Source organism: Corythoichthys intestinalis, chromosome 9 (genome assembly GCF_030265065.1).
Source record: "Corythoichthys intestinalis isolate RoL2023-P3 chromosome 9, ASM3026506v1, whole genome shotgun sequence".
In the NCBI taxonomy this organism is placed as follows: Eukaryota; Metazoa; Chordata; class Actinopteri; order Syngnathiformes; family Syngnathidae; genus Corythoichthys; species Corythoichthys intestinalis.
Window position 1 is genome coordinate 13,735,056 of NC_080403.1, and position 288,358 is coordinate 14,023,413.

The 288,358-nt window shown below is 39.2% G+C and overlaps 3 protein-coding genes and 1 non-coding gene across 6 annotated transcripts; 3 read left to right on the top strand and 1 right to left on the bottom strand.

Moving 5' to 3' along the window:
- The first annotated feature begins 1,505 nt into the window (after window positions 1–1,505).
- Window positions 1,506–92,737, top strand: LOC130921426 (sodium-coupled neutral amino acid transporter 3-like). 3 transcript variants are annotated; one of them, XM_057845306.1, is made up of 18 exons: window positions 1,506–2,201; window positions 19,978–20,082; window positions 33,980–34,208; window positions 34,656–34,688; window positions 36,781–36,871; window positions 36,953–37,068; window positions 54,398–54,471; window positions 56,817–56,909; window positions 57,063–57,144; window positions 63,275–63,357; window positions 70,659–70,717; window positions 71,061–71,204; window positions 76,097–76,176; window positions 77,113–77,213; window positions 83,507–83,631; window positions 83,846–83,990; window positions 84,081–84,184; window positions 88,573–92,737. In XM_057845306.1, the coding sequence occupies exons 3-18, from the start codon at window positions 34,072–34,074 to the stop codon at window positions 88,675–88,677; spliced, it is 1,572 nt and encodes a 523-aa protein (XP_057701289.1). In that variant the 5' UTR covers window positions 1,506–2,201; window positions 19,978–20,082; window positions 33,980–34,071; the 3' UTR covers window positions 88,678–92,737. The 3 variants fall into 3 exon arrangements, with proteins under 3 accessions (XP_057701289.1, XP_057701288.1, XP_057701290.1); XM_057845305.1 differs by lacking the exon at window positions 19,978–20,082 and having other exon boundaries at window positions 1,509–2,201; XM_057845307.1 differs by lacking the exons at window positions 19,978–20,082; window positions 34,656–34,688 and having other exon boundaries at window positions 1,512–2,201.
- On the bottom strand, window positions 49,318–49,389 carry trnae-uuc (transfer RNA glutamic acid (anticodon UUC)). The gene has a single exon. It is a non-coding gene; the product is annotated as a tRNA-Glu (tRNA).
- Window positions 92,738–104,026: 11,289 nt separating the features above from the next.
- Window positions 104,027–221,030, top strand: LOC130921249 (guanine nucleotide-binding protein G(i) subunit alpha-2-like). Its single transcript, XM_057844899.1, has 9 exons — window positions 104,027–104,795; window positions 182,642–182,684; window positions 190,079–190,220; window positions 201,945–202,105; window positions 207,925–208,053; window positions 211,524–211,653; window positions 213,972–214,125; window positions 219,502–219,698; window positions 219,790–221,030. The coding sequence occupies exons 1-8, from the start codon at window positions 104,678–104,680 to the stop codon at window positions 219,690–219,692; spliced, it is 1,068 nt and encodes a 355-aa protein (XP_057700882.1). The 5' UTR covers window positions 104,027–104,677; the 3' UTR covers window positions 219,693–219,698; window positions 219,790–221,030.
- An 8,215-nt stretch (window positions 221,031–229,245) lies between these two features.
- On the top strand, window positions 229,246–232,505 carry LOC130921992 (PAK4-inhibitor inka2-like). The gene is made up of 2 exons (XM_057846408.1): window positions 229,246–229,431; window positions 231,307–232,505. The coding sequence occupies exons 1-2, from the start codon at window positions 229,429–229,431 to the stop codon at window positions 232,306–232,308; spliced, it is 1,005 nt and encodes a 334-aa protein (XP_057702391.1). The 5' UTR covers window positions 229,246–229,428; the 3' UTR covers window positions 232,309–232,505.
- The last annotated feature ends 55,853 nt before the right edge of the window (window positions 232,506–288,358 follow it).

Consider the following 288,358-nt stretch of genomic DNA (forward strand, 5'->3'; position numbering starts at 1 on the left):
TTTAAAATACTTTTTTTCCAATGTTATATATATTTTTTCTTCACTATAATCTTTTCAATTTTTATGTAGATGTGTGTGCGAACTGCGAGAAGCTTGATTGCATGTACTTATATACTTTTGATAAGGTGATGGGTACAACACCTAACTTCACAAAGAGATATCTTCCAAACATTTTTGTGTTAGATGATATATATACATATTTTTTTCTCACTATTTTGCACACTATATAGCTCGTTTTGACCATAGTATGTGTAAAGGCCAAAAACACCTATGACCATACCTGCTGTTTGTGTTGAACTGTCAAACATAAAACTATTCAATCTTATTTTTTTCTATTGAATGTTTATCCTAACAAGTTGAATAAATATTATCAAGTTTCAAAACGGTTGGTCGAGCATGTTTGGTTGTCAATGGGACGTCAACATTACAAATTTTGAAAAAAGATTTTGGGATTTTTTTGTCTTTTTGGGTCCAAAATGTGGATTATAATTGGTCAGTGAAGAAAACAACAGTTTAGACATGAAGTTCAAGGTGTCCTGAAAAAAGGGACCCAATTTGGCCAGTGTAAACAATTTTTTCTTTGAAATATAAAGGCAACATCAAATGCATGCAAATTCGGCCAAAATAGGCTTAGGTGTTAAAGGGTTAAACAAACAAATGACGTCACAATGAAAAAAATGGCGTCTGTAAAAAAAGTCACGGATATCGACTTCATAACTATCGGTAAATTGTATTTTTTTTGTTACTGTCGCATTTTCCCCGATATGTTAGATGATAAATAATCAATACAAAGAAAAATTGAAAAAAAAAAAAGCATTTAAAAGGGTAAATATATGAAAAAGAAAATCTCGACCACTCCTTGATGTCTACGATTTCTGCATCGCGGCCCTTGTTATATAACCATGTTTTACCCATAAAATCCCCAAAAAATCAAGCTGTGGCCATTCACAGCTGTGTCTTGACACTCGGTGATACATGCGATATAGAGTTTTTGGATCGAAAAAAGGTAAGTACGCAATAATATCTCGTTACAGTCATGGCGTCTGTAATTCTGCACTTGCGTGCTCTCACCTCCAGATAGGGTTTTGCTGTTTATAAAAACCTTAAAAAAAATTTTTTTTAAATGGCCTTCAGCTCAAAATTTTTCTTCTCCCAGAAAATGGAGATTTTAAGCTTTCCAATGATGTATCACACGTGCATATCGGACAATTTTGAAAGTTGGACAAATTGGCTGTCTCAGATCGGAACTTCAAGTTTTGTTTTTTGTTTTTTTGGGGGGGGCGCTACTTCGCGGTTTTTCCACTTACCGCGGCGGATTCCGGTCCCCCATTAACCGCGAAAAACGAGGGATCACTACATCCTTGTGTGTAGTCTGGAGGAGGAGCGTTCTTTTCTGTTTTCATGACTGGAGGCAGGTGGTAGATGGTAATGCTGCAGGTGCATGTCTTCCTATACTTAGTATGCCAAGGGAAAGGATGTAACTCACAATCCCTGGAGAAACGTGTGCAGATGACCTAGAAAAAGGAGCGAAATCACACCCACGCATAGGATGTGCGCACATGACTTCAATCCGCCGTACACATTGTTGCTTGCGCATCAAGTGACGTAAATACATTGCAATTGGACAGGTTCGGCCGGGAGGTCCACGTGAGTTATATTTTTGGATGCTGTTAAAGGAGACGTCCTCGGGTTAATGTTATGAAAAAAGTGTGTATGACGTCCTCGCGCCCATTCACAGCTCCGTCAACTCACTGCGCATGCGTGAGCAAACAGGCGGTAAACCCACGGCGATAAATTCCCATACACAATTTATTACCTCGCCGCAGATGAGCATGTATTTTTTTTCTTTTTAAATTGTGATTTGACCTTTGCATCGTCTCGACAATAGAAATACAGTATGGCATTCGTGTAAGGATTGGGAAGGCGAAGGAAAGAAGCGTGGTGGGAGAGGAGGGGGCGGCTGGGGGCTCCATCAACATTCCCAACAATCATTTTGATTGGAGTCGTCGCCGTGCGTGCGATAGGCGGGCCGAAAAAAAAGCGCTCTTCACATCCCTCATCGAACGGGATTAGGGCCGGGGGGAGGTAAAACACATGCAGGGGTACGACGGCGGACTGGGCTGAAGACAGGACGACGCGAGACAGAGCGATCCATCTCGTGCGGAGATATTCCAGAGTTGGAGGACACTTTGACTTCTCTGGTAAGGATGCCAACGACTAGCTTTAACTGCACGTCATATTTGAAACGTGACATTGGAACGCACACTTATTTATTTATTTAATTATTTATTTATTTATTTATTTATTTATTGAAATTGTATTTAGGATATGACTTTTCCTCTGTTCCAATGTCCTCATTGTTGATTGCATGAACACAGTATTTCAGTCTTCCAGTGAGCCAAGGTTTGACATGGGATCGTTTGCAAATTATCAATCAAAAAACGTTCAAAAAAGTATCCGGTTGTGTATTGAAATTAGACCCGTTTTGAGGTACGAGCCATTTTTGACCGATTTTTAATTTTTATTTATTTTTTGCTTTGATAAACGCCTTATTTGGTGCACTCAACTCACTTCCAAATAAGCAACAGTTTGGCAGACAGTAAACAATACTTTAAAAATGAAGTTTTATTAATTGCCACTACTAGTTGAGGTTTACTGTCAAAATTTACATAAAAATAAGAGAATAGCGTGTTAATTTTACACAACTACGGGGCATAAATGTCATGGTGTTATGAACATTCGAAGCCATGGAAATTTGAACACTAACAGTGGGGCAACATTTGTAGACAACCAATACAACAATACTCTCATGCATACCTTTATTTATTGTTCAAATAAAAAAGGACGGCTACTACTGCTGCTTACTTAGGGTTGTGACTGTGTCATTGTACATGTCTCTGTGTTAGACTGCCCACAGGTTGCCCTGGCGCAGACACCAGAAGGAGCTTACATTGTGCTACTGAAAGTTTTTGTGAAGTACAATGTTTTAGAGCGATATTTTTTCTGATTAATAACTCATTGCTAGAGGTGTAACAACAACAATTATCGCCAACTAATCGATTAGCAAATTAATCCACAACTATTTTAATAACCGATTAATCGTTCTTCACCTTAAATTTGTCTAAATTCTTGAAATTATAACATACATATAACTTCTCAATTGTAAATATCAGATTTCTTCATTAAATTTTTGTTAAGTCAAAGAAAGACATGAACAAAAATCAGCTTTAATTTGGAAAACAACAATTCAGATTTTTCCCAATCTTTGGACATCTTACTGTCTTAACTAGCTTTTTAATAAGTCTGCAGCAACTAATTGATTAAATTGATTAAAATCGATAATAAATTAATTGCCAACAAATTTGATAATCGATAAAGTTGTAGACTACAGTTAAGTGAGGAAGCTATAATACCATATTAATTTTGAAGGAAATAGTCACCCATTATGTCTTCATTGTTACTTACAACATGCTTAAAACAACTTCAAGGTAAATTGTAAAGGTAATTTTAAAAAGTGACAATTATCCGATTAATCGTTTAATTAATCGTACGATTAATTGATTAGGAAAATAACCGCTAGTTGCAGCCATTCTCATTGCAAACATTTTTTAATTATATCTTGGGGAAAAATGTTACGGATAATTACTAATTCCATCTTTTTCAATGGGGAATGTTGATTTCACATACTGTAAGGGTTATTAGATACAAGTGTGGTCACGTAAAAAAATTAAGCTCTTTTCTGAAAGTTGGCCTATGACTGTTGAATTTTGATCTCTGTTTGTTGATGTATGTGCCTTAGAATTGGCTGGTGACCAGAGGTGGATCGTAACGCGTTACATTTACTCCGTTACATTTACTCAATTAACTTTTTGAGGAAAATGTACTTCTAAGAATCGTTTTACTAAGTCATACTTTTTACTTTTACTTGAGTGGAATTGTGAAGACGAAACGCTACTCTTACTATGCTACTTTGGGCTACACTAGTTGCTACATTTTTCCTCTTCATTTTACATATTACATTTGACTTTTTTTTGCCAGCGATGCCAACAGTAGCTCTACCTGTTTCACCAATGAAATGTCGCAACAACAATCACATGACTCCATTATACTAATCAGACCCAAGCTTGCTGTTCTATGATCACTCCGGCCTGTTCAATCACGTGACGTCTATAAAGCACTGTAAAAAAAATAAGTATTTGACATTGAGCGCTTCCCTCAACATGACTCAAAAGCACAGATTATAAACTCTCTCCCACTTTTTATTTGGCTCCGATTGACCACAGAAAACTGGAAATATGATCCTTTTAATTTCATAATAGGAACTATGAACGATCGATTCCTTATTCAACTATTCAAACTAGGAATTATTTTCTCCACTAGAGGGCACTCATGCTCTCTGGACGAATGATGTTTCATTTTTGTATTTTTTTTCTCTCGCCCTGAATTCAATGTTTGTTTGTTTTTTGTATTTCCTTTGCTTAATGCGGTTATGTAATGGGTTTTTGTAAAGTATAATAATGCCAGTTCATATAGATAACTTTGTGCTGAGAAAAAAAATACCATTGTTTACAAAAAAAAATTAAACATCATAAACAATTGCAATGTTACTCATTACTTGAGTATTCTTATTACTAAATACTTTTTTACTTGTACTTGAGTACATTTTTGGATGACTACTTTTACTTGACTTGTGAAAAATAGCTTTTCATTAATGTTAATATTATGTTGGGTTACTTGGAACAAACAGAAAAGCATATTTAATTTGAATTTCAGAGAACAATGAGATTACTGTGTGCTGCATTAAAGCAGAGACAGATTTACAATTGTGAAACAAAATAACTGGTAAAGTCAATTTACTCAAACACTCCATCTAAAGCGAGAAGGTTTCTTATTTTTGGAAGCGCATGAAAGGACAGCACTGTCTTATGTTTATTGGTTCTTATAATGGCATTAAAAGCTAAATATTTCATGAGATGGTATTTGGTGTTAAACCTTTGAAAACCACTGCTCTGGTCTGCAATGAAAGCTTGGAAACTCACTAACACTTTCGCCTTCTGAAAGAAAAAAAAAAGCCACCTAATTAACCTCTGACACTTCCTCTCAAGGTGGAAAACTGTAGGTTGACTAGGTCACCCACCGCATTTCTGCGTAAGCCTTGCATTTAGAGACACTATAAAAGAGGCTGAAGTGTCCCCGATTAAGATATGATGACCCAACATGATTGCACTGTGAGTCAGATGTTGCTGGTGGCATAAAAAAAATAAGCTCTTACACTTTCGAACAAAGTACACTGACAGTACATAATTGTACTTTCAAAATTACCACAGCCTGTCACTAATGATTTTTTAATTTTCACACTTGACAACAGCAGGAAAATAAAGTCTACTGAGCTACATTATTTATATGAACACTGTCTTGTTGGCTGCTACACATTGTAGAACATTCTATAACATAATATCACTAAGAAGCAATAAAACAGTGATTACCCATCCACCATTTTAAAACAAATAATCAAAATTTCCACAGCATTTAAAGTATGAATTGAGGGAGTTTGCTGTAAGGTTAAAACAAATTTCACTGAATTGGTCCAAATGTTATTATTAATTTGCAAATTCGACATAATAATTACTGTAATTTGTTTCCTATAAGGCGCACATGAGTATAAGTCGTACCAATCAAATTTTACAAGTAAACACTATTTGTTTATATAAGCCGCACAAGACTATAAGCCGTAGGTTTCAAAGTGGGAGGGGAAGTAGCAGTTTATAGTTAAAAATGATCGTACAGTACAGGCCAAAAGTTTGACACACCTCATTCAATGCAAAACAAATGAAGGTCCCAATTTGATAAAGCAATAAATTCCACTAATCAACCCTGAAAAGGCACACCTGTGAAGTCAAAAAACATTTTAGGTGACTCCTTCTCATCAAGAGAATAGCAAGAGTATGCAAAATAGTAATCAGAGCAAAAGATGGCTACTTTGAAGATACTAGAATATAATACATGCTTACATGTTCACCTTTTTTTGGCTAGTACAGAATTCCACAAGTGTTCATTCATAGTTTTAAAGTGATCCTCTGATTTAAATACATGTAGGCTCTAATAAACCACAATTGTTCTCTTGTACTAAAATATGTTGTTAGAAACACATAAAATGTTAAATCAATGGCAATATTTTATAATATTTAGTCCATATTTTGACCGTTAGTTGGCGCCATGGTTTGCGGGCTCGCAGTGATGACGTAATTGGTATCTTTCCGAAGGTGTAGCGTGTTCAACTATTGCTTATTGCTGCCTAAACTCGCGAAGTAAAATGCCACGATGTGCTGCTTTTGGATGCAATTTCCAGTCAAATGGAAAAAAGGGGAGTGAAGTGAGTGGTCAAGGTGGAATTATTATTTTTAGTGAATAAATGTGCATAAGTGGAAGCTTCTCCCCGTTTTTGGTCCCTGTATGCATGTATCCTACCCACCACGCGTTACAATTGGCGCCCGAACATTTTTCCTGGATCCTCAGTCAAGTAAGGGTCCCATCGCGTCTGCAATAATGGTTTTGGATGTGTCCATTTATTTTTATCCGTCGGTCCCACAGCGGCTTTTCGGATCAGTCTATTTTGTGGAATCGACGGCCTAATCGCGGCTGCGATATTGCCATTGGGTTGGTCTAACTCCTGGATCTTCAAGTGAGTAAAAAACGCGGACTTGGATTAGTATTGCTATCTTTTTTTGTTGACTATTCTTCGTGGGAGTTTTCCCCAAATCATACTAAATAATTAAAGCACTATGGCACGCTACAGTGACGACAGTGACTCTGACGTGGACCTTACAACAATGTTGGAGTTCGTCAGGGAATGCGTGTTTGCGTACTGCTGAGCTCCCGAGTGAAGAGTGGTCAAGGTGGAAATATTATTTTTTGTGAATAAATGTGCATAAGTGGAAGCTTCTCCCCTTTCTGGTACTTTTATACACGTATCCTAGCTACCACGCTTTACAATGTCCAAGACCTGGATTACACAAGGTGTGCTCTTTGGCCTGTACTGTATGTAAAGCACACGACAGCTCTGGATGCTAACAATCTACATAATTATATTGGGAAAACGTTTGAAAATGCAATATGCTTACCTTGAATATCTGCTAATAAAACCGGAGTTCCCGAATCCCAACAGCATGCACTCTCGCTCCCAACCGGAGTTACTAATAGGACTCCCTCGCATCACCAGTTTTGCCCAACTTTTGTCTTATCAGGTATTTGCTGCACGCATTTTTCCCTGAAACTTGTCTTGTGAACGACCGACAGTGCTGTCCTGCTCTTCACTTTTCAGATCTGGTTCAAATAGGAAGGGTAGAACTGACGACATGTTGGGAAAGCTAACGAGTGACAAGCTGGAATTTCGGCATTCGGGGCCAGTGACGTCACGCACTGCGACGTAACAAGAATGGCGACCTATCACTTGAAATAATTTTACAAACTTTATTAAAACAAAAACATTAAGAAGGGTTTTATTATCAAATTATTATAACTCATACTAACATTTATGTTTTAAGAATTACTTGTCTTAAAAATAGAGGATCCCTTTAAGAATTACAATGTAAATAGTCATGAAAATAAATAAAACGCACGAATGAAAATATGAGCCCAAACTTTTGGCCTGTACTGTACGTCTTCTGCTAGATAAAATAATGTACAATAAACCTGTGTAAGAAATACCATCCATCCATTTTATATACCACTTACCCTCCTTTGGGTCACAGTTATGGCTGAACTGGTCACCAGCAGAGGTCGGTAGAGTAGCTAAAATTTTACTCAAGTAAGAGTAGCTAGTAAAGTTGTGAGCAATATTATGGATTTGATTTCCACTAAATAAAAGGTCTACACGTTCATGTTCAAATGCCAGGTTTTTGTGAAAAAATGAGACAAACATCATTCAAACATTTTCCACCATAAATGACACCAATTACTTTAACAACTCAGTGTGTTTTTAGGCAGTGTTGTGTTTGAGCCCAGCATACCTTTTCAAATACAGGTAGTCCCCGGGTTACGAACGAGTTCCATTGCTATGCTGACCCCGAATTTCCGCGTAAATTGGAATTAAACCTTTAAGTACCCCTAAATCTCAAAATAATAATCCAAAAAGTACAAAAGTATTGTATTTTGTTTAATGATGGAGGATACACTGCCTACTGGTGGCAGCGTTGGGTCTGGCAGGACTGTCCCCTTGTACGACTGAGGATCAGACTCAGACGTCTGACATGGATAAAGGATAGCTGCGCTCTGCTTTGGCCCACATCAGGCTGTAAGTTGTTTCAGCTAATATATGTTTGTGTTTGCATTTGTAATAATTTTAGAGCTACATTTTGTGGAGTTATGTGTGCGCGATTTGCTATTAGAATTGTAAATACACTAGCATTCATGGCATTTAAGATAGCGGATTTTTGTTAGGCAAATTAGACTAATTTAATCTACTAAATTTACATATTGATCATACTAGATGGACTTTTGAACACCAGTTGTTTTGTGTCAAGTGTTTTATTGTTAAAATGTGTGTCATTTTGAACATTAGGGTACATATGTGTGTTACAGCTTTACAAATTGTCTAAACTGAAAAGCTTCAAAAAGCACAATTGCCTTGTTTGCTGTCAGTAAAGCTTAACAACTTCACGTTTAGTAAGTACAGAACACATAATATTAATAAAGTAAAGTAAAAAATAAGATATTCTGAAGTGCAATAAGGTACTGTATATGCGACAAAAAACAAAAACAAAAAAAAAACAACTGGAGACAAAATGCGGGACGAGACTCCGGCGTCATAAAGTCAAAATCGCAAAAGGCGAGTATGTTGTAAAAGTAGTAAACACGCTGCAATGGCGTCAGACCTGCATGCTCTTGTAATCCTTCTCTCTGACCATTAATTAAATGATGATAACATAAAGGGTCCAGATGTTCAGATTTACAAATGGCCCCCACGGAGAACAAATTTGAACGACTTGTAGAACCAATGATATGAGATGAATTGAAATGAACAATTGTATTCTTGGTGCTGTCCATCTCGATCTATTGCTGATGATGATGGTACACACTGTGGAGGTTTAGCTCAGAGGTTACTTCGATGCTTTCCACCTTGGCAGGACCATGGGCTGGAGGTTCAAACCCAGGGTGCTGTCCTCCATTTTGTTGGTCTAGGTTTTGTTTTGTAATATAAATTTTTTGTTTCTTTTTCTCAGCAGTTTAAGTTCTGGTAATTGCATTATGAAGTCAATAAATTAAAAATATATGTATGCACAGTAAAATATAAATATATTAGGGCTGTCAAACGATTAAAATTTTTAATCGAGTTAATTACAGCTTTAAAATTAATTAATCGTAATTAATCGCAATTAATCGCAATTCAAACCATCGATAAAATATGCCATATTTTTCTGTAAATTATTGTTGGAATGGAAAGATAAGACAAGATGGATATATACATTGAACATACGGTACATAAGGACTGTATTTGTTTATTATAACAATAAATCAACAAGATGGCATTAACATTATTAACATTCTGTTAAAGTGATCCATGGATAGAAAGACTTGTAGTTCTTAAAAGATGAATATTAGTACAAGTTATAGAAATGTTATATTAAAACGCCTCTTAATGTTTTCGTTTTAATAAAATTTGTAAAATTTTCAATCAAAAAATGAACTAGTAGCCCTATTCTGTCCTCAATGTGTGTGAGTACACAAATTGACAGATAGCGAACATAAGTTCCAAAAAGAAATCAGACGGTGTGGCAAAGTTGCATGGGCTTTACTGAAGTCATCTCTTTTTGACAGGAGCACGTTTCTTGTATTTTTGTAAAACTGAAAATAACAAGGCAATGTGTCAATAACTTGCATAAATCACAAAATAACATAAAATGTACACACACGTGTCCATTTGAGCAGTAGCACTAGCCAATTAGCTCACAAGCATCTAACAATGTAACTGCTTTTCACCATATATGTAAACAAATTCAAATACACATCATCAATAACTATCTAATGCTCATGAATATAACTCACAAGCGATGCATGTATTAGACACAAACAGTGTGATGGGGCTATGAGAACTGCCACTGAATACTGGATGCGGACGTTAGCTGGTCTGAATAGCACTGTCTATTAGTGTGAGTTCGCGTCGACATATAATCACGTCAGAAAAGCGCGCCGAAACCCAAATAATCAGCTGCACTGAATCGCCAGCAGAGGGCGACATTACGCCGCATAACATATGCAAGTCACACCCAAGCGCCAGCAGAGGGCGGAAAAACTCCATAAAACACAATTAACAAGTTGGCCTTTCGCTGTACTGACATTTAAATCTGTCTGAGCGGGCCTAGTGCGTAATTGCCTAATTGCGTCAAATATTTTAACGTGATTAATTAAAAAAATTAATTGACGCCCGTTAACGCGATAATTTTGACAGCCCTAAAATATATATTAATACTATATCAAAATGAGTTAGCCTACTTAGCTACTCTTACTAAAACCCCCATCTTCAACTTTTCCCATACTACAGTGGTATGAAAAACCTTTTGAAATTTCTAACATTTCTGCATAATATCACCATCAAATGTGATCTGATCTTTTGTCAAAATCACACAGATGTAAATGCAGTGTCTGCTTTAACTAAATCCACCCAAACATTTATAGGTTTTCATATTTTAATCAGGATAGCATGCAAACAATGATGGGGGGAAAATAAGTAAATTAACCCGCTGCCTAAAGAGACTTAAAGAGCAATTGAAACCAATTTTAGTCTGGTGTGTGCCCAATCACTGATGAGTGGTTTAAAGCTGCCCTGCCCACTATAAGACACACTTCTGGTAAGAGTTGTCTTGATGAGAAGCATTGTCTGCTGTGCATCATGGCCCGGTTAAAAGAGCTGTCTGAAGACCTGCGATCAAAGATTGATGATTTGTATAAAGCTGGGAAAGGATACAAAACCTTCTCTAAAAGTTTCTATGTTCATCAATCGGCAGTCAGAGAAGTTGTCTTCAAATGAAGAGAGTTTGGCACTGTTGCTTCTCTCCCAAGGAGTGGCCGTTCACCAAAGATGATGCGAAGAGTTCAGCGCAGAATACTCAGAGAGGTAAAAAAGAACCCTAGAGTGTCTGCTAAAGACTTACACAAATCACTGGCACAGTCCAATATCTCTAGTCACACATCAACTATATGTAAAACCATGGCCAAGAATGGCGTTCATAGGAGGACTCCACGGAGGAAGCCACTGCTGTCTAAAAAAATATTGTTGCTTGTTAAATGTTTGCAAAAAGGCACTTGGACACTCAACAGAAGTTTTGGCAAAATATTTTGTGGACTGATGAAACCAAAGTTGAATTGTTTTGGAGTAACACATAACGTCATGTGTGGAGGAAAAATGGAACAGCTCACCAACATCAACACCTCATCCCCACCATGAAGCATGGTGGAGGGATCATCATGATTTGGGGCTGTTTTGCTTCCTCGGGGCCTGGACAACTTGCAGTCATTAATGGAAGAATGAATTCAAAAGTTTGTCAGGATGTTTTGCAGGAAAACCTGAGGCCGTCTGTCGGACAGCTGAAGCTAAAAAGAGGATGGATGCTGCAACAAGACAATGATCCCATAACACAGAAGTAAATCAACATCAGAATGGTTGCAGATTATCAAAATACACGTTCTAGAGTGGCCAAGTAAAAGTCCAGACTTGAACCCCATTGAGATTCTGTGGCATGACCTAAAGACAGCGATTTATGCCATACATCCCAGGAGTCTGACTGAACTACAGCAGTTTTATAGAGAAGAATGGGCCAAGATTAGTTCTGATCGATGTGCCAGACTGATCTGCAGCTACTGACCACGTCTGGTTGAAGTTATTGCTGGCAAAGAGGGGGCCCACAAAATATTAAATGTGATGGTTCACTTATTTATTTTTGCATACTATCCTCATTAAAATATGAAAACCTCTAATTGTTTAGGTGGTTTTAGTTCAAGCAAATAGGCCTACTGTTTTTTATCTGTGATTTTGACCAGATCACATTTGATGGTAATTTTATCCAGAAATGTGAGAAATTCCAAAAGGTTCAGATACTTTTTCATATCACTGTAGCTACCCATCACTAACCCCACTAACCCTTGATTGAGAAGGCGCAGGAGGCTGTGTGGGCTTTGATTTGTTTGGATTAGAAAGACATTTACCAAAAAAAAAAAAAAAATCTTAAAATAACAGACAGGTGATAAGTGAAGAGAGTGATCTGATGTGGGGTTGCTTCTTCTTACTCCATCTCACGCCGATATTTTGTTACTGTTTATATTTCCTCTACTGTAAAATGTGAGGTCAATTTGTTCAACTTTAACCAGGTTTTTAAATGAAATGAAATGAAATGAAATGCAGTACATGATACTGAATTGAAAGATCATTCTATTCACCATATTGGTGTATACAATTTTGTTTTGGATTAGTTTTGTTCCATTAGATTCTCAAGCACTATGCTATGCAGTACAAGTACAGTGCAATCATCATCATCATTTATGCGGTTTTGAAACCTTGACGCTTTCCTACCACGTACGGTATACCTTGAAGCCAGTAATCAACACATGTCTAGTCGTACCCCGGGGACTACCTCTATTGGTTTAAACATTTTTTACCTTGGTTTCATTGGACTGTAACATAATCCCTCAAAAACACAAGGGAAGTCACAAGAATTTCTGGAATTTATATCACCTTATTCAGAGGCCTTTAAAATTGTGACAGGCGTGTGGCCACCACTTTATCATGAGTTTGAATGTGATTGGTTAAAGACTGAACATCCATGTCCATGTCAAATCCCAATAATAGCAGCGTATGCCAGTTTGTGCAACCACAGTTCTTTGATTGTTTATTTGTATTTAATATTTTGGAAAGGTTGAATTTTAAAAGAGCTGAAGTGTACATTTTATAGGTCACATGGTGATATTTACAGTATCTTGGTCTCATTTACTGAATATCACAAAAACCTGTGAACAGAAATGTGTAAACTTTTTATTTGCTCTGAATGTTTAGAGTGACACCTTCCATCTGCTGAAGTGAAAAATGTGACCATTTGACTATAATTCACCATTGAATTCACCATTAGGCTATCAATGCCAATTATTGTCCAGCATCTGCTTAATGAACCGGGCAAATGCCAGCAAATCTGACCTTTGTGTGGGACGCCGCGCTTAGGTGACGGATTACACCAGCACTCTCTTCACCTGCCAAACATTTTTTTATTGCACTATGACACTTGACATCTAAAGATGGTGGTTATGTGTTAAAGAGGCACTCTACTGTTTCTAATATTTTGAACTGTTTCATGTGTGAGATCAGGTCAAAATTGAAGTGTGTTCTCTCACAATCGCGTTTGGAAGTTCAATTCTCCTGCTGATGCCAGGATTTGAAATTGTGTAAAGTCGTATATCACACTACACACATTTATGCGAGTACCCTCCATCTTCGTTTATCTTTCACGTCCACTATTATCAGGAGCGCTGAACATTGAACCGTCTGGAGGTTGCTACTTGCTATACTGGACTGTCTCAGGAAATTAGAATACACAATATTCTAATTTTTTGAGACAGTCCTGTGTATATATACAGGACTGTCTCAGGAAATTAGAATACACAATATTCTAATTTCCTGACTGTCTCAGGAAATTAGAATATTGTGTCTTCTAATTTCCTGAGACAGTCCTGTATATATACACAGGACTGTCTCAAAAAATTAGAATATTGTGTTTTCTAATTTCCTGAGACAGTCCAGTATATGGTTTATAAATACTGCATTAGATGATTACCGTATATACATGTTGAATTGCTCTGGTTTAGTGCAATGCTTTCGTCGCATGATCATTTCCTTTCTGTGTCACTTTTTTACCCACACGACCTCCATCGCGCAATTCTCTCTGCCATTTACCTGGCTGAGAGGCACTCCCGCCGGCTTGTTGGCCACCAAAAGTTGCCATCCTTGTCTGATCGACTTTAACTCCATGTCTCCCAACACTTGCAAGAAGACAATGAATTCCACGCACCGTAGAAAAAGGGAATTTGTAACCAACAAGTAATAGTGAAAGCTTCCCACATGGAAATGATACACTATATAGAAAATGTCTAAAGTTCATATCTGTTTTATCTGGAGCTTGTATGTAAGGTATGTGTCACTGAAACCACATATACGATCCTTAGTGAATTTATACAAATATAATAATATACTGATAATAATACTCTTATAATAATATTTGTATAATTTGGGAACTTAAAAGAACAATAGTTGACAGGAACTGCACACACAATGTCCTTAGTAGATATTATTAAAGTCAAACTTATGGGAACTTAAAAGAACAATAGCTGACAAGAATTGCACATACAATGTCCTTAGTAGATATGTTTAAAGTCAAACTTATATTTGTTACAAAACCATCAGTGAAACAAAAATCTTGCAAGTATCATAGGAAAACACAACAGGTCCAATGGCACAAACATGATACATTGGAAAAAACAACAACAACATTGTCCTAAAAAAATCGCATGGAGAAGCATAGATAACTAAAAATAATTTTTCGTTTTGACACGTTAAAGTTAGCATTTTCTCAAAGACAGGTAGCTCATTCGCTCTCAACCAATTGATTTTCTTAAAATTATTATATGCGTAATACGTAATATTTTAGCAATTACAGTAATCCTTCGCTACTTTGCGGTTTTACTATCGTGGATTAACAACTTCGCAGGCCAAATTTATGAAAATGCGCTGTATATATAATACATCTGAAAACTGATCTGATTTCATTAAATCTGTTGAAATATGATTAAAAAAATTTATTTCACCGTGTATGAACAACAAAACAACCGTCAATGTAATGTAATGTTTGAGACACCGAGTGAAACCCCAGCTCGCCAACTCGTTTTTTTTTTTTTTTCTCTCTAAGTGTCACATCCTGCCCTCTCAGGGCTTGTGGTGGAGTCCACGGAAGATGTATGGCGCGATATGTCGGCGTCAAGTGATTGAATGTTTTATTTTGGGACAAATCCCAATGCATAACACAACAAGGATTATATTGCGTTGGGGCCAGTTTTGTGAAGATTGGCTTTTTAAGCAGTGTGCTGCTTCAGTGTTCACACTTCCTAGTATTCTGCCATACAGATAATGAGTTAAGATAAATATTCAAATCCAGTCAGCCACATTGTAATGAAAATCTGGCTGTTTGCAGTGGCAAGCAAAAATGACCAACTAAAATAACGTTAAGAGGACATTTTGGACATTTTTAACACAGATTATTTTGCAAACCGTATTAAAAAAAAAAAAAAAACATCAAAGTTTATGTGAAATAATGTCAGAAAAAAATAGAATAATGAAAGGTCACCTTGAACATGAGCTCCCATTTGTGCCTAGTGAAATATATAAGTGTTTATTTAATTGTACTGCAAGATCAAATAATTCACAATAGATTAGTTGACAGCACTGTAGTAGCTAGGGGCATCTGTAGCAGACAAAGTCCTCCACTTGTACATGATGAGTCAGATAAAGGGCTTGTGGGCAGCAGGTGGCAGTTGGAGGTGACACGCTGAGCTCAGGTCTCATCCACCTTTCGGAACACAGTATTTCCCTGAAGGAGTTTGCAGTGAGAACACACTGATCCTATATGACATCAACCACAGTGTACCTGAAGACAAGCTGGTGATTGCAGCCTCCGTGAATTAAAAATTGAATTTGTTGTGATAAATTATCAATTTGACTCTAATAGCACTTTTTATCTCTAATGCACTGAAAAGCCATGTACTGTATACATTACTACCGTGATGGGCAAAACCATTCTGAAAATGGACGCAGTGGGTGCAGGTTTTAATTCCAGTTGATCAAGAGGACACCTTCTAACCAATCTGGTGTCTTTGAATGCAGTCAGACGCTGCTAGTTTCTGCAGAAACGGTTTGGACACCCCTGCAATGCTGTATTTTATTATTGTTTGTGAAACAGCATACAACGTTCTTTATCAGGAAATAATGTGGACATTTGAGAGGCTGTTTCTTGTCGATGCCACTGGTGCATTTCCACAACAGAGGCTCTCTACGCCAGAGGGCAGTGAAAAATACAAGAAAATATGGAGTCGTTTGACTTTTACAGTTTAAAAATATTACCTTTTTCCGGAACATGTTTCTACAAGAATTTACGTATACTTTTGAATCTGTTGAAAATGCGTCTGTTTGTCTCAAGTTCTTTCACAGTTCTATGGACCATACTAGGGAACATGAACAGAATTTTGTTAAATTGTTCCCACAAAGATGGAAGCAAACATTTGTTCTATATGAAAAATCAAAAATTGTGTGGGAAATCACAGGCTGAGTCCATTTCCGGATTGAGGCGTTGAAGGCCTTGAGGGAGGAAAGGCGCTATACAAGTAGAATAGAATAGCCCTTTATTGTAATTATACAGTAGTACAATAAAATTGTGCAGCATCTCCCTGTCCAGTGCAGGATAAGTTAAAATCTCAAAAGTGACTTGCAAGTATAAAAGTATAAAATCTAAATAAATGTAAATATAAAATGTGTACGAGATAGTCCTATGTTCAGGCAGTGCAAATAATCGAGGTGAAGTAGCAGCAGTCTGACAGTGAAGGCATTGAATATTGCACTTAAGTAAGTATTGCACATAGAATATTATATGTAAATGAATATTGGACAGGCGGCATGGTGGCTGAGTGGTTAGCACGTCCGCCTAACTGTTCTGAGATTTGAGATCAAGGGTTCAATCCCAGGCTTCGGCCTTCCTGTGTGGAGTTTGCATGTTCTCCCCGTGCCTGCGTGGGTTTCCTCCGGGAAGTCCGGTTTCCTCCCACATCCCAAAAAATGCATGGTAGGCTGATTGAAAACTCTAAATTGTCCGTAGGAGTGTGTGCGTGAATGGTTGTATGTCTCCTTGTGCCCTGCGATTGGCTGGCAATCAGTTCAGGGTGTCCCCTGCCTACTGCCCGTAGTTAGCTGGGATAGGCTCCAGCACCTCCGCGACCCTCGTGAGGAAAAAGCAGCATGGAAAATGAATGAATATTGGACATTGTTACATATGGCAATTCAGGATTGGAGATGGCTTTAGCAAAGAAACTGATATATATAACTATAACAATATATAATACTGTATATATAACTAACTATATAATCAGGGGTGTACATAAGTGGTCCGCATGCGCTCATGCGTACTGGATGTAGACAAACGCGCTGGCCCTCAACGGCTTCCATACGCTTTTGCGTACCGATGGCTGACGACTGTATTTGCGGCGGACACGAGAAAATAACTTCTCAAAATGTCAAAGAGGCAGGCCCCACTGAGTAATTATTTCCGTGTTCCCCCACCCCCGTCAAAAGACAGACAGACGACAGAGACGTCACCGAAGCTACCGGAAAAAAGGACTTTTGCTGAAAAGTGGCTGCAGGAGGTACCATGGCTAGAAGCAAATGATGCTCGCACGGAAATGTGGTGCAGCATTTGCCGTGAGAATCCCAATGTCGTTAATAAGAGCAGCGCATTTTATGTAGGGTCAAAGAATTTTAGCCATCCAAACTTTGAAAAGCACGAAAAAAACAGAGCATGTGGCAATTAAGCAAACTATCGATGTCAGACAGGACCCCACTCGCCCTATGGACAAGTGGCAGAAAAAAGTTATTGAAGAACAGCGCCATGCACTGACAAACATGTTTTTGCTCGCATTTCACAGAGCTAAACATGCACGTTCAATGAGCTCTTATGAGGAGGACATCCCACTTTTACAAAGGCTTGGAGTTAATGTGGGAGTCGCATATGAATGCCCTTTATTTTGAATAGTGCTTTTATGTTTATTTCTTTACATTTCACCTCAAAGTAATGGCAATTTTCTTGTGCCAGTTGATGTTAATCAAGCGTTAATTGTTTATATAATTAATTAAAGGTAATTGGCTCTAAGTAAAGCTTTTCATAATTTTATCGCATCAGGCGAGTCGGCTCTCAAGCTCAATGAGGACCAAGTCACATCTCCAGGTCCTCCTCTAAGAACCTGGGCAAAAAAAAATATGTGCACCCCTATATATAATTAACTATACAGTATACAGTGTATCACAAAAGTGAGTACACACCCCTCACATTTCTGCAGATATTTAAGTATATCTTTTCATGGGACAACACTGACAAAATGACACTTTGACACAGTGAAAAGTAGTCTGTGTGCAGCTTATATAATATAGTTAATTTATTTTCTCTTCAAAATAACTCAAAATATAACCATTAATATCTAAACTAGGGCTGTCAAACGATTAAATTTTTTAATCGGGTTAATTACGGCTTAAAAATTAATGAATCGTAATTAATCGCAATTCAAACCATCTATAAAATATGCCACATTTTTTTCTGTAAATTATTGTTGGAATGGAAAGATAAGATACAAGACGGATATATGCATTCAACATGCGGTACACAAGTACTGTATTTGTTTATTATAACAATAAATCAACAAGATGGCATTAACATTATTAACATTCTCTTAAAGCGATCCATGGATAGAAAGACTTGTAGATCTTAAAAGATAAATGTTAGTACAAGTTATAGAAATTTTATATCAAAGTCCCTCTTAATGTTTCAATCAAAAAATAAACTAGTAGCTTGCCATTGTTGATGTTAATAATTACACCATGCTCACTCATTGTGCTGAACGCATAAAATCATTTGGGCCCAAGCGCCAGCAGGGGGCGCCAAACACCAAAAAACAAGTAACAAGTGGACATTACACTGCTGTCATTTTAATCTGTTTGAGCGGGGCATGTGCGTTAACTGTGTCAAATATTTTAACATGATTAATTTAAAAAATTAATTACCGCCCGTTAACGCGATAATTTTGACCGCCCTAATCTAAACCCCTGGCAACAAAAGTGAGTACACCCCTTTTAAACTACGTACATCCCTAAATGTCCAAATTGAGTACTACTTGTCATTTTCCCTCCAAAATGTCATGTGACTCGTTACAGGAGTGCTGTCAGCATTGCTGCAGAGGTTGAAGAGGTGGGGGGTGAGCCTGTTAGTGCTCAGACCATACGCCGCACTCTACATCAAATTGGTGTGCATGGCTGTCACCTCAGGAGGAAGCCTCTTATGAAGACGGCACACAAGAAAGCCTGCCCGTCTCATCAGACCATAGGACATGGTTCCAGTAATCCATGTGCTTTGTTGACATGTCTTCAGCAAACTGTTTGCGGCTGTTTGCATTTAGGGATGTACGTAGTTTCTAAGGGGTGTACTCACTTTTGTTGCCAGGGGTTTAGATATTAATGGCTATATTTTGAGTTATTTTGAGGGGAAAATAAATTAACTTAAAATTAAGCTATAAATTAGCTTGTATAAATAAATTAAGACAAGCTGCACACAGACTACTTTTCATTGTGTCAAAGTGTCATTTTGTCAGTGTTGTCCTATAAAAAGATATACTTAAATATCTGCAGAAATGCAAGGGGTGTACTCACTTTTGTGATAAAATGTATAATATACAGCGTATGTATAACTCCATTACCATTACCTCAGTTTTATGCCAGATAGGCCTTATCATGGTGAGCTACCTCACTGATAAATACAGTCCTGCCCATTTACTCCCATGATGTTCACGCACGTAATGAGGAATGTCTTTGGATAAAAATGAATCAATACTCCAATTAAAAGATCTTGATTATGTATTTAATACATTTCCATTTATTTCTGCAGCCATTTATTTCTATTGTAGAGATTCTGCAAAAAATGAAGGGCTGCCAACAATGCAATTGTGTGGATGACCATTATTGAATGCGCGTAACCATGATGTCCAGCAATTAACAGTAGAGTGACTCCTCATCATTCTTTGAGACTTCCATGTGACAATCAGCAGAGTAACACAGTGGTCACACACTGTGCAAGTTGTACTTCCAGCTGGATTAATCCATTTGCCCCCATCATGCGCCCTTTCTTTTTCAAGCATCCCGTGCGATGACGGAGAGGCAGATGCCAACAGAGGGTGGCACTTTGTTTTGGGGCACATGACTGAGCGAGGAGAACTCTGGCATTATACAACAGTTGGCAGGTTTCAAGTTTTCTTATTGTTCTGACTAATACATGAGCATACGCCTTCCTCTGTGGTTGTGTCACTGCATGCCTTTGTATTTGCTCGCTGGACATGCTGCCTTTGTTTCCACAATGCAAAACTAACCCTCGTTCGAATGACGATTTGGAGAAAACAAAGTCTTTTTGTTCTCTCACCAACACCAACTACGTTAAACTTACAGTAAAATACTGGCATTTGCGGTTGGTCTACTTTGGGCAATAACAAAATCCAAGTGAAGCCTTTTGGAACTTATTTCAGTGACTAAGATAATTTTGATACATTTTTACCATCATTTTTACATTTTATTCTATGAGGTAACAACCGGTGAGGGAGAGTTGAAGCTTGCAGCAGCAAGCAAGGTATTTCACCATGCATTTTTTGCTCATAAAAAAATAGCCAATACCTTAGGGACAGTATGATTGAAAATTTTTGCAGTTTTGAAACCTTAACGTTTTCGTACCACGGTATACCTTTAAACCAGTAATCGGCACATGTCTACTTTGGAGTACCTGCTCAGCTATACCACTGCATGGACCAGTATTGATCAACTGAATTATATCATCAACAACTAATTAGCGTGACCAGCATAAAAGTTGCATTCTGAATGTTAATTTAGTATTATCTCATGCCCTTTGTTTTAAAAGTAGTCATATGGGTTTTAAACAGAAAAATTTACATTTTTTTGACATATATACTAGTACATAAATTAAAAAAACAAAAAAAAAAATCGTCTCGCCCACCCGGGCGGTATGGTCTCTCCTTTCGAGCTCTGGTCCTCTACCAGAGGCCTGGGAGCTTGAGGGTCCTGCGCAGGATCTTACCTGTCCCTAGGATTGCGCTCCTCTGAATGGAGATGTCGGACGTTGTTCCTGGTATCTGTTGGAGCCATCCATGCACCCAGCTTGGGGGTTACTGCCCCTAGTGTCCCAATCACTACTGGCACCACTCTTGCCTTCACTCTCCACATTTTCTCCAACTCTTCCTTCAACCCTATATATATTTCTCCAGCTTTTCATGTTCTTTTTCCTGATGTTGCTATCGCTCGGGATTGCTACATCTATCACTACTGCTGTCTTCTGATGTTTATCCACCACCACTATGTCAGGCTGGTTGGCCATCACCAGTTTGTCTGTCTGGATTTGGAAGTCCCACAGGATCTTGGCTTGGTTGTTCTCGACCACCTTCGAAGGTGTCGCCCACCTTGACTCTGGGGTCTCCAGTCCGTACTCAGCACAGATGTTCCTGTACACTATGCCTGCAACCTGGTTATGTCGTTCCATGTATGCCTTGCCTGCTAGCATCTTACACCCTGCTGTGATGTGCTGGACTGTCTCAGGGGCCTCTTTGCATAGCCTGCACCTAGGGTCCTGTCTGGTGTGATAGACCCCTGCCTCTATTGCTCTTGTGTTAAGGGCCTGTTCTTGTGCTGCCATGATCAGTGCCTCCGTGTTGTCTTTCAGTCCGGCCTTTTCCAGCCACTGGTATGTTTTTCCCATGTCAGCAACCTCCTCGATTTGTCGGTGGTACACATCATGCAGGGGCTTGTCCATCCATGATAGCTCCTCAGGGTCCTCCTCCTTAATGGGCTTCTGTTGCCTGAGGCATTCACCGAGCAGGTCATCACTGGGGGGCATTTTCATGATGTACTCTTGGAGGGATGTAGTTTCCTCCTGGATCGTGGCTCTGATGCTCACTAGTCCTCGGCCTCCCTCTTACCGCTTTGTGTAGAGCCTCAGGATGCTGGACTTAGGGTGAAACCCTCCGTGCATTGTAAGGAGCTTCCTTGTCTTGATGTCGGTAGCCTGCATCTCTTTAGTCTCTTCCTCAGTGGCCAGGATACGACGCCAGCAGGGTATCTGATTACTGGTAGGGCATAGCTGTTAATGGCCTGGATCTTATTCTTGCCATTCAGCTGACTCTTGAGGACCTGCCTCACCCTCTGTAGGTATTTGGTTGTGGCAGACCTTGTAGTTGCTTCCTCATGGTTTCCATTTGCCTGTGGGATCCCCAGGTAGCTGTCCTGCACATCTGTTATGTTGCCTTCAGGTATTTCAGCCCCTTCAGTTGAGATCACCTTCCCTCTTCTGGATACCATTCGCCCACACTTATCTAGTCCGAATGACATCCCGATGTCATTGCTGTATATTCTCTTGAGGTGGATCAGGGAGTCGATGTCACGCTCGTTCTTGGCATACAGCTTGATGTCATCCATGTGCAGGAGGTGACTGATGGTTGTTCCACTTCGGAACCGGTACCCGAAACCACTCTTGGTGATGATCTGGCTGAGGGTGTTTAGGCCTATGCAGAACAGCAGGGGTGACAGAGCATCTCCTTGGTAGATACCGCATTTGATGCTGACATGTGCAACTGGCTTCGAGTTGGCTTCTAGAGTTGTCCCCATCGAGTTCTGGAGGAAGGTCTTTACTGTCCTGTTGATGTTATACAGCTTCAAGCATTCCAGTATCCATGTGTGTGGCATTGAGTCATAGGCTTTCTTGTAGTCAATCCAGGCAGTGCACAGGTTGGTGCTCCTAGCTTTGCAGTCCCTGGCGACTGGCGACTGCCCTGTCCACCAGTAGTTGGTGCTTGGCTCCCCTGGTGTCCCGACCTCCCGTACCAACGTCAGCGCTATTACCACTGAGCTATCCAGCTGTCTGTCGCTAGTACTACTGAGCTATCCAGCTGCTGTCTGTCTGTCTGTCTGTCTGTCTGTCTGTCTGTCTGTCTGTCTGTCTGTCTGTCTCTCTCTCTCTCTCTCTCTCTCTCTCTCTCTCTCTCTCTCTCTCTCTCTCTCTCTCTCTCTCTCTCTCTCTCTCTCTCTCTCTCTCTCTCTCTCTATATATATATATATATATATATATGTACACACATATACATAAATATATTTATATACGTATACATAGATATATACTATAATTACCAAACTTGGACTGCTGGAAAAAAGTAACTATGAATGTTACAAAGGAAAATCCAGACCAATAAAATGGTCCTGCAAGGATAGATGGCTTCAAAGTAACCTCTGCTAAACCTCCACAGAGTACCCTACTGATCAACAACAGCAACAGATCGGAATGGACAGCATCAAGACTGTCTCCAGAATTGTTAATTTACCGTTATTTCATATCCTTGGTTCTTCCAGTAGTTTAAATTTGTTCTCTGTGGGGGAAATTTATAAATCTGAACATCTCTACCCTTTATGTCATCATCATTTATAATCATGGTCAGAGTGAAGAATTACAAGAACATTCAGGTCTGAAGCCATTGCAGCTTGTTTACTACTTTTAGTTCAGAGTCTAGACATGTGCTGATTACCGGTTTAAACTTTATAGGGATACCGTGGTATGAAAACATCAAGGTTTCAAAACCTCAATTTTTTTTAATCATACCCTGCCTAAAGTATTAGCTATTTTTTAATCATCATCATCATCATCATCATCTACCACTGAGTCCGTGGTCGGGTCGCAGAGGCAGCAGCTTTAGCGAGGAATCCTAGACTTCCCTCTCCCCAGCCACTTCAACCAGCTATTTTTTTTTATGTCCCAAAAATGCATGGAGAAATCCATCACTTGCAGTTCCAAGGCTCAACCCTCCTCCGCCGGTTGTTCCTCAGTGTCAGTAAGTCAGCTATGCTACACGATAGCTGGAGGAGGTGAAACTCTCAAACTGTTTTTCCCCATCGAAGAAAACGAACTCTCTCGCATTGGAATACTTCGGCCACAGAAAAGTTAAAGACGGCCGCGGTTTAGAGGAGGAGGGCCAACCAACATGTAAAACATGTTTGTGAAGGGTGGCTGCTGAGGAGGCAATACATCCAATATGATTTCGCATTTTTTACAAAATTAAAGGCTAGTAAACGCTGTCATGAACGTTTTTCACCACCTACGAGAGTTAACTCCAAGCGTGTCTAGTGTGTTTAACGGTGGAAAACGTGGTGTTTTTTCTCTCTGGCAACTGTCTGTGTTGAGCAAGAAAGTGTGTGTATAATGTAAACATGATATGAATCATACACACATGCTTTTGATGGAAAATAATTCAATTATTTTTGTTCTGATGGTAATAATGTTGAGCTGCGGCTGTGGGTTTAGCCTCACTTAAAGGACTGCATTTATTTTAATTTTAATTTCATTTAAAAATATGTTTTTTTAACGTATTTAATTTAACATTATACTTATGTTCCAATTTGCTAATATGTTTTGTTCAATGGAAAAAAGTTTTTTTTTAAACCCAGATATCTCAAAGTAACACATTTTAGAGCTGTAATTGCAATACCGTAATACTGTGAAACCATGATGTTTTGGTTTAAGGTTATACCATCAGAATATCATACAGGCACATGCCTAGTTCAGACAGCTGCTGTGTTCATTGATGCATGTGGCAACACTTAAACGATGCTTTGTGCTATGTCGTCAACTATTCACTCCACTGTAGCTATTTTTGTACACAAGCATGAACGTATTGAACAGTCTTAGAGGTTTTATCCTAATTTCATGCCAGATCCTTCCGAATCCGATTTCCGGTTTCAACCAAGAATATTGCAATAAAATGTTCTCTGACAGATCTATTAGCGGCCCATCAGTAAAATACTGACCATGATTAATCACTTAATCTGCTGAAAATCTCTTTCTAAGCGTACTGTGATTTGCATTAGTTGCTCCGTTCAAAAAATATAATTAATGTAGTGCTTTATTTGTCCGTTGTATTTTTGCCATTCTTTCATTTGTTACTAAAAACAAAACAAATTACATCTTGTTGGGGATGCACTTCGGCGGATAAAGATTTTGAAAGATGCACGAGGGAAACAATTAAGATTTCGTAGTTCCAGTGGGAAAATCATCAAGTTGTGACTTACAGAACTATGTTGAACATTTCATCCTTCTCTGAGAAAAATAAATACGCACATACCGTTCAAGAGGATGAATCAGAGTGCACAGTCACAGCCTGTTCAGGTATCACTTTAGGAATAACAATCAACAAAACTGCTCCGGAGCTGACGTCTCTCAGGACAAAGACTTGCGTCAGAGCGGACGAAATCGAAGCTCAACTTGTTTTGGCAAAGTGAGGTGCTGATTTGGAGGGGGGCTCAAATAAACATAGTCTCTCTCCTGTTGCCATTAAAAGACTAATTTACTGCTCCCACAAAGACTACAACAATGTGTTTTTTACTCACCCATCAACAGCTATGATAAAATAACTGGATAATGAGACATTTTTATATATCAACTACTCATTTTAATCTCCCATTTCATGTTTTCCTATAAAATTTTTCAAGTGATATTCTTTCTCCTAAGACTTGTGAGACACAAATCCACAACTGACAAAGATTTATCCTCATCCTGTCAGGCTGTCCGTGTTCTGCAGTGCTCTATGACGCATTTAGAAAAGAAAAGCATCAGTGCGCAAGAGAGAACGAGAAAGAGAATCCTTTGCTTTTTGCTAGGGAATTAATTGTCTTTGCAACAAGTTCCTGCAGATGTGAAGTGTGCACATATTTTGGCTTCTTAAAAAAAAAAAAATCACTGAATGAGAGGTTTGCATTTTAATCATCTACATAGAGTAAAACTGCTTAGAAAATAGTTTTCTCAAGTTCTTTTATATATTTTTAGGGTTAGTGGTTAAATGTCTGTACTTTGCCATATAAAGGTGCCTTGTGATAGGAATGACCTAACTCGTATTTTTCAAAATCCGAGCTGACATTAAGCTCTTTTCTCCTCTTTGATTTAGGAGCGAAAACAAGAAATATGTAAGTGTAGTATCGAGAAGCTGAAGTTAACTCAACTTACTTCACAGAAAACACTGAAAACAGTATGGCAGATGCCAGATGCTGAATAATTCTTTAAAGAAATTTTTACCTGCAAATGTCACTCTCAGTTGAAATTGGTTATCACATTAAACATAAAAAAAGATAATTGCATGCTGTACATTTAAGACAACCAACCGACCGACTGACCGACCGAACGATCAAACAAACAAACAAACAAACAACTTTGCCTTAAAAAATACCCCACTAGCATGCAATGAACTGTGTTGACAGACTAATCATTAGCATTGATAGTTTGATTGTTGACAATTTAGGCAACAGATATTTATTATTATTATTATTATTTATTATTTATATTTATATTTACACATAGACAAACAATATCACAATATTACCCTCTAGGCATATACCAGGTATCCATTACCATCTATTGGCCTTTTTGCATCAGTAGTTGTTTTGAAGCTTGAATTTCTCAATGGACTAGTGTCTGAATTTGTCCCAGCCCTTCCACATTGAAAAACTTAACTGACCAGAGAATGCATCAATGACAGTGAATGTTTGGATTACAACTGACGAATATACTCGAAAATAGCAATTAATTACAATAAAAATGGTGAGGTGACGCCTGAACGGATCAACAGCATTTCCCCTTTTCAATACGGGAGGATGATAAAGAAATGAAGCTTGTTTTTTTCCACTGTACCCCTACATAGTGGCCTCATCGCTAACATACAATACTGTATGTCGTCATTTTTCTCGTTTACAATAAACTGTGGCTAAAACATGGCTGGGCCATTACTATATGTAGTCATGTTCTGCCAAGCGATACAATTCACTTCAGTACACTACACCCTGTTGTGTTTAGTGTTTTCACCACAGGTATGCAGGCAGGATGGCTCTCAAAAATATGGCATCATAGCATGAGGACATAGACCAGTGATTTCCATGAAGAGAAAAAACATGACATAATGTAGTGCATTGAGTGGTCAACTGTCTTTAAAACATAAAGACATTTGGCCACATAGAGTTATTACATTTTCATTAGTTGAAAAAACAACAACAACAAAAACAACAACAGGCTTTATTCCTCAGACAAGTGATTCCAACCACTAATGTGCTGAGAGATGATCATAATTTATTTATTTATATGTATCTCGTCATTTAGCTAAGCTTGTTATGTATATACTGTAGGCTTATAGTAACATAACAATTAAATGCTCATCCACAAGATTCCCAATGAATCTGTGCATCCACTTTCCTTGAACATTTTTGTTTGCTGGTGTGTCAGCCTATAAGATTTTTTGGGAGACTAATCATTGTATTCAAGAGGGAGTTTTTAGTATTTAATCTGCCAGCAGTGTTTGAATGTAACCTTACTTCACAAAGCCCTCCCCCTGAATTTCCAACAAAAGGCACAGCTGTGCAAGATGTGTATTGAATGTAACGTGAATTATAAACTAGGTGACGTTGCTACAGCTTCTATGTTAATAGCAGGGCTGAACGATATTGGAAAAACTGACACAAAGACTTCATAATGATATTGACGGGACAAATTCCCCAGACACTGCGCCAAGCCTTCAAGGAGGGGGCCGCTCCACACTCCACTTCAGTCGGTCAAAGTCGGTCGCAGTTATTCTCAAAGACATGCAACGATCCAACGCCGGATTTAGGTTGAAAAAGTACGAAAGCTGTACCGCATACAAACAGGAAGGATTGTCTCAGGAGTGATTTGTTTGAGGAGTCTAGGTAATTATTATATTTTTCGTACCATGCATGCATTTTGAAACGTTGTGAAAAAAAATCAATGGGAGAAATGAACCTCTATGGCATTGGCGTCATAATTCTCAATATTTACGTAAATAAATGCTAACTGCCCATTTTTTTTTTGCTTTTGACCAAGAATCAAGACTGTTGTACATCCATATCTATAAAGAACTCGGGGATTTAAGCATTTATTCACAAGAATTTTCAACGTAAAAAGCCCTTTGTGGTGATAAGGCGGCGCTACAGTGGCTTAAAGACTAGCTGCACATTCGACATATTTACTTAAAATAAATGCTAACTGCCCATTTTTTCAGCTTTTAACCAAGAATCAAAACTGTTTTACGTCCATATCTATAAGGAATTCAGGGATTTAAGCATTTAGTCACAAGAATTTTCAACATAAAAAGCTCTTTGTCTGTGTTTCCACTCGGTCAGCTTTGACGGAGATAGGCCCAGGGGTGAAAGTGGCTAGAATTTCTTGCCGGAACTCCCCGACGTGAAGGTCGCCACGGAGCCAGAAATTTTCTTTCTTTATTTTTCATTCAAAATTTAAAATTTTCAATGATTTGCAAAGTAAAAGTTAGCAAAAACAGCAATAACCCCAACCTCCATCTCCTAATTTTTATTTTCCCTCATTTCCTCACATACTAAATGTCAAATCTCAATTTTAACTACTTAAGGATATATATTAAAATTGAAGTTAATGTAAACATTTACATTTTTTAAAGTAACACACTGTATCGGCCCGAATATAAGACGGTGTTTTTTGCATTGAAATAAAACTGAAAAAAAGGGTGTCGTCTTACATTCGCAGTTTAGACATTATACCCATTCACGACGCTAGATGGTGCCATATATCATTGAAGCTATGTTCTGTCATGACAGATCTCAGCTTCTCTCAAGTTTAGCCAGTTTGCAATTTTTTATTGCAATGTTTTTCCTTATTCAGATTTGTTTCAAGACTACAGTTACATTTAGACTTCACTTTGATGGTTCATGCAGTTATTGCAATTTAGTTGTTTTATCACAAAAGATTGGTTTATTTACATTTCAAAAACCAGAAGCCATTGATTTACGAATGTGATGGCACTTTAGTTTACATATTTAAATGTTCAGATATTAAGATTTCAATGAGGCAAAATAACATGCTTTTTCTCTCAAATATATTGTTATAATCATTTGTTTCAGATGTACTGTAATTATTTTCTTTATAAAAATTAATTTGGTGTTCAAAAAGTCTTTTTTTCAAACTTCAGTCTTGAAAAAGAGGGGGTCATCTTCTAATCAGGGCCGTCTTATTTTTGGGCCAATACGGTACATTCAGAAAAATAAGTACAAATGACCATCAGAGCAAATAAAACTAAATATGATAAATAAGCCTCAACTCTTTCAGTGCTGTTAAGGATTGGATCCATTTTATGTTGCATTGCCCTTTTTTGTCGCATCAATTCAACAAGCTTTTTTTTTTTTTTTTGCTGTTCCAGAAAACATGCACATTTGAACCAATCAGGGCTAACCATCTCGGCTGATCACACCCAATTGAACGGATAAATGAGTACAGGTCCAGCTTTGCTGTGTGCATTCGCACATTGATGTGACTCTTCATCGTCAGACTCAGATAACTGCAGCAGCTGGGGAAAACTCCATGCCGTCCGTAGAATAAAATCAATACTAATTATCGGTGGAAACGGATTACGCTACACAAGCACTTTATTATGCTTGTTGTTAACACTTGTGTATGTAAATCTGATGTTGGTAGATTGTTTTCTTCTTGGAGCTGAAATGCATGTGTGGCAGCTTAGCATTTTTTTTTTTACATAGTGTTTTGACAGTTGCTGTCATATTTTCGGAATCAAAGCACCGTGTTCCGGAACAGCATTCCGGCCCTGAATCTTATCTCGGAATAGCATTCCGCCCCTGAACCTTATACCTAAACTACGTTCTGGCCCTGAATCTTATAGTGGAACTGCGTTCCTGACCGTTCTGGCCCACTTTCACCCCTGGATAGGCCCCCTATTAATTAGTCCCGTGTCCCGTCAATATATTATGAAGTCTATGACTGACATTGCGATTCTTGGGGGTTTTGCGCTATATTGCAATATATATTTTGATATGAGTTGCAATATTAAAACTTGAAGTATTTTCACATGACTTGATTAGCTCTGTTTGGGAAGACTTTGGTCGACTCACTATGACCACATTGTGTTTATTAGAGAAGTCCCGATCTGATCAAATTATTGGAAATTTGGTCGATCGCGCCATTTGTCAGAGGATCGGAAAGGGATCTTGATTTTAATTAAAAAAATATATTAATGGTTTTCTGCTCCATGCTCGTACAGCGTCTTAGGCGCCCTCCTAAAAGGCAGTGTGACCAAACTGTTTTTCTTAGTCACCAGTGCAGCTGGCGTTTGGTACTTAACCATAGTTGACAGGTTTCTCACTTCGATCTGGCCAGAGACACCTCGGTAAATCTACAATCAAAGGCACAAATGTGTTAATCATCGTTAAGCTTGGTACACATTCTGAAGTGTGTGTTCATTCATTGTGTGAGAGGCTGCTCTCGACAGCGTGAGCATCTAAGCAAAAAAAACACTTTTTTTCCGGATCGGGACTCAGTATTGGCAGATTTTAAAAATCAGGTGACCTAGACTCAGGTGCAAAAATATGCGATCGGGACATCCCTAGTATGAATATATCACCATTTAATCCAGGCTAAAGAGGTTTATCTGTGAATGATGAAGATCGTTGTATTAAAAAAGAATCCACTTGGAAGATAAACAAAAGTAAAAAACAAAAATACAATGGCACATGCTGCGATGAGACTATTGCGCATGCGCATGTTGCGATGGCGATGTTCAAACAATATTTTGTGCAGGCCTTGTTAGCGATTTTTTTTAATCTAAATCTAAAAGAACTAAGATGCTTACCTGTCAAGCATTATTCATGCTAATTACCAATCGCTTGTGAATCCTCCCAGTTGCCTGAGTTCCCTGTTAGCTATAACTTCGTAATTGGTATTTTGTAATTAACTTGGTAAATAACCAAAACTAAAAATACACATTTTATTGGCTTCCCTATCACTGCTGTATGTTTCAATATTTACTTCGGATGCCACTTATTCAAACTGAGTGGGTAAGCAACAGGATCACAAACTCTCTGTAGCCTTTGGTCAGTATCGAACACAATGATCGTAGGAGCAATGATTCTCACCAATATGCTGTACGGTTTGTCACCATGCCGCCTGAGGCCACTGAGGTGGCACTCGTGCAGCCAGACAGCCCATCGTCTATTGTCCTTGAATGGCCTACCCTTAGTCTTCTTGAGATTTGTAGACCCTGTGAGTGGCAGTGCGGTTCTGTGCGGTCATTTGTCGAATGTGTACGGGCCATCGCTGCCGTCAGCAATTCTGCTACAGCTGCACACAGAGAAAGGACCGTGGCATTTGCTGAATCCAAGGTGGCGTCTTTTCAATTAGATTTTTTTTCTCTCCACTCTCTAGAGTGGCCCAGCAAACTGAAGCCAAGGGGGCCCCGGCGGTATAATGATGCCCTGGCACAATAGTGCCACTGTTACCCAACCTGTTCCCAGGAAACGGCACAACATGTGCCATTGTGCACTGTGCTTTGCTGCCCAACCACGTTGCCTGGGTTTAGCCAGAGTCACGAGAGGCTGGCTATGCAGCGAAGCTCACGGCAACATGCTCGGTAAGAGAGCTTCACAAGAATGATAGATGAAGTCTAGGTGTATTCACCTCTCATCGTGTTTGGTGTGCTAATATCACAAAAACCTACATTAGAGGGGAGGCTTTGGAGCGGAAGAACCCTGGAGGGATAGCAAAGACAGCTGAGTGGTTGCCAAGAATGGTCCTACAGAAAACCCTTGCATTGTTGCTACGTTGAACGCTCCTCAATAAACAAGGGGGACCGAGGAAGAAGTGTCAAGCAAAATGAAAAAAAAAAAAAAAACGACAGCCGAAACCGGTTTGTAGCTGGTCCGAGCTGGTTCCTCTCTTTATATCTGCACGGCATTTGCGTGTGTGTGGCAACCAGCGTGCTCTCCCTTCTAGTTTTCAAGGGTGCTTATGCAGTACAGCAAAAGGATCATTCAGTGCCAGCCAGCTGGGGGGCCTTTGGTCTTAGCCATCCAGGAGAAACATGTCACAAGCGCCATTCTGAGCCAGCCGGTCGTCTAAGACAGCACCACACGACTCCCAGAAAATAGCCAAGTGTGTCACACTTAAAAGAAAGTCCCTCCTTCCGCTCGACCTAGACCTGTCAGTTGATATGTCAATTATGATTGCCATTTGTCAAAAGATCTATTCAATGCCGTTCTTCACTCACTCTTTATTCTGGGAAAAGACTGTCTTTTTTCCTATTGTCCCTGACAAACCTAATCTAGAGTTTTTACTGGCCTGAAAACTTCACTTTCAGTGAGTTCAAGTTCACGGAACACAGATTGATTTGAATTACTTGAACACAATGCATTCTAGGATGCTGATGAACTTGAGTTTGGATTAGTTTTAAATAATGTACATAGTAATGTATATAATATCATTCCGTAAAAAGACAACAAAATTACCAAGGAAGCACGTGGCCCAGTTGTTGTTGATGCCCAGCACATCTCCCTCCTGGTTCTAAGGTTCAGGGTTTAAATCTCGACTAGAAAGCATTTTCTCCCCTTGTTGGTGTTTTTTTTTTCCAGGTACACTGGCAGTCTACTAAAAATATATGTTAAGTTCATTGGTCCACTACATTACTTTGTATTGTTCATTGGCCTGAATACGTTTTAATTTACAGTCATGGACGAAATTATTGGCACCCCTGGAATTTTTCCAGATATATAGCATTTTATCACAGAAATTAGTGCAATTACTAGAGGTGCACGATAATTATCGGTCCGATAATAGGAATTATGACGTCATCCCAATAAATCCGATAACATAATATATTATTGGCCCTTTTAATAATATTTTTGGCACGGTGTCGGATTGGGATTTGTGCGTCTGTTTCCACTACTGTTTTTCCAGTATGCAAAGTTTTGTTACTGTCTTTGTTTTTTTCATTTTAATAATGTTCATGTCATCATGAAAATTCTGGTTCGGTCAAAGGCAAATCTAAGCTGTATCAACCACTAGTATTTTTGACCTACTGGTGTTCAAAAAGTCAGGTGAATATACATTGAAAAATTATATATATATTATTGGTTATCGTATCGGTATCGGCCTTGAGGAGCAGGAAGTTATCGATATCGGTATCGGTTTCAAAATAATGGATATCGTGCACCCCGAGCAATTACAAATATTTTCAGTATGAATGTATTTATTTATTGGTTGTGCATTGGAAAAACACAAAACAGCTGAGGAAAAAAGCCAAAGTTGACATAATTTTAGACAAAACTAAAAGTAGGCTGGACAAAATTGTTGGCACCCTCACCTCAATATTTGGTTGCACATCATTTGGAAGATATAACAGAAAGCAATCACTTCCTAAAATTATCAACATGTTTCGGGCACCTCCCAGATGGAATGCCAGAAAAAAATAGGTCAATAAAGAAAAGAACACAGTGCCTATAGTCAAACATGGTGGAGGTTCAATGATATATTGGGGTAGTTTTGCTGCTTCTGGCACTGGGTGCCTTGACAGTGTGCAAGGAGTCATGAAATCTGGAGACGCATCGAAATGTTTTGGGCGGCAATGTAGGATGTAGTGTCAGAAAACTGGGTCTGCATCAGAGGTCAAAGGATGATCCAACAGGACAGTGACCCAAAACGTACCTCAAAAAGCACCAAGAAATGGTTGGAGACAAAGCGCTGGAGAATTCTGAGGTGGCCATCAATGTGTCCGGATCTAAATCCCATTGAAAACCTAGTATGGAGGGATCTCAAAATAGCTGTTGCAAGAAGGCACCCTTCAAATCTGAGAGACCTTGAGTTCGCAAAAGAAGAGTGGTCCAAAATTCCATCTGAGAGGTGAACGATACTTGTTGATGGTTAAAGGAAGTTTTTTTTTACTTTTATTTCTTCTAGAGGTTGCATGACCAAATATTGAGTTGAGGCTGCCAACAATTTTGTCCAGCCCATTTTTTGCATTCTGTGTAAAATTGTGTATATTTTGGCTTTTTTCTTCAGCTTTTTGTGTTTTTCCAATGCACATAAAAAAATAAAGGCATTCATATTTATGAAACAATTGCGTTAATGTCTGAGAGAAACTGTGTATTTTCTGGAAAAATTCCAGGGGTGCCAAAAATTTCGTCCATGACTGTACGTAAACCCTATAAAAATGAATTGATGTACGATTTAATTTTACGATTATCTTAATTTTTTCATTATTATTTCTTATTCATCCCCATTTACAGGTCCCCGGTGGAAAGTAAGAATCTTAATCTCCAAGTGAAAGACTACAAGTGAAGCAGGTTTTCCTTACATAGCCACCAAGACAGCAGAAGACATGAGCGAGGACAAGCCTGCTGAGAGTGCGGAGACAGCCCCCTCTGAAACAAACGCTCTTCCCAATGGGAAAGGTCACGATGCGGTCGATGAGACGACTGCATCATCCAAAACATCACCTGTGGATGATGGCCCAACGTGAGTTGCAGACAATATTTGTCTAACACTCAATATAAAACATATTAACAATCATTCATCAGTGTCAATCAGTGGTCTCACTGGTTAGTTGGCTAACGCTGTCATCATCCCTCCAGCCTAGTTACTATAGTAACTGTCCTATAACCGCAGGGTTTAGAGTACAAAGCCAATGTGATGCAACTGCTTGGTGTATGTGGCTTTAAGCAAGACACCAACTTCCTCATTACGCACTGATGGAGAAACAGTACTGCGTAATTGCCTGAGCTAAAAACCTAATTATCTTGTCACTGTTGTCTGGCAATCATTTTCCAGCATGTAAAAGCCGTCCCTCCTTCAGTCATAGACAATCATGTCATCGCATCATTGTTGTTATTGTATTATAACTGATTATCATTTTCCAATTGTGCACTCATTGGGTGATGGATGGCCACTCTACAATACTTGTAGAGAAACGGCACCCAACAGTGGCCAGAATGTTAGGTACGTTTCTGCTGACGATTTCAATTGTGTTTTCTTTTCGATCAATGTTAGCAGAGTCAGTATCACCATAAGGTGGCTGCCTGGAGGACTTCCCATTTCAAACCCCTAAAAATTGAGTTTCCATTAGATTCCATTTTGATTTATTAGACTTACCTTCATTTATTTGGATCACCATCCTGTTAAAATGCATTTTGATCAAGCTCAAGACCCTTTTTCCTAACTTAAATACAATTTGACAATGTATTGTACATTTTACAGTAATTTTAATTAATGTTGCACCGATACCAGTATTGGCAGGGGGCGCCGATCCGGCCCGAAATGGTGGTATCGGTATCGGCGAGTACCAATAAATATGGCACTAAAACCATTTACTGGCATCAGTTGAACGCATCTGTACTGTCCTCACCAATACGTTACGGCTCAGTAGTCCTGGCTATACAGCGAGCTGAACTCCCAAATGACGATGCAGGACATCAGTTTGATGTTTTTACTTTATTTTGCCTTTGATCATAATGTCATAACTTGAAGAATGCAACAACTAAAAATAGAAATTAAACAAAGAACTTCGTCCTCAGTAACTAACATGTTCGCAACAACGCAAATCCGCGATGATTAGCTGCTAATACAGTTATGACATTCACAAACGGTTAGCGTGCATTTGCTAGCGTCCTCACATCATCCAAACAACTATACCACTGGCTTTAAGTGTACGATCGCGGAAACACACAACAACAATACAAAAGATGATACATACAGGCGTTGCCTCTGTAGATATTTTACAATCGTCAAAAATGCACGTAGGCTCGCAGCTGTGTTTTCCTTTCTCACTAGTTCGCTCACTCGCTCGGATGCTTCGAATCTGTGCGTATTCTTCTGGCGTGTAAGCGCGCTCTGCTTCGCGTGAGCAAGTGCAAGTGCACCCCCACTCAGAATAGAATAAAATAGAATAGCCTTTTGTTGTCATTATACAGTTATACAATGAAATTGTGGAGCATCCCCCGTTACTGTGCAGGATAAGTTAAAATCTCAAAAGTGACTTACAAGTATAAAGGATAAAATCTAAATAAATATAAATATAAAATGTGTATGAGGACAGGTGTATTATGGAGAGACAGAATGCTGTGATCAATTATTATTAAAGTATTATTATTATTTGTCAACCATAAAAATTTCTATTGGATTCACTTTGTATTACTGGAACCATGAGGCTTCCTCCTGGGGTGACAGCCATGCACACCAATTTGATGTAGAGTGCGGTGTATGGTCTGAGCACTAACAGGCTGACCCCCCACCTCTTCAATCTCTGCAGCAATGCTGACAGCACTCCTGTAACGAGTCACATGACATTTTGGAGGGAAAATGACAAGCAGTACTCAATTTGGACATTTAGGGATGTACATTTTTTCATAGGGGTGTACTCACTTTTGTTGCCAGGGGTTTAGATATTAATGGCTATATTTTGAGTTATTTTGAGGGGAAAATAAATGAACTCTATTATATAAGCTGCACACAGACTACTTTTCATTGTGTCAAAGTGTCATTTTGCCAGTGTTGTCCCATGAAAAGATATACTTAAATATCTGCAGAAATGTGAGGGGTGTACTCACTTTTGTGATACACTGTATATATATATAATTTTTTTTCAAATGGATTGGTCTCGTAATGGTATCGATATTGGCCGATACTGCACAACCAGGTATCAGCATCGGGGCCAAAAAATCGTATCGGTGCAACACTAATTGTAATTCTAATTTTAGTATTTACCATTTGTATTAATTAAATATTTCACTTTAGCAGAGTAGACATTTTAAGTTTCACAGCGTCCAACTACAAACATAATAGAGTACTATGATTACGAAGCATAAGAGTAAATTATTCTGTAACTATTCATTGGACTCCATTATAGAAAGGCAAATGGGGCTGAATTTGTGGCCATTAAGAGTATAATAAGACCTTTTATTATCCTGCTAGCTGTACATAATGAATCTAAGGCACCTTATATCAATATATGCTCAGCAAGTTATTTGCAGTTAATATCACATCTTTGCATTTTTGCTATTTTTTTTCTCTCTTCATACTTCTTTGATTGAAGTCCCAACAGGACTGAAAATGCAGAGGCCAACCAGCCAGAAGGAAACGAGTTCATATCAGGCGCCGAGAGCAAAACAACGCGATTTACTGATGTAAGGTCATGTGAGTCTGAAGTACAATACACAATAAATGCATAGAGATATAACATGGAATTGCTCTTATTTTTGTTTTAGTTTGAGGGAAAAACATCATTTGGAATGTCCGTCTTCAACTTGGGCAATGCAATAATGGGAAGTGGAATCCTCGGACTGGCGTATGCGATGGCCAACACAGGAGTCGTTCTCTTTTTGTAAGTTGTTTGCATATTAAAGTTTTCTTTACATATTTTTATACTCCCCCCCCCCCCCCCCCAAAAAAAAAAAAAAAAAATTGAAATAAAATGAATCAGTTCCATAATCAAACTAACATCAGATTATTTTGAACTTCCATACAAGTAAAAAAAGAAGATGACTGCTTTTATGGGTAAAATCCATGCATTTATCCAGTTTCTAGACTGCGCATCATCATAAGAAATAGCCTAAATAGCACATTCACTCCCTTGGATAATTTTGAGTATTGTTTTTGGACGGTTGAATAAAAAACACTGAAAAATACATGCAAATTCCCCACAGGAGAGCATACTTGCTACCCAATATTATACTACACTGGCCGTGTTATAAATAAATAATGAAAAACAACAAATTGTGTAGAGAGGACAGAAAGAGAAAGAATACCACTTGTGCTTTGGATGTGGGATGCATCACATTCATTTTTTTTTCTTTCAATAAAAAATGTTAGCAGAAGCTATTTTCGCTCATTTAACCTTTGAAGGGAGTTTGCATGTTCTTCCTGTGCCTCGGCTATATGATTATACGGTATTACCGTGGGCTCATATTACCATAACACTACAAATCGCAACATGGAGAGCAAATACACCCCTGTTGAAAGCCCAATAAATGATTGTTTTGAGCCAGGCTAAATATATGCCTTCCGCAATTAAATAGCTTGTTTCCTGACCTGAGAGACACTTTTTTCAGTATACATTATTCTCTGCTTTCTACTGTGTGTGTACGTGGCCCGTGTGTGAGTAGGCTTAGCATCCCTAAGCCTCTGCAGCATGACTGTCTGTCAGAATAAATTTGTTACCAGCGCCCAGGTACTGAAAAGCAGTGGGTTTTACCCCTTCGGTTTGAAAGATATACAGTGGGGCAAATAAGTATTTAGTCAACCACTAATTGTGCAAGTTCTCCCACTTGAAAATATTAGCTAGGCCTGTAATTGTCAACATGGGTAAACCTCAACCATGAGAGACAGAATGTGGAAAAAAACCCAGAAAATCACATTGTTTGGTTTTTAAAGAATTTATTTGCAAATCATGGTGGAAAATAAGTATTTGGTCAATACCAAAAGTTCATCTCAATACTGTGTTATGTACCCTTTGTTGGCAATAACGGAGGCCAAACGTTTTCTGTAACTCTTCACAAGCTATTCACACACTGTTATTGGTGTTTTGGCCCATTCCTCCATGCAGATCTCCTCTAGAGTAGTGATGTTTTGGGGCTGTCGTTGGGCAACACGGACTTTCAACTCCCTCCACAGACTTTCTATGTGGTTGAGATCTGGTGACTGGATAGGCCACTCCAGGACCTTGAAATGCTTCTTACGAAGCCACTCCTTTGTTGCCTCGGCTGTGTGTTTGGGATCATTGTCATGCTGAAAGACCCAGCCATGTCTCATCTTCACTGGTCTTGCTGAAGGAAGGAGATTTTCACTCAAAATCTCTCAATACATGGCCACATTCATTCTTTCCTTTACACAGATCAGTCGTCCTGGTCCCTTTGCAGAAAAACAGTCCCAAAGCATGATGTTTCCACCCCCATGCTTCACAGTGGGCATGGTGTTCTTCAGATGCATTTCAGTATTCTTTCTCCTCCAAAAACGCGACGCATTGTGTTACTGATAGTAGCCTTTGTTACTGTGGTCCCAGCTCTCTGGAGGTCATTCACTTGGTCCCCCCGCGTGGTTCTGGGATTTTTGCTCACCGTTCTTGTTATCATTTTGAGGCCACGAGGTGAGATCTTGCATGGAGCCCCAGGTCGAGGGAGATTATCAGTGATCTTGTATGTCTTCCATTTTCTAATAATTGCTCCCACAGTTGATTTCTTTATACCAAGCGTTTTACCTATTGCAAATTTAGTCTTCCCAGCCTGGTGAAGGCCTACAATTTTGTCTCTGGTGTCCTTTGACAGCTCTTTGGTCTTGGCCATAGTGGAGTTTGGAATGTGACTGACTGAGATTGTGGACAGGTGTCTTTTATACCGATAATGAGTTAAAAGAGGTGCCATTAATACAGGTACTGAGTGGAGCCTCGTTAGACCTCGTTAGAAGATGTTAGACCTCTTTGACAGCCAGAAATCTTGCTTGTTTGTAGGTGACCAAATACTTATTTTCCACTCTAATTTGAAAATAAATTCTTTAAAAATCAAACAATGTGATTTTCAGTTTTTTTCCCCACATTCTGTCTGTCATGGTTGAGGTTTATCCATGTTGACAATTACATGCCTCTCTAATCTTTTCAAGTAGCAGAACATGCACAGTTGGTGGTTGACTAAATACTTATTTGCCCCACTATATTAACAAGGCTCCTAACAGTGTTCCTTTTATTTCTCCCTGAAGAGTCTAATATGAATGTAATGTCCACGTATTAATGCAAATATTTCAGGATGCATGTGATTTATTCTAGATGACACCTGTAAAGAAAGTGGCTCTCAAATGTTTGTTTACAGCTACAGTTGAAGCATCTCAAAATATTCTCTCAAAATATATCTGATAACATCAATGCTGTTCCCAACACTTTATTCACTCCTGTTTTTTTTTTCATCTCTAGTGGAAGGTGTGAGATTGTGAAGTGCTTGCTATTTCTCAGTTAGAAAATAAACATATAGATTTTCAGCAGAGGTAAAACAATGATTTGACACTTCATTTTGTCTTGAGAAATTTCAACTGTTAACATGTTAAAGAGTTGAGTCAGCCTATAAAGAGTCTTGAGGATGTTTCTATCCTTATCTTAAAAAGGGTATTCAGACCTTATGTGTTAATTGGTTTTCCATAGATAAGGACAACAATTGATTTGGAAACACTGGGCCAAGTGTGAAAGGCTTTAGATACTTTAAGTCATACAAAGTCCAATGTGAATGACAATAACTTCACTTACAGAGATTATTGAGGATGTGATGATATCAAAATCTCATAGTATGATGCTGTTGCTTTGATATTGTGTTGATTATGATAACAAAAAAAAAAAAAATACCATAGCAGTTTACCACTCGGTGGGCCACCAATCATTATCACCAGTGCTTGATTTGTAAATTAAAAGGTGCCGGAACGCAAAGTAGATATGACAGCGCAGGGATGACGAGATGCGCAAAGGTCCCGGACCATACACAGAAAATGGTGCTGAAAACAACACGCAAATGCCCACTTGGCATGCTCCATGGTATAAATGTTATGAGAACAATTTACAATTACTTAGGCTATACTATGCACAGCATGGGCAATTGCCCACATAACCACAGATGGAATTTACAGGACACAGTCAGCAATTAGTTTGTCAACAGGTATAACGTGTAAAACATAAAAAAAAAAATAAATAAAAAAAATCAGAGATTACAACAAATAACACTAATCTCCCATTTTTAATATTTATTATAATAACAGGTGGGTTTGAGGAAACTGTCTCATTGGTCAGTTGCCATGTATTAATCACGATATAAATTGGCTAGATGATTAATACATGGCTAGGGCCTCATCACCAAATTTATCACTCCACCGTTACATTCGTGCCTTGAGTCTGTGGTTTACAAACATATTTATCCGTTAATTCATTATACTTCTATATTAATTTATTCCAATAACAAAGTTGTAATTATTGTATAGGCCCATGTAAGCAAATACATTGAAAAAATTCAAAACTGCGTTGCCTATTTTATTGCATTAACGTAACATCGGCGAGGTTAAGTGTGAAGACCGCAGGTTGTTTACAGTTGCTAGGACATGGTTTAGAGCAGGGGTCCCCAACCTTTTTTGCACCACGGACCGGTGTGATTTGGATCTTTTTTTCACGGACCGGTGTCCTGTCAAATTTTGCAACCTTATAAAATTTTGCTCCCAAAGCTTTTGTGGCGGTGAAAAAAGCCCTCTTTTATATTCAGTTGGACTCTCAATGTTATCCAGTGGTGCTAAAGAACTGTTTACATCATAAACATACATGTGCAACACGGAAGTGCTTAACTAATGCTTAACGACACGGCGAAGTCGTTAAGTGAGAGGGCTACGTGCAGTTGTTGTGTGCACCTAACATGGCAAACGTAAGTTAATATACCTTTCTTTAAAGAAAGTTTGTAGTGTGTACTTTGGAATCGCTGCATTTGCGGTCCTTTTTTACGTTACGCGCATGCCAACTTTGTCAGAACACCAGCAATGTGTGGCAGAAAAATACAGCAAAAATAAAACAGCATTTGTTTTTAGCCCCGTCGTGTTAAGTGCAGGGAAAAAAATACAACTCACCCGCTGAATCAGTGGGAGGCCTGAGTTTGTTTCGTTGAGACGAGATGGTCCCGAGATGGGAGAGTGAGAGAAGCTAGCATCACAAATACACGATGTTGGAAATTGTAGCACAGTTTTCAGCGCGCTCCTAGCGATGTCAGGATATTCCGAAATGACTTTAATCCAGAACTTCAGTAGAGTTGTTGTCTCAAATGTACGTTTAAGTCGCCATGATTTGCGATCTCTACAAGCTGATATTCCTGTTCCACAGACATGCTCGAATAACTCGGTTTATTCACATACGGGTCACGAATTCACTCCTTCGCACTTCGTGGGTCTTTAGTGATTGGGAAGTAGCATAAATTTTGTTTTCTTCGAAGTTGTAGGCACATCTTCTGGCTCGTCAGGTTCCCTTTTCCCTGTAAAAAGACGTCTGTTATTCAGTCATTCTAGTGTGGGGGCTAATTATTTCCGGGAAGAAATGTGATTGGCGACGACCTACGTCATACGTTATTATCGAGTCCAAGCGCGCATAGAAATACCAAACAAGATTTAGTGCTAAAAGCCCAATCAATGCATTTCTATGACGACCTCCTATCCTGTAGTTGTATATGTAGAGTAGACAGGGATATTGGTGTGTTAAGCGGCACAGGCCAAAGTCAATTGGCCAGAATGCAGTCGTTAATAAATTATTTATTATTTCTGCGCGGCCCGGTACCAAATGCGCCACGGACCGGTACCGGTCCGCGGCCCGGTTGTTGGGGACCCCTGGTTTAGAGTAACATTAGAGGCAAAGGAACTACTTTCTGTGAAAGATGAAATTATCAGAAAGCTTAAGTTTGACAGCAAATTAGCTCACATTATGAACAAATTTTATGCTGATTTAAATCTTGTGGTGCTGGTAGTGAGTCTGCTTCACCTTGAACTGAGCTGCTGTCCAAACAGTTGTTCATCCGATCCCTGACCTGTCTCTGGATGTCCCACATTCTTCTTCGCTCAGTGTGCTCTCCTCTCCTTCTGAATCTTCCTGTAAGCGAGCTGATGTTGCAGTTCCTGCCTTTTGCGCTGGCTGCTCTACCAGGCTAGATGATGCCAGTGTACTGGCCTGTTGCTCCGGCTGTTGGTGGTCCACCTGGCTGACTGCTGGTGCTGTAGTTGGCCCCCACTCCGGGTGGTAGTGTTGTATCGGTCGCGAACGATTCGTTCTTTTTGAACGAATTGTTTGGGTGAACGAGACCGAACTAATCACCATCTGCACTGATTCGTTCTATGAAGTTGGTGGCGCTTGTTCGCTGCGTGGGAGGGCGTTGAGCAAGCGGCAGCGTCTTCTGACATCGCACACGACCAATCAGACGCCAGCCTCATCGCGGGCAGGGGAGGGAGCGGAAACAGAATCATGGCGTATGTCACTCATTTCCACGTGTGGCCAATAAGCAGCCAGCGTGCAGGCAGGGGGGAAAGACTGAGTTTTGTCACTTCCCGTTCAGTGATTCGGTCCTCCGGTTCCTGACCTAGCTTGCTGCTAACTTGACTTTCCAGTAATGACTATGCGGTGAACGAGTCATAAAATGAAAGGAAACGACTTTGTCACATATTTGTTAACGTGGAGCCTATCAAATGCTGCTCAAAAAGACAAAAACACCACACAAATCTAGCGAGCATGGTTTAGTGTTCTACTTTTCTCAACAGACTCGGGACTGTGCCTATGACGATATACTATCAAATTTACAGTAATTTAAAACACACGTAGCTACGAGGCAAGCAAAACCTGAGCTGCGGTCGCGTGACGGCAGTGAAGCGGGCAGAGAACTGTCACTATATGGAGGCTTCATGGCAGCGATATGTACCTCATATGTGCACAGAAAAAAAATAATATTTAGTATGATCACCATAATACTGATTTGCAATGAAACTGTATATACATGTCAATTTTTTCCGAGTGTTTTTTTTTTTTTTCGTGTCAGAGGGTGTCGGTTGGTTTGACAAATTATGTCAATCCGTCCATCATGTGCTACTCAAGCGCCCCAAAAACAAAGCGCGCGGACACGGGAGATGTCGCAATATGTCTACATTTTTCTTAACAGACTAATAAGAGTAGAAAGGCGAAATCATAAAGCAAACAATTATTTCTCGTCAGCATTTGACGATCTGAGATGCGGGGACGACAGGGGAGCTGACCGGATTATTTTATTTATTAATACCAGTGCAAAAATTCAAAACGATCATCTTAATAATAAAAAACAAAAATACAACAGAGCGAGAGGTTAATATGATGTGTTGGCCGTTCCATAATTAGAAATTAAACTTTCGATTTATTTTTATTTTCGTGACAGCAAGCATGCCGCGTTGGCTGTTAGCAGCAGCATTGTATATGTGAGCAAGATCATGCTAAAGAAAGTCCGTGCGCCCCCGACCCCAAACCCCGACTTCCCCCTCAAAAGGAAAATGTTTAACCGTGTCCTAATTCGAAATGCAAGCACGAGCCATGACTTTGAGCCCATAGAACTAGGACAGACGACGCGGAAGTCCTCCCTCGCTTTTGCAGCAGCGGGAGGGAGACGAGGCTGTCTCTGAGAGCAGAATGATATCGCCTGTCACTCATTTCTGAAACTACGACGAGTGGTCAATGTGCAAGAGAGGGAGGGACCAAGCAATGTCACTTCCCGTTCAGTTATACTGCGAAGCGGTCTTTGGTGATTCGTTCGGCAACGTCACTTCCCGTTCACTAACCGAACGATTCATTTGGGTGGGGAGGGAGATGAGGGGGGCGAACGATTCGTTGAACGATTCGTTTGAACGAATCGTTTTACTGAACGAACCGGAATGGATTCGTTTACTCAAGTGAACGACAGATCCCGTCACTACCGGGTGGCGCTGAACCTGACCAGCTGCTGCCACGGTAGCAGCCTCCTGTCCTGGCTTGGCTGGTTGGCTGGCTGTCCGTGAACCTGGCTAGCTGCTGCGGCGCTAGCCTCCTGCTGCACACAGTCCTCCCCGTTAGCATGATCACTGCAGCTGCCCTCATCGCCTGTTGTTGCTTTTCTGACTCGTTTTGAACCATTTTCCTTTTTTTTGAAAAAACACAGTAAATGCAACTGTGTTTTTGGCATGTTAAAATACGTTTAGATCCTGGCTGCTTGCTCCCCAGATGCCGCAAAATTCCATTTTTTTTTTAATGTCACAGAAGAGGTGCCGGATCTGCGCAAATAAGTCCTGGAACACAGGGAAGCGAAAATCAAGAGGTGCCGGATCCTGTTCCAGGAGGATCAGACCCAAATTAACCCCTGATTATCACCCAATTCCTGTGTGATCACAGTGATCCCGAATCCATGCCTTTTATTGGCGATCAAAATACCTATTAGCCTTCATCCAAGGATACTAGGCCTTAATAAGAATGAGGTAATAAAGCAACATTATAGCAATATTTAGCACATTTTAATCCCATCAAAATTGTCTCCTACTTAAATCATTATATGACATGATTTGAAGTGTTTTCCAAGGCAGTCATGTCTGGAGGATTTACCCTCGTGTTACAACAAGCTTCTTATATTGAGCTGAGTTGTGTGGTCTCAGGTTTTTTGCTTTGTAGACTGGATGAACCCAGTGGATGTGTGTGTGTGTCTGTGACTCTTGCCCAGTGGTTCATATAGCGGACTTTAGCACTGCTGGCATGGGCTCGATTCCTGGGCAATGCCTCATTCAGATGCTCCCAGCAATTGACCAGTCCAGGGTGGATTAATGTGTTTCGCCTTTGGTCAACTGGGAAGGGCTCCAACCCGTGTGTAACTTTTAACAGGATTAAAACTGTAGAAAACAATGGATGAAAAAAAAATACCCAACATTATACTACATAGATAACATACAAATTATTTAGGGTATATTAAATATTCAGTTTGGACAAGGAACAGGTCATGATGTGTGTGTTCGTTTATTTAATCTCTAAAAACGTAATTAAATAATTTCCTGAATATACAGTATAACATTGGCGTTTCGGTTTACTTTACACTCTAATGATTCTACCTAGTGATGCACGATAATACATTTTTCAACCGATACCGATAACTGATAATTTCCTCCTCGTTCCAACCGATAATCGATAATGTCAAGACGATAATTCTATTAAAAGATTTATGTAAAATTTTAAAGTATACACAAGAGAAAATATTACTGTGCAAAAATATAATTTATTGCTCCTTTTTTCAACATCAAATGTGAACAAGTAGTAAATTCCAACATCTAAATAAAGACAGATTGTTTGACATTGTGTAATGGTAAACTTTTGGCAACAATTACTTATAGAGTAAATACCTAAGTTGCACCAAAATGTGTTTAAAAGTAAGCCATTCCTAACATATAACATTTAGAGCTGAAACGAATACTCGAGCAACTTGAGTAACTCGAGTTTAAAAACTTATCTGAGTAATTTTATTCACCTCGAGGAATCGTTTAATTTTGCCAGCTCTAAGCATCACGTTTTGCCCGGACTACAGGTACTTTTCATGCGGGACAACGCGCTGACGTCACGTGCGTAGAGGAAGAAGCAATAAAAAAATACCTTACTGCAGCCGACAGCCGTTACAAACTGCGCCGACGTTGCTAAAAACTACGCCCGCATGTTGCTACGGTGGTAGCAGCCTAGCAGGTAGCGTCTGATGCGTGTCATAGAAAGCACATGTACGTAGAACTAGATGCAAAATGACCAACTCGGCGGCGTTAATGAAACAGCCGCCGTCTTGAAGCAGTACACTTCTGAGCGCTCATAAATAAGATTAACGTTACTGTCACTCGCTCACTAACGTTATCCCTGCGGAAGGCTTTTAAGTCATGTGTGCTATCAAGCGTCATGACATTTTTAGGTAAGAAATATACATTTTTTTTTATAAGATCTAAAAGTATTTGGAGTGAAAGCAGTGAACTAGTCTTTTTTTTTGTCACATTTGAGATGTAATTGTTGGCTGTTTTCAACAATGTACATTGAAAATAAAGACATTGATAGACTAAAAATGGTTCAATATTACATGAAAAGTCTTGTTTTCTCATCTATATATCCATATATATATATACCAGTATATATAATTGCTCTTTACCTAAAAAAAAATATATTTTATCCAATTACTCGATTAATCGATACAATTTTCAGTCGATTACCCGATTACTAAAATATTCGATAGCTGCAGCCCCAATAACATTACTACACTGCAAATACACAACTCCTTAAAACTAGCTAAATCATCTTGTTTTCAGTGTAAATCTATTGGAAATAAGTGAAATTATAAGGTTGACAGCGTAATTTTAAGCAATAAATTATTATACTTAATCCTCAAAAAACGTCAGAAATTTTCAAAAATGTTCAAGAATAGGTATGGTTCAAAAAATTATTTGAAAGCATTTTTTCTTGATTTAGCTGAAAAATTACCATTTTTTTTTTTTTTAGATGTATGGACTTAATAAGAACAAATGGCAATATTTACTTCAAGTAAGAGGAAAAATCTGGAGCATTCATCTGTTAATTTGTCTTTAACACTCAAAACAAGATGGGGATAATTATGTGACTAGATTTAAAGCAGTAATGGGAAGAAAGGTTGGCCAACCATTTTTTGAATAATATCAATGTCTAAACAGTTATAAGCATATTTTCGTTATTTTTTTAACGCAACCCTTCCAGATTCTTTGTTTAACCCATAGCAACACCCTTGACAACGAAAATGCTTTTCTTCGGCAATCTTCGGAAATTACGGCACACCTAGAAGTGCAAGGGAAGTCCGCCATAGAACAGTACTGTTTGTTGCATTGCTTCTCGATGCCACGGCGGTGTGTGGCGATGTTTTGTTCTCACTCAAACGAAAAGTTGTATGAGTGGCCAAAGGACAGCAGGGCACGTAAATGGACATCTTTCGTTCGCACGAAGCGAATGAATTTCACGCCATAATCGAGTAGTGTTCTCTGCTGCAAACACTTCGAAGACGCCTGCTTCCTTAACCGGTCTGCTTATGATCAAGGATTTGCCAAAAAGTAAGTGTGATTTTTGGATAGATGACTGATGACTTTGTCAAAGCAGAGCTTCCAACTGTTGTGGAATGAACAGTATAAGCTAGCGACATTAGCCGAAAGTTAACTCGTGGCATCCCCGATCATAGTTGTAGTAGCGTTCGCTAGGTTAAGCGTATTTAAATTGTGTGCCATCTACGATCTTGTCCGAAAGGGTTAATCCACTGTCAATCGGGAAAGGGGTGTGAATGTGCATATAAGCAGGTCGGCGTCACGGTAATTCACAGTCACGTTGCAGTAAGAGACAACACCGGCATCCCTTCCCGCCTGTGCCCTTCAGTCCGTCCAGCCGCCGTACTGCACGATGAGTTGAACTGGAGATGAGTGGCGGCGGCAGCTACGTTCGTACCGGTATTATATCCGCCCGCCGCGGCTAGTATTCGGGACATGGCTCTGCTCTGGATGGAGGCGCGCGCCTCGCTTCCCGCACGACGTGGAGGAACGCTCGAGAAACCGGGGTGTTTGCCGGAGGTCCCCGCCACCGGGCAATTGGGCTCGGCCCACCTGCCCGCCCTGTCGGCGGCCTGCCAAACCGGCCATAGCGGCGAGCTCCGTCGGAAGACGGCCACTTGTCGACTATCGGTCTCCTTGCCAGTGTTTAGCCTTAGAGGGAGTTTACCACCAGCTTTGGGCTGCATTCTTAAACAACCCGACTCAGGGAATGCCGCAGGGTCTCTCTATGGTCACAAGCCCCGTAGTTTAGCTTAGTGTGTGTGTTTAGCTGTAGCATTCGCGCTAGCAGCAGCCTCGTATTCGTTCCAAAAATCTTTGTGATGCAGTTTTAAATGGCTTCTCGGTTAGTGGTGTTGAATGAGGACGCTTTGAAGTTCTGCAGTGCATGTTTTGCAGATGGCGAGAGCAACGTTTGTTTACCACACGGAAAACAACCCATGTTAGTGAGATCCGCCATATTGCCTCAACTCTGTTGTGTAACTCCGCCTCCTCTATGACGCCATACTCCTCAACCCCTCCTCCCTCAGGGGCTTCAGAGACAGGATGGGTTGAGGAGGTGGCAGTGGAGAAGTGGACAGAACTGCTTCGTTTGCACACATTTGGAAGCTAAATCAAGTATATAATTATCGAATTGCATTATCGTTTTTTTTTTTTTTTTTTTTAATTATCAGGATTATCTGTGTGACGTCATCGGCCGATAATTATCGGTAACCAATATTATCGTGCATCTTTAATTCTACCTAATAAGCAAGACAAATTTTGACTGCCTCAGAGGTTTTGGCTTGTGGCTCTGGCCGGGCTTAGAATCCAATGTTTTATAAAGCTTTGAGCAGAGCAACAGTGACCGTGTGTGACTTTGTGAGATTGTCAGCTGATCTGTCCTCCCACTGCCACTCCACTGACTAAATCCTCCACTTCAAGGCGGCCTGGCATTCTTCCGCATTGACCCACGCTGGAATAACAAACTCTTAATTGTCTAAGTATCATTGAGAGTGTTTCTTGAATAAAATGATTTGGATGTTATCCTTAAAATCCTCCCGCCAATTTGATTAAAGGGCAGAGAGATCTCAGAGCATATCAAGATGACAGGTTGCCAGTCAAAAACACAGTCAAGCCAGATACAAGTAACACTTACACTCATGTTCACTGAGCAGGAATTATGCTGCTAGGTGTAACCTCTGTGTGACTGTTGGTGTGTTCAAGAGTATTTTTAAGGCTGACCAATCAACCTGCCCCGTGCAGTCTACCTTTCTCATGTTCCGAAACCACTAAACTCTCAGTGAACAAATCGCCTCCATCTATTTTTTTTATACCACCCACCATATTCAGGGGCATATCAGTGGCTTGGAGCTAGAGTTAAAAAGGATCAATGAAGAAGTTGTTGGTCAATTAGTAAAAGCCGTTGATCCATTAGGACTTGATAAGAAGTCAGCTAAGGAAAATGCTACACTTCCAGTAATTGAAACCATAGATGAATGTTTAACAGATAGACCAATTTATGGATTAAAGATCCTTCCCATACCGGGAGTTGAACCCGGGCCACCTGGGTGAAAACCAGGGATCCTAACCGCTAGACCATATGGGACATACTTGATGTGTAAATCAGATCACACAAGAATAAGTTTACTTTCTGTAGCCAGAGAGCTTTTTTTTCCAGAGATTTATCACATTTTGCACACAATAAGGTGCCTAGGAGTATGAGGCGCAACTTTAATGAATGGCCTATTTTAAAACAGTTTTACCACATTATAAGGCGCGGTAGTAGTAGTAGCGGTTGGGGTTGCGTTATGCATCCACTAGATAGAGCTGCACCAAAGGGAACATCATGCCTTAACCAATATTGAGCCATATATAAGGCACATTAGGTTATAATGCGCACTGTCGTCTTTTGAGAAAAGTGAAGGCTTTTAAGTGCGCTTTATAGTGCGGAAAAAAACGTAATTAATTTGCTTTATTAATCAGATTCCCAACATCATCAACCAACGGAGCGATATATTAATTACAGCTGCCCTTCCAACAAACAAGTAGTGTGACGAGTCTCTCAGTTGTGATCTCAGCCATTCTGAAATCACAAAAACCCTCATCTTTAACAGGTTAAGCAGGTAACTACCAGTATAATTATGAAAAAAAAAATCCACTTCACCTTGCCCTCTTGGCTTGATGCCAATGGAGTTGATAAAACAAAACTGTTTGATGAACTCCAGTGAAATGGTGTCTTAGGAGCGATCACTATCATTCCACATTGTGTTAATCCATTCATTTTAAATCAAACCAATGCTCTCCTGTTATTGTTCTACTGTGTTGGCACCAAGGTCTTCTCTTTACAAGTCGGTATGTACCGGTAAATGCCTCGAGTTCTAACATATGACAGCCACGGAAATGCTATCGTTCACAAATGCACCCTGTAGGCTCACATATCTGAAAATAATTTTTTAAGCCGCAGGAATCAAAATGCATCCATTAAAGTGTCTGTGACACCATAAATAAATCTTAAATAGCATTAATATGTGAATTAAAATCATATTTTAAGACGATTCGACTATATGCAACAATTTGGCAAGGTGCAGATGATGAGAAATGAGTCTTTCAATCTGCCGTTTAGCTACTTCTGTAATTATAGCGCTCTGGCGCCGCCATCTGGGTGATAAAATTGGCAGAGTAATGATTTTAGCTGATTTAGAATTCAGCCCAACGGAGGAGGAAGATTCAGAAGGAGAAAAATGCGACAGAGAGCAGCAAATTGTCATCATTGTTTTTATCTTCTCCAATATTTCGACAGGAAATTCTTTTTATGCAAGTATTTTCCCTAAAATACTAAATAAATTGTATGGTCATGTCAAATAAGAGTCTTGTGCTAAATGGAATATGAAATTTTAAAAATACATTTATTCAATATGACAGGGCTAAATTACTGCATAATGGTCAAAACTGCAGACTTCTTTAACCTCCCGAACAGTATTTTATGCCACCGGAGTTAGTCGGCTCTTGTCATTTCCCTGCGGGTACTTGGAGGCAAGGAAAGAGTGTTAAACAAAAGCTTGTGAGAGCTATGCTACACGCTAACACGAACCGAGTCAGTGGCTCTTCCAAGTGTCTTCCTCGCCTTTCGAAAACAAAAAATCACACAAAACACACTCCCGCCTTTTCGGTGGACAGGGATCATTGTCACCCACAAAATGCAAGCCACCTCCTTATTAAAACGTTTGCCACGACCCCAATATTTGACATAATATAAAACACGTAGCTTACTCACTTCCTTGTCCGTCAAATGGTCTGTCAGTTCGGACTTGTTTTGCCCATTCTTCGTGGTGAACAGGATTTTTTTCAAACCCCAAAAAGGTCACATGCCTCTCCTTGGTGCAGCAACAAAAGTCTGCAGCACATTGGGCTTGCGTGATGCGAAAAATACCCGAATTAATCCGCAAAATCGGCTAAATCCGCCGTCTTTTTGGATAATATAGTAATGGCTGTATACAGAAGATGATTAGTCACCTGACGTCACATTTACTTTCTTCCGCAATCCAGACTCTGTTAGAAAGTCACTCATTTTCCTGGCGCAGGATTTAAATAATTTAATAAATATATCGATTGCTTCCATACACATCCAAGCAGTCCATTTCATTCAGGAGCATAAAATACCATGTGAAATATGAAATAAATTTTGCTGTCATAGACACTTTAAATGCACAAGTTTTAATGTCTCGTCTCTAGTATGTCAGTATCAAAACAACAATCACAATAGCAAAGTGTGTGCTCCCTAGGGTGGATGATAGAAGAGGCCCGAGTTGTTTCTTCTTCCATGAGGAGAAGCATACCGTCCAACATATAGACAACCAGTTCGATTTGCAATATGTTTAGGTCCTGATAGTGTATTGTAAATCAATAAAGCATGATTGCAAGTAAAAATGAAAAAAAAAAAAAAAAAAAAAAAAGAGAGATTATTGTTAATTTGGGATTTTCCCTCAATCTGTCAATCCCAACATTTCTTTTGAAAGAGTCCATCTGTTGTGTAGTTGCTTAGTGTGCTAGAGGGCAGAGGGCAGCCAACTTGATCAGCTGCAGTAACAATCCTAGATAAAGGCGAGCCCTTTGACTTGCAAGCATGTATCTGTACCACAGCTGCATAAATAAACTCCATGGCTATGTGTAGTGCAGGGTAAAAAAATACATTTTTTAACCTATTTACTCCCAGTTGATTTGGTTAAGGGTGCCATTTAGTGTTTTTTTTCCTATTTTCTTTTATCAAGTTTGTAAAAATTGCTTTAAAACTGCAAAGAATGTGCTTTTCAAGCTTTTCTAGTTGGTCTTTTTGAGATATTTTGTTCTATGTCTGCAAACCGCCGGATTCTCATCAATACGTGCTGACTAGATTGTATTTAAATTTGCAACAAATGCTTTGCCCTGAATGGTAGGAGAGCATTTAAGGTGTAACGAAGTTGGGTATTGATCATTTGATGTAGAGTGTTAGAAGTGTTACTTCCAAATTAACCAGAATTAATCAAGCATTCGCCTGCCACGCAGACACACGATGAGGGGATAAAATTAAAGAGATGAGTTGATGACAAAACACTTTACAGACTGGCACCATTCATCTCTCATTCTACGTCAATGACCCCAAGATTCACTATCTAATCCACAGTTACACACAGTATTAAGTGCTGTTGTAATCCAGAGATGTCAAAGGACCAGAAAATGCGCACAAACAAGTCGGGCACGCTTTATGAAGTCAGTCTTTACGAAATAGAGCATGATCCTTTTTTCGCCGAATGCTTAGGGATTTCTCCCTAAATAAACTGAAACCTGTCTAAGATTGGCAAGTTTAGTAAATGAATGCACCGGTGAGTCAAATTGTCAGCCACCTTTCCTGAGATGAGTGGCCGTGTAGCAAGCACAAAGTGGGCAGGCGCATACAAAATACGGTGCCTTTGTGACGTGAAGTAATCACAAATTCAAATCTGCTTGTTTTCAGAGAACTGTTAAGGTAATTGCTATCAGTTGCAGGGTTTCTCCTAGGATTTTTTGAAGCTGTGGTGGTGGTGGGCTGCATCGAAGTCGGACAGCCCCACATGTTGTGCCGGGGTGAAATTGCTTCATATCATGACTAATGAGAATTTTTTTTCAACAACATTTATTTTTGTATTTTTTCCAAAAAGAATCATAACAACGATCTATTTGAAATATTTAATTTGCCGGGCTAATGAAATATTTCAAAACGTGACGGTCTACATTTACGATGGCGTATTGGGGTCACATAAAAAAATAAAATGAAATGAGTACGAGATTAAATTTGCTACGAGGGGAAAAAAATAATATGTAGGGGTAATGTAGCTGTTAACTGTTACGCACTTTATGTACATGTACCTTAGCTAGGAGCTACGACGAAGCATTAGCATAAATTATTCTATGGATAATAATTTGATGTAGTTGAGGCAAATTAAAAAAAGTCTAACTACTTACTATGAGAATGAATGTTGAATGAAGAGTATGAGAATAAAAATTGAATTATTACGTAGGGCTAATGTAGCTGAATAAGCCGCTATGTACTTCACATAGCGCGATGCAGCCTCCGTTAAAATCAACAATATTGAAAGCATCTTGTGTTTTAGAATTGGTTTATTAAGGAAACCCTTAATATTTTGCCTCATCTACATCAAATTATAATCAGTAGAAGGATTTATACTCATGCTTCGTCGTAGCTCTCATCTACGGTACATGTACTCAAAATGCGTAGCTGATTAAAGCTACATTACCCCTACTTAATAAAGCAACTGTTTTTCCTCGTAGCAATAGTACGACTTACATCTCTTTTTTTTTTTTTTTTTTTTTTTAATAGCCCTAATACGCACTATATTACCACACCAATAATAGTCCTTGTGTTAACGGACCCTCGTCCATTGACAACTTAAATCTTTTCTAAATACTTCAAAAGACTCACCTGAAATTACTTGTACTACCAGTGACATCAGCAACGAACAAATGCTATGCTAGGACACGACGCTTCGGGTAAAACACACGCCAAAAAGAACCTAAACGTCATGTCAATGTCAATATTAAAGTCGTTTTCACAGGTTTAAACCAGAATTACATTCATTAACTTGAAATACCTTTCTGTGGATTTTCTCTCAACTCCACGCCAACATAGTCAGACTCAGGCTTGCAACAGGAGAACCGATGTGATTTTCAAAATAAAGCGTGTTAAGGAATAATTTGTATTTGACGTGCTATTTCAGACGACTTCTGGCAAATAGTGCGTTAATAATGAGCTATAGATATTCATTTAGACGATAAATTATACAAATTATAAATTATAATGTCCATCCATCCGTCCATCTATCATGTGCCGCTTAATCCGGGAAAACATCTCATTTGCAAAGTGTGGCGACTTTTATTTTGTTGTGGCGGTGTGCCACAATCTTTCATATGTAGGGAAAACCCTGAGTTGATAAACTACAAAGGTGACAGCCTTCAGTGATCTGCATCAAACAAGGGAGAAAATGTACTACCACGGAACATCCCCTTCACAGAATTAATTGCTTTTTATGTTGGTCATATTTCTATTATTTATTTTACTTACAGTACTTATCTTTTTTCAGGGTTCTCCTAACAGTGGTGGCCGCCCTTTCATCGTATTCTATTCATTTGCTGCTCAAGTCGTCTGGTATTGTTGGTATGTAACATGTTCACAGCATGAAGACGATGCCAATCAGCTTTACAGTTTTACTGGTTACTTCTGACTTCACAAATGATTGCAAGGTGTTTTGAAGTTGTGCTAATATGTACAGCAGAAGACATTCATTCATTCAGTTTCCGTGCCACTGTAATAGCCAGTGATAGGGATAAATATTCAATTAGTTCATGACATTATTTTGACAAAAGCTGTGATATATAGATATTATAGTACTCTTGAATATGAACGTTTTTACTGTCTATTGAACATAAAAATGTGCCGGTTTAAAGAGACTGATTGTATTTTGATTTAATTAATTGTAATTGAGGCCAGTAATATATGCTGCGCCATTAAATTTAAAACCAACTAAACTAACAAAATGTAAACTAGCTTGAAGCAAAAATAAAAAGTCATAACTCTTCATGATTCATGCATAGTCAAGTGTAAGTAACAAACATCTTAATTGCTGCAGCCAATAGGGGAACAGTATGTAGAGAGGGGTGCGTGATCTGATTGGTCTGTAGTGGATAAATGCATTGCTAATAGAGGTTTTTCACCAACGTCACAGTTGTCACATACAGTATGTGCTACAACATATGATAGCTATTACGCCTGAACGATATATCGTTTAAACATCGCCATCGCGATGTGCGTGTGCGCAATAGTCCCATCGCAAGCACGTGCGATAGTTTTTCTTTTTTTTTTTATCCACATAGCCTCACTTTCTGGTCTGTGCACAGCCTACTACCCTCCCTCTCCCAGCCTTTTGATCCTCTCAGTCACTGCGGCACAACAATGGCTTTGATCTGGCCAAAGAAGCAGACTTCACACGGGCATCTGTCAATCATCATTTAACTTGTTAAACAGTTGCAAGGAAGCCGCGCTGGAATGAATGTGTGTACTGTGGGGACGTTGGAGACATTTAAATGCCAGAAGTGATCATGAGGAGTTTGAAATTTCTACATGTCACTTCAACGGTCACAGCTAAAGTAGATAAACAGAAGCATTTAATAAAGCCAAGCAGAAAAAGCGGCATGGAAAATGAATGAATGAATTTATCTGCTACAGTACTTTATTCTTGTTCAAAAATGATTTGGTTGGACAGTTATGTTTAAAATTTATCATAATTATGAAATTTGAAGTGCTTAAAAACCATTTATTTATATACATTTTTTAAATCACTTTGGGGGGGGGGGTGTTGGGAGTGAGAAAAAAACATGTTTTATACACGGTGACCCAAAAAAAAAGTTTACACTGCCATAATACAACTTAAATGCCATGTTTATTCAGCTTAGAATTAGAATTGAATCACAAATTATACATTATTGTAAAGAACATGTACAGTACACTCTATTTTTCAATGTGTCCTCCCTTAAGTGTCACAACAGCCTCCAGGCGCCTGCGGAACGCTTCTTTATGTAGGATGCTGTCATCTTTTCCCAAGATCTAACAATGGACCTCTCCAAGGCTGCCACAGAAGTTTGTGGCTTCTTACAGGCACTGTCCTCCACAGTTGCCCATATGTTATAATCCAGGGGATTGAGATCTGGACTCTGGGGTGGCCACATATCACCTTGTCAATCAACTTTTTGGTCCGCACGGATCGGCACTTCCAGACCCAGGTTTTCGTGAGGCTGTTCCAGTATCTTTCAGCTTCTTTTTAACTTTGTAGACTGCACATCTGGATATTCTCAGATTTGCTGCAATCTCTGTAGGTGTCAGACCGGCACGCAGCAATTCAGGTACAGCTAAAGTTTTCTTCATTTTCAGCAGAAGCACAGGAATTGTAGAGACGAGAGATTACCAGCTGCATTGCGTGACCTTAATGAATCACTTAAGCATGACAACCTATTTAGATATGTTTCAATGGCTTTTAAACAAGCAGTCAACTGAGTGTAAACTTTTTTTTGGGTCAACCTGTATGTATCTCTTTCCAATGCTAAATCTGAATAAATACATTGGGCACAAAAAACACACACACACAAAAAAAAATTTAAATGGGGGGGTGGGCTACTTCGCGGTTTTTCACTTATCGCGGCGGGTTCTAGTCCCCATTAACCGCGAAAAACAAGGGATGGCTGTACACTTTGGTGATCTAAAGTCTTTCCAAAAAGCTATTTAAGTCATCTTGTGAAAATATCTTGAAAAAAAAAAATATTAATTTTTTTTAATATCGCAATATAATATCGCAATATATCGCAAACCCAAAAAAAATCGCAGCAATAGTTTTTCCCAATATCGTTCAGGCCTAATAGCTATCCACTTATCTATCCATAAGTGTTATGGAAAGTAGCAATTTGTGTTAAATATACACTACAATGATGAACTGTTCTTCATGCTTAAAGGTATCCGTGCTTATGAGCAGCTTGGCTTCAGGGCTTTTGGCACCCCAGGGAAGATGGCAGCAGGTATCGCCATCACATTGCAAAACATTGGAGGTGAGCTCACACGCTGCAAGTCATTCCTCACATGTTCACATCTCCAAATAACTGTGTGAGATTTCTGGCACAGTATTTTGAGATTTATTTCATGAGTGTTCCACATCATCGTGTTCAGCTGAAATCTTATCTGTGTGTGCCTCCCTTTCACAGCGATGTCCAGTTATCTGTATATAGTCAAGTATGAATTTCCGCTGGTCATTCAAGCCTTCCTTAAGGTGGATAAGCCTGCAGGGTGAGTAATCGGCACTTGACATTACATGATTAATTTCCATTTTTTAGAATCAGGGATAAACATCACACACAGAGGGCAATAGATGCCTTATTTGTTTTTTTTTTTTTTTAAATCCATACATGGCCTTTGAAAAACTGCTGCTATTAGAAGCTCCAGAGACTTCATTAGGTAAATCTTCATCCTGATTAGTAGAATATGATTCAATTGTCCAGTTTGAGCTTCAATTTGCTGTCTCATTGTTTGCAAAGAATCTATTTCACTCTTCTTTTATTCAATTTGAATAGGATAAAAAATTGTCATTGCAGGATTGTTAAATGTACTGTGCAAAAATTGGACTAAAGTAATGGACAGTATATCTACATAAAATACATATACAGTGGGGCAAATAAGTATTCAGTCAACCACCAATTGTGCAAGTTCTCCTACTTGAAAAGATTAGAGAGGCCTGTATTTGTCACCATGGGCAAACCTCAACCATGAGAGACAGAATGTGGAAAAAAAAACAGAAAATCACACTGTTTGAATTTTAAAGAATTTATTTCCGAAATTAGAGTGGAAAATAAGTATTTGGTCACCTACAAACAAGCAAGATTTTTGGCTGTCAAAGAGGTCTAACTTCTTCTAACGAGGTCTAACGAGGCTCCACTCGTTACCTGTAGTAATGGCACCAGTTTTAAGTCATTATCGGTATAAAAGACACCTGTCCACAACATCAGTCAGTCACACTCCAAACTCCACTATGGCCAAGACCAAAGAGCAGTCGAAGGACACCAGTGACAAAATTGTAGACCTGCACCAGGCTGGGAAGACTGAATCTGCAATAGGTAAAACGCTTGGTGTAAAGGAATCAACTGTGGGACCAATTATTAGAAAATGGAAGACATACAAGACCACTGATAATCTCCCTCGATCTGGGGCTCCATGCAAGATCTCACCCTATGGCGTCAAAATGATAACAAGAACGGTGAGCAAAAATCCCAGAACCACACGGGGGACCTAGTGAATGACCTACAGAGAGCTGGGACCACAGTAACAAAGGCTACTATAAGTAACAAAATGCGCCGCCAGGGATTACAATCCTGCACTGCCAGACGTGTCCCCCTGCTGAAGCCAGTACATGTCCAGGCCCGTCTGCATTTCACTAGAGAGCATTTGGATGATGCAGAAGAGGACTGGGAGAATGTGTTATGGTCAGATGAAACCAAACTATGAACTTTTTGGTAGAAACACAGGTTCTCGTGTTTGGAGGAGAAAGAATGCTGAATTGCATCCGAAGAACAATATACCCACTGTGAAGCATGGGGGTGGAAACATCATGCTTTGGGGCTGTTTTTCTGCAAAAGGACCAGGATGACTGATCTGTGTAAAGGAAAGACTGAATGGGGCCATGCATCAAGAGATTCTGAGAGAAAATCTCCTTCCATCACCAAGGGCATTGAAGATGAGACGTGGCTGGGTCTTTCAGCATGACAATGATCCCAAACACACAGCCAGGGCAACAAAGGAGTGGCTTCGTAAGAAGTATTTTAAGGTCCTGGAGTGGCCTAGCCAGTCACCAGATCTCAACCCCAAAGAAAATCTGTCGAGGGAGTTGAAAGTCCGTGTTGCCCAACGACAGCCCCAAAACATCACTGCTCTAGAGGAGATCTGCATGGAGGAATGGGCCAAAATACCAGCAACAGTGTGTGAAAAGCTTGTGAAGAGTTACAGAAAACATTTGGCGTCCGTTATTGCCAACAAAGGGTAGATAACAAAGTATTGAGATGAACTTTTGGTATTGACCAAATACTTTTTTTCCACCATGATTTGCAAATAAATTCTTTAAAAAGCAAACACTGTGATTTTTTTTTTTTTTTTCACATTCTGTCTCTCATGGTTGAGGTTTACCCATGTTAACAATTACAAGCCTTTTTAATATTTTCAAGTGGGAGAACTTCCACAATTAGTGGTTGACTAAATACTTACTTGCCCCACTGTACATATATAATCCAAAATATATAGGAATATATCTTGAAAAAAATATGGCTGTCATGGAATCACATTTTCATTTTTTTTCCTGTCTCAGTTAAAAATGTCCCTGACCCCTAATGCCCTCGACACCCCTACATATAGCTTTCTCACTGTCATGCCAGTTGGATGCACGGCGCAGCTGGCGTGTGAACAGCTGTGATAGTAACCCGGAGGAGAAGAGCGTCAGAACAAACCGGGAAAATCTCACACAATAAAACAGCTTCTCTCCACGAGTTTAATGCAAACCTTAAAATAGCACTGGTCAAGTGCAGGTGGCCACATAGACAAACAATTAGGAGATAGAGTGTGATGTTACCCCCTAACCATTTCACTCTTCACCCACTTACAACCTCTCCTATGTTTGTCGCATGTTATATGAGATGGAACATGTCACTCACTAGGCATCAATACTGGTTAAATTGAGCTCTTAAATTCAGTGGAATTTATTGTTGGGAGAAGGGTTTGAGGGAAAATGGAGTGCATTTATAACATGATGTCACCAACTGTATGAGGGGTTGCTAAAAAAAAGAAGCTTTTTTTAGAAGAAGAATTCTATTCATGCAATATGCTTATGTGTATTTTCTAAATCATGACTAAATTTACAATTTTTACTCAAATTCATGATATTAATTTCAATACAAGGGCTCATAAACCTATTTCTTGCTCTCCTGAGTGTAACGTCTGCACAAATGATACAGTATATCTCAAGAACTGTAATAGACACAGACATGCATTTGGCACCAAATCATAGGGCTTAGGGCTGTCCCAAACGATTATTTTTCTCCCGATTAGTCTGCAGTCTTTTATAACGATTAGTCAACTAGTCTGATAATTTTTTTACTAACTTTTTTTTTTAACTAACCTTGCAAGTAAATTTTTGTTGATGATTATTAATTCACAAAAAACATTTTGCAACACTTTAATTCTGTACACATGAACACATAATAATAAACCCCAAATACACAATGAGGTCAAATGCTGATATGAGTGAGCACCAGCAGAGTAGATGAATAAATGTCACATATCACTGGAGTTAAGTATGTGTAAAAAAGTTAGTGATGCACGTTGATGCAACACTACGACGGAGTATTAAGGCCAAATAAATAAATTTTGGAAAAAGAACTACGAATTTAAAGTCGTACTATTGCTATGAGAATTGTTTTTAAATTATTATATTATAATTATTGTCACGTTGGGGTAATGTATCTGTGAGCTGCGACGCACTTTACATACATGTACCTTCGCTGGGAGTTATGACGAAGCATTAGAATAAATTATTCTATTGATTATAATTTGATGTAGCTGAAGTAAAATCATGAATCGGCCCGAATATAAGACGGCCCTGATTATAAGACGACCCCCTCTTTTTCAAGACTCAAGTTTGAAAAAAGACTTTTTGAACACCAGATTAATTTTTATACAGAAAATAATTACAATGAGTACATCTTAAACAAATGATTATAACAATATATTTCAGAGAAAAAGCATGTTATTTTGCCTCATTCAAATCTCAATATCTGAACATTTAAATACGTATGTAAACTATAGTGCAATCACTTTCATAAATGAATGGCTTATGGTTTTTGAAATGTAAATAAACCAATCTATTGTGATAAAACAACAACATTGCAATAACTGCATTAACCATCAAAGTGAAGTCTAACTGTAACTGTAATCTTGAAACAAATCTGAATAAGGAAAAACATTGCAATACAATAATGCAAACTGGTTAAACTTCAGAGTAGCTGAGGTCTGTCATGACAGAACATCGCTTCAATGATATCTGGCGCCATCTAGCATCGTGAATGGGGAGAGTAGCTGAGATCTGTCACGACAGAACATCGCTTCAATGATATCTGGCGCCATCTAGCGGCGCGAATGGGCATAATATCTAGACCGCGAATACAAGACGACCCCCTCTTTTTCATTCTTATTTCAATGCAAAAAACACCATCTTATATTCGGGCCAATACGGTAATAAGGATTTCCTTATTTGTAAAACCAATTCTAAAACACAAGATGCTTTCAATATTGTTGATTTTAATGGAGGCGGCAATGCGCTACGTAAACTATGTAGCTGCTTAATCAGCTACATTTGCCTGACATTAGCGCCTAATATTCCACTGTACGACGCATACAAAACTTCAATTAGAAATTTCGTTATATGGACCGGCCAGCTTGTTGTCTCCTGTTGTCTTCCAAAATTATACCTGGGTCACGACGGTTTAGGTGTCCATTGATGAATGATGTGCTGCCGTAGTATGCAAGTTCAGCATTGGAGTCTCCACACGACAGTGACAACCGCCTTAGTTTCGTTAAAACAAATCCATGCTTTGGCCACTCTGGTGTGCTTTTTTGACTTTGTGCTGCTTTCCCTGCTTGCATCCCAAGTGTCCACCGTTCTGAATTTTCCACGCATAGCCAGTATATATAGTAATGAATCGGGTTATAATGTAAGGGGTGCATTTGCATGCGTTCCTAAATGCTCTGCGTGACTAACGTGAGTGAGGGAATGGGCGACAGAGTGAGACGTTTTCCTGTTGTGGCTGGTAGTTGTTGTGTTGGTGTCGGCTGCGGCAGACTGCCTCCGTGTTGTTCCCACAAGTTCCAAAAACAAAGAATTGCAAACCTGACTAAGTGGGCTAGTCTTTGTCAACATTACAATTTTTTTTTAAACTCGCCTTTAACCGTCGATGGGATGTCGTTCGCGTCGACGCATTTAAGTCATCGGCAACGTCTACTAGTCGGGACAGCTCTATTATATTTACCAACGGGGTAAAAACAGTGGCTTTTGTATTTGACTGGAATATCTAACTTTGAAGTTGACATTTTGGATTTTTTTTTTTTTTTTTTTTTTTTACAGCGAATGAAATTTGGAAGAGTATAACTGACCAAATTCTTCCACTGTGTGAATGATGCATTTTTTGCACTCTACATCCTGTATCTTGCACATTAGCAAACTGCATTGGAAACAGGAGTTCAGTGCATCCATATAGAAATTCTCCCAACTGATAACAATTATTATAGATTGATCAAGGCCATTTGTCATGCTGTGCCAAGTGGTTGTCACATTTAAAGACATAACCTTCAGCATTTAGTAGGTAAATGAAAATGCGTGAGTCTATTTCCCCACTCCAGTCAATCTTGGGTGTGCCTGTTTATGTTGGAAAATTGCTCTGCTTCTCAGTGTTCCTTGATTACTAGATGTATTTTTTTTTCTTAAGCACTCTTTTTTTTAGAAAATATATTCAAATAAAATATTCTATGTTTGTGGTTCTGTGATAATCAGGGAAAGATTATGTCCCAGAACCAGATGGCCAGAGGGCAGGATGACAACAGGATAGATGAAGCTCACCATTTTTTATATTATGTGTGTGCGCGCGTGTGCCAAAGCTACACAGCTATAAAGAGAGCGTGTATCTATGCAATTTTCCCACTTGATGGAAGAGAAGAAGTGAATCACCCTGACTAAAAATAGCTCCTTGTTTTGGCACCAGTGTCGTGCATTGTCATGGTTATGCTTTGTAACACTTGCCTATTGAGTGAAAATCCTATTTTTTAGGATCACATTCTGAATGGCTATAACTTTAGGTGAATCTAGACACTGTGATTGCTTAGTCTTTTGAATATTTGTATTAAAAATCAAGTCGGTGCCAAAGCATACGACTTGATGTAACCAGGAGATAAGCTTTGTATTTCTACAATGGCAAAATTAGCGCCTAGTTTCAGTTGTTTCCCTAATTGTTATTCCCAACCATTATTCTGTGAAAGATCACCAAGTGTGCCTTGAGATATTACCCAATTTCACTTAATTTGTTTAAAAACTAAAAATACACTGTATTTTTTCTTCTATCAAAGCCTACTGCTACATGTATTCAGGCAAAATAAAAGCCCTACTACTCGATAGCAGCAGGTACAATTGACTTGTGTTAATCAGTTATCAATTTCAACAATCAATACCTGTAGTTTTGTACTCAATAAGCAATTTATTGAAGAAAGATTCCACACTTAATATGTCCAATTTTAAGTAAATTGACATTTCTTTTCTGGTATTATGGTTTGAAGGTAAATAGTCAATGTCTAATCTAGTTGTTTTGGATGTTTTCCTACCTATCTGCAGAGAATGGTACTTGAACGGCAACTACCTTGTGATCATTGTGTCCATCGCTGTGATCTTGCCACTGGCACTCATGAAGCAGCTTGGTGAGTTTATGTATTGCTAATACCGTATTGGCCCGAATATAAGACGGCCCTGATTATAAGACGACCCCCTCTTTTTCGAGACTCAAGTTTGAAAAAAGCCTTTTTGAACACCAAATTAATTTATACAGTAAGTAATTACAGTACATTTGAAACAAATGATTATAACAATATATTTGAGAGAAAAAGCATGTTATTTTTCCTTGTTCAAATCTTTATATCTGAACATTTAAAGAGCATATGACACGAGAAAAAAAGTCTTAAATGGCATTATTATGTGAATTAGAATCATATTTTGAGACGATTCGACTATATACAACAATTTAGAAAAGCACAGATGACGAGAAATTAGTTTTTTAATCTGCCGGTTAGCCACGCCTACCATTATAGGGCTTTAGCGTCCCCAACAGGTGGATGACGTCAGCGGTAGACTGGGCTCATCAGTTTTACTATTCAGCCCATTGAGGGGGAATTATTCAGAACGAGGAAAACGCGACGAAGAGAGCTGCAAAATGTCATTGTTTCTGTCTCTTTACTTCAATATTTTTACAGGATATTCTTTTTATCCAAGTATTTTCCCCAATAGCTATATAAATGGCTTGAGAAGGACCAGTCAGCCCATCGAGGGGGAACTATTCACAACGAGGAAAACGCGACGAAGAGAGCGGCAAAATGTCATTGTTTCTGTCTCTTTACTTCAATATTTTTACAGGATAGTCTTTTTATCCAAGTATTTTCCCCAATTGCTAAATAAATGGCATGTTCATGACAAATAACAGTCTTGTGCTGAATGGAATATGAAATAATAAAAATGCATTTATTCAGGACGACATGGCAAAATTACTCCATAATGGTCAAAAATGTCGACTTCACCTTTACTGTCGCACCTCCCGAACGATATTTTATGACACCTAAATCGGACATATGTCATTTCCCTTCCCCGGCTTCGGAAAATGTAAACAAACCAGAAGCCGTGACAGCTAGCCGACATGCTAACCCGAACCGAGTGATGTTTCAAAGTCTTCGAAGTGGAAAATCACACATAACTATCCTGGATTATTTGACATGACGACCCGGTTGTCGATTGTCTTAGTGGATCGGCAAACCGCCCGGCGGAGAGCAATTTACAGTTCGTTCCCCGGAGGAGGGTGGCTGGATTTGTTGTGCAGCTAACGTGCTGCTGCTAATTAGCATTAGGAGAGCTTTTTACATGCCTATCAATGATCAAACGTAAGTAGTCCTTCATTTAAAGGAAGTTTGTAGTGTTTACTTTGTAATCGCTGTATTCGTATTTGACATAATACAAAACAAGATGTTTACTCACTTCCTCATAAGTCCAATGGTCCCACAGTAAATATCCACGGTGAATGGGAACCTTTTGAAACTCCAAAAAGGTGCATACGCCTCTCCCTCATACAGAATGATTTTTCTGCAGCCGTTTGGCTAGCGTGATGCGAAAAATAAACGTATTAATCCGCAAAATCAGCTGAATCCTTCGTCCTCATACACAACAGTACACTGTAGCGTGAAGAGGACGTCTTCTACCGTACACGTCACAGCGCCCTCCTCCTCAATGCAAGACCGAAGCCGGAAGTCACTCATTTTCATGGCGCGGGATTCAAAAAACTAAATAAAAATAGCGATCGCTTCCACACACATCCAAGCGGCCCATATCATTCAGGGGCATAAAATACCGCGTGTATTATGAAATAAACATGCTTTTTCGTGTCACAGGCACTTTAAATATGTAAACTAAAGTGCAATCACAGGTAGATGGCGAGATAGTGTAAAGCGCTTTGAGCGCCTTGAAAGGTGGAAAAGCGCTATATAAGTATAACACCATTTACCATTCGTAAATGAATGGCTTCTGGTTTTTGAAATGTAAAAAAACCAATCTATTGTGATAAAACAACAAAATTGCAATAACTATCAAAGTGAAGTCTAACTCTGACTGTCGTCTTGAAACAAATCTGAATAAGGAAAAACAGCTGAGATCTGTCATGACAGAACATCGCTTCAATGATATCTGGCGCCATCTAGCATCATGAATAGGGAGAGTAGCTGAGATCTGTCATGACAGAACATCACTTCAATGATATCTGGCGCCATCTAGTGTCGTGAATGGGTATAATGTCTAGACTGCGAATATAAGACGACCCCCTCTTTTTCAGTGTTATTTCAATGCAAAAAACATCGTCTTATATTCGGGCCAATACGGTATAATTTTTAGTATACTGTGTCATCTTAAAACATCTGACATACATAATAGACAGTACAGTGGTGCCTCAAGATATAAGTGGAAGTTATGGTTGTTTTAATAAGGGAACTACCAACCTGCATTTTTTTTTAACTTTATGAATCATTCAATATGTTTTGGTTGCAGTAGGCAAGGAGCACGCCACCTTTGCTCGAAACAGAACATAGCCTGTTTCAACAAGGGTCTCAAGCATAACATAGCATCTAATTCTGCAAGTTACACATGACGTGTCCTGAAAGTGTCCGAACACAACTTTACTTTATGATAAGTAATTGAATACAATGAAAATGAACATTTTGCTATTTCTGATGTGTGCAACTTGGCAGTTTGGAGGCAGTTTAATACAGTCATTCAGACACAAGGAAGAGTAACACAACTACTGTGAGTGACACAACTACGGCGAGTAACTGACTAAGGAGGTGTTACATGTGTTTTTTGTAAAGGAGAAAGAATACCATAATTTTTGGACTATAAGCCGCTAGATTTGTCCCTTATTTTGAATCCTGCTGTTTATAGTCCAGTCAGTCTTATTTGGTGGTTTATTTGGGTTAATAGGTAACACTTTATTTGACAGTGGTGTCATAAGACTGCCATAAGACTCCATTATTTTAAATTACACTATCATGGGCATTAATGAATGCTTATGACAGTTGTCATTTAGTGTCATCTGGCAAAATATGTCACTAACTCCGTTTATGTCTCGCTTGGATCATTCACATCCTTTCAAAAGTGAGATAATTTGCCAGATGACACGAAATGGCATCTGTCATAAGCATTCATTAATGCTCATGGCAGTGTCATGTCAAAGTTATGATGGTCTTATGGCACCACTATCAAATAAAGTGTTACCAAATACAATTACTAGAAACTAATGAAACAACTAGAACAGTAACTGGAAGAACTAATACACACAGAACATGAATTTTGATTGTTATCTGTAGTGCTGCAATGCATGCTAGGAGGTATGTTGGACAACAACAGCGTTGACACACAGGTGGCAGCAGAGGTTGACTGTCTCCCCCAAGAGAGCAGTGATGGCCAAATGAAGCTTCTTGAAGCAATGAAGCAATGCAGCCAATTGGTTCAAAGCTTCATGGGGTTCATTTGGTCTTATGATAGTCTTATGATGCTGCTGTCAAATTAAGTGTTACCAATTAATATCTTTAGGTGTAAATTACCCATGATACAGTGAGGACAGCTGCTGCTTATATTCCATCGTGGTTTATCTATGAACAAATGCCTTTTTCGTGTCAAATTTGGTGGGTGGCGGCTTATAGTCAGGTGCGCCTTATAGTCCGAAAATTACGGTATAAGCCTGTTATTGTTCTATCATACTTGTGTTGACACACCATATGCGCGCAAGTATCTTTTAGCTAAAGTGTTAACCTCTCCCTTAGTGCTATTCGTTAGACCAGTGGCATCAAACATATGCCCTGTGTGCCGGAAGCGGCCTGCCAGGGGGTCCAATCAGACTCACGGGGTTGGTTTGCCTGACAAACAAGATTGCGTGCTCTTATTTTGACATTGGCGCCATAAAACCGTAGATTTGTGATATATGTGATCGAGTGTGCTTGCTACTGTACTTGGCTCACTTTCGTGTCCACAGCAATATTCGTTCATTCTCTTTGTACCAGTGAAAATGGAATGGATGTCTAGCACCTTCATTGGCAGCTAATGAGTTGATGAAAATGTCCCAAAATCAACAGGAAGTGACGCCAAATCAGCAGGAAGTGGTCTGGAGATGTCCTAAAAATATACAGGAAGCAGCCCAAAAAACCAACAGGAATGATACATACTTAACAGGAAGTGACACGAAAATATCTTCAAATTACATGTGGGTGAACAAAATTATCTCATTGACAACGAATAGACGTCCAATTAACTTATTTATCCAGTGCCATTGATGGCGCTTGACGTCCAATTCATTTTGACTGGGAAGGGGCGAGTGAACCTTCGAGTAATGAACAAAATTACCCTTCCTGTCAAAATGAATTGGACGTCGAGCGCTGTCAATAGCAGCCAGTGAGTTAACTTTTTTGGCCAAAAATAAATTAGTCCGGCCCACGTGAGATTTAATTGCCACAAATGTATCCCGTGAACCAAAATGAGTTTAACACACCTCTGTTAGACCACCTATTGTATCTTGTATGATTTCTTAGCATGCACCTGAGCATATTTTATTAAAATCATCAATGTGGGTCTTTCAGATATACAATTTTTAACTGTCTTGTTTTGTCTAAATCAGCCTGAAGCCTTTTTAAAAATCTGGAGAATTGTTCACGATCTGCCAAACTGTAGCTTGCTTTTTCAGTTCATAACATGTTCACTGCCATACTGCCAAGATATTGCTCGTGTGTCAAAAGTCCAGATATTTATCCGAAAGTAGCTCATAGTTAGAAAAACTTCGGTCACGCCTATCTCAAGGCAAAAACACGATTAAGAGGGGAAACAAGTTGTATGGTGTGGATGAACACTTCAATGTGATTGTGTAAACACTACAAGAATTACATGCACTGGAAACAAGTTTACAACACTATCACTTTATTCATTTATGTGCAATGGCATAGCCTGACGATAAAAGAATATAGGGCAGCATTGTAAAGTAGTGTGCTAGAGTCAGTAATGAGCTCCTTTTCCCAGCGCATCAAATCAGTAGGGAATCTAATATTAGATTATCTTCGCTGTCAGACAGTGAGGAAACATTACATGTTTGGCCTGAACATTATTGGGGGAAAAAACTATCATTGCAGTTTTTGGGGGGGGTTGCGATTTAATTTGTGGTTGCCTTAGCTTTCTCCACAAATTCCGTAAACATGCATTTTAGGTTAATAAAAAAAACCTCTCAATTATACTTAGGTGTGAATGTGAGTGTGTATTGCGATTGTCTGGCGACCTGCTCGTTGCCGAAACATCAGTTGGGATAGCCTACAGCTCACCTGTAATAAGTAATAAGTACATGCGCTAGAATATTGTTTTTCAACTAGTGTGCCGTTGCACACCGGTTACACACCGAAAAGATTGTCAGGTGTGCCGCGAGAAATTATCCAATATCGCATTAAAAAAAAAAAAATTTTTTTAACGTCGTCGGGCGGAGTTGCAGAAGGAAGGAAGGACTAGATAGAAGGTTTCGGTTGTATGCAAATGAGGGAGGTATTGCTCGTGTTGCGTTCAAGAACTGCTCAGATTACTAGCCACCTTGCTGTACTCGACAATGTGGACCCCAGTTTTTTGTCCCAACACATTGTTGCGGACAGCAAGGTGGCCGATAGTTAGAAATCGGAGCAGTTCTTGAATGTGACACGTGCAGCTATCCAACAGCGCCATGGTGCCAAGCAAGCTGAAACGGCATCTCCAAACGAAACACCTGTCGCTTCAAAGCAAGTCGATGGACTATTTTCTTCGCCTTTGTGAAAACATAGATTAAACAGGCAACTTTTTTTGAGAAAAACTACAAAGGTAAATGTGAATGCCCTCAAAGCCAATTACCTTGTTGCTGAACTTGTTACTAAATTCAAAAAGTCCCACACTGTTGCAGTGACATAAATGCTACCTGCATGCAAAGCCATTGTCAGCGAGATGCTCGGCCCTGATGCGGTTAGACATTGCTAAAGTCCCCCGTCTGTTTTTTCTCAGCTTTTCAAGCGTAACTGCGATTTTAAAAAATTAGGGCTGTCAAAATTATCGCGTTAACGCGCGGTAATTAATTTTTTAAATTAATCACGTTAAAATATTTGACGCAATTAACGCACATGTCCCGCTCAGACAGTATTCTGCCTTTTGGTAAGTTTTACAGCAAGGTTTTTTGTGCTGTCTAACAGCGAACTCTTGTGGTCGCTTTGCGACATGGCTTATTGCTTTCTTGCCAGTTCAATATGGCTGCACGACGTCTCGGGCTGACGCCTACGTTGTAATGTTGCGCTTATATGATCCTTGGACAAGATTTGTCCCTAAGTATGGTTGTTGTAAAGAATGTACATATTATGTTAGTAAGCGAAATGTTATATTTTTTGTATGAGACGCTTTTTGTTTATGTTTAGTGAACCTGTATAGCGTGCTAAGCTAACGTTGGTGCTAATGCAATGCTTGTGTACTTTTTTTGGTAGTTTCACTACGGTCTAAAGAGGACAGTGGTTTGAGGCCATTTTATTAATAAATCAGATGAAAAAGGAAGAATTCTGATTGTTCAGGCGTCGTTCACTAGCTGTCTAGCTTTGGAAAAAAGTAGACGCTTCGGAGTGAGGACAGCATAGACAGATTTAAATGACAGTAGAGTGAAATGCCCACTACAGTCCTTATGTACTGTATGTTGAATGTATATATCCATCTTGTGTTTTATCTTTCCATTCCAACAAATTATTTTGCAGAATATATATATAATTTACTTTCACTTTAACAGAATGTTAATAATGTTAATGCCATCTTGTTGATTTATTGTTATAATAAACAAATACAGTCCTTATGTACCGTATGTTGAATGTATATATCCATCTTGTCTTATCTTTCCATTCCAACAATAATTTACAGAAAAATTTGGCATATTTTATAGATGGTTTGAATTGCGATTAATTGCGATTAATTACGATTAATTAATTTTTAAGCTGTAATTAACTCGATTAAAAATTTTAATCGTTTGACAGCCCTAAAAAAAATGAAAGAATAAAAACAGAGACAAAGAGCTGTTGAAAAAGAGCTTCTTGTGTGTCTTCAATTCTAGCCAGCATATCAGCTTTGTTCATCTAAATAGGCTCAAGTCACACTGAGTTAGAATAAATATTGAGAAATTATTGGCGTGACTCAGAAAAGGTTGAAAAACACTGCTCTAGAGAAAATGGATGGGTGTGTGTGGGGGTGGGGTGGGGGGTCACCTCATTCGTTAAAAGCTAAAACCGGTTATATTGTACTATTTCACAATATTACCCTTATTTCCCCTATGATTTCACAGATAGAACCTCACAAGATTCACTGATGGTTTTGGTTCAATTGATTTTGTAAACTCTGCAATTCATAATTATACAATAAATAATGCTAATAAACTGCTTTGTTTCAGGGTATTTGGGATATACAAGTGGCTTTTCCTTGAGCTGCATGGTGTTTTTCCTCATAGCGGTAAGTCTAGTCTAATATTTCGTCACTTAAGGATAAACATAAACATAGTCATAAGAAGAGTACATGCTGATGCACCGTGATCAGCTTGTAATAAGATTGGCACATTGACCTTCCCACCAGCTCTGCAATATTCTCTTGCACTCTCCCGGCTCGCTCTTTGCATGCTGCTGTTCCAGGCTACGCTGATTGTCTGACTTTCACTGACCTACTTTTGGCTGTGCGAGCTGTAATCCATGAATTACTCGCTCTCTTTCTCTCCCTTTCTCTTTGGGCTATACTGTCTGCTCAATATGCAAACTGCATCTTCTTTCAAGGTGATGCGAGTCTGTTTGCACCTCTGCAGGTTATCTACAAGAAGTTCAATGTACCCTGTCCATTCGTGGACTTTGCCATCAATGGCACTGCCGGTGGCCTCCTTAACATCACTGATCCCGGTGGAGAGGGTGACCCTTCCTGCGCGCCAAAAATGGCCAACCTCAACTCCCAAGTAAGGTTCAGGCATGATCGCTCCTCCAGACTGCCACTGAACACCACGCACTTGTGTCATCTCCGGCATGCTGCCAGTGACATCACAGTCCTAGCATGGTCACATTTGGCTTGAAACACTATGGCACCCTGTGTGAGAGGGAGGTGTTCATTAAAATGTAATGATAGACAGATAAATTCAATCAAAACTGGTCGGTTACTGCTGAAAAATGGGGGTGTAAATCATCAATTTCATGACAATACAAGACAATAATGATTCTTCTAGACAATTTGGACAATAATACAATATTTGCTAATGTTAGCAAGTCTGATACAATTCAAGTGAAGGGCTTACGATCAATTTATTAATTTGTACTTTGCTAGTGATAATTTTCAGAAAGTTGAATAAAAACCAGTCTTTTTAATGGGAGATCCTACAAATTTTTTAAACGAAGACGACAATGATCAGTGTTTTAATTTGATAAAGATTTAATTGTGCTTAACCAATCGAAACTGTGTATCGATCCGGGTCATTACGTCCCCACACTGCTAAGACTTAACGAGATAGCAGTGAGAAAGGCTTGTTCACTTTTGGGAATATAAAAAACGTCTGTGTCAGAAAATTTTGTCTTTCTTTAACCGTTTCATTCATTACAATCAAAGTATGACTTGTGACCTACTCACAATTCTGAAGGTCTGGAACTATTATTTGAGCCAATCAAAATAGATTGAAGAATGAAAAGCTTTTATGTCACTTGCATCAACAGCATAGGTTCAAAGAAAAGACTGTATTAACTAGGGGTGTAACGGCACACAAAAATCTCGGTTCGGTACGTACCTCGGTTTTGAGGTCACGGTTCGGTTCATTTTGGGTACAGTAAGAAAACAAAATGCAAAATATAAATGTGCTAGTTCTTTATTACACACTTTTGTGCTTTCAACAATACGAACATTAGCCTATACAAAGCGAGAATTCTGCTCAAAAATAGAAAATACAATATTCTGAAATGTAGATATTTTGAAAAACTAATAAAAATAAATAACTTTGGCTGAGACTTTTTCTTTAAAAAAAATCTGATGTGCAAAATTGAACAGTTGCAACACTGAACAGTTTCAAGTTTCTCATATAAACTTTATGACCACAGCCTCGAAAAGTAAGGGTTATTTAGGGCTGTCAAACGATTACAATTTTTAAATTGAGTTAATCACAGCTTAAAAATTAATTATTTGTAATTAATCGCAATTCAAACCATCTCTAAAATACGCCATATTTTTCTGTAAATTATTTTTGGAATGGAAAGATAAGGCACAAGACGGCTATATACATTCAACATACTGTACATAAGTACTGTATTTGTTGATTATAACAATAAATCCACAAGATGGCATTAACATTAACATTCTTTCTGTTGAAGACATTTTTTTTCTCTGCAAAAACAAACACACAACAGAGCCTTTGAACAGTAACTGAAACAGTATTATTTATAATGTGTGCAAAGTGTGTGTAGTGTAGAGATAAATGTGGCCCTCTTCCCTACTCATCCTCTAGCCAATCGCTGAGGCAAACCAAGTTATTTACATTTTCTGAGAGTTGTTCCATCTATATTCTTTTTTAATTTGACTTCCCCACCTAGAGGGCCAACCTGCTTCCATGTTTAGATTTAACCGTTACCCACGCTGCTCACTTCACTTCTGAGTGGTGCGACAGCCCTGGCCGTTTAATTGTTATCTTTTTTGAGACTGTCAGTCATATGATCGCCGCGTCCGGCAGCTGGCTGCCTCCCCTCCCAACGTGGCGTACTCTGATTGACGCCGGACGGGCAGACGACGTCACCGCCGCTGATGGGCCACCCAAACTAGCTGCTGTCTGACATGTATCCTAATGCAGCGCTTTGTTTACATTTGCGGCAATAACAACACTTGCTTTACGGCAGCTAATCCGATACACGGTAGTACTATTAGGCCGTGTGTGTTGTATTGTGCCTGAGTCTTGTTAACCAAATAAAGCCAGCGTTAAAAAAAGTCATCTGACTGCTCGTCATTTTACAGTCAACACTCTAAGAGTTCGCAACTACGCATTTGACAGCGTACGTGCCGCGTACCTCCTCGACAGCTGTTTGCTCGCCATTCATTCACCTGTGCATTTGATCGCTATTTTGTTACACTCCAGCTTTTTCGGTGAGGTATTTTGTGTTCATTCGTTATTGGATCGTTTTTGTTCACCACTGTAAATAAGAGCACCGCAGCAGTAGAGGTAAACTGCCGTTTTCGTTCAACCCGTTTTGTTTAGTGTAGAAGCCAGGGTAGTGGCTGGAACGTTTTTTCTTTTTTACGATCAGGGTTTACTTAGCGGGTGGGGTTCGAGTGTAGTTCCATTTTGTTTGTTGTTTTGGCCTGGGCTTACGCTGAAGCCAGCTTCTTCCGCATTTTGTATATGTTGTTCATTGCAAGTTCGACTTGTGTGAATAAATTTGTGTCCACTTGCAACTTGTGTGCGTGGCTCGTTTTATGTTACGCCTTTTGCGAGCCATCCGTGGGACGTAACAGTGGGATTATGGGATGCATGAGCGGGCATTCCGCGCTTGGGGTAAATGCATCAAATATTTTAACGTGATTAATTCAAAAAATTAATTACCGCCCGTTAGCGGGCTAAATTTGACAGCACTTTACATTACGTCAGAAACTCGTTCGGTACGCCTCCGTTCCGAACCGAACAGCCTGTACTGAAACGGTTCAATACAAATACATGTACCGTTACATCCTTAGTATTAACTAATGACGCATTTGCTAAAAATATGAAAGTTTATAAAGTTAGTCCTCAAAATGCTATTGTCAAATGTAAACCAAAAAATGAAGGCACAACATCAATTATTATTTATGATTACCACAGTTTGAGCTTGCTACAGAGTGTGTCGTTGTTGGCCTTCGTAATTCAGTGAGAAAAAGTGAAAGAGCGATAGGGAAAAATGTCTAACTTGACAACTAGCGTGTGTGGAGGGCCTTCGGGCTTGCGAGGTTGCCAGAGGCTTTGAGCAACTACTAATATATTATCACTGATTAAAGGTGGTTATGCATAGGCAGAGGATGTAGAATACAGGTAGTCCCCGGGTTACGAACGAATTCTGTTCCTACGCTGGTGACGTAACCCGAATTTCCGCGCAAGTCAGAATTAACCCCTTAAGTACCACTAAATACTCTTTAAATCTCATAATACGGTGGGGAGCAGAAGAATTTGCATCCCTTGTGATTTTGCAAGTTCACCCACTTAGAAAATAGGTAGAGGTCTGAAATTTCAATCATAGATGGATTTCCATTTATAGACATCATCTAAGAAAAAAAAAATCCAGAACTCACATTGTATGATTTTTCAATAATTAATTTGTAATTTACTGGGGTTCATATGTGTTTGTACTCCTGAGAAAATCTGTGCCAATATTTAGTGCACAAGCCTTTGTTTTCAATTACAGAGGTGAGACGCTTTCTGTAGTTCTTCACCAGGTTTTCAGATATGGAAACAGGGATTTTGGCCCATTCCTCCACACAAATCTTCTCTAGAACTGTCAGGTTTCGGGGCTGTCGTTGAGAAACACGAAGTTTAAGTTCCATCCAAAGATTTTCTATGGGGATTGAGGTCTGGACACTATCTAGACCACTCCAGAACCTTAATAGAGTTTCGGATCATTGTCATGTTGAAAGTTTCAGCCACGATTCATCTTCAAGCCTGTGACTAAGGGAAGGACGTGGTGGCTCAAAATCTGACCATTCATCCTCTGCTTTATACAGTACAGCCCCAAAGCAAGAGGCTTCCACCCCATACTTCACAGTGGGGATGGTGTTCTTGGGATTGTACTCATCCTTCTTTTTCTTCCTCACACGAAGAGTAAAGTTTGCACCAAAAAGTTCTAGTTTGGTCTCATCTGACCACATGACTTTCTCCCATCACTCCTCTGCATTATTCAGGTGGTGCATGGCAAACTTTCGACAGGCCTTCACACGTACTGGGTACAACAGGGGAACCTTCTGAGCAATTCATGATTTTAAAACATTGCCCCGTAGTGTTCTATTGACAGTACCCTTTGCAACTATGCATCCAGCTCTCTTCAGGTCTAGTTGTAGGTGTAGTTCTAGGCTGAGCTCTCACTTTTGTCATCATGAGTGATGCTCCACAAGGAGAGATTTTACATGGAGCCCCAGTCCGAGGTAGATTATCAGTCATGTTTAGCCTATTCCATTTTTTAACAATTGCTGCAACTGTTGATTTGTTCACACCAAGAAGCTTTCCAATTGTCTCATAGCTTTTTCCAGCTTTGTGGAGCTCAACAATTTTTTTCTCTGGTGTCTTTCGAAAGCTCTTTGGTCTTGCCCAAGGTAGCAGTTGGATTATGACTAACTGTGGGGTGCACAGGTGACAATAATAAGCTCAAACTGGTGGTGGGTGGGTGGTTTTCTCAAAGGTAGACTGACAACTCTCTGAGTGTCATAATTATTGCTGATTCCCAGTTGTGCAAATATTTATGAAGCCCAGTAAATTACAAATAAATTATTTAAAAATCAGACAATGTGATTTCTGGATTTCTTTTTTAAATTATGTCTCTATGAGTAGAAATGCATCTATGATTGAAAGTTCAGACCTCCACCTATTTTCTAAGTGGGTGAACTTGCATAATCACGAGGGGTGCAAATACTTCTGCTCCTCACTGTAACTATCCCACCACATGCATTATACTTCATTGTACTGTTCTTGCCAAGACGTTGGAGCTAAGATCAAGATAGACGGCGAGCTTATCACCCGGAAACAATTAGCTCTCCGTCATGTGTTAGGCAGAGCAACAGCCAGCAAAGCGCAGAATTTGTGGTTAGACGCCTGGGATGGCGCTGCTGTATCTGTGGTGACCTTTTGGGGTTCATTTTCAGACTGCCTACACCATCCCCATCCTGGCCTTTGCCTTTGTGTGCCACCCTGAGGTGCTGCCCATCTACACAGAGCTACGCAAGTATGTGCTTATGATGGAAAGAAAGCTTCACTCTATCAATGTTCCACTGAACACACAAGAGGGTTTCAATGTCGACTTTGTGTTTGGCTGATTCTTTATTTGGAAATGTTTTGGCACTCCTTTAATCTCCTGGCATGTGGTTTGTGTAACGTTTGCTGCAAAACACAGTGGAACCTCCAAGGCCGAATGCTATAAAATGTGATCGTTCATAAACGCACGCTTTTAGTGTCAATGACTGCAAGGTTCACTATTTAATATAAACTTACAAACAAACGTTATTCTTTAGTATTTAGTAGGGCGATGATTACATATGCTTTGTTGCTATTTGAGAAAGAGCACGTGGGGGCTCAGAAACCCACCACTGCTGTCAATTACTGGACACTTGTTATCCCTCTCAATTACATGTCTGTCAGAGTGAGAAGTTCATTTTGGTTTCCAGCTGTTTACTTCTCTTTGTACTTGGCATTATGAAATACAACTTAAAACATTGCTAGGCCAATAAATAAACATTTCCAAGCCATCCATCCAGTTTCTATACTGCTAATCCTCTTCTAGTGCCTATATCAACTGCTCACCACATCACCAGTCAATTGGAGGGCATATATGAAGACAGATAAACATTGATAATAGCATTTACTCCATGAGTGAGTGGAAATCGAGCCCAAAAACCGACGAATGAACAACTATACAGTTAGTGAAACCAAAGTGCTTGACTTTAAATGGCATGAGGGGGAAAACGACTTTTAAATTGGGAAGTCAATCTTTCTGACAGAACAAAAAGTGTTTGACTAAGGAGGTTCCACTAAACAAAACCAAAGGCTGCAAAAATGTTCATGCTGCTAAAGCTAGTTTACTCACTGCTTATATTTAGTATTGTGATGATGTAAGTGTATGTTTGTGTGTGGGATATCACATGGCTATATCTCTGTATTTCAGCCCCACCAAGAAAAAGATGCAGCATGTGGCCAACATGTCCATCGCAGTCATGTACGTCATGTATTTCCTGGCTGCTCTTTTTGGATACTTGACCTTCTATGGTGAGGAATGTTAATCTTCCTCCCGCTGCAGAATATGCATTGCAGTTTACCTCATTTAACCATTTGTATGATTAATTATGGCATGTATGTTTTGTATTGAATATACAAGTTGTTGTCAGTTTTCGACTGACACAGTGGCCTCACTCAAAAGGGCATGATTCTCATGCTCAGATAATTCTAGTGTTACTCTTACTGTAACTCTCAAAATCACATTTTGATGGTTTTGTTTTAGCGCTTGATTCAGTCCCATACTGGCCGGTAGAGGGATCTCGGAATTTTCTGTCGAGACCTGCACTTCAAATCCATTAATGTGATTTTAAAGAAAAACATTTGAGAATGAAAAAAACAACTAAATATTTCCTTTGTGTGTGTGTGTTATTAACATTCCATCATCCCTGTAAATGATTGAACCAACATAAAACTTAAAAAAATTATTATTATTATTATTTTTTTAATATCACCTTTTTGGTTTGTCTCGGCTGGTCTCTGTCTTGTTCTCGATGATTTCGGGTCTCGGACAACTCTAGGTACTGCCATGCATACTGTATTTAATTTCATAGTTTTATATTTATGGCCAGGACTGTTTGCTTATATGCATATGGTGGAAAACACAGACAAGACTGAAAAAGCAGTTTCTGCTCTTGCACTCCTCTTTAAAAGAAACTGCTGTATTTTAAGCCAAAACAACTGTTGTGTTTGATAGAACAATATGTCTATATGCTGGCATAGCAGATTCATGTCCCATTGAGCCCCCGAACTATTTTTATTTTTCTACGTTTTACCCTGAAAACCCCCGTTTACAGACGTTGTGCAACCGCTTTTGTTTCAACCCAGCCATAAAACAAAGGTAGTTAATTATATTTATTATTCAAAATGTCTGTCGTTTTTAGCTTAGAATCATTAATTGATGTCCATATTTCGTTTAAAAAAAAAAAAAAACGAATTAAAAAATTATTTACTCATATATTTTAAACTTTTTAAAAAATTATGTCACAATGAAAAAAAGGGTGTCTGTAAAAGTCACGGGTATCTACCTCATAACTATTGCTTAATTGTATTTTTTTTGTTACTCTCGCATTTTCTCCGATATGTTAGATGATAAATAATCGATCCAAACAAAGAAAAATTGAAAAAAGAGTTTAAAAGGGTAAATATATGAAAAAGAACATCTCGACCACTCCTTGACGTCTACGATTTCTGCATCGCGACCCTTGTTATATTGCCATGTTTCACCCATAAAATCCCCAAATATCCAGCTGTAGCCATTCACATCTGTATCTTGACACTCAGTGATACATGCGACATGGAGTTTTTTGATCGAAACAAGGTAAGTATGCGATAATATCTCGTTAAAGTTGTGGCGTCTGTAATTCTGCTCTCGTGTGCTCTCACCTCCAGATAGGGTTTTGCTGTTCAAAAAACATTTTTGATTTTGTTCAAAATTTTTCTTCCCTCAGAAAATTGAGATTTTAAGCTTTCCAATGATGTACCACATACAGTGCCTTGCAAAAGTATTCGGCCCCCTTGAATCTTGCAACCTTTCGCCACATTTCAGGCTTCAAACATTAAGATATGAAATTTAATTTTTTTGTCAAGAATCAACAACAAGTGGGACACAGTCGTGAAGTGGAACAATATTTATTGCATAATTTAAACTTTTTTAACAAATAAAAAACTGAAAAGTGGGGCGTGCAATATTATTCGGCCCCTTTACTTTCAGTGCAGCAAACTCACTCCAGAAGTTCAGTGAGGATCTCTGAATGATCCAATGTTGTCCTAAATGACCGATGATGATAAATAGAATCCACCTGTGTGTAATCAAGTCTCCGTATAAATGCACCTGCTCTGTGATAGTCTCAGGGTTCTGTTTAAAGTGCAGAGAGCATTATGAAAACCAAGGAACACACCAAGCAGGTCCGAGATACTGTTGTGGAGAAGTTTAAAGCCGGTTTTGGTTTTAAACATCTCAAGGAGCACTGTGCAAGCCATCATATTGAAATGGAAGGAGCATCAGACCACTGCAAATCTACCAATACCCAGCCGTCCTTCCAAACTTTCTTCTCAAACAAGGAGAAAACTGATCAGAGATGCAGCCAAGAAGCCCATGATCACTGTGGATGTACTGCAGAGATCTACAGCTGAGGTGGGAGAGTCTGTCCATAGGACAACAATCAGTCGTACACTGCACAAATCTGGCCTTTATGGAAGAGTGGCAAGAAGAAACCCATTTCTCAAAGATATCCATAAAAAGTCTCGTTTAAAGTCTGCCACAAGCCACCTGGGAGACACACCAAACATGTGGAAGAAGGTGCTCTGGTCAGATGAAACCAAAATTGAACTTTTTGGCCACAATGCAAAACGATATGTTTGGCGTAAAAGCAACACAGCTCATCACCCTGAACACACCATCCCCACTGTCAAACATGGTGGTGGCAGCATCATGGTTTGGGCCTGCTTTTCTTCAGCAGGGACAGGGAAGATGGTTAAAATTGACGGGAAGATGGATGCAGCCAAATACAGGAACATTCTGGAAGAAAACCTGTTGGTATTGGCACAAGACCTGAGACTGGGACGGAGATTTATCTTCCAACAGGACAATGATCCAAAACATAAAGCCAAATCTACAATGGAGTGGTTCAAAAATAAACGTATCCAGGTGTTTGAATGGCCAAGTCAAAGTCCAGACCTGAATCCAATCGAGAATCTGTGGAAAGAGCTGAAGACTGCTGTTCACAAACACTCTCCATCCAACCTCACTGAGCTCGAGCTGTTTTGCAAGGAAGAATGGGCAAGAATGTCAGTTTCTCGATGTGCAAAACTGATAGAAACATACCCCAAGCGACTTGCAGCTGTAATTGGAGCAAAAGGTGGCGCTACAAAGTATTAACGCAAGGGGGCCGAATAATATTGCACGCCCCACTTTTCAGTTTTTTATTTGTTAAAAAAGTTTAAATTATCCAATAAATTTTGTTCCACTTCACGATTGTGTCCCACTTGTTGTTGATTCTTGACAAAAAATTAAAATTTTATATCTTTATGTTTGAAGCCTGAAATGTGGCGAAAGGTTGCAAGGTTCAAGGGGGCCGGATACTTTTGCAAGGCACTGTATGCATATCGGACAATTTTAAAAGGTGGCCAAATTGGGGGTCTCAGAGCGGAACTTCAAGTCACCTGAGTGTTTTCCGCCATATCTAAATCTAAATTTATATGCAAATGGAACTTTGTGTGTGTGTGTGTGGGGGGGGGGAGGGGGGGTCGTGTCTGCGTGTGTGTGTATGTGTGTTCGTTCCCTATTGACTCCAACAAAAGGCTTGACCGATTTTCTTTAAATTTTACACATTTGTACTATAAGCGTCTGCAAGTGTGCTTACCGTGGTATCAGAATTTATCTGAACCTTTTGGAATTTCTGACATTTCTGCATAAAATCACCATAAAATCTGATCTCTGTCAAAATCACACAGATGAAAAAACTGCGTCAACTAAAACCAACCAAACATATATAGGTTTTCACATTTTAATGAGGATCGGGGAAATAAGTAAGTGAATCCTCTGCCTAAGGAGACTTAAAGCGCATTTGAAACCAATTTTTACCAAACAGTTTAAGTCAGGTGTGTACCCAATCACTGATGAGTGGTTTAAAGCTGTCGTGCCCACTATGAAATACACACCTCGTAAGAAGTGCCTTGATGAAAAGCATTGTCTGATGTGCATCATGGCTCGGGCTGAAGAACAGCGACCTGGATTGTTGATTTGTATAAAGCTGGGAAAGGATACAAAGCCATCTCTAAAAGTCTGGATGTTCATCACTTGACAGTCAGAGAAGTTGTCTAAGAATTGAGAGAGTTTGGCACTGTTGCTTCTCTCTCAAGGAGTGGCTGTCCACCAAAGATGATGCAAAGAGTTCAGCGCAGAATACTCATAGAGGTAAAAAAAGAACCCTCCAGTGTCTGCTAAAGACTTACAGAAATCACTGGCACAGTCCAATATCTATGTGCAACTATATGTGTTATATTAACTATATCAACTATATGTCAAACTATGGCCAAGAATTGTGTTCATGGGAGGACTCCACGGAGGAACCCACTGCTGTAAAAAAAATTGTTGCTCATTTAGTGCTTGCAAAAAGGCACTTGGACACTCCACAGACGTTTTGGCAAAAATACTTTGTGGACTGATGAAACCAAAGTTGAATTTAGTAACACACATCAAGTGTGGAGAAAAAATGGAACAGCTTACCAACATCAACACCTTATCCCCACCGTGAAGCATGGTGGAGGCAGCATCATGACTTGGGGCTGTTTTGCTGCCTCAGGGCCTGGACAACTTGCAATCATTTATGAAAAATGAATTCAAAGGTTTATCCGGATGTTTTGCAGGAAAATCTGAGGCTGTCTATCAGACAGTTGAAGCTAAAAAGAGGATGGATGCTGCAAAAAGACAATGATCCAAAACACAGAAGCAAATCAACTTCAGAATGGTTTCAGAAGAACAAAATACACATTCTGGAGTTGCCAAGTCAAAGTCCAGACATGAACCCCATTGAGATGGTGTGGCATAACCTAAAGACAGCAATTCATGCCAGACACCCCAGGAATCTGACTGAAGTCCAGCAGTTTTTTTAGACAAGAATGGGCCAAGATTAGTCCTGATCGATGTGCCAGACTGATCTGCAGCTACAGGAAGCATCTGGTTAAAGTTATTGCTGCCAAAAGGGGGGCCAAAAAATATTAAATGTGATGGTTCACTTACTTATTTTTCCTTATTCTGACATTGTTTGCATACTATCCTCATTAAAATATGAAAACTTCATAAATAAATTTTCTCCCAAAGACTGGAGTTTTTGGAGTTTTTCCTTGCCGACATGGAGGGTCTTAGGATGGGGGATGCCCAGGACTTGAACTTTATGTATTCATCTTTGTTGCTTCATTTGCTGTTTCTGATTGTGTATCATATTACCTCTGCAAAGCCCTTTGAGACAACCTTGTTGTGATTTAGGGCTATACAAATAAAATTGAATTGAATTAAATGATTGGGTGTTTTTAGTTAAAGCAGACACTGTATTTTCCCTCTGTGTGATTTCGACAAAGATTACATTTGATGGTGATTTCATGAAGAAATGTGAGGAATTCCAAAAAGTTCAGATACTTTTCCATACCACTGTAGATAGGTCTTGTATTGTAGTACCAACGATAAGTATAGAAAATTAATAATCGAAAAAATCGGATTGCAGAAGGAATGGCCCGATTTTAACCAAATTTGAAACACTCATACATTGTGACATCAATCGTGTTTCTCAGAATTTCCAAGGTTTCAGAGCTGTCAATAGTGCAGAAAATCAACAAAATCCCAAAACCGGTATATTACGGTTGCCTCCAAACTGTATGTCGGATCTTAACGAAAATTGGCAGATTCGTTGTTTGGGTCATCGATAGTCACCATGGAAATTTTCACACTGGCGCGCCCCAAACCCTAACCCTAAACCTAGGAATGAGGCAAAACTGACATGCTCGGGTGTCCAACGTTTTATTAAAACTTCAACCATTTTTCATGGGAGCAAAATTAAGCAACTTGTGGCCCAAGGTGGTAAGTGTGTAACCACTGGATTGGTGACCAAAATCATGGGGAAGTCCTGATTTCGAGGTTTGTTATGTGTGGATTTAACAAACCTTGGCCCTGATAACCTAGCACAAGTGTACTTCTAGTTTACTATGACTTTAGCTTTAAGTGGAGGTGAGTGATATACTGTATATGGATTTAAATATAGAGATTGAACCCTGTCCCTGAATTAAAGCGAAGACCTCTCATCAACTGCTGTAGAAGTAATTAATACATGAATAAATACTGTAACAGGGCTGATGCATCATTGCCATCTAGGGTTCACAGTAGGAAAATGCCTATCAATTGAGCCATGCTGATGTCACTTAAATCAATTTAGTATTTTGTTTTAAATTGGTTCATTAATACTTTTATACTTTTTATTGATTGTGTCATTGAGGTTTTAAATACATATTGATAAATTAAGATTTTTTTCAATTGTTTTATCTAAATTTTGGTAATAGAAATCTAGTAATTTCACAAAACACACATCAACATTTGTAAACAAATATTGCTACTCAACTCAGAATAATTACAGTGTTTCAAAATGAGTAAGAATTATTGAAATATACAATTTTAAATTATTTTACATACACATTGACAAATTTTTCAACCTAATTTTTAACTCTCTATTTGTTTACCAATTATTATAAAGATACGTGCCATGTTTCATTTTTGGATTTTTTTTATCATTCAGGCGAAGTGGAGGCCGAACTGCTTCACACCTACAGTCGCATTGATCCATACGACACGCTGATTTTGTGTGTGCGAGTTGCCGTGCTTACTGCCGTCACACTCACTGTGCCCATCGTGCTCTTTCCCGTAAGTATACAGTAATTGATGTTTAACACATTAACAATGCCAGGTTACAGTATAACGTGATTCCCCGCCATTTACGGGGAGAGCGTTACCGCGGACACTGGAAATATAATTAACTCAATACAGTGAAAAATCACATTGAATTTATAACCTTGTGAGGGTTCTATTAGCGACGTTGATGTCTTCATTCAGTTTGTCGTTTCTCTCCTTCCATCAGGTGCGAAGGGCCATCCAACAGATGATGTTCCCAAACAAGACCTTCAACTGGCCACGCCACATTGCCATTGCCTTCACTCTTCTCACGTTCATTAACTTGCTGGTCATTTTTGCCCCGAACATCTTGGGCATTTTCGGGATTATAGGTAGGCAAGCAAAGCAAATGTGAAAAATCAACACGTTCACAATCTTAAAATTGATGTAAAATTCTGGATTTTTAAAATGTGTATTTTCAGGTGCCACATCCGCCCCTTGTTTGATCTTCATCTTCCCTGCTGTCTTCTACATTCGTATTGTACCCAAAGAAGAGGAGCCACTGCGCTCAACCCCCAAAATCCTGGTGAGAAACCCAAATCGAGTTATAACGTTGTATGCTGTAAATGGAAAAATCACTTTACTGTTTTGGTTTACAGTTTTACTCCAGACAGAGAAAATAAAACAGCCCCGTCTCTAGCCTCAATATACAAACTGGATGATTAAAAAGAATAAACTCATTTCGTGACGCCGTCTTTTGGTCCCACAAGTGTTTAATGGGGCCTCGACAATTATGCTCAAACACCTTCCAAGATCCTTTCGATGAGTGAATTGCCTGTATTTACCCAATGTTTAAGGTCATTGAGGTTTGTGGTTAGAAAAGGAACATAAACATGATCTTTCATTCATCGCTACAAGGAAGAAAAACAGACATGGGGGAAGTTTTGGGATCTTGTAGGCCAAAAAAAGCATGAACTACAACAGCGTATCTGCGGGGTCTTAAAAAGCCTAAAAAGTTCATTCCAGTAGTTTGAATTGAAGGCCTTACAATGTCTAAAATTCTCCCAAAATGTCATAAAAGGTCTTAAATACAAGTTCGAAAGGTCTTAAACATATATTGACGTTACTTTTATTTATTACATGCATAAATTTCACTCTCGCTTTTAAATGTTTTGATTTTTGAGGACGCTATAATGTAACTATGAGGTGGCACTACCAGTGCTGCTTGGCCAGACTTTATCGAACACAAGCAGGTTTTGCTGTCCTCGAACAGTTGCGTGTTGACATCTTAGTTAGCATGGTCATAGCGGAGAAAACTCAGCAGAAGCGATTTACAGTAGTTACCAGTGTTTTTTTCGTCAGCGACGACAATAACGAAAATATTTCGTCAATGAGCAATTATTTTCATTACGATGACGTCACAACGACGCACTAAAATCATGTCTTGGGAGACTAAAACATGACAAGATGGATGCCAGTTTTCGTCTGACGAGAAGAGAACGAGATGAAAAGTTGCCTTAGTTTTCGTTATAAGTTCACAATGTGTGACATTTGCTTATCGTGTGTGTGGTTAGCACGCATTTTTTCATGGGACGTGCTGCGTCAAGCGCCCCCGCCCCACACACCGGTGAGTAAGCGTGTGCCCATTCGAGGCTCCTTTTGTGAAACGTGTTAGGTGCTGCTTGGTAAGTTTTGCTTATCTTGGCTAGATCTGCCATGTTGCTTTCGCCATTTAAGGTCTGTGATGAGTAACGCTCGAAACTAACTTGTAGCGTTAGCATACTGTTTGCATTAGCATAGTGTTTGCGTTAGCATTAGCATTTACTGCGGTGAGTGTCTTCTTAAACTCCTGAAAAACGTTTTAGATACAGTTCGTAGCGTCCAGGTGAGTTTAATAAATTGTAAATAATGTGCTGTTTTTTCTGCTGAGTGTGTATTATCATCCAGGCATTAAAATCTCTCCCCTTTTGGCAAAATTCGACGTTTTTAAAGTCAAAAAGGGTGACCTATGTGAATTGTGTCGCTCCGAGGAGAAAATATTTGGGGGGGGGGGGGGTTGGGGGGGTCAGACGCATGGTATGAAAGCGAGGAAAGCGGCACAAAGCTAAAAAAGCGCATCAGAGTGGCCAAAATATTGACTTATTTCAACAAAACAAAGAAGGTTATCATGTTGTGTCCTGTCTCTTCAATGCCAAGCTTGGCTGCACGTCGCCGTGAATGAACACCTAAAGCGTCGTCACCCAGTTGTAATTTTGGAAGACGACAGGAGACAATTTCAAGCTGGTAGATTGTAAGTGCATCTAACTAACGACATGTTTTATTGAAGTTGCTAAGCCAGTCGCGATACACAATAAGTCCATTTATCGCACGGTAAATAAAAATGAGGGCGGTAATTGTCACGGCTGCGTTTTATCGTTGCGTGCGTGCGTGCATACATTTGTGCGTGCATGTACACATTCGTGTTGATAGCATATGAGACTCCAGTTCTTTTCACAGATGTTTATTGGTCATCACCACGCCGTAGAATTAAAGTTCATACAAAATGAGGAAACACATGTATACTAAACACTGTAAACGTTAGCATTGCTACATTGAAGCTAAGTGGGAAAAAAGACAACCTACTTAAGCCTGCTAGAAAACATTGGCAGTCTTCTCCAAAATGCAAACTTGCGGTTAAAAGGTGACACTTCAAACATGAAAAATTGCTGCTTAACCGCATTTGCAAACGAAAAAAATGAAAGAAAAGAATGATTACTGACACCACATGCAATGGCAAAAAGATCTTTTTTTGCGGAGTGTAAAGCTTCCTGTTAGCGGTTTAACGAACATAGGCCTACTTCCGGTGAACATTTCAAAATAAAAGCACGTCATGTTCATCATATAAATAACGATTTCTGGAATTAATCCCACATACTTCAGAATTCAGATTCTACATTAAGAGTAGTTTTAAAAGGACACCCTTTATGAAAAATCTGATTGGCAATGAATAATTATTATACTACTATTATATATAGTAGTATAGTATAATATTAATGCTAGATATTTTTTTTAAGAATTGTTATGAATTATGTTGGAAAGGCGAAGTCTGCGTTCTGAATCTGTTTACATTCCATTCTTTTGCACAAGTTAATACTATGAGCATTTTACCTCTTTGGTTGTTTGTGGTTTATAGTTGTTATTTACGTGTTTATTTGAACTTTGATAAATAATTTAAGTGTACCAAAATGTTTTTGTGAATTAATAAGCATCATCAAAAATTTCATCGCTAAATTAATAAAAAAAAAAAAAGGAGGGGGGAATTATTAGATTAGTCAACTAATCGTAAAAATAGTCGGTGACTAATCGGGAGAAAATTAGTCGTTTGGGACAGCCCCAGTTGTACAGTGTACCGGGACATATATCCTCCACATGCTTCTCACCTTACTTACTTACTTACTGAATGCTCATGACAGATGTCATTTTTTTATTTTTACATTTTTTTTTTTTTATTTTCCCTTCAGGCCTGACAAATCCAAACAAACATACAGCATTTATATGTGTTTACAATTAATTAAACCCGAAAAGAAAAGGACTGACGGGAGAAGCCAAAGCTTATTGAAACCCGTCCCCAGTAAACCATATAGGACGCAGAAAATATCGAATATCAATTTTTAACATTCAGATTTCGTAGTGATTACAAGTTGTTTTTTTATTTTATTTTAGTTTTTATAGTAACCATCCCCTCTGATTGTTTATTTTCCCAACGGAGCTCAGGAAAATGCATCCTTCGCTTTCGAGTGTCTGTGAGTGTGTGAGCATTAAGCGTCATCTGGCAAATTATGTCACGACTCCACTTATGTCCAGCTCGGATCTTTAAAAGTGAGATAATTTGCCGGATAACACTAAATGACATCTGTTATAAGCATTCATTAATGCTCAAGGCAGTGTCGTGTCATAATTATGATGGTCTTATGACAGTCTTATGGCACCACTGTCAAATAAAGTGTTACAAAATACCATAACTAGCAATGTATAAAACAAGTGGAACAGTAACTGAAGAAATAATTATCACAGAACATGAATTTTTTTTTGTTATTTACATCTGTAACGCTGCAATGCATGCTAGGAGGCATGTCGGATGACAACACTGTTGACAGCAGGTGGCAGCAGAGGTTGACTGTCTCTGCCAAGGGAGCAGTGATGGCCAAATGAAGCTTCTTGAAGCAATGAAGCTTTGCAGCCAATTGGTTAAAAGCTTCATGGTGCTTCATTTGGTCTTAGTCTTATGATGCCGCTGTCAAATAAAGTTTTATCAGTCAATATCTTTTGGTGTAAATATCCCATCATACAGTGAGGGCAGCTGCAGCTTATAGTCCAGTGCGATTTATCTATGAACAAATGTCGTTTTCGTGTCAAATTTGGTGGGTGGCGGCTTACAGTCAGGTGAGTCTTATAGTCCGAAAATTAGGGTACTTTGCAAGTAATTCCGGTCCTCCAATTATCCTTTAATCCTTTAATACCTGCAATATGAAGCAATTGTCAGAGAATCACAAAATTTGAAAAATAAGGTCTTAATGAAACCTTTTTTTCAAATTTGTATAGAGAAAAAAACAATATGTGTAATAAGCGCTCTAATATCTATAACCCTTGCTAAAGTTTTTTTTTTCTAATGGAATCTGCAGATGCATGAGTTGAATTGCATCCATTATTTTTTTTTTTTTTTTGAGGAAAGATATTTCAAAATTCTGAATTAGAATTTCATGATTTTGAGACTAAGTGTATCAAATGTGATACATTTGACAAGAAGGGGTTAAATCTTTTGTTCATTATGATCTTTAAAAAAAAGTCTTTAAAAGTCTTAAATTTGGCTTGTAGAACACTGGAGAGACCCTGTAGAAGGGATAAAATAGCATAGCAAACAATAGCAAACAAAACTAAAATAAAAACTTGATGCCTCAACTGAATTTAATGTTACATTTTGTGCATCTCTTACAGGCGGCCTGCTTTGCTGGGCTCGGCTTCCTGTTTATGATAATGAGTCTGAGCTTTATCATTATTGACTGGACTTCAGGCAGCAGCAAAGCCAGTACTGGCCACTAAATAGGCCTCCAACCCTGTCCATAAGTTCAATTTTCCTTTTGGTGGATTTAGTTTACGCCTTGTTCATTATGTTTTTACTTTGGATCTTCCATAGACAGTTTTGGAAGAATGACAGGTTTCAAAGGACTTCATGTCTCTGCACAAAAGCAGGACTCCATGTGTCTGCACAAAACAAACTCGGTACTGTAAGTCCTGCACACAGCACTACCGGCCAGACAGATGTCTTTATGGAGGGGGGGTGGGGTGAAAGTGTGTGCCTTGTGATGAGATCTGTAGATGACGTCTGTTAAGATGAAAAAGCAACACTGAAGGAAGCTCCTTCCTGTCTTTGTTCATCTGTACCTGTGATGATGATGAACATACGGCACACAACTTAGTACTGCTGAAATAGCACTGCACACATTCCTTTTGAGCCAGTTGAACTTCAAAAGTGTCTGAAATTAAGAGAAGTTTCTATAATTAAACCTTAAGCTTCCATCCAAGCCCTTGTGTAGCACAGACAAAGCACATTTTCAACAACATTCCTTCCTCTTCAATCAGTATTTTATGATCGACTGGATGTTTTTATTGTGTAAAAAGTAGGTTTGCTCGTATTTCTTTGAATTAATTCCTGGCCTTCCTACAATAATTTAAAAAGAATGATTATTCAAGTGGTGTCTTGAGATACAAGTTTAAATTCTTCCATGACGATGACAGGACAATTGAAAGTTTATTTTTCCTATGTCAATTAGTTGTTCCCCCAGCCTCCCAAAGAAAAACAAAAACATTTTGGAAAATGGAAAATGTGCTCTTGAATTATCATTAAGAAAACTCTTTAATGCACTCAATAAAAACTTACACGTTTTCGTTTTTATACAATTTGTAACATTACCGTAGTTTAGTAACTAGTAAGTGGCCATAGTTGTTGACATCGCAGGGCAGCGACGTCACATGGTTACGCTGCCGGGCTTCCAGAGTATAACCCTAGCGACATAAACATATCATCTGTTCAACCCTTTCAATTTGAACCAGAGAGGAACATTAATGAGGAGGACAGCACTGTCGATATTTCACAAAACGAGCAGCAAAAGCAAAATAAATAGGAAAGACGGGATGAGATGAGACAGGGAAAAAAACGGTGTTCTGCGAAAATGTGCTACACCTGCGAATTTGACACCCAAAGTACCACCGTGCGCTTTCAGCTTGTTTTGTTTAGATTGATACAGACAGAAAATACTAATAATGCCTTGAGAAAATACTTAAACTTAGTAATATCAAATAAGGGTGGTTTAAATATGCTACGTGACTAATGTGGTCAATAGATCAACAATCTGCTTTCAAGCTACCACAAGAAAACACAATGCTTAAAAGTATGAGAGGGAAACACATGCAAAAAGTATTTTGAGGCAATGAAAACGTAATAAAAGACTCAATAAAAACACAAATAGTAAGTAATCGGCGCTTTTAACCGATGAGCGCATGTGTTGGACGTCTCGCCACGTAGAAGGGATTTGCAGTATCCCGGTGTTCGGCCATTCCTTACTACGCGGCGAAACGCCCCTACACAATGCTCAGCATGTATTAAATATTATAGATGTTTGAATCAATTGCCATATTTTTTGTATTTCTAACAGCATATTTTAGTAAAAGAGAACAACTGTGGCTTATTAGAGCCTACGAGGTTCCCTTTAAACATGCTTACTGTCCCACTGAATTACTTTTAAACAACAATAACGCCGCAAAATGCTTGTCTTCTCATTGAGTGAGTCCACTCAAATCCACTCACGCTGCTCACTACCACACAAACAATGAGTCACCACAGCAAACTACCACTAGTTTTTAACAAGCTCCACGAGCTCATACATTCAGCGCCTTTCATGGTAGGCGCTCCCAAGCTTCTCTGGCAAGATCAAAGCTTCAGAGCTGTCACTCATCGTTAACTTAGCAGGCAGCTGTTTGGTGAGCAAGAAAAGCAGCAGGAAGGAGATGTAAGAGGCTGTGCGTGATTGGATCGGGACATCGCTATAAAATACTCTATTATTTTTAATTGGAAAAAAAAAAATCCGCGATGGACTGAGTGTGTGAAATTTGAAGCGTGAAGTAGCGAGGGATCACTGTACTGTATTTCACAACAGAATCACTAGGCTGCAGTAAAGTAGTCACCATAACATTTGCCTGTGAGTACTGTTATATATGTATCTACATAAGTTGCTACACTGATTATGATAATAGTGCATTGGATTTTATTTTTCGCTTTTCAGGACACTCAAAGACTTTGCATCATTCATTAACGCTACACAATAAGGTACCATCGTTTTTTCGGCTGCCCTTTGGCAGACTGACAAGAGCAAGGCAGCCAGTTCGCTACCAACCACTCAATCTCGCGCCGCATTATGTTCAAATATCTGTTATTTGCAGAACTATAACACCACAATACTGATATGTTAGCCTGCTATGGCCTTTTGCATTGTTTGCAAGCACAAATCTAGTCATATTTTGATAATATATAATATAATAGGAAATATACAATGTTTGACTCTCTTTGTTTTATGTTTTATTTTGATAATACACTTCAACATAGAGTGGCAGTAAACAGGCTTGAGGCTTCTTTTGTTTTTTTTTGTCAACAAAGTTGACTTGAATTCACTGGTACTGTAAAGCGCTGCTATCTCAAATATCTGCTGTAAAGTTGAGGCAAAAATTTAGGCAAACAATGGAATTTATCTAAAAAAAACTCATGTGGCTCACTCTTATCTCAAGGCACCACTTTTTTGTTGTTGTTGAAGATTTGTTTTTAATGATTACCTATACTGAAGACCTCAAAAACGTTACCTCTCTGTGTTCCTCCTCGATGATTTAAAACAACAAAAACAGTACAGAACGTGTGTTATTTCATACATAACCACATAAGTAACAGGGTCCATTCAAACAGTGGCTTTCGACAGTTGTGTCTTCATTAACGATAAATGATAGACATGCAATAGTGTTAGCATCGTCGCTGTTTAGCAAAGCACTTTCTTTGACTAAAAGCACAACATCTCGTAGCCGTTCCAACTGACTGATTGTGTGTGAAACACGTTCGATGTGTGTGTGTGTCCCTTTTGTATAACACGATATATGCTGTATTAATCAATCTACTGTAAATTCCACATAAGTAGCAACGCGTCAGTGAGTGTTATATCAAATGTTACTTGAATTAACATGAACTATCCTAACGTTTCTCTCCTGATCTATTTAATAGAGCAAAGGTGAACAATTTACTGTAGTTGGACGTATTGGTGCAAGTTTTTAATATTTATGAAAGAAAACATCACAATTATGGTGACTATATAATGTGGTGTTGTTAAATTTGAACTTATACTCAAACTGCAGTACTACAACTCGAGTGTGAAAGCAATTGTTTATGATGTCGCCAGTTGTGCACAGTTGGCTGATGCTGCTCAAAATCATTAGTGATCTTGTTAACCTTTCTGTATTTTTAAAAAATTTTTTTATAAATTGTTAAACCGGTCAGTGCTGTGTGTGTGTTGTTGTGCTTTCAGTTTTTACACAGCAAATGTTGTCTGTTCCCATTTTATTATTTACTGTGTCTCTGCTTATGAAGTTTTTCTAATAGTATACAGAGCGATTAATTTGGGTCAGCCGCTGTGTCCGTAGGGATTCAAATGGGTCTCCACAAAACTCCACAAAAATGAAAAATATTAATAACTGTGGTCTGTGAAATTCTGTATCGGTGGATGATGCAACAAAACCTCTTTGATTCCTTTGCCAGTTCTCAGTAATCTTTGTGATGTATTAAATAAAATGTAACATTAAACAGTGACATTGGCCAGCATTTATAAATAAAAATGTAAATACATGTAAACCCTTTATATCCAATATGCATATTATCCAGTTTGTATAATGTATATAGCAGTTATAGTTTTAGCCCCCCCCAAAATATATAAAAACTTTTAAAAGTGCTTTTAAACCTCTTGTCCTTCAATTGGTGTCTATTTTCTTGTATGTCTATATTTTAATATATCAATGGCAGTATTGTACTGTAAACGATGTTGCAATAAAGATAATGAAGTACCTCTTCTATTTGAGTCCCTGTTACTAATGATGATGACTATACTGTACTCCCATTTTGGTTATTTGTCACATTTTATTAGGTGGATGCATAGACTTCATAATATACAGTATATATACATACATACATACATACATACATATATATATATATATATATATATATATATATATATATATATATATATATATATATATATATATATACACAGTGCCTTGCAAAAGTATTCGGCCCCCTTGAATCTTGCAACCTTTCGCCACATTTCAGGCTTCAAACATAAAGATATGAAATTTAATTTTTTTGTCAAGAATCAGCAACAAGTGGGACACAATCGTGAAGTGGAACAACATTTATTTGATAATTTAAACTTTTTTAACAAATAAAAAACTGAAAAGTGGGGCGGGCAATATTATTCGGCCCCTTTACTTTCAGTGCAGCAAACTCACTCCAGAAGTTCAGTGAGGATCTCTGAATGATCCAATGTTGTCCTAAATGACCGATGATGATCAATAGAATCCACCTGTGTGTATTCAAGTTCCCGTATAAATGCACCTGCTCTGTGATAGTCTCAGGGTTCTGTTTAAAGTGCAGAGAGCATTATGAAAACCAAGGAACACACCAGGCAGGTCCGAGATACGGTTGTGGAGAAGTTTAAAGCCGGATTTGGATACAAAAAAATTTCCCAAGCTTTAAACATCTCAAGGAGCACTGTGCAAGCCATCATATTCAAATGGAAGGAGCATCAGACCACTGCAAATCTACCAAGACCCGGCCGTCCTTCCAAACTTTCTTCTCAAACAAGGAGAAAACTGATCAGAGATGCAGCCAAGAGGCCCATGATCACTCTGGATGAACTGCAGAGATCTACAGCTGAGGTGGGAGAGTCTGTCCATAGGACAACAATCAGTCGTACACTGCACAAATCTGGCCGTTATGGAAGAGTGGCAAGAAGAAAGCCATTTCTCAAAGATATCCATAAAAAGTCTCGTTTAAAGTTTGCCACAAGCCACCTGGGAGACACACCAAACATGTGGAAGAAGGTGCTCTGGTCAGATGAAACCAAAATTGAACTTTTTGGCCACAATGCAAAACGATATGTTTGGCGTAAAAGCAACACAGCTCATCACCCTGAACACACCATCCCCACTGTCAAACATGGTGGTGGCAGCATCATGGTTTAGGCCTGCTTTTCTTCAGCAGGGACAGGGAAGATGGTTAAAATTGACAGGAAGATGGATGCAGCCAAATACAGGAACATTCTGGAAGAAAACCTGTTGGTATCTGCACAAGACCTGAGACTGGGACGGAGATTTATCTTCCAATAGGACAATAATCCAAAACATAAAGCCAAATCTACAATGGAATGGTTAAAAAATAAACGTATCCAGGTGTTAGAATGGCCAAGTCAAAGTCCAGACCTGAATCCAATCGAGAATCTGTGGAAAGAGCTGAAGACTGCTGTTCACAAACACTCTCCACCCAACCTCACTGAGCTCGAGCTGTTTTGCAAGGAAGAATGGGCAAGAATGTCAGTCTCTCGATGTGCAAAACTGATAGAAACATACCCCAAGCGACTTGCAGCTGTAATTGGTGCAAAAGGTGGCGCTACAAAGTATTAACGCAAGGGGGCCGAATAATATTGCACGCCCCACTTTTCAGTTTTTTATTTGTTAAAAAAGTTTAAATTATCCAATAAATTTTGTTCCACTTCACGATTGTGTCCCACTTGTTGTTGATTCTTGACAAAAAATTAAAATTGTATATTTTTATGTTTGGAGCCTGAAATGTGGCAAAGGTTGCAAGGTTCAAGGGGGCCGAATACTTCTGCAAGGCACTGTATATATACAGTATACACAGTGGCATGAAAAGCATGAAAAACTATCTGAACCTTTTGGAATTTCTGACATTTCTGCATAAAATCACCATCAAATGTGAGCTGATCTTTGTCCAAATCACACAGATGAAAATACAGTGGCGGCTTTAACTAAAACTACCCAAACATTCATAGGTTTTCATATTTTAATAAGGATAGCATGTAAACAATGACAAAAGGGGGGAAAATACGTGAGTGAACCCTTTGCCTAAGGAGACTTAAAGAGCAATTGAAACCAATTTTTACCAAACATTTTAAGTCAGGTGTGTGTCCAGTCACCGATGAGTGGTTTAAAGCTGCCCTGGACTGATGAAACCAAAGTTGAATTGTTTGGGGGTAACACACAATGTCATGTGTGGAGGAAAAATGGAACAGCTCACCAACATCAACACCTCATCCCCACTGTGGAGGATGGTGGAGGGAGCATCATGATTTGGCGCTGTTTTGCTTCCTCAGGGCCTGGACAACTTGCAATCATTAATTGAAGAATGAATTCAAACATTTTGCAGGAAAACCTGAGGCCGTCTCTCAGAGAGTTGAAGCTAAAAAGAGGATGGATGCTGCAACAAGACAATGATCCAAAACACAGAAGTAAATCAACTTTAGAATGGTTTCAGAGAACAAAATACACTTTCTGAAGTGGCCAAGTCAAAGTCCAGACTTGAACCCCATTGAGATGCTTTGGCATGACCTAAAGACAGTGATTCATGCCAGACATCCCAGGAATTTGACTGAAATACAACAGTTTTGTAGAGAAGAATGGGCCAGGAATAGTCCTGATCGATATGCCAGATTGATCTGCCGCTACAGGAAGCGTCTGGTTTAAGTTATTGCTGCCATAGAGGGGGGCCACAAAATATTAAATGTGATGGTTCACTTACTTATTTTTCACCCTTCTGTCATTGTTTGTAAAATATCCTCATTAAAATCTGAAAACATATAAATGTTTGGGTGGTTTTAGTTAAAGCACTGTTTTTTTCATCCGTGTGATTTTGACAAAGATCAGATCACATTTGATGGTGATTTTATGCAGAAATATGAGAAATTCCGAAAGGTTCAGATACTTTTTCATACCACTGTACAATTATGAAGTCTATGGTGGATGTTAGATGTTTATACCTAAAATATAGAATTAATAATGACTATTTAGTTTATTGACGCCATCACTGAAATAGTCTCCATCAGTTTTTTGTTGTTGTTCTCCTTATGGGCTTAAGTGAGCTGTAGCCTATCCCAAGAGATAAAATAGAACCAGGATTGGTCCTCAACCAATCGCAGGGCACATGAATATAAATAACTATTCCCACTTACATCCACTCTCTGTATTCATTGATGAGCTGTAAACTAACCTACCAGGCATGTTTTTCGAACATAGATACGGAAAGAACGCACAAACTCCAAAGTTAAAACATACATTTATTGCTATCGCTGTTTATCAGGGGTCAGCAACCCGCAGCTCTAGAGCCACATGCGGCTCTTTAGTGCTACCTAGTGGCTCCCTGGAGCTTTTTAAAAAATGTTTGAAAATGGAAAAATCTGGGGGAGGGAAATATATTTTTACTTTTAAAATGGTTTCTGTATGAAGGCAAACATGACACATTCTTCTAATGCATTAATATTGTAATGAAGTTAAACTTGAGGCAGCATCATACAAGTGAGTAATCATGTGGTGCGTCATTCTCTATAGGATGCACTGCAGGGGCGGGAAAAAACTATTTTCCGCACTATTAAGGCGCACCTTCAATGAATGGCCTTTTAAAAAAAAAACATTTTCATGTATAGGGAGCTCTGCATTATAGGGCGCAGTAGTAGTAGTAGTAGTAGTAGTAGTTACTGGCAATGCATTATGCATTCATGAGATGGAGCTGGGCTAAATTTAATGTCATGCCATGATTAACCAATAATGATCCATATATAAGGCAAATTGGATTATAAGGCACACTGTTGGCTTTTGAGAAAATTGAAGGCTTTCAGATGCGCCTTATAGTACGGAAAATACAGTAATTATGAAGGCTCATCATGGATTTGTTGCCAATTTACTGTAATTTTTGGACTATAAGCCGCTACTTTTTTCCTTCAATTTGAATCCTGCGGCTTATAGATTTCAGATGCGCTTTATAGTACGGAAAATACAGTAATTATGAAGGCTCATCGTGTATTTGTTGCCAATTTACCGTAATTTTCGGACTATAAGCCGCTACTGTTTTCCTTCAATTTGAATCCTGCGGCTTATAGTCCAGTGCGGCTTATTTGTTGATTTATTTGGGTTAATAAGTAACAGTTTATTTGACAGTGGCGTCATAGCACCATCATAATTGTGACATGACACTATCGTGGGCATTACTGAATGCTTATGACAGATGTCATTAAGTGTCATCTGGCAAATTATGTCACTAACTCCTTTTATGTCCAGCTCGGATCGTTTACATCCATTCAAAAGTGAGATAATTTGCCGGATAACACTAAATGACATCTGTTATAAGCATTCATTAATGCTCATGGCAGTGTCATGTCATAATTAAGATGGTCTCATGACAGTCTTATGGTCAAATAAAGTGTTACCAAATACCATTATTAGCAATGTATGAAACAACTGGAACAGTAACTGAAGAAATAATTATCACAGAACATGAAATTTGATTGTTATTTACATTTGTAGTGCTGCATTGCATTCTAGGAGGCATGCTGGACAACAGTGTTGACAACAGGTGGCAGCAGAGGTTTACTGTCTCCTCCAAGGGAGCAGGGATGGCCAAGTGAAGCTTCTTGAAGCAATTATGTCATGGTGGTTCATTTGCTGTTTGATGACAGTCGTATGGTGCCACTGTAAAATAAAGTGTTAGCGGTTAATATCGTTTGGTGCAAATATCCCCATAATACAGTGAAGACAGCTGTGGTTTATAGTCCAGTGCGGCTTATCTATGAACAAATGTTTTTTTGTGTGTCAAATTTGTTGGGTTGCGGCTTATAGTCAGGTGCACCTTATATTGCGAAAATTACAGTAGTCATTTTGCTAGTTGTGCTAATATAGCTAATATAGATACATACTACATTTGTTGCCTTCATTATAAGGCTTTTATAAGGCTTTCAATTTTTTGTGGCTCCAGACATATTTGTTTATTATTTTTTTTGTTGCAATATGGCTCTTTTGACATTTTGGGTTGCCGACCCGTGCGTATGAATCAGTGGTGCCTCCAGAAATTTTTTATAGAGGTGGGCAAATGGGGCCACTTAAAATCGTTGAGTGGCACACCAAAACTAAAAGCCAGTGGAAAACTGTCAGAACACTTCATGAAACACCTACTAATATACTTTGGTTTATTGGTTTATATTTCCATAGCTACTACAATCTGACATTATACTGGCGAGTGAGGTGGCCAACAAATGTATAGGGCCGGGGTCCTTAATTAGTTGACCACGGCACACCTCTCCGCAGACCCAGAGCAAACGGAACTTAACCCCCCCCCCCCAAAAAAAAAACCCAAAACTTTTTTTAAACATATATCATTTGTATGAATCGCCGATCTATCGCTATGCACTACTATTCTATTGCTAAATTCTATTCAATTTTTAGTCAAATAACTTCCATGTTCCCACTTCTGTTTTCATCTCTAAGACAACGATGCGCTGATTGGCTGAGAGAGCGTGCATGGATGCGGTGATTGGCTGAGAGAGCCTGCATGCTGATAGCTAGCTAGAGTGGACGGACCGCAGCAGTGTGGAACACGAGTCGCACCCGGCACTTTGCAATCTGTTTGTTTTCTGTTTGCCACCAGTAGAAGACCGAATCTAACAAAATGGCATGCTCAAAGTTGACCAAGAGAAGAAAAATGGACAACGAAAATGGCCGTTTGAATGAGGAATGGACTGACAAATATTCGTCCATTTTACCACCTGCAAGTACCAAACCTATGTGCTTAATGTGCTTCAAGACAGTTGCTCTGATAAAAAGTGAAAATGTGAAACGCCATTATGCTAAAGAGTACAGCTCTTTTGAAGAGAAGTTTCCTCCTAAATCAGAATTGAGAAGGCAAGCAATTAACGGGTTAAAGCAGTCATATCAAGAGTCAAGGAAGGTTATTGTTAAATCTATGACATAACAACAAATTACAACGGAGCGCTCACTCAGAGTGCCGTGGGTGTCGGACAAACATAAGAAGCCGTTCTCTGATGGAGAAATAATAAAAGAGTGTATAACTGAAGCGGTGGCAGCCATGTTCGAAGGAAAAGAAAAGGAGGAAATGACAACAAAAATCAAACAAATCTCACTCTCAGATTCATCAACCACAAGACGCACTGATAATGTGAGTAAACAGCTTTGTGACCACCAAATTCCATTTCTGTCGTTGAGCAGTTTTTTACAGTTAAAGTTACTGTCAATAAATATTATGTTTGCACCTTATAATAGATAAAGCTTGTCATTTATGTTCTGTACATGTGAACATGTACTGTACTAGTTGCACATTTTCTTTTTTGTCTAGCAGTGTTTTACAGTTACAAAATGTACTGTCAATAGTTATTGTTTGCACCTTAATGACAGATCTTGTCAATTATTTAGTGTACATGTGTAAACATTGTACTTGCATGTTTTTTTTTTGGTATTTTTATTTTAAGTCAAGAAAATGTTTTGTTAATTTATTTTTATTTTAATCAGAATGTGCACTGTATTTTTGTTTGGTCAAAAGAAAACCACCTTTACCACCTTCGACCTGCCTTGTACTCAAGGGCGTAGGTTTGCATAGGGACAGTAGGGACATAACACTATCTAATTTTCAAGATGCTCAAATTATCCCCACCAACTTTTAAGCGACCTTATTTGCATTATGTAATGACTTCAGTTATATAGGTAATTTAGATTGTCTTCCCATATGTTGTAAGTATAGAAATGACTCTACCTTTATTAAGTGAGTTATTATCATTATGTTCAGATTTACACTTTCCCTTTTTGACTTGCTGAATGTGGTGGTCCATTTTTCCCCCCTCAAATGCACATTTGATTGGCAGATTACTTGACCCCTCAACCCTCCTGCATACACACACCCAGACAGCCCCGACAGAATTACATGTCGATGACATGCTGCCTCCTCCACCCCCTTCGAAGAGGAGGGATATTTGAAGTGTATTTTCGGCCAGCAGCAGCAGCAGCCACTGTCAGTAAAGTAAAAGGACATCAATGTTGTGGAAGTGGGGAACACACCACCAACTTTGCTACTGAACATCCAATCGGAATCAAAGTTAGCATAACATTAAACTGTGTGAATTTGCTAACCTGCAAAACTCGAGTAGGAAGCTGCTTAGAGAGGTGTCCTCCTGTATGTTTTTTACTGGTAACGTTAATTAAACTGTGAGAAATGTAGTGAACCGAGGTTTACCCCCTAAATTTTCACTTGTATTTTATTTATGTGGTCTTAAAGCAGCCCGAAGGAGCTTTCATTTTTTTTTGTCGAGTTTGGCTTTGCTTGTGGACAAAAGCAGTAGTTTTACCTTAAGAAAGGCTCTATTTCTAATTATTCGTGTTATTGCCAGACTAAAAAAGTTTTTTCATTTATATACATTTATTTTTTTTAGACAGACAATGTTGAGTGGTCTTAAGACAAATGTTTATTTTTTGCATTCCGGGTTTGTTATGAGATTATTAACAAGTTTATATTTTTTGTGTATACTGTTAATATACTGTACAGTATGTTCAAATATTGCAATTCCAATTTGCGAATAAAATCCAGACATTTATCCTGAAAGTTTTCAAATTCTTTTAAATTAGTTTATGAATACGATGGTTGAACCAAAACACTTGATAGTTAGTACAAGTCAATACAGATTTATTTTGCATTGATAATTTCGCCTATCAATTAGTCTTATTAAAAATCTATCTATCTAATTAATTAGGTTTATATTCGTGAGAAATTTAGCCCTGACCCCCATTCACCCAGTCTGTTTGGTCTTATTAAGGTCCCGTCCCTAGCAAAAACTTTACATACAGGTTATGCTGTCATATCGTCCCCACCAATGTTGAGACAAACCTACGCCCTTGCTTGTACTTGACCGACATTAATAAATGGACCCATGCTTGTATGAAAAAATTAACTGTGGACCTTCAAAATTTGTATTTGAGGACCCCTGGACTAGGGGGTGCTGGTGGTAAGATTGGTATGAATATACTGTATTAGATTTATAATAATGTTCTCAGACAGTGCAATTGAAGATTCCAATATCATACACCAGATGACGCTGTAAGCAATGCTTGAGAGACTTCCATGAAGAAATGCTGTTCTTCTAAACCTCTTGAAAATGAAGGAATTTGCAGGGCTATCGAATAAGTATTCCCAAGCAGCACCAGTAATTATGTCAGCGGATACATTAATCACAATATATTAATTCATTAACATAAAGAATGGTGTAAAATTAGTGCTTCTTTTGTCTGCTCACCAAACATTTACATCATGAAAAGTATTTTAGCTTCATTTCTCCCAAAAATGTGTTTGTAAAAGACAACAAATAAATATGAAATTCTTAAATATATAAATGACAAATTCTTAATAATCTATCATAAATGCTGAAATTGTTAAATGCATAACTCGCATAGATTGGGTGAGAAACAGAGACTACATGAACAAAAATCATACATGTTTGAGTTGTTCTTTTTAAACTTTATATCAAACGGATAACATGATAACATTGAATTTTATTGCTATAGCTCATGTACTTAAACACCAACCACCAAAATAGTATTTATGGCCGGATTATTCACACATAAATAACGGCAAACGTGCACAAAACAAAACGCCACTACCATATGTCAATATTGTGTACTTTCAGAAATAATGTTTTTTTTCTCTTACCACTTCTGTTTTTTTTTAATTGTATTGTTATACACTGCTCAAAAGAATAAAGGGAACACTAAAGTAACACACTGTAGATATGAATGAATGCAATATTTTTTATTAAATTCAGTACATTGTTCTTTCCAGTAGGGAGGTCATTCAGGCACACGGAGGCCACACACTCTACTGTGCCTCATTTTGACTTGTTTGAATTAAACTAATAAATAATTTTAGAGAACTGCTTTACTGCAAATTACCTTATATTTGCACCATATTACCCTAATAATTACCCTATATTTTATTACCCCAGTGCCCTAATCGTTCGATTGCCCAGCCCCCCAGTCACATTGGATTGGACGTGTATCACTGTCAATGGCAGTGAAATAAGATCACATTTGATGTATATAGGTATCTGTAACTGTCAATGGCAATCAATGAGTTATGGGCTACAGGCAAAGAAATAATCCAGAGGTATAAGGATATTTCAATATACTATATACTAGTATATATATTTATATTTACTCAAGTGAAACAAATTTTGCAGAATAGAAAATGTCCGGCAACAGAGAAGAATGAAGAAAATCACAATAAACACAGCTCACTTATCACATTGGAATTTTTTTAAAATATAACTTTATTTATATAAAACTACAATTCTACAGTTTTCTTCATGGAATTCAGGTTTTCATGCCTGAGCCACGGGAAAGGCAGTGTTTTGGTGACTAACGCCATCAAGCTGAGAAATGCAACATAATGTAAGCTGAATCTAAGCTTTTTGATATGATATTTTCAAAATTTGGTGCAGGCCAATAAAACACCCCTGGACAGACAGTGGACACCCCTGATGTTGCCTGTTTTCATGCAGCGGGTCTCTGTTCCCACAAAATCATTAAACACAAGTAAAACCAAATTAATGTTATTTAACCGATACAAAAAATAACATAAACAACAAGACAAATAGAGTTTCTGATAGCAAAGTAACAATTTATTTACACATAACTGAGAGATGACGCTGTTGTTGCTGCGACAGCCACGTAAACTTTTCCCTCATAAAGATTGTCTCATAAAGATGGATTTTTTTTTAGTCTAAGCGGGGTCTGCTTGGCGAGCAGCACGGACTCAGCGACATCATCCGCTGCACTGGTCGTTCTGCTCGGTCGTCCAGCACCTGGCATCTTGGGCGTCCTCTCGGTTGTTCTGCTCGGTCGTCCACCGCCTGGCATCCTTCCGCCGGCGCCTGGGCCGTGCTGCCCGGTGTTGTGCCGAAAAATAGCCGCCCTGCGTGAAATGTCCCCCCTGATGGGAACGCTTATTTATAACGCTTTACTGAGGTGAAAACATCAAATGTTTTCATGGACGCATTACAGTAATGGATTACGACTGTAAAATCAGTTTTAAATAAATAAATTACACAAAATACTACTACTGTATTTTAGGAACAAATCGTGGACTGGGCCACATAACCATCTTTGAACAGAAATTTTCCATGCTGCTTTTCCTCACGAGGGTCGCGGAGGTGCTGGAGCCTATCCCAGCTAACTACGGGCAGGGTACACCCTGAACTGGTTGCCAGCCAATCACAGGGCACAAGGAGACATACAACCATTCACGCACCCATTCATACCTACGGACAATTTAGAGTGTTCAATCAGCCTACCATGCATGTTTTTGAGACGTGGGAAGAAACCGGAGTTCCCGGAGAAAACCCACGCAGGCACGGGGAGAACATGCAAACTCCACATAGGAAGGCCGAAGCCCGGGAAATGTATTAGTCTGCATGTTTTCACGACCATATCCTAATGACAATCACACAGGTATGACATTTATTAGTTCAAGCAGAGTAAAATAATGCATATTCACCGTACAAGAAAATCGTTTCCATGTCCATCGATTGGTGAGAAAAAGCTGTGACATGTGGGCGTTCAAAAATAAAAGAAATAAACAAATAAATAAAATGAAATTAATACAATAAACGCTCAATAAAGCGTTATAAATAGGCGTTCCCGTCAGGGGGGACATTTCACACGGGGCGGCTATTTTTCGGCACAACACCGTGTTTTCGTTGCCATTGCATCGGGTTGCGGGTCTTACCAAATGCGCTACTGCCCTCCAGTGGCCAGTTTTATTGCTTTAAAATGGATTTTCAGCTTTGTGCTTTGGAGCTCAGTTGAATCAGAACCCAAAGATCTCTCCTATGAAAAAAAACGTAAAAGACGATATGTATTTGGGACACTGAAACAATTAAAAACAGAACGTATTTATACATTTTTGGGAGCAAATGAGTTAATTGAAAAAAGAAATCTGCGATGGACTGAAGGCGCAAAGTTTGAAGCGAGAAGTAGCGAGGGATCACTGTGTTATTATTGTCTTAACTATTGTTGCTGTTATCCCAAGTATATCATTGGTTTTGTCTGATTTTATTTTGTTTATTATTTTTATTTTCTCACTTCCAAAATAAAGTATTCATTCATTCATTCAAAAATGTCAAAACAGCAGTCGTAGTAGTTTGACTACATTTCCCATAAAGCCTTCTGTGGAAAAGGGGCGGGACACATGATCTCTTTCTCTCTCGGTCTCACTCTCTCCCCCCGCCTGCTGCTCAAGGTTGTCGCTGACTCGTTGCTGAGTAGTTTCGGACGGTGACGACTGGCTGACGCCGCTTGTGCTGTTCGTGGCTGGAGGGGAACTTGACCGCGGCCCCGGGTGTGGCTTCAAACGTGACAAATCTTTACTGCGTAGAAAGAATGCGTGACGTTGCAAAGACATTAGGACAAAGAATAGTGTAAAACATCATCTCCAAGCAATCGTGCCATGTGAGCTTACGTGACGACTCACTTTGATTAACTGGACTCTCACTTCTTTTTCTTTTTTTTTTTTGTACCCTTGGAATACTTTTCCCCTCCTCCAGAACTCCAAGAGTCGTCTTTCGTGAGTTTCATGAGTTTATCATCATGTGTTGAAGGAAGTGTTGTTTAAAATCGACCAAAGTAATCTGCCCCCCAAACCCCTAAAAGTTTTTAGGTCTGCCCCCCAACTCCTTTAACAGAGGCGCTTTTGCTACTTTTGTGACCGAGCAAGTCGTTCGATTTGACGGCTCAGGATATTCGGTGAGACGTCCATCACCAAAAAAGGAAGTCGCCTTTCTCAACCAATTTTGACTTGTTTCCCCCCCGAAGAAAGGCTTTGAGCCTGTTATTTTTCTCGTTGGTAATTTTGACCACTTAAGCAGCAGTCCTGAAGCGAGCACTCGGAACCATGGGCTGCACCGTGAGCCAGGAGGATAAAGCCGCGGCCGAGAGGTCCAAAATGATTGATAAGAACTTGCGAGAAGATGGAGAGAAAGCGGCTAGAGAAGTCAAACTGCTGCTACTTGGTGAGTAGTCCACCCTCCTCCCGATTAAAGCGCACCAAAAGTGCAGCTGAAAGTTGAATTGTACGCCAATGACTCGTATTTGTTCGATTTTATTACCTTCATTCATGCCCTTAAACGTCGCACCACTGGACGCCAGAGCTTTTTGTGTGGTTAACAATAAGATGGCCCCTCGCATTTACACTTTATGGGCTGCAATTGACGTTTACACCATGTGTGGCCTTGCTTCTGCAACATCCCACAGGCTCGCACACACAGGCCCCTTTTGAGAAAACGGTCAAAGTTTGGAGTCCAAACAAGAGCATTTTCCCCCTCTCCAAAAATGTTGGACGTAAACCAGTGGGATACAGAGTGTTTTCTCTTCTTTTTGGACAGATTAGTAAAAAGCCTGATGGGACAGACTGCTTGACAAGGTCTGCCTGATAATGAGTGACCCACTGTTTGGTCAGAGAGGGCGAACAGCCCAGACTTTTCCCAGAAGTGTCCAGACTAGAGCATGCCCACCTCTAGTCAAAACAAGTCAGAGCGAGAGTGTGAAGACAGAGTGAAGGCCATCCAACACTTGTGGAATTCTCTTTTTGGTTCCAAGTAGGAGATTGTGAATGCCTTATTTTCATGCACATTCTGTACAATCATCTTAATGTGTCTTTCATATTTCTCTCAGAGATTTAAAAAAAAAAGGGGGGGGGAGAATTAAAATCATGCACTGTACTGAGTGCTTAAAGTTCAACGTGCTATGTTTGATTAAATCTCATGCTCTCTGATTCTAAAATTAAATGTGTAAATGTTGGAGCACTACTATCACTACACCTTCTAAGGCATAGGTGTCAAACCAATTCCACAAAGGGCCAAGTGGGTGCTGGATTTTGTTCCAACCGATACCGTGCAAACAGTTTAACCAATGAATTTTCTGTTGAAACAAGCAGCACCTTACAAAGTTTAACTGATTACCCATGTAAGAAATCAGGTTGGTCCAAAGGTGTCCTCTTCATTGGTTGGAAAGAAAACCTGCACCCACTTGGCCCTTTATGGAGTCAGTTTGACACCAGTGTTCTAAGGGAATCAAAGCACGTCACCTTCGTTAAGGACTCACTCACTCCCAGCCATTTTCACTGGTGCAACCCCCTTCGCTCCCGGCCGTTTTACTGGATTTTGACTGATTTTGCAAGGCCCACAGAAAATTCTGTTCTATTGCTATATAAACATGGAACCCACCAAAAGAAAGATTAGACTCTCTTCTTTCAGCAGGGAAAAAAGTTAGTTCATATCTTTTTCCATTGTTTAGAAATCAGCATTAGAAAATAGCTTAGTTTGAGCAATTTTCCAATTTCTGATGAAAAACCAGAGAAATTGGGATTTTTGTAAAAGCATACATTTCAAACATAACTTTGACTTATAACACAGCTATTTTTTGCTTTGTGACATCCCAAACATCTGAATAATGTTGTCTTTCTACAAAATAACAAACAACAAGACAAAGAGAGCCTTTGATAGCAAAGTAACAATTTATTTACACATAACTATTGAACTGAGATGACGCTGTTGTGACAGCCGGGGTATAGTTTTCCTTCATCGCCACCTGTCTTATCAAGATGGATTTTTTTGAGTCTTCCTTTTGTGGTGACTACTGGGGAACTTGTGTTCCTTGTGTCTAGAGGTGAACTGGTTTGGCCGTGCGCGTTTCCGGGTAGGTCGCGGGACACTGGAGGGTGCGGGGAACGCGAGCTGGCTCTGCTCGGCGAGCATCACGGACCCAACGGCATCGTCCGCTGCACTGGTGGTCCCAGTCGTTCTGCTTGGTCTTCTAGCGCCTGGCATCCCGGGCGTCCTCCCGGTTGTTCTGCTTGGTCGTACGTCGCCTGGCATCCTGGACGTCCATTTGGTCGTCTTCCGCCGGCGCCCTGACCGTGCGACCCGGCCGTTCGTTCCGTTGAATCGGGTTGTGGGTCTTAACCAAATGTGGTACTGCCCTCCAGTGGCCAGTTTTATTGCTTTAAAATGGATTTTCAGCTTTGTGCTTTGGAGCTAAGTTACACAGAACCTAGACATGTCTCTTGTGAAAAAAAACGTAAAAACGTATAAATATGTCTTTGGGACACTGAAACGAACTTATTTATACGTTTTTGGGAGCAAATGAGTAAAGGACGTGCCCAACTTCAGCCACCTCTTAAGGGATCCACGGATAGAAAGGCTTGTTCTTCTTAAAAGATAGACATTATTATGAGTTAAAATAATTTGATATTGAAACCCCTCTTGATGTTTTCGTTTTTGTACAATTTGTAAAATTACTTCAACTAGTAGGTTGCCGTGGTTGTTGACATCACAGGGCGGTGATGTCACATGGTTACGCTGCCGGGCTTCCAGAGTGTGACTCTACGCACATGCCATCTGTTCAACCCTTTCAATGTGAACCTGAGATGAACATTAATGAGCATGACAGCACTGTCGATATTTCACAAAACGAGCAGCAAATGCAAAATGAACAGGAAAGACGGGATGAAACGAGACGAGAGTAGGGAAAAAAAACTGTTCTGCCATAATGTTCTACACCGGCGATATGTCTACAAGTCCCACCGTGCACTTTCAGCTTGTTTTGTTTCGATGCATACAGACAACATATTAAGATGCCTTAAGAAAATACTTAAATGTGGTAATATCAAATAAGGGCGGTTAAAATGTGCTACGTGACTAGGCATGTGCCGGTATGAGATTCTGACAGTATGATAGCCTTAAGCCAAAATATCATGGTTTCACAGTTTCATGGTATTGCAACTACAGCTCTAAAATATGTAGTGCTGCAACGATAATCGATTAACTCGAGTAACCAAAAAAAAAAAAAAAAAAGATTCAAATTAAATTTTGCTGCTTCGACTATTCGTTTAATTAAAGTGGTGATGTAATGGTTTGTTTTGAAAGTGTTTATTGATTTGGGTGGATTCACGGCCCTCTAGTCTACCTCGTTTCACTTGGCTGAATCCATCTGCTCCCTGTTAAGACCAATATAAGCTAAGTTTTTGTTCAAGCTAATGTTTTTTAATGCATTTGTATTTTGTTCAAGCTAATGTTTTTTTTAATGCATTTGTAATTTAGTTTATAGGTATATTTATCCATTTTTTGTTGGAATATATGTCTGAACGATTTGTTAAGAGCATTGTAAAATAAAGTTAGCATTTTATAGCATTTAAGGTTGCGGATTTTTGCTATGTAAGTTAGCCAAGTCTTCTTTTGTTGTACAAAGATCCTTTTTTAAAATTTTTTTATTTATATATACCGTTTGAGGATCAGCTCAGATATTTTAATTTTTTATGTTCCTTATCCGATTACTTGATTATTCGAACTAAATAGTTCATCGATTAATTGACTTCTAAAATAACTGATAGCTGCAGCCCTAAAAATATGTTACGTTGAGATATCTGGTTCAAAAAAAACATTTTTACATTGAACAGGATTTGTAATTTTCAGAACATACTAGCAAATTGGAGCACAAGTTAAAAAAAATCTATATTAAATGAAATCAAAATAAATGCAGTCGTTTAGGTGAGTCTAAACTCTCAGCCACAGCTCAAAATAATTACCATAACAACAAAAATTATTTAAATATTTTCCATAAACGGAATGTGTGTAAGACTTGTATCATGTTTACATTATACATACACCCTCTTTCTCAACACAGACAGTTGCCAGAGAGAAAAAAACACTGCGTTTTACCAGTGCTAGAGACACTAAAAGCACTGGAGTTAGTTGTAGCTGGTTGGAAATGTTCATGACAGTGTTTGCTAACCTTTAATTTTGTATAAATGCAAAATCACATTGGAGATATTGCCTCTTCGGCAGCCACTCTCCGCAAAGATGTTTAACATGTCGGATGGCCCTCCTCCTCGAAGCCGCGGCCGTCTGTAACTTTTCTGCAGCCGAAGTATTCCCATACCAGCGATATCGTTTTCTTCGATGGGGGAAAAGGTCAGGAGTTTCACCTCCTCCAGCCATCGTGTAGCACAGCTGACTCACTAACACTGAGCAACAACCAGTGAGGGAGGGTTGAGCCTTGCAGCTACAAGCGAAGGATTTCTCCATGTATTTTTGGGAGATAAACAATAGCTAATATCTCAGAGACGGTATGATGGAAATTTTTTGCGGTTTTCATACCACGGTTTACCTTGAAACGGGTAATCGGCACATGTCTGTACGTGACTAATGTGGTCAACAGATAAACAATCTGCTTTAAAGCTACCAGAAGAAAAACGCAATGCTTAAAAGTTTGAGAAGGAAGCACATGCAAAAAGTATTTTGAGGCAATGAAAAGATAATAAAAAGATAATAAAAGTAAAAAACACAAATAGTAAGCACACGCCGCTTTTAACCGATGTTCGCATGTGTTGGACGTTTCGCCGCGTAGAAGGAATTGGAATAACCCGGTAGTGTTCGTCTAACAGTGACAATCTACGTCATCACCCCTAACCTCCATCCATTGCTCGCATCAAACATGACGCCCTCTGTAGGTCAAAACATGTACTAAATATTATAGATTTTTAAAGCAATGGCAATATTTTATGTGTTTCTAATAACATATTTTAGTAAAAGAGAACAATTGTGGCTTATTAGAGCCTATAAGTCTTGAAGTCCAAGGTTCTTTTTAACCTCACTTAACATGTTGCATTTATAGAAACCATCAGTATTGCACTAAATGCAAGAAAACCACACACCTTACTACGTACGAAAATGGATATCAAATGGAACACTGGTGGTGGTGAATTTGTAATTCTTTGAATACACGTTTAACTTGGTCAGTAGCGATGAACTCTTTCATTACCTGGAATATTGCCATCCTGTGTCTGAAATGATGTGGAATAATTCTGTTGATGTCTGCTTCTCAGCGGAGTTGTCCCTCCCATTCATCGTCCAAGTGTCAATCGCGGATATTAATAAAAAATTACTGTAAAACAAGGAAGATATTTTGTTCATTTTGTGTCAGTCAGGGTTGAATATGGATAATTTGTTTGCAGGGGATTGCCTGTTGGTCACTGTCTGATCTTGTAAACGTAAACCCAATTCTCAGTGACTGACAAAATGGTGCCCCTTTAGCAAACAAGTTCTTCTGTGTTTCCCATCATGGTGTTTGTGTGTGTTTCCCATCATGGTGTTTGTGTTAACACAGGCAATTGTTTGTGTAATACCGGCACTCATTATGCTGTAACATAGAGGGGAGGTTTGTCAGCAACAACAAAAAGCAACAACTCTTGAGTCTTGACTCTACGGGTGCATCTCTTATCGTAAGAATATTGTGAAGAAGTTTTAATATTTTTTGGCAGTCATTACAGGAAGGAAATATTACATTATAGCAAATCATTGCATTGAAATATTTCAAGCATGTGTTTCTTGTGATTCAGATGATTATGTCATTCATATCATGAAACCCCAAAATTCAGTGTGTATTTGGGGAAAGTTCAGTATTTGAATTCATGGTGTAACACCCCAGTTAGGTAAATGACTAAATACAATGCATGTTTCCTGAGTCCATCTCCCTGGTCTCCGCCAGATAAAAAGAAAAACATTGAAATATTTCACTCAGTACCATGAACGTATGTACTGTAAATTAAGTTTTGTTTCAAAATGCTTCATACTTTTTAAAATCCTGTCCACTGATTTGGCAAATTAGGACTCTTTTGCTCTTCCTCCTTATTTGCCATCTCCACACCTATCGATTGTTCATTTTTCGAGAAAGTATAAAGTACTCGATAATATGAATTTGCATATCGCTAAGGCAACGTTCATTCACATGGGCAGTGTATATCGCTCATTGTTGTTTTCGTCAAGGATAACAAAAATACATTTCATAGATGAAGACTTTTTCATGACGATGACAAGATGATAATGAGCTAAAAATGTGTATAGGGAGACTAAAACATAACGAGACAAATTTTCATCTGACGAGACAACGGGACGTAAATGTTTCCACTAAATATCTATAATGTTCGACATTTTCTTATGGTACGTGTAGTTAGTCAGCCTGCATCGTAGTAGTAGTAAGACAAAAAAAAGGACTGCCAAAAACCCGAGAAAAAAATACACGTCGCTAAATGCCATATGTCTGGCTAGGTATTGCCATTGTATACTGATACATGGCGATGAAAATGCCAGTACGACAAAAAAAACAAAAAAAAAATGTTTTGCTGGATAGCAAAAGTACCTGGTACTCTGAGTCCTGAGTGCTCTGTGTTTTATTTCAAATACTGTACTCTTCATTCGGCTCACACCTAATGTTATGTCAGAATGTCTGCGTAGTAGCAGAGTTGCTATAGTGAAAACTACGGAAATCTCAATGAATAAGTCTTAGTATCGATTCTAGAGCCTCTGTACTGATATGTGTATTTTCAACAGGCCCACAACGATATATTCCTGTATCGATTTAAAAAACAAAACAAAAAAAAAACAACAAAAAAAAACATTTTTTAGCCATATACACTCCTAGCCAGATCACTTATACGGACATAAGTTTTAACTCATTGGCTTCATTTGACAATGATAGACACCTGTTTTATTTAAATTAGAGGATCTGATAACCCTCAAGTTCAAATGGATTGGACATCTTTCGATCTTAATGGCAGCCAATGAGATGGTAAGAACAACATTTTTAAGGATTTAGTTCATTTGACGCACCGCTGTAAGTAATCTGTAAATGCTCATATTTTATCATTCTTTTTCTGTCACCCAGCTTGTGCCACCGTTTTTAATTCTGATTTAAGCACACAAGTCAGTGGGTCATTTCATCACCCACAGTTGCAATTTTTCGTGCTCCGTGATCACAGCTTCCCGTAATCCATTTGTCATCTTGCCGCCCAGATACAACAAAACAAAGAAAAAGGTGGAAACAACGCACTGTGTTTTTCCTCTCAAGACACGGATAATTATTAAGTTGTGCCTCTGGGTTAAGGATAATGATACACTCTGCTCTTGACTGCAGGTTTCATATCAGTAATTACTATTCAACAGTGTTTGTGAGGACTGGGACGGATTACCCTAGAGTGCTAAATCTATGCTCTGTTCATGAATTTGAGCATAAAGACACTGTTTCTCAAAAAAACAGAAAAGGTTCATTGCACTGTCTTTGTTTCAGCTGTATATTTGTGACATACACATTTCTGTACCACCTTTTGAGTTAAGCCTACGTTATTTCACTTGGCAGTCATATATCGTAGCACTGAATGTGATAGTGGTGTGACACTCTTCAGGGGTGCTACATAACACCTCCAACAGTATTTTTTTTTTATGCCACCTTTTAGCGCCTGTTGCAGCAGCTGAAGAAACTCTCACTTCTTCTTCTGTGGTTACATCACCTGACTGGTTCAGGCCCTTTGAGCCAGACGCTGATGTTGGACTTTTAAGAACTGTTGATCTTAATCATTGTTTGTCAATCCATGTACTCATTTCTCATTTCTCAATTGTGAGTTACTTTATTGTAGGTTCTTGATAATGTGCGACATAATGTCAAAACTCAAGTCAATAAGAAACCTTGCAACATTTTTTGTTAAGATTTAGATCAGTCAAATAAATATTTGTCGATTAAGCCCAGTCACAAAGCAAACACACAAAAAACAAAACTCATAAATATATGCACTCTAGCAATGTGTATAATTTCTTATGTTAACATAACAGTTAGAATCATAACTATACCACTAACTATGATCCTAAAACCTTAAAATATAACTTAAAACTGATCAAGGTATTTTGCCTTAGCTACTTGTTTAAAAAAAAAAAAAAAAAAAAAAAACCCAAACAACTGCAAAAAAACATTTGCCATGCAGTAAGGAGATCTGCGTCTTTTGAACTTATTTTCTGTGTCTCCAAGTGAAGGCCAATTTCAAAACTTTCATGTAGTACCCCAAATTGGATGCACTTTTCAGCACCGAAAATTATATAATTAAAATTATAATTTTATAAAGACTTTTCCATAGTTTCAAAGTGTTAAGCATTTAAGACTGAGGTAATTCTGTTGCTGTGCAGGTATTTAAATGTTTTCAGGTTCCACAAGGCTTTTGTTGTGTAAGCAAACCTCCAAAAATGCACAATTATCTGTTTTCAGTTACAAATTGTGCCATGTAGACAAATTATCTTGATGTCTTCCCCCCCCCCCCCCCCCCCCTTTTGATCACATACACTATTTGAATGTAATAATATTCCCATGGCACTGACATTAACTGGCACACATCTTTTTAATTCCACTGGATTTAATATACGTATTTATTTAGTGCTCATTGAAAACAGTCAAACTGACGAACTTGCCACTGTATTTGTTTTGGTGCAAAAGATTACATAAAAAACAGCAACAGGGATATTTCACTTTAATGCCTCGGCTTTCTCTAAACATTGAGCTGAATTGAAATATGTAATTGTTTAGTTTCCTTTTACTAGAAACCCTGTGTAATCTAACAGTGAAGCCAACTTCATGGTAGTATCATGAGTGCGGTGTACTGTACTTGAAATTACAGTTGATCGTACGATTTACCATTGTTTTATTGCCCCTCCCCCAGCCTCAAATTCAAAGCCGTGTTTGTTCCAACTCAGTTGGCACGGTGCGAGTGTGTACAAACATACACGCAATAATGTGTTTTCATTTCATTTGCTCTCCCTTAGTTGCACCAGAAAGGCTTTGATCGTAGTTGTCATTAGTTAATGTGACAAGGAAAATTTGATACATTCAGGCTTAAAGCCCTCATTAGCAGGTAGCGAGTCATTCCCCCATCCCTGCTGGGTCCTTGATTGACATTTGCTCAAGACTTCTTTTGCTCCATCAAGCAAGCTTTTTATCCATTTTTAATTTTACAGAAATACAAAGTTCCTTACTACAACATGGTGTAGTGAAAACACCAGCATGCAATTTTACGGTGCATCGGCATCACGCACTACTAGCACACTACACTCACACCCACAGCGGTTTATTATAGAAGAAAACATTGTGGCAGAGATTTGACAGGCGGCACTCTTATGCAAATATTTTGGCACACATGTTGAATGCAGGTACAGCAGTCACAGACTAGTAGCACAAATATAGACTGACTAAAAATATATTCCATGTTTTTAATGAAGCGTGTTGCAGTCGTGTGCAGTGTTAGCCAACCCTACATCTATTACTACTACTAGTACCACCTCTATTTCTACTTGATGAAATGTGGATAGACAGTCTTACAGAACTAGATATACCAGACATTCACAAGGGTATTATCCTGCATGGAGTCTTGTGTTCGTTCCATCTACTATGTTGACTCTGCCTGCATGCTAATTAGATGTGAGCAATCATCGTGTAGACTCATCGAGAGTGACCACAGTCAGTCCCAAAATAAAAGTTTAAAAAATACCTCCTATTTACAGACCAAAGCTTCTTACACTGTCAGTGAAAGGAGCGCCAACGTAGTCATTCAAAGAAATGCATCAATTGTGCCAGTTGGCTTGACCACTCACGGCTCGCTCTCAGTTCTGCTGGTCCATCGCTTTGGTGACGCTCGCGTGACGCATGAGGGGAAAATAGATAAGGGGAAAAAACAAACATTTGCGAATCACCTGCCTGAAATAGTGATTAAAAACTCTGGATAAGTGGTAAAAAATGACCATCCCTCATGTAGTATTGATATGCTTAGTATCCTATATAACTTATCTTTCTGACTAACCACCTTTCAAATGAAGAGTTTGATGATTTTCATTGATTATTGAGGAGTTTAAAGTGGCTATGACAGCATAAAAAAAGTCTTAAATAGCAATATTATGTGGATTAGAATCATATTTTGAGACGATTTGACTATATACAACAATTGGGCAAAGTGCAGATGACAAGAAATTAGTCTTTTAATCTGCCGTTTAGCCTCGCTGCATCAAATTGGTGGCTTGCAACTTGGTTCCACATCAAGATACTTCCATAACACCAGTGGCAACATGGCTACAAAAACACCTGGGGTTTGTGGTGGCACGAGTTTGGTTCCACATCTGCCTTCATGAACATGTTGTCCTCCCCTGTCGCGATGATGGCAGATGGATGCAGCATTTCCAAATTGTCTTTTTTAAGGGATTTTGATGAGTAATATTAATCCAGCTCCACTGTTGTTTTGAATGGAGAAATTCTAAAACGGAAGTTGCTGGCAGACATAAGGAATTAAAGTGGAAGTACCTCAGAAACTTGTCTTTAAAGCATCTGGCATTGTCACTTAAATACATTTCTGAAGAAACCTGCCTCGTTTGGGAAAAAAACCCAAGACTTGGAATTGATTCTATGCTTTGTATTGGTGGGGTATTGACGATTTTTAAAAATGTCTTCTACAAAACCCCTCACACTTCCCATTTCCTATTCTTTTGACTAAAGACTCACTTCACTCTGGTTGAACTGGATATCCTCTCTTTGTTCTTAAACAATAGAAATATGAATCAGACTTAACTGATTGCTGCAGCAGAAGAACATTGCCTTATGCTAAAGAGAAGCTGTTATTGTTGTTTTTGTGTTAAGATTTTCATGAGTCCAGTACTGAGGATTTAATAGTACACCTGGTGAAAAATAGCAGATAAAATTGAGCTTTCTCTCTAGAGTCTCCTTTTTCGATTTTGATGGTTACCATCGGTGACACATTCATCTGCCTCTCAGTCCACATGCTCAGCTCAGTATCGACTCAGTTCCTTCCTGTTATTAAAGTGAACAGCTGAGTCTTTGTAGTTGTCAGGAGAATGGTTCAGCGAATAGCATTTTTTTTTTTCAGGTAAAAAAAAAGGCTACGCAAACTTGTTGCACACTCTTCATTTGGTTTCAACAGAAGCTACTTAAATCATTTAAAAGACACGGTGAAATGGGCCGGCTTTATCAAATAATGCGATGTCTCATTTTTCAGCCCTGTTTGCTCGACAAACTGTGCCACAGTTCTGCTCAATTAGTTGTGTGACGCACAGGATAGCACATCAGAGTGTGTGAATGTGCCAGGCTTGGATATGGTGCCATTACAGCACGGGCCTTGAAGATAAATGTTCACCCTGCTGAATATCAAGTAATAAGGCCTTTTCACACTGTACTTAGCACAGCACAGTGAGCCTTTGACCAAGCCATTTATTGTGCATGTGCTGCCACGGAACTGCTGCTACTTTTTTCACTTACTTTGATCCCAGCGATTTATAGTCCATTGAGGCTTATTTATGGATTTTTACAACCTAATGAACTGCATGTCTTTTGGTGTTAATATCTCATAATGTGGATGCCTCCGGCTCATAGTCAGTGCAGCTATGTTTGAACAAATATCGTTTTCTTGTAAAAATTGGTGGGTGCCGCTAATGGGCTGAAAATTATAGTTTATACTTAAACTTATAGTTTATATTTTTCTGACATTAGCTTGTCATAGTTGACTAATTTTCACATGTTGCACTTGCTAGGCATGTGCCGGTATGAGATTCTGACGGTATGATAACCTTAGGCAAAAATATCACGGTTTCACGGTATTGCAATTACAGCTCTAAAATGTTACTTTGAGAGATCTGGGTTTAAAAAAAAAGTTTTTTTTCCATTGAAAGTTTTTATTTTTCAAAACCAATTAGCAAATTGGAATGGAATTATAGACCCCACTCACATGACGTCACAACCACACCTCCGTGCCATATTGTCCGTCAAATCCTCGTGTTTATGCATTACCGCTACGTAAATTCCGCCTATTATGGCGTGTTTTTCTGATGTTTATTTCTTCCGCCATCATTATTTTTTGAATAATATTTAGCTGGTACCAAGTGAAAGAAGCTGACCTCATCTACGGATCATCAGTTAAACAGGGGTGTCCAAACTTTTTGCAAAGGGGGCCAGATTTGGTGTGGTAAAAATGTGGGGGGCTACCTTGGCTGATTTACGTAGAACAATATATTTAAACAATTTTTAGCAAGCCCTTCTGTGTGTCACATTTGCTTTATCATTATTTTTTTAAATTCAGAATTTCAACAATCTCGCCTTTGTGACGTTCTCTTTCGACACTCGGGCTCTTGCGAAATACTGCTGCTGTGAAATTAAACTAGCTTCAAGTTGCTATAATTTCTCGCTGCGTATCTTCCTTGTAATGTTGTCGTACATGTCAGCGTGTCTTGTTTGCTAATATCGCGTCACATCGAACTCTTTGAAAACGGCGACTGTCTCTTTGCAAATGAGGCAAACACCGTTGTTGCGTATTGTATTGAAGAAATAGTCCAATATCCACCTATCCTTGAAGCGTCGGCCATCGCAATCAATTTTTTTTTATTGATTGTCGCCATTTTAGAAAATTGAAAGTAAAGGGTCACACGGGGTATTGTTGCTTAGAGTGCTGCGTTTTTCAATGTTTCGTGAGAATAGGCTGAGTTTCTGTGGACAAGATGGTTGTAGATATCAGGGTAGCAGATGTCAGGCAGAGACGGCGAAGACAGCGGGTCGAAAAATATCGATTTAGGCATCAAATATGGATCTGGCAAATGGATAGACTGAAGCTTTTCCACATAACGCCTTTTATGCAACGCATCCAATGAGTTTACAGCGTCTGAAAGCACCGGGGCTTCCATGAATTGCATTATAAATTGCACGACAAATTGAAACCATTGAGATTACGGATAAACAATGACGGACAATATGGTGGCCGGATGCAGCGACACGTCATTTTGTGACGTTGGTGAGTGGGGTCTATAGTGTTAAGTTAAAATTAACGAGAAAAATGACAAAAAATAACAAGTATTCTAAATATTATTTATCATTAGTATTATTATTATTATTATTAAAAATAAATAAACCCACAGACACAGCTTATTATTTTCATCAGAACAAAATTGAATTATTTGCCATAAAAAAGCATGTGTGTATGACTCGTATCATGTTTACATTATGCACACACACTCTTTCTCAACATGGACAGTTGCCAGAAAGAAAAAAAACACGTTTTCCCACCACTAGACAAACTAATAGCTGGTGGCAAACGTTCATGATAGTGTTTACTAACCTTTAATTTTGTATGAATGCGAAATCATATTGGAGGTATTGCCTCCTCAGCAGCCACCCTCCGCAAACATGTTTTACATGTCGGTTGGCCCTCCTCCTCTAAGCTGCTGCCGTCTGTAACTTTTCTGTAGGTGAAGTATTCCCATACCAGCGATTTCGTTTTCTTCGATGGGGAGGGGAGTTCTGGAGTTTGACCTGCTGCAGCCTTTGTGTAGCACAGCTGACTCACTGACACTGAGCAACAACCGGTGGGGGAGAGTTGAGCCTTGCAGATCAAAGCGAGAGATATCGCCCTGCATTTATGGTACATAAAAAATAGCTAATGCCTTACGGAAGGTATGCTGGAAAATTTTTACAGTTTTGAAACCATGACATTTTCATACCACGGTATACCCTGAAACCGGTTATTGGCACATGCCTAGTTGGAGCATTTTGGCAGCCTGCAGTTGTCTAAAACATGGCATAACAGATATTCTTTTGCTGCATATTGTTTAGAGATCGACAGATATGGGTTTTTCAGGACAGATAACGAATATTAGTTGTTAAGGGCCGATAACCGATTTTTGGAGCCGCTATTCATTTGTAGTAATTGTTAACGTAAAAATATTGAATGATGCAAATACTGAATTTCATTGAAATGTCTAAAGCATGTTCATTGAATCACACAAATACAAAAACAATAGCTAATGATAGGAAATGGCGTTCAGTGGTAGAGTACTCGTTGCCAAACCCAGAGGCTGTGGGATTGATTCTCCGCCCTGATGACTTTGTCCAAGTATCCTTGAACAAGATACTAAACCCCATGTTGCTCCTGTTGCTGCATCACCACTCGTAGGTAGATGAGGGTATGGTGTGAAGCGCTTTGAGAGCCTTAAAAAGGTCGAAAGCGCAATGCAAGTAATTCCATTTACCATTACCATTTAACCAATCAGAGGACATGGTGAATACTATTGCAGGAGACAGCAGGCAGGAGAGAGAAGCGCGGTTGCATCTGAGCCGAAATAACCCAGTTTTAAATTGATTTCTTTCATATCGGCCGTTCGAATTAAAAAAAAAAAAAGGACGATAACATATACGTCGAATTTCCAAATATCTGCGCCGATAATCGGTCTATCTCTAGTATTGTTACTTACTGCCAGCGGTGTACCCTTTTTTTAAAAACGTATCGCATTGCAATAAATTTGCATTTCACAAATATATTAAATCTTGTTTAGCAAAAAAAAAAAAAAAAAAATAGATTAGACTAAACTACAGAAAAAAGCTATGGTCAGGTTTGGATTCAGCACCTCTAAATTATGTAACAACAATCGTTGCATGAATGAAACATTTGGCCTGGGCAAGCACATATTTTTGTGCACTTGACCAGAAGGGGCAAGCAAAAGGTTTAGGGCACTCTCCCTAATGTTAATTTCCCTATTTGAATAATGTTCAATTAAATGGTAGCATCTATGATGGTATTGTAGTAACGAGCTTTTGTTTGTATTCATAATGCTTGGGCATGTTAAAATAGAGATGTTCCGATACAGTTTTTTCATCCCGATAACCGATACCGATTCTGATACTTGTGCTGCCTCTGCAATGCCCCATACCAAGTACCGTTTCGATACCAGTATGCTAAAAAATGACATCCTATGCTTTCCTGATCTGGCTCATCAGTGCATGTTTTTATCATATACATAAAGAACATTTTGGCTGCTTTTAGGATTTATTTAAATGAAATGACAAACAGCCCAACCTTAAAAGGCATTTAAATGCAACTGCAAATTAGTGAGCACTTGTTTATTCAAACGGTGGTGGTATTAAATTTGGCAAACATTTATGCCACCGCTTGAAATTTCCTTCTGACAAATCTTGCATTTTGACATTTTACTAGTGGGAGCATCAATTGTATCACCAAACAGCTAACATGTTGCTGCTACTGTGCCGCTATAGCAGGGGTCGGGAACCTTTTTGGCTGAGAGAGCCATAAACACCACATTTTTTAAAATGCAATTCGGTGAGAGCCATACAATTAGAGCTGAAAGCAATACTCGAGCAACTCAAGTAACTCGAGTTTAAAAACTGATCCGAGTAATTTTATTCACCTTGAGGATCCATTTTGCCCAGGCTAATGCGGGACAACGCGCTGGCGTCACCTGCGTAGAGAAAGAAGCAATAAAGAAAAAACTTACCGCAGCCGACAGCCGCTACAAACTACGCCGACATTGCTAAACACTATGCCCGCTTGATGCTAGTTTGGTAGCAGGTAGTGTCCGATGCGTCTCAGATATCGCATGCATTTCGGACTAGATGCGAAATGACAGACTCGGCCCCGTCTGGGCAGCGCTAGGAAACAGCCGCCATCTTTAAGCCAGTAGACTTCTCATCACTAATAAATATAACGTTACTGTCACATGCTCACGTAACGTTAGCCCTTCGGAGGGCTAGGTTTCTATTGATTATGACCACTGTCGATGCGTGGCTACGTGTCTTACATACAAGCTTTATTTAATCTGTAAAAACACAGCGCTGTAGAGTGATGAGGGTGTAAAATTAAAACATAATAAAGCTAACTGTCAGTTTTAGCTCAGTAGTCATTGCGGAATAAATGTGCTCCAATACAGCAGATATCATACATTTATTTTGAACACTGCAAAAACTCAAAATCCTACCAGTAATTACAGTTTAGACTAACTTAAAACTTAAAAATAGCTTGACACAAATGGAAACTAAATTGAAACATGTGGGAAAAACACGTAGCTTTCAAGTGATGTGTGTTATCAAGCATAACTCTATTTTTAGGTAAGAAAATATAGAAGTTTTTTGAGTGAAAGCAGTGAATTTTTTTTCTAGTCACATCTTTGGTGCAATTGTTGGCTGTTTTCAACAATGTACATCAAAAATAAAGACATTGATTGACTGAAATAATATTGGATTAAATGTCTTTTTTTTCTCATGTATACTTGCTCTTTACCTAAAATAATGTTTTATCCGATTACTATTACTCGATTAATCAATAGAATTTTCAGTCGATTACTCGATTACTAAAATATTCGATAGCTGCAGCCCTACATACAATATGTTTAAAACTAAAAATACAAGTAATGTGTGCATGTTACAGTGCCTCACTGAACTTCTGGAGTGAGTTTGCTGCTCTGAAAGTAAAGGGGCCGAATAATATTGCACGCCCCACTTTTCAGTTTTTTATTTGTTAAAAAAGTTTAAATTATCCAATAAATGTTGTTCCACTTCACGATTGTGTCCCACTTGTTGTTGATTCTTGACAAAAAAATTAAATTTCATATCTTTATGTTTGAAGCCTGAAATGTGGCGAAAGGTTGCAAGATTCAAGGGGGCCGAATACTTTTGCAAGGCACTGTATGTAATTTCAACACTTTCAAAGTACAATAAGTCTCTAAATTCTTTTAAATAACATTGTTATGCTGTCGCTGATCCAGGATGAGTGTTTCTTACCATTAATATGACTTCTGGTGCTGCATGGTGTTGCTGATGGCTTTGTAGTCTGGTTGATACATGGTGAGGTTAAGCGTCATGCAGGCATTGAGAAACTTCTTTTTATGTTCCCGAAGAAGCGCGACGAATCCTGTTTTTTCCACCCATACACGGAGCACCATCAGTGCACACCGAAACAAGTTCGTCCATTGGTAGATTTTTTTTCTTTAGCGAACTCAATGAAGGACTTGAATAAATCTTCCCCTCTTGTTGTCCCTTGCATAGCCAAAACTGCCATACTTTCCTCATGTAGTGTGTCACCGACAACATACCTTGCGATCACGCTGAACTGTGATAAATTGTTTGACATGCTTTCTTCCTGTTGTCCCCCGCCGAATATTTCGATGCAAATGTAGTATGGCGGGTGTCGAAGTGCCGCTTTAAATTTGACGTTTTCATAGATGCAATTTCATCATAGCATATTACACACACCGCAGAACCTGCTCTCTCCACAAAGGCAAATTCCTCTGTCCGTCCCTCTTGAAAAGTACGATACTCCTCCTCTTTTTTCTTTTTGCCATCTTCTCAAAAGGGTTTCTAAAATTAGCGGGAAAAACTAAACTAAAACCGTGGGGAAATTACTTCGCACATGCGCACATCAGCCGCTCTTTTTGACAGCAGACGGCGACCCCACCCGATCAGTGTCTCTGCCTCATCTGCGTTGCCAATGCGATTGATAGATAGATAGACGCAACAACATGTATGTTTGCCACTTTCCCACGAAAATAACTGCAAAACGACTTTCTAGTCGCCGGGGATTGATGCTGTTTTGCGCAATGCGCGAAGGAGTATAACAAAGTTTTAAAAAAAAAAAAAATTAAAGATTTGTCTGCGAGCCAGATGTGGCCGTCAAAAGAGCCAGATATGGCTCGCGAGCCACAGGTTCCCGACCCCTGCGCTATAGCATGCTATTGGCACTGCGCATGCGTCATAAGCGTCAGCACCTGCTGTTGTGCAGTGGACGTAGATGCATCAGAACCTGCCCCTCTTTGAGCTCGCAAGTACAGAGTACAATGAATGCATCCGTATCCACGTTACACCGGATGCTGGTATCGGAATCTGAACATCTTTAGTTAGAGCCTTACTTGGAATGTGTGGCCTTTAACTCTAAAATTAAGTTTAGGAAGAGGAAGTACTTGCACACATGTAAGCTTTCAGACAGCATGCTCAGAGACAGGAACAGGAACTTTTGCAAGATGGAGAAGCTGCTTAGGCTCCACAGATATGGTTTCTCTTAGGCTTTAGGGAGTGGCCAATTGAGTAAATTGTTTTCGCAATTTCTTAGTCTTAATCTTTCTTTCTTTGGTCCGCTTACTTCTCACTACCACTATGATTACTTGAATACAAGTCAGAATACGGACGAACAGATAATTAATTTTGATCCTTTTGATGTATATTGAATTAGTTCAACTTGTTTAATTTGCCTCCATGAGCCATTGATTTGATAAAATATCTCTGCCTCTTGCAGGTTTTTATTTCTAGATCCAAATTTTGTACTCAATATCTTATTGCCACTCTGGATTGCACATTTGCTTTCTGTCTGAATTTAAGGACCGATATTTTAAATTTCTCAATATTTTTTAGTACTTTGATAAAAGAAAATGCCTACAGCCTAGTCAACTGGCTGATTGGACGCATAAAACCGATCTGTATTGATTTTCCCTTTGTCTTCTTTTTTTTTTTGCTCTAGGGCCAGATAAACTATTTTGGTTTTCAATTTTCACTCGGGAAATGATAGACATAAGTGGGAACAGTTCATGCAGTGCTCCCTGCGAAGCTGTTTATTTGACTAAGAATGTGCAAAAACACATTTCACTCATCAAGTTCAAATTTTTGTTCCCCATTGCAATGTGATTACACAACATGATGTCCCCTCTTCTGCTGTCCAAGTCAGGTTTGCATGTTGAAGTTCCTTTGGGAAGTTAGGGATTGGTCTTTTTTTTTGTGTGATCATATCGCTAAACACATACTACAAACCATTATCCCGACGCAACCCTCCCAACGACAATTTCCTCCTCTTTTCCATTATAGGAAATGAGCTCAGTTCAGTTCTCCTGCCCCCATCCTCATCACTTTATCCTGTCATTTTCTGAGTCTGAAGCCTTGCACTTTAGGACTCCTTTGAAACTTGCACTATCACACGTATATGAGACAAAGTACAGGACACCAAAATTCACTTTTAAAAGAAGTAATAACTTGTCTTGTTATAGTGATGAACAAGGGGCGCACACAAAGAGAAGTGTACCATAAATTATGTGAAGTTAATTTTTAAGACACACTATGGTAATATCAGTATGTAATATGCACACAAATGTAAACCGAAATGGATAATTTATTACCCGATTCAGCATTTTTCTTTAAAATAACATAAAACTAATGGTAATTTCAAAAATTCCGAACTGCTTATCCTCATGAGGGTCGCGGGCTGCTGGAGCCTATCCCAGCTAATAACAGGCAGGAGGCAGGGTATACCCTTAACTAGTTGCCAGTCAGTCACAGCATGTATCAATATAATCTATACAACATATATAATACACATTGATCACACAACAACATGGACATTTTTTTTTTTAGATAAAATACAATAAAATGCAAAAGTCCTGAGGCCAAAATTAACACTCATGAAAAAAGTAGTGTACCCACTTTTCAGGGAAAGCAGTAAAGTGGAAAGTATTGAAATAAATACAACACATTGCTTGAAGATTAATGTATGCCCAGGGCTGTATAGTGTGTGCGTTTGGCTTGCATTTGCGCCTAAAAATAATTGGGTGCGAATAGAGAAAAAAGAATGGGAGCACGAGTGCGTACAGATTTTACCCCTTTAATTTGCCTTTTGCTCCTGTAAAATATAAGGGTTCTGAAGATGTGCTGATACGTATCTTTTTTTTTATATGAAACAGTGAGATTTAATTCGCGGTACAGTGGCATTGAAGACCAAATCAACCAGTATATTGCTTAGAAATTCGCATGGGCATTTTGTTGTATTTCTTTCGCTGTCAATACAACAAATCAGCAGGTAATTGACATCCATATGTCACACTTTGTCAGTTTGAAGCAGCATATCATTTTAGCAGTGTGCGACCAGCACATACTTTATGATAGCTTTCGGCATGATTTCCGGGACATAAATAAAAAAGTAGCTGTTTTGGATGATGTTGGCGCTCCAAAAAAACGAAACTTTAAAATGTCCTCCAAATTCATGGCTAATCAGAGACTAGCGATAACGCACAGGCAGAGGGTGTTGCATTTTGCTGTCGCTTGCTGCTGCAGTTGTATCGCACTCTGTGTGTTGGCTTTCAGCTCAATGGAGAGGACTTTAACATTTCGCCATCCCCATCGTCTCTTGTGTGTCGAGCTTCTGAATCGTACTTGTTCCTCCTGTTGGCCTCCTTTGAAACAGTGCTGGCGGGTTTGTTGTAATGAAAGTTGTCACTTAGGCTAGGTTCATACTGCAGGTCTTAATGTACGATTCTGATTTTTTGTCATGTTTTTTTGGTGTGCCCATTCAAACTGCCTTTGTCCATTGAGCCCGTAAAAGTATTACGCATGCGCACTAACTCGCAGTCCGACACGTGCTGAGCGAACAAACTCGCATGCGCAGAAGCGTCAAAACAAATTACTACACATGCTGGCTGTACGTCATTCCAGGGTGATCATTTTTTGATTTCCAAAAAGAGGACACAAATAACAGACATTAATAATCCCCGTTTAGTCTTATATTCAAAGCTTATATGGATTAATAGAACGCATGCACGCACTGTGCGTGTATGATGTGTGTGCGTCAGTTTGCCCTGACTCGGCCATGTAAGCAATACTGAAATATTGCTTATTTGGCGCACAGAAAGAAAACCGAGCATTATCTGACTTAACCTTTTATTCATTAATTTTTTTTTTTTTATGACTGTGGTCAATTCCGCCTCATGCGTAAAAGCCGAGTTCAAGCAAGGCAAGGCACTAACACTAATGCACGGATACATTGCTGCCATCCTGCCTGCTGCTCTTGCTCTTTGCTGCCATAATTGCTGCATGAATTCCGATTTGGGACACTTGACAGTTCAGACCGCTCACACATTTTGGAAAAATGTGGCCCAGATCGGATTTAAACCACATACGAAAGTGACCCTAATCGGATTTGAAATGGTCCACTTCAGTGCGACTTGTGTCGTTCAGACAGTCAAGTTAATGCCTCACTGAAGTCGGCAAAACACCTGCGGTATGAACCTAGGCATATTGTCCTTTTTGCCGTTGTTCGCAAGTGGTAAAGTGCTGTCAAATTTTCCTGCTGCCCCAATTATAAACTGCTCCACACATCACCCACCCCTGCCTTCTTTTTCTTCTGTTGTATGAGGGAGTTGTCAGCAATTAAAAAAAAAAAAACCCTGCAATGTTACTGGTTGCGCATGTACGAGCAGATTAAAAACAATACTCATACTGGTTCTAATTTAAGTCGCAAAATTTAACCATTTGGTCGCAGTCTGGAGTCCTGTTTTGCAATTCCTTTGATCAATGTGTCATTTTAATAGATGGTAGGTTACAGTTGTCATTTTTGTAAATCCACAAATCTGCATAGGTATTGGCCAAGGTGGGTGAATCTTAAGTCGTGGACCTGTCTGGCTACTGCCTTACTCAACACGATGCATTTTGATTGTACCAATATTTGGAAAAATGAATTAAATATGTGTGAACGTTAATCAGGTTACAGTTTACAGGTTACAGTTTTCATTTTTGTGCTACTGTAAATCCACAGTTTTGAAAAACTTCTGGCCAAGGTTGGTGAATATTATTAGTACACATGTGCTGCCAATTTCAGCTGGGATTCAAAGCTCCAAAAGAAGCATCCTGGCAGTATCTACGATAGAGGACCTAATGAGGATCACTCTGGAGGGGCAAAGTCTAGAGGAGTTTGACCCAACTCCTGTCGTAGATCGCGGGATGAATTCAGCCAAGCGTGCTTGGCGACTTGACTCTAAGTAATGAGACAACAATTTTTTTGTCTTTAGATACCAATATAGTGTGTGTACAGTGCCTTGCAAAAGTATTCGGCCCCCTTGAACCTTGCAACCTTTCGCCACATTTCAGGCTTCAAACATAAAGATATAAAATTTTAATTTTTTGTCAAGAATCAACAACAAGTGGGACACAATCGTGAAGTGGAACAAAATTTATTGGATAATTTAAACTTTTTTAACAAATAAAAAACTGAAAAGTGGGGCGTGCAATATTATTCGGCCCCCTTGCGTTAATACTTTGTAGCGCCACCTTTTGCTCCAATTACAGTTGCAAGTCGCTTGGGGTATGTTTCTATCAGTTTTGCACATCGAGAGACTGACATTCTTGCCCATTCTTCCTTGCAAAACAGCTCGAGCTCAGTGAGGTTGGATGGAGAGTGTTTGTGAACAGCAGTCTTCAGCTCTTTCCACAGATTCTCCATTGGATTCAGGTCTGGACTTTGACTTGGCCATTCTAACACCTGGATACGTTTATTTTTGAACCATTCCATTGTAGATTTGGCTTTATGTTTTGGATCATTGTCCTGTTGGAAGATAAATCTCCGTCCCAGTCTCAGGTCTTGTGCAGATACCAACAGGTTTTCTTCCAGAATGTTCCTGTATTTGGCTTCATCCATCTTCCCGTCAATTTTAACCATCTTCCCTGTCCCTGCTGAAGAAAAGCAGGCCCAAACCATGATGATGCCACCACCATGTTTGACACTGGGGATGGTGTGTTCAGGGTGATGAGCTGTGTTGCTTTTACGCCAAACATATCGTTTTGGATTGTGGCCAAAAAGTTCAATTTTGGTTTCATCTGACCAGAGCACCTTCTTCCACATGTTTGGTGTGTCTCCCAGGTGGCTTGTGGCAAACTTTAAACGAGACTTTTTATGGATATCTTTGAGAAATGGCTTTCTTCTTGCCACTTTTCCATAAAGCCCAGATTTGTGCAGTGTACGACTGATTGTTGTCCTATGGATAGACTCTCCCACCTCAGCTGTAGATCTCTGCACTTCATCCAGAGTGATCAGGGGCCTCTTGGCTGCATCTCTGATCAGTTTTCTCCTTGTTTGAGAAGAAAGTTTGGAAGGACGGCCGGGTCTTGGTAGATTTGCAGTGGTCTGATGCTCCTTCCATTTCAACATGATGGCTTGCACAGTGCTCCTTGAGATGTTTAAAGCTTGGGAAATCTTTTTGTATCCAAATCCGGCTTTAAACTTCTCCACAACAGTATCTCGGACCAGCCTAGTGTGTTCCTTGGTTTTCATAATGCTCTCTGCACTTTAAACAGAACCCTGAGACTATCACAGAGCAGGTGCATTTATACGGAGACTTGATTACACTCAGGTGGATTCTATTTATCATCATCGGTCATTTAGGACAACATTGGATCATTCTGAGATCCTCACTGAACTTCTGGAGTGAGTTTGCTGCACTGATAGTAAAGGAGCCGAATAATATTGCACGCCCCACTTTTCAGTTTTTTATTTGTTAAAAAAGTTGAAATTATCCAATAAATATTGTTCCACTTCACGATTGTGTCCCACTTGTTGTTGATTCTTGACAAAAAAATTAAATTTCATATCTTTGTTTGAAGCCTGAAATGTGGCGAAAGGTTGCAAGATTCAAGGGGGCCGAATACTTTTGCAAGGCACTGTATGTGTACATTAGTTGATGTTTATCATAAAAGTGCACTATTAGCTATATAAAAAAATAAAAAAAATCTGTCCTCCTTAAATTTTTATTTGCGAGCACGTATGCTCCTAATGAAAAAGCTTTGCGTACAGGCCTGATGCCTAACATTTATCCACTAAAAGTTCTAATAAACAAACCGTTTCAGGGGGGTTTTCTAAAGGCCTGACTGTGATGTCCCATTCTCAACATTAGGGGCACCATGGAAAAGGAGTACAATTTACAGACGGAGATGAATATAGTCATGTTAATGGATACAGCTTACAAGTAGATAGACTGATGCCTTTGGCTCTGTTTGCTGAGCAGTAAATGAAGAAAAAAATCCCCATCGGCGCAAGCATATTACTTAGTGAGGAAAAGAAGCTCCAGTGTTCCGTTCGTAGTGACAAGGGAAATCTAATGATGGATGGGCAACAGATGGAAATTAGATTTGTTAAATCTGGTGCAGGCATGATTCTGATCTAATACTAACGTTATAAAGTTAAAAAAGACATTTCATCTTGTATCTTGGTATATATCATTATAGTGAACAACACAGTGTCTGTGACAGCATTAAAAAAAACTTAAATGGCATTATTATGTGATTTAGAATCATATTCTGAGACAATTCGACTATATACAACAATTTGGCAAAGCGCAGATGACGAGAAATGAGTCTTTCAATCTGCCGTTTAGCCCCTGCATGTCATTATAGCGCTCTAGCGTCCCCAGCTGGAGGATGACGTTGGCAGGGTCACGATTTCATCTGATTTAGAATTCAGCCCATTGAGGGGAAAGATTCAGAATAAGAAAAATACGACACAGAGCAGCAAAATATCATCATTGTTTCAATCTCTCTAGTCCAATAATTTTACAGGATATTCTTTTTATCTAAGTATTTTTTCCCCAATTGCTAAATAAATGGTATGGTCATGACAAATAAGTGCTAAATGTGCTGAATGGAATATGAAATATTAAAAACGCATTTATTCAGTACGTCATGGCAAAATTACTGCATAATGCCCAAACTGTCATCTTCTTGCACCTCACGAACGATATTTTATGCCACCAGCGTTAGTCCGGCTTTTGTCATTTCCCTGTCCCGGCTTCGGAGAGCGTAAACAAACCAGGAGGCGTGACAGCTAGCCGACATGCTAACCTAAACCGAGCGACATTTCCAAGTCTTATTCTCGCCTTTTGAAGCGAAAAATCACACAAAACTACCGCAGATTGTGTCACGCGGCAGGGTTACCTTCGTCGATCTGCAACCGTCCCCATGGCGGCAACCAAGTTAACAGCTCGCCGTTCCCCTGTTGTGGGCAGGAGAGCTCGTTTGCGGGGGAAGCAGCTGAACCGGCCGACGTCGGAGGAGCGCATAGCTGCCTGAGCCCAACCAGAGGATAGTGGTCTATTGCCGGGCACATGAAGAGGGCAGAGGGGGCTGGAAGTCTGGACAAGATGGAGAACCACACTAGCATAAATCGAGGATAGCGCTCCCCCGACGGGCCGGTCTTCGGCCGAGTGGCATTCTCGGTGGACAAGGAGCATTGTCAGCCACAAAATTCAAGCCACCTCCGTATTAAAGTATGTGCCATGATCCCAGTATTTGACATAATGCAAAACACGATATTTGCTCTCTTCCTCGTAAGTCCAGTGGTCCCACAGTTGTCGGACTTGTTTTGGCCAATCTCTGGATGAATGGGAACTTTTTGAAACCCAAAAAGGCTAACACGCCTCTCCCTGGTGCAGCAACAAAACGCTGCAGCACATTTGGCTGGCGTGATGCAAAAAAATAAACAAATTAATCCACAAAATCAGCTGAATCCGCAGTCCATCTGCATGCTATAAAGCAATGCTGTACCCGGGTGACGTCACATTCGCACTCGTCCTCAATCTTAGACTGGAGCTGGAAGTCACTCATTTTCATGCTGCGGGATTCAAAAAATGGAATAAATAAAACGATCGCTTCCACACACGTCCAAGCAGTCCATTTTGTTGAGGAGCATAAAATACCTGGTGAAATATGACATAAACATGCTTTTTGCTGTCATAGGCATTTTAATACTACAATAGGTTTGATGTTCTGTGGTGTGTCACAGTTCCCACTGCTACCATTTTCAAATTTTAGAAAAAAATGGCTTTCTCGAGACGAGGTGACAGAGCGAGTTGGCATTAAGAGAAAAGGGATTCTTAGATGTGGTAACCTGTACAACAACAGGGCTGCGTAACATAATTAAAGCAGCAGGGGCCTGTGTGGGGATGAAGGATACTGGGAATAGTTTGGATTGCAGACAGAGTGAAGTAAGTTTTTTTTCCCTAGGGAGCCTCAGGGTGATTATGTTGTGACAGCTACACTTGGCAAGACTGTAACTGAATGGTCAATTTGCTGCTCTTGTATAGCCTGGCCTCAGTTTACAACCCCTGACATTCACAAAATCAAGGCACACAAAAGTTATTAGCCAGTTTTTGACAAAGCCTTCCCCATACATTTTAATACATAAATTTTGAATGGAACATACAACGCATACAAACAGTTTTTTTTTTTACCAAAAAAAAAAAAAAAAAGGCCCAGAGATTCAGGAAGTGCCTCTTGATCACCTCGAAATCATCTGGAAGTGACCCAAAATATACAGGAAGGTCCGGGGAATGTCATAAAATCGCCAGGAAGTGAGTTTACCGTCCAGCAGAGCAAAGCATCCCTATGCAATTTCTCCAGAAATTACATCTTCTGGTTTGGTTTGTAATGATGTATTTGAAGCTGACAATGTTTTTATCACTCTTGTCTTGGTGGAATTGGTTGGATGATTACCATGGGTAGTTTTCACCCCTTTTGTATGTTTTTTTTAAAATGTACATAGTTAATTATGTTGTGTGAGCAACATATGAGATTATGTTGCTCACACAACATGATTAACTGTACATTTTTTTTTTTTGATACCGCACGCTAGCCACACTAGCGTTGGGATCAACTAGTCGATCGCAATCGATGTAATGGGCACCCCCGATGTAGCGCATGGGCTCACCTACATGTGTCAGGTAGTTAGGATTTTTTTTTCAGACCAAAAAATAATTTAAAAAAGACTGATTTGTGTGTATTCTAGTATGTGATGATGATTAGAATGAAAGTACACCTATTTCACATGCTCGAGTGAACATCTACAAACCGCAATTTCATTGGAGTTGGGACATTGTGTAAAATCTAAATCAAAAACTGAATAGAATGAATTGCAAATCATATATATTCATTCACTCAAATAAACTACACATATGCGTTATTCAACCTAAAAACCTGATTACTTGATTATTTTTATTTTTGTAAATATTCCTTTGTTTTGACTTGCTTGCAACACCTTTCAAAAAAGCCCAAACAGAGGCATGCTTACACACATAATGGACCTATTTCCAGATTGGTGGTGGAGTTGATGTGCATGATATTTGTTGAAATTGTGACCGTCCACCAACACAAGACGACCAAACCTGTATTGAATGAATTCTAACGTTTGTATAGATTCTCCCTGCTCTTTTTTTGTAATTTCTGCTTATGGTCCTTTTTTGGTATGCAGATGGAGCTGATGTAATTTCCTGCTTTTTGACTCTTCTGTCACTTCCTTTTTTAAGCTGGCTGCATGTAAAAGGGAAGTAGATGCAAGCCTTTTGTTTGGCTGGTTGTGGAAACCAACAGTCACACTTTTTTAGCCCAGTGACAGTTATCTTATTCTAAAAACTGTTCAACAAAACAAAAACAAAAAAACATAAGCAATAGTAATTATTGTAGATGTTTTTCTTAGCTGGATTCCTAAAGGTGGATGGATCCCTGCAGTATTATTACATCATGAGTAATATTTCACAATATGAAAACAGAAATAAAGGTTTGGTGGGGAGGGGCATTTATTTTTTGCATGATGAAGAAAAGCGCCACAAGACCCTAAGGTTAAGACTGTGGTATACAGTGGGGAGAACAAGTATTTGATACACTGCCAATGGGTTATCCCATTGTGAGTGTATCAAATACTTGTTCTCCACACTGTAACTCGAAATAATAACTGTAAATTGTCGCGTTTTAAACTGTTAATGTTTAGAGAAATATAAATGTTGCTTAGCTTGAATATTTTCCCAAGTCAAGATAATATTGTCAGAATACATTTTGTGTAGCTTTGTCGTAGGCCTGTTGCGATATCAAATTTTAGTGTGCGATAATTATTCTCATAAATTATTGCGATATGCAATATTATTGCGCCCCCCCAATTTTTTTTTAACCAATTTACAATAACACAGTGAGAATACAGTATATATTAATAGATCAAGTACACCCATTTAAACGTGATAAATATTTACTCTTAAATTCAAAAATACTTTTTAAGAAATCACAAAAACAATAGACCATGCCACTTAAGTAAAAAACAACAATATTGATACCGCACAGAAACACAGAATAAATTTTCTAAAAATAAAAAAAATTGCACTTAATAACTTAAGCATTTAGGCAAATGAAAACTTTTCCCGTCATAGCTTCTGCAGTGGTGTTCCATAGGGATGCAACGATACAGTTAAGTCATGGTTCGGTACAATTTTTGATACGGGGGACACGATTTTCGATCCGATTCAATACATTTAATGCTCTGTAAAAAAAATAACAATTATATATATTTTTTTCGTTTTTTTTTTTTTTTTTTTGCTAACGAGCAAAAATTAAATTGCCATCATATAAACATGCATTTTAGTGCATAATATTTATGTGCTTACTTCTTACTGATCTGAAAAAAATTTGTATAAAAGTGCTGAGAACAGTCTTTACTGTTTGTAAAGTGAGGCAGGGCACACTGTTGATTGGTAAAGCTCTCTTAGCAGCTAGGTTTACTACATGAGCAAGACATCCTATTTGTGGTCCGAATCCATCTCTGTCACGTACTGAATTAACAATATTTGCAACATTATCTATAGTCACTGGTATGGATTGATTTGGCCTTCTTAACTTCCATTTAGTCATGACAGTTTAGAATTCATCGATGTAGTATATGGACTACGTGTCCCAGAATCACTCTTGGCTCATGTAGCCAATGGCCCAGTGGCATGGGACGTAGCACATCTAGTTTGCTATTTCATGATATCTAGTGTGTGCGCGCATTAAAAAAGTTGGCAAATGCCGCTGAAGTCACGACTGCTCATTACTGCACAACACCTGCTTATAACAATCGACTTTCATAAACAGGACGAGTTTGAAGCACAGCGCTCTTAATTTGCCACTCAATGTTCATCATTTCCATTCAGCTGTCCGTTGTCAAAGCAAGGTTGTTCGTAGCAGCCAAGTCGGTAACAATGTTTTGGTGGACTTCGTTGTAAATATCCGGCGTTGTGCCGAAAAACAGCCGCCCCGCGTGAAATGTCACTCCTGACGGGAGCGCCCACACGTCAACAACACCGGCGTGCCGTAGATGGTCCACAGTCACTCCGGAGGACTGACGCGGCCGGTATACGTTGAACAATAGGATATAATGGGAACGATTGGCTCCGGCGGTAGTTTTTGCCGGACCTGGAACGAAGATGCATTTTGCGCAGTTGGTAACGAGGAATCCGAACTTTTAACAGCACGTCTGCCGCACGCGTGCACGTCCGCACGCGCGCACGCACGTGCACGCGAGGCGATAAATGGCAGCGGAAAAATTACCGCCTTCATTTTTATTTATCGCGCAATAAATGTAATTATTGCATATTGCGACAGGCTTACTTTGTCGGTTATCAGCATTGCACGCACCAGTATTCGTTTACTCAAATTGTATTATATGGTTGGGCACTATGAAAACAACAACTGTGTCCTTGAGAATACTGTAAAGATATAGTCACTAAACGAAATGTTGCTATATAAAACAAGGTTTTTCTCCTATGTCCCAGGTTCAAACACACAACATTTTAATTGGACCTTTGGGAAATCATGAAAATGATGGGCAGTTTATTGGTTGAGTTCTGTTACTCAACTTGTTAATTACAATGTAAGACATTTTTCTTTTTTTCATCTATCCAGCAGCAACAAGGCAAGCGGCAGTCCAGCTTGATTTAAGTTTGAATGAAAAAGACAAAAATTAACTGGAATCATGTTGTATTGTAATCCTGACTGTTGTATTGGTGGATCGTTAACATGATAAATAAAATGCATTTAGCTCCAAACAATTCTGTTCACATCATCATGCGTATTATGCAGTGCTGTTAATAAAAGCAGCTTTCTTTCTAGGGTTATCGTGGAGTCAGAACACCATTGGAGTAATTGACTACGATTATCCTTTAATATAGTAGGGTGATTTAGTACTTCAGCTTGAAAGGAGCTTAATGACTAGCTTATGGGAGTTTGCTCAAAGCTCAAGCTTTAGCTTTGTATTAGACCATACTGCCCGAGTGCCAATCTTTGCTTCATTAAACACACACATTGGGATATTTCTCATCATCGCTCACAGGTGAAATCTTTTTTTTTTCAGCCACTTAAAATCTGAATACTGCCACTGACATATACTATTAAACAAATCACTTTAATGCAAAGCTATATGCAGGTGAACATTCTGTCATCATTAATCAGTTTTCACTTTGTGTATTCATACCACAGGGGTAATAGTGGGTATAACAACTGATCTGGATCAATATATCAGTTTGCAAAGCACTATAACGCAGAATAGGGTTGTCCCAATCCGATATTTGGATCGGATCAACCGCTGATATTCGCAAAAAAATGCGCATCGGTATCGGCTCGGCCAACACCGAAAAATTCCGATCCAGACTCACGATCCAGTTTTTTTTTTTTACCGATTTACATAATCCATTCCAGTTTTTGGTTTGGTTTCCCTAAAATCCGGTCCGCATTTTACCACACACCTTCACCACACTAGCATTACAGTCTCCCAATTTATCTCCGTGGCATCTCCTGCATTATGACTGCAATGTAAATTTAAAGTTTATCAGCTGTCACCTGAGCATCTTGAAATGCTTGTCTTTGTAAAAAAAAAAAAAGTCTCCCCATCAGGCTGGGCCTGCATCCAGGGCAAACAGCTGAAGGGAGTGTGTAGAATAGATGGAGATGGAGCAAAAAAGTGTGGAGAAGATTGGGGAGTAGAAGCAATTTTTGGTTTAAAATAGTAATATTTGCACTGATTTTTTTTAAAGCCTTGGTACATTTGTTCAAGAGCAGAGAACTGATGCTGAGTTAATAGTTCATTTTCCACTTAGGTTGTTTGTGTGTTTTGCTTTTTTAAGACAGTTTACAATATTATTTGCACGTTTTACTGACTGAATATGCCATTTCTGTCGGAAGTGCAAAACAATATTGGGATCGGATCGGAAGTGCAAAAACCTGGATTGGGTTCTTATCGTTCTCCAAAGAATCTGTATTGTATCGGCGAGAAATTGGTAATTGACACCCCTGGAAAGAAAACTGTGAGCTGAAAGGGTACTGTATCTCTGGTGGTCAGCTGGGGATAAATGGTTCCAGAATAATATAGTACAGTTTGATAAATATCTATTGTTTTTAATATTTGTGTTTTGTCTTGTATTTGACAAAATAATACCCTTGGTTTATTTTCATGCGCGCCACCATATTAGGTACAGATGTAATGTCAATGTGACTACGTAGCTATCGCACCCAGTAGCTGCTATTGAGTGATACGCCTGATCATATTGTCATATTTTTTAGATTAAAAGAATGTTCTGGATTCACCGTTTTAGGCACGTAAAGTAGTGCTTATTGTTGTTTCTCGCTTGTTAATTAGACATCCATACGTTTAGAATTTCACCACTATATCAGAAAACATGTGCAAGGAGGAACGGCTGGTGGTGGGATGGCAGATTCGCCTCTCAACAACGCTGTGTCATGACTCCACCCACTGCTGACCATGAAACAGCAAAGATGATTGCGTGCTGAACAGTCAAATACAGGACTAGACACAAATAATATTACACAAAATATTTATCAAACTGTACAGTGTTGCTCTGGGTACCATTTTTCGTTTTTAGCTGTAATTTATCTGTTAAGAAATAATTAAAAATTGTCATTTAAAAAAAAATTGAACTGGCTTCTTTGATATCTCGATTTAAACCCCCTTACCCCCAAATCTCAATCCTTTTTCGCATGTGTTATTGCTTTGTTTCCCTATATTGTATCGATTCATGTCGCTGCCCAACTCAACTGAATCGTAATCTTACAGTTATGGCTTTAAAGATACCGTTTTTGTATCAGTTCACAAACAGTGTATCTAGATACATTTTGAATTGGTCTCATGCCAAAATTAGCAATCCTCGTGTCAAGGCAAGTGTTAAAAAATACATTTTGGGGGGATTATAGGAGAAACTGGAGTACCCAACAAAGCCAATGCAAACGTGAAGAGAGTATACTCTACACACAAGAATCTGAATAGAACCTTGGACGTGGGGACAGTCTGTCCTACCCGTGATAGAATAGTGGCAGCCTGAAATCATGAACTAATTTCACTTGACCAAATATTTAAGGATCAATCATAATGTCCATCCTTAGAAAGCAGTACAGTATTACATAGATGCAATGTACTGTAGCTTTGAGAGTACTGGCAGTTAGGGCTGGGCGATATGGCCTTAAGCACGTATCACGATAAATTGAGCAGATTTACCTCGATAACGATAAATTACGATAAATTCACCCAAGCAGACTGTTATACAATTTGAAAATCTGAATCAATGCATGAAATACAGATTAACCGTTTCTTGTTGATTTATTTACCAGCTTTCAATTTAATATATTTAACAATTGTACATGCAGTCTAAACATTAAGTATACAAAAATGTATTGTAAACAATAAGAATTCAAGTATGAACATTTAAAACAGCTTGTATGGCTTGAACAATGTACATTGTCAAAATCAATATGCCTGTGCAAACATGTCATTGTAACACAAATTACTTACAGCTTGAACAGTACACTTCAAAAAGACAACTTATTGTTAATGGCTGCTGTGACATAATTACTCAACACAAGTGTTTACTGCAAGGTTTCAGGTTTTTTTTCCCAGTGCATTTTTTAATACATACATACACACATTAAAGCTGCATTGATCTAATGACACAGAATTAAGCACATACAGAAAAATAGCTGGGGCCATTAAACAGTTATATTATAATTTTCACTGTTAGATTGTACTTTATGCTGAATGCTTTACCATCACAAAAGCTATCGGAGAAATCACACGCAGACAAGAGATACACAACAATAACGTGATAAACTAATGCTACATTCCAGAGAAGTGGGAAGTCTGATTTATCCCACTCGGATGGTACCAGTTCCGACCTCAAAGTGTTCCAAGCAAATGTAAACAACAAAGATGGCTGATCACGACGAGGTGTGTTTTATTTTGGCCATCCAAAGACATTTTGACCTCCAGCGAACCTGCCTTCCTATAAGCGATCAAATAGTAGAGGAAAAACGACGGCTGCGTTATAGCCCACACTGTAAACTGCCTTTTTTTAGTTACATCCAATGCTGATCGTCAATATAAAAACATAGCACAACAAAGATAATTCACTGTATGAGAAAAAAAATACATGGCATCTCAAATAAACTTGATTTACTTCATTATTGTGTTATCATTCAATACGTTTTCATGAGCGCCATTTTGTCCAGTGACGTCAGATTGAAACAACTTGGAAGTCGGGGTAGTTATTTTTTCTCCGACTTCGCGACTTGGACCTCCCAGTCCGAGTGGCGTTCCAATGATATCTTCCTACTCGGAGGTTGGAAAAGTCCGACATCCCACTTTTCTGGAACGCAGCATAATTGCTAGATGCAGTCAGAGACCAATCCACTCATTAAGTTAAGCTGTTTCGACAAGTTTAGAGCCGCTATCCGACTCCATCACGTTCATTTGTAGCGTTAACCGCTAACGTTAGCCACTAGCGTTAGCCACTAGCTTGGCTACCAGTAGAAAGCATCCTCTTTGGAAATCTTGAGAACAAGGGAGGACAGCGGGTGAAAGCCCGTCTGGGTGCCGCAAAGAGTCTATTTAATGTCTGGTGAAAGTTTGGCGAACCTCCCTTAAGCAACACACTCCGTCACGTTTGCTTGTAGCGTTAGCCGCTAGCGTTAGCCTACCGGGCTCGTTTGTTTGGCTTCCTGATAACCACGTGACTCCCTACGTAAGCACACTGTCTGCTTTCTTAAAGGGGAATGAACATAGCCGAACAACACAGAGTCAAAGCAGGATGAAAAGACTATTTTCTTGTTTTATTAAATTACCGAATTTACCGTCATGGTCAAAATGACGTCGGTCATCGTAAAGAATTTCGGTACCGGTAAATTTTCGGTTTACCGCCCTGCTCTACTGGCAGTTATGTTTTTAGGAGTACACATCAATTGGATGTTTTATAGGGAAAAGTGTGTGGGGTTTTATGCAAGCTTTGGCAGCATGGACACAGGTAAAGAGTGATTAGATGTACACAAGGTAAAAAAGGCATGGTTGAGCATACTGAATGAAAGTGGTGAATATAACGAGGATTGAGATTGGGGGCTGTGTAGCAGTCAGCACTGTGATAGAGTTGAAGCAGGTCTACAGTAGGTGCAGCTGAGTTTCTGGCAGCCCCACTGCACTGAGGGCTTTATTGTGATTTGTAATTATGTGGTTTTCTGTGGGGCCTCAGCTTGGTGCGCTCCCACACTGAGGCTCTTTTAGACTGGGAATACTGAGTAGAAGAACAGAGAGAGGGCGGGGCCGGGATCACTGTTAACTATTTCAGTTAAACCACAAGAAGCTGGCATAGCAGGAGAAGGAAGTGGAGCCAGCCTTGGTGGACATGTTAGACATTTCTAACTTTACTTTTGTGACAAGTTGGTCTGTGTCATTGTTTTAGCAAACAGTTTGCCCTACATAAAGACTTGTAATGGCATACTTGCCTTTTCTGGGGAGTAGATTGTAATATAAACCAGAGGTTGTGGACATTTTCTTGTGGTACAAACTATTTTAGCGCAAACTCACCATTATTTGAAATGTAGTTGTAGTGGTATGAAGCCCTGTTCTTGTTTCTCTTTGACAAGCCAGGCCCACTGGGATAATGAGAAATGTTTGATTTTTAAATAAAAATAAAGACGCCCTCAACTTTTACATTTTTGACAGTATTTTTCCTAACCTTGGATGCAATTTTTCCAGGTTTTTATGACTATTTGCTTAGAGAGTGCCCAGTATATAATTTTTTTTTTAAGATGAAGTACAAAGATTTAACTTGCAAACGTGATTGCAATCAAATAAAACTACTTAGATGACACACTCCCATTTCGACTTCTTCTTATGCATGAAAGAATTCAAAATATTAGACAATCATTTGAGGGTGCGTTTTTCATTTAAAATGGTCGCGGAGGAAGCCCCACAACTGAATCATTCTACCTTGGAGCCCAGAATCAAAAGCTTGCGTTTGTGCTTTCCGATTTCACCGTCATCGTGAGAACGAGAGGCCAATCCGCAACACAATTGTTGCGGTTTGGCATCTCATTGTCACCGTGTAAACGGGCCCTTAGATAAGAGCTGCAGGCCTCGCTGACTCACTGTTAACTTGAAGTTGGGAGTGGCCTTTTTTAATGGGCTTCCTCATTCACACATTGAACTGTGTCATCTTTTTCAAAATCACAACACCCCTTTCTGCTACCTACTATGACACATCCTCTGTTTATGCATACACATTGTTTACACACATGTGTTTTAGTGTCAGTTCCCTTTGCCCAATCTGCAGGTTGGCATTTCTCTCACCCTTAATCGACAAACTTTTTACAGTCTTGCCTCTTTTACAGATTTTTTCCCGTCTCCTTGCCAGCTGCCGGCATCCCAAATTATTTCTATGAATAGTGGTGCATGTACGTGACTGCAGTATCATTAGGCCATGTGGAAAAATATTCGTTGGAAAGTGTTGATACACAGAATTTGACTGATTTGAGTTTTCGATTAGTTGTTGGGTGTTTAATTAGGTATTTCATTTGCGTATTTTTTACCATGGAACCCCAAAAGTAAAATTTAAAAGAGTCAAATTAGGTCTTTTAAATGTAGCACAGTGGTTTCAAAATGTGTGCAATCGTCCTGATGAATGTATCTATCAGTGATTCACTGGAGCATTGCAAAGATTGCTGCTCTCCTGCATGGTTTGCTATATGCTAGTAGCTAAGAAAATGGCAGGAGACAGCTGAGAACTCCTTTCTAAAACCGCTTCCTTTTCCTTTGGTCCCGCATTTTATTTATTTGTTTTATTTATATTTATTTTGCAATGAAACCACGTCCAAATGATAACGAAGTTTCTCATGATTTATCCATATTAAAATGAGATGTAAAGCAGTTGGTGAAAAAAACAAAAATGCATTTTAAAGTGCATGTGACAAGAAAAAGCATGTTTATTTCATAATACACGCGGTATTTTATGCTCCTGAATGATATGGACCGCTTGGATGTGTGTGGAAGCGATCGCTATATTTATTTAGTTTTTTGAAACCCGCGCCATGAAAATGAGTGACTTCCGGCTTCGGTCTTGCATTGAGGAGGAGGGCGCTGTGACGTGTACGGTAGAAGACGTCCTCTTCACTATGCGGCGTACTTTTGTGTATGAGGACGAAGGATTCAGCTGATTTTGCGGATTACTACGTTTATTTTTCGCATCACGCCAGCCAAACGGCTGCAGAAAAATCATTCTGTATGAGGGAGAGGCATATGCGCCTTTTTGGAGTTTCAAAAGGTTCCCATTCACCGTGGATATTTACTGTGGGACCATTGGACTTACGAGGAAGTGAGTAAACATCTTGTTTTGTATTATGTCAAAAACGAATACAGCGATTACAAAGTAAACACTACAAACTTTCTTTAAATAAAGGACTTCTTACGTTTGATCATTGATAGGCATGTAAAAAGCTCTCCTCATGCACATTAGCAGCACGTTAGCTGCACAACAACTGCAGCCACCCTCCTCCGGGGAACGAACTGTAAATTGCTCTCCGCCAGGCGGTTTGCCGATCCGCGAAGACAATCGACAACCCAGTCGTCATGTCAATAAATCCAGGCTAGTTATGTGTGATTTTCCGCTTCGAAGACTTTGAAACATCACTCGGTTCGGGTTAGCATGTCTGCTAGCTGTCACACCTTTTGGTTTGTTTACATTCTCCGAAGCCGGGGAAGGGAAATGACATATGTCCGATTTAGGTGTCATAAAATATCGTTCAGGAGGTACGACAGTAAAGGTGAAGTCGACAGTTTTGACCAATATGGAGTAAATTTGCCATGTCGTCCTGAATAAATGCATTTTTATTATTTCATATTCCATTCAGCACAAGACTGTTATTTGTCATGACCATGCCATTTATTTAGCAATTGGGGAAAATACTTGGGTAAAAAGAATATCCTGTAAAAATATTGAAGTAAAGAGACAGAAACAATGACATTTTGCAGCTCTCTTCGTCGCGTTTTCCTCGTTGTGAATAGTTCCCCCTCGACGGGCTGACTGGTCCTTCTCAAGCCATTTATATACTGTAGCTATTGGGGAAAAATACTTGGATAAAAAGAATATCCTGTAAAAATATTGGAGTAGAGAGACTGAAACAATGACATTTTGCGGCTCTCTTCGTCGCGTTTTCCTGGTTCTGAATAATTCCCCCTCAATGGGCTAAATAGTGAAACCGATGAGCCCAGTCTACCGCTGACATCATCTACCTGTTGGGGATGCTAAAGCCCTATAATGGGTAGGCGTGGCTAACCGGCAGATTAAAAGACTAATTTCTCGTCATCTGCGCTTTGCTAAATTGTTGTATATAGTCGAATCGTCTCAAAATATGATTCTAATTCACATAATAATGCCATTTAAGACTTTTTTTTCTCCTGTCGTATGCTCTTTAAGGCGTGGAGGTTTTTGGTCCAGACTCTTCTGGGTACGCTTATTGCTCATCCTCTTATTATGGCGGCCTTTATAATGTGCCGAGCCAAATGCAAAGGGCTGTGTATCGATTCAAACCTGCCCACATGGACTGCCACTGGCAGCCGCTTGATTTCCTGTTTTCTCCCTTTGTTTTTCCAACACACTTGTGAAACATTGCACACATTAATGGCGGCACCATTCGGTGTATCCACAGGTTAGAAACGGTCATAACTCGTTGAAGCGATATATTACTTCTCAGTGTCTCTTGTGGTTGGCCACTCTGAAACACATTCATGGCATACTGTGGCTGCCATGCACAGCTCACTCAAGTGTGATTAAAATGCTGCAACCCAATGAGGAGGATCAGTAATAATGGAGGATCGTAACTTGGAGAAGACCTTTTGCTTTTGCTTTATAAAGGGATTCCGCTCAGTCCTCTCCAAATACCATTATCCTGTCTTTACAGCAGAAATGTTTGACAAATGCCCTCACTTCATTCTCAATGTACTCTGAAAGATACTGCAGTTATATGCAATACATGTTATCTTCCAATCCAATACAGTGGCAACACGACTGAGCAGCAACTGGGCATAGTGTGTGTCTGAATACAGGCGTTAGAAACAGGAAGGGCGGGGCTGGCGCCATGCAGCGTGTTTCCTGTGAGGCAGGAAGTGAACCGGTCACACCACAGAAGCACTGTGACTTTTTTCTCTGAGCTGCTGGTGCTGCAGCCAAAATAAAAAAACAAAAAAACAAAACCAAAACAGTTCAGTGGACCCTGACATACCTCTTTGAATTTCATACATATTTTGCGATAATGTTAATTTACTATGTGCCTGCATGGTTGTTGTTGTTGTTTTGTTCAATCTTGCCTACTGGTTGCCTGTTTGATTTTGTCAGGTCACATCACAGATGGAAAAAAGATTGTTTTTGCAGCATCAAGGAGGCTCAATTTGATATCAAACTATGACATAACGTATTTGCATATGTATTGTGTAGACATTACTTACTTCATAGAAATTTACTTAGATTTAAGGATGCAAAGTTGTGCACGTTTACTTTTGTACAGTAGTGCCGTGAACCATTTAACCCTTAGATGCACAAGTTACTGGACCCTACACTCTTCCATAAGTGGGTCAAAAATGACCCATATTAGAACCAATGTGTTTTTATGCCATTTTGGTGAAGAATAATCACTTGTATATTAATTAGTATGATATTTAGGGCCACACAAGAATGATTTCATCCTTGAAATATCTTTATGATTCAATTAACATTTAAAAAAAAAAAAAAAAAAAAAAAAAAAACAAACAAAAAAGAAACAACAGCAATAGACTTTATCCTTCCTTGAATTTTATCATCAATGATGAAGAGCTCCCATGCATATCTTTGGTGAGACAGCGGTGCCAAGCCCTTGTGGAGGCACTGACCGATTTCTGAGGATATTGTGGCTCTGTGTTCTGCCCTGGGTGGGAGGTAATTCTCTCTAGTAAGAGTACTACCAACTCATTCTGTTGGCCATGATTTGGACACTTTCTTCTTCAGAAGACACATAAGTGGAATCTTATGAGTCAGATTGATCCTGTTCAGTTGGATTTCCAGGTGGACAACTGCCACTAACACCTGGACAATAGTCTGGGTCCTCATCATCAGAAATTTCGGACACTTGAGTCCAAGCCCGTCACTGCCTCTCCATCATCCAACATCTGTAGGACCATTTCAGCTGTAAATCTAGCACAAATCCGATTTTTTCGTGTTTTTCTGACTCGACTGAACGGGTCAAAGTCTCATAAAAGTGGACCAATTTTAAATTCGATCCAGGTCACTTTCGTATGTGGTTAAAATCCCATATGTGCCACATTTTTCCAGAATGTGGTTGTGGTCCAAACTGTCAAGTCCCCCAAATTGGAATTCATGTAGCAATTAACATCAGCAAAGAGCGAGAGAGACAGGGTGCTACGTTAGCGGTGCAGCTGTGTATTAGTGTTAGCGCCTAGTTTGAAAGCGGCTTTTGAAAGGAGCAGGCTTGACAACAGTCATAAAAAAATAAAATTAGTTGAGAATAAGCCTGACAATGCTTGGTTTTCTCTCTGCTCCAATGCTCCTGTGCATGCAGGCCAGTTTGCTCAGCGCGGACTCAGACTGCAAATTAGAGCGCATGTGTGATACTTGAACAGGCTCAATGGACAAAGGCAGTCTGAACGGGTACGCCAAAAAAACACATATGACAAAAAAATCGGAATTGTGCATTAGGACCTACGGTATGAACCTAGCCTTAGATAGCTAGCTAGTTATGAAGTAGGTTAGTTTGTTGATGAATAATAATAAAGAGTCATGAAAGACACACACACAAAATACTCTATGGACACACACACAAAATACTATATGGACATAATACTTACAGTACACGTATAGGCTCTTGCTATGTAAAATAATCTTCTTAAGGGATGTCACTTTTTACATACCTAGTCTGTGTGGTCCACGGTAAATTTATTCCTGACAGCCAAAGTTAATAAGAATGAAAGATTCCCATTGGATTCCATAGAAAATGCATGTGGGTCATTTTTGACCCACTTGTGGAAACTTAGGGTAGTAATACAAAAATAACGATTTCTTCAAATCTATAAAAAGCTCATCAAAAATATGAATGGCATTATATAAAAAACATGTTTCTTGAGGAATACTTGGAATATGAATTGATAACAATTTTTCATTCCAAAGATATTTCAAGAAAACAACCTCACCGGGTCATTTTTGACCCACTTATGCATGTAAGGGTTAAAATCATTATATCAGCAAACAATTTAGTTTGCTTTGCAGGCAGCCTTCATTGGTTTTGTTGGTGAACAAGCATAAGCATTGTGCTGAGTTTTAAACATTGGGTCAAGCCCAGTGCAACTAACTAAAAAACGCAAGGCAACCTTGATGCTTAAAGTGTTAAATATTTAAATCCTGCATGTTGAGAAAATAGTATAGGGTTTTTTTCCTTCACTTCTTCAGCATTTCAGATAAGGACTTCAACTGTGACAGCTGGGTTCACTCTGCCCCAGTTTTTTGCCTCGGGTGTATCCTTTATTAGCTCTGGATTGGAAGTAGTCAAATTGACCTAATATTAGCACTTCTGCTACAGTGTTGTCGTGTCACAATTGAGAAAAGACCCATGCATGCTATCTGACAAAATCTTGAAATTATCTTGACATTATTTAAATACTAAAAGCTAATTTGGTGAAAGATGTGCAAAACAGATCCAAAGTGTGAAATAGTTGCATAGACACAGATTCTGCTACATATGGACAGTAAAATGTAAAACGCTCATGCATTTAACTGATGGACACTTCTGAGGTGCCCTTGAGCTAGACACTTGATCCCTTTAGTGCTCCGCTAGAGCCTCCGAACGATCGATCGATCCAAGCATGGCTGCACATGAACAGGGCACCTCCCACAGTGCGTGAAGCGCCACCATGCTCGATGACTCTAGCCTGGACAAACAGGAGATAAATAGTCAACAGCCCTATGTGCTCGGCAATAAGAGCTTATCTACATCTTTTCTTTCGGCCAGCAACTGCATGAAAGCTGTCACCAAGGAAATAACAGCGTTTTGGCCACTCTGCTTTATAACAGTCAATATGGCATCTTTCCCTCATGTTTGACTGCAGTATCCTTCTTTATCACCATGACAGCTGAGGTTAACAGTGACATTTAGTCCCTGATAGTTTAGGGTTTCAGATTTGTGGTTTCTATAGTGATTATCACTGGTGCCATGTATGTTTTGAAAGCATACAGGGCTCTTTTGACACCGTAACCAGCTGTAGGATTTCACTGATAGCAGGTGTATAAACGGAAGGCTTCTGATCTGATTCTTATTGCTAAACATGTAACTAACATTTACGATTTTCAACTCTGATGATGAGTAAGACACTTCCTCAAAGAGTATTGCCAGTTATTAAATCACTGTGGTTTGACACAGAATGAATTATGTCAGCATGTGTAGTTTGGTGCATCAGTTTGGGATATATGTCAAAGGTAGTCTTTTACTTACGTCTGTCTGCATGCCTCACTTGATTGCTCTCTCTGCAGCTGACCGCAGTGATGGTCAGGAGAGAGTGGCCTAAAAGGAAGCGGAATAAACAAAGGAAGCGCAAGCCAAACAAAGCTGCAACAGGCCTCTTGTAGTTCCACTAGTTTGGTTGCAGTGCGCTCTCACAAAGAGCTCTCTGTCAGAGTGCTAGTGCTCTGTATTCCTGCAGGGTATGCGTCGAGTCACAAACCCACAGCATAGAAGTAGAGTTTAGGGACAGGCACAAAGGAAATAATCCTCTTTTACCATCATAAGGGATAACTTTCTGTTGTCATAAAAAATAGTATTCAAATCAAATAAATAAGATATTTACAGAATTCCACTACAAGAGCAGAGTTAGAGGCACGACTTGAAGATGAAAAGTTGAATTTTGATGATTTTACTACTTAACACTATGATTTGTTATCAACCTCTGCTTTTTTTGTTAACACTGAGGCTACAAACTATTGAAACTAGTACTGAATCTGAAGTCCATTCCACAAAGCACTTTCTTTTCAGCATCCCATTGTCTTTGTTTGGAAACAGGACTGAATTTATTTTGATACCATGATACCATGAGCGACAACATTGAATGAGGAATGCAATGACATAAGCAATTTAGCAAAGATGATTTACAAAAATAAATGTTTTGGCTAAGTTGCATGATACAGTGGTATGCAAAAGTATCTGAATCTTCTGGAAATTCTCACATTTCTGCATAAAATCAACATTAAATGTGATATGATCTTTGTCAAAATCACACAGATGAAAATACAGTGTCTGCTTTAACGAAAACCACCCAAACGTTTGTAGGTTTTCATATATTAATGAGGATAGCATGTTGTAAACAATGACAGAAGGGGGGAAAATAATTAAGTGAACCATCTGCTAAGGAGTCTTAAAGAGCATACGACACGAGAAAAAAAGTTAAATGGCATTATTATGTAGAGCTGAAACGAGTACTCGAGCAACTCGAGTAACTCGAGTTTAAAAACTGATCCGAGTAATTTTATTCACCTCGAGTAATCGTTTATTTTGACAGCTCTAAGCATCACGTTTTGCTCGGACTACTTTTAATGCGGGACAACGCGCTGTCACGTGCGGAGAGGAAGAAGGAAAAAAAAAAAAAAAACTTACTGCAGCTGACAGCCGCCACAAACGACGCCGACGTTGCCAAATACTAGCCCGCACGATGCTACGTTGGTAACAGCTAGCGTCTGATGCATCTCGTAAAGATCACATGTATGTTGAACTAGATGCACAATGACAGACTCGGCCGCGTCTGGGCAGCGTTATTAAACAGCCGCCATCTTAAAGCAGTACAGCGCTAAGCGCTAGTAAAGAGCGCTAAGCGCTAATAAATAAGATTAACGTTACTGTCGCTACTAGCTCACGTAAAGTTAGCGGAGGGCTAGGTTTCAATTAATTATGACCACTGTCGATGCGTGGCTAACGTGTCTTACATACAGGCTTTAACATAACATAGCATTGTGGAGTGATGAGGGTGTAAAATAAAAACTTTATCATGCTAACTATCAATTTTAGCTCAGTAGTCATTGCTGGATAAAACACCAAGTAGCACTGGTCCCTAATGTGCTCCAGTACAGCCTGTATCATACATTTATTTTGAACACTGCAAAAACTCAAAATCCTATCAGGACTTACAGTTTAGACTAACTTAAAACTTAACTAGAACTTAAAAATGGCTTGACACAAAGAGAAATTCAATTGAAACACGTGGGAAAAAATCCTAACTTTTAAGTGATGTGTGTTATCAAGCGTAACGGCATTTTTAGGTAATATATATATAAATATATATATATATATTTTTTTAAAATAAGATCTAAAAGTTTTTTGAGTGAAAGCAGTGAATCAGTCTTTTTTTTTTTTTAATTCTAGCTACATCTGAGATGCAATTGTTGGCTGTTTTCAACAATATACATCGAAAATAAAGACATTGATTGACTGAAAATGGTTCAAGATTAGATGAAATGTCTTGTTTTCTCATGTATATTTATAATTGCTCTTCACCTAAAAATATATTTGTTTTATCCGATTACTCGATTAATCGATATAATTTTCAGTCGATTACTCGATTACTAAAATATTCGATAGCTGCAGCCCTATTATTATGTGAATTAGAATTATATTTTGAGACAATTCGACTGTATACAACAATTTAGCAAAGCACAGATGACGAGAAATTAATCTGCCGGTTAGCCACGCCTACCATTATAGGGCTTTAGCGTACCCAAAAGGTGGATGACGTCAGCGGTAGACTGGGCTCATCGGTTTTACTTTTCAGCCCATTGAGGGGGAATTATTCAGAACGAGGAAAAGGCGACGAAGAGAGCCGCAAAATGTCATTGTTTCAGTCTCTCTACTCCAATATTTTTACAGGATATTCTTTTTATCCAAGTATTTTTCCCCAATAGCTATATAAATGGCTTGAGAAGGACCAGTCAGCCCGTCAAGGGGGAACTATTCACAACGAGGAAAACGCGATGAAGAGAGCGGCAAAATGTCATCGTTTCTGTCTCTTTATTTACTTCAATATTTTTACAGGATATTCTTTTTATCCAAGTATTTTCCCCAGTTGCTAAATAAATGGCATGGCCATGACAAATAACAGTCTTGTGCCGAATGGAATATGAAATAATAAAAATGCATTTATTCAGGACGACATGGCAAAATTACTCCATAATGGTCAAAACTTTCGACTTCACCTTTACTGTCGCACCTCCCGAACGATATTTTATGACACCTAAATCGGACATGTCATTTCCCTTCCCCGGCATGTAAACAAACGAGAAGGCGTGACAGCTAGCCGACATGCTAACCCGAACCGAGTGATGTTTCAAAGTCTTCGAAGCGGAAAATCACACATAACTGGCCTGGATTATTTGACATGACGACCCGGTTGTCGATTGTCTTTGCGGATCGGCAACCCGCCCGGCGGAGAGCAATTTACAGTTCGTTCCCCGGAGGAGGGTGGCTGGAGTTGTTGTGCAGCTAACGTGCTGCTGCTAATGAGCATTAGGAGAGCTTTTTACATGCCTATCAATGATCAAACGTAAGTAGTCCTTTATTTAAAGGAAGTTTGTAGTGTTTACTTTGTAATCGCTGTATTCGTATTTGACATAATACAAAACAAGATGTTTACTCACTTCCTCGTAAGTCCAATGGTCCCACAGTAAATATCCACGGTGAATGGGAACCTTTTGAAACTCCAAAAAGGCACATACGCCTCTCCCTCATACAGAATGATTTTTCTGCAGCCGTTTGGCTGGCGTGATGCGAAAAATAAATGTATTAATCCGCAAAATCAGCTGAATCCTTCGTCCTCATACACAACAGTACACTGTAGCATGAAGAGGATGTCTTCTACCGTACACGTCAGAGCGCCCTCCTCCTCAATGCAAGACCGAAGCAGGAAGTCACTCATTTTCATGGCGCGGGGTTCAAAAAACTAAATAAAAATAGCGATCGCTTCCACGCACATCCAAGCGGTCCATATCATTCAGGGGCATAAAATACCGCGTGTATTATGAAATAAACTTGCTTTTTCGTGTCACAGGCACTTTAAAGAGCAATTGAAACCAATTTTTACCAAACATTTTAAGTCAGGTGATTGCCCAATCACTGATGAGTGGTTTAAAGCTGCCCTGCCCACTATAAAAACACACCTGATAGATGTCTTGAGAAGCTTTGTCTGATGTGCATCATGGCCCGGTCAAAAGAGCTGTCTGAAGACCTGCGATCAAGGGTTATTGATTTGTATAAAGCTGGGAAAGGATACAAAACCATCTCTAAAAGTCTGGGTGTTTATCAGTCGACAGTTAGAGAAGTTGTCTACGAAAGGAGAGAGTTTGGTTATTGTTGCTTTTCTCCCCAAGCAGTGGCCGCTCACCAAAGATGACGCCAAGAGTTTAGCACAGAATACTAAGAGAGGTAAAAAAGAACCCTAGAATGTTTGCTGTTTTGCTGCCTCAGGGCTTGGACAGCTTGCAATCATTAATGGAAGAACGAATTCGAAAGTTTATCAGGATAATTTGCAGGAAAATCTGAGGCTGTCTGTTAGACAGTTGAAGCTAAAAAGAGGATGGATGCTGCAACAAGAAAATGATCCAAAACATGGAAGTAAATCAACTGCAGAATGGTTTCAGAAGAACAAAATACACTTTCTGTAGTGGCCAAGTCAAAGTCCAGACTTAAACCCCATTGAGATGCTGTGGCATGACCTAAAGACAGCGATTCATGCCAGACATCCCAGGAATCTGACTGAACTACTGCAGTTTTGTAGAGAAGAATGGGCCAAGATTATTCCTGATCAATTCGCCAGACTGATCTGCAGCTTCAGGAAGCGTCTGGTTGAAGTTATTGCTGCCAAAGGGGGGCCACAAAATATTAAATATGATAGTTCTCTTACCTATTTTTCCCCCTTCTGTCATTGTTTGCATACTATCCTCATTAAAATATAAAAACCTACAAATGTTTGGTTGGTTTTAGTTAAAGCAGACAATGTTTTTTCATCTGTGTGATTTTGGAAGTTTTGAAGATTTAAAAAAATCAGATCACATTTGATTGTGATTTTATGCCGAAATGTGAGAAATTCAGATACTTTTTCATACCACTGTTTATATACTGGTGCTGTCAAGCGATTAAAATATTTAATCACGATTAATCACATTTTTTCATTGTTAACTCGTAGTTGACTTGCAATTTTTTGTTTGAAAAAAAATCCTTGATTTTTATGTATACATTATATATACTGTATACAGGGAGCAGTTCTGAATCAGTCAAATGTGACACATGTTGCTTTAAAACTGCTTTGTTTCTCCTGAAACCGAAATCTCCCAGTCCACATTACTTACTTTGAATGTTGATAATTGTTACTATATAATCACTGGAATGACACTAAAGACATAGGAAGCAAGTGCTTTAGGGGGATCTGGAGCAAGCTACCCTGCTGTTCAGTCTTGCAATGTTTTGATGGACATCAGCTCCCAGTTAATGGCCCACTGACTTGTGAGGTTGGCTCAAGGTTGTTGAGGGACTACTGTTGTGAGGGTTTTTCCATGGGGAAGTATGTCTTTCACTTCAGGTAGTAGCTAAGTCTTCTTACCGTGATGTAAATTGAGTGGACAGTTCTAAGACTTTTTATAGAGAAAGCCAGCACTGTGCGGTGATTCCCTGAAAACAGCGTACGAATAGGAGTGACTATCGAATATTTTTAGAATCTTTTATCCTATCAACAGTCGGATGAGTCGCATGGTTTTAATTTTCACCACAACTGTGAGCTGAATTTAAAGTTGTTGGTTGGTAAATGAAGGCTTACCCACGCAGTCATTGAAGTGTGTTGTGAACATGTGTGTTTTTTGTGACTGGACATGTAGTTGTGTCAAGGAAGAACAAAACAAAACAAAATCATTTTTATCGAGATGCTGTCTTTGTTTTTCACAACTGAAAACACAACTATAATGGCTTGTTTATAATTGTTAAGCTTAAATTGACTCACATTTATGCCCAAATGTATCATGAGAAATAAATGTTCTAATAATGTCACTGTCAAGGTGTTATTAACTGTGCACATCAACACCACACCCACAGCAGCTTCCAGTTCGTTAAGAAAAATGGGTTGCTGGATGTCAATTCGGCATTTTTGCTCTCTTTGAGATTTCCTATAGTTTGGGGACTTAAAAAAATCAATCAAGATACTTGCAGTTACTGTATAGTGTTCCCACTGTGACCAGTTTGCCAGTTCAGTTCAGTATTGCAATCTTTCCACACAGCACTTATTGTGCTATATTTTTTTAAGCCTGATGTGAAAGGAGTTGATACAAAATAATTTGTTTTGGAGGTTACACACAGCATTAAAGTTATTGTTACTTTATTGAGCCACTTATAACAATGAAGGACTCATTGGAGCTTTTGCTACAGTGCAGTCTGTTAACAGGAAAACTTCAAATTAGTCAGTAAAAGGTGAACTCCTAAATTAAAGTTTTAGCTTGCAAGCTCACAAGAAAAGTAAAGTAAAAAAAAAAGTAAAGAAAGTAATGAGGAACTTTCATTTTTACTCCCCTTCATTTTTCATTTACTATGTTTTTTTTTTTTTTTTAAGCGTGCATATTTAAGTTGCAATAGTTACAAAGAGGAAGACTTAACTCTGGTTTCCTGTGGTAAAAGGCGGCTTCTTTTTTCCATTCTTCTCATGCTCACTTCATTTCCTTCTCTACATTTTGCCATTCATTCACTCTTTAACTTCAATGCACGTGTATATTCTCACTCGTACATAGGTTCACATGTACTGGAAACAACAAAATGTCTCTTGTGCTGCAGTCATTTAATGAAGTGAACAAATCTATAAGGGCACTTTCACATTGGTCCAAGAGGACCAGGGTCTGGTTGGAGAGCTACCGCACAACAAAACTTGCAAATGACTTGTTGAAAAGGTTCAGTATTCACACTGCGCCAAACGGACTTTCCACATAGCATCATGTGGACGAAAGGCACACTCATTGATTAGGCAAATTTAGAAGAGGAAATACTTCCTTCCTGGGAGGGTAAGGAGCGTGGTCTGGTCCGTTTAAAAAGGACAAAACAGTACAGTGCTTGTGTGAAAGGTCCCTTAAAGTGGTAGTTGAGAATTATGACATTAGGCTTAATCTTCGAGTTAGCTGTTATTTAATTAGTTGGTGGAGTTGATTTCAACAAATTTCCTGCAGTTTGCAGGTTATTTGTTAGTTTAAGGGCTCCGGACTGGCTAAGCTAGCGAATCAATGGGGCCAACTTAGCATGCCAATAAAAAAACTATTCTGATATACGAACAGATCCAACATAGTAAAATAAATTCAAAACACAGATCATTGTTCTAAAACACCCATGCGGCCAAAAAAATGTCACAAAACTGCCGTAATTTCATTCTGTAGGACTATATATATATATATATATATATATATATATATATATATATATATATATATATTTTAGATAGAGGTGTGCAAAATTTCTGATTCTTAGATTATTCGTGATTCGGCCGTGGAAGATTCGAGAACGATTCACAAACATCCAAATTCCGATTATTGAAATATGCGAAGTAAAGCGGAAGTACACAACACTCAGCGCGCCGCGCGGTCTTCGGGACAGAACGGAGCGAGAGTAGCTAAACATCATGCTTCCCATTACCCGGCCCTTCGGGTAATGCCAATGCTCAACTCACGGCTCTAGCTCAACTCATGCAACGAGATAAAAAAACACAACAACATACCTGACTGCTGCCAAAAAGCTGCTTCAAAGTACATCCATATAATGTTACAGTGGATATCATTTATATAGGACTAGATGCTATATAGATTTGGTAGTGTTAGCAGCTCATCTACAAAAAGCTAGATGCGGGCGTTATCAACGGCCGCCATCTTAAAGCAGTACACTTCCCTGCAAGGCTGTTGTAGCGAACCTTCCAAGCAAACCTAATTAACTTTTTATCTAAAATACTCCTAAATTGGTAAAATATTGAATTGAATCTATCTTTAAAATAGTTTTAAAACTTTCACATGTCGAAAGTAGACAAAAGGGAAATTATGGAATAACGGGAGCAAGTTTAACAAATTTAATGGTTGATTCACAACATTAAATGAATTGAATGTAGTTTAAAGCTGCTGATACAGAATGGGGACTGGAGTTTTTTATTTAATGTTATTTTTGTATATTTGTTTACTGCTATATGTTAACTTGATACTGAAATAGTAGTGTGGTTTAGCCTGAGAGTATTTTTGAACAATTTTGGAACTAATGTACAAAACATAAAAAAAAAAAAAAAGAGAGAGAGAAAAAAAAAAGGAGGGGGGTGCATCAATAATCGTTTTATAATCGAATCGGAGCCTCTGAATCGTAATCGTAATCGAATCGTTAGGTGCCCAAAGATTCCCAGCTCTAATTTTAGATGCGTAATCTGACCAGAATAGAAAGGAGTACTTCGGCCACTCGTGCTCATGCTGCATTCGAGGAAGGTGGGAAGTTGGATTTATCCCGCTCAGATGGTACCAGTTTTGAATTCAAAGCATTCCAAGCGAATGTAAACAGCAAAGATGGCTGATTGCGACAAGTTGTTTTTTATTTTGGCCATCAAAAGACATTTTGACGTCCAGCAAACCTGCCTTCTCGTAAGTGATCAAATAGTGGAGGCGTTCGAATGATATTTTTCAAGATCGGAGGTTGGAAACTCTGACTTCCCACATTCCGCGAATGCAGCATCAGTCTGCTGAGTTAACTGACGAACTGTAACCTGACGAAGTGTGCATTTAGAGGCTGTGGAAACAGACAGATGAAATGGGCAAAGGAAAGTTTCCACAAATTCCTTATGTAGAATGAGGAACGATATAAACTGGTTACTTGCTGCTGGCTACGACATGAAAAAATATTGATGAAAAAAAACAATGTGAATTCACTCCGCCCTGCTCCTCTACATAGCTTCTGGATTAAAAATGTTGCTGTTTATATTAGAGCTGTCCCGATCCGATATTTGCATCTGATCGGACACCAATATGGGCAAAAAATATGCGCATCGGTATCGGATCGGCCGACACGGAAAAATTCCGATCCAGACTTCCGATCCAGTTTTTTTTAAAGTCCGGTCCGGGTTTTACAGCGCACCGACTTACATAATTCATTCCAGTTTTTGCTTCAGTTTCCCTAAAATCCGGTCCGTATTTTACGGCACACCTTCAACACACTACATTACCGTCTCCCAATTTACCGAGAGACTTTATCGGTAAAAATGTCAGCTGTGTGGGATCATTTCAACTTAAAGGATGACAAAGACGAAGAGGCAGAGTGCAACATATGCCACAATAAAGTCAAGCGTGGTGGTAAAGCTGTAAGAAGTTTTAATACAACCAACCTAATCAAGCATTTAGCGAAATACCACCACAAACAATTTTCCACAGAGGTCGTTTGTGTGTTTTGCTTTTTTAAGACAGTTTACAATATTATTTGCACGTTTTACTGACTGACTATGACATTTCTGTTTGTTATTATAATGTTTTGTGTTTGTCATTGAATAAACAGGTTAGTTTCTTGTTACCAACCGTTGTGTGTTATTCAAACTAACCTAATTCAGCTGGCTAGTTGTTATCAAGAGTACTGAAACTCTTTTCAACATGAGTCTGACAACTAAGTAAGGAGGCTAAATAACTTTAACACACGCTCAGATAGGCCGGTATTGATATCGGCCAGTATCGGTATTGGATCGGAAGTGCAAAACAATATCGGTATCGGATCGGAAGTGCAAAAACCTGGATCGGGACATCCCTAGTTTATATTGCAATTATTGACATGCAATGGTAGGTTTTAATACCTTTATCCTGAAAACATAGCCAACAGTATTGATTGCATGGGACATGGACAATTTTCATGTTTCCATATGTTGTTTTCTTTATTAGCATGCTGAGATGGCCAAATTGCCTTGCACTAGCTTAGCCACTCTGGAGCCCTGAAACGAACAAATAACTAACAAACTACATGGAATTTGTTGAAATCAACTCCACCATAAACCCTCGCTAACTCAAAGACTAAGCCTGATTTCCAAAAGCCTGAATTTCCCCTTTAATATACCGTATTTTTCAGACTATAAGTCGCCTTTTTTTTTTGCTAGTTTGGCAGAGGGTGCGTCTTTTACTCTGGAGCGACTTATGTGTGATTATTTACAGTTGGGTTGGGGTGGACTTCTCTCTCGCCAATTTAAAAAAAAATATATATAAATTCATATATTTCTACTAAAACAATGTATGGATGTTGAATAAAATAAGTAATTTGGATAAAACAGAGAAGGCTCTGTGCGTGCCTGCGCACGTGAATGTCGTGGCACTGCTCTCTTTTCAGTCTTCCCCTCCCTCCCTGGCGCCCTCCACGAGCGCGCATATTGGTATTTCCTTTTCGATATGCAGCAGCTAGGAGTGAAAAACAAACTAAAGACAGGGGAATTGAAAAACAAACAACTGCGCTAGGAGTGGGGTATGGAAAGGTGTCAAATTGTTGAAGATGCCATACAGAAACCTGTGTCGGCTTCTCTGAATGAAACGAATGTGGCGCTTTGGTCTCATCCGAGAAATATATTTAACAAACTTTTCCAAAGTTATTTCGTTGTGTAAATGCATTTATAATGATCATAAAAATATGTAGACTATTTAAACATTGAGAAAACCTGTTTTTTGTCTGCCAACTCGAAGAGATTAAAATAATTTTCAAATCCACTATTCGCCTGTTAGAACAGACACACAAATATAAAAGATATAAATGTTTATTGAATATCCATCTGAGTCTTGTTTAACTGGAAGAATTTGTTACAAAAGATAGGCTTTAATTTGTTATCATTATAAATATATGCACATGCATCGTCACAAATCACACAAAACGCAACCACGCATCGCATCCCCGCATTTCCTCCTTCTCTTGAGTCCTCACAAATAAAACAGAATTTCTTTTTTTCTTTTTTCTTTTTTTCTTCGGGCTCATGCCTACAAGTATAACATAAAATTTCGGGGGGTTTTCGGGCTCGTACCTGCATATCAAGTCAATTGATCGGCGGGCCGGGTCAGGCTTTAATACCCGCGGGCCAGTCAAAAAACATTACTTACCTAAAAATGTAATTACGCTTGATAACACATATCACTTGAAAGCTACGTGTTTTTCCCACGTTTTTCAATTGAATATCCATTTGTCTCAAGCTATTTTTAAGTTCTAGTTAAGTTTTAAGTTAGTCTAAACTGTAAGTAGTGATAGGATTTTGAGTTTTTGCAGTGTTCAAAATAAATATATGATACCTGCTGTATTGGAGCACATTAGGGACCAGTGCAACTTGGTGTTTTATTCAGCAATGACTACTGAGCTAAAACTGACAGTTAGCTTTATTATGTTTTAATTTTACACCCTCATCACTCTGCAGCGCTGTGTTTTTACAGATTAAATAAAGCCTGTATGTAAGACACCTTAGCCACGCATCGACAGTGGTCAATTTCAATAGAAACCTATGTCTGCTCTTGGTGCTGGATTCTATCAAATAAATTTCCCCCCAAAAATGCGACTTATACTCCGGTGCGACTTATCGTCCAAAAAATACGGTACTGAAGAAAACAGTGTCAGTTGCTCCATTAAGGGGCTAATGAGTTCCTTAAAGACTGGAATCTCAATTAAAACAAAAGTTTCTTTTTAGAACATCTTGGAGTTGCTAATTAAGCTTTTATCTCTGTCCCAACCTAAGTATCTTCCCACGATCAGTTACGCCTATATACTGTACTCGTAGAATCATGAGAATAGACAGACAGTTGGGCATGTCTAAATCATAATGGCTCCATGCAGCTGTGTGAACCTATACATGATGCACCCTTCTGACAAAATGGGATTTAGCTTTCGTTCCTTGAGTCATTTCAGTAGAGAGCCAGATCATTTTCTTTCACCGCAATGTGGTTTTGGAATGCATTTCCAATGTGGGGTGTGTAGGCTGGATGGCAATAGCAGCTCTTCCAAATTCAAAATATATTTCAAAATATCATTTGATTCCTGCACTAGTGGTGCTTGATTCTCAGCAAATTGACAGACTCCAGTATTTTCCTGATACCCTTCAACTACTCTACTTCCACTGCTGATGCCCCAATAGTAGGGTATTCAAAAGAGGGACATTAAGGGTAGGTCATTATGTTAATTTTTCCAATGAAGAATGTGCTGCATAACAACATACCTTGCAGTTTGATAGAGGTATTCCTCAGCACTTGGCCTTCAACACAACATCTGGTGTCTTCTAGCTGGGTTATGTCTGCAGGCCTTTGAATTATATTTAAAATGTTTCATCAGATATTGAATTGAAAGTCCTTTTAACAGAAAGATGTGCAAACGCATTGAATGATGTCTGCTGTGGCCTTGTCAGGTGCACTGGGCTATTGGGCCTTTTAATGTCTGCAGACTTCAAGGACAGAACAACCTCTGATTTTTCGGCTTGTCAGAAGGCCAGTCATCACAAGCAGCCTTGGTTGCCTCAGCCGGCCTTTGATCGATGGCCTTTCAGTTTCGTAATTATATGGGACGGGCTATGGAGGTGATGTTGGTGCCATAAAGTACAAGTAGAGCTCAGTAGAACTTTTCTTAACTCGTGTCTTAGGTGTCCAGAGGTCTGTCATTAATTTCACAAATGTGTTGTGTGGATGAATTATTTCCCTGATCTCGGTGGGCTAAGTATTTGAAGCATTTGCATCGTTTTGGATGACACATGTGGTAATGAAAACCAGACTGCAGGATTTCGTGACACAAATTTACAAAAATGATTTTGTTTGATTAGGAACTAGATCTAATTGGTCTAAATGCAGCCCGCCAACCAAAGGGCCCGGAGACGCTCCGACCAAATCAACAGAAAACGCTACAGATTTGCGTTTACATGACGACGTTCTCTGCTCAAACGTCGCTGCAATTCCGCGTGAAAACAGATGTAGTATTCATGCCATGCAATGGGGGCTCAGTCAATACATACACTTCCTTGACAACAGAATCTGACACTATCTAATGCCTATTGCGCTTGCAGGATTGCGCAACAATTGAACTTCAGTATCATCACACCTGTAAAAAACTGCACTCATTTTATTTTTCAGATTATTTTTTAAAAATTGATTTCAAATCTTTTCATCTTGCAAGTTGTGATCGTTGACATTGATATTCTTTGATAAATTGTGAAGGCCTATGTGGTTCTTCCGGGTAGCCTGACGGTGTTTGTCTGTAGCAAGGTGTTTGTGAGGGTGGGTGATTGGCTAAAGGGGATTTGACATTGGTTCTTTCGCTAAAGCTTGACAGTTAACCTTTACAGGTTGTCCCCGGGTTATGACGTACCTGACTTATGTAATTTTAACTTTGCGATGCCAGAGTCTCGTCCGCCATTTTGTCTCCAGTTTTTTTTTTTTGTAGTCGCGTAAAGCTGCCTTTCAGACTTATATCCTGCTAAATCCCGCTAAAACCTGTGTAATGTGACGCAGGATTTTGATATACAGTGAAGAGCAGAAGTATTTGCACCACTTGTGATTTTGCAAGTTCACCCACCTAGAAAATAGGTAGAGGTCTGATTAAAAAAATAAGTAGAGGTCTGAAATTTCAATCGTGGATGCATTTCCACTCAGAGACATAATCTGGAAAAAAAGATCCAGAAATTACATTGTATGATGTTTAAAAAATTATTTATAATTTACTGGGTTCGTAAGTATCTGTACCCCTGAGAATCAGCAATAATTATGACACTCAAAGAGTTGCCAGTGTAGGTATAAAAAAAAAAAAAGTCCACCTTTTTCCCATTAGTAACCACCCACTCACCACCCTTTTGAGCACATTATTGTGACCTGTGAACCTCACAGTCAGTCATAATCCAACTGCTAACATGGGCAAGACCATCGAGCTTTCGAAAGACACCAGAGAAAAAATTGTTGAGCTTCACAAAGCTGGACAAGACTATGGGACAATTGGAAAACAGATTGGCAAGAATAAATCAACAGTTGCAGCAATTGTTAGAAAATAGAAAAGGCTGAACATGAATAATTACCTTGGACTGTCGCTCCATGTAAAATCTCTCCTCATGGGGCATCACTCATGATGAGAAAAGTTAGGGCTCAGCCTAGAACTACAAGGCAGGAGCTGGTCAATAACCTGAAAAGAGAGCAGTTTCCAAGGCTACTTACTGTTAGTAGAACACTATGATGCAATGGTTTAAAATCATGCATAGCTTAGAAGGTTCCCCTGTCGAAGCTAGTACATGTGAAGGCCCATCTAAAGTTTGCCAGGGAACATCTGAATGATGGAGTGGGGTCATGGGTGAAAGTCATGTCGTCAGATAAGACCAAAGTAGAACTTTTTGGGGCAAACATTACTCGTTATGTGTGGAGGAAATGGAGGATTAGTACAATCCCAAGAACACCATCCCCACTGGGATGTATAGACCCTACTCACGTGACGTCACAGCCACGCCCCCGCGCCATGTTGTCCGGATACTAGTCATGTTAATGCATTAGCGCTTCGTAAATTCCTCCTATTATGGCGTGTTTTTCTGCTCGTTAACATTAATAATCAAAATGGTGAAGTCGTGTGTGGCGGTCGGTTGCAAAAACAGAGAAGATAGACGGAGAGACTTGAATTTTTACCGTATTCCGAGAGAGCCGAAGAGGAGACCGAGATTGACTGCTGCAATTCGACGAGAAAACTGGGCTCCAAACGACTACCACAGATTATGTAGTAGTCATTTTATATCTGGTAAGATGCATTTAATATATATTTAGAGGGTTTTGGGCTGACAACCACAATTAAGATCATTGCTAGGCTAATCGCCGACAACATACACTCAGACGTTGTGAATGAACTACCTGAAAATATATAATTATAAGAGGATAATCAGACAGTTGTCATACAATTAATTTACAATTTCACTATTGAGGTCAAAAGCCAAAAAATACATTCAACTAGGGACAATTTGGAGTAGTGCTATCGCACTTCATATTTATTACGTATTATATATGTATATAGTTAGAGTGCTATCGCTAAACCATATAAACATTAAAAGCCCTAGCTCCATTGACAAATGATATGAAATACATTAGAATTGACAGTGGATGTTAGCAAGAACAAAAGATTTTGAATTGAAAATTTCGTAACTCACCTTCCAAGCACAGGATTCCTGCCGAATTTTCGTGTACGAGGACCTGTTTCACCCAACCAGCAACGTAGCATTTATAAGCCTCCAAGCTCTTAAAGTTTTTCAAACTTTCGTGAGAACAGGCTGATTTTGTGTGGACAAGATAGTTATAAATATCAGGATATCAGATGTCAGGCGAAGCCAGCGGGTCGAAAGACATCGATTTAGGCATCAAATACGGATCTGGCGAATGGATAAACTAAAGCTTTTCCACGTAACGCCTTTTATGCAACGGATCCAATGAGTTTACAGCGTCAGATAACACCGGGGCTTCCATGAATTGCTCTATAACTTGCTCGACTAATTGAAAACAATGAGAATAGGTCTAAAAAAGAGGTACAATATGGCGGCCGGAAACAGCGACACGCCCATTTTGTGACGTAGGTGAGTAGGGTCTATAGGGGTTGAAACCTCATGCTCTGGGACTATTTTTCGGCAAAGGGGACAGGACGACTGTACTGTATAAAGCAGAGGATGAATGGTGAAATGTATTGTTAGATTTTGAGCCACAGCCTCCTTCCCTCATTTAGAGACTTGAGTTGTGGCTGGATTTTCTAACATGACAATGATCCGAAGCACACAGCCAAACTGACCAAGGAGTGACTGCTTAATAAGCATATCAAGGTTCTGAAGTGGCCTAGCCAGTCTCCAGACCTCAATCCAATAGAAAATCTTTGGATGGACCGTAAGCATAGTATTTCTCAACAACAGCTCCGAAACCTGACAGATATAGAGAAGATTTGTGTGGAGGAGTGTGCCAAAATCCCTGTTTCCATATGTTAAAACCTGGTGAAGACCTACAGAAAGTGTCTGACGTCTGTAAATGCAAACAAAGGCTTCTGCACTAAATATTGGCACTGATTTTCTCAGGGGTAGAAATACTTATGAACCCCAGTAAATTAAAAATAAATTATTTAAAAATCATGCAATGTGAGTTCCGGATTTCTTAGTTTTTTTTTTGTTTTTTTTTAAAGATTTTAGCATCTGTGATTGAAATTTCACCTTTACCTTTTTTCTAAATGACTGAACTTGCAAAATCACAAGGGATGCAAATACTTCTGCTCCTCACTTTATCTGGTAGGCTCGGTAGATACCGCCGTAGACACTCTTGTTGACAATGCACAGTAAATTTTGGTTTTAGAACTAAAGTAGGAAAAATTCTTGACTTAAATAAAAATAACCAAGCCATCTACAGATTTACTAATAGTTTGAAAAGGTGCTTATATAATTTTGTGTAACTCCTCCAGTGATAAACACTTCTGGGTTGTGCATTTCTAGGGGGGGACCAAATGGGACAGAATGAAATGTATAAATTTGGCCTGTCAAATGATAAAAAATTTTAATCGAGTCAATCACAGCTTAAAAATAATTAATCGTAATTGATCGCAATTCAAACCATCTATAAAATATGCCATATTTTTCTGTAAATTTTTGTAACCCTGTACATAAGTAAGTACTGTATTTATTATAACAATAAATCAGCAAGATGGCATTAACATTAACATTCTGTTAAAGCGATCCATCGATAGAAAGACTTGTAGTTCTTAAAAGATGTTAGTACAAGTTATAGAAATGTTATATTAAAAGCCCTCTTAATGTTTTCGTTTTAATAAAATTTGCAAAATTTTCAATCAAAAAATAACTAGTAGCTTGCCATTGTTGATGTCAATAATACTCAATGCTCATTGTGCTGAAACCCATAAAATCAATGGCACCCAAGCGCCAGCAGAGGGCGGCAAAACACAAAAAAACACAACAAGTACACCTTTCACTAAGCTGTCATTTTAATCTGTTTGAGCGGGGCATGTGCGTTAATTGCGTCAAATATTTTAACGTGATTAATTTTAAAAAATTAATTACCGCCCGTTAACGCGATAATTTTTACAGCCCTAGTATAAATATCTTAAAAGTCCTCTTATGTTCAAAAATGTTTAAATCAATATTTTAAAGTGTCATTAATTAGAATGGGAATTAGATAAATAAAAGTGTCATTAAATGTCATTAATTGAAATACTTGCTCATTTAATGTAAAAACATGTATAATTTCACTATTTGAAATTGAATACATATTTCATGGACTCATGTGGCAGCACTTAAGGAATTAATTTTATCGGTCAAAGTCACCCATTAAAGTCAGTGGGCGGGACTAACGCTGCTCTAAGTCTAATCGACTGCTGTCGTCTGAACACTTTCAAAACATGGTGGCAAGCGGGACCTGCTGAACAAGAACATGGAGTTTGCAAAGCAGGGGAGTTTATTGAAGTTGTTGGTGTAATTTCGGTTATTCATTGCTGTCACTCGTTCTCTACTTGTTTGACCCGAGTAAAGGAAGCGCCACCTTTTGTGTCAGAATATGCTTACTGACTCTGCATCAATCGTTTATCTCAAATCTATCTGTCTTGGCTTGATGTGCCGGGTAACCAATCAGGTGTTAGTAACACTCAGTGACTTTGCTGGATGAGTTTGACAGATAAAACAAATTCATGAAGTGCTGCAACACATGTCCATGAAATAAATAATTTGTGAAATAATTTGAGGTTTTTTTAAACATTAAATGGACTAGTATTTTAATGATTTAATGACACACTTAATGACACTTTGACTTATTTAATTTGCATTTTAATGAATTAATTAATGACACATCTAAGTATTTATTTAAAGATTTATTTCTATATTTCATTCTGTCCCATTTGGTCCTCCATACCTATCAAGCTTGTCATGTTTCCTGGCATCCAAGGCTGGGTCTCTGACCATTGATTTGGCTGGTTCTCAGAGGGACCTCACCTCAAGTGTCCCATTAGGGTCTCCATGGGTCGTACCTTGCTCTCTCCTTCACCTCCCCTCCTCCTCATCCCATCCACTGCCTCCCAAGATTAATAGCTTGCCGCATCACTTATCACAGCATCCCGTTGCCATCTTCTCTCAAGACAATACTGCTCCACTCAGTACTTAAAGGTAAAAAACAACAACAAAAATAATCCTGTTTCACCTTTGATTTTTCTTTGTATTTCAAAATTCCTCGCCAATAAATAATACAAATAGACTGTCCACGGTCAAATTTTGCTGTTGTAAAGCCCTTATTAACAGTAAAGCCGTTAACACAGACCAGATTTACGACCCTACGCCATAGCATGACGTGCACCTCCAAAAAATCCTGACTACGAGTATAATAATAAGTATAATAAGTATTATAGCAGTTTACTACAGTACAGGGTTCGTAAGGGTCCTTGAAATCCTTGAAAATGCTTGGATTTTACTGTCGTGTTTTCAACGTTTGAAATATGCTTACATTTTTTGTGAAGTCCTAGAAAAGGCTTGGAAGTGTTAGGCACACAATATTTCTCAGCACCTGGTCTAAAAACACATGTTATTAAATGAAGAAAATTAAATAAATTTGCTTCATGGATGCTACACGCTCGTTGTGAAGTTGCTTTCCCTTGATGTCCGGTGTCACATCGTCCCTCCCAAGACTACAGTGCATTTGAGTCCGTGTGTAAGTAGTTTGAAGTAAAATAAAGCGAACAGTATACAAGTAAAGCAGTATTTAAATGCATACATGTGCATTTGCTGGGGTTTAGTACAATACTTTTATCGCACGACTAGGTCTTTTTGTCACTTTTTTTTTTTTCCCACGACCTCCACACCACTTCTGCCAGTAGCCATTAAATCCTGCCGGGAACCACTTCGCTCAGATTTGTCTCCGCTAGGACTCGTCTTACTCACTTGGCTCTTGATTGACTACCCTTGTTACACAGGAAAACAGCTACTTATCATATTTTAAAGAATAGAAGAGATTGTACATTTTTTGTTGTTGTTGTTGCTGTGATCTACAGTTCCTCACAAATGTACATCGAGATATCATTCAGCTTATCAATTGGAGGCGTGAGAGCCATTTTTCAAGTGTCCCTAAGTTTAACCCCTTAATGCCTAAATTTATTTCCAATAATAAAAAAATGTTTTGGGTGTGTTTTTACCTTCAAATAGATGCTAAATTAAATTGAAAGTTATAATTTGAATATAGCCCATAAAATAGGCATACATTTAGGTATGATGCCGATTAGCGACAACAGGCAATTAAGTAAAACAAATGGCAAAAAAAGGGACATGTTCCCATCTCAGGTCTGAACACACTTTTATTGATACATCTTTTTTCACTGCATGTGAAATTCAGAAAAGCAATTATTGTTTCTGTTTAAGCACAGATGTACATTGCACTTTTCACATTTGAAAACGCTCTGCCCCTTAAAGTTTGGGAGTTTGTAACGTTGCTGCGCATTCTGAGCATTCGGCACAATGTTACCAGTGGCTCCAATGTCTGGTTGGCTTGGTACCGGATCTATTTTCCCTGTGAATATATCAAATGAGTGCACCAGACCTCTTGTGTCGCAACGCACCAAAAAATTGTATCCCCATTTGTATGGCTTTTAGGGGATGTATTGTTTTAGGCTCAATCGGACCTTGACAGGAACCATTTGCTCATCTACACACAACATTTGGTCCTAAGGGAGAGCTTGAAATTTGGGGAGAAGTATGTCAATTAGTAATCTAATTTTGTAAAGCTTTGTTGGGTGCCATGTTGTCACATAAATGAAGTGTTTTACTTCTTCCCATCTGTCTCGGGTCATGGCATCTGCTACTACAGTGATACCTCAGCTCACGAACGCTTAAGCTCACGAACTTTTCGCCTCAAGAACATTAAATTCGCGAGCATATAGTCTCTGCTGACGAACTAGTTTTCGGCGGACGAACCAATTCACGCGGTCGAAAAGCGCCACGAGAAGCTGACGCACGCTCACGGCGTCCCAGTTCGTCCCCTCTCTTTCGTTGAGTGCGGACGTGGTTTGTGTTTGATAGACATTTTGGACCATATTGAGTGTACTTTTGCTATTATGGGACCGAAATAGAGTTACCTACAGTCCTTATGGAAGGTGATTCGTGTTACCAATTCGCCCTCGACTGGTAATTGGCGGTGCTTTCAGCTTCCCACCGTAGTGAGAAGTGGACCGGCGAGTCACGTTGGCTCGTTGTCGTCGGTTGTCTTCGGTTCGCCCGATTTCCTCTCCAGAAAGGTGGCGGCGTGCATACAAACACCCAGAGGCGTCGGATGGCTTTTTGTGGGCACTTTTATTAACAACCAAAAGCATGTGGGGGGCACAGCAGTGGAGCCTACGCTAACTGCGCACTTTGCCGGTAACACTCTCCTTCCAAACAGTAACTCCCTCCCTCCCTCCTCCTCCCACTCCATTCCATCAAGCCATCAACTACCATCACAAAGGTAAATGAAACGACTTTATTATACAGTACAGTTTATTTCTTTAATTATAATACAATAGCACATTTATTATACATAAAATAAGGTATATTTTTGTGTTTTAAGGCTTATTTAGTAGAATATTATGTTTTATGGGGACCTGGGAACGGATTATTCTCATTTTAATGGTTTCTTATGGGAAATAAATGTTCGGTACACGAACTTTTCGCCTTACACACACACTTTCTGGGAACCAATTATGTTCGTGAGCTGAGGTATCACTGTATTTGAATTCGAGTTATACTGGACCAGTACAACATGAACAAGTTTTGCAGAGTTCTGCTGTTTTACAGTTCTTCAAGGTATCCAGTTTCTTTTTGATGTAGTAGCTCTTTCAGGTGCAGCACTGGTGGTTGGAGGTGGATGAGGCGGCCCATCAGCATCTGCCCTCACTTTCACTGAGCGCACTCTCATCACTCTCCCCAGGAGGAGTTTTGGTCCGATGTACTTGCTTAGCGTAAAAAGCCGCTGCGTCCATTTGTATTTCTGCAGAAAAATAAGGAACAGAAATTACTGTTATAATTTCAAAATAAAATGTATTGAAAACCATCAACATACATATACTTCTGTTTGATAGTTAGCAGCACATGCTGTGTTCATTTTTCATTAGAGAAATAAATCAATAGCAATTACATTGTTTATGCAACACGTTATGTTTGTTATTTCTACAGATGATATAAAACGTGTCTAAAAGCGGAACGACATGGAGGCACACGTGTGCACCGTTGCGTACAAAGGATGCTTCATTTTTTTGTTCTACAGAAAAATAATCACTACAAATGCCCTTTTTTATGCAACACATGACTTTTGTAATGTTTACAGATGATAACGATAGTGATAGTTTATACAGAAAAGGCGTGCGAGTGTTGCAAACCGCCGACAATCACCGCATTTACGTTCGCGAGGTGGCGGGGGAGGGGAGTGGTGCTTTTCCTTTTTATTTCTGCTTACTTACCTTGAATCGGACGAACTTGTCAAGTAGGTGACGAGAGGTTGGACGTGACTCACAACTTGATTTCAGAATCTGCACCTTTCAAACTAAATTTCTCAAGCCTCCAGGGTTGTAGAACATTTAGAAGACATTTGTGTACTTGTGAGAAGACGGCATATTATCTGTCTCATTGTTTAAAAAAAAAAAAAAAAAGGGACTATGTTTAAAAGGTACTAGAAAAACTGGAAAATTGGTCTTTAAAGTCCTTAAAAATTGCTTGAATTTGGCCATGAAAAAGGTGTTTGAGCCCTGTACAGTAGTCATACAAGAAAATCAAGTTTTCTTCGTTTGTGTCCCCATGACTTCACATTACTGTACTGGACAAGGTGGGTACACCAAAATGAAAATGATAAAGATATACATTCAGTATTTTGTGTTTGTCATATATATGGTCATAGAACGATGTCGGTTTGAATCCCAAAGCACCACTGTACAGCGGCAGGCTGTATATCTATTTTGAGCATTTTCCACTATTTTTAAACACGCTCTTTATTCTGAACCCTGTTGAACATAACGACTATACTAATAACTATTAAGGAGGCTAGTACAATTTGATATGGTCAGCTTTGGTGGTTATCTGCGCTCAACTGAGTGCACTTGTTTTTTAATGGTTTCTGGTGAAATTTGTAGCTGTAGAAATGTCATCAGCGGATGGCATCAAACATTCATTTATTCTTCCAGTCTTCATCAATCTTGCCTTTGTGTCATTCAGGGTAGATATGATCTCTCCTCTTTGGCAGCAGTTGTCAGTGAGCTGTCCAGACTTGCTCTTTGCCCCAGGCATTAGAGCCATCTGTTGACTGAATTTCTTTGTCCCTGCCTATCAAAACCACAGATATGTTGTGTATATGCTCATAAGTGCCAGCTGTGTCTATTTTCTCTTTCATAGGATTTCTGAAGGAAGTGGTGCTTGTATCTCTTTGAGGGCTTCCGAAGTAAAGTCAGTGTCTAACTCACTGGCAGCATGTTCACTGTTGATACTGAATTAAGGCGGGTGACGATTGAGGTTTGGAAAAAAAAAATAGAAAAAGAGCTTAATGACTTAATGACTTATTGAATTAAGTGATGTAATAATCAAGCCAATTAGTTCCATATGAAGCAATAGTGCAAAAGTGCTGTCTAGTGACTGAGGAAGTCATTTTTTGGTATTTGATCGCGAAAGTAGGAGCAATTCTCCTTTTAATTATTTTTCTTTCAACTCCTTCCCATACCTCTATTTTCCTGAAACCAAATGGTCTTTATCGCCTTATTGTAATTTTCCTTACAGATGCTACAAAATGCATTGCGGTAAAATGCTGAAAAGACAAGAAATGCAGAAATGAGGCAGTGTCTCCTTTGTAAGATGCAGACCAGCCCATCATTGAGACGTATATTTACATATTGATGACTTAGCATTGAAGGCTCTTAGTTGGTCAGTATTTTTTATCAAGGACATGAAAAAAAATCTGCATTGTTTCATTTTTAATGAGGAGAGAGAGAGAATGTTTCGCAATATGGCGAACATAACTTTGTACATACTCACGGGCAGCTATACAAGATAGATATGTCCCGATCCGATATTTGGATCGGATCGGACGCCGATATGGGCAAAAAAATGCGCATCGGATCGGCCGACACGGAAAAATTCCGATCCAGACTTCCAATCCATTTTTTTAAAAAATCCGGTCCGGGTTTTCCAGCGCACCGATATACATAATCCATTCCAGTTTTTGCTTTGGTTTCCCTAAAATTCGGTCCACATTTTACGGCACTCCTTCAACACACTACATTACCGTCTCCCAATTTACCGAGAGACTTTATCGGTAAAAATGTCACCTGTGTGGGATCATTTCAACTTAAAGGATGACAAAGACGAAGAGGCAGAGTGCAACATATGCCACAATAAAGTCAAGCGTGGTGGTAAAGCTGTAAGAAGTTTTAATACAACCAACCTAATCAAGCATTTAGCGAAATACCACCACAAACAATATGAGGAGTATGTTAAGAAAACCGAAGACTAAAAGAAAGGTCCTATGCAACTAACACTGGCAGAAACTTTTGCTATGCGTGACAAACTGGCACTCGATAGTCCCAAAGCCCAGGGAATAACAAGAGTCATTGCCGAAGAATTCATTCTGGATGACGAGCCATTATCTCTCGTGAGTAAAGACGCACCATCCAACACTTTTATGCTGCATTCCAGAGAAGTGGGAAGTCGGATTTATCCCACTCGGAGGTCGGATACCAGTTCCGACCTCAAAGCATTCCAAGCAAACGTAAACAACAAAGATGGCTGATCGCGACGAGGTGTTTTTTATTTTGGCCATCCAAAGACATTTTGACCTCCAGCGAACCTGCCTTCCTATAAGCGATCAAATAGTAGAGTAAACTGCCTTTTTTTTTTAGTTACATCCTTTGCTGATCGTCAATATAAAAACATAGCACAACAAAAATAATTCACTGTATGAGAAAAAAATACATGGCGTCTCAAATAAACTTGATTTACTTCACTATTGTGTTATCATTCAATACGTTTTCTTGAACGCCATTTTGTCCAGTGACGTCAGATTGAAACAACTTGGAAGTCGGGGTAGTTATTTTTATCCCCGACTTCGCGACTTGGACCTCCCAGTTCGAGTGGCGTTCCAATGATATTTTCCTAGTCGGAGGCCGGAAAAGTCCGACATTATCTTTGTTGTGCTATGATTTTATATTGACGATCAGCAAAGGGTGTAACTAAAAAAAAGGCAGTTTACAGTGTGGGTTTCCTCTACTATTTGATCGCTTATAGGAAGGCAGGTTCGCTGGAGGTCAAAATGTCTTTGGATGGCCAAAATAAAAAACACCTCGTCGTGATCAGCCATCTTTGTTGTTTACATTTGCTTGGAACGCTTTGAGGTCACAACTCGTACCATCCGAGTGGGATAAATCCGACTTCCCACTTCTCTGGAATGCAGCATAAACGTCATGCTTGTCTAATAGATATCATATGTATATAGAACTAGATGCAAAATGACAGATTCGACGCCGTTGGCAACACTTGCATTGAAAACTACGTGCGTTAGTAAACAGCCGCCATCTTAAAGCAGGAGACTTCCCTTGTAGGCTGTTGTATTGAACCTTCCAAGCAAACCTATTTAACTTTTTATCTAAAATACTCCTAAATCGGCAAAATCTTGACTTGAATCTATCTTCAAAACCGTTTTAAAACTTTCACATGTCAAAAGTAGACAGAAGGGAAATTATGGAATAACGGGAGCAATTTTAACAACTTTAAAAGTTGATTTGCAAAATTAAATGAATTGAATGTAGTTTAAAGCTGCTGATACAGAATGGGGACTTGAGTATTTTATTTACTGTTTTAAAATGTTAACTTGATACTGAAATAGTCGTTTATTTAAACCTGAGAGGCTTTTTATACAATTTTTGTAACTAATGCACGAAACATTAAAAGCATCTAATAGCTTGGGAAGTTTGTGGGATTTTCCACTGACAGTTTACAATATTATTTGCATGTTTTACTGACTGACTATGCCATTTCTGTTTGTTATTTAGAATTTTTTGTCTTTATCACTGAATAAACAGGTCAGTTTCTTGTTACCAACCATTGTGTGTTATTCAAACTCACCTAATTCAGCTGGCTAGTTGTTATCAAGAGTACTAAAACCCTTTTCAACATGAGTCTGACAACTAAGTAAGGACTTTAATACATGCTCAGATAGGCCGGTGTCGGTATCGGCCAGTATCGGTATCGGATCGGAAGTGCAAAACAATATCGGTATCGGCTCGGAAGTGCAAAAACCTGGATCGGGACATCCCTAATACATGATGTATTATTGGTTCTTGGGGACAAATTGACACATGTAAGCACCATCGCAGCCTCCTCCATTATAATTGACCAACAAGACCACCAATGACATTGGTGTTGTCATGTGAGCTGATTGGCTGCGCAGCATCCCTTATTGTCATTGACAAACAACAGAACCAATAAAGGTAGATTTATTTCGTGAGCTGATTTGCTATGCACATCGCATTCTCGCCCAGACTCTTTCCTTGTTCTGTATCACCAGTCTGCAGTCTCTTCCCTGCTGTTCACTCTCGCAGTTGTATGTTGGCGAAACTTTTTTGTTGAAGTCTTTAAGCCTAACAATTTTGCCAAAGCACTATGCCTCTGCGAACTATGCCTCTGCGAAAGCTTGTCCTAGTGAGAGGAGGAGGTGAAAAAGGTGAAACTTTGGACCTGATCAAAGAGGGCAGAAGTTATGCTTTTGTGGCACGCCACTATTGGCGTGAATGAATCGAGAGCTGTTAAATTTAACAATCGTGTTGACAGGGTAATATCCTTGTACAAGGGAAATTTGCAGAAAAAGGAATAACAAAGACGACAATTACCCATCACTATTTTTTCCTCAAAAGTAAGAACGCCAGCTACACCGTCAGCGCCTCCCCCAGAATAGTCTCCTAGCTAAAGTGAATGTACAGTGGTACCTCTACATACAAAGTTAATTCATTTCAGTACCTTGTTTGTAAGTCGAAATGGTCGTATGTCGAGCAGAATATTCCCATAAGAATACATTATAATTCCATTAATTCGTTCCAAAGCCCAAAACCTACACTAAATCCTTAATAAATACTGCTGGTAGTATTATAAATGGCAATTACACATAGCAAAACAAATAAATTCTAAATAAAAATCGGAATAATAGTATAATAATAATATTTCCAGTAATAATGTAACGAATTGGGTTCTAATGTGGCGGACTTTTTTATGCTGTACATGAACGCAACGGGCGGTTGACGTGTAAGAGAGTGGGAGAGGGCGGTTGACGTGAAAGAGAGTGGGAGAGGTGAGGTTAAGAGTTTACTTTGACTTTTAATGTTTTCTTGAGAACACAGTGAACTTCGGCGGACAGTAGGCATTTTGTATTGGATAAGTTCTCGATAAGTTTTGAAATAAATGATAAAAACCTGACAAAGCTTGTGATTTCTTTGGCGATGTTACCACAATAATAATTGTCACCTTAACTTATGGCGAAAGGTGGTCGGAGGAGTATCGTGGAGATGTATTGTTGAGCCAGTTCCCGGATGCTCACCCCACACTCGTATTTTTCTATAATTTGCATCATCACTTCAATGGTAAGCGTCACCTTTTTCCTTTTTTCAACACCTGTACCAACCTTTTTGAAACCTGTGTTGATTTCTCTCACAAGAAAATCTGCCGTGCGTTCGTCTGCGGTGTTGTCATGTCGTATTTTGAGCATGACGTCGGGTGTAGAAACAAATGGCGAGTCAAATAACAAATTTTAGTGGGCGGTAAATTCTCTCATAAATTATTGCGATGTGCGATATTATTGCGCCCCCCCCCCCCCAATTTTTTTTAACCAATTTACAATAACACAGTAAGAATATAGTATATATTAATAATACTAAGTAATATTAAGTACACCTATTCAAATGCAATAAAGGTTTACTCTTAAATTAAAAAATACTTTTTAAGAAATCCCAACTAAAAATAATAGACCATCTCTCTTTTAAGTAAAAGACAACAATATCAATACCGCACAGAAACAGAGAATAAATGTCTTTTTCAAGGAAAGTAAAAATTGCACTTCGTTAACTTAAGCATTTACACACAGCGGTATTAAGTTGTAGTAACACATACACTTGCACTTCAACAACAACAGAGAAAAATAGATTAATTAACTTAATGCACAAATCCGATTTTTTTGTCATGTCTGTTTTTTTTGGCGTGCCCTTTCAGACTGCCTTTGCCCATGGAGCCCGTTCAAGTATCACGCATACGTAGTGATTCGCAGTCCGAAATGCGCTCAGCAAAGTGACCGCATGCGCAGAAGCTTCAAAACAAATTTAACATGCTAGCTGTATGTCATTCCAGGGTGATCATATTTTGATTTCCAAAAAGAGGACACAAATAACAAGACATTAATAATCCCCATTTAGTCCTTTATTCAAATTTTATATGGACTGATAGAACGCATACACGCACGCACATAAGCCTGCAGGACTTGTGTGCGTGACATGACGTTGGTGTGTCAATTTGCCCCGTCTCGGCCATGTAAGCAATACTGAAATATTGCTCATTCAGCGCATAGAATTAAAATAAAAAATTGTCAGGCTTATCCTTTTCGTCATTTTTTTTTTTTTTTAATGACCGTGTTCAAGCCCGCTCCGTGCATAAAAGCAGAGGTCAAGCTAGAAGCTAATGCACAGCTACATCGCTCCCGTCCTGCCTGCCGCTTTCGCTTTGCTGATGTCATTGCTGAATGAAGTCCGATTCGGGAGACTTGAAAGTTCAGACCGCCAGCCACATTCTGGAAAAATGTGGCCCAGATCGGATTTAGACCACATACCAAAGTGATCCAGATCGGATTTGAAAAGGTCCAGTTCTATGCGACTTGTCACGTTCAGACCGTCAAGTTAATGCCTCACTCGAGTCGGAAAAACACGAAAAAATCGGATTCATGCATTAGGACCTGTAGTATGAACGTAGCCTTAGGCTAGGTTCAAATGTGTTAAACCAGGGGTTTTCAACCCAGTCCTCAAGGCACACTGTGGGTCCTGGTTTTTGTTCCAGCCGATCCAGCAGAGACAGTTGAACCAATGAGGCTTCTGCTAAAACAAGCCACACCTGACTGCAATCAACTGATTGCACTTGTAAAACACCAGATTGGGGAAAAAGTGTTGTCATCTTGTTTGGTAAGAATGAAATCCTGCACCCACAGTGTGCCTTAGTGGAATAGGTTGGGAACCCCTGTGTTAAACGAACATACCCAGAAGTCAATAAAACAGAGTGAATCCTCATCAAAACATATTCCGCTGTTGGTAACAAGGAAGCCGAACTTTTAACAGCAGGTCCGCTGCACATCTGCTGCACGCACGCACGTACGCAGGTGAGGCGATAAATCGTAGCCGGAAAATTACCGCCTTCATTTTCATTTACGGTGCGATAAATGGAATTATTGCATATTGCGACAGCCTTATCAAATTTTACGTCGGATGTCGATAAGATCGTGTGTCGAAGCAATCGTATGTCCAGGTACCACTGTATAATAAGGTACTGTAATTACCCTAGATTTATAGATTTAAAATACTGTACTGTATAGTATACAGTGAGGAGCAGAAGCATTTGCACCCCTTGTGATTTTGCAAGTCCACCCACTTAGAAAATAGGTAGAGGTCTTAAAGTGCATGTGACAAGAAAAAGCATGTTTATTTCATAATACACGCGGTATTTTATGCCCCTGAATGATATGGACCGCTTGGATGTGTGTGGAAGCGATCGCTATATTTATTTAGTCTTTTGAATCCCGCGCCATGAAAATGAGTGACTTCCGGCTTCGGTCTTGCATTGAGGAGGAGGGCGCTGTAACGTGTACGGTAGAAGACGTCCTCTTCACTATACAGTGTACTGATGTGTATGAGGACGAAGGATTCGGCTGATTTTGCGGATTAATACGTTTATTTTTCGCATCACGCCAGCCAAACGGCTGCAGAAAAATAATTCTGTATGAGGGAGAGGCGTATGCGCCTTTTTGGAGTTTCAAAAGGTTCCCATTCATCGTGGATATTTACTGTGGGACCATTGGACTTACGAGGAAGTGAGTAAACATCTTGTTTTGTATTGTGTCAAATACAAATACAGCGATTACAAAGTAAACACTACAAACCTCCTTTAAATAAAGGACTACTTACGTTTGATCATTGATAGGCATGTAAAAAGCTCTCCTCATGCTAATTAGCAGTACGTTAGCTGCACAACAACTCCAGCCACCCTCCTCCGGGGAACGAACTGTAAATTGCTCTCCGCCGGGTGGTTTGCCGATCCACAAAGACAATCAACAACCGGGTCGTCATGTCAAATAATCCAGGCTAGTTATGTGTGATTTTCCGCTTCGAAGACTTTGAAGCATCACTCTGTTCGGGTTAGCATGTCGGCTCGCTGTCACGCCTTCTGGTTTGTTTACATTCTCCGAAGCCGGGGAAGGGAAGTGACATATGTCCGATTTAGGTGTCATAAAATATTGTTCGGGAGGTGCGACAGTAAAGGTGAAGTCGACAGTTTTGACCATTATGGAGTAATTTTGCCATGTCGTCCTGAATAAATGCATTTTTATTATTTCATATTCCATTCAGCACAAGACTGTTATTTGTCATGACCATGCCATTTATTTAGCAATTGGGGAAAATACTTGGATAAAAAGAATATCCTGTAAAAATATTGAAGTAAAGAGACAGAAACAATGACATTTTGCTGCTCTCTTCGTCACGTTTTCCTCGTTGTGAATAGTTCCCCCTCGATGGGCTGACTGGTCCTTCTCAAGCCATTGATATAGCTATTGGGGAAAAATACTTGGATAAAAAGAATATCCTGTAGAAATATTAGAGAGACTGAAACAATGATATTTTGCGGCTCTCTTCGTCGCGTTTTCCTCGTTCTGAATAATTCCCCCCCTAATGGGCTGAATAGTAAAACCGATGAGCCCAGTCTACCGCTGACGTCATCCACCTGTTGGGGTCGCTAAAGCCCTATAATGGTAGGCGTGGCTAACCGGCAGATTAAACGACTAATTTCTCGTCATCTGCGCTTTGCTAAATTGTTGTATATAGTCGAATCGTCTCAAAATATGATTTTAATTCACATAATAATGCCGTTTAAGGCTTTTTTTCTCGTGTCGTATGCTCTTTAAATTTAAATCATAAGTGCATTTCCACTAGACATAATCTAAAAAAAATATCCAAAACTCGTATGATATTACTTTTTAATTTATTTGTAATAATTTACTGGGGTTCATAAGTATTTGTACCCCTGAGAATCAGCAATAGTTATGACATTCAAAGAGTTGTCAGTCTACCTTAAAAGAAAGTCCAGCTTAACCCCATGAGTAACCACCCACCCACCCACCATCCGTTTCAGCTCATAATTGTTACTTGGGCATCCCACAGTCAGTCATAATCCAACTGCTACCATGGGCAAGACAAGAGAGCTTTTAAAAGACACCAGAGAAAAAATTGTTGAGCTCCACAAAGCTCTAAAAGGCTAAGGGACAATTGGAAAGCAGCTTAGTGAGAATAAATCAACAGTGCAGCAATTGTTAGAAAATGGAAAAGGCATTATTGTTGTAATTTGATTGTTTGCCTTTGGACGATTTTGTTGCTTTGCAGTCCTTAAACATTTTAAATAAAAATCTATTTTTCTTAAACCTGATTCCGATCCTCTCTAAAATTAAGTGACAGGCCCAATTTCCGATCACGTGATTGGATCAGGGACATCTTTAGTTCACAGTCATGATGGCCCTCTGAGGGAAACCATAACTACCATGTGGCCCGTGACATAATTGAGTTAGACACCACTGCCATAGAAGGATCTTAAAAAGTGTTAGTAACCAGTGTGGGTCTTTGCAGCGTGTGGAATGATGAAGGCCACAACATCAACAGCGGGCCTGTGTTCTCTGCTCGCAACCCACACTGCTCCCTTTGTGTCTGAGCTCCCAAGGCCCATCAGAATGGGTCAAGACTCCAAAACAGGCTTGCTCCAAACAACATGCGCATCTATCCCGGCCTCAATTGCTATGTGACGTTGTGAGGCTGATTGCTGGATGCCGATACAATGAGCAGGCACGACAGAAAGATGAAAGAATAAAATGATTTAAAGCTAATGATAAATGGGCTTGGCACAGGAGATTGAGATGGTGACCTTGTTACTTTCTTCCTTTTTATGTCAAACTTCCACGCAAAAAATATTCATGCAAAGATTCTAATTTCATTTAGGTGTCCTTTGTTTTTGAAACCAGTTTGTGTCGTTGAGCAAGTCTTTTGGAACATGCAGTATACTGTACATGTATTATCTTTTGCGACAATCATTGTGGTCTGAAGTCAAGATTTTATTTTCACAGTTGAGCCTACTTTTAATTAATGATGCATTACAGACCTGACTTCATTTTATCACTCAAACAGCCTAAACTTGGCAAAATATTCAGCTGCCGATTTGAATGTAATAGTGTTAGTCAAATATAGTAATATTGTACTGTTGCCTCACTTAGGTCTTTTGAAAGGACACATGAAAAGGTCATGTGGGGAGAGATTTTCTGTTATAAAATGTATGTACATTACACACCAATGCACTGGTGATCCACATGAGAGATGGAGGTTTTGCAGCATAGCACACTGTATCGGTCCTGCTGTCACACACCGTATCACATATATTTGGCACGCAATTCCAAGCATCTGTTACTCATCCTGATCCTTGAATGGCATTGCCCCTTCATATAACAGAGTCGTCACTTTATAGCTACCTCTATTAATGTGCATTTTCCAGTTATGGCTCCGTTCATAAATGAGAACAGTTCTTCAGGAAACCTACCGAACAGCCTGCGCAAGTGTTGCAAGCCTTTTATTTCTAGCTCACAAGTGAATTAAATATTTAAACCATTCACATCAACACTGAACTTGTCCTTTCCTCTTTATGAATAAATGCTGATGGAAAAGTTACCACCAAGCACAGTACATTCATGTATATTATACGCATTTAACTGAATGTCGTGGTGTGCCTTTGTGTGTATTTGTGTAAATTCTCTTTTATTTATCCTGAAACAGATGTAGAATTGAGTGCATAATAATAATATTAATAATACAAGAAAATGGCTTAGTGTCTTATCTGACATAACTTAAGTATTTCCATTCCACCAACTGACATTATATTTATTGCCCATTTTCCTAATTGAGTAATCAATTGAACGTTTCAATTGATACGGAATGGATGCAACCAGTCGCAGGGAACATTTATTTCTGCTCTTACACACCTCACCTACCTAACAATATGGCAGTTGATTCAGCAAACGGATAGTACGGTAGTATCATCCTACAAACTGGCAAGCTGTCTATTTGTACTGCACATGCATCCAATGAGCTTCACAAGAATTCTACCTCTCATTCTTGTTGTGTGTGCATATGTAAGATAATTTTTTTTTTTTTTTTTTTTCATTGTCACAGAAGATTTACTAATTGGAATGTCATGTTTCTTCTATGTCTTAGGAAGGACAACGTATTGATCGGAATGGCTATCAGATGATTATAATTATGCAGTTAAATGCTAAACCACCACAAACTACAACTACAGTAGCAAACATCGACACACCATATTAATTGCTTGCTGACAATGTTTGAGCATTGATTGCGACAGCAACACAACTCTTCTATTGGATGTCCTTATGTGATGGGATACACTGTCTATATCTTAAGACATCTGCACTGGGGCTGTCCCACACGACTATTTTTTTCCCGATTAGTCAGCAGACTTATTTACCGATTATTCGACTATAAAACCCCCCCCACCCTTTAAAAAAAAAAAAAATTTTTTTTAATCAAGCAATTATTTTTGTTGACCCTTATTAATTCACAAAAACATTTCGGAACACTTAAATTCTTTAGTAAAGTACAAATAACATATAAATAACAATAATAAATAACAAATAAACAATGGGGTCGAATGCTGATAGCATTAATTAGTGCAAAAAAATGAAATGTAAACCGATTCAGAACACTGTGATTTGACCAGTCCAGCATGATTCAAAACAATTCTTAAAACAAACTGCCGTATTGGCCCGAATATAATACAGCCCTGATTATAAGACAACCCCCTCTTTTTCGAGACTCAAGTTTGAAAAAAGACTTTTTTTGAACACCAAATTAATTTTTATACAGAAAATAATTACAGTACATCCGAAACAAATGATTATAACAATATATTTGAGAGAAAATGTTATTTTGCCTCATTAAAATCTTAACATCTGAACATTTAAATATGTAAACTCAAGTGCAATCACATTCGTAAATGAATGGCTTCTGGTTTTTGAAATGTAAATAAACCAATCTATTGTGATAAAACAACAAAATTGCAATAACTGCATTAACCATCAAAGTGAAGTCTAACTGTAACCGTAGTCTTGAAACAAATCTGAATAAGGAAAAACATTGCAATAAAATGATGCAAACTGGTTAAACTTTAGAGTAGCTGAGATCTGTCATGACAACATCACTTCAATGATATCTGGCGCTATGTAACGTCGCGAATGGGGAGAGTAGCTGAGATCTGTCATGACAGAACATCGCTTCAATGATGTCTGGCACCATCTACCGTCGTGAATGGGTATAATGTCTAGACCGCAAATATAAGACGACCCCCTCTTTTTCAGTCTTATTTCAATGCTAAAAACAGTCTTATGTTCGGGCCAATACGGTACATACAGTATTAAGAATATGTAGCATTAATTTTATAGTATACAACTACTACTATACTACTACTTGTATATACATAATGCATTATAATATAAAGTAAGTAAGATTAGTACAGTCATGGACTATAGTAAGCAGGCCAGTGCCCCCCCCCCACCGCCATCACCACCACTGACAACCAGGAGCATCCATAATTCTAACAAATACAATCTGCATGCTGTGCACAGACTACAGAGATTGTGAGACCAACAGTTTTCGGGAGCAGCAGCAAAGTAGATAAAAAAAAAAAGTCACGTGTCACTGGAGTGAAGTACGTGAAAATAAATTGATGATGTATGTTGAGACTACGCACATAAAGGCAACTTCAATAGAAAAGGGTTAGTTATATGGATTTACGATCGGCCAGCTTGTTGTCTCCTGTAGTCTTCCAAAATTAGAACTGGGTGACGGCGCTTCAGGTGTTCATTCACGGCCCATGTGCTGCCGTGGTACGCAAGCTAGGCATTGCAGAGACTGCACACGACGGTGTACCCTCCTTTGTTTTGTTGAAATAGGTCCATGCTTTGGCCACTCTGGTGCGCTTTTTGGGCTTTGTGCCGCTTTCCCAGCTTGTGCTAGCGTCCACCATTCTCAACTTTCCACGCATATATTTTTTTAACCCTTTATTAACCATCGACGGGATGGTGTGCTCGTCGACGCATTTACGTCATCGATGATGTCGACTACATTGGGACAGTGTTAATCTGCACATTCACAGAAAAGTCCCTCTCACGCAAAGTATCTAATTTGTAGACTGGCAGAAAACTGTGGTCCTACTCCATGTGACTTGGAGTAGTCCTGTGCAATATGTCTTAAAGATCAATGCTCAATGTGGAAAAAAAGTTCATTGAGTTTATTTTGTATTTTGCTGGTGCCGCAAGCTTTCGTTGTCCTGTGAGACTTTGGCATAAGCGCTGGCTACAAAGTTTAAAAGTTGCCACTCTAAATGGCCACTGATTCGACCGATAAGGAAAAAAAGAGTAAATTAGTCATTTGAAAAGGCGTCTGTCTTATAGAATCAACGTTTACGCTGCTGCGCAGTTGCCACTTTGCCATTGGCGAGTGAAACATGCATGGTCTGCCTGCCTGCCGCTGATTTGTCCTTGAAATGGACACTACAACCAGGGTGAAATTTGTGTAAAGGTGTCTGAGATAAGTGGAAGCCTCCCTGAGCAGCTATTTGAAGAGACCCACTTTCCTTCCTGAGTCTTTCCTGATCAGAGGTAAACTGATTGCACCCATTCTGGCTTATTTGTGACTTTGGTAGCACACAATTCATTTTCGTAGTTTGTTTTTTCTCCTCTTGTAAAGTGCTTCAATCCAGCACTAGACATGTGCCGATTACCGTTTTGAAGGTATACCGTAGTATGAAAACGTCACGATTTCAAAACCGCAAAACTTTCCGGCATACCGTTCCTAAGGTATTAGCTATTTTTTATGTCCAAAAACACAGGGAAAAACCCTGCAATATTGAACCTTCCCCCCATCAGTTGTTGCTCAGTGTCAGTAAGTCTGTGCTACACAATGGCTGGAGGAGGTGAAACTCCTGACCTTCTTTCCCCCATCGAAGAAAACGAAATCGCTAGTATCGGAATACTTCGGCTACAGAAAGGTTACAGACAGCCGCGGCTTAGAGAAGGAGGGCCAACTGACATGTAAAACATGTTTGCTGCCAAGGAGGCAAATACCTCCAATATGATTTTGCATTTATACAAAATTAAATGTGAGTAAACACTCATGAACGTTTCCTACCAGCTACGAGAGTTAACTCCTGCATGTTTAGTGTGTCTAGTGGTGATAAAACATGTGTTATTTCTCTCTGGCAACTGTTGCGTTGAGAGAGAGCGTGTGTGTATAGTGTAAACATGATACGAGTCATACACATTTGCTTTTTATGGAAGATAATTCAATTGTTTTTGTTATGTGAGTTGAGCTGTGGCTTTGGGTTTAGGCTCACCTAAAGGATTGCATTTATTTTAGTTTTATTCAGAATGTTCTATATTTTATTTATTTTAACATAACATTATACTGTAGTTATGTTTAAATTTCCTAATATGCTTTGAAAAATAAAAATCCTGTTCAATGGAAAAACGTTTTGTCAAAGTATCACAAAATATCTCAGAAGTCACATATTTTAGAGCTGTAATAGCAATACCGTGATACCATGAAACCGTGATATTTTATCATACTGCCAGAATTTCATACCGGCGCATGCCAATTCAGCACCAAAGCGGGAAGAGCCAGACGAGCTGGGCTGGTGGAGGCTGGCGGATTTACTCCTTTGCGGATAGCCAAGCTCTCTGAAGCTCGGATAGCGAGCTGTAATGTCAGTCTCCATGCAATCCGCGACGGGAAGACAACCAGTTGCCGCCGAATTAAAGCATATTTCTTGGACGAACGTCTGAAGTGTCCAAGAGCAGTGCACGAGCCGCTATTCACAGCTTGTTCATGTCAGGCTCTTCTCCACCTCCACATGAACTCAAGAATTGTACTTCTTTGGTCAATTTTAACAAAACAAAAGGTGATGAAGGGTTTGATGATTTAGGCCTATACATTAATTTGACTTGACTTTAATTTGTTTGTTATATTTATAATTATTAAATAAACATCCTCATTTGAATTTTTTTACTGATTTGGTCTGGTTAAGCTGTAAAAAAAATGTTCTCATCAGCTGTCTGTGATGGCAATAGACATTGAATCTGTTTTAACAGGGACAGCTAGCAGTGAATGATCGGATTGGATATCACAGAAAAAATAATTTATTGCTACCCCTCCCAGTTCAAAGTTCACATCTTACGTCGTCATTGGAAGCCATTGCATTTGATGAATATAAAATATCGACATTCGGAAAAAAAAAAAAAAATAGAAGTCTCAAATATAGGCCATATACAGTAATGCTGCACTAATGGAGCTGACAGCTGTATGTGCAAAACATGTTAGCTCATTTATACCCAGAGGCTTTCCTGTGGATGCACATGCTACTTGCTACCTCGTAGGGTACATTGAGGGTTTTTACCCTAGGACAGTGGACTGACAGGCACCCCAGTGTGGGTGTGTGTTCGTGCATGTGAGTGTGTTTGTGTGTACTGTTGGATTCCTTGTGGCAGATGAGCTCTCTCTGGTAGCCTCGGGCTGTGAAAGTAAACAGAAAAGGGTAAGAAAAGCCCTGTCAGTCCAAAGCATTTCAATGAAACTAAAAATGATGAAGTGACTTGTCACAAATGAGGAGTACAATAGGAAGTCTGCGCCTCTGTGGTGCTCAGCCTGGCTCGGGACTTTCCACCATGTGTTTAAAACGACTCAAAATTACGTTTTGAATTCATGTTGATGTGTCAGATGGGTGAAACTTGTGGATATCCACTGAGCAGGATGTAAATGAGAGCAGGGAGGGGAGCTGGACAGACATTCCAGATGTTAAACGGCCTCTCGGGTTGACTGTTTACATTTCCCGTCTAAAAGAAGCATATTTTTAAATTTATGTCTGCTTTTGTTCTCTTTGCAGGTGCTGGGGAGTCTGGAAAGAGCACTATTGTAAAGCAGATGAAGTAGGTGTCTTTTCCTTTGACTGTTACATCATTATTTTGAAATATCACACCATCTCAAATTCTCCTAAACCACTGCTTAAAAAGGGGCGGCACATAAATCCTAGATCTTGTTAACTGGAATATCTTCTCATCCCTCGGGTCATAAATGAGCTGGTGCCTGTCCTAGGAGCAGAGGGTAGTTAGGTGGAGCTCACAAAAATTCAGATAACTTTATCGATACTGAAGGTGGTGTAAATATGAATTTCTAATGATACGATATTTGACAATATTACATAATACGTAATAATAAGTCTTCCGCGATTCGATTTTGATTCGAAGACATTCATTGGATTTAACATGACAGGTACACATTTAACATGGTCACATTTTACCTGAAGCAATAAGAGATATAAAATAATTTTGACTTTTTTTTTTTTTTTTTTTACATTTTTCTGAAACATTCCGGGTAAATTTTAAATGGTTAATATTAAGTCAAATTAACTGAAAAATGCAAAGGAAGGATAATGCGGAAAGAAGACCACATATTCCTAGACGGCAAGGGCAGTGGAAGAAGCAACAGCAGCTCTCAGTCACGCTGACGTTGTGGGGATTGTTCAGCAAGGAAGAGGAGGCCTTGGATTAACAACTAGCCGTCCAGCCTGGAGAAGTGCCACTGCGCCAGCACGAAGGAAGATGGTGGTGGAGGAAGTGCGGCGTCAAGAGGAGGCAGCAAGAGGGGCCAAGGCAGTCGCTCTTGGCAAACAAGGCCTGTGGATACGGTGGGAGGGTGTTGAAAAGAGAAAGCTGAGTTGGAGGGACGTACTGGCCATGGACGCTACGAGCTTGAGCTTCGCCATCAGAGCAACATATGATGTCCTCCCAACGCCAACTAACCTCCACCAGTGGTTTGGTAAAGATCCTGCATGTGTCCTGTGCACCAAGCCAGCCTCCCTCAGGCACATACTTACAGGGTGTAAAACCAGCCTCACCCAAGGACGGTACACTTGGCGCCACAACCAGGTCTTGAAGAGCATTGCTTCTACTCTGGAGGGAAAGCGAGTTAACATCAACGCCCTACCACAGAGATCTAATAGCTCCTGGGGTCCTGCCTTTGTTCGTGAAGGGGCCACAGCTGCCATGAGGTCTACTACACCATCAGAGAGAAGCCAGTTGTTCCCAGCACGTGACTGGCTGATGCTGGCAGATGTTGGCAAACAGCTGGTGTTCCCCTCAGAGATCGCCACTACCACCTTGAGGCCTGACCTGGTGCTCTGGTCCCCCTCCTTAAAAAAGGTATTTATCATCGAACTCACCGTGCCATGGGAGGACTCTATAGAGGAGGCATATGAGCGAAAACACCTGCGGTATTTCGAACTAGCCGCTGAAGCTCAACAGCGTGGCTGGAACACTGAAGTCCGCCCAGTGGAAGTCGGGTGCAGAGGCTTTGTGGGAACAACTTATACAAAGCTGCTGAGGGACTTGGGAGTCAGGGGCCAGAGCCAGCGCACAGCCATCAAAGCTGCGTCAGAAGCAGCTGAAAGAAGCAGCCAGTGGCTATGGCTAAAGAGGAACGACCCAAGCTGGGCCCACAGGTAGTGCGTCAGGAGGTATGCGGTCAGCCTTAGCCTGGCTCAGGGAACTGGACACCCCTGCCATGCATAGTCCCCCTGAGGTTTTTTTTTTGCCACCTTGCACCAAGGCGACTGCCTTGGCTAATTGGGCTTGGGACGCAAGCTCAGGGCTGATCACCCTGCAGCTGGCCGCCTCTGGGGAGGGTGTATAGTGTCAAAGGCCGAAACACCCCATGACCCAGTGGAACACTACTGAGGATGCGTACCCACAAATTAATTCCCCTATCTTTAATACCAACATTCATTGAGAAGTCTTTTGCATGTGCCCGCACAGGAATTTTACCATCCCATTCTGTGTTTTCTGGAAACGGAAATTGGATTTAACATGACAGGTACACATTTAACATGGTCACATTTTACCTGAAACAATAAGAGATATAAAATAATTTTGACTTTTTTTTATTTTATTTTTTTTACATTTTTCTGAAACATTCCGGGTAAATTTTAAATGGTTAATATTAAGTCAAATTAACTGAAAAATGCAAAGGAAGGATAATGCGGAAAGAAGACCACATATTCCTAGACGTTTGATTGGTTTAAAGTTAACCTGTGATTATTCATTTTATTCTTGGAGAATTGCAAACTGTCAGTTTGTGTCGTCAACAAAAGGCAAGGCAAATTTATTTATATAGCACAATTCAACACAAGGCAATTCAAAGTGCTTCATATCACATGAAGATCATAAAAATCACATTTAAATCAATACAACGTAAAAACCAAGACAAAAGATGGCATTTAATCCAAAATAAAAAATCCAAATATCCAAATCCATAAAAATCCAAATATGGACATTGAAAGAGTTTTGTCTGTAGATTGGGCCACGCCCCACAGCTCAAGGCTCATGCCAGGTAGCTGGAAAAGAGGTATTGGGATCTGACACATGCAGGAGGAGATCATCTGCATACTCTGCACCCCCTCTCCAAATACCAGAAATATCCTGGTTGTTCCGAAGTGCAATTGTGAGTGGTTCAATTGCCAAGTCAAAAAGAACGGGGCTTAGTGGACAGCCCTTTTGGGTTCCACAACCCAATGCAAAGGGCTGAGAACTTCTACCAGTTGTTTGAACTCTTGCAATGGGACAGGCATATAGCAGTTTTATCGATGCTACAAGTGTTGGACTGAGCCCAAACTTTTCCAGGACCTTAAACAAGTACTTCCAGTCGACATGATCAAAAACACCTTTTTGGCATCAAGTGAGACTACACATTCAGGAATATTGCTTAGGCTTGACTATAAGATATTAAATAGCCGTCCAGTATTGAAGAAGGAGTGTCGATTTTTGATGAAACCAGTATGATCCTGCGCTATTATTAAAGGGGGCAACTTCCTCTAACCGGTGTGTCATTGCCTTGGGAAAAAAATTTGCATCTGCATTCAGCAAAGAAATTGGTCTGTACGAAGCACAGAGTGTGGGATCCTTACCTTTTTAGCAATGAGAATTATACGAGCCTCATTCATAGACTGGGGGAGTGAGCCAAGCCTGAGAGACTCAGAGAAAACCATGACAAGGAACGGTGAGAGTAATGCTGAAAATGTCTTAAAGAAATCCGACGGTAGACCATCAGAGCCAGGTGTCTTTGCAGATTGCATGGATGCAATAGCCCGGGTTATCTCCACCTGGGACACAGGACCCTCCATTTTCCCTAGTAATGTTGGTGGAATGGTTGAGATGGGTAGAGGGTCAAGAAAGGCTGCAATAGTTGCATCATCATCACCGTTCTTGGTAAATTGCGAGATATACTGCCAGGAGTAAAAACTTTTAAAGATGTTGTTTATTTCAGTGGGATCGACAGTAATATCAGCATTGTCTGTTCGAATACGTGTTATAAATTGTTTAGCCTTTTGGCCTTTTAATTGATTAGCTAGCAATTTCCCAGTCTTTTCACTGTTCTGGTAGTACACACTTTTACTTTTAAACAGGAGATTTTCAGTTTGGAAACTGGTGAAAAGGTCAAGCTTTGTTTTCAATTCTACACATTGGTTAAATAGCTCTGAGGTTTGATCAAGAGCATACTGAAGATCAATTTCCTGAATTTTTAATATCAAATCCGTTTGGTCATTCTGCGATTGTCTCTTCAGACTTGCAGTAAATGCAGTAATTTGCCCTCTTATAAATGCTTTAAATGTGTCCCAGACCAGAAAAGAGGATACACAAGGTGAACAAATAATTTCAAAGAATAGGATAATGTGTTTTATGTAAATGACAAACTGTGGGTTTGAAAGTAAAACAGCGTGAAACGCCAGTGTCTCATAGGCCGGGGAACGTTGGGAAATGACATCGACATCACAATAGGGGCATGGTCACGTATGACAATACTTTGATTATGTACAGGAATTGACCTGAGGGATAGGTCGCCCCACACCTCAATGCTCATGCCAAGGAATGTTTCCGCCAAGATAAGTGCATTCTTAAATTCTCATAAATTACGTAATTTATGTACAGGCCAGGGCATTCATTTTAACATACAAACGATTATAAAATCTTTCTTGCATAATAAGTTTCAGATCAGCAATTAAACCAGCTGATTACTTCTAGCCACTTTCTGCAACCCTTAATTGACAAAATTAGACAAATTGTTGAGTGGTCGAATAATGAGTTTTAACCGATAACCAATATTCCAATGTTGTCCAACTCGAATAATCCGACACCGATATCAAACCAAAACCAATACATGCAGTCGTGGACTTAACATATTATGGCTAATTGTACGGCAACCCATTGGTTGCTTTAAATATGATAAATGTAACAACTTCAAGGTTTCTAAATAAACATTCTGTGAAAAACAACAACTTCAATTGAAGTTTTGGGAAAAGCGGCAATATTGCACCACTATTTATTCATTCGACTAAAAATATAAAAAATTGGATTTTTTTTTAAAGATCATGTTCTCTCTTAGATAATCCTGGCAAGTGCAAAGTGTCAATAGGGTACTTCCATAACACACATAGCTCACAGGGTGCTTAATCATTAATTGTTCATTTTATTTGTGCACCTTTAATGTAAATGGTTTTTACACACTTAACAAATCCCGCTTACTTTGGGACATCTAGAGGTCATTCTAAACATAGCTGGTGTGCTAAGTTGCGACCAGCCCATGTACAAAGACTACAGGCTTGTACAATATTTTTTTTAGCCAAACATACATATTGGCGCAAAACCGATGCCGATATTTTCCGATATTATTTTGAATTCTTTTATCGGTCAATTAAATCCTCCAATCTATAATATCAGACAACTGTAGTAAATTGAGCAATTTTGGGTAACTATGATAAAAATATAGGATAGGGTACATTTGCCCAGTTTTGACACATTTGGCTAAAAATTATTCAGGACTTATTGGAAAACTTTATGTAATCGACGGTCCTTATTTTCTCGTTTTTGCAGTTTTTGTTCATTAACACATATATTATACTGCACCTCGGCAAGAATATAACACTAATATAGGCAATCAATAGCAGGAAAAAAGAAATCAAATGCTTCTAAATGCAACCATGAGGCATTTAATCCTTGGTGTGCCAGTGTTTTTGATTGGTTAATGACATAACTGTGGGTTTGCAGCATGTGTCAAGATCAAGCCAATCAAAGCTACAGTTTTCAAAATATTGTTTGGTTTAGGAGGAAACGGTCGGGGGTTCCAATCGTCTAAGATGTCTTGTTGCTTCTCAGTGAGCTTGCTTACATTTGAATGAGGTCTCATTTAGTGCATCAATCACAATTGAATATTCTGGCTTTGCCACTTGTCTATGGTCGATGACAAGTTAGAGTAGATGCTTATTTTAGCGTGCAGCTAAGCAGCCCTTCCTGTCAATAGCCTCACCTGTGCTAGGAAAGCAGTAAGTGTTCATTTTAGCCTGCATATGAAGATGCCTGCAGCATATCATACCTAGGTTCTTTATTCACGTTTTTCCACCTCTTCAGACAAAATTAGTTATGATTTGATCTAGTCTTCTGTAGACATTTCAGTCTCGTTTTTAATTGGTAGATGGATATGTCAATAAATTTCGTTCCAGTAGTCTCACAAATGTGTGCGAAATATGAAGTGTTATCTTCTCTTATTATCTCATATCGTATTACTTGTTATTTTCAGTCTTCTGAAACAATTATCTTTATTCACTTCTACCAAAACAGTTATTCATATTTTTGGCATTTAAATATATATATTTTTTGTAGTAGTCATAATCGTAGCCAAAGGTACTGCAAACACACACATGCTTTTTTTGGGACACCAACACACTATGTGAAATGTCATTTTTATTACACGCATCGGGCTGCTAAAAATGTCCTAAAGTGTTATAAATCCATGACACTTTATTTTGTTTGCCCATCTATGGCGTTTAGAAATCCTTGTTAGCTTTGAGCTTGACAAACATATTTAAAGCAAAGCCTGCTGTTTTGCCCTGTAAATATTTCTGTGACTTACCCTTTATGACATATAAATTCTTTATCATTTGGAAGTTTTAATAAACAGCTTGGAGTTATTTGTTGTTGTTTTTTTTCCCCAAAGATTTTGCCAAACATGCTTGCAGTGTATCGAGATGAGTTGTGTTCACTGCCGCCATTCTGGTTAGCATGTTGCCTCACAGTCCTGAGATCAAGTAGAAGCAGTAGTTCATTAAATTCAGTCATGTAGTTATATTACCTGTTGAAGGTGAAGAAAAAGCAGTCACATGTCCATTCCTTAATAGTGGCTTCTATTGGTGATGGTGTAAAATCCACACTTATGCCACACTGGTTTCCATTTCCCAAGAATACACTGTCGTATTTCCAGTAACTCAATATGTACTTTTTACATTTGAATCAACATGGTACCTTTTCCTAGGCTTAAAAATGGTTGCATAAATTGTCTGACATTTAATCTAATTACAGTGGTACCTCTACATATGAAGTTAATTAGTTCCAGGGCCTTGTTTGTAAGTCGAAATAGTCGTATGTCGAGCAGGATTTTCCCATAACAATACATTATAATTCCATGAATTCGTTCCACAGACAGAAAAACCTACACTAAATCCTTAATAAATGCTGCTGTTACTATTGCAAATAGCAACTACACAGAGCAAAAAAAATACATTATGAATAAAATCGGAATATAATATAATAATAATACCTGTAATAATGTAACAAATCGGGTTCTAATGTGGCGGATGTTTTGCGTGGTGTACCTGAACCCACCGCGTGGCTGACTTGACAGAGAGAGGGAGGACTTTTTACTTTTGACTTTGTTCAGCTGCGGTGGACAGTAGGCATATTGTGTTGCACAATTTCTGAAATAAAGAAAGAAAAACCTAACAAAGCTGGCAATTTTTGGGCGATGTTACCACAAAAAAATTGTCACCTTAACCTATAAAGACTGGCGAACGGAGGTCAGAGGAGGACCGTCGAGATCGTACAATCCTACGGCCGTATTGTCGAGTCAGTTCACGAATGTGCACACTACACTAATATTTTTCTATAATTTCCATCTTCATGTCAATGGTAAGCCTCACCTTTTTTCTTTCTGTCGCCACCTGCACTAACATTCTTGGAACCCATGTTAATGTCTTTCACAAGAAAATCCCCGTCTTTCGGGAAAACAATGAAACTGCAGCCCTCTCATAAACTGTCGTATTTCGAGCATGTCGTGGAATGTAGAAACAAATGACGAGTAAATTTTACATCGGATGTCGAAAAGATCGTGTGTCGAGGTACCACTATACATGTAAGAATAATTTCCTATTCACAGTGTTAGTGTATTTTAATTTACGCTTCCTTCACATTCTAATGTCTTTTCTTGTGTTGGTTTGTAGGATTATCCACGAGGATGGCTACTCAGAAGAGGAATGCAAACAGTACAGAGCAGTTGTGTACAGCAACACCATCCAGTCCATCATGGCCATAATAAAAGCCATGGCAAACCTCAAGATTGATTACGAGGACCCTGCAAGGGCGGTAAAGGCCAATTATTATCCAGTCTTGTATAATTGTTTTATAGTTGGCTATAGGCATGTGCCGGTTACCGGTTTCACGGTTTACCGTGGTGTGAAAACATCGCGGTTTCAAAACCACTCAAATTTTCCGTCAGACCGTTGTACGGTATTCGCTATTTTTCTTGTGTCAAAAATGCAGCCAGAAGCAGCTTGGCGCAGCAGCGCTCACCCCCTCCCGTTTGTTGCTGTGTGTGAAAGTGACGCTATCGGCTAGCCAGCCAGCTAACCCAAAAACAAATACTCCAAACATAAGGCGTACTGTTCTTCAATTTATTGAGCTCTCAAATCGTGGAAAGTGTAATATACAAAATGAATACATTTAAAATGTTGTACAATTAGTTTTTTCCATGTGAGTAGCTTCAACAGATTAGCACCATGGGAAAAAGTTCGCCAAAAACAAAACACACATTTTCCTTTCAAATTTAGTATACAAACTAACTAAAAGCTTACAAAGATGAATGTTAGCCTAGGCTTAGCTGGGAGAGCAACTTCGTTGAGTGTGACAGCCGCAGAGTGAGAAAACAAGCTTGATTCGCTTGAATGAAGGGGAAAAAGTGATAGCGTCAAAGATCGCTAATTGCGAAAGATGATCTTGCCCAAAGCACAAATCCACGTTCGCTGGATCAAGGAGAGGTCTCACTCCCAATGGTTTTTTTTTCTAATTTTTTTTTTAGATGAAATCTTCCCACAACAATATTGACATCTACCTAACTTATACATTTTTAATTAACTTATGAATTCTTTGTTCTTTTTAACACAAAGGCATGACGTCATGTAGACTAGAGTTGACACAGTGGCTGAAAATGGCGAAACTTCACTTAAGCTTTTCCACCCTAAAAAAAAAAAAGAAAAAAAAAAAGTCATGCAGTATAAATTTTTTTAAAAAATTATTCAGAAGTGTTTTTACTTTTTTATAGAAATTATTTTGTTCTTGCTCTAATCTTGAGCAACTTGAGCTGTGGCTGTGAGTATAGTCTATAAGTTATATTTAGTTTAATTTTATTTAAAATATTTTTTTATTGATAATTTATTTATTTTAACAATATATTCATGTTCCAATCTGCAACTATGATCTGAAAAAAAATCCTGTTCAATGGAAAAAAGTTTTTTTTTTTTAAACCATACATCTCAAAAATTTTTTGAGCTATAATTGAAATACCGTGATACCGTGAAACCGCGGTATTTTTGCTCACGGTTATCGTACCGTCAAAATATCATACCGGCACATGCCTAGTTGGCTATTTGGTATACTGTACGAGTAACTATTGTTAATACCGGAGACCAGATTAATGTGAAGCTGACCTGTTGCATAATCAGAATGAGGTGTTAATACATCGAAAGGGATCTTGCTCGAGTGCTGCGAAACTTATCTTCTTTGCCTAGCGATATAATCTTTTCTAATCACCATCAAAGCCGCTCTCTTGCCTTCGTCTTTAACACCCATATCGTGCCCTGAGGATTTTCTTCTGCGGAATTTACACAGCAATGATTCTCTGTCAATGGAAATGTGGCAGTCTGCACCAAGAAATCAAGTGTGAGCCGTAGGTTCTTTACATGGAATCCTGTGGGGTGCTGAATGTTTTGTCTCTGCATGTCCAGTGGTATGCAAATGTTTGGGCACCCCTTATACTTTTTAAGATTTTCCAATGTGAATCACTGGTCGTTTAGAATAAAAATTTCAGTTAAATTATCAAATCGCAAATGAACACAGTAATGTTTGAGAAGTGAAAGAACGTTTATTGGATAAACAGAAAGTGTGTAATAATTATTTAAACAAAAATAGGCCGGTGCATAAATTTGGGCATTAGAAAATCTTAAGTAGTCATTTTTGAAACTCACAATTTGTTTGATAAGCTGACTGACATTGACCTACATACATAGGTGAAGCGAATCGTGAGAAAGGGTATTAAGGTGGCAAATTGCCAATTGTTCTCCATTTTGCATCATCTCTGAAGAGTTTAAACATGGGAGCCTAAAACAATTGTTAAATGATTTTAAAGAAAAGAGTCTTCCACATTATCATTTAGGGGAAGGATAAACAAAGCTGTCTCAGATATTTAAGGTGTCAATTTCCACTGTGAGGAACAAAGTAAGGAAATGGAAGACCACAGACCACAGTTAAGGTCCGGAGTGGCAGGCCAAGTAAAATCTCCCGATTATCAGAGGTGAAGGATGGCGAGAAAAGTCCATTTGAACCCACAGACCAGCTCCAAAGACCTACAACACAATCTAGCTGCTGATGGTGTCACTGTGCATCAGTCAACTATTCAGCGTTGTTTGCACAAGGAGACGCTGTGTGGGAGAATAATGCGAAAGAAGCCTTTTCCGCACACATGCCACGGAGTCGCTTGAGGTATGACAAAGCACATTTCGATAAACCAGCCTAGTTTTGGAAGAAGGTTTTGTGGACTGATGAAACAAAAAAGTTATTTGGGGATAACAAGGGCCAGTATGCATGGCATATAAAGAACACAGCATTCCAAGACAAACACTTGCCACCCATAGTAAAGTTCGGTGGTGGTTCCATCATGTTGTAGGGCTGTGTGTCCAGCGTAGGCACTGGCAATCTTGTTAAAGTTGAAAGTCGCATGGATTCCAGTCAATACCAACAGATTCTTGCAAACAATTGCCACGTTTACATGGAGCCAAATATTCCAATTACAATCGGAATATTTGTTCAAACCGAATAAATGTGTTCCATATAAACACCTCATTCGGAATGAACAGGCCCAAACCGAATGGAATTTCATTCCGATTCACAGGGGTGGAATATTCCTTTTCCCAAACCGATTAGAAGTAAAATTATATCATGTAAACAGGGAAGCGGAATGGTGTCTGGTTGCGTTCTTTCTGCACATGCTCCGTACTGACGTGGTGACGTCACTTGGTGACGTAAGTAACGTCACTTGCAACATGGCTTCCAAGCACACGCACAGCGCACCCACACAACTTTTTAAATGAACGGCGTGTCATTCTGAAGTTTTGTTTCCACTCGAAAAGTTAAAACAGCAGCTGATTTGACGATCGATCTCCATGTTTTGCAACGTGACGCTTTGTTTTGATTAATCTGCACATGTCAGACGGCAGTTGTCAAACGTCCTTTCGGAATAAAGGCAGACACATGTAAACGCTGGATCGGAATAGATGAAGTGACATGTAAACAGCTGATGTGAAATTTCCATTCGGAATGATTTGATTCGGTATGAATAAAAGTCAGCATGTAAACGTGGCTAATGTTTCAAGATTCTGTGACAAAGTGCATAATACGCAAGGGCTGGATATTTCAACAAGGAAATGACCCTAAACACTTCTCCAAATCTACTAAGGCATTCATGCTGAGGAACACGTACAATGTTCTGTAAAGGCCATCTCGGTCCCCAGACCTGAATATAATGGAAAATCTGTGGTCTGATTTGAAGCGGGCTGCCCATGCTCGGCAGCCATCAAACATGACTGAGCTGGATGTTTTGTCAAAGATAAATGGTCAAAAATACCTTCAGTCCGTATCCAGACCCTTATTGGAAGCTATAGGAAGCGTTTCGAGGCTGCTATTTCTGCACAAGGAGGATCTACTGTATATGGATCATTTCTTTCTGTAGGGGTGCCTAAATTAATGCACAGGCTTATTTTTGTTTAAATAATTATGCGCTTTCTGTTTATCCAATAAACTTAATTTCAGTTCTCAAATATTACTGTGGTAATCTCCTATACGATATATTTAACTGAAATTTTTGTTCCAAGCAATCAGGGATTCACAAAGGAAAATCTTCAAATTTGTCAGGGGTGCCCAAAGTTTTGCATACCGCTGTATGTGTACACTGAGGGGCTGCAAAGAACAACCTGGGTGACCACCTATGGATGCGATGAAAAGGTTTTGAAAAAAGGACAAGCGAAATGTGTTGAAGGTCCCCTTTCATTCACTTAACAATATTTCCTCATTTTATGCACAACATAGGTCAAAGTGAGTTTGTGACCAGCTTGTTTGACAACTGTGAATTCATAGTATCATCACTTTATGATGCAAGTACCTGCACATTTCATGGTTACTACAAGTCCAGTCAACTCAGGTGTGTTGACTTTGTGACAACGCAGTTCACGGCTGATTCAGACCAAGACAAAAAAAAAAACTATTGGTTTGAAACTTCAGGCTGTTATTGACTGCAAAAGATTTTCAGCAAAGTATTAAACGGTTACAATTTTCAATGTGATTACAGTATGATAGTTTGTCCAATTCCTTTTGCTCCCTAAAACGATTTAAGGAACTTTTAAGTGTATTTTAATACCCACACCATTCACCTGATTATGATGTAAATACTCTCAAAGCTGAACAGCAGCAGTTTTAGCATATCCTCTTGAATAATTCATTGCTTTGGTGTTTAGACCCACAAATATAAGTTGTGTCAGTGTCCCAAAATGCATGGACCTGACTGTATAAACTCTAGATTTTTTTTTTTTTAACTCTCACTTAAAAATCTTTCTTTTTGCATCTTAACTCTTTCATTGCCTATGGCGAGAAAACTCGTCAAATACGGTTGAAATATTGAGTTCCAATGAATACTTTTCTCGTCAACAGCGTTTTTTTTTTTTTTTTTTTTAATGAATGGGTAGATGAGACTGTTTGTCAGTGCGGCTGCTTATTTAACGCCTGTGTAGCACTTAAAATTGTAAACTGGCCAGTTGATGACAACAATCTCAAGAAGATAATGTGAAGGTGAGTGGGGGAGAAAGTGGGGGAGTGGCAATGTGCCACACATATAATGGAAAATTGCAAGCATCTTATGCTTGAGTGGAGCAGTTGTCGTAGTAAACAACTAATACGTTAAAGAAGTTGTCTTTAGCATGCTTTTGGAAGCACACCCAACATAAGCGTTGAGAAAACAGCAAATAAACTGAAACCCAAGTTGTCGTTTACCCTGTTTACAGATATTAGCTGCTTAAGGTAATAACCCAGATGACTGTGTGGTAGTGCCAATTTCCGAAAATGATTAAAATGTGTCCGTTTTTTGGGGGAGGGTTGTGCCTCAACAGAATTACATGCAAGTAGAAAAAATGTGACTGCTTCGCTAATTCTAATCATCTTTCACAGATATCTGAAAATTTGAAACGCTAGTCAATAGCACAAAGAGCCCATAAAGCCAAAAATATCCTCTTTTTGGAAATTATCACATATTCTTTCTTTTTGGTTGTTGGTTCCAACTTGTAGGAACCTACAGTGGCATGAAAAAGTTTTTGAACCTTTAAGAATTTCTCACATTTGTGCAGAAAATCACCATCAAATGTGATCTGATCTTTGTCAAAACCACACAGATGGAAAAAACTGTGTGCTTTAACACTAACCACTCAAACATTTATAGGTTTTCATATTCTAATGAGGACAGTATGCAAACAATGACAGAAGGGGAAAAATGGGTAAGTGAACCATCACATTTAACATTTTGTGCCCCCCCCCCCCCCCCCCCCCCCCCCCCCCCCATTTGGCAGCACTTCCTGTAGCTGCATGTCAGTCTGGCACATCGATCAGGACTAATCTTGGCCCATTCTTCTCTACAAAACTGCTGTAGTTCAGATTTATGGGATGTCTGACATGAATAACTGTCTTTAGGTCATGCCACAGCATCTCAATGGGGTTCAAATCTGGACTTTGACTTGGCCACTCCAGAATGCGTATTTTGTTCTTCTGAAACCATTCTGAAGTTTATTTACTTCTGTGTTTTAGATCATTGTCTTGTTGCTGCATCCATCCTCGTTCTAGCTTCAACTGCCTGACAGAACGCCTGCAAAACATCCAGATAAACTTTTGAATTCATTCTTCCATTCATAATTGCAAGTTTTTCAGGCCCTGAGGTAGCAAAACACCCCCAAATCATGATGCTCCCTCCACCATACTTCACGGTGGGGATGAGTTGTTGATGTTGGTGAGCTGTTCCATTGTTACTCCCAAACAATTCAACTTTAGGTTCATCAATCCACAAAATATTTTGCCAAAATTTCTTTGGAGTGTCGAAGTGCCTTTTTGCAAACATTAAACGAGCAACAATGTTTTTTTTTAATACAGCAGTGGCTTCTTGCGTAAAGTCCTCCCATGAACACCATTCTTGGCAATAGTTTTACATACAGTGGGGAGAACAAGTATTTGATACTCTGTCTATTTTGCTGGTTTTCCCACTTGCAAGCCATGTAGAGGTCTGTAATTTGTATCATAAGTTCTCTTCAACTGTGAGGGACGGCATTTAATACAAAAATCCAGAAAATCACATTGTATAATTTTTAAATAATACATTTGTATTTAACTGCATGAAATAAGTATTTGATACATTACCATCTAGTAAATATTTCGGCTCTTAGTTCTTTTTTAAGAACCCCTCCTGTTCTCCACTCATTACCGGAAGTAACTGCACCTGTTTGAACTTGTTACCTGTATAAAAGACACCTGTTCACATGCTCAAACAAACAAACTCCAACCTCTCCACAATGGCCAAGACCAAAGAGCTGTGTAAGGACATCAGGGATAAAATAATAGACTTGCTCAAGGCTGGGATGGGCTACAGGAAAATAAGCGAGCAGCTTGGTGAGAAGGTAACAACTGTTGGAGCGATTATTAGAAAATGGAAGAAGTTCAAGTTGACTGTCAATCTGCCTCCTTCTGGGGCTCCATGCAAGATCTCACCTCGTGAGGCATCACTGATCATGAGGAAGGTGAGGGATCAGCCCAGAACTACACGGCAGGACCTGGTCAATGACCTGAAGAGAGCTGGAACCACAGTCTCGAAGAAAACCATCGGAAGCACATTACGCCGCCATGGATTAAAATCCCACAGCGCACAAAAGGGCCCGCTGCTGAAGCCAGTGCATGTCCAGACACGTCTGAAGTTTGCCACTGACCGTCTGGATGATCCAGAGGAGCAATGGGACAAGGTCATGTGGTCGGATGAGACCAAAATTGAACTTTTTGGTCTAAACTCAGCTCGTCGTGTTTGGAGGAAAAAGAAGGATGAGTACAACCCCAAGAACACCATCCCAACCATGAAACATGGAGGAGGAAACATCATTTTTTGGGGGCTGCTTCTCTGCCAAGGGTACAGGACGACTGCACCGTATTGAGGGGAGGATGGATGGGGCTATGTATCGCCAGATCTTGGCTGACAACCTCCTTCCTTCAGTGAGAGCCCTGAAGATGGGTCGTGGCTGGGTCTTCCAGCATGACAACGACCCAAAGCACACAGCCAAGGCAACTAAAGAGTGGCTCCGAGTGGCTCTGCATGGAGGAGTGGGCCAAAATCCCTGCTGCAGTGTGTGCAAACCTTGTCAAGGACAACAGGAAACATTTGGTATCTGTAATAGCAAAGAAAGGTTTCTGTACCAAATATTAAGTTCGATTTTTGTGATGTATCAAATACTTATTTCATGCAATTAAATGCAAATGTATTATTTAAAGATCATACAACATGATTTTCAGTTTTTTTGTATTAGATTCCGTCCCTCACAGTTCAAGAGAACTTATGATACAAATTACAGACCTCTACATGCTTTGCAAGTGGAAAAACCAGCAAAATCGGCAGTGTATCAAATACTTGTTCTCCCCACAGAGATATTGGACTGTGCCAGTGATTTCTGTAAGTCTTTAACAGACACTCTAAGGCAGGGGTCCCCAAACTTTTTCCTGTGAGGGCCACATAACCCTTCTCTTCTCTGATGAGGGGCCGGGGTCAGTTTGTAACAGAAAAAGTGTGACGATTGCAGGAGTGCCTAAATGTAAAAATGTATTGTTTTTCAGAAAGCCACAATCAAATAACCCTTTCTGGATTCTTCATGGAACCAAAGTAAATAAAATAAAAATGATATAATATAATATAGTATAATATAATATAATTAGGGCTGTCAAACGATTAAAATTTTTAAGCGAGTTAATCACAGCTTAAAAATTAATCGTAATTAATCGCAATTCAAACATCTCTAAAATATGCCTTATTTTTCTGTAAATTATTGTTGGAATGGAAAGATAAGATACAAGACGGATATATACATTCAACATACTGTACATAAGTACTGTATTTGTTTATTATAACAATAAATCAACAAGATGGCATTAACATTAATATTCTGTCAAAGCAATCCCTGGATAGAACGACTTGTAGTTCTTAAAAGATAGATTTTAGTACAAATTATAGAAATTTTATGTTAAAACCCCTCTTAATGTTTTCGTTTTATTAAAATTGGTAAAATTTTCAATCAAAAAAATTAACTAGTAGCTCACCATTGTTGATGTCAAGAATTACACAATGCTCATGGTGCATAAAATCAGTCGCACCCAAGCGCCAGCAGAGGGAGACAAAAAACACAAGTAACAAGTGGACATGACACTGCTGTCATTTTAATCTGTTTGAGCGGGGCATATGCGTTAATTGCGTCAAATATTTTAACGTGATTAATGAAAAAAATTAATTACCGCCCGTTAACGCGATAACTTTGACAGCCCTTAATATAATATAATATAATATAATGTAATATAGAGCTGTCCCGACTAGTCGACATAGTCGACGTCATCGATGACGTAAATCCGTCGACGAGCACAACATCCCGTCGACGGTTAATAAAGGGTTAAAAAAATATATGCGCGGAAAGTTCAGAATGTCAGATGCTCTGTATGCAAGCGGGGAAAGCGGCACAAAGCCAAAAAAGCGCACCAGAGTGTCCAAAACATTGACTTATTTCAAAGAAACAAAGGAGCGTACACTCTTCCGTCCTGTCTCTTCAATGCCAAGCTTGGCTGCACGTAGGCCGTGAATAAACACCTCAAGCGCCGTAACCCAGTTTGTAATTTTTTGTTTTGTTTTTCATTTTTTGTACACCAGAGGGTGCTGTCGCCTTACTAAATAATAATGTTTCATTGACAATGGGCCTATAAATGCTATTAGTATTGTTCTTAATGCTAACTGAAAGGTTTATTTCATGTTATGGTTTATTTTATGGTATAGAAAATTATATAAGGTTAAAAGGTCATAAATATATACAGTATATACAGTGATTGCACTTAAGGGAGAGATTGTTAATGATAAGGTAATAAATTAAGGTAAAGGCAATTCATATAGGCAATTCATTGATATATAAATAAGGTTTAAAAGGAAAAAGGTGAAAAGTTTTCGTTAATTTCTAATTGTGTTGTTTTATTTGTGTGCACCGTAGCTTTTACAGTGTGATTACATCAAGGATGGAATAAAAGTTGTAAACCATCAGTTTAAGAGACCATCTTTTCAATCGGGATGCTACACTAGTTAATTCTATCAGCATTTGAACTCATTGTTTATTTGTGATTTATTATTGTTATTTACGCGTTTATTTGTACTTTAATAAATAATTTAAGTGTTCCAATATGTTTTTTGTGAATTGATAAGCGTCAACAAAAATTTCATTGCTAAATTAGAAAACAAAAAACAAAAACAAAAAAAATTTTTTTTTAAATTATTAGATTAGTCGACTAATCGTAAAAATAGTCGGCTGACTAATCGGGAGAAAATTAGTCGTTTGGGACAGCCCTAATATAATATAATATAATATAATATAATATAATCAGGGGTGCACATAATTTTTTTGCCCAGGTTCTCAGAGGAGGACCTGGAGATGTGACTTGGTCCTCATTGAGCTTGAGAGCCGACCAACCTGATGCGATAAATTTATGACAAGCTCTACTTTGAGCCAATTAACTTTAATTAATTATATTAACAATTAATGATTGATTAACATCAACTGGCACAACAAAATTGCCATTACTTTGAAGTGAAATGTAAAGAAATAAAAAGCACCAATTCAAAATAAAGGGCATTATGCGGCTCTCACATTAACTCCAAGCCTTTTTAAAACTGGGATGTCCTCCTCATAAGACCTCATTGAACGTGTATGTTTAGCTTTGTAAAATGCGAGCAAAAACACGTTTGTCAGTGCATGTCGCTGTTCATTACCTTTATTCCGCCCTATTCCGCCACATGTCCATAGGGTGAGTGGGGTCCTGTTTGACATCGATAGTTTGCTTAATTGCCACATGCTCTCTGTTTTTTTCGTGCTTTTCAAAGTTTGGATGGCTGAAATTCTTTGACCCTACATAAAATGCGTTGCTCTAATCGGCGACATTGGGATTCTCACGGCACATTTTGTACCGCATTTCCGTGCGAGCATCATTCACTTCTAGCCACGGTACCTCCTGTAGCCACTTTTCAGCAAAAGTCCTTTTTTTCGGTAGCTCCGGTGACGTCTCTGTCGTCTGTCTCTTTTGACGGGGGTGGGGGAACACGGAAGTAATTACTCAGTGTGGCCTGCCTCATCGACATTTTGAGAAGTTATTTTCTCGTGTCCGCCGCAAATAGTGGTCAGCCATCGGTACGCAAAAGCGTATGGAAGCCGTTGAGGGCCAGCGCGTTTGTCTACGTCCAGTACGCATGTGCGGACCACTTATGTGCACCCCTGAATATAATATAATATAAAATAATATCATGTAATGTAATATAATGTAATAATACTGTATTAATTAAATAGATAATGACCAAATAACCATTGCTCAGTTCTTCACAGAAAAAAGCCAGGACATAAATAACTCTATTGGGAAAAAAAAAAAAAAAAAAAATTTTTTTTTTTTACAATTTTTTTTTTTTTTTTTTTTTTTTACAATTTTTTTTTTTTTTTTCTTGTTCAGGGGGCCGGACCGGGCCGTAGTTTGGGGACCCCTGCTCTAAGGTCTTTTCTTACCTCTCTGAGTACCTCTACTGAACTATTTGCGTCCTATGTAGTGGACGGCCACTCCTTAAGAGAGAAGTAACAGTGCTAAACTCTCTCCAATTGTAGAAAACTTGTCTGACTGCTGATTGATGAACATCCAGACTTTTAGAGATGGTTTTGTATCCTTTCCTAGCTTTATACAAATCGTCAATCCTTGATCGTATGTCTTCAGACAGCTCTTTTGACTGGGCCATTATGCACATCAGACAATGCTTCTCATCAAGACAATTCTTACCAGGTGTATGTTTTATAGTGGGCAGGGAAACTTTAAACCACTCATCAGTGATTGGGCACACACCTGACTTAAATTGTTTGGTAAACATTGGTTTTAATTGCTCTTTAAGTCTCCTGAAGCAGAGGGTTCACTTGTATTTTTTTCCCCCTTCTGTCATTGATTAAAATATGAAAACCTATAAATGTTTGGGTGGTTTTAGTTAAAGCAGACACTGGTTTTACATCTGCGTGATTTTGACAAAGATCAGATCGCATTTGATGGTGATTTTATGCAGAAATGTGAGAAATTTCAAAAGGTTCCGATACTTTTTCATTCCACTGTACAACCACCTGTTCCCATTTTTGACTATCCAAACAAATTATTCTTTAGTTCATTTTTGTAAGCCCTTGAAACATTACCAAAATGAGTGCTTTGATAGAAAGAGATTTCACTTTCAGATGGATTCTGCTTTGTAGCTGTGTGTTTGAGGACCATTTGCCTTGAGTAAATTTCATTGTGACAACAATAGCAATGCTCCCCGAGGCAACATTAACATTCTTGATTTGAAGAGCATCATTAGTTCCGTTTGCGTGCTTGTATTGCTTCATCAAGGTTCATTTAGCATCTCATCATCCCCGAGAATGTCATCATGCAATTCCTCAGCGATAATGTGATGTGTCTGATGTGTTTGTTTTGTGTTGTCAGGACGACGCTCGCCAACTGTTTGCCCTGTCTGCAGCTGCAGAGGAGCAGGGCGTCTTGCCGGACGACCTGTCAAATGTCATCCAGCGACTGTGGGCCGACGGCGGTGTCCAGAGCTCCTTCACGCGGGCCCGAGAGTATCAGCTCAATGATTCTGCTTCCTAGTGAGTGACCATCCATTTTCTATTGTGCTTATCCTGATTAGTCTCACAGATTTTTTAGGCTTTCTTAGCTGTATGGTCAAGAGCTTAGCTGCTATACCTGTCTGATACCATATGTTTAAGATTTAAAAAAAAAAAATATATATATATATATATATTTGTTTTAAGAACATTTGTCCTTTACTTCCACTGTCATGTGTCTCAATACGCAATCCTCAGATCTTCATTACCTCAGTGACCCCCATCTCTTAGCGCTCCATTAGTGGGAGTGTAATAACTGAGTGCTGAAGGTAATAGTGAAAGATGGCCAACGATAAAGATTGCACCGCTGTCTGAAATGTGAAGAAGAACAGGAACAAAGGGAACTTGGTTCCCTTGCATGCCCTGCATCAAGGATTAACTGCACTCATTGCTATTTAATACACAAGCCAGCGACAATATTATGATGCTTTTAGAGCTAAAGCCGTTGAGACCTGAAAACATGTCATATTTAGTAGCTAGGAACGTGGACACGTCTCGCTGTGTCTCCAATACAAGACCACAGCGAGGGAAATGATGAATCTGATGTTGGATCACAATCCCTATTAAGATATGGAAAAGGGAAGCAAAGTGACTTTGTGAATTTATTCTGAAAATGACGAGCACACCAATCTTCGACTAAGCACTAAACTTGTTATTAGCTTTTCAGCTTTTTGAAAATTTCAGTTCGCATTTTTACTTTAGCTTTTCTTTAAAAGAAAAAAATAAGAGCTATATGAATGTTATTTTGCAGTTTAAACCTGCCAACCAAAACAATGCTTATGTCACTCTTCTTTACTTAATTGGTATTTTTACACAGTACTTCTTAGAAAATTACAACATCTTGTCAGATCAGCAGTCTTTCCCATGTCTGAACTCTTTTGAGCCAACCTAATACTGACTTCTTAAATGCACAAGACCCTTTTGCAGGTGTTTTGAATTGCACATGTTCCAACTGTGTACAAAACTGAAGCTTTTCACTAGAGCTGGGAATCTTTGGGCACCTAACGGTTCGATTACGATTACGATTCAGAGGCTCCGATTCGATTATAAAACGATTATTGATGCCCCCCCCCCCTCCTTTTTTTTTTTTTTTTTTTTTTTAATGTTTTGTACATTAGTTCCAAAATTGTTCAAAAATCCTCTCAGGCTAAACCAAACTGCTATTTCAGTATCAAGTTAACATATAACAGTAAACAAATATACAAAAATAACAGTAAATAAAAAACTCCAGTCCCCATCCTGTATCAGCATCTTTAAACTACATTCAATTAATTTAATGTTGTGAATCAACTATTACAGTTGTTACAATTGCTCCCGTTATTCCATAGTTTCCCTTCTGTCTACTTTTGTCAAAGTTTTAAAACCATTTCATCATTTAAAGATAGATTCAAGACAAGATTGTGCCGATTTAGGGAGTATTTTAGATAAAAAGTTAATTAGGTTCGTTACAACAGAGCCTTCTCGAGAGGACTGCTGCTTTAAGATGGCGGCTGTTTACTTACGCTGGAAAGTCTGTCTTGCACATCTCTGTTCAATAATACATGTTCTAACACCGACGTCTGTCATTTTGCATCTAGTTCTACATATATATGATATCTACTGTAGCCGTATTTTTGTAGCAACTAGCAACTGGGCGTTGTTTGTAGCGGCTGTCAGCCACAGTCAGGTATGATTGTTTTTTGTCTAGTGGCATGAGTTGAACATGATACTGTATTTACTCTCGGTCCGTTCCTCATTGCGTCCCAATGACCCCGCTGACTGTGTTTTACTTCCGCTTTACCTGGTATAATTCAATAATCGGAATTCGAATATTTGTGAATCGTTCTCGAATCTTCCACGGCCGAATCGCGAATAATCTAAGAATCGGAAATTTCGCACGCCTCTACTTTTCACAGTACAATTGTACCTCTAGGTACAAAATTAATTCGTTCTGGAGTGGATTTCGTATCATGATTTTTCCATATAATAAACCGTGTTTTACACGTAAACCACCTAATTTGTTCCAAGCACTACTTAAAACACCACATTTTATAATAAATGTAAAACCAAATACATTTGAACCATTCAATATACCTAACCTAACCTAACCTAACCTAACCTAACCTAACCTAACCTAACCTAACCTAACCATTAATACCTGTAATGAAGTAGACTATAGAACGTAATGCCCACCAAAAAATAAAGAAAATACAAAAATGTGGAACCTTACCTTTCAAATGGGCTGATAGTTTTCATTTGGCACAAGCAGCTTAGAGCACATGGTCACATGGTGCTTTAGACTTCCGCACTTGAAGAATGCATTTATGCACGTGAAGAATGCATTTACGCACCCAAAGAACTCATTCACGCACATGAAGTCATGTAGCTGAATGAATGAGAAAGAGAAAGAAAAATACGGCTTCAAGCCGATGTGTGCTTTTTGATGCTTGTAACACATCTACAGAGGCAGTGCCAGTATGTACCATTTTTGTATTGTTTTTTTGTGTGTTTTCATTAGCAATCGGATACTTTAAGCGAGTTATGTAGTTGTTTTGGACGATGTGCAAACGCTAGCTAATGCATGCTAACCGTTTGTATCGGTGTTATCGCCGTATTAGCAGCTAATTACAATCGTGGATTTACATTGGTGTTTATATGTCTGTCGTTGAAGACGAGATTTATTTCATTTTTTTTGTTAGTTTCATTCTGCAAAGCAGTGATGTCAAGAACAGTTCCAAAAAGGCAGCAAAACACACGAATCTGACATACATTCTTCCTTATACTGAGTACTAACATTTTAGCCAGGACAGTAGATGCGCGTTCATAGCGCGACTTAAAATTTTCTGCGAGTGGGAATTACTTATCTTCTATACTACGCATTATCTTTAATAAGATGTGAAGCAAAAAAAGCGTTGAAAAACATTTCGTAAATGAATTTTTCGTGTCCTGGAGCTCTTTTATCTTGAGGTCCCACTGTACAGTGGTACCTCGACATACGATGGCTTCGACACCATCTTTTCGACCTTTGACATAAAAATTTGACTCGCCATTTGTGTCTACATCCGACGACATGCTCGAAATATGACTATGACAGCGCCGCAGTTTGTTTTCCCGCAAGACGGATGCACGGTGGATTACGTTGTGTGAGAAATCAACATGGGTTCCAAGAATGTTGGTTCGGGTGGTGGAAAAAAAAGAAAAGGGTAAGGCTTACCATTGAAATGAAGATGCAAAATATAGAAAAATATGAGCGTGGTGTGCGTGTCCATTAACTGGCTTGACAATACGGCCGTAGAATGTCTAGGATCTCGACGGTCCTCCTCCAACCTTCGTTTGGCAGTCTTTATAATTCAAGGTGACTATTATTACTGGGGTAACATCGCAAAAAAAATCGCTAGCTTCGTCAGGGTTTTAATAATTTATTTCAGAACTTGTGCGACACAACATGCCATTGCCTACTGTCCGCAGCAGCTGAACATGAAAAGTGAAAGTAAGAAGTCCTCTCTTACTCTGTCAAGTCGGCCACGCGGTGCGTTAGGTACACCACGCAAAACACATCCGCCACATTAGAACCTGATTCGTTAGATTATTACAGGTACTATTATTATATTCCGATTTTTATTCATAATTTATTTGTTTTGCTCTGTGTAATTGCTATCTGCAATAGTACTAGCAGCATTTATTAAGGATTTAGTGTAGGTTTTTGAGCTGTGGAACGAATTAATGGAATTAGAATGTATTTTTATGGGAAAATTCTGCTCGACATATGACCATTTCGACTTACAAACCATGTCCTGGAACGAGTTAACTTCGTATGTAGAGGTGCCACTGTATTCTAATTTTCTTAGTTTGTGGATTTGTGGTTTTAAATAGCTGGAAAACCTTAATCACCAAAGTTACAACAAGGAACTAATTGAGATGTTTCAGTTGCGTGTAATGGCTCAATAAAATTTTTTGGTTTTGTCTTTTATGTTAAATTGCCAAAATAAAGCTTTTTTCTTGATATGCTAATTTTGGGGGTATTACTGTATGTTAGCACTACATTTGAATATTAAGAAAGACTTAATCTCAGTAAGTCAAAGAAAGAGTCAACACATGCAGAAGTAATTCAACATTATATTTTGTAATCATTTTAGTGCCAGAAAACCCAAATTGGTCTTAAATGGGCTTCTTGAAAATCATTTTTCAATGTGTTTATGTGTGGCGTTACCTTTCTCAATATATCCACTTAAAAAAAATCTGTAAGTGAGCTTGTATAATATGAGCTGCACCAGTGCACAAAGCAAGGTCCATAAAGACATGTTTGGAAGTGGATTTTTTTTTTTTTTTTTTTTTTTGTAAGAGAACTTTGCACCAGAACACCATCAAACATCAGTGGACAAACATTCCCACAGATATAGGCCAAGGCATGTCACAACATGCTTACTGTTGGAAAGTAATTCCCATAGACATACTATTTTTTTCAATTAAAATCTTCCTAGAAGATTGGAAGCTGATATACTGTAGCTACAAATACTATATACTGTATAGTAGTCACGTTTTGTAGATTAAATGTTCCAATACAATAAACCTGCCACTAAAGTGTTACACACATTTTTACCAGTAACAGAGTCTGAATATGTTAAAACTGAAAAAATTGTGACATGGTTCAATTAAAATATGATTCTTACATCAAATAAACGTATATCTGAAATATTTAGAATCAAGCATTTTCTATAAGATGAACTGAAAATGTTGTATTGTTCTTAAAGTTACATACAGCTTAACTGTATGTTCATTTGCACCTTCTTTTTCTTGGTGTCTCTTCAACTTTTATAGGGCAAATAACTATTTTTGGTAATTTAAGAAACTTAGCCGCATAAAGACCACATTTATGGTCATGCTCGCACAATGTTAACATTTGGTGTAATAAATACAGTAAGGCCAACATGACCCAAAATGTAATGTCCACATATGTGGGCGCTAGGTCTCAATTATATTTAAATGATTATAATTGACTATAAATTCATTTGAAAGGAAATATATTTCATTAATGTCTCTCATGAAATGTGTCAATTAATTGTTATTATTAAAATATCTATTCATTTAATTTGTATTATATTTTGGTAAATAAAAAATGGCCTAGGCAAGGCAAATTAATCGGTATTCTTGACATCGGCAATTGGCAAGAAACAATTAAAACCAAAAAGATCTATTTATATGAAAATATATATGAAAGTCAATCAACAAGACACAGATGGACACAAAATCAATTAAAATGGGAAAGAGCACAAGTCACCTATTGCAGATTTGAACAGCACCCATTGCAGTCAAAAATTACTTTACAGACATAACCAGTAGCCGGTGCTGCTCCCATGCAAGATGCTTTCATGCCCATTGGGAGCAATTTACAATTCAGTGTCTTGCCCAAGGACACTTCAACAGGGGGGCATATCTTTTTTTTAAATGATGTGGCAATTCATCATAATTACAATTATTAGGAATATAATTAAAAAATTGTTTACCATTTTATCACATCTGTTTTAGGAAGTAGAATTTGGCTTACGAGCCCAAATATTTGTGCACTCCAGCATTCAGCATTTATTTGGGAGCTATTGATTATGCAATCCTGCGATTGCGTCATGACTTGAGACCTGATTGTTTGGTTGTCGGTGTTCTGCCACAGTTGCTGCCCAGCCAGCATGAGCAACATTGTTTTTCTCAGGCTTGTGTGAGGGACCACACAAGTTTTTTAACCTGTCAAACCTTTCCTCTAATGCAGGACTTGACTGTCTTCATCCGATGAATATTGAACCTCCTTTTTATGCACTTTCTTATCCCAGCTATTTGAATGACTTGGAGAGGATAGCCAAGCCTGATTACATCCCTACACAGCAAGATGTGCTGCGAACCCGAGTGAAGACCACAGGCATTGTGGAAACACACTTCACCTTTAAAGACCTGCACTTCAAGTAAGCCTCTATACACCACACCATACCCTTATGTTGCAATTCATTTAATCTGCATACTCTCCTTCATGCACCCAGGAGGATTGCCCCACTAACAAAATAATGCAGCGGTGTGTGACAGTGCTGACAATACATTACTGCCTTTGGTAAAGATCATGTGCTTAACAAGCACAAAGGGATATTTCCCCAGTGTTAAATATTGGAGTTGGCCAGGCTGCTTATTAAACAGTTCTTTTCACTCTTGTACACTATCATCACTGAGGCTAAAAAAAAACAAAAGCCCTTATTCCTATTTTGGTCCAAAATATAAAACACATCATATAAAACATGAATGTGCAACATCACCTCCGTGAAGTTGGCCCCCCTACAGATGCAAAGTTATATCAAAATGATGTCAATTGTTTGTGCTGTAAAAAGTTTAGTTCATGCTGCTCTCGTTTTTAAGATATGTACAATTCTTTTATAGGTCAATCTGAGGTCAACCAGCCCCCATTTTGATTAAAAATGGCTAACAATGATCTCAATCGTTTATGTTTCGCTTGTGCTGGTTTGTGCTGTAAATAGTTTCATTTTTGCTGCTATTGTTTTTTAGATATTGAGATATTAATTTTGCCTGATGACGTCACGCAGCCCCCCATTTATTGCAAAATGGACCCAAAATGATGCCATTTGTTTATGCTATGTTGGTGTTCGTTTGTGCTGTAAAAAATGTGTTTGTGCTGTTATTGTTTTATAGATATTGAGATATTAATTTCGAGTGATGACGTCACTCGCAGCCCCGCCGTCGTGGCTGACGGAGCATACCAACTCTCTCAATAAGAGAGGGGTGTCCCAACAACTAACGTAACTGTAGCACAAACGAATGGCACCTCTTAGGGTTCAATTTGCAGTAAATGGGGGGCTGCGAGTCACGTCATCACTCGAAATTAATATCTCAAGCCCCCCATTTACTGCAAAATGGACCTGAAGGGGTGCCATTTGTTTGTGCTATGTATACGCTAGTTGTTAGGACACTCCTCTGTTAGCATTTGAGAGAGTTGGTACGTTCCATCAGCCAATGGAGCTGCGAGTGACGTCATCACTTGAAATTAATATCTCAATATCTATAAAACAATAGCAGTGCAAGTAGATTTTTTACAGCACAAACGTAGCATTTCGGGTCCCTTTTGCAATAAATGGGAAGCTACGTGACGTAATCACTCGAAATTGATGTCTCAATATCTCAAAGACGATAGCAGCAAAAAACAAAGATTTTTACAGTACAAACGAATGAGACGATTTTTAGCCATTTATAATCAAAATGGGGTGCTGGTTGGCCTCAGATTGACCTACAAAATAATAGTTAATATCTCAAAAACGACATCAGCACAAACATTTTTTTTAAGCACAAACCTAGCACAAATGAACGACAAAATTTTTATATAAATTTGCATCTGACGGGGGGGCCAACTTCACGGAGGTTGCGACATCAAATCAGCAACAATATAACTGATACTAAAAGCAGAAAACTTAAAACATTGAACTTCAGAACCTCTTTTAGTTTGGCCGTCTGGTGGAATGGGTGTGTCGATGTTAACCGTTTGGGCGTTGAAAGTCAGATCTGTGCAAGCTTCACTATTTTACGATTCCAAAATGCTTAATGATCCCGCCCAAAATAAAATATTAAATCCTTTGATGCCAACATACATATATGATAGGGCTGAACGATATTGGAAAAAACTGACATTGGGACTTTTTGGGGGGGTTTGCGATGTACTGCATATTAAAACTAGAAGAATTTGGACATGTTTTCGAAGACTTTGGTTGACTCACCGTGACCATATGGTATTCATATAATACCATTTTACTCTAGGCTAACGGGGTTAATTAGTGAATGATGAATATTGCTATATACAAAAGGCAGGTAGGTAGTAACGAATTACATCTACTCCATTACATTTACTTGAGTAACTTTTTGGAAAAAAAATGTACTTTTTACTTGAGTAGATTTGTGAAGAAGAAACGCTACTCTTACTCCCCTACTTTGGGTTACACTGGAGTCATTACATTTTTCCTCTTTCCTCATGATGACTTTATTTTTGTCGGAGATGCCAACAGTAGCTCCACCAGTTTCACCAATGAGATGTCACAACAATAATCACATGACTCCATATGCCAATAAGACTCAAGCTTGCCGTTCTTCTATCACGCCAGCCTGTTCAATCACGTCGTCTTTAAAGCACCATTAAAAATTTGGTATTTGCTGTGTGTGCGGAGAAAAAAAATACCATATTAAAAAAAAAAAACATACTAATAATACAAATCAAACATTGTAAGCAGTTACTCACAATGTTACTCATTACTTGAGTCTTCTTTTCACCAGATACTTTTTTACTTGTACTTTAGTACATTTTTTGGATGACTACCTTAACTTTTGTAATATTGTTTTGAAGTAAAGCAACTCTTACTTGAGTATAACTATTGGCTACTCTACCCAGCCCTGATAAAAGGGATCCAGGAGGCCATGCTTCTGCAGACTTTCTTCTTTTATGAAGCAAAAAAGAAAACAAAAAAACAATTGCACGTACTGTGATAGGACTATTGTATTGTACATGCGCACATTGCGATGGCGATGTTCAAACGATATATTGTGCAGGCCTATTATACGGCACATCAGGCTGGAGATCAATGTTGTGGGTCAGTCATCCAGAGGTGAGGGAGATGGAAAAAATAAAAACGACTGGGAACCAGTGAAAGGAGGCAGTCTCCTGGTGACGAGCAAGCCAACCAAAGTGGCACCCCGGCAACGGTCTGAGGGAGTGGGAATCACGAAAACTAGACTGGTGGCAATATTGCCAGAATATATTGGTGTACATAATGTTGTATAAACCCATGTATTTCATCAGCGCACTGCAGACAGGAGAACACCAACGAGTGCTTTCTGTGTGTAATTATTAAGCATCATAATTCTGTCTGGATGTCTTTTTTTTAGTGCGAGAACATAAAGCAGGTCCATTCAATTTTAGTGTTTATCTTGGCTGAGGCACTGTAAGGAGAAATGCACACACACAAGTGTGAAGAGATTGAGCCACTATATATGAAGCCTTTTAAAATGTGTCAGTGATATAATGAGCTGTGCTTACTCAGCCCGGAGCATGTCTCTAACGAACAAACTCCGCCCATGAAAATTGCTTACCTTGACCAACGTTGTGTCATCAAACATCATCGCTGTCCTCACGCCACCTTTAGCAACTGGAAAAACTCCGCATGAACACCCTGCACGCACGCAGCTTCATGAATAAGTCAAATGGGTTTAAAAACTTAGTGCCATAGCCTCTTTCAGGGCTCTGTTTTTCCAAAGCAGCTGCTCACAGAAATCACTGAGAGGACCAGGATGTGTTGACAAGTCTGTAGATGGAAACATGGAAGCCATGTTCATCCTGTTTTCCCTCCACGACACTTAAAGCTTTTTAACCTGTATTGTGTGTTTGCAGGATGTTTGATGTTGGAGGCCAGCGTTCAGAAAGGAAGAAGTGGATCCACTGTTTTGAGGGCGTTACAGCCATCATCTTTTGTGTGGCCATGAGCGCTTACGATCTCGTCCTTGCTGAAGATGAGGAGATGGTGAGTTTGCAACTTCTCGGAAGCCTGTAACCGTTAGTATTATTATTCCTAGTGGGAAATAGAATTCTACTAGAACCTCAGCGGTCAAACAAAATAAGTTCACAAAATTAGTATAAAAGATCTTTGGTTGAGATTGAAGAGGGGGGTGACATATTTTCACTTTACATGGATGTTTACAGTAGAAATATCTGTAAGTACTTTAAAATAATTTGTACAGTAAACAGTTGCTTTCCAAATTATACTTAATTTTCCTGACTAAAACAATAATGCTTTAAGAAGCGGTTTTTCGTCCTATTACTTTTAATCATTTCTAAAAAATGTCTTTCATTTTGAGCCTTTAAGCATGATTACAAGCACTCTCTTGAGCCCTTTTCACACATGCCGAAACAACGTAAAAATCCTGGGATTTCAACTGGCAGCCCTTGTATGTGAAAGCAATTTCCCGAGTCGACTGACACGGAGATTATGCGGACATTTCACGGTTCGCGAAAGTCCCGGGACGAGGCTTATGTGAAAGCAAGCGTAAAATTCCCGGGTCACAGCACGATGGCTGATGACGTAAATATAATGGCGGGCCGTTCGTCACTTCCTCTATCTTCGCAGTAAGACGAAAAGCTGTAAACAAACGTCACAATTATAGACATAGCAAGCTGGAAATAGCTAAATTAATCTGAAAACATAATGAAATTGAATTGCTACTGGATCGTAGAGCCAAGGGAGAGAGAGTCCATCGTCCATCTTTGGAAATGTGTGGTTTATTATGTTGCCAATGTTAGGGTCTGCAACTTCGGTAACAAGGTTGTACCACAAAGTATAACACAACGGAGGGATGCGTTCAAAGCAGGGGTCGCCTTAACCGAATATTTTCCGTCGTTGACCGATTTTTTTAAAACGGTGACGGAAAAAACAAGTCATTTTGACAGGTTGCAATTCACACCCCAGACCACAGGGTGGCGAGTGAGCATATTAATTAGCTATTGTCTTTCTTGATGCATGACGTCATTGGCCTTACTCTGAAAAATGTCAAGGCAACTGAGTGTCTGAAGTTTCTTCAAAAAGCCCCAAAACGACGATGATGTTGATAAAAGAGGTGAAAAAACAGGGACTGCACAAGCGGGCACGCAATTCAAGTCCATGCGCACCAGGAGGAAGGTGTAAGACTCCGTTCAGGCCACAGCAGGTGAACTGTTAATTTCATTGTTCCATAATGTAGCCTACCTACTGGGGCCACAGTCAGCTGTTTTTGTCAGTGCGGAGAAAAAGTTACATATTCATCTGCTTGATGTGTGATGGCACGGTGTGGATTCTCTGTTAAGCTTGTTCGGACAGAATATTAATTTAAAATGAATGAAAACTAAATACTATTGAGTATGTTGAAGCGGTATGCAATGTTAAGAGTCTTGTTAGCTCGAATTGCTGTGTCCAGCCGCTGTAGCTCTGCTGCTCTCTGTGAACTCTCTATTCAAACCGGAACGCGCGCGGCTCTTAAGTGTCTCTGTCACGTGACTGTGTCGTAGCCGGTAACGCGCTCGGCCAAATGGACACACAAGTACGGAAGGTGAATTATGCCAAACAAAGGGTCACCACAATGTCATCATCATTTTAAAAATGTAAGTGACGGGTAAAAATAGATTATGACCGGATTTTTATGACCCTGTCAGTCAAAATGACAGACAACGAAAAGGTCTAGCGCATCCTCTGGTTCAAAGGTTTAATAAATACAAAAATACACCCGATTGCAGAAACGGGGGAATAACACAGTGGGTCGGTGACAGTAGGTTGACAGGGATCAATAATACTAACCTAAGCTGTTGGCAGAGAGCTGATAAGACAACACAACAAATACACTCAAATACCAGCACAATGAAAGGGATTTCAAAACAAGGGTGGCAGAGGTGGCGAATGGCGCACAGCAAGTTAATACCTCAGCACCCTTCTCTTGGATGGCATGGGCTTAAATACAGTCTTGATGAGCTTGAATTGGCTGCAGTTTTGACCCCGAGATCGCTCCCACAACTGGCTCTGTAACAAAACATGATTTGACCAACATTTTCACAGCCGATGCCGACCAAAAATGATGTAATGTCCGGGTTATAAAATCGCGCTAGCAGCCCTCCCCGCACAGAGAGCGCCAGTGGGCAACACGGGACAAGCCTATGAAAGTGTCCAACCCGTGTCATTGCCGGGATGTCTCTACATGCGTGAAAGCAATGATGCCAGTAAATCCTGCGTCACCTTACACAGGAATTTTCCAGGATATGTTTGTGAAAGGGGCTTTGGTAACGTAACTTGTCACCCTTTGTGTGCGTCCCATCCAGAACCGCATGCACGAGAGCATGAAGCTATTTGACTCAATCTGCAACAACAAGTGGTTCACAGAGACATCCATCATCCTCTTCCTCAACAAGAAGGACTTGTTTCAGGAGAAAATCACCCAAAGCCCGCTGACTATCTGTTTCCCTGAGTACACAGGTAGGAGAATGACACACCGGCACTGACGACATCAAGTATGCCTGCAAAAGGTCTACTTAATTAGGGCTGCAGCTATCGATTATTTAAGTAATCTATTAATCTATTGATTAATTAGTTCAAGTAATCAGATTCTGAACATTTAATGCCTTGCAGAAGGAATTTTAGGAGATGTAAACTGAAAAAAAACAAGCGTTTTTGCTTGCAACAACAAATATTTTGACTTGCTAAGATTCCACTTTCTAAAGAGCATTAAATGTGAATACAAGATAGAATTCCTGAGTGTTTCTTCAAACTATGCAGAACTGCCATTTTATTTCACAAGAGCAATCAATACATTTAAAACCAAATTAAAATACCTGATCTTAGCCTTAAATGGTATAAAAAAAATATTAAAAAATAAGGATCTAAGTAAAACAAAAGAAAAATTGGCTAACTTGCATAGCAAAAGGTTAAATGCTATAAAATGCTAACTTATATTATTTTTTATTAACGTTTTTAACAAATCATTCAAACACATATTTCCACAAAAAAATCTAAAAATACTTCTTAACTAAATTATGAATGCATTAACAAACATAATAGCTCAAACAAAAACTTACCTTATGTTTGTCTTTACAGGAGAGCAGTAGGATTCAGCCGTTAGACGTTATGTCATTAGAGGGTCGCCCAAATCAGTAAAACTAAATGCAAACACTTTCAAAACAAACCATTACAATGCCACTCTAATTAAACAAATCCTCAAGCAGAAAATTTTTATTCGAAGCTTTTTTCTTATCGAATTACTGAAGTTAATTGATTAATCGTTGCAGCACTATTCTCAATATTTGACTTAGCTGCAGGATATAGAAAAATGATTAGAAATAGCTCACAACAATATACTAGGGATGTCCCCGATCTGACACATCGGCAATCGGGCGCGATCATGTCATTTATAGGGGATCGGAATCGAGTACGAAAGATTGGGTTTTTTAAATATTTATTTTTAAGTATTAACTCATTGGCTCCCATTGACGGCGACAGACTTGAAATCCATTTTGATTGGGAGGGCTGGCAGTGATCATTTGCGGGTAGTTGAATAATTAATTATTGGCATGTTAAAAAAATAATCAATTATTTACACGTGTAAAAAAAACTTATCTATGTCAAGGGGAATTGTCGTGAATGTCGTTATTAACGCGTTTTATATAGGGCTGCAGCTATCGGATATTTACTAGTCAATTAGCCTATCACGTAGTTAGTTCGAATGATCGAGTAATCTGATTAGGAACATATAATGCTTTGCAGAATAAATTTTAGGAGGTGGTAAAACAAAGTCTTGCTAAGATTGCACTTTCAAAATATCATTACATGCGAACACAAAATAAAATTTCAGAGTGTTTCTTCAAACTGCAGAATTGAATTTAAAAAAAAACATTAAAATACATGAGCTTAGCCTCAAACGGTATTAAAAAATGAATAAAGTAGGATCTAAGTACAAGAGTAATTGGCTAGCTTGCATAGCAAACGTCTGCTAGCTTGAATGCTTTGTTTTTTTAGACAATAATCTTTCAAACACATCTTCCCAAAAAAAAAAAAAAAAGAGGCTAAATATACCTATGAACTAAATTATATAAACACATATTATGTTGGTCTTAACGGGGAGCAGCTGGATTCAGCCATGTTAAATGAGTTATGGCATAATCACTGTTGCCACTAGAGGGCTGTGTATCTACCCATATCAATAAAACTAAATGCAAACACTTTCAAAATAAACCATTATAATGCCACTCTAATTAAATATTCAAAGCAGCAAAATTTGATTCGAAGCCTTTTTCTGATCAAATTACGCGAGTTAATCAATTAATCGTAGCAGCCCTAGTTTTATATATACAACTGAAACAAAAAGGAAATGTCCAGCAACAAGCACAAAGGTGGAAAAAGAAAAATCACAACTAAAATGGCTTATCATAATGGATGACCAACTTTATTGTCAATATTATTTTATTTATGTAAAATCAATTACTTAATCATAATATGTTTGCAACCTTATTTTGTGTTGTACAACTGATTTGCCTCTTCCCCAACCCTTAAAAAAAGGGATTTGTGGATTTTTTCCCCCGCTTCGTTGAAATCACTGCTGAACTAATAACCCTTGAAATACCTTTAATGTTGGACTAGCTTGTTCAAATTGAGGGGAAAAAGACATTTGGGTGTACTTTTTCCCCACCTTAATAGACAAGTTTCCTGAGCAAAACATGGGCGGCGCCATTTTTGATCATTTCTGCTCCAAACTTCCGGTTTAGACAGAACATGAAGTGACGTTGAAGTAGGTGGGTTGACAGAGTTAAAACTGCGAAATCAATCCACGGAATCTCCAAAAATGGAATCAGCATGACGTAGATGAGACTCAGAGACTTTCTGTGCTGTGCATGAACTCCTGGAAGCGCCTATATATACGGTTGGAAGTGGAATGTTTTGATCAGCGATCAGCTAGTAGCTACGATGCGCCAGTGTGGATCTACCTCGCCATAAACCTTAAATCGAAACCAGCTGCAGACATTAAGTTAAGGACGTGCTTTAAACCTAAGGTTCTACCTTAAAGATTGTATGTTTGTTCTTATCACGTCGTTGATCATTCGTGGACAAAATTATAACAACGTGTGCAGCCTGTGTTAATGTGAGTTGTAGATAGACACACTGGCCACTTGAGTGACCAATATGAGGTGAATAACAAATAATACAAATACAAATAATATTACAGTTGCCAAGTGCAGATGAGCTGACACGGATTTTGTTGTTACAAGGAAATACTACAAAGTATGTACATATAAAAAATAAGGGTGTAACGGTACACGTGTTTGTATTGAACCGTTTCAGTACGTGGTGCTCGGTTCGGAATGGAGGCGTACCGAACGAGTTTCTGGCGTAATGTAACCCTTACTTTTTGAGTTTGTGAGTCGATCGGGTTACAGTTTCTTTATGTGGATTATATTTACTCCGTCTTCTCTACTATAATGTATATATACAACATGGTAGTAGAGCATAACCCAGAAACGTCAACGGCGTGACAACGTGGCCGCCGCGAGAACGCAGTGAAACGCGGGCATTAAAGTCAATCAGCCAAGGCACACCAGTCGCAGTGCGGCCGCTTGTTAGACGCGTCCCAGAAGCGGCTCAACACAACGCACGCGAAAAGAACGGTAGAGTTTATTATTTAACGCAAGACGCGACCCTCCTGCGGCAATACTACTACCGGTAGCTAGGATCGGGCAGACCGGAAGTCCCTCGTGTAAAAATACGGTGGATCCGGTCGATTTTCAAACTCATGTGCAATCGTAACCCACTTTTTGAGTCCATCAGATCTCTTGAGTGGTAGATCGGGGCACAGCTGACTTGTCTTTGCTGATTTACTGCTGTCTTCTCTGTTCTTATAATAACCAACACGGCCCCGGGTTCAATACAAAACCCTCATACCACAACAAAACAAGTGGGAACTAATATTCACTTAGGAACTAAAGTCATAAAAAATCAAATATACAATATAAATGAGTAATACATCACATTTGTAAAATATAAACACATAATAAAATAAATAATAGCCCATTTAAATAAAATAAATTGAAATGAGCTAAAACACCTGTAATTTATTAGAATAATACACAGATCCTGCTTACACAATTAAATTTATTAATTTTTGTGTGACGCTTTAATTTGAGAAAATCCACCAATAAAGCTTTTGAAAACCTTTCATAAGAAGAAAAAAAATGATTCATTGAGGCATTTCATTTGTAAAATGCATGTTAAAATCTATGTCATTGGGATTGCTTTTCTCTTTAGAACCGGACTTTTTTTTTCTTCTTTCTTTCAGAAAGAAAGCTGACCAATACGCGGGGTCTGTAAGGCAAATTGTTGTTCGATTATCTTTAAATACCTGCTACTTTTTGAGCAGAATTCTAGTTTTGTATAGGCTAATGTTCCTATTGTTAAAAGGTGTGTAATAAACAACTAGCACATTTACATTTTGCAGTTTTCTTCTTACTGTACCGAAAATGAACCGAACCGTGACCTCAAAACCGAGGTACGTAGCGAACCGAAATTTTTGTGTACCGTTACACCCCTAATAAACAAAAATAGTATGTTTTCTTTTTTACTGCAGTTATTCATCATAATAAAACATTTGGGCAATATGATTCCATTTTTGTTTTATTTTAAATGATTGGTGCATGTGCGAAATAGGTCAATAAATTACAATTAATAATTTTTTTTGAAAAATATTAGCGAAGGTGGAGCATAAGTCGAGCCTTCCATCATCAAAGTAGAATGCACGTAGTGTCTATATATGTCTATCGACGTACAGTAAGTGTTGTTGTGAGGCACATCGAATGGTCATCCCTTGCCTAACAGCGTTTTCCACTTGTAAACAAACGAACAAAAAACTTGTAACACTTGCATTTATACGTTTACATAATTGTGCCATCCTTCACGTACTGATTAGCAACAGGCTAGCACCAGATAGCCATGTATTGCAACCAAAGTTCAGTTGTTGTAGTAAATAATACTAAACATCGTCATGATTACAATCATCATCGTAATAACAATATCAATGCGCATGCACAAGATTTTAGCTTTAGTATTTTTTGAGCACTGGACACATAAAAGTGCAGGGATAGGAAGAACATACTGTACCTTCCACAACACCAGCGGGTCTTTGTGGTGGCACGGGCTTGGTTCCATTTTTTGAGCACTGGACACATAAAAGTGCAGGGATAGGAAGAACATACTGTACCTTCCACAACACCAGCGGGTCTTTGTGGTGGCACGGGCTTGGTTCCACATCTGCGTTCATGAGCATGTTGTCCTCCCATGTCATGATGATGGCAGATGGATGCGGCATTTGCACATTGTCTCTTTGTAGGGATTTTGATGAGTAATGTTACTCCAGCTCCACTGTTGTTTTGAATGGAGAAAGTGTAAAACGGAAGTCGCGAGCAGAAATGCGGAAGTACCTCGGAATCTTGTCTATACATTTCCAAAATGTTGGATCAGGAAACCGCATGGGCAGATCTTCAAAATCATGTCACAAGGACTCGCCTGCAAAAATATGTGATTGGAACATCCCTACAATATGCTGCATAATATAAAGATAATTTCAATCAAATTTTGTTTCTTTGTGTCATAAATACTCAGCAGTTACTTTAGAGAAATGTTCATGATTAAATACCTTTTTTTACCCCCTTCTGTGATTGTTTGGTCACTGATTTTCCCCACAGACAGCTCATTAGCAAACCACATGTGGAAAACCTAATAAATAAACAAATAAATCTAACTATATAAAAAAAAGGGTTCTTTCCACTTGAGTGCTGTCCAAGTGTCATTACGCTACGCCATGTCTTTCAGGCCCTGACAAGTATGAGGAGGCGCAAGCCTACATCCAGACTAAATTCGAGGACCTGAACAAGAAGAAAGATACCAAGGAGATTTATCCCCACTTTACGTGTGCCACCGACACCAAGAACGTGCAGTTTGTGTTCGACGCTGTCACCGACGTCATCATCAAGAACAACCTGAAGGACTGCGGCCTCTTCTAAGAGCAGGTGATTGTAACCAGAAGGGAGAACTAATGTATGACAAACACTGAGCCGAGTCAACATGTTCATTCGACTTTGTTTTTGTGTCTTATCAAAGGAGCACCCGTGGAACTGAACACATCCTGAACGACTGCACTGGCCAGCCACCATCTCTTTCCACCTGCAAGTGACTGCAAAGCCCAGCAGTCTTGCAGTGTGTCCACTTGTTGTTAATTCTTTGGGCTATGACCACAAAATCAGCATTTATTCTTGTGTTATCTTCTATTTTCTTCAACTTTTTTTTATATATATATATACTGTAATTGCTTTTTCATTTTACTTTTAGAAAGTCCCATTATTCAATTTTTAATCACATAGTGTTTATTACTTTTAAAGAGATGAAGCACACACGGACTCCAGATATGATTTATGTAGGAACTTTTTTTTGTCCTATGTTTACAAAGGGTCATCATCCTCATTCAAACTGTAGCTCATATTGTTCTGCATGACTTGACATGACAGCTATTAACTCTTATTAGTAATCTGCACAAATGATCTAACATTCCTCCAGAATAAAAAGTATTAGTAAAAGGCAAACGAATACGGCAACATTCTTACTGATATTTAAACTTGTGTAGCTAAATAACTCACTTTTTCTACCGTTGTAGCCGCTCCATCGTCTGTCGCGTTGTGTGTACCTTGACTTTTGTTTACGACTCCTTTTTTTCCCCCTTTCCTTTCTGATTCCTTCCCATTACTCTGCCTTGCATCTATAAATATATAGTGATTATTAATGAGAGACAAAAATCTAATTCCGGAAAAAAGTTAGTGTTTTTTTTTTTTTTTTTGTGGTAAATATTAAGTGCTTTAAAGTCAATGATTTAATTTAAATAAAAGTAGAGATCACTTGGAACTCTCGCCTTGGTTTTCTTTCCTGTCGCTCTACTGTGTACATGTTATGTATTAGTATTCATGATTGCTTATCTGACTTGTACAGATTCCTTGCTTATCATGCCAGGATGACAGATATTCTCCAGCATTTCAGGTTAATTTGCATTATGAATGTAATTTTAGAAGAGCAAGGAGAATTTATTGATACCGATGATATAAAAAGTATTTGGCGGAAAACACTTAGGTGACTGAAGTTCCGCTCTTAGACCACCAATTTGGCCAAATTTCAAAATTGTCCAATATGCACGTGTAATACATCATTGGAAAGCTTAAAATCTCCATTTTCTTGGGGAAGAAAAATTTTGAACGGGAGGGCATTTTTAGAAAGAAAGATAAAAATGTAAACAGCAAAACCCTAACTGGAGGTGAGAGCATGAGAAAGCATAATTAAAGACGCCATGGTTTTAACGAGAGATTATCGCGTACTTATTTTGATCCAAAAACTCCATGTAGCATGTATCACCGAGTGTCAAGACACAGCTGTGAATGGCCACAGCTGGATTTTTTTTTTTTATGGGTGAAACATGGTAATATAACAAGGGCCGCGATGCAGAAATCGCAAACATCAAGGAGTGGTCGCGATTTTCTTTTTCATATATTTTCCCTTTTAAATGTTTTTTCAATTTTTCTTTGTTTGGATCGATTATTTATCATCTAGCATTGGAAAAAATGTGACAGAAAAAAAAAAAATTAGCGATAGTTATGAGGTAGATATCTGTAGCATTTTTACGGACACCATTTTTTTCATTGTGAAGTAATTTTTTAAATGTTTAAAATATGCGACATATTAGACAAAAATTAATGATTCGAAGCCAAAAATGACAAGACATTTTGAATAATAAATATAATTACTTACCTTCGTTTTATGACTGGGTTGAAACAAAAGCGGTTGCGTGATGTCTGTAAACGGGGGTTTTCAGGGTAAAACGGTCAAATTAAAAATAACTCGGGGGGCTTAATGCGCCATGAATCTGCTATGGCAGCATATAGACTTATTCTATCAAACACAACAGTTGTTTTGCCTTAAAATACAGCAGTTTCTTTTAAAGAGGAGTGCAAGAGCAGAAGCTGCTTTTTCAGTCTTGTCTGCGTTTTCCGCCATATACATTTTTAAAAAAATGTATAACATATATAAAATGTTTAAAATAATGGTTCTTCCAACATTTTGGCTTGCCGAACCCTGTGTTAGAATGATAGTCTGTGGTTCGCAGTATGTTGGCTAAAATGAGTCTGGGTTCAAAATGAAGCATCAAAGGCCTCTGATGCTCCAAAGTCCCTGCAAACGCTTGTAATTGCATAAGACTAATCATTATGAGCTCGTTTGCAGTACTGTGGAGCTGCGGGATTGATTATAATGTGTTTGAAACAAGGGCGTAGGTTTGCATAGGGACGGTAGGGACATATCACTACCAACTACCAACATACTTTTCAGGATGCTTAAATTGTCCCCACCAACTTTTACGCAACCTTATTTGCATTATATACTGACTTCAATTATATAGGTAATTTAAATTGTCTTCCCATGTTGTAAGGACAGAATTAACCCTACCATTATTAAGTGAATTACTATACTTTCAATATGCTCAGACTTACATTGACCCCTCTTCACTTCCTGAATGTGCTAGTCCATTTCCCCCCCCTCAAACGCAAATTTGATTGGCTCTTGACTTGAGTATTCTTTTCACTATACCTTTTTACTTGTACTTCAGTACATTTTTTGGATGATTACTTTTACTTGAGTAATATTATTTTGAAGTAAAGGTACTCTTGAGTAAAAGTTTTGGCTACTCTACCCACCTCTGCGTTTAAATATTGCAATTTAAATTTGCTTATAAAATCCAGACACTTATTCTGAAAGTTTTCAAAATGTTTCTTTAGTAGTTTTTAGAAACAAAGGTTTAATCAAACGGTGTACCACCAAAACCAATACATAAGCACTGCACGCCCCCCCCCCCCCAAAAAAAAAAATTCCCTTGTTTTCAGTGTAAATCTATTAGAAATAAGTGAAATTATCTGCAAGTGCTTCAAGTAAATTTTACTCAGATTTCTTGAAATGAGAAAAATACCTAGCTGGAAATAAGCTTTTAAAAAAATTGTCAGAAATGTTCATAATTTAAGAATAGATATTGTTCAAAACATTATTTGATTCATCATTTTCTTGATTTAGGTGAAAAATGACCAACTTGTAGTTGTATGGCTTTAATAAGAACAAATACTGTAGTAATAGTAATATTTACTTAAAGAGGAAAAATCTGATGCCTTCATCTGTTAACCAGCCTTTAACACTAAGAACAAGATGGAGAAAATTATTCGACTAGATTTCAGAAAAATTATCAGATTAAGACGTTATAAATCTGAAGTGTCGAAGTTAAATAAATTTGTTTGAAAGGTTGAATTTAAAGATTTTTAATTAATTTGACTTTTTAATGGAATTACAAACTGAATCGGGTGTTGGTGTAGATTGTTTTTAATGTTTTAATTGATAGTGACAAAATGGATGGATGGAGTGAAAACGTTTCCCGAGCGTCCCTAATGTTTTTGGAGACTTGACCTTCAACTATTTTACACAGAGCGCCACTTAGTGGAAGCAAGTAGCACTAGCACTCAAAATTATTCAACCACCACTGCCGTATAAATGCTGTTTTGCAAGTCTGACATATATTAGACTTTGCGGAGGGACTCTTGCTTTGTTCTTGTTTTTCTTCTTCTTGGAGAGGACAGAACACTTAAAATTGAAATTCCTATGTTATTCCTGAATAGATCAGTATCAATTTTGGTAGGTACAGTGTGGGATAGTTACACATCGATCCTCAGAGTAGGATTTTTTTTTTTTTTTTTTTTTTTAATTCATCTCAAGCTGATTAACTAATATCAGTATTAAGATTATTTCTCCATTTTCCATGGAAGGATCAAAACAGATTTTAATTTTTGTCTCAGAGCTGATTAAAAACATTAACTCTATGAGGTTCAATGTTAGCCAGTTGTGGGCCTGTGCACATTGAGGGAATGAACTGGGTGGGTGGTCATAGTTCATTTTGAAATTATTATCATTTATTTATGTAACAATTCACAAACCGATCAAATAATAATAGAAAAATGCAGTTCTCGATTTTTTAAGTCCTAATTTGATTTGATTATGAAAAAGACAAAAATTTACTACAACGCTATACTGCAATGATTTCAATACATCTGTAAAGTTGCTGTCGTGGATATTAAAGTCAACGATTAATGAGGGCAATGACTCATATTACACAACTACGTACATTTCAAATATACAACTATCCTGTTTTATTCTTGCAAAGCCCCGTGTATTCTGTATATGAATTATGTATGCACTATGTGTGTGTATATATAATATACGTGTTAAGAATTTAGGTTGTGGATCCTGAAGTATACGCTGCTTACTATGGGCTGAAAGCATGGTACACTCTGAACCAGGATATCAGTCAATTGAAAGGCACAAAGAGAAACATCACCATTCACATACGCATTTACACCTATAGGCAATTTGTGGAGTGGTCACTTGTCAATCAACCAAGCATGCATTTTAGGGGGAGGTGGAAGGAAACCAGAGTACCTAAGCCCATGCTGTAATTGGGAGAACACAGGACCTCCACACAAAGGCCAGAGCCCAGGATTTAGCCCTTGATCCCAGAACTGCGAGGCGATGTACTAACCAGGCATCCATCCTCCTAGGGCAATTACAATAGTACATTTTGAAAACAAAAAGCTGAATAAGTCTTGTTTTTAATATCAATGCTAAAGCCTATTCCCAAACATGTCAAGTTGTACAGTTTCGGCGTAATTTGTACAAGTGAGCACTGATTTTTAAATGTGTACATCGTACGTTCAAAGTCTGCGTTTTTCGTGCATCGCGTTTTTTTTCTGCGTTTGGATTTTGTCACCGTTTCGGCAACGAGACAATGTGCTTTACTACGTTGGTTGAATGACGCAAGAAAAGTCTGAGACACAGAGAGAAGAGTGTTGTGACGCTGTAGCAAACGTGATGCTACACGTGGCTCCAATATTTCCTGACTGTAGCCGACAGCCTACAATCTACGCCTAGATATCAAATGCTTATAGAACTACATGTGAAATGACAGACGGCGGCGTTAATAAACAGCCGCCATCTTAAAGCAGTACACTTCTCAGAAAGGCTCTGTTGTAGTGAACCTTAAGTAACTTTTTAATTTAAAATACTCCTAAATCGGCAAAATCTTGACTTGAATCTATCTTTAAATGATGAAACAGTTTTAAAACTTTAACATGTCGAAAGTAGAAGGGAACTAATGCAAAAAACTGTAGCAATTTTAACAACTTTAATAGTTGATTCACAACATTAAATGATTTCCAAACATAGAAAAGGTTACTGTTTTTTTTTTTTTTTTTTTTGATGGGGAAAAAAAACATGAAAGGTAAACCTAGTTACTTTGCCAAGTAACTAATTACTCTTACCTTCAGGTAACTGAGTTATTAACTCAATTACTTTTTGGGAGAAGTATTTTGTAACTAATTACTTTTTAAAAGTAAGATTAACAACACTGGTCATAAAGATGAAGTCTGCAGAATGAAAAGTGACGAAAGCGGAGATTTCATTCTGCCAATTTGTTGCCGAACACAATTTGCCTGCAACTATTGCTGATCGCTCTCAGGATTAGCAAAAGAAATGTTCCCTGACTCAAAGATTGCATCGGTAAGTTCATTTTATCAATTGACCTTTTTAATTTATAATTGGACACACTAATTAATTACCTTTAAGTTAAACTGAATTGCGAGCTGAAGTGCAGCCATCAAGACATGATATAAATTGCCAAAAGTTCTACATACAATTATAACAAAAGTCACTGTTAAATTTTAGTATTCATGATGTAGCTGAAGATATTGATTGTTCTTTGATTGCACCAGGTTATATGTTACAATATTACCAATAAATTCATATGAGTTTTATTTTTGTTTCATATTGCACGCTATATAGAACGTTATGAGATTAGTCACCAATTTGTGAGGGCATATGTCACTGTAAGATTGCCAACGGCCTCGGGTTGACAGGTATGTATTCCTTTACAGTGTTTTGGGGTTGGTCATAATAAGGACTATAGTACTATTTTAGGTGGTTTGAGAGATCACTGATATGATTGGAATTTGCGTTCTCCAGGAGGCGCTACAGTTCAACAGTTACATTCCTCTATATGTATCTGGACTAGCCTAAAACAAACTTCAGCATATGCCCCCTTTTGTGAGGCCAAATGTCAGCTATAGTATGATTGTATATATGCATGAGTTGAATTCATATTACCAGTAATTTTCGATTTGATACACCACTACTCTGCCTCCCTCCCCAAATATTATTTCAGCCCATTCTGTATGCGAACTGGACTGTAGAAAACTGGTTTACTGGTCAAAGGCATGTTCTGAAAATGACATTAAGCGTGGAAGGCATCAGCACACGATGAAAGAATTGGGGCCGCACTGAATTATAAAAAGGATTACAGAAAAGTTGAATGGTAGGTTTCTTGTCATGTATAATATAAACATGGGGAGTCATTCAAAATATTTACTTTCTGAAGGGTGTCTTGGCCTACTTAGATGTGGGGAAAAATAAACGTATTATGTCTTGCATCCTTCAAGTGATATATCAATAGTTGTTGCATTGTAAATATTGGCAATCATGGAAATAAATTATTGTGTTTTGCAGATAAAAACCAAACAACAGAGCTGGCAATGTGGTTATGGTTATGCTAGTGAGGGTCAAATTTGATGCAGGTTAAGACATGTCATGACTGTCTACTGCAGTGGGGCTTCATGTTACATTGGATTTGAATGATGGGCCATTGGAGGCCAAGTGCTCCCATCACATCAGCATAAGGAGTGAAGCGGCATTTAGCATGTGAATGATAGTATGGGGATCAACAGCCCATTAAGGCGCAGATTGGAACATTTGTTCATACTAGCATAACAATGAGCCATTAGCAGTGCAAGAGAGGCTTCATTTAAAAAGCTGTGATGTGTTTTAGACAAATCTAATGGATAAACCTGCATAAAATTGTAATTTGTGCTTGGCAGGTATTATGTTGACTTTTGATACCACCACCATTTCAAATTAAAATGATGACATTACCATTTTGGGTTTGCAATCAGGCAGCGTGTTGTTGGGCTAGTATATTAGTTTTGCAATTTCCAATTATGATCATTCTTTTACTCCAAATAATGTTCTTTGCTGTGTACTGTATATGATAGCAACATATAATTTATAGTGAGAGGCTGAACAATTTAATACTCTTCCACTAGATGGCAGAACGTACAGTTAATTTGTGTAACCTGTTACCATTTCTCAACAGTTACTCGTGTAAATTGGTAAAGTCTCCCCCCGCCCCCCGTTTAAATCAAGAAATTCACATTTCTTTTTAAAAAAAAATTATGTCTTGAAAAATCTGCCTTCTATTGCTGGGTGAGGTCACAAGTGATTCACTAGAAAAAATAAAATCAATATAAAATTACCAGATCAAAATAATCATGGGCCACACTTATTTGAATTCTTGAGATTTGTGATTCGTCATTCATTAATTAATATTGATATTTTTTATTACTCATAGCTTTATAAATGTGTATTTTTTAACCTATTACAATTTAAATAATAGATTTCCATCCCAAAATAAACCCATTCATGAATGATTTTTTAAATTAATATCATTTTTAAAACATACATACAGGGGTTTAACAAAATAATGAAAACATCTTTAAAAAAACAACAAAAAATTATTTAATAGAGTGTAGGTCTGCCTTTTGCGGCAATTACAGCCTCAATTCTCCAAGGTATTGATTCATACAACTTGTCAATTGTTTCCACAGGAATTTTAAGCCATTCTTCAGTTAGAATACCCTCTAACTCTTTTAGACATGAAGGCGGTGGAAATCGACATCTTAATTGAATCTCTAAAACTGACCATAAATGCTTAATAATGTTGAGGTCTGGGGATTGTGCCGGCCATATGAGATGCGCAACTTCATTTGAATGTTTCGCATGCCATTTTTTAACAATTATGTTCATTGATTATGATGCAAAAATGTTAGGTGTTTCCATTATTTTGTCCAACCACTGTGTATATATAGTATATGGCAGAAAACACAGACAAGTCTGAAAAAGCAGTTTCTGCTCTTGCACCCCTCTTTAAAATAAACTGCTGTATTTTAAGCCAAAAGTACTGTTGTGTTTGATAGAAAAATATGTCTCTATGCTGCAATATCAGATTCATGGCGCATTAAGCCCCCGAACTATTCTTAATTTGTCCGTTTTAATCTGGAAACCCCCGTTTACAGATGTCGCGCAACCGCCTTTGTTTCAACCCAGCCATAAAAAGAAGCTCAGTAATTATATTTTTGTTATTCGAAATGTCTGTCATTTTTTAGCTTAGAATCATTCATTGATGTCTAATATTTAGTTTTTTTTTTTGCAAAAATAAAGACTTTAAAATGTTATTCACTCGCATATCTTAAACTTTTAAACAAATTACGTCATAATAAAAAAATGGTGTCTGTAAAAAGGTCACGGATAGCTACCTCATAACTATCGCTTAATTGTATTTTTTTGTTTTTGTTACCGTTGCTTTTCCCTCAATATTTTAGATGATGAATAATTGATCCAAACAAAGAAAAAATAAAAACAAAAACAAAACAAAAAAAACATTTAAAAGGGTAAATACATGAAAAAGAAAATCTCAACCACTCCTCAATCTCTGCGATTTCTGCGTCGCGACCCTTGTTATATGACCATGTTTCACCCATAAAATCCCCCCCAAATCCTGCTGTGTCTTTACACTCGGTGATAAATGCTACATGGAGTTTTTGGATCGAAACAAGGTAAGTACGCGATAATATCTCGTTAAAGTCACGGTGTCTGTAATTATGCTCTTTCATGTTCTCACCTACAGTTATGGTTTTGCTGTTTAAAAAAAAAAAGTTATAATTTTTTAAAATACCCTCCTGTTCAAAATTTTTCTTCCCCCAGAAAATTGAGATTTTAAACTTTCCAATGATGTATCACACATGTATATTGGACAATTTTCAGTTTGGCCAAATTGGGGGTTTCAGAGCGGAACTGCAAGTCATCTGAGTGTTTCCGCCATATGTATATACAGTGGGGAGAACAAGTATTTGATGCACTGCCAATGGGTTTTCCCATTGACAGTGTATCAAATACTTGTTCTCCCCACTGTATATACATACATACATACATACATAAATATATATATATACACACACACAGTAGGGAGAACAAGTATTTGATACACTGGCAATGGGTTTTCCCATTGGCAGTGTATGCATTAATCCAAATATGCTGTCTCTTTACATACATACATACATACGTTCTTTTAAAAAAAAAATTTTTTTTTTTAATTATTATTTTTTTTAAAATTACTTTTACCTAAACTTTTTGTTTTTTCATGTTTGAGTGGATTGAACATCGCCCATTTCCTCAGATGGGGCAATGCAAAAATGACCTCTTTTTTTGCACTGAGCACCAATTGGCTATTGGGAGAGCGGGATTCACCGATTGGCTGCTAGATCTCTGGCCGTCTCCGATTGGCTGCTTGTCGCAATGAGCCGCAAAGACCCAAAACAGAACGCGAGGCTTCTCTCACATCAGCACATCTGCATTGGTCGAGTAACTGGAGGCGACACCGTTCGGAAGGCATTTTTAAACTCCTGCATGGCACTTTTTGTTCCACGAGAACTCCAGCGGAAGGTGTTGGTCCTGTCTTAAACTGCAGCCTCGTTTGTGTTTTCTTACAGGAAGCGAAGGAAAGTTATGGTAGGTGCTCTCCAAAATATCACATCAGGATTCTGTGTAATGTTGCAAATTAAAAGTACTTTATATGTTGTTTAACAGTCGTCTAGTCAGTATTCAACTTAAGATGTTGTTATATTCGTTCAGTTTTAAATTGCATATCCAATCTTTTATGACACATTCACAGCATACCAATTCGTAGTCATCACTTTTTGGCCAGATTTGCATCCCAGTGTCAGCCTCGGCCCTCGACTCTCCCTCACGCACACGCAACATCACATGATTACACACACTGGAAGTTTGAGTGCATTCCAGCCGATAAGAGATGTGTCACAAGGAGAAAACTTTGGTATTAAATTGCTTCAGTTTGTCACTAGTGACTTTCTTAAAGAGACAGCATCCCCTTTGTGGAGCTAAATTAGTATAAGAACCATGAGAGCCACGTTTGATAGCTACAGCTGTTTTCACTTTGGACACTGCATGGTTAGAAATGAGTGCACACGTCTGGATTTCCCCTTGAATCATTCCAGATCTAAGTCAATGAACTGATTTTTTTTCTTGAACGTCACCACCACTGACCTTCGCATTATTAGGGAAGATGAACAATTATACAAACAGCCTGGATTGTTTTACACGCTGCAGCAACTCATGAAAAATGACATTTTCCAGACTGTTCCATCAGGTCCAATTCCAGTGCAATGGCCCATTTATGGAACTAACTAACTAACTAACTAACTAACTAACTAACTAACTAACTAACTAACTAACTAACTAACTAACTAACTAGCAAAAAAAAAAGTATGCTGTATTATTTTAAGACATTTTTTTCTAGAATGGTGCTGAAAAGTATTTAGTGAATGGAAAAAGTTATGCAAGCAAGGGTCTCCTTCCACAGGTATTCAATAGAATGAAGTCTTATTGAAATTCGATAATAATTAAATGTTTAGATTTTTTTGTTGTTGTTGCTTTTTTTGCTCAAAGGGGGGGGGGGGCACAAAATATTAAATGTGATGGTTCACTTACTTATTTCCACCCTTCTGTCATTGTTTGCATACTATCCTCATTAAAATATGAAAACCTGAAAATGATTGGGTGGTTATAGTTAAAGCAGACACTGTTTTTTATACTGTGTGGTTTTAATAAAGATCAGATCACATTTGATGGTGATTTTATGCAGAAATGTGAGATATTCCAAAAGGTTTAGATACTTTTTCATACCACTGTACCTTAATCCTGATAATCAGACCATGCCTAATAGGGCTCCAGCTATCGATTATTTTAGTAGTCGATTTATCGATGAACTAGTTAGTTCGAATAATCGAGTAATCGGATAAGGAACAAGAAAATTTTACTGTAAATACCTGAGCTTAGCCTCAAACGGCATGAAAAAAAAAAAGGCTCTATGTACAACAAAAGAACAATTGGCTTACTTGCATAGCAAAAGTCTGCTAGCTTAAATGCTATAAAACGCTAAGGTTATATTTTTTAACGCTCATAACAAATGGTTCAGACACATATTCCCACGGCTAAATATACCTATAAACTAAATTACAAATGCATCAAAAAGACATTAGCTCAAACAAAAACTTGGCTTATGTTGGTCTTAACATGGAGCAGCTCGACTCAGCCATGTGTCAGCCAGACAGTGTATTCACCCAAATCAATAAAACTAAATGCAAACAGTTTCAAAATAAACCATTAGAACACCACCTCAATTAAACGAATACTCAAAGCAGCCAAATTTCATTCGAATCATTTTTTCTAATCAAATACTCGAGTTAATCGATTAATCATTGCACCACTAATGCCTAATCCTAGCACCGGTTGCCATTTTTCTATTCATTTCTATACATATTGAAACTTCATCACTTTCTAATGATCTTTTTTGTCTCTCCTCAGCTGTGTCTCCGAGAGTCCGGCGAGTGTTTGAGAGAGCACGTAAACTGCATGATGAGGTCGCTTCAGGACCTAAAGCATCTGAGGAGGACGTGTCCCGCTGCCAGCAGACATGCTCGCAGTCCCGCCAGCATCCAGATACCCACCGTTGGCAACTCTCTTCCAGCCGTCTCTATCGGCAGCCTATCATCAGTGCCGCTCTCCTACCGGCCCAGAGATCACCGCACGCGTCTTAGGATATCCAGCGCCAGCACGGCCAGCACCTATGACTCAGCCTGCTGCCTGGCCACCCCTCTGGAGGAAGAGGAGGATGAAGACGAGGATGACGGTCGCAACAGTCGGTTAGGCCTCAACTCGCCCAGCAGTCACAAGAGTTTGGACTTAGACTCTGGGTACTCGGAGGCATCGTGGCAGGATGAAGGAGTGGTCCTCAGGAGGACGAGGAACGTTCGGGTGTCATCCTCGGCCTGCCTTCGCACCAACAGGGCAGTAAGCGGACGCGTACGACCCAAATCGACGTCGGACGCTTGCCTGGAAAGGTGGACGTCCTTCGAGACGGGCGATCCGGAGGACTGGGCAAACGCTTTGCTGACCAGAGGACGCAGCCGCCAACCTCTGGTTCTGGGAGACAACAGCTTTGCGGACCTTGTAAAGAACTGGATGGATCTACCAGACTGTCCCGAGCCCCCCGAGCTTAACCCCAAACCTAGACGCAGACTGGGAAGAAGCCTCTTGGTCAACATACGGAGAAAGTTAGCTGGCTTGTCAAAGAGCATGGAGGAGAGAGTGAGAATGAGATCCACTGACACTCACCTCAACAGAACTGCCAATGCCCCGAAACGTCTCTCTTGTCCCGTCGTCTCATCAGAGCCAAAGGTCCCCTTTTTCCACCAGTCCCACTCCGCCATTCACGAGCTGGACATGGACTTTTACCACTTTGCTGCCCTTATGAAGTCTGGTAGCAGACAGCCCATCATATGCAAGGACATCATTGGCTACATCTAACATACACGGTCACTTTATCTCTGTTTGTTGTTATGGCTCACATGTTTTTATACCTGACTTGAAAGACTGAAATCCTATTTAAATACTCTGTAGTCATATATACATTGATTGCTATTATGTTGAAGTCAATGTGTGCGGGGCGAGTTGAAGGAACAAACTGTACTGTTACGCTGCAAATAAAAAAATAATCCTAAGCATCAAAAGTGAAAAGTTGTTCTTACATAGCTTTTAAGTTATTTTGTACTGCTGTCACAGTTTTTAGATTGGGGAATTTTACCCTAAGTGAGTTTGTTTGTTTAATGTTTAATAAGGGCACCATAGTTCTGATGTTCTGGTTTCAGATCTCTGGGGTTTTCATATTCATATTCGTGTGCATATTCATATTGTGTGCTTATGTGGGTTTCCTGACGGTACTGCGACTTCCTCCAACATTTGCAAAAGATTAATTGTAAGACTCACTAAAGACTAAATTTTCTATAGGTATAAACGGTTGTTTGTCTAACAGTGCCCAGTTGTTGGTTAGATAGCTTGAATATAATCAACCCAGAGCCCAGATAAAGGATAAGCCGTACCGAAGGTATACGGGTGGACATGCTTATGATTTTTTTTTTTTTAACAGAGCAACAGATGACAAATGATTCTGAACGTTTAATAGGGCTCCTTTCCATTTCACATCTCTACTTTTTACTAACTGAATACCTGTCAAGTCACCACTGAGGTTGTTGTTGTTCTTGTGGAAACTAATGTTGAAGTCCTACTCCTCTGTCATTCGTGAACCGATCATCTAGAAACTTGTTTGCTATGTAGCACGGATCAGTATCTATCGAGCCTTGGAGCCCGATTTTTTTTTTTTTTTTTGTATCGTGGCTGATTAATTAATTGCGTAATTATTAGCCAGTAGCAGGCACCCTGTGGTAGGTTAGGAATTTCGCAGTAGGGGGCAGTACGGACTTATCGTCCGTGACTCATGTTAATTTAATTTAAAGGTGGAAGGAGACACAATTATTGTTCGGGACTCATGCTCTTTTAATTTAAGGACTGAGACAAATCTACTATACAACACACAGTCAACCTGGAGTGCACTATCATGGTGCAATTTTTAGCCCTTATAGCAAAAGAAAAGACATGTTGGAACACCGCTTTTGGCTTCTCAGCCCTAACGTCAACTCCAGTGCACAGCTGCCTTATAAGCACTGATCTCCGGGAGAGTCTGTGGTACATGTGTGGGAGAAATTAATGGATTGAATTTGCATCAGATAAGACGTGACATAACAATTTACATCCAGGAAGCGCCCGAACACTAATAATTTTAAGGTATTAGCTTAGTTACCGTAATTTTTGCACTAAAAGCCGCTACTTCTTTCCCTCATTTTGAATCCTGTGGCTTATAGTCCAGTGCGGCTTATTTGTTTATTTATTTGGGTTAATACTGTAGGTAACACTTTTATTTGACAGTAGCTTAATAAGACCGTCATAAGACCTTCATAATTATAACATGACACAACACTATCATCGTCATTACTGAATTCTTATGACAGATGTCATTAAGTGTCATCCACAAATTATGTCACTAACTCCATTTATGTCCAGCCCAGATCTTTTACATCCATTCAAAAGTGACATACTTGGTCGGATGACACTAAATGACGTCTGTTATAAGCATTAAGTGATGCTCATGTCATGTCATAATTATGATTGTAACATGGCACCACTGTCAAATTAAGTGTTACCAAATACCATAACTAGCAATTAATAAAACAACTGGAACAGTAACTGAAGAAATAATTACCACAGAACATAAATTTGTATTGTTATTTACATTTGTAGCGTTGCAATGCATGCTTGGATGCATGTTGGATGACAACAGTGTTGATAGCAGGTGGCAGCAGAGGTTGACTGTCTCCCCCAAGGAAGCAGTGATGGCCAAAGGAAGCTTCTTGAAGCAATGAAGCTTTCCAGCTAACTGGTTCAAAGCTTCATCGTGGTTCATTCGGTCTACTGACAGTCTTGCCGCTTGTCAAATAAATTGTTACCGGTTAATATCTTTTGGTATAAATATCCCATAATGCAGAGAGGACATCTGCGATTATATTTCAGTGCGGCTTATCTATAAACAAATGTCGTTTTCATGTCAAATTTGGTGGGTGGTGGCTTATAGTCAGGTGCGCCTTATAGTCCGAAATTACGATAAGTGGTTCACTTTCTCATAGTTTTGCTTCAAATCTCTTCCTGTTTGGTTTTCATCTTCAAAGCCCAATTTTTCATTCTTTGTTTCATGGCTGATTATTTACAGTGGTTTACAATATTTAGGAAAATATCTGCTTCTGAGCTAAATCGTACTTGCTGTGGTGATTTTAAGTGGAAAACAAAATATTTAAGTGCTGATTGACTGAAGTATGCAAGATATTTAATGTTGATATTAGTATCAGTTTTCCGAGTTGCTACATTTGACATGAAATGGTTATATCGGTGTGTGTCACCGCTTATGAAATATGTCTACATTAATGCATTTTGTTCACTTCCAAAACACCAGGATTTATGCAATACATTTAAAACAGCATATTATATCAAAGTTCTTGCCAACACGATTACATTCTGAAATGGTTGACAATACACATCTTCGCCTTAATTGCCTAGATTTTAACATTTCGACAAGACACTTTTCACCTCATTTTTCTTTTTTAGTGATCCAAATTTGGTAAACTTTTATCCAGGATTTCATTTTGCTTGTAGACCAGTGTTAGCAGTATGTTCGGACTTAGTCAGTTGAAAGTATGCACACATAGCCTTAAGCCTGTTAGTGTGCTGAGTCCCATTCATTTTTGTTTCGCACAAAAGATTACTATATTTCTTTGTGGATGACTTGCTACCAGACTTCAGTCCCCTCAAATTGTTCTTTAGGCGTCCTGAGTTTAAATTTGGTGTTACAGTCCGTATTTCCTCCATATAACATGCTGGCATGACCAAATGTCGTCTTTTGCCCGGACATGTCCACTTTTTACATCATGTCCGTGACATCCGGCAGTTTATTTTAAATTCATGAAAATATCCGGTTTTCATTCTTTTTCATGGGACCAATTAGCGTGTATTGAAATTGACTGATGCTTTACACAGAATACTACTGTACTGTGCTGCCTGTGACGTGTTCCCAGAAAGCCTGCCCAGTTGTTAAGATTTTTATTAAGATGAATATAATCAAATGCTCATGTACCCAAAAGAGTAATTAAGATGAAAATATATTTATTCGACTCCAGATACCAATTTGCGCATGCATGCACAGTTACAGACTGGCTTTAACATTGCGTCAATCAAACAAACCTTCGTCACGCCATGAGCTCACAGGCTATCAGTTTGTACGCTTGGTAAATTTTGACAACTGTTGACTTCTGTTGGAGCTTTGTACAGGTGAGATCTGTGAAAGCCCGTTTGGTGTGACATCATTGCGCTGCCTATGACTTTAAACTTTTATAGCAATGTTTCATTTTTGCCTCGGCTACAGGTGCTCACTAATAGGGTAGTTGTCAGCAGTGTTGGGAGTAACACCGTTATAAATAACGCCGTTATGTAACGGCGTTATTTTTTCAGTAACGGGGTAATCTAACTAATTACTTTTTCCGCCGTTACAACGCCGTTACCGTTACTGATGGTCAAAAGCGGTGCGTTACTTACTCTGAATAAATTGAAGAAACTACCAGCCGTGTCGAGTCGACTCTCTGCTCTATTGATTTGTCATCCAAGACGGGGTGCGTTCAGGTTCGAGAATAGCGCACGTACTTCTGACTCCAAGCTGTTTGTCCCTGCTCATTCAATTAGACCATGCTTTCCAAAGTTTGGTAACGTTTCTGTGTTTGCTACACCTGATGCTAGCCTCGTTCCCATCTCCCACTGTCAGCCAGCAATAATTCTGCCTCCATCTTGAGGACGGCAGACGCTTTGAAGGTGACGTAAATTGTCGGGAAACTAACCTACCTGAATGCAGACCCTCGAGAGATGCGATGGAAGTGATTGTGATTGGCTGAGGGTTAGAGTCATGTGTTGTGGTAAGCCAATCAGAGCTGGTGATTTCACAAGCAAACCGGAACAGCGCGCGCGGCAAACACACACACAAAACAGATGCACAGGGTCGTGATGGCAGAGCAGTCAGAAGAAAAATTGTCCTTTAAGAGGTGGAGCTATAGATACTATTTCAAGTTTGTCGAAATTAAAGTAAAGAACCTGCATGTAATGTGTAATTTATGTCCCGGGGCAAAGCTTTTGTCGATATCTGTGGTAAGCAATTCAAATCTGTTGACGCACCTAACAAGTTAACTACCTGTCTGTTCTTCTCTCTTCCACTGACTCGAATACTGCTCAGAAATTTTCAAATTCTTTGACATACAACAAGTTCTTTTTAAAGTAACGGAAATAGTTACTTTCCCTGGTAACTAGTTACTTTTACTATAGAGTAATTCAGTTACTAACTCAGTTACTTTTTGGAAGAAATAGTGAGTAATGTAACTAATTACTTTTTTAAAGTAACGTGCCCAACACTGGTTGTCAGTGAGCTAAGCCGTGCTAGGCATATGGGAAATGTAGTTTTGAACTGCTGCGTTTGAAAACATGCTGGTTGAATTGTTTGTCAATTCATTTTGGTTATTGTTTGCGTGCAATCTATAATATTGAATGAGGATAATAATTGATTAGAGATAACAATTTGTCGACGACAATTGTATTGATAGTAATTTCTAAAAAAATTTAGTTGTCACATAGCCTACTTTGTGTGTGTATTGATACTACACTTCCATGGGTCTGGATTATATTAATAAAATATTTAGCTATTAGTTTTCGAACAACTTCATTGTAATGATGTCGTTGCTGACTGATTATATTGAGGTAGATTTCTGTCTTTATTATTCAATCCCCCCCCCCCCCCAAAAAAAAATACATCAAAGAAAAAAAGTATAAATAAAGCTGAATTTTCCTACCCACTGTGGGGTTTTTGCTGTTACAAGCTTGCACTTGATGTTCTTGATGTTTGTACATCTGGAGAAAGGCAAGAAAATCAGCATTTAAAAATGAATGAATAAAAAAAAAAAGTGCATTGTTATTTTGACAGCCAACTCCTTTGCCACCTCCTTCGCTTGGTTTAAGCTGCATTTTTAGTGTACTTAGTTTTAAACTACTACTAGTTGCCGCACTACTTAGTTTGAGTGTGGAAACGTAATATTTCTGTTGACTATGAAAACAAATACAGTATGTGTCCTGGAGTATTTTAACCATGGAGAAACCGTGGGTGAGAGGTTCTCCAGGGTTCATAGCCTGAATAAGCAGAACCAGTTGCTAGTTGAGTGAGCAAGGAGGTATAGAAATAAAGGTTTTGAGTTCACTCTATAGGCTCCAAATGGCATTTTGTACACTGAATAGAATTAATAATGTAATGGCATTTTGTTTTTTTAGTCCCCATAAAAGTTGAGGTTGTTACCTCATTTTTTGGGGTCAGATTTTAAATAAGTATGAAGCAGCCCAAGCTCAAATTGGTTTTTCATCCAAGCAACATACTTGGTTTACTGTTTCAGCTGATTGGTTTTGCTTTTTGCACTGATTGCATAATCAAAATTCTTGCCTCAAATTGCAGCAGAATGTCTGTGAACCCAATATCTTTCTCTTTCAGAAACATACGCTACTTGATTACCATTTTTTTCTTTGCTCTCTTAAAATCGTGTGTAAATTGTTGTTATTATTTAGGTAATCTAAACTATTGTATTCATACGTGTTCTGGTCTCCTCTGCAAAAAAAATGTTTGTATGTACTGTGTAGCTATTTTTTGTTGTTATTTCTTAAATGTGCAGTATAAATACATTATGCATGCATAATATTGCATTTATGTATAATGACTGTATTTATTTATATTCTATTGTTATACAGTAATGTACTTTTTCTATAACAGTGTAGTGGTGTAACAATCACTGATTTGATAACTAATCAATAACATTATCTCAATTGCTAAAACAAAAAACTCTAATCCAAACCTTCAAAGTGATTTGAACCCTCTTTTGGTAGATCCTTCAGCACTTTTCAACTGTTTTGACTAAAATTGCAAACATATTTTCCCCCATTTATGCTAAGTTTCATGCTCTTGTGTTGCATAATGATAAGCAATTTGTAACAAAGGTAAAACTGACAATTGCAGTTTTCAACAGTTTTAGTTAGTTTTTTGTAACTATATCAGAGGTAATAACTTGAGCAGTGTGTTTCTGGGGAATAGTCAAAGGGGAAGACAACACCTTTATTATGTCCATCCCAGCAGAAAGAAGATTGTTAAATAAATTGCAAAATACAGAACTGGATTTTTCTGATACAGTGCCCTCCATAATTATTGGCACCCCTGAAAAAGATGTGTTTTTTTAGCTTCTAATAATTATTTTGGTCTCATCTGACCAAAGCACACGGTCCCAGTTGAAGCCTGGGACCTTGTGTATTTTTGTGTGGGACCAAGATTGAGCTTTTTGGCAACAAACACTCTAAGTTGGTCTGGCGTGCCACGAAAGATGCGCAGGCTGAAAAGCACCTCATACCCACTGTGAAATATGGGGGTGGGTCAGTGATGCTGTGGGGCTGTTTCGCTTCCAAAGGCCCTGGGAACCTTGTTAGGGTGCATGGCATCATGAATGCTTTGAAATACCAGGACATTTTAAATCAAAATCTGTTGCCCTCTGCCCGAAAGCTGAAGATGGGTCGTCACTGGGACTTTCAGCAAGACAATGACCCTAAACATATGGCCAAAGCTACACAGAAATGGTTCACCAGACACAAAATCAAGGTCCTCCCACCCACGGCCATCTCAGTCCCCAGACCTTGTTTTGTTGGCAAAAGGAGGTTGTACAAAGTATTAACACCAGGGGTGCTAATAATTGTGACAGACATTATTTGATGTCAAATAATTTTTGAATGAATGCACTTGTATTGAAGGTTGGATTTTTCTTTTTTCCATTAAGGTCCCATATTATTTGAATAAAAAAAAACATTAGAAGCTAAAAAACACATCTTTTTCAGGGGTGCCAATAATTATGAAGGGCACTGTATGTATGTTATAGTGGGGATAATTGTAAATAAAACCCAGTATTTCCATGAAGTGGCTTCGTGACATGAGGGCAGACATTTCATCAACTTTTAACTATTATACCCAATCAACTGTGTATATTCTAAATTTCCTGTCCTTCCTCATTAAAACCCATTACAGTATACACCTGTGCTTGAGTCTATTAGTGTGGATGTGCGTGGGTATAACTGACATCACAATATAGGTGTAGACAGGTTTAACCCTAACTTCTGCATCTCTTCTCGTGACTTCCGTTTTACACTTTCTCCAACCAAAACAGTAGTGGAGTAGTGGAATTACTCATCAGAATCCCTCAAAGAAGACAATTTGGAAATGTCGCATCCATCTGCTATCATCGCGACATGGGAGGACAACATGAAAAAATGGCTGAGTCGCCACAACCAAAATAGTTTTGTGTGTTATTGATTTAATGGCACTGGATGGAAACCCAATCAGGGACCTGAAAAGCTCAGAAGCATCCAGTCGAATGTGTCCTAATACATGAATATGGGAATTTTGTGTTCACTGAAGCAGATGTGGAACCAAGACAGTGCCACCACAAAGCAATAACAGGTACAAATATGTTCATTTTGACTACAATTCTGTGTTGCGTCACAGCTGAGAAATCATTAGCTTTGCATTAGCTTCAACGATAAAGAAATAGAAAACATGTACAACAAGTTATACATGGGCTTTTAACCCTAAATGCATAAATTCAAGTGTTACACGTTTGTTGTTCATTTGTTTACAGGTGGAAAACGCTGTTAGGCAAGGGAAGACAGTTTGATGTGCCTCATAACAACACTTACGTTGATAGACATATATCGAGACTACTGTATTCCACCTTGATGATGGAAGGCTCGATTTATGCGCCGTGCTCCATGCTTGGACGCTGTTCAAATCATTCCATTTCCAAGCAAATATAGTGTTAGGTTTTGTGTTTGTTTTCTCTTAGTGCGACTTGTCCCTGTGATTGCCCATTGATTTCACCTGTTGTGCCTATTCCTTGTGTATCCTCCAATCTGCATCCTCCTGTGCTCACCTGCTCCTCGTTGTGTCGTTATCCCTCGTCTGTGTGTGTATATAAGCTCCCGGTTTGTTTTTACTCCTTGTTGCGTCATTTTCAATGTGCATGTCCATGTTCATGACAGCGTTTTCCAGAGTTCCTCGTGTTCCTCGTCCTGCTTCTAAAGTAAGTTGATTTGTTAGACTTTTGTTTGTTAGGACTTTTTGGATTCCCCGGTCATTTTGTTGGTACTTTGTTTTTTGATGGCATTAATTAAAACATTATTGCACCGCCTTTTTTGCCTCGCTTCCCTTTTCCTGCCTTTGGGTCCATACACCACCTGCATGCCCGTTTCCTGACATATAGAGGCGCTTCCAGGAGTTCACACCACCAAGCACAGCAGAGAAGGTCCCCGAGTCTCATCTACGTCGTACTGAATCAATTTTTGGAGATTCTGTGGGTTCCTTTGTTTTGATTTGGCAGTTTAAAACTTGGTCTACTTCAACTGCAATTCATGGTGTTCTGTCTAAACCGGAAGTCCGGAGCAGATGTCCGGTGTCATTTTGTTGTGTTTTAAACATTGTTTTTCTCCTTTATGAGCAGTCTAAGAAACTCACTACTTGCATACTTAAATATTTTGAGCAACTGGCTTTAATATGAATGTAATTGAAACTAGGTGTTGTCTCACGCTTCAATCTTACTCAATTTCAAAGAACTACTTTTTACTTTAACTCTAATCATCTTATTTTTTGGTAACCCCACCAGCGTGTATGGTTTAAGATCCAAATCAACTGAACTTTTAGTTGCACAATCAGCGGTTTGCCTCAGTTCTTGTGTCCTTTGGGTATTTCTGTTTTTGCTCAGCAAAATCATTTTGTGTCACTTTAGCCCTTAAAAACAATGAGCCTATTTACAGTGCTCTAGTGTAAAAGCTGACTGAGGTCATCTCCCTTGTGTGTGTGCAGTGGAAGGTGAAATGAGAAGGGAGGCATTCATCATGCTGTCTTTATGTTTAATCTTAACTAGTTTTTTTATTTGACTTGGTAGCTTCACTTTGTACATACAGTGCCTTGCAAAAGTATTCGGCCCCCTTGAACCTTGCAACCTTCGCCACATTTCAGGCTTCAAACATAAAGATATAAAATTTTAATTTTTTGTCAAGAATCAACAACAAGTGGGACACAATCGTGAAGTGGAACAAAATTTATTGGATAATTTAAACTTTTTTAACAAATAAAAAACTGAAAAGTGGGGCGTGCAATATTATTCGGCCCCCTTGCGTTAATACTTTGTAGCGCCACCTTTTGCTCCAATTATAGCTGCAAGTCGCATGGGGTATGTTTCTATCAGTTTTGCACATCGAGAGACTGACATTCTTGCCCATTCTTCCTTGCAAAACAGCTCGAGCTCAGTGAGGTTGGATGGAGAGTGTTTGTGAACAGCAGTCTTCAGCTCTTTCCACAGATTCTCGATTGGATTCAGGTCTGGACTTTGACTTGGCCATTCTAACACCTGGATACGTTTATTTTTGAACCATTCCATTGTAGATTTGGCTTTATGTTTTGGATCATTGTCCTGTTGGAAGATAAATCTCCGTCCCAGTCTCAGGTCTTGTGCAGATACCAACAGGTTTTCTTCCAGAATGTTCCTGTATTTGGCTGCATCCATCTTCCCGTCAATTTCAACCATCTTCCCTGTCCCTGCTGAAGAAAAGCAGGCCCAAACCATGATGCTGCCACCACCATGTTTGACAGTGGGGATGGTGTGTTCAGGGTGATGAGCTGTGTTGCTTTTAGGCCAAACATATCGTTTTGCATTGTGGCCAAAAAGTTCAATTTTGGTTTCATCTGACCAGAGCACCTTCATCCACATGTTTGGTGTGTCTCCCAGGTGGCTTGTGGCAAACATTAAACGAGACTTTTTATGGATATCTTTGAGAAATGGCTTTCTTCTTGCCACTCTTCCATAAAGGCCAGATTTGTGCAGTGTACGACTGATCGTTGTCCTATGGACAGACTCTCCCACCTCAGCTGTAGATCTCTGCAGTTCATCCAGAGTGATCATGGGCCTCTTGGCTGCATCTCTGATCAGTTTTCTCCTTGTTTGAGAAGAAAGTTTGGAAGGACGGCCGGGTCTTGGTAGATTTGCAGTGGTCTGATGCTCCTTCCATTTCAATATGATGGCTTGCACAGTGCTCCTTGAGATGTTTAAAGCTTGGGAAATCTTTTTGTATCCAAATCCGGCTTTAAACTTCTCCACAACAGTATCTCGGACCTGCCTGGTGTGTTCCTTGGTTTTCATAATGCTCTCTGGACTTTAAACAGAACCCTGAGACTATCACAGAGCAGGTGCATTTATACGGAGACTTGATTACACACAGGTGGATTCTATTTATCATCATCGGTCATTTAGGACAACATTGGATCATTCAGAGATCCTCACTGAACTTCTGGAGTGAGTTTGCTGCACTGAAAGTAAAGGGGCCGAATAATATTGCACGCCCCACTTTTCAGTTTTTTATTTGTTAAAAAAGATTAAATAATCCAATAAATGTTGTTCCACTTCACGATTGTGTCCCACTTGTTGTTGATTCTTGACAAAAAAATTAAATTTCATATCTTTATGTTTGAAGCCTGAAATGTGGCGAAAGGTTGCAAGATTCAAGGGGGCCGAATACTTTTGCAAGGCACTGTACACCTATCGAAAGTGGCATGTGTGCGATTGTAGAGGAGGCACTGAGACAAGTGGGTGACTTATAAGCAAGATAAGCTAATGATCACTTCACCTTTGCCGTATTCCCATTAATCCAGAGGGAGAAATAGCAGGGGACAAAATAGAGATAAGGGAAGATTATTCCCATGCTCCTTACCTCACATATCATGTCATCATTTCACTACATTCTCTCATAGTAAATACAAGGAGGAGATGCTGCGCTGCTCTCTTTTATTGCCTAGAGTGTCACAACTGCATCAGTTGCACTATTGTTGCTAAATCACATTGCACTTCAGGTCACTTTATATTGTTGGACAACACTTTCATCTCTTGCACAGTTGTTATTGATCATAACCTTTACACTACTATTCTTACAAGGCACTAAATGTATTTATGTTGTTGTGCCTTGGATTGTTGTTATTCTAGAGTTGTTCTATATTCCTTTAGACAAATACATTTGGCCAATAAAGATGATTCTCATTCACATTCTGACAGTGGTGGCTTTTCCAAACAAATCATGCTTACTGAGGTAACCCCTGAATCCCAGAAATCTTGCTTGTTTGTAGGTGACCAAACACTTATTTTCCATTCCAGTTTGGAAATAAATTCTTTTAAAATAAAACAATGTGATTTTCTGTTTTTGTTTTTCACATTCTGTCTCTCATGGTTGAGGTTTACCCATGTTGACAATTACAGGTCTCTCTAATCTTTTCAAGTAGGAGAACTTGCACATTTGGTGGTCGACTAAATACTTATTTGCCCCACTGTATATTGAGAGCATGACAAAGCAATTTGACTGTCTTGTCTGTACACAATGAAACAAGGACTTGTCATTCTGACAGCACTGACATGTTCATTGAAACAGAAATTTATTTTTGAGCGAACAACTAAGAATTTTACACAAAAAAATGGCTTTTGCACGTAATCCATGTTGTTTTGCTACTTGTGCGACAAGTTTTGAGAAATGCACAAACTGTTTTGAGAATTTCAATTCTGATCTCAGAAACGTACTAAAGCAATTGAGAAAAACTAATGTCCTCACTGCATGAAGTATGTACATAAACATATTTGACCCCCTGTTTGCCTTGCAGCTAGCAGAAGCTGAGAAAGGAAGTGATCTGTGGGAATTTGTTAGGCATATTGCCTGACACAAGTATAACTGTTATTTTGGCTTTGTTTTTCTGACGTCTCTCAGGGAAAAACACAAGCAGATGGCAAATGCATACAGTAATGTCTATACCCCCTTCCTGCATATGCCTGTTATAAGTTAAACTAAACCAACAAAACTAAGCAAGCAATTCGTGTGATCATTAATTTGTTTTTGTTTTAGGGTTGTTGTGACCGCCTGAGATCTAAATAAAGCTGTTGCTCCCCACTCTAAAGTAAAGCTCTTGGTTCCTGGGAAGGAAACAGTGGTCATGACACCCCACAAACATCCCTCAAAATTTTTTTTTTTTTGCTTTGGTTCTCATGGTCAAACTAAACCTCTGGGGTCACATAGCACTTCCTTTTTACAGTCTGGCAGTGTAAATATTTGGACTTAATTAATTTCTAAACTTGCAATACAGAACCTGTATAGGCCTGCTGTTGTAGCCCGTGTCTACAACATCACAAACAGCAGGAGGTTACAGATTGTCAAATTATAAAGAGATTATGGTTATTAATTTATATTGTGACATTAATTTTAGACCACATTGCAGCCATAACAGTTCCAAAGACAAAATACACAGAGTGAATCATCTAGTCTGATTTCCAAGTTGAGGTTTAGTGTGATACAAAAAAAAAAAAAAGAGTAAACAACCATCTGCGGAATGTAGTGCTAATATTTGTCATCTGTGTATTCTGTGAGCCCACTGCCATAGACACTTTGTCCTGCTCTGTCTCTGTCAGATTAACGCGTTACTGACAACACTGCAAACAAATAAAATGCTATGTCTACAAGTATTGTATTTAAAGTGCGTGCTTTGTCATTCTAAGGCCCCAGCTTAAAATAAAGACTTGCAGAGCATGGTGGTGTTTACAACAAACACCACGAAGAGAAGTTTCCAAACAACCAAAAGTGCCAAAGCCACATGCGGAGACAAAATGCATTCCTTCAAGCCTCTGCTGTTGGAGGATGCGAGCGTCAAGCATTCACCACCACATTGCCCTGAATGTGTGTACGTGTGTATATGTGTGTTAACTGTCTTCCAGACAAGCACACTCTAGCAGCCAAGCTAAGTCAAACACACACTCTCTTTAGCAAACACAAATATTCACTGCCTCCTGCACATAAACATTGTCACCTAGTTTACTTTGACTCTAAATAGACACAGGCGGTCACTATCCATAAAACTGCAACCTTCTCCCCGGTGTCCTCATAAAAAGCTGCTCTCCACGCCGCTCATGCTGACCTTCCCCGCACTTTCAAGATGTGTACCTTTTTTCCAGCACTCAGAGGATGCATCACACACTCCAGCAGTTTGGGCACAGGAGCTTGCCTGGCTCGTGTGCTAGAGATAAACCAGAGACCTCCATCAAGGCCCGACAAGCATAGCAAATATAACGGTAGATTTCTTTCCTATGCACTTAAAACTGTAACAGGAAACGATCATGGAGTCGTTTGTGAGCTTTTTCTGCTTGTCATTAGAATTAAAACAAGCTAATCGATTCCACTTTTTTTTCCAACAGTTGTGATAATACTATGTATAATGTTATACAGTATTACAAACTCTCACTGGGTATACAGTTGTGGTCAAAAGTTTACATACACTTGTGATGAACATAATGTCATGGCTCTCTTGAGTTTCCAGTTATTTCTACAACTCTGATTTTTCTCCGATAGAGTGATTGGAACAGATACTTCTTTGTCACAAAAAACATTCATGAAGTTTGGTTCTTTTATAACTTTATTATGGGTTAACAGAAAAAGTGATCAAATCTGCTGGGTCAAAAATATACATACATGGATCTGAAAAAGCGAATCATTGACTTGAACAAGTCAGGAAAGTCACTTGGAGCCATTTCAAAGCAGCTGCAGGTCCCAAGAGCAACAGTGCAAACAACTGTAAGCATAAAGTGCATGGCACTGTTTTGTCACTGCCACGATCAGGAAGAAAACGCAAGCTATCACCTGCTGCTGAGAGAAAATTGGTCAGGAGGGTGAAGATTCAACCGAGAATCACCAAAAAGCAGATCTGCCAAGAATTAGAAGCTTCTGGAACACAGGTGTCAGTGTCCACAGTCAACCGTGTTTTGCATCTCCATGGACTGAGAGGCTGCCATGCAAGAAGGAAGCCCTTGCTCCAAAAGCGGCACCTTAAGGCTCGACTGAAGTTTGCTGCTGATCACATGGACAAAGATAAGACCTTCTGGAGGAAAGTTCTGTGGTCAGACGAAACAAAAATCGAGCTGTTTGGCCACAATGCCCAGCAATATGTTTGGAGGAGAAAAAGTGAGGCCTTTAACCCCAAGTACACCATGCCTACCGTCAAGCACGGTGGTGGTAGTATTATGCTGTGGGGCTGTTTTGCTGCCAATGGAACTGGTGCTTTACAGAGAGTAAATGGGATAATGAAGAAGGAGGATTACCTTCAAATTCTTCAAGATAACCTAACGTCATCAGCCCGAAGATTGGGTCTTGGGCGCAGTTGGGTGTTCCAACAGGACAATGACCCCAAACACACATCAAAAGTGGTAATGGAATGGCTAAATCGGGCTAGAATTAAGGTTTTCGAATGTCCTTCCCAAAGTCCTGACTTAAACCCCATTGAGAACTTGTGGACAATGCTGAAGAAACAAGTCCATGTCAGAAAGCCATCAAATTTAACTGAACTGCACCAATTCTGTCAAGAGGAGTGGTCAAAGATTCAACCAGAAGCTTGCCAGAAACTTGTGGATGGCTACCAAAAGCGCCTAATTGAAGTGAAAATGGCCAAGGGACATGTTACCAAATATTAGCGCTGCTGTACGTATATTTTTGACCCAGCAGATTTGATCACTTTTTTTTGTTCACCTATAATAAAGTCATAAAAGAACCAAACTTCATGAATGTTTTTTGTGACAAAGAAGTATCTGTTCCAATCACTCTATCAGAGAAAAATCAGAGTTGTAGAAATAACTGGAAACTCAAGAGAGCCATGACGTTATGTTCTTCACAAGTGTATGTAAATTTTTGACCACAACTGTATCACTCACCTAGGTTTTGTTTTATTCTGTTTTGAGTGAACTCTCTTTGTCACTGAAATACTTCTGACTGAAAAAAAAAGTTTGTTTAGGTAGAACGCTAATCTCAAGGTTCATGGAGAATGATATGAGTTATGAATAATAAGGGATGATATCATTCTGCATTCTAACCATGCTGGTGGAAGCAAGGCATATTTCCTGTATCTGAATCACAAAATTCAATTGCCACACTCCTCCACAAATTCCCATGTAAATCAGAGAAAAAAAATCCCGACATGCTCATGATAAAAATCAGTTCTGAGAAGTTGCGTATCGTGTGTGCCACAATACAGACAGGACTTTACAGCTTTTCCCAATTCTTGGGCAGGGAGGAACTGATGAAGAAAAACTCCTGTTACTCAAAGTGGGAAATTAAAAGGAAAAGCTGCTTGCTTGGGAAGAGGGCTCATTCGTGATTAATGGAGGTGAGAAGACTTTTTATGTTTTTTCAGTAGGCTTGTATCTTCGTAATCAATAAAGCCTTGCCTTGACGTTCCATTCAATCATTCCATCGTTGTCCTCCAAAAAAAGTAAGAGGCTACAATTGATTTTGTTCACAAAGGATTTCAAAATTAAACAAATGGAACTAGTCACTAGTCCAAAGTGACAAATGAAGAATCGAGAGACAGATCCTGCACACAGATCCCTCTGCCTAAAAGATAATATAATGGGAGCATAATATGAATGTTTTAGCAAAAAGGCAAGATTCGATATTTACAATAGGTGTCCGAATATTTCAGCTTTTGAATAAGCTACATAGATGTTAAATTCAATTAAATGATTTTCTTATCAAGTATTGTAAAAAGAACTATTAACTTTTCAAATGTATAGATAGATATTGTAAATTACTGAGCCCCTAAGGGGACATGGAAAAATAAAAATAAAAGAGCAGCAAAAAAAAAAAAAAAAACGTTGACGTTGAATTAAAAAAATACCCCAAAAGGGACATGTTTTTTTTTTTTTGTCAAGGGAAAAAAACACAACAAAAACTGTGCCCCGGGAAAAAAACGACACGGAAGTTGAGGTCGATAGGTCTCGCAGTGATAGTACGAGAAAAAAGTCATACTTTGACTACGAGAAAAAAAGTCGAACTTTTACTACAAGAACAAGTAGAACTGTTACTACGAGAATAAATGTATTATTTTGTTGGGCTAATGCTACTTACTTTACATAGCGCTTTGCCTCTGTTAAAATCCACAATATTAAAATTATCTTGTGTTTTAGAATTGGTTTTACAAATAAGGAAAAGGAAATCATTCATATCTTTGCTCATCTACATCAAATCATGATCAATAGACAAGTTTCCGAGGTACTTCCGCTTTACTTTGCACATCTGCTTGGAACTTCCGCTTTACTATTTCTCCATCCAACACAAAAGTGGAACTAGAGTAACATTACTGCTGAAAATCCCTTAAAAAGGCAATTTGGAAATACCGCATCCATCTGCCATCATCACGACAGAGGAGAACAACATGTTCATGAAGGCAGATGACTTGAATGAGGAACCAAGCTCCTGCCATCGGGTGTTTGTGGCCATGTTGCCGCTGTGTTAAAGAAGGTATGTTCTTTCTATCCCTGTAGTTTCATGTGTCCAGTGCTCAAAAAATACTAAAAGCTAAAATCTTGCACATGAAACGACTTTTTGCCTTTGATATTGTTATTACGATTATTGTAATTATAATGATCTTTAATATTATTTACTACAACTACTGTGGCTGCAACATATGCTATCTGCTGCTAGCCTGTTGCTAATCAGTACGTGTAGGATGGCACAATTATGTAAACGCATAAATGCAAGTTTTTTGTTCGTTTACAGGTGGACACCGCTGTTAGGCAAGGGAAGACTAGTTGATGTGCCTCACAACAACACTTACTGTACGTTGATGGACGTAGTATTCTATTCTATTCTATTCTATTTTATTATATTTTATTTTTATTTTTATTATTTTATTTCATTGTATTTACTTGTGTTTGGTGAAGAATCCAGAAAGGGTTATTTGATTGTGGCGTTCTGAAAAACAATAAATTTTTACATTTAGCCACTCCTGCAATTGTCACACTTTTTCTGTTACAAACGGACCCGACCCTTCATCAGAGAAGGGAAAAGGCCCTCACAAGAAAAAGTTTGGGGACCCCTGCCGTAGTCCCTTTTTTTCTTCTTTTATGTGGCCCTAATCCTCTGTCGTAGGTCTTTTTTTTTTTTTTTTTTTTTTTTTTTTTTTTTTTAACATCAAAGCAAGAAATTATTTTTTTACTTTGATGCTAAAAAAATAAATTGAGGTCGCAGCAAAAATAAAAATAAAAAATAAATAAATTAAATAAAATAACACAAAAGCACCCAATTCCGCTGTTTTTAAATTTGCGTTGTGTACTTGTGGCTTTATTTCCAAGGTAAACAATGGCAACCATGTAACTTGTTCACCCGTGGGGTGATTGAACTTTGAAATTTGCCCAAAAAAATTTTGCCCAAAAAACATATATGATCAATTCTTATGAGTAATACATGAGGGATATCTTCACGTGAGAGAAAGCTCTTGACCGCAAAAACCGTTCCAAGTCCTCCTTCATGACTCTTCGATATCCAAAACTGCATGTTAGGATTAAAAAGTGGAAATGTTGCGGTGTCCAAACTGACCTGGAGTCACAATTACCCTGCTCTTTTTTTTCTCCTAATATAATTGCGGTGTCCAAACTGACCTGGAGTCACAATTACCCTGCTCTTTTTTTTTCTCCTAATATATATATATTTTTCTTTAATATTAACTTTTTTTTTTTGCTCCAATATAAAAAAAAAATATCTATATTTTTGACTTCGATGTAAACTTTTTTTTTTTGCCTCGACAAAAAAAAAATGTGTTCCTTACGGGGCATTTTTTTTTTTTTTTCAACATCAACTTTTTTTTCCCCTGTCTTTTTTTCTTCTTCCATATAAGGGCTCTGTAGTAAATAGGTTCCTGTTGAGGGAATATTTTTTGGGATAAGCACTTCAAATACTTAGGCTGTAAATTTGTCTATCACGCTAAATTATGTAATTTATGAAGAAGATACTCTTTTCTGAATGGCAGAGGAACTCGGCATGTTACAAAAACAAAATGAAATTCAACTGAACAATTTCAGTTACACTGATGAGGTCATGTATGATCAAGAATTTTGTAAGAAAATCTGAATGGAAGGAGGAATTGCCATCATGGCTCAAACAGAAAATAATTCCTGGAACCTGATTATGAAATAAAAACAGTGCAGAATGTCGTGGCGTAAATTATCTACCGTAATATGTCAGATTGTACAAACATATTGACATTCAGCATGGAAGAATGTGAGTTGTAAGGAATTCAGTCATTTAGTTCCTGTGCAATCCCACACCTGAACTGTTGCAGTAAAAAATGGATAGTGAAGTTTATTGAAGTTTGCAGTATGTTGATGTGTTGCAGTAGAGAAGTGGACAGATTTCAGATGCACATGCGGGCCGTGGGCATGCTTTTGGGGACGTGAAAGCGACTGCAGAGTCACAGTGCAAACAGTTGCTCATTCTGTCAGGCAGGAAGCTGAGGTCAGGGAGGTGACCTTGATAAGCCCGCTTCCTGTGCAGTTCCTCAGCATGACGTCCCCCTCACAGTACTGAACACGAGGCCCTCGGCACAATGGAGTCCTTCTCCTCTAGAAGATGCTCTCAAAGATCTCTGTCTCCTGCATCCTCCCTCCCTTCCGTCATCCTCACTTCCTGTTCACATCCCCCGTCTCTTCCGCTTTATCGTGCGCTATTAATGAAGAATTTGCATCTCAACAGGGGCTGTTTAGTATCCCCCCATACAGATATTTGTCAGTAAGGACGAGCATGCTATTGGACTGCCTGCTTTATGCGACGTTCTCACGCTGCGTCTGTCTATGGATCATTTGTAAGCATGTCTGACCGACTCTTTTCTTGATGAATGCCAGAGACGACTGAGTGTAAATACAAAAATGTTGAGATAAAAGAAGTGAGGGTCACACACATTATAATCCATCTAATGATACCCTACACATGGTGTGTTTGCCCTCGAGGAGATTAATCTGGAAAAAGGCAAAATAAACACAGTGTGGTGTGATTCTAAAAAAAATTAACCTCACCACTTACCCTGTTTAAAGCATTACTGGATCAGTTTTACCAACATGGCCTCAGTCCAGATATTAAAAGCAGATGCTCATGAGTCAGAGTGATTAAGATTCTTCCGAAATGCTTTCACTATTGTGTGGCAGTGCATTAAGAACTTCAAAGCGATAATGTTGACAAAATCCAATTGTTTAAACTGCCTTTTTATGCCATGTGACCCACATTAGAAGATGATGGAAGGAAAAGACTCATGGGCTCCACAGAACCTAAACTACTTCGCCTAATAGCAAATTTACCGAATTCATTTTTGAACATGTTTTCAAAATAAGAAAAAACATAAAACACAATTTATAGTAAGAAAAAAAAAAAGCACGCTAACTAAAACATTTTTTATCCCAGGATTTTATACCAGTGACGCATCGAAATTAAACTGAGACCAATGATTTAAAATATACTTTTTAAATAAATATTTTTATATTTATATAAAGAAAACCACAGGCCAGTTGTTATTCACATTTTTATTTTCATTTCATTCATGGCCTGTGTAGAATTCGGGGGTTCTCAGGCCGTCATCAGGCTAACAAATACCATCTTATGTTATGACAAATTAAAATAACATGTATTCATTTGAGTATAGGTCATCAATAGGCAGTCAAAAATGTTATTCCAATACTACTGTACAGTGTATCACAAAAGTGAGTACACCCCTCACATTTCAGCAGATATTTAAGTATATCTTTTCATGGCAAAACACTGACAAAATGACACTTTGACACAATGAAAAGTAGTCTGTGTGCAGCTTATTTAATGGAGTTAATTTATTTTCCCCTCAAAATAACTCAAAATAAAGCCATTAATATCTAAACCCCTGGCAACAAAAGCGAATACACCCTTTAGAAACGACAAACATCCCTAAATGTCCAAATTGAGTACTGCTTGTCATTTTCCCTCCAAAATGTCATGTGACTCGTTACAGGAGTGCTGTCAGCATTGCTGCAGAGATTGAAGAGGTGGGGGGTCAGCCTGTTAGTGCTCAGACCATACGCCGCACTCTACATCAAATTGGTGTGCATGGCTGTCACCCCAGGAGGAAGCCTCTTCTGAATACGGTACACAAGAAAGCCCGCCCGTCTCATCAGACCATAGGACATGGTTCCAGTAATCCTTGTGCTTTGTTGACACGTCTTCAGCAAACTGTTTGCGGGCTTTCTTGTGTACCGTCTTCAGAAAACGAAGAAGAAGATCTCAATCATAGATGCATTTCCATTTATAGAGACATATCTAAAAAAAAATCTGGAACTCACATTGTATGATTTTGCAATAATTTATTTGTAATTACCAGTGTTGGGCACATTACTTTAAAAAAGTAATTAGTTACATTACTCATTACTTCTTCCAAAAAGTAACTGAGTTAGTAACTGAATTACTCTATAGTAAAAGTAACTAGTTACCAGGGAAAGTAACTATTTCCGTTACTTTAAAAAGAACTTGTAGTATGTCAAAGAATTTGAAATTTTCTGAGCAGTATTCAAGTCAGTGGAATCAGGGCCGGCCCAGGCCATTTGGGGGCCCTAAGCAAAATAATACAAAGGGGCCCATATTTTTGGCCCACCATTTCGTCACAGTGTACTGTGAAATCCATACATGCAATCCAACCCAAACGTCCATATTTTGTATATTATTCAGATTTTGTTGCACAGCGTACTTCAAACTTCTCACCCCAAATGATTGTCAGTACTTATAGTAGATAGCGCCAAACCTTTTTCTAAAAGAGGACTGAAAGAAGTTAAAGAAGAACTTTTATTTTTTTAAGCTTGTAATCAAGTCTCAAACTTCACAAAAGTCAAATAAAGCAAACTGTAGTAAACAAAATAGAACACAAATTAAACAATTGCCAGATTGGGGGCCCCCTGGTGGTCAGGGGCCCTAAGCAGCTGCATAGTCTGCGTATAGGCTGGGCCGGCCCTGAGTGGAATATAGAAGAACAGACAGGTAGTTAACTTGTTAGGTGCTTCAGCAGATTTGAATTGCTTACCACAGATGTCGACAAAAGCTTTGCCCCGGGACATAAATTACACATTACATGCAGGTTCTTTCCTTTAATTTCGACAAACTTGAAATAGTGTCTATACCTCCACCTCTTAAAGGACAATTTTTCTTCTGACTGCTCTGCCATCCCGACCCTGTGCATCTGTTTTGCGTGTGTTTTTGCCGCACGTGCTGTTCCGGTTTGCTTGTGAAATCACCGGCTCTGATTGGCTTACCACGACACATGACTCTAACCCTCAACCAATCCCAATCACTTCCATCGCATCTCTCGAGGGGCTGCATTCAGGTAGGCTAGTTTCCTGACAATTCACGTCACCTTCAAAGCGTCTGCCGTCCTCAAGATGGAAGCAGAATTATTGCTGGCTGACAGTGAGAGATGGGAACGAGGCTAGCATCAGGTGTAGCAAACACAGAAACATTACCAAACTTTGGAAAGCATTGTCTAATTGAATGAGCAGGGACAAACAGCTTGGAGTCAGAAGTACGTGCGCTATTCTCGAACCTGAACACACCCCAAGTCTTGGATGACAAATCAACAGAGCAGAGAGTCGACTCGACACGGCTGGTAGTTTCTTCAATTTATTCAGAGTAAGTAACGCACCGCTTTTGACCGTCAGTAACGGTAACGGTGTTGTAACGGCGGAAAAAGTAATTAGTTAGATTACCCCGTTACTGAAAAAATAACGGCGTTACGTAACGGCGTTATTTATAACGGCGTTACTCCCAACACTGGTAATTACTGGGGTTCATAAGTATTTGTACCCCTGAGAAATCACTGCTAATATTTAGCACAGAAGCCTTTGTTTGCAATTACAGAGGTCAGACCCTTTCTGTAGTTCTTCATCAGGTTTTCACATAAGAAAACAGGGATTTTGGCCCATTCCTCCACACCAGACTTCTCTAGATTTGTCAGGTTTCATGGCTGTCATTGAGAAACACGAAAATTAAGCTCCATCCAAATATTTTATATTGGATTAAAGTTTGGAGACTGGCTAGGCATCTCTAGAAACTTGATATGCTTTTTACGCACCCACTCCTTGGTCAGTTTGGCTTTGTGCTTCGGATCATTGTCATGTTGGAAGATCCAGCCACGACTCATCTTCAAGTCTCTGCCTAAGGGAAGGAGGTTGTGGCTCAAAAGCTGATGATACATTTCACCATTCATCCTCTGCTTTACACAGTACAGTCGTCTTGTCCCCTTCGCCTAAAAGCACCCCAAAAGCATGAAGTTTCCACCCCCATACTTCACAGTGGGGATGGTGTTCTTGGGATTGTACTAATCCTTCCTTTTCCTCCACACACGATGAGTAAGGTTGGTACCAAAAAGTTCTACTTTGGTCTCATCTGACCACATGACTTTCTCCATTGACCCCTCTGCATCATTCAGATGGTCCCTGCAAACTTTAAACGGGCCTTGACATGTTCTGGCTTCAACAGCGGAACCTTCTAAGCAATGATTTTAAACCATTGCATCGTAGTGTTCTACTGACAGTAGCCTTTGAAACTGTGCATCCAGCTCTCTTCAGGTCCTATACCAGCTCCTGCCATTTAGTTCTAGGCTGAGCCCTCACTTTTCTCATCATGAGTGATGCCGCACGAGGTGAAGTTTTACATGGAGTCACAGTCCGAGGTAGATTATCAGTCATGTTCCGCCTTTTTTATTTTCTAACAATTGCTGCAACTGTTGATTTATTTTCACCAAGCTGCTTTCCAATTATCCCATTGCGTTTTCCAGCTTTGTGGAGCTCAACAATTTTTTCTGTGGTGTCTTTCGAAAGCTCTCTGGTCTTGCCCTTGGTAGCAGTTGGATTATGACTGACTGTGGGGTGCAGAGGTAACAATAATGATCTTAAACGGGTGGTGGGTGGGTGGTTACTCGTGGGCTTTTTTTAAGGTAGACTGACAACTCTGAGTGTCATAATCATTGCTGATTGTCAGAACTACACATACTTATGAATCCCAGTAAATTAAAAATAAATTATTTTAAAAATCATATAGTGTGATTTCTGGATTTTTTTTTTTTTTAAAGATTATGTCTCTACAAGTGAAAATCCTTCTATGATTGAAATTTGACACCTCTACCTGTTTTCTAAGTGGGTGAACTTGCAAAATCACAAGGAGTGCAAATACTTCTGCTCCTCGCTGTATGTTTTATTTGTTCCGTGATAATGTTAACAATTGTATAAAATGAATTAAAATGCCAATAATCTGTTTCAGCCTCTTTCAAACAAATAAAATAATTATGTTTTTCAATCATGACAAATTACACTATACACTATTGTAATATACTTAACAGGGACTTCAAAACTTTTTGAGGCTCGCCCTTTTAATTGATTGCTTGTGCTACTTGAACTGAGCTCTCATGAGGTCTTGTCTGACATGCTATACTCAGCTTTGGGATTTTGTGCTAAGAAGAGGTAATGACTGCAAGGAATGCACTCGGTAATCAACGGTACGTGCATCTGTCAGGTTTAATACAAAATCAATATCACAAATTCTGTCATTACAAAGATATTCATACTACTTATGCTGAATGACCCAGTAAGATTTTCATGAAGATAAGCAGTAGCAACCAAAGCTTTCAGGACAACAGCATTTTACTTTAGTGAAGGTAAAAGCTTCTGGCTGGTGGTGTGGTACTCATGGCCACTTTGTGTCAACAAGGCCGAGCAGAGGTGGGCGAGTAGGTACCAGATGGTCTGCCCAACAGCACCTGGACTACTGTTGATTTTAAACACAGCTGTCAGTCCTAAATGCTGCATGCATGACTGACCGACCACCACTGATTGGGTCAAATATTAAACTTTGACTGTCGAACCCTACCACACCATTTTTTATTCACATAGTGAACAGTCTGCACATTGTCCCATCTGGTACCTGTCGTACCTCTAGTACTGCCAGACGTTCCCTTAACCTTTTGGGACCTACAGTACAAAAAGCGTCTGGCTTAGAGTTTAAAACCTGACCTCCTTCATTGGCTCATTATTACAAGGCCAGGCTTCATGGCAGTCATGAGTTACAGCATCACTGATTGGTTAGTAATGGCACTTAAATTCATGCGGACATTCTCCAGTCTGAATGTCAACAATGACAGCCTGAGTGATTAACTTTAGCACAAGTTTATGGTCGCACCAAATTTTCACACCCCTCCCTTTAACGACCAAATTATTACTAACGTAGTCAAAGTTGGTATGTTTGTAAGCTACATTTTTGATTTTGCAGAGTCGAAACAAATATAAGGAAATATAGTAAGTAGACTTTAACGGACTGTTTAATCTGATTAGAAAAAAAGATCAAGATTAATTTTTCCAAATAATTTTCCAACATTAAATGTGACCGATCAATTGTAAAACACATTACATTTAATAATATTTTCAAGAGGGTACTGAAAAATAACTTAAATAATGGGGTGGCAAAACTGTGCCCAAATTTTTCAAATTTAATGTGGCTGGCACCCTTGCAATTCTGTCAGATAATGCTTAATTTATCCTAGAAAATGATTGCAATTACAAAAGCTTTGGTAGCAATATCTTCATTTATTTTGCTTGCATTTAAAAAACACAAAAGAGAATGGAAAAAAATCATTATCATTTTACACAAAGCTAAAAATGGGCTGGACAAAAGTATTGGCACTGTTTGAAAAATAATGTGGAACTTATCTAATTTGTGTAATTAACAGCACCTGTTACTTACCTGTGGCACATAACAGTTGGTGGCAATAACTAAATCACGCTTGCAGCCATTTAAAATGGATTAAAGTTGAATGAACCTCTGTCCTATGTACTTGTGTGTAACACATTGAGCATGGAGAAAAGAAAGAAAACCAAAGAACTGTCTGAGAACTTGAGAAGAAAAATTGTGAGGAAGAATGGGCGATCTGAAGGCTACAAGTCTATCTCCAAAGACCTGAATGTTCCTGTGTCTACCTTGCGCAGTGTCATCAATAAGTTAAAGCCCATGACACTGTGGCTAACCTCCCTAGATGTGGATGGAAAAGGAAAATTGATGAGAGATTTCAGCGAAGGATTGTGCGGATGGTGGATAAAGAACCTCGACTAACATCCAAACAAGTTCAAGCTGTACTGCAGTCTGAGGTTACAACAGTTGGCCGTTGGCGTCTGAATGAAAAGAGACTCTATGGTAGGATACTCAGGAAGACCCATCTTCTGACCCAGAGACATAAAAAAGCCAGGCTGGAATTTGCCAAAAAGGTTTTTGGAAGAATTTCCTCTGGTCAGATGAGACAGAAGCATAGCTTTTTGGGAAAAGGCATCAACATAGAGTTTTCAGGAAAAAAAACGAGGCCTTCAAAGAAAAGAACACGGTCCCCACAGTCAAACATGGCGAAAGTTCCCTGATATTTTGGGGTTGCTTTGCTGCCTCTCGCACTGGACTGCTTGACCGTGTGCATGGCATTATGAAGTCTGAAGACTACCCAAAAAATTTTGCAGCATAATGTAGAGCTCAGTGTGAGAAAGTACTGGAGACTTCTAAAGTGGCCAGCAATGAGTCCTTACCCGAAGAACACCCAATGAACACCTATGGAGAGATCTGAAAATGGCACCCTTCAAATCTCAGTGACCTGGACCAGTTGGCTAAAAAAGAATGGTCTAAAATTCCAGCAGAGCGTTGTAAGACACTCACTAATGGATACCGGAAGCGGTTATTCGCAGTTATTTTGTCTAAAGGTTGTGCTACCAAGTATTAGGCTGAGGGTGCCAATACTTTTGTCTGGCCCATTTTTGGAGTTTTGCATAAAATGATAATGATTTCATTTTTTTTTTCATTCCCTTTGTGTTTTTTCATTGCAAGCAAAAATGAAGATATTACTGCCAAAGCATTTGCAATTGCAATCATTTTCTGGTAGAAATTGAGCATTATCTGACAGAATTGCAGGGGTGCCAATAATTTTGGGCAGCAGTGTACATATTAGATTTTTCCACTAGGTCTTTCCTAGCCCCAGCCTGAAGACTTTGACCCGTATCTGGAACTGTTATTTAATATCTTCACCTAGACAAATGTTCTGGAACTCAGTCAAATGTTCTCATCATCTTTCATAGTCATTTAACTTTTAAGCACAATATGACAGTGGTATCAGACAGCATCAAAAGTGAGCAAACCACACGGTCTGACGTAACCCATTTTTGTGTTAACAGAACAGTTAACAGGCAGATCCTTCCAAAGAGAGGCCGAGCTCCATCTCCAGTGGGTCACATGGTTAGCCATTGGGGTAGAAGGGAATATAAAGAAGCACAAAGTAACGTCTGTCCACTTACTAGACTCATCTGACCAAAGTAATTGATCAGACTTGTTGCCTAATTTTAATGGGCCCTGGCATGAATTCATGTGACTCACGAAGAGCTGCTAACTACATCCTGTTGTAACAAGAAAGCGATTGTGAATTTGGTCAATTCTGTACTATCAACAAGGCTTTTTAAACAAGCCTTGATAAGAGGACTATACGAAAGGAAGATGCATTTTTGGAGTATAAGCATTGTTAGCGAGTTGAAGCAATCAAATAGGACTGTAGTTTTTAGATACTGCAATGGGGTTGGGGTGACTCACGAGTGCAACACTAGGCCACATTATAGCCATACTCCCTCAAATTTGCAAAACTGAAAAAAAAAAACCCAAAACAGTCATATTATATAACTAATGTCATAATTCACTTCACATTGTATTTAATGAAATGTTGAGTAGATCCAAAATGTGTCAGGAACGCGGGCAGGCAGGCAGGTTGTGTGGACCCAATTGCAGGGAAACAAAAGCGGCAAGGCAGGTGAACTCAAAAAACGTTTTAATTATAACTAACCAAAGGCACAAAGTACAAACAAAAGGACTGTGGATCAAAAAGGCAAGGTTCAAACAAAACTTACTTTACCAGAGAGACTAATACACGAGGGCTTGGAAAGGACTTCAACTTGGACGCAGACACTGACATTGACATAGACAATGACGCAACAAGGAGTGACAAGAAACTGGGTCATTATATACGCAGACAAGGGGTAACGAGACGAGGAACAGCTGGGTAACACAGGTGGATGCAGATTGCAGGATACACTGGGAAAACACACACAGGTGAGAGCAATGGGTAATCACAGGGACAAGTCACACAAGGAGAAACCAAACACAAAACCTAACAAAATGGACTTTTCATAGTATTACTTGTTGACAGTGTTGTTAATCTTACTGAAAAAAAGTAATTAATTACAGTTACAAATTACTTCTCCCAAAAAGTAATTGCGTTAGTAACTCAATTACCTGAATGTAAGAGTAATTAGTTACTTGGCAAAGTAGTTGGTGATAATTACTTTTTTTTTTTTTTTTTTCCCTCAAAAAAAATAAAATAAAATAAAAAAAAAAAAATAAAAACGGCCACACTATGAGAAGTTTTTTGTGGAGGTTTTTGGTACAATTGGCCCGAGCCCAATTCTTTACCCTAATTTACTTTAATTTACCCTTTACCCTGAATCAACTGTTAAAAGTTGTTAAAATTGCTCCCATTATTGCATTAGTTCCCTTCTCTCTATTTTCGACATATGAAAGTTTTAAAACTGTTTCATCATTTAAAGATAGATTCAAGTCAAGATTTTGCCGATTTAGAAGTATTTTAGATAAAAAGTTACTTAGGTTCGCTAGGAAGGTTCTCTACAACAGAGCCGTCCTGAAAAGCCTACTGCTTTAAGATGGCGGCTGTCTACTAACGCATTTAGTGCCATGTCTGTCATTTTGCATCTAGTTATATCTATATACAGTACATGTGATGTCTACCATGTCTACCATATCTACCATAACATGCGGGCGTAGTTTATACGCTATCGGCTACAACATGTATTATTGGAGCTACCTAGCATCGCGTTTGCTTGGCATCACAACTTTCTTGTCTCCTCCCCGCTCCTGCTCTGCTCTGTCGTCTCGGTGAGTCCGTCTCCCTCAGACTTTTCGACCAATATAGTAACGCATGCCTTTCCGTCCTCAGTAACGGTAACGGCGTTGCCAAGATGAGAAAAGTAATTAATTAGATTACCCACTGCTGAAAAAAATAACGCCGTTATATTGTAACGCCGTTATTAACAACACTGCTTGTTGATTAATCATAGTGGTCACAGTTTCATTTGCGTTGCAAATCAAATGGGAAATGGTTAACAAACAAGCCTGTACATAAATCCTTTTGACTGATAGAGCCAAAAAAGTCCCCATGCAGTGATCCCTCGTTTTTCGCGGATAATGCCCCCCTCCCCCACGCAAAAATTGAATCCGTGAAGGGGAAGCGGACCTTATCTAGTTCGAAAAATAGATTATATATATATTGGGTATGTTCATGGTCAATGTATTTATTCAGATTTAGCTGGTGGCCGAAAATGTCATTGCATTTAATTGACTTTCCAATATATGAATTTAAAAGATTTTGCCGGTAAAATGTTGTCTATAAAAATTGTAAAGCAATAAAACAAACAACATAAATGAAAGAAATGAACAAAACATTATTTTTATAATGGATCAAGATTATTTTTCAAACAGACCATGTGACTAGCACCAGCTCATTTGCTTTGCTTAGCCAAAGAAAAAACACCTGAGGACAGGAGAGGCAAGATGGATATGCGTAATTTTTTCAAACCTAAACTTTCAAAAGCGACATCAACTACTGAGTGAGAACCAAGAAGAGGACCGCCATAAGTTTGCTCTACTAAAGACGTTAACCCTAAAAAATGATGGGTTACAAAAAAAACCCCACTCATTTTCAATACAGTATTTTAATGTTGCTGGCTGGAATTCTCAGTCAAAGAGGATGTGGTGTCTACTTCTCCACTAGGTAAGACAGAAAAACGTGCGCTCACACGTACGCACACACACACACAGCAACAACATCAACAGTCAACAACATTTTTGCCCCCCCCCCCCCACTACGAAAGTCAAACTCCGCCTATGCAATACAGTATAAGACATGTTTTTCCCTTTTTTCCCCAAAGAATAATAGTTAAAATAAAACTTATATGTATATGTTTATTTTAATGATATAAAGCACTGTAAATGTAATAATTATGATATAAATAAGATATACAGTAAAGGCCAAAGGTTTGTACACCCCTCATTCAATATGCAATACAAATGACTGTCCCAACCCCATTGAAAAAACAAGAAATTCCACTTATTAACTTTCCTGTTGCACTCATTTCTGTATACATTCTTTGTCCTCCGGTTTAAATTGATTTAAGCAGTTTAATTCAACTTTAAACACCAAATTTCATATTGCTTGAACCAACATCTTGTCCCTTGCCACAATATGTGTAAATACTCTCCACAACAAAACACATTTTCATTTCATTTTGTCCCGGGGACAATACGAAGGTTAACCCTGATAAGCCATATCTGTGAGGTGACCTTTTCAGGTGACTGCATCTTGAAGCTCATCGAGAGAGGGCCAAAATTGTGCAAAAAAAAAAAAAAAAAAAATCAGTGTAAAGGGTGGATACTTCAAAGAAAGTAGAATATAAAACATGTTTGTTATAAAGTTGTAAAGTTATTTCACTTTTTTTGCACTTTTTTTGTCAAGGGCCCACTGGGTGCTATTCAATTTACAGTCTATGTGGAGCTATCAGCCTGTAGCCATAGCTTGTATAAACTGCGCATGTAATCATATTTAGCATAGCACAGTGCGTCATCATGGTTTGCTTGGAATAACCAGTTATCTTTTCTACCCTCTTCAAATGGACTCATCCCTACAGATGTGGCCTCTGTCTACAACATTGGCTGAACTTGAGGTTTTCCTGTTTGGAGCTCTGAGCGCTGTTCTCACCAGTACAGCCATCAAGACACGCTAAATCACATATGTGTGCAAAGACTTAACGTCAGGGATGGTATTGGTGGCTTTTATTTCTATTCTTGATGCGAGCTGAAACTTAAATGTCAAAAAAGAAAAACTTTTATGTGAGGAGTTCCTTTAGTTCTCTATTTGAGAAGAAAATTCAGTTATCAATAAGGTTATATTCAATCTAGGTTTTCTTTACACCCTACAACACCCCCTATCATTTACCATCATCTGTGTCTGTTTAATGTTCATATTCCAGCTCTCAAGAACTCCACTGTAGCTGTCTCGTGAGTGTAAATAAAGAATTTCTTGGGGTGAACTTTTACCCAATTTCATTGAGACATCATCCACTAATGTTTTAGTTAAAATGACATTTTGAAGGTGGGGAGGGACTTCGGATGAGATCAAGGGTTCAATCCCCGGGTTCTTACTCAAGTATTTATTTGGAGGACTACTCTTCACTTTCACTTATATTCTTTAAGTAACAGCACTTTTGCTGGAGTATACGTGCATTTTGGCACACATGCCTGTGAATAGTCCGTATTCCCCTGGGTACTGAATCCATCTAAACTGGTATATCAAACACAACATGGTGAATTGTTGATGTAATCATAAGCGGATTTTAAAGGGGGGCCAGCTCCCCCCCTGGTGGCCGAAAAGTGTCATTGCATGAAATTGACTTTGCTATATACATAAAAGTTGTAAAGCAATAGAATTTCAACAAAAAATATTGAAATGAACAAAAAATATATTTTTATACTGGGTCAAAATTATTTTTCGAACAGATCATGTGACTAGCACCTTAGATGGTCATTTGCTTTGCATATAATAAAAAAAAAATAGGAGAGGGCAATTCTATTTTTCAAATGATTTTTTTTCCCCTTTGATTGAATTCTTTGAATTTTTGGGGGACTTGAAACAACTTTTTTTTTGGGATTGAATGATTTAGACACAAAGGGCCTACCCATAATATGGCCCAAACACAAAAAGGATTGCTTCAATCAAAGAAAACTTTTTTAATGAAAAATTAAGTATTCAAATGCAAATTTTTCAATCTCAAATATTTTTTCCGCATTCTAAAACGTTTTCTATGATTGCATTTTTTTTTGATTGAAGTGATTTTTCTTTTTGAAAAAATATATTTTTTAAGCAATTTATTTTTTGATTGAATAATAAACACAAAAACTTCAGAGCCAAAATGTGGCCCAAACACAAATCAACATTAATTTAATCAAAAAAGTTGCTTCAATCAAAAAAACTTGACTCTAATAAAAACAAACAAAAAAAAAAAAAAAAAATCAGACAAAGAAAAATAGCTTTCACATGCATTTTTTTTTTTAGTTTCAAATTTATTTTTGCAAACACATTTTTATTTTTATTTTTATTGAAGCAACCTTTTTTGGGTTGAAAATATATATTTTGATTGAAGAACACTTTTTTTTTTCTTTTTTTTTTTCAGCAACATTTTTTTGATTGAATAATAAAGACACAAATCTACCTCCATATGGCTCCGCCCAGGGGATACAATTTTTGACTGGTGTAATTACATTGGCTTGACACCGGCGGGTGTACCATTTTCAATGGATGACGATCTTGGCGAAAAGTATTGCCTAAGCACCCTGATTTAGAATTCCCCTCAAGAATGATGGGAAACAAGAAACGCTCATTGTCAACTTATTATTATAAATATTTTTGTAAGTTAATTTTATTGCTGACACTGCGTTTCGGGCTCATCGACATGTTGTGCCCCCCCGCCCCAAAAGTCAAACTCCGCCTATCGATGTAATGGGTAATGATTGCGTTCCCAATAAGGAAGCAACCCCCGACAGCAACAACAGTAATATAAATTTAGAGCATGCATTAGCGCAGGGGTCGGGAACGTATGGCTGACAAGCCATATATTGATGAACGCATCTGGCACCCCGCTGACTCAATCTGCACCCGCAAAGTTTGGAACTAGCTGCCTCGACTGACATGAACGAGCTGTGACGAACTACTCGTTTATTATCGCTACGCTTGCTGTTGTGTAGAATCGTGAGTCATAAATGTAAGATTTTTACCATTCAGTACGCGCCCGAGATCCGATGGAAATGGAGCGAAAGCTCATGTTTCCGGGTCGGGCTCATTACTCTCTTTGTGTGATAGTGATTCTGCCTCCAGTTCGAACCTGACTTACTTCCTTTTCTGACCCACTTTCACTTAGGTAATCCAACTCGTTTTCCACAGGCTCATATGCCCCCTGCCGGGTCCCTTTTGATACATCATTGTTTTCAACTATGACGAGGCAAACCTGTAGAAAAGTCATTTTAATTGCACAATTTCAATAGTTCTGGATCTGTGTCAGTCTTTAAAAGGGATTTATCAATACCTTTTGACAAGATTGAATCATTTAATTGAGCCCCTTTCACACACATATCCCGGCAAATTCCCGTGTAAAGTGAGGCGGGATTAACTCTCGTCATTGCATTTACGCACGGAGACATATCCCAGGAATGATGTGGGTTGGACACTTACACAGACTTGTCCCGTGTAGCCCGCTGGCGCTCTCTGTGCGGAGAGGGTTGCTGCGCGATTTTATAACCCGGACATTACGTCATTTTTGGTCGGCATCGCCTTTTCAAATTCTGCTGGTCAGATCATGTTTTGTTACGTAGCGTTTCCAACGTCGTAACTGCAGCCAATCCAAGATCATCAAGGCTGTATTTAAGCCCAGGCGATCCAAAAGAAGGGTGCCCAGATATAAACTTGCTGGGCGCCATTTGACACCTTGTACTCTCGAATTTTGTGCACTTAATAGCTTGTTCGTTTGCCACCCTTGTTTTGAAATCCCCTATGTTGTGCTGGTATTTGAGTGTTTATGTTTTGTTGTCTTACCTCTGCCTACAGCTTAGGTTCATATTATTGATCCCCGTCAACCTACTGTCACAGACCCATTGTGTTATTCCCCCTTTTCTGTGATCGCATGTATTTTTGTTTGTATCTAATAAACCCATAGAATGCATCCCTCCGTTGTTTTCTGCTTTGAGGTACAACCTTGTTTCCGCAGTTGCGGCCCATAACATCAGCAACGAATTAAACCACAGATTTCCAAAGATGGACGATGGACTCTCTTCCTGAGCTCTACGATCCAGTAGCAATTTAATTTTGTTATGTTTTCAGTTTAATTTACCTATTTCCAGCTTGCTATGTTGATAATTGCAACGTTTGTTTACCACTTTTCGTCTTACTGCGAAGAAAGAGGAAATGACGATCGGCCCACTATGATGATTACGCCATCAGCCATCGTGCTGTGACCCAGGAATTTAACGCCTACTTTCATGCACACCGCTTCCTGGGAAAGTCGTGGACATTAAACTAAGATCCGACTTGTCCGCGTCATCTCCTTGTCAGTCGGCCCGGGAAATTGCTTTCACATACAGTACAAGGGTTGCCCGTTTCAATACCGGGATTTAAACGGTGTTCAGGTGTATGTGAAAGGGGCTTTAGTGTGGAAAAAAATGGTGACAGTGGGACTTTAAAGCCGTAAATGTTTTGTATTGTTGCACTGCACTTTGCAAGAGGGATGCATTTGCAAAGTAAAACTCCTGTCAACAAATAAAATTAATGAATGTTATCATATTGAAAAATATTGTTGTGGGGAGTACACTCGAGGTGAAAGTTGCAATTTTTCTGTCCTCATTAAATGCCACAAAGTGTCTTCCATTTTGGTTTTGTGGAAATGAGCACTGTATCCTGGCAACTTCTTTCCACAACTGGCCCACTGTTGTCAACTAATTTTGTTGTGATTCCAAATTTGAATCAAAGCCAATACAAAAAGACCATGATGTATGTTTCCAAGCATGAGGTAAAATCTAGCCGGCCACTGCCAGGCTATTTCAATGAAGTACTGTATGCGCTACTGTATAATATGTTTATTATTATAGGTTCTATTTACACTGTAAAGAGCACTTCATTTCCGTCGTGCAATTGTGCAATGATAATAAAGGCATTCATTCATTCATACATATATAGCTGTGGATGAACAGTGCCTCAGTCATCAAATTGCATGTAAGTTTTCGCAGCAAAAATAAAAGTGTCCAAGTATGAAGCCACCTACATCTGATATGGCCGCTGCCAAGCTATATCAACAGGTATACATGTTACACTGTACATACACTGTATTTATAATTTCATATTCACACATGGACAAAAAAAGTGAAGCATTTTGTGGAGCAATGTTTAAATTCTGACTATATTGTCCACATACTAGTATTTTAGCATTTGAAAAGTTGCAAACTTGTAAACTGTGGGCTTAGATGCCATGGAACTTCAGTCATTCATGAAGAAAATAAGTTAAACCTCACAAGAGATCAGGAAAATCAATCATGAATCCATTGATCACGGCTTTGCCAACCAATTTAGGCAATTTATGTTAAGTTCACAAATGTATTAAGGCCTTCCTCATTCAAATAAAATGATGGGCAGCTATTTCTGTAAATGTTTGGGATGTTGTAATTTGATTTCAACAGTAATAGTAAGCGTGTCATGGGTGTTAAATACACCATGATTACAGCCTGCATGCTCGGCTTTAAACCCTCAAGAAGACTTTACTTACACATGGGACCATGAGGCGGGGACAAAAAACAGTTTAGGAGGCCGTGTGAAAGAAGTCTTGGTAAACTTGACTTATTTTTGTTTTTACTTTCTCATTTTATGTAGTGATTCCCTTGACTTCTAGGATGGCTGACTTGTTTATGTAAAGTCATGTTTATATCATTTCCATGTACAGTAATTCTGTTGAATACATAATGTCAACTTGCACCAAATCTTAAAAAGTCATTCCAGGGAAACAACGAGCTCAATTTGCAATCCAGTTATGAAACACTGACGTAGTTATTTCTTATCAAGGGAATTTCACAAGCTGTGGTATTCTCCGAAATATTGCTCTTTCCCACCAAGCCAAGTAATCAAAATGTTACTTAACTTGAAACGGGCTGAAAATTCCATTTTAAACCAAGTTGTAGGTTTTGTTCTTTTCCAAATTGGATTGGTAACACAATCCTGCCATTCCCCCAAAACCTTCATCCTGGTCTTGCAGAGGCTCTTTTTGGATGCAACAGATGCCAAACTCACAGTACAATCCCTGCAAGAAAAGTTTTAAAAGGCCTTAAAATGGGCTGTTGATTTTAGCCCCTGCCAGCTAAATTATAGTACGTATGTTCTATATGCTTTCATTGTCCTCAAAATTCTGGCAGTTGTGGGGAGATGATATATTTGAGTATGTTATGTGCATTTGGCAGAGATGCAATTAAGCCACGATCATGCATTCTAACATGGGGAAACCAAATTCATTTCATACATTTAGCTGGATATTTCACAACCAACAGTATATATTAGGGGTGTAACGGTACACAAAAATCTCGGTTCGGTAAGTACCTCGGTTTTGAGGTCACGGTTTGGTTCATTTTCGGTACAGTAAGAAAACAAAATGCAAAATATAAATGTGCTAGTTGTTTATTACACACCTTTGTGCTTTCAACAATAGGAACATTAGCCTATACCAGTACTTCTCAAATGGTGGGGCGCGCCCCCCCAGGGGGGCGCAGAGCGATGCCAGGGGGGGCGCGAGTGACCTCGGGGAACATGCTTTTATTTTTTTTTAATTTTTTTTGCCGTACTAGAATAAAGTGTACTTGCACATCCACTCCGTGGGGGGCAGTGGCGCTCTCATTTTCAAAGTGCGTGCAGTATTTTTGAAGTAAGCAAGAGCACACGGAAGAGACTCATGCAGAGCTGGACTCACGCAGCGACCCACTGTCTTCTTCGGTTCTCACGTGTCCGGCCGAGAAGTGCCGTTTTCGGCTTGGGATCGTCACGACCACCGCCCTCACCTACGGTTCTACCTCGGCCGCCGAGAATGCGCTTTTTTTGGGCCGTTTGCCTTTGACTTTTAATATAGTGGGAAATGAGGAAAGACCACTGTTTACCGAGTCTAAAAATGATTATAGCGGAGAAGCCAAATCAGTTAAGACGCCACTTAAAGACATTCGACCTCAATCTCATTGATAAGCCGCTTGATTGTTTTTCAGCGAAAATGTGCCGAATATTGCCAATTGTCACAATCGTCCCGCTTTGTCAGTGTTATATCAGTAAACCAGTGAGCACTGTGGTGAATCAGCGAAAATAAAAACTTTCCTTCTGTCCAAAGACTTTCCCCCTCCCCTTCTATTCAGTTTTGTTTTTCGGTCAAATTTTTTGGCACGTTGTCCTGAAGAGTAAATGTTTCTAATCAATTTGAATTTGTTATTATTTACTGATTTTATTACATTTTATTTTTCAGTATCAAATGGTCAAAAATGTACCTTGAGTGTATTTTTACAGTTTGGATGTGACTTTTTTTTTTTTTTTTAACTTCAGGCAAATTGATGCGCGTTAAGTCTTTTCTGTTACAAGCAACACAATGTTAAAAAAGTTATACTTTATTATAAGTTGATCGATGTTACTTTTTTTCTTTAATAGAAAAAAAAGGACACAATGTTAGGCTGAGGCGTACTTATAATAGTAATATAGACGAATGATACTATTTTCAGTGGCGGCAGAGAGTTGGGGGGGCGCGAAACATTTACGTCTTCCTTGGGGGGGCGTAACAGAAAATAATTGAGAAGCACTGGCCTATACAAAGCTAGAATTCTGCTCAAAAAGTAGCGGGTATTTAAAGATAATCCAACAACAATTTGCCTTTCAGACCCTGCGTATTGGTCAGCTTTCTTTCTGAAAGACAGAAGAAAAAAGTCCTGTGCTAAAGAGAAAAGCAATCTCAATGACAAAGATTTTCACATGGATTTTACAAATAAAATGCCTCATTGAATCATTTTTTTTTTTATCATGAACGGTTTTCAAAAGCTTTATTGGTGGATTTTCTCAAGTTAAAGCGCCACACAGGAATTAATACATTTAATTGTGCAAGCAGGATCTGTGTATTATTCTTATTATTTAATTACAGGTGTTTTAGCTCATTTAAATTCATTTTATTTAAATGGGCTATTATTTATTTTATTATGTGTTTATATTTTACAAATGTGATGTAGTATTCATTTATATTGTATATTTTATGTTGTATAACTTTAGTTCCTATGTGAATATTAGTTCCTACTTGTTTTGTTGTGGTAGAAGGGTTTTGTATTGAACACGGGGCAGTGCTGGTTATTATTATAGCAGAGAAGACAGCAGTAAATCAACAAAGACAAGTCAACTGTGCCCCGATCTACCACTCAAGAGATCTGATGGACTCAAAAAGTGGGTTACGATTGCATATTATTTTGAAAATTGACCGGATCCACCGTATTTTTACACGAGTGACTTCCGGTCTGCCCGATCCTAGCTACCGGTAGTAGTATTGACGCAGGAGGGTTGCGTCTCGCGTCAAATAATAAACTCTTGAATAAACTTGTGAATAAAATAAGCAAATAAGCAGATATGGGTAGAGTAACCAAAAAATTATACTCAAGTAAGAATAGTGTTACTTATAAATTTTTATTACTCAAGTATAAGTAAATGTAGTCATCCAAAAAAGTTACTTGAGAACAAGTGAAAAACTGTTTCACGAAAAGAATACTCAAGTAATGAGTAACTGCTTAGAACCATTTTGTCATGTACGAGACGGAGGACCCAGTTGCGTATCGCAGACACAGGATTTTATTGATGTTGACAGGCAAGGGAAAACTATCAGGTCAAGCGATAAGCAAGTTGACATGCAGACCTATGTTTGATCACTGACGACCTGACACTGGATGTTGTCTGCTCGAGGCTTATATAGTGTTCTCAGTTATTCTTTATGACATAATAAAGGACTTTGTGATGCATGAGTGTGAAGCAATATGATGAAACATTACTAGCTGAAATATTACACATGCAAGAAGATGAGACATTAATGGCAGAAACATTAATACGTGAATATTACTAGCTGAAATATTACACATGCAAGAAGATGAGACTTTAATGGCAGAAACATTAATACGTGACAGAACCCCCCTCTCAAGGGACGGCTCCAGAAGTCCCAAGGATTGAGCCCACCGAGGGCTACTAATCAAAGTCCATGGCCTCATCCTCTGAGGGCATTGGCTCAATCTCCTCTTCGCCAGTGGAGGAATCAACTACCGATGGCACAGGTTCGGGTTCAGAGTCAGAGTCAGATGCAGGCATGGGCTGAGAGCAAGTCGCTCTAGGTTGACCCCGCCGGACGGACGGTTGGTCCGGATGGAGGCGGTGGAAGTCTGATATGAGGGTCCGATCTACAATCCGCCCAGCTGGAACCCACATCCTCTCCTCAGGGCCATATCCTTCCCAGTCCACCAGATATTGGAGGCCTCTCCCCCGACGGCGTGACTTGAGCAGGCGGCGAACTGTGTAGACAGGACCGCCTTCCACCAGGCGATGAGGGGGAGGTGGTGCTGCATTGGGGACCAAGGGGCTTTCATGGACTGGCTTTAGTTTGGAGACATGGAAGGTTGGGTGAACCCTCATAGACCAGGGTAGTTTGAGTCGGATAGCTGATGGGCTGATGATCTTCTCGATGGGAAACGGACCAACGAACCTGGGTGCCAGTTTACGTGACTCCACTTGGAGTGGCAGATCCCGGGAAGAAAGCCATACCTTCTGGCCCACTTGGTAAGCAGGGGCTGCGGTCCGTCGTCGGTTGGCTCTGATGGCATAACCAGAAACAGACTTTAAAAGAGCAGTACGAGCTTGAGACCAGATTCGACGACATCTCTGTACGCAGGCTTGGGCGGAAGGGCAGGAAGCGTCACCTTCCTGGCTGGCGAACAGGGGCGGTTGATAGCCGAAGACCGTGTGAAAGGGAGACAGGCCGGTGGCAGAGCTGGGAAGGGAATTGTGAGCGTATTTCACCCACAGCAGATGTTGCGTCCAGGAATGGGGGTTTCGTGAAGCCATGCAGCGGAGGGATGTCTCGAGCTCTTGGTTGAGCCTTTCCGACTGGCCGTTTGACTGGGGGTGATAGCCTGACGTGAGGCTCGCTGTGGCTCCCAGGAGGCGGCAGAACTCCTTCCAAAAAGAGGATGCAAACTGCGGACCCCGGTCAGATACGACATCCCTCGGTAGTCCTTGAATTCGGAACACCTGCTCCATAACCACCTGTGCCGTCTTCTTAGCAGTGGGCAATCTTGGCAGCAGGATGAAGTGGGCCATCTTGCTGAACCTGTCCACGACCGTGAGAATGACAGTGTTTCCTTCAGAAGGAGGGAGTCCAGTTACAAAGTCCATTGATATATGGGACCAAGGACGTTTGGGGACTGGCAGGGGTTGGAGCAAGCCGGCTGGGGGACGGCTGGTGGTCTTGTTCTGGCTACAGGTGGGGCAGGCCTTCACGAAGTCTTGGACATCTGTTCTCAATGATGGCCACCAGAATCGCTTGGAGAGCAGGTGGATGGTGCGTGTGACCCCAGGGTGGCAAGCCAGGGGGGAGTTGTGGCCCCACTGGATCACCTGGGACCTCAGATTATCAGGAACAAAGAGGCGATCAGTGGGGCAGGCGCTGGGGCCAGGCTGATCCCGGATGGCTTCTTTAACCTGCTCCTCAATGTCCCAGGTAAGCGTGGAAACTAGACAGGATTCCGGGTTAACAGGACTGACAGGTTCAGGGTTGGTGGGTATGATCGCTTCCCTCAGGCGGGTCTGGTGACATCTACTGCCCCATTCTCGTACCACTCCAGTTTCCCAATCTATGTAAGGGTTGTGCTGGCGCAGCCACGGATACCCAAGGATGAGAGGCTGACCTGGTGAGGGAAGCAGATGGAACTGAATGGACTCGTGGTGGTTTCCGGACAGAAGCATGGTCACCAGGGCTGAGATGTGGGTAACTGTGCCGAGTAGATGTCCATCCAGAGCTCGTGCAGGAACGGATGGGGAAAGTTGGTGACGTTGAATGCCGAGTTGCTGGGCCAGATCCACATCCATGATGTTGGCCTCCGCTCCAGAGTCGATGAGAGCGGTCAAGTGATGGGTGGTGTCAGTCAGCAGGAGACGAATTTGGAGAAGGGGTTTACGAATGGGGGGAGACAGAAGACACGTTGAGCTCACCCGAATCTCCCCGACGTCTGGTGAGCTCTGGCTTTTGCTGGGCAGGTTGCGATTCGATGACCCTCACCTCCGCAGTACAGACACAGGTTAGAGGTGAAACGTCGCTGGCGCTCTTCAGGAGTTAGGGCAGCACGGCCGATCTCCATGGGCACAGGCTGGTTTAAATGAGTGGGAGTAGCAACTAGAACAGGCTGAGAGGCAGCTAAGGGAACAGGCTGAGAGGCAGCGGGTGCGTTCCGACCTCCCCTCTCTCGCCGTCGGGTCTGAATCCGATGGTCATTGCGGTTTACAAGGGCAATGGCTTCATCAAGGGTTCTGGGTAAATCATAGGAGACGAGCTCATCTTTGATGTAGTCCGCCAGACTGTGATAGAATGCGTCGATCACAGCTTCCATGTTCCAATCGCTTTGCCTCACCAGAGTTCGGAATTCAATCGAATACTCCGACACTGACTGACTGCCTTGACGGATGGTCATAAGGGCGCGGGATGTCTCAGTGTTAGTACAGCCCGGGTCGAACACTTTGATCATTTCATCGGCAAAGGCATTGAAGTTGTTACAAGCTGGTGTTTGTCTCTCAAATTCTGCTGTTCCCCAAAGCCGAGCTCGACCAGTCAAGTGGGTGATGACGTATCCAACCTTAGCCCCTTCGGTTGAAAAGGTCCGGGGTTGCAGGGAAAACTGGACTTTGCAGCTTTTCTTTTTTTTTTTTTTTTTTTTTTTTTTTTTTTTTAAAACCTGTCCTGTTCAGCTGTTTGACACAGAGAATGGAAGTCTAAGTGCCCGGATTCTGAGCAGTTTAATGTTTCACATGGAGAGTCTGACATACTCCCATTGTGATCATTCAAAATACCTTTTTATTATGACAAAGCAGCGAACAGGAAGGGATTATGGGGGGACAGAAGAAAAGAAATACAAGAGAAGAAAGAAAAGAAACACATACACAAACAACAACAAGAAATACATTGAACATCTAAACTAGTTACTAATATGCTGGTGCTATCGTCAGCGAGATGTATTTCCGGTTTACACCATGTGGGGGCCAATTGGCCAGTGAAAGAGGAGAATGGGGGTGGGGGTGTCTATAAGACTATAAGCTAAGTGATTGAAAGGGGTAGAGTGTACACAAATCAGTTCTGTGATCTAGAACCCAGTAATCGTGTGAATCTCTTATGAGTGTAAGCCCGTTGGCGACCAACTCTACGCCGCCGCATCGCCAATCCCGGCACCGGAACCCCCAACCCGAGCATGCCCTACCACATCCAGCAGCACGCAAGCCCCACCGGGCGCGCGACAGCCACGCAGACGGGCGGAGAGCGCCAACCCAGGGCCACGGCCCCCACCCAGCCAGCCCGGGGAGGGAGGGCGGGCGGGGAGGTGGGGGGGCCATGCGCAGCCCATCCCTCCTCCCGCCGCCCAGCAAAGGAGCCACCGTCCCCCCCCCGGGACCCAGGGTGGTCCCACGGGCCACCCGCGCGCCCATCAACCGGCCTTCAGGGATGGCAGGAGGGGACGCATCACCAACCCCACGCCTACACCCACCCCCGCCCGCCCACCCGGGCCACGAGCCACAGCCCCCCAACCGGCACGGCACGCCACGGGACCCCCAGCGGCCCACCAAGCCCCAGGCAAGCCAGGGTCCCCCGCCGGTGCAGGCGACACCCCGCTGATACACCGGCGCCCAGCCAGCGACCCGCGACGGAGCGCAGGGCGGATGCCCAGCCAGAGAAGAGAGGGGAAGGCGGAGGCAGGAGAACGCCCAGGGACTGCCACGGGGCCCGACGGAGACCCGACCCCCCAACCCACTCCCGCGGCCGGCAGCCGAGGCAGAGGGGAGGCCACACCCCGGGAGCCACGCCATATAGAAAAAGTGTGGGACCCACCTACCACCCTATTACTGTGGCTGCCAGGTTCCCGACTGGCAGCCATCACCCAGCACCGTGATGGGGGTGTGAGGGGAGGGTAGTGCAATGTATGCATTAAAATAGGAGAGCTTGGCTTGGGGCAGTGGGACCGCAGCATGGAGTTTCTGTCCAGCCGCCCGTCCCACCGCCCTTTGCCGGAGCTCTCCTGTGGAGTATGATGTGTGTGGTGCATTTAAAAAAGGTGCAGGGATGGCGGGGCCTGTGGTGAGGAGGCAGCCGTGAGGCTCCCCCCCCCCAACAGGTCCCAACCATCCCACAGCCTTGGTGTGTGGTGCATTAAAAACAGGGGGGAGTCGGGCTGGGACTGTAAAGCCCCGTCCCAACTCTCCCCGGAGAAATGTATGAGCATGTAAGTGCCAGGGTGAAAAATATTTACAGTGCCGAAGTGAGAAGTGCGTGAGTTAAGAGGCAGGCTCCCGCGGGCGTGGCCCCGTCCACCAGAACCACCGGCCCCAGGGCGGAAGAAGCGTCAGGGCCCCGATCAATCCCCGCCCCAGACCACCCACGGCGCCTCCGCGACCGCCCACCCCCCTCCCACCCACCGAGCACCCACCCCGCACCCCGAGCAGGCGCCACACCAAGCGCCGGCGACCAGGGGGCGTTCACCCCACCGGCAAGGGACAGCGAGCCTCACCCTAGGCCCCGCGGGCCCCAAGAGGCCCCGCCAACGACCCCACCGGCCGGGGGGCAGCCGCGGCCGCCGCGGCCCTGGGAGGCGGACAGGGCCGGAAACAGACCAAGGGGAGGGAAGCGCACCCCCCACAACCCACCCCCGGGCCAAGAGGGGCGCGCGGTATGGCACCAGAGGGCACCTCCCCGGCACCCGGTACAGGGAGACGCGGCTCCGGCCGGGCGGACCTGGGAGGGAACCATGGCTGCCGCATACACCCCCCGGCCCCCACCCCACCCCAACTCCACTCCACCCCACCCCGGCCGGCCGGGGAAGGGCCGCGGCCCCGGACCGGCACCCGCGCGACCCCCCCACCCGCCCACGACACCAGCGCGCGCCCGACGGGACCCCCCGCACAGCCAGACGCAACCAGACAAGCCCCGGCCGAAAATCCCGGGGGCCAAGACCGGCGGCGGGACGGCCCAGGGCAGGACGCCAACAAACTCCACCTGTAAAGCTGATAGAAGAAGAGGTTTATCAAACACCATTAGATGTATGCCAAGGACCAGTGAAGTGTATTATTTACGCATAGTTCCTTAATTGTTCCAAGTCTGATAAGTAATATGTAGGGTGTTCCAAAAAAAAGTTGCATATGATCCCCAGTAGCTGGAAACCAAATTGTCTATGAGTATCCTTGTAAAATAAGCCCATTGACCGACTAAACTGTGAAGGAAGAAAAATTATTTATTACATGCTGTTGGGAGTGTATAAAACAGTTCGGATTTAAACATGTCCAGTTTCCAGCTGCAGAAGGATGCATACAACTTCCCTGGACACCCCGCATACATCCATTTATGTATATATTTCTATTATTTTTGTGGCATTCCTTCGCAGGTGAGAGAGAATCCTTATTCTATGTTCATCATTCTTGCGACCGTTTCCCACTGTTGTTCGTATTTGTCCATTTTATTTGTCTGTTTGGCAGATATTTTCTCTAATGTTATATATTCAATGATTAGATTTAGCCATTGGTTAATGCTAATGTTTTGTTTGTTTTTCCAATTCAACAATATTGTTTTTTTGGCTATCGTTAGACTTGCTAGTAGTGGACGGGTTTGATGGATAGAGATATTCACTGTATTCAGATCGCCAAGCAGACAAAGAGTTGGAGACAATGGAATCCTGCAGTTCAATAGGAAAGAGAGTTTCTTCGTTACCTGTGCCCAGAAATCTTGTATTGGTTTACATTGCCAAAGAGCATGAAAGTATGTATCTGAAGTATCTTCGTTGCAGCTTGTACATTTATCGGATTGGGAGAACCCCATTTTGTGCATTTTAGATTGAGTAATATGCCATCTGTGCAGTATTTTGAACTGTATAAGCTGAAGGTTCTTATTCGTTGTCATTATAAATGCATTTTTACAGATGTTGGACCAATAGTTATTATCTAATGTTACCGAAAGTTCGTTATTCCATTTTTCGATTGGTAGGCAAGTAGAGTTGTTACATGAGAGGGCTTTATATACTTTTGAAAGTATTTTTTTTTGTTGAGGATGTATATTTATTATTTTATTTACGAAAGGTGGTGGGTCTAACGTACCCGTTAGTGATGGAAATTTGCTTCTGATGGCTGCCCTGATTTTATTGTATTGAAGGAAATTGACCCCTTTGATCTGGAAATCTTGTAATATTTTTTCATATGACATGAATGTATTATCTTTAAACAAATGCTGTAACTGGTTTATTCCCGTATCATCCCATGTGCTGAAATAAATAAGAATTTTATTAACTCCAAAGTCTGGGTTGTGCCAGATTGGTGAGAACTTACACGGGGCTTGTTGTGATTGCGTAATTTCCATACCTCTCCACCAGGCTTTCAAGGTACATGCTATCATTGGGTTTTTGAAGCAGCTATGGTGCTTAATACTAGAACTAATAAAGGGAAGGTTTGCCAATTGTATTTGGTTGCAGTCTGTTTGCTCTAATTCTAGCCATGACTGTTGTTCAGTGTTAAGGTATAACCACCTAATAAGATATTGTATTTGATTTACTATATAATAGTGTTGGAAATTAGGGGCCTCTAGACCCCCCTCTGGTTTATTTCTTTGCAATTTGGCAAGGCTAATTCTGCTTTTCTTGTTTTTAAAGTAGAATTTTGTGACGGCTGAGTCTAGGTCTTGAAACCATTTTTGTGTGGGTTTAAAGGGGATCATTGAGAACAAATAGTTTATTTGTGGTAATACTTTCATTTTGACTGTTGCTATCCGGCCCAAAAGTGAGATGGGTAGATTATTCCAGTGTGTCAAATCTTCACATATTTTTGCTAGGAGGGGTGTATGGTTTAGTTTAGTTAATTCTGTAAGTTTTGGTGAAATGTTGATTCCAAGATACTTTATATTTCCTATTGGAATATTGTGATTTTGATTTGCAGGATTCCATGAGTTTGTTGATAAGGGCATTATAATTGATTTTGACCAATTTATAGCATAATCTGATATTTGTGAAAATGTCTTTATTAGTTCAAAAGTCTCATGTAGGGAGGATTCTGGTTTTTCTAGATATAAAAGTATATCGTCTGCGTATAAGTTAATTTTGTGTTCCGATGTGTGCGAGCAGATCCCTTTGATATTAGCGTTTTGTCTTATTGCAATTGCTAATGGTTCAATAAATAGAGCGAATAATAGGGGTGAGAGTGGACAGCCTTGTCGAGTTCCCCTTTGAAGACAGAAACTTTGTGAAATGACCCCGTTTGTGTTTACAGTGGCTTTTGGGGCGTTGTAGAATATTTTTATCCAGCGGATAAATGGCTCACCGAAGCCAAATTTTTCCAAAACTTTGAAGAGAAAAAACCAGTTGACTTTGTCAAATGCTTTTTCTGCGTCCAAAGAGAGGATAATTGCTTTCTGTTTATAATTCTGTGCAATATTAATAAGATTTAACAAGCGTCTTATATTGTTTGTAGAGTTACGTCCTTTAATAAAGCCGGTCTGGTCTTTATGAATTATAGTGGGAAGAGTTTGTTCTAATCTAGTAGCTAAAGCCTTTGCAATAATTTTAATATCTGTATTCATTAAGGATATTGGTCTATAGTTTGCTGGTTGGGTTAGGTCTTTCCCTTCTTTTGGCAGTAGTTTGATTACTGCAGTGTTCATATTGTCTCTAATTTGACCCTTGGCACTGATTTCTTGAACCATTCTATAGAAAAGTGGTGCCAGCATATTCCAAAAGTGTTTAAAATATGATGTCGAGAACCCGTCGGGCCCCGGTGCGCGACCTTTTGGCATGTCCTTTACGGCATTCCATAATTCAGCGAGGGTAAGTGGGGTATCTAGCAATTGTTGGCTTTCTTCAGTTATTTGGGGGATGTCAAGATTATTAACGAATAGGTCAATGTCTTCATTATGATCGTTTGTCCCCGAGTATAAGTTTTTGTAGTAGCTATAGAAAGTTTCGTTAATTTTTTCTGGTGATTGTGTTATTAGGCCGGCTGAATCTTGTATTGTTGTAACTAATGTTTTTTCTTTGTTACGTTCAAGTTGGTTTGCTAAATATTTCCCGGATTTGTTATTATGCTCAAAATTGGTATATCGTAGTTGTTGTAACAGAAACTGAGTTTTTTTAGACAGAATACTATTGAGCCGTTCTTTGGCGCTGAAAAGTTCTTTTGTGGTATTGTCTGTGGGATTATTGGCGAATTCCTCCGTCAGTTGTTTGATTTTCATTTCTAATTCGTTTTCCAGCTTCTGTTCTTGTTTTTTTTTTATATGATGAATATGAGATAATCTTGCCTCGAATTACGCATTTTCCTGTTTCCAAAAGCAATGACGGTGAGATTTTCGGTGAGTCTTTCCATTCTTTCTTAACGAATGTATCAAATGCTGGGTCATCTAATAAGGAATCATTACAGCCCCAGGTTGCGTGGGGTATCGTGCGGGAGTCCGTTTTAAGGGCTAAAGAAATTGGTGCATGATCACTGATGATTATTGGATGTATTCTTGGCGAAATATTATTAATAGCGGAATTATTCGCTAGAAAAAAATCGATTCTTGAGCACGAACCATGGGCTAGGGATTGAAAGGTATATTCCCTTTTTGTTAAATGTTTTGCTCTCCAGACGTCACTTAAGCCAAAATCGTCCATATATTTCCTAATGGTTCTTGCAGTTTGTGACTGTTTAGTGAGTTTATAATTGGAGCTATCTATACTTGGATCAAGTGTAGTGTTAAAGTCCCCTCCTATAATAATTGTTGAGTTCACTGACATGTCACTCAGTTTACCAAAGATATTGTGGAAGAACTGTGTATCCTCGTTGTTTGGGGCATATATGTTCACTAATGTGAACAGTTTATTACTTATGGTAGCTTGTACTATTATGAATCTACCTTCCGGGTCTGCAATTGCACTATTTAATGTGTATGAGATTCTTTTATTTATTAATATTGATACTCCTCTTTGTCTGCTGTTATAGCTGGCTGAATACATCAAGTTAAAATTTGAGTGTTTAAGATATTTCTCTTCGGATTTGGCTAGATGTGATTCTTGCATGAAGAAGAGGTCTGCCTTTAATTTGGTGATGTATTCCATAATTTTAGTTCTCTTTGCCTGCGATCGGAAGCCATTCACATTAAATGAAACAAAATTTATATATGTCATATGCGGATATTTCTAAGTATCTTAAGGAAAGTAATGATCTCAGGATGTGTGTTATAATATTTGGTCCTGAGTGTCATCAACCATTCACATTCATTGGAAGCCATACGAGTATGTAATAAATCAAATTCTAATAGAAATGAATGCAATTTTTTGTAAACCGCTTGGCATAATTCACACGACATTAAGAGGTTGTTAGAAGGATTAAATACATGGGTAGCATCATCACTAAACATTACAATTTTAAAGCGTGTACTTAGTGTGTGTTTGAAAACAGCGGTGTGGAAAAGGTGAGACAAATAACCCAGAAAAAGAAAAGATATGAGCGCCAGTACAGAAATGTGTAGTGTGAGACATGCGTGACTCTTAAAGACTAAGTGATTATCATGCAACCCTGATCGGTACGTGTGCATTGTTGAAATAAAATCGACTTAATACGGCATTGTGTACATATTGGAAGTGCTTAGGAAGTACAGACAGAGTGATTATCATGCAATCCTAATCTACACATGTGACTTGCTCAAACAAAAAAAAAACCACTTAATTCAGCATTATATACGAACTGGAAGTGTTTCGAAGGTACAGACAAAATAGTTATCATGCAGCCCTAATCTACATATGTGCCTTAATCAACCCAAAACAATTTAATTCAGCATTATATGCATACTGGAAGTGTTTAGGAATAGCAAACTAAGTATTAAGCATCCCTAATCTATACATATGTCTTGCTTAAATCAAGACAGTTACATTCAGCATTGTATGCATAATAGAAATATTTAGGCATTACTTATCGGTCAGAATAGCCATGGGGTGAGCACTTGGTCTCGGTATAGTTGACCATCAATGAAAAGTTTGTCAAGCGTGATAATTGCACGTTTGCCCTCTGCTCTGGACCGCTTCAGAATTGGATAGAGGATTTTCCGTCTTTCGTTGATCTAGCGCGGGAAATGATCATTCATACCGAATCTTGTTCCTTGTAATTCTCTTCCTTTGGATTTCACCAGTACTTTCTGCTGGTAGAGCTCGAACTTGGCGATTATTGGATGCGGACCGCTTCCTCTTGGCTTCCCAAGACGGTGTACCCTCGCAAACTTGATCGAATCCACCATTTCCTTGGGCAGCTTGAGAGATGTTGCCATAAATGACTTAACGAGGGCTTCTGGTTTGTCTACTGTATTTTCTTCGATGCCAGAGAAAATTAAATTGTCCCTCATGCTCCTTGATTGAAGGTCCAAAATAGATTCTTTCATTATCTTGTTCTCTTTTTTTAGGGATTGTAATAGACCTGTGGTCGACTCGAAGGCGCCTTTAAGGATATCGTTTTGCGACTTGAGATATACTACCTCCTGCTGAGTAAACACGAGGCTTTCTTTTAACTCTTTAATCTCGGCTTGAAGGATTTCTAATGCTATCGATATTTTCTTATCGATTGATCCAATTCCCTCGCTAAGTGACTTTGTGTATTCGGGTGGGCTTGCTAACAACAGATCGTCGGTCGATGTAGCCGAATCAATAGAATCTGCCTTTTTACGCTTCGCCGGGAGATCACTGCGTTGACTGGATGTTGCCATGGCGTTTCCTTGATGTGTGGCGGAGTCGGAGAAAAAAGGTAAATCACGATCATGAAAATTTTTGGGAAAAATTAGTTTAAGTCTTCTTGAGCAAAGTTACTTGCTAGCCTAGCCAGTTGATTGCGTCATGCGTCTACGGAGTCTCGCGAGAGTAACGACGTCACAGCATGCTCCTCCAACTTTGCAGCTTGTCAGAAACGCTCGTACCTGAGTTGGGTCGCCGTTAAAACGTTCGGGGTTTCCAATCTTGGGCTCGGGAGCGTCAATAGCCAAGGCTGGGTTCACCGGAGCCGAGGCTTCTGCAACCAGATCATGGGATTGTGATGGCAATGGAGTTGCCAGTTTGGTGAGAGTTTGGATCACCTGAGTCAGTTGTTCTTGCTGTTGCTGGAGTTGCTGCTGGTGTTCGTGGCCGATCTGGATTAACGATGCGAGGTCACCAGACATCGGGGAGACCTCCTTTTCCGTTTGGTAAAGACGGTCCAGAACAGAGGGTTGATACGCTGGTTCCATTCTGGTCCGGTCGTACTGTCATGTACGAGACGGAGGACCCAGTTGCGTATCGCAGACACAGGATTTTATTGATGTTGACAGGCAAGGGAAAACTATCAGGTCAAGCGATAAGCAAGTTGACATGCAGACCTATGTTTGATCGCTGACGACCTGACACTGGATGTTGTCTGCTCGAGGCTTATATAGTGTTCTCAGTTATTCTTTATGACATAATAAAGGACTTTGTGATGCATGAGTGTGAAGCAATATGATGAAACATTACTAGCTGAAATATTACACATGCAAGAAGATGAGACATTAATGGCAGAAACATTAATACGTGAACATTACTAGCTGAAATATTACACATGCAAGAAGATGAGACATTAATGGCAGAAACATTAATAGGTGACACTTTTTTTTTTAAACAATGGTATATTATTTTTCTCAGCACGTCATCTTATGAACTGTTATTATATATTGCTACAACCTATTACATGGCCATATAAAGCCAAAAGAATACACAAAAATCATCAAATTCAGACTAGAAAAATCTATAGAAATGAAACATCCCCCAGCATCTTGTGGAGAAATCATTTCCAACCACGAAAACAAAATGATTATACCTCCAGTTTTCTGTGGTCTATTGGTGGCAAGTAATACCTGGGAGAGTATTACTTTTCGAGTAATGTTGACAGCAGCGCTCAATGTGAAATAGTTAATTTTTTTAAAGGTGCTTCAAAGACGCCACGTGATATAGCAGGCCAGCTTGATCATAGGACTTCCAACTGCAAGCTTGTGCATGGCCATGTGACTGTATTGTTACGTCTGATTGGTATAATGGCGTATGTATTTATTGTTGCGATTTCTCATTGTTAAAACTGATGGAGCCGTTGTGGACATCTCTGGCAAAAATAACGTAAAATATAATATGTAGAATAAAGAGGCAAAACCCTAACGACTCTAGTGTAGCCCAACGTAGCAGAGTAAGAGAAGCCCTGCTTCTTCACAAATCGACTCAAGTAAAAGTAAAAAGTATGGTGTGGGAATGTAAAACTACTCTTAAAAGCAGTGTTGTTTTGGCAGCAATTTTAATTTTCGTCTTAGTCGTTTGGACGAAAATACTCATCAGTCTTAGTCAGATTTTAGTCTTTTCAAAATGTGTTCGTCTTCGTCTAGTTTTAGTCAAGGAAAACTCAGACAAATTTCGTCTAGTTTTAGTCAATAATTCTCAAAATGATTTCGTTTATAATCTTTAAAAGTTTTCGTCGATGAATAAATAGATAAAAGGGTTCCAACAATTTCAAATGAACATGACAGAAGAGCATATAACTGTAGAGTCTACAACGACATCACCATTTTCATGATTTTAATTCATACACACGGAATTACATTATAATACACACAGAAAAACAGCACATTATTTGCAATTAATTAAACTCACATGGATGCCACAAACTGTATGTTAATGTTTTTCAAGAGTTTAGAGCAGAAATGTGAAGTAATTTCATAACATGCCAAATAGGGTCACAATTAAAGTAATTAAACATTGTCCAACAAATAAAGCATGAAAAAATAATTTATATGTTGTATATTTGACAAAATAATTGCGTTTCCGAAGTTCGAGCCTGAAAGGGGACGAAACTGGAAGTGATACGTCACACCGGGAACAGCGATGGCAGCTCCATACATACGGCCGCCATACAAAGCCCTTCAAACAATGATTCAAACAGCGATATAAGCGATAGATCGAGCACAAGGGAGGAGATCCAAGTTTTTGAAGAGTTGGAGGAAGAAGAGGAGGTTGGAAGTTTATGTTGGACCTAACATGTACTAGCCAGACGCTAATCAGGATGCAAACAATGTGCCTAGACTACCTGACATGGAATGGATACAAGACCCATCGAGATTACAAGATTGGTAAGATATAGGCTGTTATTATTTTCATGATTTGAAGATGCAGGCATTTGCACATAATTTTATGTTTTTGTCTATCTGATGACATTGTTAAAAAAAAAAAATCAGACTTCAAGTTCATTTTGGCAGATCCGGCAGCTCTCGTGCATATAAAATAATAACATAAAAACGGCTTTCTCCACTTTATTTTGGCAACAATAAGAAAACAAAATAAAGTGGAGAAAGCCGTCAAATTCGACCGCGAAGTTTTGCTTCTCGCTGATCTCCTCCTCGCCTCCTACTACTCCAGCGTCTCTTAAACGGATCCTGCATAGTGTCTTGTTATGAGCTTTTTGTTTACAAATGTATCGAACACACGACGTGCTGACAACTTTTGTTTCTTTATTAACACATGGAGCTAACAGTACGACACAGCTCGGGGCTCTCGGCAGGAAGTGGCGTCTAATGTCGTGAGGAAATGTAGTTTTTTCACACAAGCGAACAGATTACAAAGCACCACTTCAGTGTTGTCCCGAGACTACATTTCCCATGATTCACTGCGTGACCTGCGCGCTCGCTGATTCGCTGCCAGACATTAAAAGCAACACGCTTGTTGTTGTCACCTGTCAGTGGCTCTCGTACGTAAAACACAAACTAGAAGGCTTTCAAGCGATCACCGTGAAAGAAACACTGAACCGTACAAATGCAATACAATGCTTGAAGCATGAAGGTGGAAATACATAATACAAATACAAATAAATGTGCACAAACTCACCGGCGGTGTGTGTCTCTTACGACCGTGAATTACCGCGACGCCGACCCGCTAATATGCACATCGACACCCCTTTCCCGATCGACAGTGGATTAACCCTTTTAGACAAGATCGTAGATGACACACAATTTAAACACGCTTAACCTAGCGCACGCAACAACTATAATCGGGGATTGCCACGAGTTAACTTTCGGCTAACGTCGCTAGCTTATACTGTTCATTCCACAACAGTTGGCAGCTCTGCTTTGACAAAGTCATCAGTCATCTATCCAAAAATCACACTTACTTTTTGCCAAATCCTTGATCATAAGCAGACCGGTTAAGGAAGCAGGCATCTTTGAAGTGTTTGCAGCAGAGAACACTACTCGATGATGGCGTGAAATTCATTCGCTTCGTATGAATGAAAGATGTCCATTTACGTGCCCTGCTATCCTTTGGCCACTCATACAACTTTTCGTTTGAGTGAGAACAAAACATCGCCACACCGTGGCATGTTACCGAGAAGCAATGCAACAAACAATACTGTTCTATGGCAGACTACCCTCGCACTACCCTGTGTGACGTAATTTCCGAAGATTGCCGAAGAAAAGCATTTTCGTTGTCAAGGGCATTGCTATGGGTTAAACAAAGAATCTGGAAGGGTTGCGTTAAAAAAAATAACGAAAATATGCTTATAACTGTTTAGCCATTGATATTATTCAAAAACATGGTTGGCCAACCTTACTTCACATTTCCGCTTTAAGAAGACACAGAGTCATCACGCTAAATGCTAATGCTAACGTGAACGCTATGCTAACGCTACAAGTTATCTTAGTGTGTGATGTTCACTCAGCACAGACCTTTAAAGGCTAAAGCAACATGGCATATCCAACCAAGATAAGAAAGCAAAACTTACCAAACAGCACGTGACACATGTTTCACAAAATGAGCCTAGAATGGGCGTGTGCGTGCGGTGGTCGGGGGAAAGGCGCAGCATGTCACATGAGTGACATGACCAAACACTGCTAAATGCGTTCCAACTACACATACAATAAGAAAATATCACACATTGTTAATTTATAACGGAAACTATATAGAATTTTCATCTCGTTCTCGTGTTGTCAGACGACAACTGGCATCCATCTCATTATGTTTTAGTAAGGGTGTAACGTTACATGTAATAGTATTGAACCATTTCGGTACGTGGTGGTCGGTTCGGAACGGACGCGTACCGAACGGGTTTCTGACGTAATATAACCCTTACTTTTAGAGGCTGTGAGTCGATCGGGTTACAGTTTCTTTGTGTAAATTATATTTACTCCGTCTTCTCTACTATAATGAGGACCAAGGCGGTAGGACAGTATAACACAGAAACGTCAACGGCGCTACAACGTGGCCGCCGCGAGAACGCAGTGAAACGCGGGCGTTAGAGTCAATCAGCCAATGCACACCAGTCGCAGTGCGGCCGCGTGTTAGATGCGTTCCAGAAGCGGCTCAACGCGACGCACGCGAAAAGAACGGCAGAGTTTATTATTTGACCCGAGACGAGGCACTCCTGCGTTATTGCTACTACTGTTAGCTAGGATCGGGCTGGAAGTCACTCGTGTAAAAATACGGTGGATCCGGTCGATTTTCAAACTAATATGCAATCGTAACCTACATTTTTAGTCCATCAGATCTCTTGAGTGGTAGATCGGGGCACAGTTGACTTGTCTTTGTTGATTTACTGCTGTCTTCTCTGCCATAATTATAACCAACACGGCCCCGTGTTCAATACAAAACCCTCCTACCACAACAAAACAAGTAGGAACTAATATTCACATAGGAACTAAAGTTATCCAACATAAATGAATACTACATCACATTTGTAAAATATAAACACATAATAAAATAAATAATAGCCCATTTAAACAAAACAAATTGAAATGAGCTAAAAGACCTGTAATTAAATAATAAGAATAATACACACATCCTGCTTACACAATTAAATTTATTAATTTATGTGTGGCGCTTCAACTTGAGAAAATCCACCAATAAAGCTTTTGAAAACCGTTCATAAGGAAAAAAAATGTTTCATTTAGGCATTTCATTTGTAAAATACATGTTAAAATCTTTGTCATTGGGATTGCTTTTCTCTTTAGCACAGGACTTCTTATTTCTTCTTTCTTTCAGAGTGAAAGCTGACCAATACGCGCGGTCTGAAAGGCAAGTTGTTGTTGAATTATCTTTAAATACCCGCTACTTTTTGAGACGAATTCTAGCTTTCTATAGGCTAATGTTCCTATTGTTGAAAGCACAAAAGTGTGTAATAAACAACTGGCACATTTATATTTTGCATTTTGTTTTCTTACTGTACCGAAAATGAACCGAACCGTGACCTCAAAACCGAGGTACGTACCGAACCGAGATTTTTGTGTACCGTTACACCCCTATGTTTTAGTCTCACAAGAAACATTTTCAGCCCGTCATCGTGACGTCATCGCAATGAAAAAATTGTTCGTTGACGAAATATTTTCGTTATCGTCGACGAAAACAATACAGCTTAAGTACATTTTTCTCAAAATGGTACTTAAGTAAATGTAATGGAGTAAATGTAACTTTACTACCCGCTTCTGCAAATAAGCAGGGACAATAAACCCCTAGATTAGAAGTGGCAATTATACTGAGAGACATGGGAGTCACTGGACACAAAACCATAACATTATTACTGTGACCAGCAGCCAGGAAAAAGAGCCGAATACTGTTATCCCAATTTGCAAAAATAATCATTTCCTGTCATGTGCTGCTCTTGGCCATCACAAATCCTTCTTTGATAATGCTTGAGATCCTGGCTGAGATCAAGTTTTGTGTGGTGAGATTCAGGTTCAGGATTCATGCATGGATTGTAAAAACATATTTTCTCGAAAATATATCTCAAGTTCCATAAAGTTTGACAGGTGAACTGTTGGACTTTTGATGTCTCAATGTGTTTTATTGTCAGTTGTGTGTTTCTAAGCCTTTAGGGTGCATTCTATTATGCACAAAAGTAGAATGGAGTCTTTTTCATCTATGGCCTTACATCACTCATCATGTCTCAGGTTCTCATTTACCGTATTCTGTGTGATGATAGGCTTGTTCAAATTAAAAGCAGGTATCTCTCTAGGTGCGATGCTTTATGACCGGATCATCAGTCTGTCATGCACTTTGTATGCGTCGCTGCCAAACTACACTTGGTTAGGTGAAACATCTGGTTTGAGGTGATACTCTTTGGTCTTTAATGTTCTCTGCAAGACGCCACATCAGTGGCAGGGATGATAAATCTGAACAAGCAGAAGACCAGTAAAACAGTTGGCAGGGCAGGGACAGGAAGCGTGGCTCCTCTTGACCCCTCGCACCCTCAGGCAATGTGTGACCTCCGCATTATAGACAACCGGATGCATGCCAATATGCAAATGGAATCATTTATTTTATTTATGATATTATTAATGTGTCAAATGCCACTCCAGTCTGATTTTTGTTTCGCAGCTGTTTGCATTTCTAAGGTCCTGAAATTATTATGTAAACAGACGGAATGAGTAACTTTTTGATATACTGCAAATCAGCCCATACATCTATTGTCTGTACCACTTTTAGGGTCAAGGGTTTGCTCTATTCAGTCTATTAACAACAACAAAAATCTCAGGAATTTTCACTGGACCAGTAGATGTGACATGTACGCGGCTTTGTCTTTAGACATGCTGAAGCACCATGTAACTAATTATCCAAAGGTATTTTGAACAGTCTGCTGCCAATAAGTGTAAATGATTACATTTGTGAGCACGAGGTAGCTCAGTGTTTAGTACCTGAATAAGGAGGATCTTTGGTGATATACTATAGATATACTGCTCAAAAATATTAAGGGAACACTAACATAATACGTTGTAGAACTAAATGAATGAAATATTTTTATTAAATACTTTGTTCTTTCCATAGTTGAATGTGCTGACAACAAAGTCAGACAAAAATAATCCATGAAAATGAAATGTATCAACCCATGAAGGTCCGGACTTGGAGTTATACTCAAAATGAAAGTGGAAAAAAACAATGCAGGCTGATCCAACTTTGATGTAATGTCCTTTTAACAAGTCAAAATGAAGCTTAGTAGTGTGTTTGG

Coding starts and splice junctions, on each gene's coding strand:
- LOC130921426 (XM_057845306.1), top strand. CDS start 34,072: ATGAGCGAGGACAAGCCTGCTGAGAGTGCGGAGACAGCCCCCTCTGAA. Junction 36,872..36,952: donor AAACAACGCGATTTACTGAT/GTAAGGTCATGT, acceptor TTTTTGTTTTAG/TTTGAGGGAAAAACATCATT. Junction 70,718..71,060: donor TGGTGTTTTTCCTCATAGCG/GTAAGTCTAGTC, acceptor GCACCTCTGCAG/GTTATCTACAAGAAGTTCAA.
- LOC130921249 (XM_057844899.1), top strand. CDS start 104,678: ATGGGCTGCACCGTGAGCCAGGAGGATAAAGCCGCGGCCGAGAGGTCC. Junction 182,685..190,078: donor ACTATTGTAAAGCAGATGAA/GTAGGTGTCTTT, acceptor GTTGGTTTGTAG/GATTATCCACGAGGATGGCT. Junction 211,654..213,971: donor TTGCTGAAGATGAGGAGATG/GTGAGTTTGCAA, acceptor CGTCCCATCCAG/AACCGCATGCACGAGAGCAT.